General features: G+C 42.5%; 5 protein-coding genes and 1 long non-coding RNA gene across 13 annotated transcripts; 2 read left to right on the top strand and 4 right to left on the bottom strand.

Annotated features, from left to right (window-relative positions):
- Positions 1 to 17,518: 17,518 nt before the first annotated feature.
- On the bottom strand, positions 17,519 to 52,676 carry MISP (mitotic spindle positioning). 2 transcript variants are annotated; one of them, XM_026670984.2, is made up of 5 exons: positions 52,460 to 52,676; positions 26,827 to 28,921; positions 21,934 to 22,121; positions 20,114 to 20,152; positions 17,519 to 18,197 (listed from the first exon to the last, which is right to left on the bottom strand). In XM_026670984.2, exons 1-5 carry the CDS (start codon positions 52,628 to 52,630, stop codon positions 18,102 to 18,104), a joined length of 2,589 nt encoding a protein of 862 aa, XP_026526769.2. In that variant the 5' UTR covers positions 52,631 to 52,676; the 3' UTR covers positions 17,519 to 18,101. The 2 variants fall into 2 exon arrangements, with proteins under 2 accessions (XP_026526769.2, XP_026526770.2); XM_026670985.2 differs by lacking the exon at positions 52,460 to 52,676 and adding an exon at positions 41,784 to 41,950.
- A 12,218-nt stretch (positions 52,677 to 64,894) lies between these two features.
- PALM (paralemmin) lies at positions 64,895 to 193,419 on the bottom strand. 7 transcript variants are annotated; one of them, XM_087952581.1, is made up of 9 exons: positions 193,375 to 193,419; positions 112,279 to 112,327; positions 91,899 to 91,979; positions 90,213 to 90,343; positions 85,170 to 85,290; positions 84,701 to 84,722; positions 80,790 to 80,858; positions 74,380 to 74,511; positions 64,895 to 70,880 (listed from the first exon to the last, which is right to left on the bottom strand). In XM_087952581.1, the coding sequence occupies exons 4-9, from the start codon at positions 90,260 to 90,262 to the stop codon at positions 70,318 to 70,320; spliced, it is 957 nt and encodes a 318-aa protein (XP_087808707.1). In that variant the 5' UTR covers positions 90,263 to 90,343; positions 91,899 to 91,979; positions 112,279 to 112,327; positions 193,375 to 193,419; the 3' UTR covers positions 64,895 to 70,317. The 7 variants fall into 7 exon arrangements, with proteins under 7 accessions (XP_087808707.1, XP_087808703.1, XP_087808702.1 ...); XM_087952577.1 differs by lacking the exon at positions 193,375 to 193,419 and adding an exon at positions 149,317 to 152,197; XM_087952576.1 differs by lacking the exons at positions 112,279 to 112,327; positions 193,375 to 193,419 and adding an exon at positions 95,501 to 95,685 and having other exon boundaries at positions 80,790 to 80,855.
- Positions 80,960 to 84,323, bottom strand: LOC148133521 (uncharacterized). The gene is made up of 2 exons (XR_015746941.1): positions 83,552 to 84,323; positions 80,960 to 83,269 (listed from the first exon to the last, which is right to left on the bottom strand). It is a non-coding gene; the product is annotated as an uncharacterized LOC148133521 (long non-coding RNA).
- Positions 110,864 to 111,625, bottom strand: LOC148133520 (uncharacterized; the record flags this gene model as incomplete). Its single annotated transcript, XM_087950300.1, has 1 exon — positions 110,864 to 111,625. A coding segment is annotated over one exon (762 nt), but the record flags the coding sequence as incomplete, so codon positions are not given.
- LOC113414214 (uncharacterized) lies at positions 191,833 to 200,271 on the top strand. The gene is made up of 4 exons (XM_026670982.2): positions 191,833 to 192,366; positions 195,874 to 195,952; positions 199,025 to 199,085; positions 199,873 to 200,271. Exons 1-4 carry the CDS (start codon positions 191,965 to 191,967, stop codon positions 199,997 to 199,999), a joined length of 669 nt encoding a protein of 222 aa, XP_026526767.1. The 5' UTR covers positions 191,833 to 191,964; the 3' UTR covers positions 200,000 to 200,271.
- A 19,324-nt stretch (positions 200,272 to 219,595) lies between these two features.
- Positions 219,596 to 251,927, top strand: LOC148133519 (uncharacterized). The gene is made up of 8 exons (XM_087964239.1): positions 219,596 to 220,203; positions 224,405 to 224,459; positions 227,545 to 227,602; positions 229,834 to 229,916; positions 243,514 to 244,064; positions 246,257 to 246,332; positions 248,918 to 248,999; positions 250,702 to 251,927. The coding sequence occupies exons 1-8, from the start codon at positions 219,757 to 219,759 to the stop codon at positions 250,838 to 250,840; spliced, it is 1,491 nt and encodes a 496-aa protein (XP_087820365.1). The 5' UTR covers positions 219,596 to 219,756; the 3' UTR covers positions 250,841 to 251,927.
- The last annotated feature ends 2,501 nt before the right edge of the window (positions 251,928 to 254,428 follow it).

Genomic DNA, 254,428 nt, shown 5'->3' with positions numbered 1-254,428 from the left:
GGGGTGGAGACAATAACTTGGTCCTCAATACCAATAAGACCAAGGAGCTTATAGTGGACTATAGAAGGAACAGATCAGACATCCAGCCCTTGCTTATCAATGGAGACTGAGTGGAGTAAGTGGCCAGCTTTAAGTTTCTGGGTGTTACCATAAAAGAGGACCTGACCTGGGGTGCTCACATTGCAGCCCTGGTCAAAAGGGCCCAGCAGAGATTATATTACCTGAGACTTCTCAGAAAACAACAACTGTATGAAAAACTGCTGGTGACCTTCTACCACTGCACAATAGAGAGTATTTTAACTTACTGCATCTCTGCATGGTTTGCCAATTGCACAGTGGCAGATAGGAAAGCACTCCAGAGGGTTAACGTCATTGCCCAGAAGATCATTGGTTGCCCTCTCCCCTCTTTGGAAGAGCTTTATAGCTCCTGCTTCCTCAAGAAAGTTCAAAACATTCTCAAAGATCCATCTCATCCTGGAAACCTTTTTTTGAACTATTACCATCTGGCAGATGATACAGAATAATAAAAACAAGGACAAATAGGCTGAAAAACAGCTTCCATCCCAGGGCAGTAGCTCTTTTGAATTCTGCTGTATAGTGCAGTGTTGGTGCGATGTTGGGGGTTTTGGTTCAATGTTTGGAGGGTAAAGGATGTGTGTGTTTATTTTCATGGTCATGATGTACACTGAAGATGGTGTTTGATTTCGTGGTACGAGGTGCAATGACAATAAACTGAACTAAACTAAAATACAAGTTAACCTTTCCTATGGAATGTCTGAAGTAAGGTATTTTCCTCAGGAAAATGTAGATAAGTATTGTTTAAAATTAACTTTACATAGGGTAAAAATATGAGAGAATGAAGCCTATAGTTCAGTTTTCTGCACCTTCATTTCAGCTGAATTGTCCTATCTCCAGTTTGCCAGATGTCAATAAATTGTGGTGTAGGAGCAAAATAACACATACTATTGTATTACTTCACAAGATTGAGTTTCATTGAGGAGCGATTTCATTTCACTGTCAGTCTAACTCCCACCACTTGGGAGAAAATTATATAGCTTTTCCTCCTTAACTAGTAAATGTTTGATCAGGATCCTCTCTACACTGTACCTAAAGCAGTATTTCTCAGCTTCAGCGATTTTCAGACGTGTGGACTTCAGCTTCCATAAATTCCTAATCCATGCATAGGCTGGAGAATTTTGGGAGCTGAGGTCCACACATCTTAAAGTTGTTTAGGTTGAGAAACACTGACCCAAAGCACTAAATTTATACAAGAAATCTAGATTCTGCTGCTAATGTGAATTGTGCAAAAACTATTTTTCTGAAAATAGAATAACAATTCTAGGAAATCTGTGAATAGGGGATGAAATAAACAATTGTTCCTTTGGTCCTTCTGCTTCCCACTGATGAGTATTCAAACAGATTTGAATAAAATATGGAGGTTCTGTTTAACAACTACAGACTGAAAACTCTGCCTGTTCCATTAATTTATCTGGTCCTAAGATGTTAAAGGTGCTAAGCAATGCATACAATCACATATTGTGTCAGTAAGTTCCATAGGCAGCAGAGCAAACTGCTCATTAATTTTACTGTGTGACCTTACAATCTAGAATAAATATTTAATTTTATTTCAGTTTAATGAACTTACAAGCAGTTCCATTTGTAAAAGTTTCTGTAGCATATGTTCCACTGTTAGATTAAAATATAAAAATATAATATTGAAACATATTAGCAACAACTTATAACACACACTACTGGGAACATGATCAATTTAGCAGACAAATTCTACTGTCCAAGGGAAAAATATCACAACATTTTGCTCCCAATGCCTGCTGGAAAACCACATTGTAATTCCTTTCCTGAAAGTCAACAGAGTAGGAATTTTCTGGAGAAATGCTGTTCCATAAGGGTTGGCAACTGGGTTGGCTGTGATACTTGAAGATGGCCTTCCCTGAGTTGAAGGAATATGGTGGGAGATGTATGCATGGATGTATAGATTTGTTTCATTAAATTTATTATGGCTGGCTATTTTAGTAGACTCTGGGCAGCTTACAACAGTTAAAAAGATTTAAAAAAAAACATAAAATAGAACATGACAGCCTGGACTATAAACAACAATAACAATAAAAATATAACAGGATTCCCCATTAATATATAACATATTAACCCCAGGTCTAGGAGCAAAGCTAAACTTTTGACCATCTGTATCTCTGGGTATGTTGTCCCAGAGGGCAGCAGCAGAGAAGGTATGCTCGTTGAGTCCCATAAGATGGCATCCTTTAATTGAGCAGATCTGGAGTATAGCCATTGACAGGAAGAATCAAAGGGAGATCAAGGGTTCCTAAGCTAACCAGGCCCTATGCCAGGGGTGTCCAACCTTGGCAACTTTAAGAGTTGTGGACTTCAACTCCCAGAGTTCCTCAGCCAGCTTTGCTAAGTCCACAAGTCTTAAAGTTGCCAAGGTTGGACACCCCTGCCCTATGCCATAAAGTTTTATATAACAACCAGCACCTAGAAGCTAGATAGCAGCCTCACCATGACAAATGGGTGTAGCAAGAAGTGACTCTTACTGCTCGCACTGCTGGATTTTTACCCAGCTGTAGCTTCTAGATCAGGGGTGTCCAACCTTGGCAACTTTAAGACTTGTGGACTTCAACTCCCAGAATTCCTCAGCCAGCTTTGCTGGCTGAGGAATTCTGGGAGTTGAAGTCCACAATCTTAAAGTTGCCAAGGTTGGACACCCCTGTTCTAGATGGTCTTCAAGGGCAACCCCCATGTAGAATGTATTGCAATCAATAATCTAGGAAGATCTAATTAGATCTTCAGGTAATACTGTTATGGCAGTCACAGAAGTTGTGAGCTATGAAGGAGGACATTACAGGTGACAATTTAGTCCACTGAATTTTAACCAAGAGGTAATTGGTAACCAGGGTAGCTCTCAAAGTAGTGCAATATGAAAAAAGAGAGAGGAATAGAAAATGGTGTGGGAAGCCACCCCTCCCCCAAGAATTAAGAATTATATTGGGAAATATCAGAAAGGCAAGATAAAATATTTCCCCCAAAGGAGAAATGAAAAAAAAAAAAAATTAAGGCAGAAACCCCTGCCCCAAGGAGAAACTGAGGAGGCCAGCTTTTAGAAATGCAGATGGTAATCCATTCAGAAAGACTGGGTCAAGACAGAAGCTCAGATAAGCAACAAACAAAGGATTGATAAAATTAGCTTGAAGGAGCACTTTGGAAATTTGCATTTCCCCTTTTGCCTATAGAGCCAGCCATGACTCCATAAGGAATCTGACAATTGCCAATAGAATATTAAAGGACATTTTTTTTTTTTTTTGCACAGGAACACAAAGCCCAAAGAAGGTATAAAACCTACCCACTCTCAACTCCATTTTGTCAGCTGCCCAGAATCACATGTGGTTGGTGGTTCTGCTTCATCAATAAAGAGAACCTTTCTTTCCAATCAGCCTCCATTTTATCTACAGCCTTTCTCCCAGCTCTCCCAACTGAACCAGATGGATTTTTTTTTCTATATCCAACAATGGATATAAAAATATTTGAAGAAAAGTTACTAGTTTGCACTGTGGGGAAAGACATCTTTGTCCTAGTTCACAGATCATGAAAAGCTGTATTATTATTTGCTCGGCTTTTGTGTGTTATGTGAATTCAGCAGTTGCAAACTAAACTAAGGGAAATCAATCAGTAATTTCCAAACAATTCATATAATCATAGGTAAAATTAATGAGATCTAGGAATATGACTGGCTCTATGAATTCCTAACCCTTCTTAACTATCTTTTCTTATTATGCATATGGTTATTTAAAATGAAACTGTAACCAAATAGATAAATCTAAACAAAAGTCCCATGTGGATATAAAACATTTTATTCTCTGACCTTCCTAACCTTTCTTTTGTAAATGTGCAAATTTATCTCATTACCCATTCCATGCATTTTCAACACTTTCTTGCTTTCTGTATTCCTTTAGAATCTTCTGATTATTCATTTCCTTGTATTAACCATAAGAAAACCAGCTATTTCCTGCCTACCATGCTAAGGAATTTTGTTGAAACCACAAAGCCTGGATATCCGAAAGGCATGTCCATCTGTGTATATGTTTAAAGTCCAATTTGGTCAGCTTCCTTTGTAAAAAACTAAATTTTAGATGTAAAACTGCAGCGACTGCTTCCTTACAAAAAGAGATAGAGCAGTCTTTGCAAAGGAGGCATTTCACCTTCACCAATGGTTAATTCTCCAGTTACAAGCAGTTGACCCGTGATCTTAAGCATACTTCCACTAAAAGCTTCATTCGGTTCAGTGGGATTTACTTCTGAGTTAAGGTTATTGTGTGAGCACAGCCTAAATGTGATTAAAATTTCATGTTTAAATGTCTTTAGTCATTACTTCCACATTGCAACTCTCCTACCTTCCCACAAAATAAATATGAAGGGCAGCTTGTCCTTCCCCAATATGAATAGAAACTTCCCCCTCAACCTAAAAGCGCTGTTCCACATTTTTGCTTAAAATATTTCAAGTTTACGGTATTCTTGCTGCTTTACTATTGGGTCTGTTGGAGAAGAGAGAAATGACAAGCTAGGTAATGGTATTCAAGAGAGGATTGAGTATTGCAGCTTCTTAGGCGATGAGATCTACTGCTAAATAATTTAATTTCTAGATTATTTATTCATGCAGGAGAACTCAGATGTCCTCCTTTTCTTTCATCCCTTCTGTATGTCATGGAAAGTTCCTAACAAAATATTGTAAGTGGGTCCAGAAGCTGCTACTGTAAGAACAGAGTAAAAGCCACCCCTTTTTTCTCTGGCCATTTTCTAGAGGTGAATGTCATTTTATTTGCAAATGTAGAACGTATAAAAAAAATCAAAAGGTTAAAACTATCAAAACTGTTTGTCATTGAATTGGTTGTGAATGTGTTAGTAATTTCTAAATGGATTGCATCAATACATTAAATGAGATTAAGTGAAGGATAAGGAAATATCAGGATTGCATTTATCGCTATCAGTGAGAGAGCTAAGAAACTTGAAAAAACTATATCTTGTGTTCCATTTCTGATTAAACTCTTACAGTTTTCTGTGAAAATCTGTCATTTAATTAGCCAGCATTTCAACACTACTGTATACCATTACAGTTTTGCCAGGGAGAGGCAATTGGAAATCTAACAACTTTTAAGACTGAATGTTGGTTTTTAATTTTTTCCAATTTCAGTTGAGATGCATACAACAAGCATTTTTTTTTCAGTTTGGCATGTGACATCTTGTGAAGATTCGTCTCTACCACATTTGGTCATTAGTTTTTACATTTTGTACATCTTAACATATGTTAATGCTTTCATTGCTCTATATTTTTATTTTTAAATTGCATAGCATCTTGCCTGCGGTCTTAAATGGTTTCTAATGTTGTATTTCTTTTGCAGTTGCATACCTTGACAGCCAATCCAGAAATGTTTTGAATAAACAATAAAACACATTCCAACAGCATAAATAAAACTTGAAGAAGAATTGATTTCCAATTTCTTGTGCGAGAAGAGTGCAGAGTATCTGCCTTCCTCTTCTATACAGCTGTTTTAGAATGGATCAATTAAAAACATAGACATAGGAGCAGGCTAGATTCTTCATGACGGGAAAATCAGACGATGTTATTAATCATGTCATCCCTTATTTATGAAGTATTCAAAGTATCTTTCTTCAAAATATTGAGATGCTGCACATTATTCTTTTATATGATATATACAGAGAGAGGGATCGCCCGATATTGTTCCATTAGATCAAGCCCATGTTCACAGCATTCCTTTGTCCTAATAACAGCCATCTTGTGAGACTGAGACATTATTGAGTTTTGTGGATTTAATTCCTACAAGTTTCAATATGTTTCACCAGCTGCATCCTATGAAATGGTGGACTTCCCTTATGAACTGCCTTCGGATTTATGGATACATTCACCAGCTTACATGCCTGGGATGTCCTTCTTCCAATGGGAAAAGGGGCTGGTGACTTATATGTCATAATATTTTAACAAAGCATTTGCTAAATCAGGAATCTAGAGCTATGATTCTCCAGGATTTGTGGCCGAATAAACAAAGGGGGATGGAATTCATATCTTCAGGCAGCTGCCCAAATGCCAGCATTCATGCAGAGGCCTTCATTGTCCCCAGCAGTCCTTTTCACCCTGTTGCTCTGATTCAGTCAAAGTTGGGCAGACATTGGGAAGCTGTCTTTAAAAGCAAACCAACCAACCACAGAATGAATTTTGCATAGCACTGATGCCAGTGGGCAAGAGCAGTTTTGTTTTTTATTTCCCAGTTCTGCTTGACTGATACAGCACCATTGCGGCAAAGCAGTTTAGCAGTCTGCAATATTGTTGTTCTCAAGAAAACCCATAGGTCTAGAGGAGATGCTCCTGTGGGGATGGGATGTTTGTGTATTTTTGATGATTTCATAAGTAGTTCACCATTGCCCACTTTGTTTTATTTGTATTTATTTATTTATTTATTTATTTATTTATTTATATCCCGCCTTTATTGTTTTTACAAACATATGGCAGCAAACATATCCAACACATCTTCCTCCTCCTATTTTCCTCACAACGACAACCTTGTGAGGTGAGTTGGGCTGAGAGAGAATAACTGGCCCAAAGTCACCCAGTTGGCTTACATGGCTAAGACAGATTAGAACTCATGGCCTCACAGATTCTAGAGACTAGTGCCTTAACCACGAGGCAAACTGACTTTCAGTGTGTGAGTGTGTGTGTGTATATACCTGTGCACACGTGTACATGCATATATACATATATTTTTGTTCTGAGGAAGGGCTGTGTGATTAGTAAGGGTTGACATCAAATGGACAGCATATAATCACATTTATACATCCCAGGATTTATGTGTGTGTTTTATTTTACACACACATAGATACACACACGCATGCACGCGCACACACACACACACACAGAGTAGACTAGGGGAAGGTGATTTCTGGAAAACTGAAACCTGTAGGTAGACTTTGGTAAGAAGGGCTGAGCATGATAAATAGGGACAAAATGTTCTATTTTGCCACATTTTAAAGAAGATTACCCATTAACATTTCAGAGAGACTGAGAAGTTCAGAAACAGCATTTTTCCTCTGGTGATTATGCACAAATCGTTTTTATAGCCTCCCCTCCTAAAACCAATTTTGCCCCTTACTCTGGCCTCCACTTTCATAAATGGGTCATCCCCGGCAGCTGCATGCTTTTCATTCCATGCTATCAAGGATGAATATATATTGAGACAAATAGCCCCATTCCTTTGCAGATTCCCCCCCCCCCAATTTTCTCTGCACTGGACTCTTTTGAAGTCTGATACATACAAATTGTTTTTGCTTTCTTGCATTCTTCCACCCTTCCCCAGTTATGTTGGTGTAATGCAGTCTTACTAACTGTGACATTTTAGCATTTCCCAGAATTTCTGTAAAGTTATCCAATATTGGAAATTATAATTGCCATTCAGACATCTGGAGGGCCGCAGGTCATTTTCCCATCCCACCCCACTCCCAAAATTAGAGCCTTGAGGCCAGAGATAGCTGTATTGTGATTCTGATTGTTGTTGTGTCCTGCATTTTTTTTCCTGTCATGTTTTAACAATTGCTTTAAAAGATTTAAAGACAATGTTGTTTAAATTCTCCTGGTTAGGGTGAGACTTCTTTTGCATTTTTCAGTGATGAGTGTCCTGTTGTAATATGTAATAACCTCTCTGACAGTGTACAATCCTCATGACTTCCCATATTTCCATTAAGCCCCAAAAGAAGATTTCAGGAAAGGCCTATGGCTGTTGGAAAGCAGCTTGACTGGGCATTTTAGCCTCTGACTGGGTTTTGCTAGGAAAATGTCCAACAGAAATTCATCCAAGAAATTTAAAATAAATGTTCAAGCACTCTGAGAACAGTTGAAAAGTACAAACTTTGCTGAGAAATTACAAGGCAGATTTGGAGATGCTATTCTGTACTCCGGTTGACACGTTAAATAATAGTAGATAAAAAACTGTTTGCACAAAAGATCTCATTCAACCCCAAGGAAAATGCTTTATATAAAACAACTCTATTATATCCAGGGACACCAACAGATTAATTGCTGTTTCAGTCCAGATCCTCTCTTAGCTTTCTTCTTCTAAACCGGAAGAAATATTTCTGCTTGAAAGCTTCATGGGGCGTAGCTTTGCAACATAAACCGACAGACTCTGAAGTAAACAATGAAATTCGAATAGACACCAAAACTCCAGGCAGAACACAATTGTATTGTTTTCTGTTGTACAGATTTTCAACTTTAGGCTATAAACACAATGGGCACATTTCCGTTGATAGATGAGTTGCAAAATTTTCCAGTACTGTACTGGGGAATTAGTGAAGAGTTTAGTGGGAATATTTGAAAAAAAAGGAGGGAGGGAGAGGGGAAGGAAGAAAGGAAGGTTCCAAATGAGATTCACTGATGAAAAATAAGGATAGAGACATTTTAAAGATGGAAAACAATTATAAGTTGCCCAGAGTCACTAAAGAGTTAATAAATAAATAAAGCAGATGTCACTCCCAACATGACTGGGAAAAGGCTGTGATGAACTCACATTTGTATTTAAAAAATGTAGGCATGATATAAGAGCAACCAGCCAACCGGATATAAAATAGCAATCTGAGACAAGACCTTTGGAGAATTTGCAAGTTCAAAATTAAGTTCATACATAATTTCTTTCTCTTTCCACTGCTGGGCATGTGGAGAGTTTTGCCTCATATCCGGCTCTCAGCCCATTCCGCATCTCCCCCGATGAGTATTGTCAAGGGACTAACTTTCTTATTCACTGTTTTAGTCTAGTTTCACTCAAACACTCCCACACCTGGAGCAGCTCCAAATTTTCCACGACCAGTGCCTTGTCCTAGTTTCCTTTCCTTATTTTCCATTACCTGCTGTCCGTAGCCTTTTTTTAAATTCCACTCCTTCCTGAGCCAGCCTCTGATCCCTTACTCTGTTTAAATATTTTGCTCTGTTTCTCCTCTTTCCCTGTGTGAAGCACCGCCCTTTAAATTGCAGCCTTGGTATGTTCTGCTGCTCAATCCAGCCCAACTTCATCCATAAATGCTATTTTTGTGCTCTTGCACACACTGAAGTCTCTTGGATGTTTAATCTGAAATGCTCTGCAGGCCTATTAAAGAATCTTGCCTGCTGTGCCTGCCACTTTTCACTGTGTTCATCACAAAAGCAGTGTTGCGATGTCATACTGCAAGCTCTCCCTCCCCTTTGGGCAAGTATGTGACAGCATGATACATATAGAACAGGGCCAAGACTTGAATACCACGAAAAAGCTTTCTCTAGTTTCTCCCGCTCTTGGCTCCTGCAGATTGTGCTGTAGATTGCATCAAGGAAAAAACAGATAACCAGGAACTTGGGCAGAATACTTGGAATTAAAAAAAAAAAAAACACCAGCAAATTTATCTTAACAAAATATAATAAATCAGATGAGACATATACAAAGATACTGCTTCCTTCATGATTTAAACATTATTAAATTTGGTGTGAATTTTTGAATTAATATGTAATGAAAAGCTGCTGGACCAGAATGTAGCCATAATAATATAGTCAGAAAAGCAAATCAGATTGTTTTAATATTTGGCACATTCCTTGTTTCTGACCTCAACATTTCAATACATCAATAGCCTATGGAACCAATAGTGGATTTTCACCTTCCATTAAACAAAGTAGACTCTAAAAGCAGAAATCTGTTCCTAGGGTGCCATCTGTTCTAAGCTTCAAAAGTTTCTCCTTATTTAGAAGTTAACACTTTTTTCCAAATGAATAATGAGGGGAACATATTTTTCTTCTTCTGTCCTTCCTAGACATAGACAAAACTTTTATTTTGCCTGTCATCAGTACCATCCGGTTGAGATTATATTGGTATCCAGTTCTGCTCCTTGACAGCCCCATAAATATTAAAAGACTGCTATCATGTCACCCCTAGTCCTTCTCTTCCTTAGACTAGACATATCCAGTCCCTGCAACCATTCATTGTTTAGCCTCTAGACCAGGTGTTCTGTATTGTACATTAGCATTCTTGTAAACACCGTGTCCTGATTGGCCAGGGCGCACGGCAATCAGATTGGCTGAGCGAGCCGCACTGATTGGCCTGTTTGCGAATCCCGCGATTGGTGGAAACCGATCGGGGAGATTCAAAGCGGTGCCATTGGCCGCGGCCAGCGTGGGCAGCTCTATATAAGCCGCCGCCGATCCCCAAGAACCGAGTCGATCTCGGGACTAATAAAGAGCTGAAAAATAGTCACTGACTCCCGTGCCTTCTTCCGATCGGCCTATACAACACCAGGGGTGTCAAACTCAATTTCGTTGAGGTCTGCATCAGGGCTGTGGTTGACCTCGGGGGGCCAGGGGGGACATGGATGACTGGGTGGGCGTGGCCATCTTGACACCACTGCCCAAACTGCTGGCATGTTTCCTCTTCGCAGTGGGTAGACCGGGCTAAAGTGATGCGGGTAGACCAGGCTGAAGCAATACGGGCTCCTTACATTTTCCAGGACAGCCCCATGGGCTAGATCTGACCACATCATGGGCTGGATCCAGCCTGTGGGCCTTGTATTGGACAACCCTGCTTTAGACCCTTAATCATCTTTGTTGCTCTTCTCTGTTTCTCTTCGATCCATGTCCTTACTTTTTTTTAAAAAGAGAAATAAGCAGCAAAGATACAGTGGTGGGTAAGCATCAGGGGTGGGCTGCTGGGGGCTTGCAGGGGCTCAGGAGAACCCCTAGCTAAGACTCTATGGGGCTCGGAGAACCCCAATAACCTCAGAAAGACAAGCAGCAAGGGAAAGCTCTTAATAGGCTTAATTGAACTTCTGGGCATTCAGCCAAGAGCATTTCACAACTCGTAAAAATGTTGTAAGCTAGATAAACAATCCATTCAGCTCTTGCGAGGGAGAGCCATTGAGAAAAATCAGATAACATAGTCACTAGCCTCTGAAGGGATTAATTCCCTCAAAATAAGAATCACGTAACTCACTAGAAACTCCACTAAAACTCCAAGATCCCTTTCACAGTCACTGCTATTAAGCCTGGTTTCACCAAGTCTTTTATTTAAGTATTAAATGCACGAAATAATAAACAACTTTTTGGTATATATCTTTCTTTAGATAATTAGGTCAAAAAAGAAACGTTGAGTTGGCCACACCCACCCAGTCACATAACCACCCAGCCACACCCACCCAGCCAGTCATTAGTGCAGAGAGTCCCTTGCTAAAAAATTTGAAGCCCACCCCTGGTAAGCATCATAGAGTCCCCACATTTAAGATAACAATTTATCTTTATCTTTCAATGGAAAGCAAAGCTGCTGAAGGGGGAATATCTGAACCTGTTTTAGAGCAAATTAGACTGTTCTGATCAAAAGCAGCAACATTGCCTCTGCAGAGATGTATGCTGAGGGCTCGGGCAGCCTGCCTCTCATGTTTTTAATCTTGTGAGCTGCTCCACTAGACCAAACTAGCGGTTAAACTATTAATAAACTATTCTGTAAACCAAGGTTAAACAAAAATGGTTTAGTGCAATGAGAGTCTTTGGATTGGGACAGGTGAAAAATAAATAATGATAGATATAGATAGATAGATAGATGATAGAGAGATAGAGATAGATAGATAAAGATAGATAGATAGAGACAGATAGGGAGATACAGATAGAGATAGATGGATAGATGATAGAGAGATAGAGAGATGATAGAGATAGAGAGATAGAGATAGAGATGATAGATAGATAGATGATAGATAAAGAGATAGAGAGATGATAGAGATAAAGATAGAGATGATAGATAGAGAGATAGAGAGATAGAGATAGATAAATAGATGATACAGATAGATAGATAGATAGATAGATAGAGAGAGAGAGAGAGAGAGAGATAGATAGAGATAGATAGAGATAGATAGATAGATGATAGATAGATAGATGATAGAGATAGATGATACTAGCTAGCTAACTAGATATGTGAAGCCCACTAAAAGTGATCTTTCAGCCATGGTCCTTTAACAGTAACAATGCTGTCCCTTGGTGAGAGAAAACAAATGATTTGTTCAGGAGAGGAATCAGGAAGTATAAGTATCTATCTCATGTATTCAAAACTATATTTATTCTTATACCTGTATCTTGTAAGCGATCGACAAATCAAATAAATACTAAATACTAAAGTTGGATCTGCTCCTAATAGACTGGGAACATTTGAGACCCATCAGTGAAAGAAAAAATAAAATGAGTGTCATGTTCCTACTTTCCATTTTGGCTTTCCTCCATTGTTTGCTCAGGTTCAGGAAAGAACAAAAACAAAGTAGTCTGTGGGGTTTTTTTTGCCTTTTGTTTTTTTTCCCCCTCTCCACTCTCGCAAAATCATACACACCAACAAGCTGATCCAGCCAAACATATGATTTTCTGGTTTTAGAAAAGGATAGTATCCAAAGCTGTCGTGTTTGGGGCAAAGGTCACCTTGCGCCTGATTTTTCACACTCTGTAAGTTGGCACGAGAAAGTGCAGTCACACAGGAGAGGAAGTGACCCATGTGGATCATGGGGGCCCTTGAAGCTCAGCTTGCCAAAAAGAAGAGAGACATTATGCATTCCAAAAGTCTCTGCAATGGGAGGACCAGGAAGGGGGCTGCCTTTGCTGGTTGCTCCTTTAAACTTCATAAAACTTCAGAAAAGTTTAAAGGAAGCTGAAAAGACACTGGAATGTAGTGGGAACAACAAAGCCCTGGATTCAAATCCCTATGTAAGTGTTGTTGGGAGGAAATCCTCCCTTGTTGGGTTTCTTCCAGCCGGAAGGCAATGATCAATGCTTTGAAGAATAAATTAAATAATGAAGCATAGCTGCTGGAAAGAAGCTTTTAATGACAAGGAATCAAGATGAGTGACATTCAGCGAGGCTCCTCGGCTAGCTAGAAAGATTGACGTTCAAACATGATTTTATATAGCCTTTTCGAGTTTGAGTCTAAAACTGGTTTTTGGTGACATTTAATTCTGTGCTTGGTGATGTTTAATACTGTGTTTATTGATGGGATCATTTTCCTTATTCAGCTTTGTTTGGAAGGAAACATGTTAATCTCTGTTCCTGAAAAGAAGCAGGGTTGAGAAATCTGGCTAGTTCCTGTGTTTATTTGTTCTGGTAATGATCTAACAAGCAACAGCTACTGTTTGCTCTTTTGCTACATTCTAGTGCTAATTGCATTTTTTTTGTAGTCAGGCTTATCTCAAGTGTTTACACTTGAACTTGCCTGGGGTGTGAGCTCTGGCAATGAGCCAGACAGGGCTTTTCTTCCCTTGTGTAAACGGTTGTGATTTAATTATTTGTATTGTGTTTGGATTATTTGCTGTCTCATGTTTTCTTCCTCTGTCTGGGGAGGGAACCTCCCTTCACTGTAATCCACGCTAGCTGCTGTCAAACTGTTCTTCAGGTAACTCCCCCAGCTTCAGGGTTTATTTATTAATTAAATTTATATGCCACCCATCTCACCGCTAAGGTGACTCTGGGACAGCTTTTGGTTATGCCGATGACATCCAGGCTGTGGAATGTGCTCAGAAAAATTGAAATGTCAGAACACCTCATTGCTCTTACGAGAAAGCTATGTAAAAATCATGGAGCCAAACTGTTTGCAGAACAAGGTGAAAGAGATTGACTCAAACAGACTGGCTCAAGGTTGGCAAAAATGTATGACAAGGTTGTCATAAGAACTGAGGCGTCCTCAACAGAAAATTATCTTTCTCCCTTTCTGCACAAGCTTTGAACAGGTACTTTGCCAACATATCCAGTGGATTAGCACAGCACTAACAAAATGTGGTTAATGTTAATAGTTATTTGTTTGTGATTCTATTTTTAGTAGGAATTAATAACTTTTGCTGGCTCCCAAGTGCTACCCTAGGATTTTCCACCACAGTTTCATGTGATGAAGGTTTTATCAGGTTTTATCTTGGGTCAAAAAATTATCCATGCCATGCATAATTTGTGTGATTTCTAGAGCAGTATACAAGAAGTTAAACATGAGGCAGCAATGTGCAATTGAAATGCATTAGATCAGTGGGCTCCAACCTTTTGGGCACTAGGAATCAGTTCCGTGAGGTTTTTCCGTGGACCAGAGGGGGCGTGGTTTTGTGTGCTGCCTGCATCCCGCAGTTGGGGCTTTACTTGTTTGTGCAGACTGGTTGCAGGCATGTCGCAGTCTGGTGCCAATCCATGAATTGGGGTTTGGGAACCCCTGCATTAGAAGACCATAGAGTCCCAATCATGAGTAAACAATTGGTTTATACTCTGCCCTGGTCTGGGCCCATTTGAAATCCTGTGTTTTGGGGGTCAGTGACATATTTGAGTCACTTTGGAACAGAGTTTCCAAGCTGGTGAAGGATGCGGAATGCAAAGCCTACTAGGAACAATTAAAGGATCTGGGTATGTTTACTCTACAAAAAATAAAAGTAAAGGAAAATATCATACCAGCTTCCAAATATTTGAAACTTGTCACATAAAAGAGAGAGTGAGCTTACTTATTGCTCCAGAAAAGAGGCCCAGATCCAATGGCTTAAAATTACTAGGGAGTAAATCCAGGCTAGACTTCAGGAGCAACTTCTTAAATGTATGAGCTATCAGCTACTCCAGGAGGTGCTTTTAAAAAAAAAAAAAATCAGGCCATGGAACCTTTTAATTAAAAACATCCCGGAACCCCTCCTTAAGAGGCAATGATAGAAAATGGGTGCAATGGAATATGTGGATGACCTTAGGGAAAGAGGGGAAGAGATGCTACCTTGGAAACAATCAGATAAGAGAGGCAGAAGCCCCAGTGGCAAAAGTTTACAAGGCACCAAGCAGTTAAAAGTGATGGTGGGAGCTTTGTACTTTCAGACTTGCTGTCCGTCCTCCTAAGGAGACATAGACTAGATCAGGGCTGTCAAACTCCCAGCCCAAGGGCTGGATGCATCACGCACTGGCCACGCCCAGTTTAGCAAAGGGGGAAAAATCCAGACACGTCAAGTCACACTGCCATGATGATGTGAGTTTGACACCTCTGGACTAGATGAACTAATTCTTACTTTACTGTAAGGCTTACATTAACAGAACCTTGCAAGCCTGAAAGTATACATTTCTCACTGCCACTTTTAACTGCTTGATCCTTCCTAAGTTTCTTTCTCTGTGTCAGCCTTGGAAGCTGTTAGGAATATAAGTCACCTAACAGGTATTTGGGTTAGAAATATATAAACCAGGATAGACATTTTAATACTGTCTCTTTAAGAGCATGCTAAAAACTGCAATTGGGTGTGATTACTCAAATGGCCATAAGATGGAGCCAGAAACCTGGGTTGTTTTAGTCTTAGTCTTAGTCTCAGAAGAGAGTGTGTCTGAGTGAGTATCTCTGTTTCCTTCTGTTGGAAAGTATTGCCGTTCTTCCATTTCTTCTAATTGACTGATATTACTGGATTTGATGTAAGTCTGATACTGAACTGTTTTTGACACTGGACTTTGTTACTGGATTACCCCTGGATGAAAACTGACTGATTTTACCTGTGAATGACTTTGGATTGCTTATTTTGGACTTTGCTTAAACCTTTCTGGAAGTAAAAACCTACATTTATTGTACAGTGTATCTGTGTGCTGTATGTGTATTATTCAAACACTACTCTCAAATACGTCTCCCTGTATGCGCTCATTCTCCTAACGGGGAATTACCTCAACAAAAGCCATTTTTTAAATTGGAAGCTTCAAGGCTGTCACATTCAGTGCCTGGGAGTTTGGGAGGGGGGAATTTCATAGTGGGGTAGAAGAGTAGACACAACAACATTCTTTCTCAGAGAGTCAAGGACACGTTGCCTGCACCTGGAGGGGAGTGACTGGGAAGATGTCTCCAGTTGGGACGAAGATTTGATTGGGCCATGTGATGGACTGATGGATGCAGGGGATGGATCTTTGATTTTCTTTTGGGAAGGGAAAACCTGGAACTCTTAGATTTGGGTTTCCCCAGATGTGTTAATATGACAACTCTAATAAAATGGGACTTTGAGGAATTATTTGTCTTGGAGTTTAATGGTTTGGAGTTGGTTAGTTGGAACACTGACACTCTGCCTATTAAGCCACTGGGGGCTCCTGCCTCTCGTCTGATGGTTTTCAAGGCAACACCACCTTCCCCAAGGTCATGCGCACATTCCATTACACCAGGTTACATTCAAGTGAACTTTTCCCTTTTCCCCTGTATTCACTTATGAAATCTAATCAACAGTTCCTTGGAAATTGTTTGAAACATCCTTCCTTAAAGCATCAGATAGTATGTTTTGCCATGAATGTACTCCTCTCACACACTTTGTTTACCTTTCCTCCATGTTCTAACAACTTCTCTTGATCCTTCAGCCTCAAACATCTACTGAAGAAACAATAATACTAAGGATAGTGGAAAGCTGTAGCAGGCTGATATTTTATTTTGGTTGGGGGGAAAGGGCATGTGCTAGAAGAGAGGAGTTAAGGTTAAGAGTCCAGTCTCCAAGATACTTAATTTATTTGTTTGGTTTTTTTTAAAAGGGGGATCATTAATTCAGTGATTTATAATTTGTTTTCGACTAACGACCACCTAAGATTTCAGAGTGAAATCAACGCTACCTGGGTGTACTTATAACTCTGTAAGATGAACAAAGACGGCCATTTTGGTGGATAAATCCAAGGAAAGAAGAAAGGAAATGAAGTTGGTCTCACAAAAGTACACAGATAGTTTTTCTGTACTTTTATGCATTTGGGAGAATGTTAAGTTCTTCCTGGACGAACAACTTAATGCAAATCTGTTTAACCTAAGTATCCCAATTTCATTGACTTCCCTTTTACTACAATCCCATTTTCCCCACATTAATATTTTGTTCATGAGGCAGAAAAAGAGATGGAAGAAGCCACGTGAAAAGGATGACAAATGGGGGGGGGGGGAATGCCCTTGCTCTCTCATAAAGCCATAATGGAGACAAGATTATTGCATAAGTAAGCAAAGTCATCTTTGTTTATAATCTTTCTAGCTTTTCGGTCATTTTTCTTAAGCCAGAAAATCTGTTGACAGAATGGGAATAGCTGCAGAATGTCTTTAGATAGAAAAGGTTAGGCACTCTTGATTGGGAAGCACTATAATAATATACAAAATGCAGGAGATCCATGGCTGGATATTTCCTTGCAAAGAAACAAGGATTCCCTTGGAAATTTTCGGTTGCTGCTGCTGCTAATGCACACAGCTTTGTACGATCCTGTGTTCATGTTACCTGCTTAATCCATTTTTGGAGGGTTTCACCATACACTGAACCATAAATTAAGAGGGCATGACTGGTAAAGCAGAGCAAAGTTAATCTAGCATACACTTGCCTGCCTGTAAACTAGTCTTCCTTAACTTTGTACCTTCTGGATGCATTAGCAAGGTAACTTCCAGAATTCCCAGTCGATGTGGTCTTTCCAGTGGGGAGTTTTAGTGCTCTCAATAAATCAAGACACAATACACATAAAAACAGAAAACACAGAGATGCAATCTATTTGCCCAATGTCCACCTTTTGAGATATTCCCAAGAAGTTAAAATTGAAGAGATGAGGAAGTCCATGCACCGGAAGATGAGAAATTCATTTCAATGCCGTATTTCTGTCTGTTGGTTGGTTTGTTTCTGTTCTTCTTTATTTTTCCCCAGTCAGTGCTTCACTGAAAAGTACAGAGGTTAAAATATTGCTTGGCAGTCATATTCTCTGATTTTGCAAAGCTTTTCTCTGGATTTCAGGCAATCTGAGTCTTCAGAAAATGACAGGCAAGTGCCACATCTGGTAGCAGGCTTGAGATAGAAATGGATACCCCAGAAACTGTTGGCAAGATCAGATCCTACTGTGCCATGGGCAACTTCTTATAATTGAAGAGACAGTTCTGTGATTGAATGTAGGTCAGTCAGAAAGATTTGATCACTGAATTAAATTAAAAGAGAGGGGGAGGGAAGTTTTCAATGTGTAAAATGCAGAAGAAGGCTCTGCTGGCAGCATGCCCGTAGTTATTTTGACAGATCTGATTCCTTGCTTGAATTGCATAACACAAAGGGGGATGGTTTCATCAGTCACTGTCATCGTCTATGTTCCGGATCTGCCCCGTTTCCCAAAGTTGAGCCAGGGCGCTCCTCCGGCAGATCGGTTTGATGGATTTCACAACCTGTGATAAAGCAAAGCCTCCATCAGATAGGAAGAACAACACTTCTGTCTCAGCCTTTCCATAGATATACACAGAGAGAGAGAGAGACAGAGAGCTAACTCACAGTTTAGCCATACCCAGGTACAGTATTTAAGATCCACCATTAGGCCCATATGTGTAACAGCATGTTAAGACCTTGATTAACTCCCCAGAAAAGCCAAGCTGGACTGGATCTGCTCAGTAAGTGGCTGGGAGATCATCACATCATCTCAGGGATACAAACTGAGTCAAAAACCACTCCAGAACAAAACAAGAGGCAGCCGCTTCTATGCCTTCGCCAGTAAAATTATATGGTGTGCCCACTTAGTCACTGGGGTGGAGCTCAGCTTAGAATCAAAGATTGGATAGATTGTGTTGTGAATCAATAAAAGTTACTAGCATAAATGCAAATCAGGGTTTGGAAACCTGCACATTATTCCCCAAACTTAACAGATTGGATATGACTCTGGAGACTTTGTGTGATGGGCAAAGATTTTCAGAAAGTAAATTTATGGGAAGAGTTGTAAGAATTCAATTCTCTTCAGATGCCACCTCTTCCAGCCTTGGGAGACAGAACAGGGTACAGGAGGGGAGTCAAGTCAATTGCCAAGCTCTTTCCAAGCTGGATCAATCTAAATAGTTGAACTAATGAGTTTAAATTAAGTTTAATTTCTATCACTATCATTGTATGTACATTGAGACGCTACGCACAGGAAACAAATTCTTTGTGTGTCTAATCACACTTGTCCAATAAAGAATTCTATTTTAAAGATTCGGCTCTACCAGCTGGTTTACAGTGGTAGGATTCAATTTTTTTTACTACCGATTCTGGCTTGGTGGGCATGGTGTGATTTGGTGGCTTGGTAGGTGTGGCAGGGGAAGGATACTGCAAAATCCCCATCCCCATCCCACTAACCTGCTTTCCAGCTCCATTTTCCTGTAGAGGGCAATAAAAGAAGACCCAGCCAATCAGCTGGGACTTGGGGGGCAGAGAATAGATGGGGGCAGGGCCAGTCAGAGGTGGTATTTGCCAGTTCTCCGAACTACTCAAAATTTTCACTACTGGTTCTCCAGAACTGGTCAGAATCTGCTGAATACCACCTCTGAGTTTGTGGCTCTAATGGGGAGGGTTTCATATTAGAAGTGGTTGACCGATTAATAACAGATTCCACCTTCCCATCTAGTCGTCCTACTCCCTCCCCCTTCATCTTTTAGTTGGGGTTGAATATTTATGCAGGATCCAATCTGGGTCAGTCACCAAGACCAGAGGTTTTGTATTCCGAGCTTTCAGACTTCCCATCTTCAGGGAACTTCTCTCTAGCAGTGTGTGTGTGTTGTTCTGTGTGTGAAAATACATACAGAATACACACAGCTCAGAAGACAAAAGCCTCTGGTCCCAGAAACGGACCCAAATTGGATCCTGCTGCATTATCCTGGGACACATATATTCGCCTTCATTTGTTGACTATTTATTTGTTTTGATTATTTAGTTTGCATTTATGTATAGGTTTTGTAAAATTTCATCTTTTTAATACTGTGAACCACCCAGAGTTACCCTGTGGTAAGATGGCAGTCAATAAATTTGATAGATAAATAAAATAAATAAAACTACGGATAGTCAGTGAAGAATATCTGATTTTTACCCATGGTAAAACTGCTGCAATTTATTGGTTGCTTAAAGAGAAAATACTACCGTAATGCTAAGATAGCTAAGAATAACTTCAGTCTGTCTGCGGTATGGGCCTGGGGTTGAGATGAAGGCCTTGTCAAGGGAAACAGTAGGTAAAAAAGGTGACCAGAGAAGGTGGTTAGATGCCAGGGGAAAAGCCCCTCAAACTAATATCTTTTCCCTATTACCCTAAAGCAGTGCCAAGATATACTTCTTTCCAGAAAGTTACCTCAGTGTCAATCTCATCGTTGAGTTCAATACCAGCATACTGAAAAATAGGGAAAATAGGAGTTAGACAAGTAAGAAGGCAGGAATTAAAACCATAGTTTGCAAACTGGGGGAGGTTGACTGTCCGCCAATATTTTTTAGGCTAAAACGAACCTACTGCAGTTCCTGACTGGCAGGCTTTTTGCAACCAAGCATGGCATACAGATAGTCTCTGATGTAGAACTGTAACTGAGTCCGGCAATTACGGTCATAAATAATGACTGTCATAAAGAGGTTCATCACGTTTTATGACCACACCCTCTGTGGTTTTTAGGCAGGGCGTAAAGAGAATGTTCTACCCCCAGCTTGAAATTTTTTTTCCTGATCTTGCTTTACGTAGAGTATTACATCCATTCTTGCAGTTCCTTATATGAACTGAAAATGCAAAGAGCACCAGTCCATATTTACATTCAGAAACTTGTATTTCATTAGAATGTTTCTGAAGCAAATCACGTTGTGAATAATTACAATGTCAGGCTGACCTTGTAGAAACACAGATTCTGACCTCTCTTTAGTTATGGACAAAATAATACCCTAATCAAGGAACTACCAAGGAGAAAATTATGTACCCCCAACAGTGGGTGGGCAAACTACTGCATATAAAAGGGAGCAAATCCCACACTCGCTAGCACTGATGATGTTACCTAGATGGGTAATGAAACATCTGCAAGGAAATAACCATGCTCAGAGAGCACCAAGAGTTTAACACACACACAGATATACAGAGATAGCACTGTTCCAATATTTCAGGGGCTCCTACAAAGATGAGGGGGTCAAACTATTTTCCAAAGCACCAGAAGACAAGACAAGAAACAATGGTTGGAAACTAACCAAGGAGAGAAACAACCTAGAACTAAGGAGAAATTACCTGACAGTGAGAGCAAGTAACCAATGGCATAGCTTGACTTCAGAGGTTGTGGGTGCTCCATCAATGAAGTCTTTCAAAAACAACAATTTTCCTGAAATGATATATTATAGGGTCTTCTGCTTGAGCAGGGGGTTGGACTAGAACAGGGGTGTCAAACTCAGCTTCATTGAGGGCCACATCAAGGTTGTGTTTGACCTCAGGGCCAGGTTGGGCATGGCCAGCTTGACATCACCTGTGTCGGGGGCACCTGTGGTGGCCCGAGCGCTCTGCAAGCAAAAACAGGCTCCTGAGCTCCGTTTTAAGCCATGACAGCCTCCTGCAGCCCTCTGCCAGTGAAAACAGAGCTCCGTTTTCACTGCTGGAGGCACCGTGGGCCAGTCCTTCACTGTTTCCAGGGCCACCCCGTGGGCCAGATCTAAGCACACACACACCCAGGCCAGATCCGCCCCTGGGCCTTGAGTTTGACACCCCTGAAGCTCTCCGAGGTCCCTTCCAATTCTCTTATTCTATGTTCTAAGATATTCTCTTCTATTGGAATTCTGATCACAGATGAGCCTGGCTTATCCATCATTCTTGTGGCAACTATAAAACGAGTATAGAGGGCTACGCCCAAGTCATGCCGACATGTTGACTTCCAATATATCCTTTGAAGTTTTGGGAGTTTGGCTCCAGACTAATGATTTAATTGGCGTAACTGCAGGAATCCTGACATCCTGCTGATTCTAAGAGCAGTCAAAAACATCCTTCTGATCTTTAAGGTACTTCTGTTGATCCTTGGCCAGGAGTGTTTTGAAATAAGCTATCTCTGATCCTGGAGGATTCATGTGGTCATCCTGACCAACTGTTACGGCTAGAATCTCTTTTTCCTGTCTAGGGCCACCCTCCATTAATTCCAATCCTTTCCTGCTCATTACCTTCCCATCCTCCTTTGGTCTTATCCTGGATTGTATTGGACTCTGGCACCGTCTGAAATTTGATTCAGGGGAGTTTGTTGTCATACTGGGTCGGTACAGGATGGGCGAAGTAGGGAGCCTCACAGGTGAATTAGGAACAAAAACAGGCGAGGAGGAGATGGAGTACCTGCCAGTTTCTCCCGAAGCAGCTGAGGAGGAAAAATATAGAGTGTTAAGGTCCAAACAAGCTGTTTCTTCACCATGATCTTGCTAAACCCAGTCAAGTTAAAAGAAGAGAAGAGCTTGTGTTGGAGTGAAATTCGAACTCAGAGCTTTCTCATTATCATTTGTTGTCCTCTGATGGGCAATTGGACATGATGTTTTGCATGCAACTGGCAGTTCTGTGTGAATTAGTTTTAAAGTAACAGTAGATATGCAAAAAATATGAGGGCAGATCCCATTCGTGGCTGTTCTGAACTGAGTGGAGAAGAATTTTTGTTTTTTTGCAAAAGCTCTGTCCAAATCTGAACTCCATTCAGGCCACTCAGTTGATGTTTCGCTTTGCAAACAAACTCCATTGGCTACATTACATAACGGCTGACTGTAGATAGTCCTTGACTTACAACCATTTGTTTAATGATCGTTCGAAGTTACAAAAGGACTGAAAAAAGCAACTTACAACTGGTCCACGTACATAACCATTGCAGCATCCTCCAGTCATGCGATCAAAATTTGGGCACTTGAACTTAGCATGAACTTAGGTGGTTTGCTTTTCATAAATATATAAGTGTCACGTGATCGTCATTTGAGACTTTCCCAGCTGGCTTCCAAAAACCAAAGTCAATAGGGGAAGCCAGATTTGCTTAATGACCACATGATTCATTGAACAACGGCAGTGATTTGCTTCACAACTGTGGGAGGGAAAAGTTATAAAATGGGCGTAACTCACTGAAGCTGACCAGGCCTTGCTTAGCAATAGACATTATGGTCCCAATTGTGATTGTAAGTCGAAAAACCGAGGTCCCTTCCCACGCTGTTGTTCTGTTAACGACCTGCGGGTGATTGACACCATGTCCAGTTTGCTTCCAGCTTAACCCTTTTAAGCCTCCCAGAATAATAAATATGCAGTGATGGAAGTCCTTTGGATATGAAATAAATATAGTTCTGGGTCACAGACCTGCAAGTGACCATTGCTGGGATTTCATTTTTCCTACTCCTTGTCAGAGTATATTCATTAACTGGCAGAGACACGGTTAACAAAGTAAGCACGGCAACAGACCAGCCGATGGCAGCTGACAGCCTGGGTGTGGTTTGGCACTGTGTGCTTTGCTGAGAACTTACTTGATTGCTGAAACTGAGTTCTGTGCTGAGCCCTCTGAGCTGTTGCTTGTGTTTTTGCTTATGTTACGTTGAAAGAATCTACAAATTGTATTGTAAACTCAATTCACATTAATATGTTTATAAAGAAGTTAATGATCCTGCTGAATCAGCCTGTGTGTTTTCTGGATGTGAATTTATGCTGCAAACTCTTAACACTCCTACTTTAAGCTTAGAAGATTTACCTTTTCCATCCATGGTACATTTTTTTATATCAAATTGGGAGCACTGTGGCCTCTATTCTCCTCTAATTCTGTTCCTAATCCTTGGCTATATGATTTTTTGATAGATAGCCCCCAGTTTAAGCCTGTCCTTGAGTCAAATAAGTATATAAACCCGAACACCATTATTATGCAATACTGTACTTGCATAAGTAGTATTGTGTAATGAACCTGAATCATTGTGTATTTAACTCGAATTTTTATTATTTACTTATTTAAGAAAATTTGCATGATTGCCCACTCACTCTCAATGACTCTGGGCAGCTCAGATAACAATAAAAAAACCAATATCCCCTACCCCCATGGAGACAATAGTCAATCAAACAAGCCACTTTGATGGGCTCCATCCCACTTCGGATTCTTCAAGTCTGTTTGCAAAACCAGGTTTTCAGGGCCTTGTGAAAGAGTGTCAAAGTTGGGGGTACTTCTGCTACAATAGATTCCATCCTTCACTGAGGGTTGTCCTTAAACCGAAACATTCTTAACCCGAGGAATTGCTGTATTGAAATGAAGATGACATCACCAACGAATTTCTTTGGGTATTTATGGGCCACCTTTTCCAACAGCCTATTTTTACAGAAAGAGCTAGGAAACAGTCTTTCCTGGTAGCAAGGCTCGGTTATCTATCATTTCACCAATTACCGTATTTTTTTGGTCTATAAGACACACTTTCCCCCTGTGCCGCCAAAATTGGGTGGAAATGTCTGTGCATCTTATAGAGTGAATGTTGCGGAAGCCCCGCCCATATGCCATCCCCACCTGCTGGCCTCTGCCTCCCAGAAATTTGTCTTCCTGCAGCAAGCAGCAAACAGCATGGTCAGCTTCAGCACAGCCTGACTTAGCATGAGCAGCTGATCTGCGGTTGGATCAGCCTCCTGGAATACTCCCCATCTACTGTTTCAGGCTGCAGGGATCGCCATCGCCCATTGCCGCCGCCCATCGCTGCCACCTATTGCTGCCTCCCCACACCCCATTTTTGGCCTCTGTGCATCCCGTTTTCGGCCTGTTCCAGTCAGTGCCTGGAATGGGCCGAAAATGGGACGCACGGAGGCTAAAAATGGGGCACATGGAGACCAAAAATGGGGTGTGTGGAGGCAGTGATAGGTGGTGGCGGCGGCGATGGGCAGCGATGGCAGTGAGGGGTGATAGCGATCCCCGCATCCTGGTACAGCTGATAGTCAGTATTCCAGGAGGCCGATCCAACCGCCAATCAGCTGCTCAGGCTATATTAGGCTGTGCTGAAGCTGACCAGGCTGTTTGCTGTTTGCTGCAGGAAGACAAATGGCTGGGAGGCAGAAGCAGATTTTTTTTCTCTTGTTTTCCTCCTCTAAAGTTGATGTGCGTCTTATAGTCCGGAGCATCTTATAGTCTGAAAAATACGGTACATTGTGGCTGTTGTGGTTTTGATTATAGCAATAGCACTTAGACTTATATTCCACTTCACAGTGCTTTACAGCCCTCTCTAAGCAGTTTACAGAGTCAGCCTATTGCCCCCAACAATCTGGGTCCTCATTTTACCCACCTCGTAAGGATAGAAGACTGAGTCAACCTTGAATTATGATGTAGAAATGTTAAGTTGTCTTTGAAAATAGAGGCCAACCTTCTCTAACAAAGTGCCATCCATACCTCAGGCGTTTGGCTTCTAACTCCCAGAATTCCTAGCTAGCACTAATGGTCCGGGAACTCCTAATTGCTATTCTAATACCCTGTTTCCCCAAAAATATGACCTACCCCAAAAGTAAGTCCTAGCTTGATTTTCCACACATGCTCCCAATATAAGCCCTACCCCCAAAATAAACTCTAATTAAGACTCCCACCCACTCCAGAGTGCATGGGTAAAAATTAAACTAGGGTGGGGATGGGGTGGAGCTGCCCTACAACTTATCTTTGGATAGTTGTAGCCAGGCCCCGCTCACCCCAACACTTACCTTGCCGGCCCATTTCTTCTGCAGCCGGCAAGGTTGGCAAGACTTTCCTGAAGGCCTCTGCAGCTGATAACAGAACTCTGGATTAATCCAGAGCTTGGTTATCAGCTGCAAAGGCCTTTAGGAAAGCCTTGCCGGCCGCAGAAGAAAAAGGTCCTGAAGGCCTCTGACAGCAAAAAAGAGGCCAGGGGCGACACGCACAAGTGAGGTTAGTCAGTGGATGACATCCCCTGAAAATAAGACCTGGTGTCTTTTTTGGTGACAAAAAGAATATAGGACAGGGTCTTATTTTGGGGGGGAAATGGTAGTTGGACAACACAGATAGTCCTTGACTTACAGCCACGACTGAGATCAGAATTTCCATTGTGAAGCAGGGCAATTATTAAGTGAATCATATACTATTTTGCAACTTTTTTTTGTCATAGTTACATGAATCATTGCAATTGTTAAATGAATCATGCAGTCCTTCAGAAACTGGCCTCTCCCATTGACTCTGCTTGTGGGAAGCCAACTGGGAAGGTCACAATGGTGATCCCATAACCCTGGGACAATGCAAACGTTTCTAAATACATGCTGGTTGCCAAGAGTCTGACTTTTGATCACATGGCCGTGGAGATGCTGCCATGGTCACAAGCGGAGGACCGGTTGTAGTAAGTCATTTTTTTCACTCCTGTGGTAACTTTGAACAGTCGCTAAACAAATGGTTGCAAGTTGAGGACTGCACTATTTAAAATCACTGTAAACAAGCTCTAAATAAAGAGTGGTGAGATATATTAATCTCAGTAATTTAAAGCAGGGGTCTCTTTAAGCCTGGATGACTTCAACTCCCAGCTTTGCTGGCTGGGGAATACTGGGAGTTGAATTCTGACAGGCTTAAAGTTGCCAAGGTTGGAGATCCCCATTTTAAAGGGAGGAAAAAGGCCTGAAAATGCAGGACAGACTGAAGAATATTGCCCCAGTTTTTAAAAACTCCATTAAAAGAAGAGCAGCGTCATATTAAAAGCAGCTTACCTGTTCTACCCAGAACAAGATTTTAGGACAGAGCTAAAAAAAAACAAAAAACAGAACTGCCAAATATATCTCTCAAAGAAGAAAGCTCCTGCAATTTGGATCAACCATCTCAAAGGCTGACTTACACTCTTATTAACTCAGTTAATACTGGAACAAACCATCCTTGAACAATACAATCCCCTGCTTGTAAGGAGACATGTTCCAAACATGACAGCATGCAACTTGGCAACTTGAAGACTTGTGGGAGTTTGAAGTCCAAAAGTCTTAAAGTTGCCAAGTTTGGAGACCTCTGCACTATGGTGTCTCCTCCACTTAGGCTACACCGTGGGTCAGAACTCAGAACCCACCAGGCTTTCGTTGTTATTCTCCGCTTCTCTTACCTGAACTTTGAGATGACACCCGTGAACTTGGGAGCTCCTGTGCAGTCAAACTGATTTTTCTCCTCTGCTCTTGAAGTTCCACTTCTCTTTGCAAAGCATCCTGGATGTCCTGGTCAATCAGAATGGACGTCCGGGGCCGCCATGTCTTCAGAGTATAAAGCTCTTCCCGTGGAGCTGGTTTCTGAGGTTTATGCTCTTTTCTCTGAAGGCTTTGGGGTCCCTGATCTTCAGAAAAAGAGAACTGGAGCTTGCGAACCGGAATGGCCAAATGTTGCTTCTTTAACACGAATGTGTCTCTTGGAGCTTTCAAATCTCGGCTACAGGGAGGACATCGGCTAGGGAAATTCATCCTTGGGGAAGAAGCAGTGGAGCACGTTTTTAAGGGTGGCTCATTTCCTGGGTTTTTCTTGCCCAAAGTTGGCTCTGCAGAGGGCCGACGGATCTCCGAGCTCCAGTTCACATTCTGGCTTGCAATTCCCTCTCCGGATGGATCCACATTGCAACAGAGTGTTGCAGCGTCTCCATGGAGGGTCTCCAGCAGCTCCTCTTGTTTCTTTTGTTTGCACAGAGAAGGCAGGGGAGCCGCTTCCTCCTCTCGCTCAAAAATTTTCCGACGTTCTGCAAGCTCTTGGCGAAGTCCTCGGTCGTACATTCCCAGCAGCCTCCCTTCCTTTTGCAGGTCCTCCTCACGCTTGGCTTCCTGCTCAATCTCCCTCTGGACATAAAAGGAAATGAGAGGTTTATCTTTCCCTTTCCTGGAGGAAGCTGGAGAAGAGGCTGGGGAGGAGAGGAGCGGCTTGGATCGGATCTCCACCAGATCATCTTTGGTACTGATTCGCTGGACGCCCCTCTCCTTCCAAAGGTTCTCCTCCCTCTCCATGGCCAATCTGATTTCCCGCTCAATGGGGGTCTCGTTCCTAATTTCTGGCTCTTTTGCAGGATCTTGGCTTTGGGCCGGAGGATTTCCTGATTCTTTCTTGAATGTCCTCTCATTCCCATTCCCCGTGCTCATATCAACCTCCAAGTCAGAGGGCATCTTTTCTGCAGAAAGGAAAGTAGTCCCTAAATAAGAGCTGGCTTCTCTTTGGGGGAGAATGAGAAGGTCTGCTCCTGTTGAGTTCTCTCTCAATTGGCTGTACTCATCCAATTCTTTATCACTCCTTGGCATTTCAGGATTCTGAGGTTCTTTGCTCCCACAGGCATGGCTTGTTGCCTTCAGCTCCCTCAGAGAAGGAACGTGTCTCTTGGGGTCCAACAACATCTTTGGATTAGTCTTTTCCAGTGTGAGAAACTGCTGTCGGGCAGCAGCAAAATTTATCTGTTCTGTGTCTATGTTCTCAGGATCGACAGGGATGATTGTCCAATCTGGGGAAGGATTGTCAAAACAAAGAGCAAAGCTAGTGGGGTTGATCTTTCTGGCTTCTCCTGTAACCTTGACAAGAGAGGACGTGTCGATGGCTTCCAACTCATTCATAGAGCTCCATTTTTCTGCCATCGTGTTGCTTTTTCTCACAACTTGTCTCCTGATAATCTCCTGCCGTTCATCTTCCAGTTCTTTGGCTATTTCTGGTGAGACATTCTTGGAGGGAATTTTATACTGCAACTCCTCCTCATCTTCTTCATAGAATCTAGAAGGTTTCTTCTCTCCTTTATAAGCCCGGATGTCGTAGTGTGAACCAGATCTGAGCACTTCCAACTTGGATTCTCTGTCTGGGGGTGGCGTCCAACGATCTGTCTTTCCACTTATAGATTTGGTCATGCACGGGGATTGATCTTCTGTGGGATCTAACATCTTCCATCCATTTTCAACCTTCAACTCAGGTTGACCCAAGTCAATAATCTCACCTTCTTTGTCTTCAGGTCTCATTTCTTGTTGTAAGACCACTTCTTGACTACTGTGCTCATGTCGATCTTCATAACTGAGCTCTATGTTCTGGGGGGTATTGATATCCCTGGTGCTGGACTTCATTTTTGGAAGAGAGATTTCATAGATGTTGTCTTCAGTTTGTGGAAGATGTTCCTTAGTGATAGGGATCTCTTGGGTCATCCAGTTTTCTTGAGAAATATTTGCATCAACAACTGGGCTTTGTAGATTCTGAAGGACAAGAGAGGACATTTAGATAAATTACATTTCTTAACACACATTACACAAAACAGCGCTTAAGACATTGAACTGAAATTGGGAAGACTCAAGTTCAACTCTGCATTAAACATAAAATTCTCTAGGTGATTTTGGGCCTGCTTTTCCTCCCCTCTCCTCTCCTCAAATTACCTCATAGGATTGTGTGATAGAGATATGGTAACCATATGGCAGATATGGTTTCAGGATTAAATCTTAGAAAGTGGATCTCTTTCACTAGAAATTCATGAGTCCTTTTGTGCAGAGCAGAGAATTTATGGGTATCTACATATTAAAACTTCCTCCACCCCCTAGCCAGCGACCTGTCCCCCTCCCTCTTTCTCTGTGTATTAGACCACATGACTGCCACTGGCTTATAAAAAAATAAAATATCCACAGTATAATAGTATAATAATAATTACAATGTAATCAGCACGTATCTTTAATTTAGAACCAGAGCAACATATAAATACTTATTATGCTTTCCTAACTGGTTCCAAAGACCCTTTGGAAGAGTTCCTTCTTGACCTCCGGATGGAAAGTAGGTTTAGGCTTATGAAGGAATGCTCACATTAAGTTTTTAAAGTCTTCTTGTTCCTTTCCACCAAAGGGTTTGGACCAATTTATCAGAATGAAATTGTTCTTACGGTAATACCATGGAGTAGAGGAGAAAGGCAAATATTTATGGCTAAGTAGAAACACTAACTTCTAATGCCACCTTGGACATCCAGAGCTATGAACAAATGATCTTTTGTAATTGATTCTTTATCTTCTTAGTGACCAGAAAAAGTACAAACACCACAGATTTCTTCAAAGGGAAAGGAACAGTGGTGGGATTCAAAAAAATTTACTACCGGTTTTGTAGGCGTGGCTTGGTGGGTATGGTATGGCTTGATAGGTGTGGCTTGGTGGGCGTGGCAGGGGAAGGTTACTGCAAAATCCCATTCCCTCCCCACCCTATTAAACTGCTTTCCAGCTCCATTCTCCTGGGCAACCAAAGAAGACCCAACTGATCAGCTGGGACTTGGAGGCAGAGAATAAATATCACTCACATTGAGGCACGCATCTCCTCGCCTTGCCTCTCATGACTGTGGGGATGCTGCAACAGTCATAAGTGTGAAAAATGGTCATAAGTCACTTTTTTCAGTGCCACTGTAACTTTGAATGGTCACTCCACACAAGCAAAGTACCAGCAATGGAGGGGGGAAAAAACTCCAGAGAAGTTCCTGAGAAAGGAAATCTAGTCCTGCCAAGAATATAATAAGGGTTAATGGAGAGGCAGTTTCTGTAAGCAATACCAGAATGTTTCCTTCCTGCCTTCCTTACAGGATTAGGCCAGTAATTTCTTCTAACAACCAGTTCTCTGAACTGTTTAGAATGTTAACAACCGGTTCTAGCAAATAGGTGCGAACTGGTAGAATCCCACCCCTGGGTATACTGTCACACAGACCTGGACCTCCAGAAGTAAAACAAGCAGGCCGTGGTCTCACCTGGGTCTCCAGAGTCTCCAAAAAGGATTTTGTTTTACTTATATTTCATTTTTGTAATTATCTGACATTTCCTTATATAATACATAACACCACACATAATTGGATTGTATTTTCTAAATAAATGAATATGTGAAGAATTGTTTCTCTTTTGTTGAGGGGAAAGTGCCACACTTGCATATTCAAGTTAAGTATTTGCTGAATTTTTGACATGCTGCCATCACTACCCTACAGTGAGAAAGTATTTGTATGAATAAAGTTAATGGGTTAAGAGTTGGGCAAGAAACAGAATAGCATACGGTAGAATAATATACAGTATAATAGAAAAACAGGGTTGAAAGAGACCTTAAAGGTCTCTATAGCAGGAGACCAGAGGTGGTATTCAGCAGGTTCTGACCAGTTCTGGAGCAACGGTAACGGAAATTTTGAGTAGTTCACAGAACTGGCAAATCCCACCTCTGACTGGCCCCACCCCCATCTATTCTCTGCCTCCTGAGTCCCAGCTGATTGGCTGGGTCTTCTTTGGTTGCCCTGCACAGGAGAATGGAGCTGGAAAGCAGGTTATTCGGGTGATGAGGGAATGGGGATTTTGCAGTAACCATCCCCTGCCACGCCCACCAAGCCACGCCCACCAAGCCATGCCCACAAAATCAGTAGTAAAAATTTTTTAATCCCACCACTGCAGGAGACCCTATACCATTCTGGACAAATGGCTGTCCAATCTCTTCTTAAAAACCTCCAGAGACTGAGCGCCCAAAATTTCTGGAAGAAAACTGTTACACTGATTGATTGTTGTCACTGTCAGGAAATTTCTCCTTATTTTTAGGTTGGATCTCTCCATGATAAGTTTCCATCTGTTACTTCTTGTCCTGCTTTCAGGTGCTTTGGAGAACAGATCAACCCACTTTTCTCTGTGACAAGCCCCTCAAATTCTGGAAGACTATCATGTCACCCCCTAGTCCTTCTGTTAGACCAGACATATGTACTGTAGTTCCCACAACCGTTCATTTTACGGTTTAGCCTTCAGAGCCCTTGTCATGTTTGACCTATATGTTGAGACCTTTAGTAATGCCTATCCCATTATTATCCCAATGTCCCAGGGACCCCTCAATTCTGCAGTCTTGTTGTGAATTTGTGCAGGCGAGATTGGGCCAAATTTTGACAGGGCTTCTATTTTACCTGCATAAGCTTAATCAGGTTCTGGAAAACAAATGCAATTTGTCACCCCTTGCTCAAGCTGCCATTCTTTCTTTACATGTCTTGATTTGTTACTGGGGTGAAGAGGTGTCTACCATTGAAATTGAGACCTAAGATGATGTCTGTTTTGGACAAAATTCTGCAAAGCTTTAAACAAAGACACCAATATCCTAGGATGCATGGCCCAGCCAAGCTGGCTACCCTGTGATAAAAGATGAGTAACTATTACCCTCTACTGGATGAATCAAGAGTTTCAATTTACGTTGAATAGGTGAGAGAAAAAACAAAACCTGCAAAAACAAACATTTATTTTTACACAATCCACCATTAGCAGAATCTGAGCTTATTTTTAAAGATTGTGTAACCGGAATGGAGGTTTTTGGCATCGTGACACAGTATTAGTTTTACAAGCATGAGGGGCAAAGCAACAAAAAAGATGTGTGGTAAATTGTTTCACACAAGAAAATGGCATACAGTAGTCCTTGACTTATGATGGCAATTGACCCCAAAATTTATGTTGTTGTGAGTTTTGCCCCTTTTTACGACCTTTCTTGACACAGTTGTTAAGTGAATCATTGCAATTGTTAGGATAGCAACCCGATCGTTAAGTGAATCTGGCTTCCTCATTCATTTTGCTTATCAGAGGGCCACAAAAAGGGATCATATGACCCTGGGACACCACAACCGTCATAAATACAAACCAGTTGCCAAGCATCTGGATTTTGGTCACATGCCCATGGGGATGTTGCAACCTTTGTAAGTGTGAAAAAACGATCATATGTCACTTTTTTCAGTGTCATTGTAACTTCGAATCGCCACTAAATGAACTGTTGTAAGTCGAGGACTACTTGAACTTTAAACCCAAAGGTCATGCAACTTTCGATTATATTCCATTCCTCAATCTTGGATATTCAACAATTGGGTAAAGACAATCTAGCGATGGATGATTTCAGCAAGAAGAAATCTGCTAGTTTCATTTTTCATTCTTTAACAGCAACCACAACAAAAAAGGAATCTGTATTGAAGAGGGTGAAAAACTGGGCTTAAACTATTATTTCACTATTTATTAGTGAAATAAGTTTCACTAGCACATATGCACTTCTTTTTTCTGCCTTTGAATCAATTTTGATTCAATCTTGATTCGTGGTTGAGCACCAGGATAAGTCCCTGCGGTTTTCCTGACCACATTTTTCAAAAGTGGCTTCTCATTGCTTGCTTCTTCCTAGGACTGAGAAAGAGTGACTGGCCAGTTGACTTGATCAGTGGTGGGATTCAATTTTTTTTCCTACCGGTTCTGTGGGCATGGCTTGGTGGGTGTGGCAGGGGAGGGATACTGTAAAATCTCCAGTCAGAGGTGGTATTTGCTGGTTCTCTGAACTACTCAAAATTTCCACTGCCGGTTCTCCAGAACTGGTCAGAACCTGCTGAATCCCACCTCTGGACTTGATGACCAAAACAAGATTAGAACTCAGGTTCAAGGTCCAGCACCTTCACCCGTTGATCAAACTGGTTTCTTGGGTTGAGGGCGAGGGACTGGCCCAAGGTCACCCAGGTGGCTGTCTTTCTGCATCGGGACTAAGATTGACAGTTTCTCATCTTTTAGCTCTGTGCTTTTAAACACTTTAACCACCACACCAAATTTGCTTTTGTATTGAATCTACAGCTTTGCACTAGTTATTTACTACGCATGCAGGACAGGTGACATGTGCCTTCTAGTTGCACCTAGGAAAAGAAGCCAAGGGTTGTTTTTTTTATACCTGCAAAACAAGAGGCAGTCATAGGATGAAGCTGTTAAAAACACAAATCTGGTTGTAGACTTCCTGACTGAAGCACACGAGAATTTTGAAGCACAATGTTACCGTTCTATGATGCACTAGTCAAATCTCACCTTGAGGACAATTCTGGGTGCCCTTGTTTAATGCCCAGTTTGACAATCCGACTTTACAGAATAACAGAGTTGGAAGGGACCTTGGGGGTCTTTTAGTCTAACCCCCTGCTCAAGCAGGAGGCCCCACAGTATGTCAGACAAATGGCTGTCCAGTCTCTTTTGAAAAGCCCCCGATAGTGTAGCACCCACAACTTCTGAAGGCAAGCCAGCCCACCGGTTTATGGTTCTCTCACTATCAGGAAATTTTTCCTGAGTTCTAGGTTGCTTCTCTGCTTGTTTAATTTCCATCCATTGCTCTTTGTCTTGCCTTCTGGTGCTTTGGAAAACAAGCTGAGCTCTTCTTTGTGGCAGCCCCTCAAATATTGGAACGCGGCTATCATGTCAGCCCTAGTCCTTCTGTTAGACTAGATATACCCAATTCTTTGGGGTATGTCTTTTTCAAATGTGTTTATTAAATGCCTTTATGTCTCTATTAAACAGCTTTCCACCCCCAATTCAGATTATGTCATTTAGATCTGTGTCATGCTGTTTCTTTCCATTTAAATTTAAGTTGTACGTTTGTGGAAAAAATAATAATATGCAAAATACAAAAAAAAAAATCACCCTACTGTTTTCTTGGAGCCCTTCTTCCAAAGGAAACCAAACCCAGAAGATGTGTTCCCTCTGGAGAGCATTTCAGGACCCACAGTCCAGTGGAGCTAGTAATTCTGGTTTTAGAAATGGGATCAAATTTCTTTGCAAGGGAAGAAAAATTAGACCAGAAAAGAAGAAGCAGTCCCCAGCTCCAAGTTGGAGAGCTGTCAGATTTTGCCTTCTTTCCATTTCTCATTTTGGCAATCTTAAATTTCATTCTTTTCCTACATCAACCTGAGAATTTAAAAAAAAAAGTTTGCAGGTACATTCGCACATGTTTTATTTATTTATTTTATTTATTTTGGTTTGTCAATTGCTTACAAGATAATAGGTATAAGTAAAAACATAGTCATGGATACATGGATACATATACTCCCCTGCTCAAAGTTTTTGCAAGCGAACACTTTTCCTGGTATTCTTCACTAACATGTGTACTTTGCAAACTATAATTTATCTTGTTATCTTTAAAAAAGAACCCTATTGCAAAACTCAGATTGCTGCAAATTCTTGCACCAAATTCTTGCACTGAAAATAAAATGTGGTGAACTAAGAATTTTACTTCCATCCCCACGCCAGGTATAATTCAAGCTGATTTTGGAAACCTTAACACAACAACACAGAGACAAACTTTGATGTCTCAGAGTAGCACTGTGACATCAGCAAAGGGATACCAGAGGTACTAAGGGTCATTTTTGAGCTATTTCTTGGTATCTGCCGGGCTTCCTGATTTACGTAGCCTAAAGAGAAGTTTCTTTTAATTAAAAGAAAAAGAGCATCTTCAGCCTCCAGTATATATATCTATATATATTGTTTCCAAGATTGCCTCTGGAGACTTCATAAACTCCCCTGAGATGCTTGGGATTAAATGTGACACGTCAGTGCAGTCTGCAACTTCATTTGAAAGCGCATTCACTAGAAAATAATAATAATAATAATAATAATAATAATAATAATAATAATAATAATAATAATAATAATAATAATAATAATAATAATAGTAGTAGTAGTAGTAGTAGTAGTAGTAATGGCTATGGGGAATTGAAATCCATCCTCAAATTGGAGGAAGCTAACATCCTTTACTGGCCACTTTCAACCTAGGGGAGAACTAATTCAGTACACCTTCTGTTCTGAGCTGAGGGGATTGGAGCCCCTAACCCCTAACTTGGATAGGAGACCCTAACCCCTCTGCCAAATTTCTGGGTTCAAGCCGACCTCCTCAGGGCCTCGCTCAGATTTTTTGCCTCCCCGGACTTCTGGATGACCCCAAATGAACCCAACCCAATTATTACGTTACCTGCAGATGCCGAAGATGGTGCCTGTTGTGTGAACAATCCCATAATGACAACAGAGGGGCGACAAGTTTGCCTGTGATGTGGGGGAGGGGGAATCTGATGCCCAGAAGGTATATTTTGGCGGCTGCTTTCCCCCCACCCCTCCACCACTACGTAGCTCGGTTTGTTCAGGCTTCAAGCCAGATGCTTTCCTTCGCCCCCCCAGGGAACAGAGAGATGTTTCAGGCGGACGTGGGGTGGGGAGAACAAAGTGCAATAGACTGCCGTTATCTGAGTCACAGGTTCTCTCCCCAGGAGAACAAGCTGGCCTTGTTTAATTCTCACCTCGCAGTGGGAATCGCATCTATTGTGTGCTCCCAGGTGTTTGGTATCTAATGCTGCCTTGTTTCTTTTCCTCGAAACGCTCAGCTCTGAGGCTCCTGTGCTTAAAGGAATTGCTCAAGAATCTCCACCGTGCAGGGAAAAAGGGAGATGGTGGGCAAACCGTCGGTTGTGCTTTAACCCAGTTTTTTTTTTTTTTTTTAACAAGCTGCTGTCACTGGATTCACACAACTCTCTTCTCTTCATTCTCCCCACTAATTTTTGCTATTAGTTATTCTATTCCTTTGCTGTTGTTGGGGTGTTTAAATCCCTTAGAAATATGTTAACAAACAAACAAAAAGAGCTGTGAAACCGAACAGAACAAAACGCTCATTTGCCTTGATGAAGGGAGGTACCAAAAATTGATCCACTGCCTGTTTTCTTCTTCTTTTATGCCTAATTTTATTTTTGGGTGGACCTGTTGACACACATCTTTCCTTATGATGTTGGGGCCTTGCTACCTCCCACATCCTAATATATTAAAATGTACTTTGAATTAATCACCTGGAATTCTGCTTAGTTGAGTTGGTTATTTACTTAGTTGAGCAGCTATTTCTTGGCTTTTTCGAGAGCGGGAAGGAGACTTTGTTCTTTGTCCTCCCCCACAAGGTAAAGCTGAGGTAGAAACTCAGGAATTCCTGTCCACACCCTCAGCCCCTCCCTGCTGTCCCCAGGTATTTCCCCCCCCCTTTTGCCAAATTCTTCAAGTTGTATTCATTCCACCCACAGTTTGTTCAGTCTTCCCAGTCTGACCTTTGGCCATAGCCAAGATAGATGTTTATGACCTCTCTTCAGCTTATCATGCCTAGGAGTCAAAAGTCCACCCAAAGAGGGTTTTTGCTATTGCAGAAATGCCAGCCAGGCATTAGCTTATAGTTGGTATCAATGTGAAATATGCCTCCTCCTGCCTCTTCCCTTTGCTCAGGCTGCTATTTCAGAGTTTGGAGAATGCAGTTGCTCAGAAAATTCAAAATAAACTCAGGTTAGGACAGTCTGGGGCTGGATGGGAATGAACTGAGAGGTTGCTAGAAGCTCCCCTCCCCACACTGTCCTCTTTTTCCCCACAATAGACACTTCCCTCTTTCCTCCCTGCCCAGGTAGGAAAGGTAATAAAAAATTGAGAAGACATCTGTAAATCATTGGCTCTGTGGTTGACAAGTAAAGTGCCTCCTAAATCAGGTTGGAATGAAACCTGGCCCTTTCATGCTTCAAAGTAAACTTCCCTTGCATACTTCTCAGTGTCTCTGCTATAACCCGTGTCTGAACTAGAATCCAGAAAATTTAAAGAGCTCCAAAATGGTCAATGCTCTTGTCCAACACCCTGTTTTCAATACTTTCAACTTTCGAGCCCAATTGGGGCCAGAATTGCTAAGCAAGGCAATTGTTAAGTGAGTCCCGCCCAATGGTATGACCTTTCTTGCCACAGTTGTTAAGCAAATCACGTCCACTTGTTAAATCAGGGGTGTCAAACTCGATTTCATTGAGGGTCGCATCAGGGTTGTGTTTGATCTCAGGGGCCAGGGTGGGCGTGGCCAGGGTGGGCGTGGCCAGCTTGACATCACTTGTATTGGGGGACGCCTGTTGTGACCCAAGCGCTCTGCCAGGGAAAATGGGCTCCTGAGCACCGTTTTCGGCTGCAAAGGCCTCCTGCAGCCCTCTGCCAGCGAAACAGAGCTTGGGTGGGCCATGCTTGTCCCCCAAGGCCTGTTTTCAACCACGACAGCCTCCTGTCAGTGAAAACAGAGCTTGGGTGGGCCATGCTTGTCCTCCAAGGCCCGTTTTCAGCCATGACGGCCTCCTGCAGCCCTCTGCCAGCGAAAACAGAGCTTGGGTGGGCCATGCTTGTCCTCCAAGGCCCGTTTTCAGCCATGATGGCCTCCTGCAGCCCTCTGCCAGCAAAAACAGAGCTTGGGTGGGCCATGCTTGTCCTCCAAGGCCCATGCCTCCTTTCAGTCATGACGCGCCTCCTGCAGCCCTCTGCCAGCGAAAACAGAGCTTGGGTGGGCCATGCTTGTCCCCCAAGGCCCGTTTTCAGCCACAACAGCCTCCTGCAGCTTTCTGTCAGCAAAAACAGAACCTCGTTTTCACTGGCAGAGGGCTGCAGGAGGCCGTCCCGAGCTCTGTTTTTGCTGACAGAGGCACCGCAGGCCAGACCTTTGCTGTTTCCAGGGCGGCCTCACAGGCCCTAAGCACCCTGCAGGCCAATCCAGCTCCCAGGTGGTTAAGCAAATCTGCCTCCCGCATTGACTTGGCTTGTTGGAAATCACAGGACACTAGGATGCTCCAACCATCGTAAATACATGCCAACTGTCAAGTGCCCGAATTTTGATCGCATGGCTGTGGGGAGGCGGCGATGGTTGTAAGTGCGAGGACCAGGTGTAAGTCAATTTTTTTCAGTGCTGTTGTAACTTTGGTCATTAAATGAATGGTTGTAAGTTGAGGACCACTGAGAAGATCAAATGCTCTCCCCCCCCTCCCCTGGTTTTTGATTCCAGCAACGGGTCCTCAAAAGGTACACTGCCTCTGAGTTTAGAGGCTCCACCCTTGGAGGAAAACAGATTGGGAGAGGCATTTTATATCAGGAAAACAGAATGGAGGAGCCAGGCTGATCTCTTCCCAAGAATGTATCTCCACCATGCAAAAATAAAAGATTCTGCCTTTTCATCTTCAGGTTTCAGTGAATTAGCATCAGAAGAACAAAGACTATCCTGTTGGGTCATCCAAAGAAAGCTACTTATGTCTTCCTTAAAGCACATTAGCAATTCATTTGGAGTCCTGCCCTAAATATTTGGACATTATTGTTAACTTGTTATATGTCAGCACAGCTTGTATTGCTGACTCAAAGTGGAAGTCTAGCTTGGAAAACCAGATGCTGAGGAAAAGAAAAGGGAAGAGCCATTGCTTATCTGCCTTGTGTCTTGGCATCTTGGAACGTGGAAAGTAGACTTGAGGGGCTGCCACAAAGTAGAAGGGGTCAAGCTATTCTCCAAAGCACCTGAAGACAGCACAAGATGCAACTGATGGAAATTAATCAAGGAGAGAAGCAACCTACAGTACAACTAAGGCAGGAGTGGGATTCAAATATTTTAACAACTGGTTCTATGGGCGTGGCTTAGTTGGTGGGCATGGCTTGCTGGTCCTGTTATTGGCTGGGTGTGGCCCACTCAACATCACTCACATCGAGGCACTCATCTCCTCGCCTGGCCTCTCATGACTGTGGGAATGCTGCAACAGTCGTAAGTGTGAAAAATGGTCATAAGTCACTTTTTTCAGTGCCATTGTAACTTTGAATGGTCACTCCACACAAGCAAAGTACCAGCAAAGGAGGGGGAAAAAACTCCAGAGAAGTTCCAGAGACAGGAAGTGTAGTCCTGCCAAGAATGTAATAAGGGTTAATGGAGAGGCAGTTTCTGTAAGCAACACCAGAATGTTTCCTTCCTACCTTCCTTACAGGATTAGGCCAGTAATTTCTTCTAACAACTGGTTCTCTGAACTGCTTAGAATGTTAACAACCAGTTCTAGCGAATAGGTGCGAACTGGTAGAATCCCACCCCTGAACTAAGGAGAAATGTCCTGTCAGTGAGAACAATTAACCAATGGAACGACTTGCCTCCAGAAGTTGTGAATGCTCCAATACTGGAAGCTTTTAAGAAGAGATTGGACAGCCATTTGTCTGAAGTGTTATAGAGCGGAGGTCTCCAACCTTGGCAACTTTAAGACTTATGGACTTCAACTCCCAGAAGAACTGTGGAATTCTGGGAGTTGAAGTCCACAAGTCTTAAAGTTGCCAAGGTTGGAGACCTCTGGTGTAGACACAGGTGTCAAACTCGTCGTGTTACATTGCCGTCATGTGATGTTTCATGACGTTTTTCCCATTCGTGGAGCTGAGGTGAGCGTGGCCTGTGCGTGATGCATCCAGCCCACAGGCTGCCAGTTTGACACCCCTAGGGTTTCCTGCCAGAGCAAAGGGTTGGACTAGACAAACTCCAAGGTCCCTTCCAACTCTGTTATTCTGTTATTGATAGATCCACTTTGGCCATCAGCAGTAGCTCCCATCCAAAGTGGTCAACAATGGTGCTTCCATATTCAGAAGCAATTTATTCCAATATTCTATCTTTACATGATACCTATGAAATATAGTTCCACCAAAAGGTAAAAAGCATCATCTTAAATTATTTCAAAAATTATTGAAGATGGTTCTATTGAAGATGGTTCTATTAATGAAGATTTTTCTATTAATGGCTTAATCATGAAGATTGTTCCATTAATGGCTTAATAGGCATGGCCTCCAGATGCAGTTTATCTCTGAATTATAGAAGCTGGGGTGAAGAACTCGTTTCCATATTCTGAGTTTCTGCTGATTGAACCTGGAACCTTTCTCAGAGGCTGCTGGAAAAAGGATGCTGGGATAAATAATTTGGGGCACATCGATTGAATCTAGCAGAGACCTTTATACAGTGGTGGGATTCAATTTTTTTTACTATCGGTTCTGTGGGCGTGGCTTGGTGGGTGTGGTGTGGTTTGGTGGGCGTGGCAGGGGAAGAATACTGCAAAATCCCATTCCCTCCCCATCCCAGTAACCTGCTTTCCAGCTCCATTCTCCTGTGCAGGGCAACCAAAGAAGACCCAGAGGATCAACTGGGACCCAGGAGGTAGAGAATAGATGGGTGCAAGGCCAGTCAGAGGTGGTATGCCGAACTACTCAAAATTTCCGCTACCAGTTCTCCAGAACTGGTCAGAACCTGCTGAATACCATGTCTGCCTTTATACAAGTCTTGTTTAGTTTCCTTTGCCTCATTTGCAATTTTTCCCCCCTGACATTTTGTCTAGGAATTAAAACCCCAACTCGAAAAAAAGCTCTAAAGAAGAACGCTTGTTCTAGAGAGAAATAATGGATTAAAGTTACATCACAAGTGTTCGCAGAGTACAGTCAAAAAAGTCAACTGTCTTTTTTAATGTGTAACACATAAAAGCAGTTGCACATTTCAACATCCACAGAAGTGATGGACTTCCTGTCATTGGATGTGTTCCCTCAGAGACTAGATCAATGTTTTTTTTTCAACCTTGGCAATTTTAAGACGTGTGGACTTCAACTCCCAGAATTCCCCAGCCAGCATTCTGGCTGGGGAATTCTGGGAGTTGAAGTCCGCACGTTTTAAAATTGCCAAAGTTGAAAAACATTGGGCTAGACAGCCATCTCTCCTTAGTGCTTGGATTTGAATATTAGAACTAAGCAAAGGTTGGATTCTGTAGCCTAAATGGCTCTTTCTAACTCTTGTGATTCTGATTCTAGAGTCTGTCTGTCCGTCCATCCATCCATCCATCCATCCATCCATCCATCCATCCATCATCACATTTTTAAACCATCCATCTCCCTTATGGGGAGACACTTCAAATATCTTTCAGTTTTTCCTGTACCTTACCAAGTAGTAGTTTGCTTCCAGAAAGTCACAATAAAAAGAGATCCAAAGATTTTAGGAATACAAATCTACCTGTTACTAGGATTAAGCAGTTATTCAGTTCCCCTCATTTTCACCGTCGTCATTAATATGTTTAAAGATTGCATTAACATTTCTCAAAACTCAGATTCCTCTATGCAATTCTGCACGCTATTCACCTGTTAAAACCAAGTTCTAGATTATGCTTGCTCGCTGTTTTTTGTAAATACTGTATGTACATTCACTTCTATTATTTTCCGTCATTATTATTAATCAAATGCCTTGCAAACTTGGCAGAGCTGTGAATTTCAAACCACAGTTCAATTTCATCTGAGTTTAGAAAGGAAATTGGGTAAGTTTGCCCTCAAACACCTTCTAACCCAATTTCTCTCGCACGCTTGGCTGATACCACATTCTAAGGTCGTTCAGGGACCTGATTCTGGAATCAGGAGCCATGCTCAAAATTTGGCTATCTTTGCCCTCTTAGTTCCTCCATACAATCCCACATTTGAGCAAACCCTTCCCACGTCCCCGAGGACTCACCTGCACAGGATCCCAGAGACCCATGTCTGAATTTGCACAGGTAGAGTCCCAAATCCATGCTTAGCACAGGCAGAACCAAAAATGTTGGCCAGCCCCAGCCTTCTGAGTCCAGACCAACATTTCCCAATTTGAATGCCTGTCTGCTGTGGGAGGCCTGCTTAGGGGCATCTGATTGGAGAGGTATTTGCAAGTTTGAGCTGCGTTGGCAGTTTTGAACAAACGGGAGGGGCAGAGACACTACTCAGTCTGTGGGCTGTGTCACACTGATAAGCTTTCTCCACCAGGATCTCACCCACACATACACACACACACACTCTCTTTCACACACACAAATTCCTAGAACTTGAAACAGCAGAGATACAATTAATTTCAGGCCAAAGTGTGTCATGTTCCCCCAGTTTGCCACCTGTTACGGAAAGGAAAAACGTTCCTACTGATTTTTCAAGGAAGAAAAATCAACACTGGGAAAACAACAAAGAAGGAAATTAGCCAAGCCTCCCACTGCTCCACAGCCCTAAATTCCTATCCTGAACCTGCCGTAAGGTTGATATTAATTATCTGAGGTCATGTTCGGTTTGCATTTGTTCAGTAATTATCCCTGTCTAAAAAAACAGAACCACTTTTGTAAAGCCAGAGAACTGCATGAAAATTAAAGGTAAGGATGGTTCATTTTAATCCCCCGCCCCCGGATTCCAGAGATGACATGTTTTCTCAAAGCACTGTGCAAAGTCCTATCTGTTCCGGCAGACTTTTGTGGGGATTTAATTAACCCTTTTGCATTTTGAAAAGTCTTTACAGGTCTTGTAGTTTCCTCTCTGTTTCTGGATTTTTTTTGGCTGTTTTCTCCTGGTTTTGATCTGCTATGTCGATTGGGAAACGGTTCTGCAATTCTAACCCAATTTCAATTTCATTTCAAGAAGCCTGGAAAATAAGACTATAAATTTTTTTTTAAAATAAACCTATGTGTGCCTTTTTATGTGTGTCTGTGTTGATGAATTTCGGTCATACCCATTTGGCACTGAAACATCCTGCTAAACAATTAGTTTAGGAGGGTTAAACTAATTGTTATATCTTTGCTTGGGGGTTTTAAGAGATTAGTTAAAGGATGGAGCTCATTTCAGGTTGTCCTTGACTTACAACCACTCGTTTAGCAACTGTTCAAAGTTACAACAGCACTGAAAAAAGTGACTTACAACTGATCCTCACACTTATGATTGTCACAGCATTCCCCGCCAGTGGTGGGATTCAACCAGTTCGCACCAGTTCAGGAGAACTGGTTATTAACTTTCTGAGCAGTCTGGTGAACTGGTTGTTGGAAGAAATCATTAGGGCAGAGAATCAGTTGTTAAATTATTTGAATCCCACCATTGATCCCCATGGTCATATGATCAAACTTCAGGGGTTTGGCAACCAGCACATACAGTAGATAATGGTTGCAGCATATCTCAGGGTATCCTGATTTCAATCTGTTCCTATCACATCTGGCAAAGCCAGTTTCATTTAACAACCACGTATTCATTTAACATCTGCAACAAGTTGCTTAACAACTATGGCAAAAAAAAAGTCATAAAATTGGATGTGATTCACTTAATAATCATCTTGTTTAGCAATGGAAATTCTGGTCAATCAATCAGAATAGACCTGGAAGGGACCTTGGAGGTCTTCTAGTCCAACCCCCTTCTCATACCATTTCAGGCAAGTGGCTGTTCAGTGTCTTCTTAAAAACCTCCAGTGATGGAGCGCCCCCAACATCTGAAGTCAGGCTGTTCCACTGGTTAATTGTCCTCACTATTAGGAAGTTTCTCCTTAATCCCAGGTTGCTTCTCTCCTGGATTAGTTTCCATCCATTGTTTCTTCTCTTGCCTTCTGGTGCTTTGGAAAATAAATTGACCCCCTCCTCTTCTTTCTGGCAGCCCATCAACTACTGGAATACAGCTATCAGGTCACCCTTAGTCCTTCTTTTCTCTAGACTAGCCAGTTCCAATTCCTGCAACCATTCTTCATATGTTTTTTTCTCCAGGCCCTTAATCATCTTACTTAGTTGCTCTTCTTTTCACTTTGGTCCCAACTGTAGTTGTAAGTTGTGGACTACCCATATACAACCATTTGTTGAATGACTGTTCAAATTTGCAGAGGTGTTGAAAACAGTTATTTATGACCTGTACTTACAAATATCTCAGCATCCACACAGTCTCCTCATTGTAATTCAGAGGCTTGGCAACCGTTGTGCAGTTACAACAACGACTACATGAAAAAGCCAGAAGGGAAGATTGCAAATTGTGGTCATGTGATATCTTGCTTAATGACTACAATGATTCACTTAACAGCTGCAGGAAAAACAGCCATAAAATTGGGTGCAGTTGTGTGATCCTCACTTCCATACTGCTTAACGATGAGTTTTCCAGTCCCTATTGTGGTCATAAGTTGAGGACTATATGTATCTCAGTTCCTAGACCATGGTAGCAAGGCAGAAAGAGCAATCAAATTCTATGGTATAACAGGTTGACAATCCTGCTCCATAGCAGTAGCAATAGCACTTATATTTACATACTGCTCCATAATGCTTTACAGCCCTCTCTGAGTGGTTTACAGCCTATTGCCCCCAACAATCGGGGTCCTCATTTTACCAACCTCAGAAGGACGGAAGGCTGAGACCAACCTCGACCCAGTCAGACGGTGAGGAGAGTTAGCCTGCAGTACAGGTAGTCCTCAACTTACGACCACAAGTGAGCCCCAAATTTCCTTTTGCTACATGAAACATTTGTTAAATGAGTGTTCCCCCCCATTTTATGACCTTGCTTGCCACAGACGTTAAGCGAATCGCTGCAGTTGTTAAAGTTAGTGACACAGCTTTTAAGCGAACCTGGCTTCCTCATTGACTTTGCCTGTCAGAAGGACGCAAAAGGGGATCACATGACCCCGGGACACTGAAACCGTCATAAATATGAGTCAGTTGCCAAGCATCCGAATTTTGATCACATGACCATTGGGATGTTGCAACAGTCGTAAGTGTGAAAAACAGTCTTAAGTCACTTTTTTTCACTGCCATTGTAGCTTTGAACAGTCATTAAACAAACTGTTGTAAGTCAAGGATTACCTGTGTCTATGCATTCTATCACTAGGACTATATATATATATATTCGCCCTGGCAAGGCTGGAGGGGTGCCATATACCCATTTATCCTCTGAGGTATTTGTATATATTTAAGGACTGCTTGTACATTCAGGACCCTCTTTCTTAGAGCCTGCTGCAATTCACTGCATTTAGAATAACGGACTTGGAAGGGACCTTGGAGGTCCTCTAGTCCAACCCCCTGCTTAGGCAGGAAATCCTACACCATTTCAGACAAAATGGTTATCCAATCTCTTCTTAAAAACTTCCAGTGTTGGAGCATTCACAACCTCTGGAGGGAAGTTGTTCCACTGGTTAATTGTTCTAACTGTCAGAAAAATTCTCCTTTGTTCTGGGTTGCTTTTCTCCTCAGTTTCCATCCATTGCTTCCCTCAGGAGCTTTGGAGAATAGCTTGACTCCCTCTTCTTTGTGGCAGCCCCTGAGATAATGGAAGACTGCTATTATGTCACCCCTAGTCCTTCTTTTCATCAAACTAGATATACCCAGTTCCTGCTACCGTTCTTCATATGTTTTAGCCTCCAGTCCCCTAATCATCTTTGTTGCTCTTCTCTGCACTCTTTCTAGAGTCTCAACATCTTTTTTTACATTGTGGCTCGAAGTAGTCCAATCTTACCCCAAGATAGCCCAGATCAAGGAAAGAATAGGTGTGTGTCAGCTAAATTCCAAGAATATTTCTTTATGACAAAGGAAAACGTGGTAGGTGCCAGTAGATGACCCTGTAAATCTCATCTTAATGGTATGTCCAAAGCAAAGTCCACAGCTACTGCTGAAAACATCAGGCACCACCCTTGAGACAGTTGCATTTTTATGGCCCAATAGAAACTAGATTGCTTTCATTTTTATTTTTTTGCAGCCCAACAATTCTTGAAGAACTTTTTTAAAATTCCCACAGGACGAGGCCTCGCACCCTCCCCACCTTGCCACAAAAAATGCTGCTTTGCTACCAAAGTTTTGTGAGATGGTAACTCCCCAACTTCTTGTCCTCCAGATCTCTTGACCATGATTCCAGCCAAAAGGCGCATCAGATGTAACGCGGTATATTTAAAGAACCCCAGGTTTCATTAACCGTAGAAACTGAGTTGCTAAGATCGCCCTGCAAGATCCTGGGACCGGTTCTTTGATTTCTGATAAAACTGAATTAACCAACCTTAAAACGTGTCAAACAAAAACAATCGTTTGGCAGGAATTAATGCAAGCCTTCTGATGCTAAGTGGGTATAAGATTCAATTCCCAGAATTGGATTACAAATATCCAGATGATCATTTAGATGGCATCAAATAAATATAGAATATTCTAACTTTCTATAAAGGTAAATTGGTCACTTCATGTGCATATCTATGTCATTTACATGGTAGTTATATGGAAGTAATGTGCTGCTGCGTAAGAATGTATGTATGTACCATATATATGTATGTAATGTATGCTATGTAGTATGTAATTTATGTATTTGTATGTAAATATGTATTTAAATTTATTGGCCATCCAACTCTGGTGAACTCTGAATGTTTTTTCAACTGATCTACAGTCTTGGGATGTCTCAGTGGTTTCTGATGCAACTGCTAACCACATGTAATCTTGGTTAGTGTTCTGTTCAGGATCAGACAAGGTCAGTTAGAAGTTAGAAGTTGCTAGCTAACTCGGTTCAGGAAATTGAAGACCAATAAAGCACATCTCAACATGGTCGTGATTGATTACAGCATCCTACTAAGATCCAGATAAATATCTAAACAAAAGTGGCTTGAAAGCTCTTCTTATCCTTTTAGCCTGATGGCTCTTGATCAATGGTGGTTGAAGATATCCCTCCAGCAGTTTCTGCCAGTCTCTTTGTTTTTGCTTACATAGCTTGAATCCAGTGCGTAAAGCTTACCGTACTTATTAATTAATTCACTATTAGATTCAGATCCGGCTTTTCCTCCAGGGATTCAAGCATTCCAACCTCCAGTTTTATCCCCATGACTATTTTGCAAAGTAGGTTGAGTTCAAAAGTTAGATGGCTCCAAGTCTCTGTACTGACATAACAAATCAGCCCATGTTCTTAGTTCATATCATGTACACTGAACCATTCACTAGCCAGTTTTTCATAACTGTACAAGCACTGTAGGTAGTCCTTGAGTTAAGACTATAATTTGAGTATAGAATTATGGCTGTAAGTTATTTAGGTTGTTAAGTGAATCACCCTGTGAACAGATCCAATCTTATCTCATTTTTTGCAGTTGTCATTAAGCAAACACCACAGTTCAGTGTTCAATGTTCAGTGTCTGAATATTGCAGAGATTAAGTGAATCCGTTAAACCCAGGGGCAATTTTTTTTTGCTGGAAACAGGCAGCAAATGACCAGAAACTGCCAAAAAATGTCAAAAGTCATGGTCACATGACCATGGAATGCTACAGACAGCTGTAAAGGTGAGCCAGTTGCCAAGCATCCAAAATGTGATCATATGATTGCAGAGGTGGGTCATCTGTCATAACTTTGAAATTGGATTGTAAGTACCTTTTTGGGAGTCCATTGTAATATCAGCGGGTAAACAGCTGATCATAACTTGAGGATTAATGTGTTTAATATGAGAAAGCAGCTGCTAGACTCTTTAATAGATTTAATAGGTTTGGGGATAAGAGTTGCATGAACACCTGAGCATAAAACTTAACTCCCATAGTTGAAGATATAGTTCAGGTGAGGTCTCCTAGTTTCACTGCAACCCGTAAGACAGAGGTCCCCAAACTTGGCAACTTTAAGCACTGGTGGGATTCAATTTTTTGTACTACTGGTTCTTTGGGCGTGGTTTGGTGGGCATGTCGTGTCTTGGTGGGCGTGTCTTGGTGGGCGTGGCAGGGGAAGGTTACTGCAAAATCCCATTCCCTCCCCACCCCACTAACCTGTTTTCCAGCTCTGTTCTCCTGTGCAGGACAACAAAAGAAGACCCAGCCGATCAACTGGGACTCGGGAGGCAGAGAATAGATGGGGTCGGGGCCAGTCAGAGGTGGGATTTGCCGGTTCTCCAAACTACTCAAAATTTCCGCTACCGGTTGTCCAGAACTGGTCAGAACCTGCTGAATACCACCTCTGACTTTGAGGCTTGTGGAGTTGAAGTCCACAAGTCTTAAAGTTGCCAAGTTTGGGGACCTCTGCCATTAAGAGATACACCAACTACTTCTCATGATTGCATTGTTCACACATTCAGGCTCTCTCTTACAAACACTCTTAATATTGTAGCATCCACTTCCAGCAACTCAGGTAGAAACATTTATGAATAATCTTTGCCCACACTCCAATCTGATCAGACTTTGAGTGATGAATAACGGAGCATGAATAACAAGCCTAAGACAGTCAGCCAGAGTGGCACCAAAAGGCAATGCCATTACTTTTCAAAATTTGGCACCAAGCCCTGCTGCCTCACTTTGCCCCACCAGAAGCAATGCTTCCAGAAATAGCTCGTTTCAAAGAGAGGGGAAGGCTGTTGCTGACAAAACCTGTTATTTACCCTAAACTGCTTGCTTCTCTCAAGCAATGAACCCAACCTTGGCAGCTTGAAGATGTGTGGACTTCAACTCCCAGAATTGCTGGCTGGGGGTGGAAAAATGCTGTGGCTGGGGAATTCTGGGAGTGGAAGTCCAGACATCTTCAAGCTGCCAAGATTTAGAAACACTGTCTTGAGAGATGAGGATCCTCAACAAACCCTCACAAGATGTTCAGACCAGACAAGCCTTTTTAGTTCTGGGGAGGCATTTGCCTGATGTAACCCAGTGTTGTACCATGTAGAGGTTTACCAAGAAGTAATCACAGAAGGGATGTAGGATCAATCAATCAGAATAGAGCCGAAAGGGACCTTGGAGGTCTTCTAGTCCAATTCTCTGCTCAAGCAGGAGATCCTACATCATTTCTGACAGGTGGCCGTCCAGTCTTTTCTTAAAAACCTCCAGTGATGCAGCACCCACAACCTCTGAAGGCAAGAAGTTCCACTGGTTAATTGTTCTCACTGTTCGGAAGTTTCTCTTCAATTCCACGTGGCTTCTCTCCTTGATTAATTTCAAACCATTGTTTCTTGTCCTGCCTTTTGGTGCTTTGGAAAATAAGTTGATTCCCTCTTCCTTGTGACAGCCCCTCAAATACTGCTATGATGTCCCCCACCTAGTCCTTCTTTTATCTAGACTGGCCATACCAACCCAATACCTACATATGTTTTGGTCTTCATATGCTTTTGTTTCCAGACCCTTGATCATCTTAGTTGCTCTTCTTTGCACTTTTCCCAAAACGTCAACATCTTTTTTTGTAACGTGGTGACCAGAACTGGATGCAGTATTCCAGGGGTAGCCTTACTAAGGATTTGTAAAGCGGTACTAATACTTCACGTGATTTTGATTCTATGTCTCTATTTATACAAGCAAGGATTGTATCAGTCTGTAGAGATGCTCAGCCATCCTGGTGGGTTTCAAAGTAGGTTACCACGGTTCGGTGGGCGTGGCTTGGTGGGCGCGGCTTGGTGGGCACGTTTTGTGTGCACGCACATACTTTGCGTGTGCGTGCCAAATGCGCACTTTCCACATACGCAAAGACTTTCCTACTCACTTCCTGCAAACCTGCACCCTCCGTGTAGCTTCAGCAGCTGACACATGGCAACCTGCCGTGCCGTACAAAGTAGCTGCGCTTCAAAAGCAGGGAATAAAGGTCAGTATGGGATCCCGGGCAGGCTGGCCCAACAGCAGCTCATCAGAGAGAGCTGGTCCGGTTTCAGCTGATCTTTAACACTACCAGTACGCCAGAACCAGGCCCAACCTGGTAGAATAGCAGCACTGATCCTCAGTCATCCAGGTCATAGTTGTCCCAAAGGTGCTTTTTCAGGAAAAAAACTAGACTTTTTTCTTTTTTCTTTTGGAGCTGTTTCCCTTCTCCTCCAAGAAGCTTCTTCAGCTCTGACAGGATATCCCAAAGGTGCTTTTTTTTTTCTCCAAGAGGCAACTGGACTTTCCATTCCCCACTATCCTGTCAGAGCTTGGAGGAGAAGCAAAACATCTTCCAAAGAAAAAACAAGAAGTTGCCTCCTGAAAAAGCACCTTTGGGACAAGGGTTGTATCAGCTTTTTTTTTTTTGGCTGCTGCCACATATTGCTGAGGAGGTTTCTGTAACTAGAGTAAGTCCTTTGATGGTATAGATATCACTAAAATGGGGAATATATGATGATTATGAGATGGGCCAAAACATCTGGTTATACTTTGGAGGAACTTTTACAGTGAACAAGAAGCTACTCTGGGAGCTGAATTCAGACAGCTAGAATGGTTTACAATATACTACAGCGGGGGCCTCCAACCTTGGCAACTTTAACACTTGTGGACTTCAACTCCCAGAGTTCCTCAGCCAGCTTTTTTATATACATCAAGAAAATAAAAACCTTGACCACAATCATGTAATCGAAGCCCTGTCCTTTCTTTAGGTGTGTTATGACACACATAAAAAGAGCAAGGTTTTGATCACATGATTGTGGCCACCATCTTGGGTTTGTTTTTTTACCCCACCTAGCAGATACTTCTGGTTGGAAGCAATTGAACAGCAATTAAGTAGACTGTGGATTACATTAAGAACTGGCATCACTGAAAAACTGGTGCCTCCCTTGAGTCAAGGAGCAGCAAGTGGCTTTTTAGGCCAGCATTTCTCAACCTTAACCATTTTAAGACGTGTGGACGTCAACTCCCAGAATTCTCCGAAGCTGAAATCCATGCGTCTTAAAATGACTAAGATGGAGAAACACTGGACTAGACCCACACCTCAACAATGCAGCAAGATTACTCAGTTTCATTAGGAAACCCATCTATAGAGTTCAGCCAGTGTCCTGAAAGGAAAACAATGCCACCTTTATTCGGGTTGCAATGCGTGCTCAGTGATCAATTAGGTCACTGGTTCAAAGTGACTTTTTCTAGGTTTATTGTAAGAATAAAATGGGATGTGTGCTTGTATAATCGGGTCTCAGCTCCCCCCAACAAAGGCAGAATTCAACAATGGCAATCAAGATTGGATGAAAGGACCCTCAGGTTTAAAACCATGCCGTTGTGCTTCCTAGAGGCCTCTATTTGACTACAGGTAGTCCTTGATTTACAACCGGTTGCTTAGGAACTCTTCAAACAGGGGTGGGATTCTACCAGATGGTTGGATTAGAACCTGCATGCTTTGAAGCAGTCTATCCTGAGGAATCACTGCTAGTGAACAATCATATAAGAACGTTATTCCCCAATATAGGAATGAGAATTCCCTCTCTGAATACCTCCATACCTAACAGCCAGATCCAGGTGGGAATATCTGACAGATGGATGCTTTAAGCATCTAGGAAACTTCGACAATGTCTCATCAAACCTAGTCCTTCAACTGTTATTTAAAACTACTATTACTCTTTAACACTTTAGAGCAGGGGTGTCAAACCAGTGGTGGGATTCAAATTTTTTTACTACTGGTTCTGTGGGCGTGGCTTGGTGGGCGTGGCAGGGGAAGGATACTGTAAAATCCCCATTCCCTCCCCACCCCACTAGCCTGCTTTCCAGCTCCATTCTTCTGTGCAGGGCAACAAAAGAAGAGCCAGCCGATCAGCTGGGATTCGGGAGGCAGAGAATAGATGGGGGCGGGGCCAGTCAGAGGCGGTATTTGCCGGTTCTCCTAACTACTCAAAATGTCCGCTACCGGTCCTCCAGAAGTGGTCAGAACCTGCTGAATACCACCTCTGTGTCAAACTCCTCACGGTGGCGTCATGTGACATATTGGGACTTTTTTCCCCTTCGCTAAACTAGGTGGGGGCAGGGCCAGCACCTGATGCATCCGGCCCGCAGGCCGTGAGTTTGACACCCCTGCTTTAGAGAATTCTGAATGATGAACAACAATTTATCATTCCGCCTGGCTCCAACATGGAAAAAGAGAAACACCCAGAAAACAGGAAGAATCTACCTCACAGGACTCTTGGGAGGCTAAGATGGGATCAGTGCCAACCCTGCACTCTGGAAGGCAGCAGGGAGAGAGTAGTAGTCAGAATAGCATCCCCCAAAGTGGGCATGGCCAGGACAAAGAAGTGGACCATACCAACAATGATACAATCTAACTCAGATTTAAATTTGATCAAAATTAAACAGAGTTAATTAAACACACACACACACACACACACACACACACAGAGTTTAAAAAAAAAGATTTTCAAGTAATGCTCATATGAAGTAGCTTTCTTAGCGACACCCTCCAATCCCCTTCTATAAGCACCGCTGGTTTCCTTCAACACCATTCAAACTTCAAACTAATGAAAACAGAGAGTCAGTTTGGTCTGGTTGTGAAGACAGCAGGCTAGATAGCAGGAGATTGTGAGTTCAAATCCCGCTTTAGCCAGGAAAGCCAGTTGGGTGACTTTGGGCCAGTCGCTCTCTCTCTCAGACCAACCCTCCTCACAGAATTATTGTGTCGAATGTTTGCTGCCTTGAGTTATTTGAAAAGGTGATACAGGTGAGATATAAACAAACACACTTTGGAGGAATCTGCTAATATTTTGATCTTCTAACACTTTGATCTTCATCTTCTTACCTGCAACTTGGACCCCAGAGCTGCACAGAAGACCTTCCAAGGTGGCGTGTATTTAAAGAGAGACACCCTTGAACCAGCCTGTTTGAGTTGAGGGTTGCAGATGGCAGGGTGCTCCGGCCCAGCTTCAGGATACTGGTCATAAGAAAGGCTCCCGTTTCTTGAAGCCCACATGGTCTCCAGTGCTACACGCAACCAGCATCCACTGAGATTCCGAGTCAAACTGAGGAACTGGAGGAAAAGGAAAGTGAATCAGCACACACCTGTCCAGGTAAACTCCCCGTCTCATGGCCACTCCTTGACAGATACTTCTTCACATTGTCTCCTCCCCGTAAGAGAGAGAAGCTGGAAGGAGGAAACAAGATGGGAAAAGAAATCGCAGATGAATGTGGGTCAAAAGCAAATCAGGGCAAAGCAAACAGTGTCTCCTTTCAGAGTTGTTACATTGAAGAAGAAGGAAGATTTTTCTTAACAAAGGGAGAATTGGCAGGAGTTTCATGTCAGAAGGACAATTTTTTCCTCTGACAGCAAAAGTTACTCAAGGTAACTTACCAAACTTTTAAAAATCATTTAAAAAAAAAACCTGAGATAAAACAGGGAATAAAACCATATTAACATCCAAAGAACCGTAAATTCTAAGTTGCATAACAAAAACTTAGAAATTGAGTAAAAGAACTGACATCTTTGTGCATAAAAATTGTAAAGGTTTCCCTTGTCCAGTCGTGTCTGACTCTAGGGTGCAATGCTCATCCCTGTTTCTTGGCCAAGGGAGCCAACATTGTCCAAAGATGTTTTCGGTGGCCATGTGGCCAGCATGGCTATACACCAAAGGAACATGGAATGCTGTTACTTTCCCACCGAAGTGGTACCTATTTATCTGCTTGCATTTACTTGCTTTTGAATAGCTAGGTGGGCAGGAGTGAGGCAAGTAACGGGAGCTCACCCCATCGTGCAACACTTGGGTCTCGAACCCAGGCTGTCAGCTTTCCAACCGACAAGCTCAGTGTCTTTTTAACCACTGAGCCACCATACCCCCTCATTGAGCATAGTTAATAATAAAATATGATAAGTCATTAAAATATTTTTTAAAAACCTTGTAAAATCAAGATGTTATAATGGGGGCATCGGTGTTACTTAAATGTAGAGTGGTTCTGGGGTCTAAAGGACTGAAAAGGCAGATGCTACAGTAAGGCACAGTACCCCCAACTCAGTTGCCTTGAAGGATAATCTTGATTTGGGAAGGAAGACCTTCTGACAAGCAAAGTCAGTGGGGAAGCCAGATTCACTGAACAACCATGTTACAACTGCAGTGATTTCACTTGACAACTGTGGCAAGAAAGATTGTAAAACGGGTCAAAATTCACTTAACAACTGTCTTGCTTAGCGATGGAAATTTTGGGCTCCATTGTGGTCATAAGTTGAAGATTACAAGATAATAGAACAGAATAGAATAGAATAGAATCAGGAAGGGTATTCAGCAGGTTCTGACTGGTTCTGGAGAACCGATAGCAGAAATTTTGAGTAGTTTGGAGAACCGGCAAATCCCACCTCTGACTGGAGATTTTACAGTGTCCTTCCCCTGCCACATCCACCAAGCCACACCCACAGAACCGGTAGTAAAAAAAAAATTGAATCCCACCATAGAATAGAATAGAATAGAATAGAATTCTTTAGTGACCAAGTGTGATTGGACACACAAGGAATTTGTCTTGGTGCAAATGGTCTCAATGATAAGCTCTCTTAGTTATAAGCTCCGTGATATGCCCTCTTCAGTTAAGGTGAAAAGTTGCAGGCATTGTATCATCAAACCTAGAAACATAAAATAAAAAAGGAATAAGAACAGATTCCAAACATTTCAGCTCAAAAGGCATTCTAGATCAGGGGTCTCCAACTTTAAGCCTGGCAGACTTCAACTTCCAGAATTCCCCAGCCAGCAAATCTGGGGAATGGAAGTCCTCCAGACTTAAAGTTGCCAAGGTTGGAGGCCCCTGTTCTAGATCATCAGGACTGTCAACATCCAAAGAGAGATTTGGAGGAGAGAGTCTTACCACAACCCCCACCAACCAACACACACCCCCCCAAACCCCCCCAACCCACAACCCAACCAACAAACACCCAAACACCAACACCCAAAAACAAAAAAAAAAAACCACCCCCCCCCCCCCCAAACCCCCCCCCCCCCCCCCCCCCCCCCCCCCCCCCCCCCCCACACAACACCAACCCACAAAACCCCCCCCCCCCCCCCCCCCACCCCAAAAAAAAAACCACCCCCAAAAACCAAAACCCCCCCCCCCCACAAAACCCCCCCCCCCCCCCCCCCAACCAACACCCCAAAAAAAACCAAAACACAACCACACACACCCAAACCCCCCCCCCCCCCCCCCCCCCCCCCGCACCCCCCCCCCCCCCCCCCCCCCCTACCCCCCACTACATTAAACCCGAAGAACGGGAGTAATATTGTAAAAAGAATCAATGACCAGATAGATTATAAAAAGAAGAGCCTTCAGAAAAAAGAACACTTCACCTGAAGGCAATTCCCTGCATTTCCCTCTTTGGACTCTAGATGGAGTCCCAGGGTAAAAACACAGCCAGGGCTTTTTTCCCCTCAGAAACACAAATTTGGCCTTTTTCATATTTTGGTGGCCTACATTGGAAATTAGGAATGCATATATAACAGAAAATTGCATATTATTAAGTCTTTTGGATTTGAAGAAAACAAACAGTTGGGCACAGAGGTGGCTCTGCAATCCCAGTTTGGAAGCACAAATTCAAACATCTTATTATTATTATGGTTGGTCACACGGACACATGTTTACACTGGTTTTGGTACTTTTGTTCACCGATGAGTCCTTCCAAAAACCTGAGATAGGCAGATATTGTTGTTTGATGAAGTTAAAGGTATCATCACAGGATGTAAGCTGTTAAAGAAAAGCTGCCTTTTGCAAAAGCTGTCTTTTGGTGAGGATTTTGTCAATGCTGATTGTGTTTACGTGGTGCTTTGGGTGTTTTGGGATTACATTCAAATCACGTTTTACTATTATTGGCTTTGCAGCAGTCTTGATGCCTATTGACTGCTTGGACAAATCCCTGCAATTTTATTTTCTACATTTTTCAGAAAATGCTTGTACTTGCCTTCTTTTTTCCCAGGGCTAAGAGAGAGTGCCTGGCCTAAGACCATCTAGCTGTTTCCATGCCTAAAGCAGAACTAAGACACAACAAGAGCTCAGTGCCTCCCACTTTCTAACCTGTTCTTTTTAATGACTAGATCAGTGATAGCTAACCTATGACATGCGTGTCACTCGTGACACGCCGAGGCACTTTGACTGACACGCCTGTTGGTGTGGGGAAAACCTGCACATTTAGAGGCTGCCTGTGCTCTGCTCCAATCCCTGCTCCCTGCTTGTTGCGTGGAGGCGTGGTGTCACCGCTGCCGCAAGATCTTTGCAGCAGAGAACCAGTTTTAACCGCCATAAACTGAGGTTTGTCAGTTTCATTACCTCAGGAACGCTACAGGAGGAAAGGAGATCCATGAGGTTCACAGCCCTGTAAGGTGGCCTTCCAATCCCCACATCCTGCACCTGCAGCCCTGAGACCAGGGAGACGAGTTTCACAGCCCTGTGTGATCACCCCAGCCCAGTCAGTCATAAACCAAATTATTGATATTTCTTGAAGTGACACATGACCCGAGGAAGGCTACACTTTTTCCCGATTTTCGACGCACCAAGCTGAAAAGGTTAGCCATCACTGGACTAGACCAAAGTGAAACCTCCATTTTTCTTTCATATGTGTGCCTTGTATTTTGGAGTCTCCTCTTCAGGGATGTGCGTGGTGACCCTCTCAGTTCATACTGGACAGGCAGAAATAATGACAGTCCTGCAAATAATTCAGCTAACAGCAGTTGGATACTCTTTCAGGTGACCACAGAAGGAGTCACATAAAAAGGGGGCAGGATTTTGTTCATAAGGTTGTAGCCTTCGTCTTCACTTTTTTGACCCCTCTAAGGACATCCCAGCTTCAGAAGAAGGTCCCTGCCTTCCATAAGTTCCTAATTAAAGGGAATGGAACTTCAGTATTTGGAGGCAGTCTACCTCAGATGATGCAGCTTGGGGATCACCCCTGCTTTTCACAGGTTCATCATTATAGCTAAATGGAACTTCAGTATTCAGAGGCAGTCTACCTCAGATGCAAACAAATGAGGAAATCAGTTATGGTAAATAGAAAATGTAGAATAGAAAGCTGAAATAGCCAATGAAATTAGAGGCATGGGATAAGGGGAAAAAAAGTACAAGAAAAGCAACTAAACCTACATCGTGGTCACATTCACAATACCTCCCTTTCCTTTTGCTGAATTTTAGTTTGATTTTTATATTAATTCCAGAGAGCTGGAAATTAAATCTGGAAGTTCATCCCTGCTCTCTGTAAACATTTTTAAAAGCAGCACCTTCCACATTTTTTTCTCCAGAGCAAAAGAATATTTGGGGACAAAGGCCAGAAACAAGGGAGTGTCCTAGAAAACAAAGTGGAATGGAGAAACTGACATTATTGCTCAGGAAACCAAAGTTCACATTGTTAAAAGGACACTTTGTGAAGGGAAATATATGAAAAAGGACTGGAAAGTTCCAAGGAGCAAAGCATACAGGGGTGCGGCGAGCAAACTCTCAAGAACACTCTGGGCACTGAGGGTTGTTCTCGGTTGGTTCTTCCCAAATGTTTTCTTCAAATACCCCAAACCATTTGTCAGAAAGTCTGACAGAACTTTAAGGATTGGTCAAAAGTCCCTCCAGCACCGTCGTAATTTTGAACTGTTGCTGAATGAATGGTCGTAACTCGAGGACTATCTGTAATATAAAAACAATATCATTGAATAACCTTTAAGTCATTTCAACAAATGACCATTGGCAATTTCAACAATTTCAACCTTAATGCCATAGGAATGCTTTGGGAGATTTTCGAATAGATTTTCGTATGCGTGGCAATCCCAAAAGGCGACTGGACTTTCTTGTTTTTCTTTGAGGACGTTTTGCTTCACATCCAAGAAGCTTCTTCAGCTCTGACTGGATGGTGGGGAATGGAAGGATCCACCATCCAGTCAGAGCTGAAGAAGCTTCGTGGACAAGAAGCGAAACGTCTTCCGAGAAAAACAAGAAAATCCAGTTGCCTCTTCATAAAAGTGCCTTTGAGACAACCATGACCTGGATGACTGAGAAGCTCCATACACACGTGGCAATCTTTAATTCAATTTAAATTTCTCTATGGTTATTGGGTTCACATGTCATTACCCAAAGGAAAAAAAACCCACTTTGATCTAATTTTAGATAATTTACTCACATTTGGGAAACGCTACTGCAGTTACTGATGGTTGCAGGTTCTCCTGGCCTGGAGCAGCTCCCTCTGGTGTTCATTCTTTGTAGAGGGAAAATCTTTCCTAGCTCTTCTTTAGGTGTGATCCTTGGTGTTCTTTGACCTTGGTTGTTTTCTTGCAGACGTTTCATTGCCAAACTAGAAGTCATTTACGCTAGGACTGATGATGTTACCTAGATGGGCAACGAAAGATTTGCAAGAAAACAGCCAAGTTCAGAGAACACCGAGGACCCCACCATTCAACCCTGTGCCTCAAACATTCTCCTCTTCTATCTTCTCACTGTTCCTAGGACTCTCTCATAAAGTAACAGAGGGTATTAATAATGGTATGTGGGAATGACCTTCAGAGGCAGGAGGAAGACCCACAGTGTGGACAGTGGTCTGATAAATATAATTGGAGTCCAAAAGACAAGGGGTGGTGAAAGTATCTCTGAAGGGACCCCCCCCCCCTAGTTTTCAGGAAAGGAAAAGTGAGGGGCGGGACAGCTCTTCCAGACTTGCAAGAGTTTGTAATAATAACTTTACCAAAAAAAAAATAAATAGAGCTAGAATTCCTGGCTGTGCTTCATGTCTGGACTACCTCACAAGGCTAACATCAATCTTACGAAAGGGTCCCTCCTGCCCTCGCTTCAGTGGTGGGATTCAATCTTTTTTACTACCGGTTCTGTGGGTGTGGCTAAGTAGGCGTGGCAGGGGAAGGTTACTGCAAAATCCCCATTCCCTCCCCACCCCACTAATCTGCTTTCCAGCTTCGTTCTCCTGTGCAGGGCAACAAAAGAAGACCCAGCCGATCAGCTGGGACCCGGGAGGCAGAGAATAGATGGGGGCGGGGCCTGTCAGAGGTGGGATTTGCCGGTTCTCCAAACTACTCAAAATTTCCACTACTGGTTCTCCAGAACTGGTTAGAACCTGCTGAATACCGCCTCTGCCTCACCAGGGATGGGATTCTACAGGTTCGCACCTATTCGCTAGAACCGGCTGTTAACATTCTAAGCAGTTCGGAGAACCGGTTGTTAGAAGAAATTACTGGCCTAATCCTGTAAGGAAGGCAGGAAGGAAACATTCTGGTGTTGCTTACAGAAACTGCCTCTCCGTTAACCCTTATTACATTCTTGGCAGGACTAGACTTCCTGTCTCTGGAACTTCTCTGGAGTTTTTTTCCCCCTCCTTTGCTAGTACTTTGCTTGTGTGGCGTGACCATTCAAAGTTACAATGGCACTGAAAAAAGTGACTTATGACCGTTTTTCACACTTACAACTGTTGCAGCATCCCCACAATCATGAGAGGCCAGGCAAGGAGATGCATGCCTTGATGTGAGTGATGTTGAGTTGGCCACGCCCAGCCAGTAACATGACCACCAAACCATGCCCACCAACTAAGCCATGCCCAGTTGTTAAAAAATTTGAATCCCACCCCTGTGCTTCACTTTTACTCTTATAAAAACTGGGAAGAGTGAGAGTCCCTTTGTCATGGATGCTTTCCATACTCTTCCACGTTCTGACTCAAATTTTGTCTATCAAGGCCGCCTCTTCCTCCTGTCTCCCAAGATTACACCAGGGACTCCTAGATCTGAAACCCCAGACCCCTCTTGATCCTTGATCCTTCCCCCATAGGACTTTGCGGGATTTGGCCTGTGGGTTTTGGAAGATCAATTGGGTGATCCCCATTTTTTTCAAAGATCTGCAGGAAAACAGGATGAAGGCCCAGATCTGGTCGGCAACAGCAAAGCTGCTAGAGGCAATGTATCTCCAGAAGGGTAAACAAAATTAGGGGAGGATAGGCTGCTGACAGGGCAGAATGCTGGCTCTGGAATGTTGCTGACCAGAAGTCTTTGATGGAGGAATGCTCTCCTGCCATTAATAAAACAGAGATTCAGCGAGAAAAGGCCTATTCTTCATTGGATCCAAATGGCTCTCTTTAGCCTGCCTTCTAGTCCAGTTTTGGTGCTTTCTCAACAAGCAAGTCCTGAAAGCAACCCCTTTTTTTGTTCTATCATCTGAGGTAGACTGCCCCTGAATATTGAAGTGCTATTTAGCTATGCAAGTAGTCCTTGACTTACAACCTTCACGTAGTGACCATTCAAAGTTATAATGGTATTGGAAAAAATGACATGACCATTTTTCACATTTACGACCGCTACACCATCTGACTCATATTTATATCAATTGCAGTGTCATGTGACATGACATGATAGGGGAGACATGATAGCAGCCTTCCAATATTTGAGGGGCTGCCACAGAGAGGAAGGGGCCCAGCTATATCACAACAAATACACTACCTGGCTCTGTTGTTACATCCTCTAACCCCACTCCTTTAACCTCAAACTATCCACTATTGACCTCACCCCATTCCTAAGAGGTCTGTAAGGAGCGTGCATAAGTGCACCATCGTGCCTACCGTCCCTGTCCTATTGTCCCCATTTATTCGTACCTATTTCCTATAATCTTACTCGTGTTTATACTTATACCTCTTATCTTGTAAGCGATTGACAAATCAAATAAATAAAAATTAAATATATTTTTTTCTCTAAAGCACCCGAAGGCCAGACAAAGAACAATGAATGGAAACTGAACATGGAGAGATTCAACCTGGAAATAAGGAGAAATTTTCTGACAGTGAGAACAATCAACCAATGGAACAGAAGTTGCGGGAGCTTCATCACTTGAGACTTTCAAGAAGAGATTGGACTGCCATTTGTCAGAAATGGTGTAGGGTCCCCTGCTTGGGCGAGGGGTTAGACTAGATGACCTATAAGGTCCTTTCCAACTCTGATTATCTGTTATCTGTGATCAACTTCTGTGATCTTCTGACAAGCAAAGTCAATGGAGAAGCCAGACTCACTTAACAACTTGCTACCAATTTAACAACTGCAGTGATTCGCTTAACAACTGTGGCAGGAAAGGTCGTAAAATGGCCAAAATTCATTTAACAATGTTTTTTTTTAGCAACAGAAATTTTGGGCTCAAGTATAGTCCTAAGTTAAGGACTTCCTGTACTGTTGGATCTGTGAAAGGGAGGCATCTTCTTCTTTATGGACCCTCAAGCTGCTCTGAGATTATTTCCCCCACCCCCCCAGCTAAGGACCAGGCTATATGCTATTATTATTTATTTCTAACATGTTCTCCTCACAACACCCACCCTATGATGTCGGTTGGAAAAACAGGGTGGGCGGGATCTTGACCGAGTGATGCAGTATTTTTCAACCTTGGCAGCTTGAAGACATGTGGACTTCAACCTCACCATGGCTGGGGAATTCTGGGAGATGAAGTCCACTAAGTAGTCAAAGTTGAAGAACAGTCACCCAATGAGATTCCATGGTGGATGGGATCTTGAACCTGAATCTTCTGGGTCTCAGCCAGAGGTGGTATTCCGCAGGTTCTGACCAGTTCTGGAGAACCGGTAGTGGAAATTTTGAGTAGTTTGGAATACCACCTTTGACTGGCCCTGCCCCCATCTATTCTCTGCCTCCCATTGAGTCCCAGCTGATCGGCTGGGTCTTCTTTTGTTGCCCTGCACAGGAGAACTACAGGTTAGAGGCGTGGGGAGGGAATGGAGATTTTGCAGAATCCTTCCCCTGCCACGCCCACCAAGCCTTGCCCATCAAGCCACACCCACAGAACCAGTAGTAAAACTTTTTGAATCCCACCTTCCCCTGCCACACCCACCAACTCTCATTCCTCTACACTAAAGTGGTTAAATGAAGAAACTCTCACCACACCTTGCTCTTTGGGAATCTAGGCATTACCTTGTTGTTGTTTTTTCAATAAGCTCATCATATTATGGCATGATGTAGTTTATTTGCTTGGACAAATAAATTATTGTGTAAAATGAATACAATAATTGTCCTTTTTAAGCCTAAATTTACGGTGGAACTGTATTATGAGTTTGTATCCAATGTCTATGGGGGCTACAGTACCCTTAATCAGTTCAGACAAAGCCCCTGCAAATGCATTTCCATACTAAACTAATCATCTATCTCTCAGCCCAACCTGCTTCACAGGATTGCTGTTGTGGAATAATAAGAGGAGGAAGGTGTGTTGGATATGATAGATGATAGGTAGGTAGGTTGGTAGATACATAGATATGGATGGACGGATAGACAGACAGACAGAAAGACAGATGAATTTTACCAATAGAATTGGGATTTTGTCTGGGTTTCCCCAACCATGGATCCCCTAATCCATTCTTCACCAACCTAATGATGTTGGTACCTGATATGTTGGACTACAAGTTCAGTACAACTGAAGATGGGTGGTTCAAAAATGTGAAATAGAAATATAAATCTCCATGTTGCACTGAGGTAAAGTTCTCTGTCTTCACAGACAGTCATATAATAATCATAAATTGTAGCTGATTTAGAGAAAGGTCCTGCTAGACTCTGCAACTTTTTTAAAATAAAAAGAAAGAAAGATGTAGACAGACACAAGAACCAATAGAGAAAATACTTGTCTTGACAGCATTGTATTTGCAGGAGTGGTCATTCAGATGCCTTACCTCGGTGTTTCTCAACTTTGTCAACTTTAAGATGTGTGGACCACACTGAGCAGCCAGCATGCTCAGGGGTGGGATTTTATGGTTCGGACCGGTTCTATAGAACCAGTTATTATGACTGTGCGCAGTTCGGAGAACTGGCAAATCGTGCCCCTGGCTGGCCCCTCCCCTCCCTGCCCAGTCAGTCCTTTTCGCATATGTCCGACATTGCTGACTGCATTCTCCTCCTCCCATCACTCAAGATATCTCCCCCCCTCCTGACAATCAGCTGTTCCTATGATCAGCTGTGCCAGGATTCTCTTCACTGTCTTATTGTTTCGCCCAGGAGGCTTCCCTGAGGCCCAGGAGTCAAAAAGGGCCACGTATGTGTGTGTGTGTGTGTGTGTGTGTGTCTGCCCTGCACCCCCTCCGCGCTCCATTTTTTGTCTTCCTGGGCCCCAGAGAAGCCTTCTGGGAGTAAAATGCCCCCCAGGAGGCTTCCCTGAGGCCCAGGAAGCCCAAAAACCGGGGGGGGTTTGCAAAAAAAAAAAGAAGCCACACCCACCCAGTCACATAGCCATGCCCACTTAGCCATGCCCAGAGAACTGGTTGTTTAAAAAAATGAATCCCACCCATCTTACAGGGTCACAGAATGCAGCGAAATGGCTGCTTCAATTGCTCTACAAAACCAAAATCAGACTGCCTCTATGGGGATAGGACAGGAGGCAGTTCCTCTATCAAAACTGCTGGCTAAATGCCACCAATTCCCTCAGTTTTTTTCTCTTTTAAATGCTGCATCCTGAGGAAGTGAATTCCATCCGTTAACACCATGTCTGGATGAAATGGCGCTTCCTGTTCTCCACTCTGCCTCTTCTGCCAAATTGACCTTTCAACAACTCCCAAGTTCAAAACCTGCCTTCCACTAACAAGAGGAGGAAGAAAAAAAATACTTTTTGGTCAACTCCCCTCTTCATAATTTGAAAAATATTTTAAGACTACAGGTAGTCCTTAATATACAGTATATCCTGTCACCTAGCAACCATTTGATGTTCTGATGGACCCCCCAAAAGGAGACTTATGGCCCAGATTAGAACTTCTGCTATCTGAAGTTGCTAGGGAGAAATTGTTAAGACGCTCAGTAACCGGCCTGCATCTATTACTTTTTTTTAACTTCCAGTTTTCAGCAAAAAATGCCAGTGACCAATGGATTCACTTAACGACCATCATGTTAGCTTAATACAAGTAGTCCTTGAATTACAACCACAATTGAACCCAAAATTTCTGTTGCTGAACAAGACAGTTGTTAAGTAGAATTTGTTGTCCCGTTTTATGACCTTTCTTGCCACAGGTGTTGTGTGAATCACCACAATTGTTAAGTTAGTAACAGAGGAATTAAGTGAATCTGGCTTCCGCACTGACTTTATTTGTCAGAAGGTCACAAAAGACGATAACATGATCCCTGGACACTGCAACTGTCATAAATATGAGTCAGTTGTCAAGCATCCAAAATTTTGATCATGTGACCACAGGGATGCTATATCCCTTTTAAGCAGTGGTGGGATTAAAAAATGTTTTACTACCGGTTCTGTGGGCATGGCTTGGGGGCCTGGCAGGGGAAGGATACTGCAAAATCCCCATTCCCTCCCCACCCCACTAACCTGCTTTCCAGCTCCATTCTCCTGTGCAGGGCAACAAAAGAAGACCCAGCCGATCAGCTGGGACTCTGGAGGCAGAGAATAGATGGGGGCGGGGCCAGTCAGAGGTGGTATTTGCCAGTTCTCCGAACTACTCAAAATTTCCACTACTGGTTCTCCAGAACTGGTCAGAACTGGCTGAATACCACCTCTGGTTTTAAGTGTGAAAAATGGTCATAAGTCATTTTTTTCAATGCTTTGAACGGTGACTAAGCAAACTTTTGTAATTTGAGGACCTGTACTCACTGCAAAAAAGGCATAAAATCAATCACAGTCACGATGATGATGACTTTGCAACTATCACGACTTATGACCAAAATGGCCATTAGTGGGATGGGTCTCAGTAGTGGCAGTCTATGATGCCCCACAGCACAGGGTGTAAAATCTGTCATCCTTGGTGGTGGAATCAAGGACAGTGGAACAGTGTGGGAATGATTGGAGGAAGGTTGCCTATTTTTGTATAAGGTAGGTTTACAGTGACCAAGCCAGAAATCTTCTAAGGATGACACAAGTCTCTTGAAACTCTAGGCTGTTGGTTTGAGCTCCAAGCTTGGCAATTTGGTTGCAAACGTTTTGTACCATTTGAGAAGACATTGTCAGTGTTTTGAATTGTCAATTGGGACAACCCCAGCTACTAGTATTCAAACACATTCCTTGAAACTCTTTCCCAAGCAAGAATGTTTGCATTGTCATTGCCATGTTAAAACATATTTATTTGCCCTTATTTCCATATTTGGAATACCTGTTTCGCCGAGTACCAATGCTCAATTTTTAGAATTGGCCTGCTCTACTGCTCATCTCTGTACAACGTAGCATTTTTCATTCTCATCATAGGCCACTTTCTGCAGATTTTTCTAAGCATCATTATCACTATTATTATTTTTTTAAAAAGGAAAGAAAACACCTCTGAACATTTTTGTTCCAGATGATTCACACTTTTTATTTGCTCCGTTCCAGTATATTACAAACAAACAACAGAGAAGTGTGCATGTGTGTGGCGGGGTGTATTTAAGGTAGATCTTCAAACAGTTGGCCATGATGTTTGAAAAGCTTGGGAGAAAGGGGGAAGTGCACTTCTGCGAGCCAAAGAATACGAAAGGAATTAACAGTGGAGAACTGGGCGCACAAAGGTTATCATCACCATGTCATACACATTAGATGAGACAGAGACTGGGTTGTGGGGGAGAAAAAGTGGGGAAGGGGGTTTAACTGCACCAGCACCAGAATCTCTGAAGCAGCACCTGATAGCCTCTTCATTCCATGATTCTCCTTCAGTCCCCTTGACAGATGTTCTCAGCTTCAGAGAAATCCAGGTAGGAGTGTTTGCTGCTGTTTGTCTTGGGTCAAACAACCCAGATGAAGATCACTGTTGAGTAGAGGAGGAAAGAAGACATTGCTGATGGAGATTGGTTGCTGGAGATGCTGATGTTGAGGGCCTTCCCAATGGCCCAGCTTGAGATGTTGAGAGCTTTTGAAGACTGCCCCTTGTCCATTACAGAGAAGACTCCCAAGTGATGTCTCCACAAAGTGCCAAAATGTTTGTGCCAATAGTGTGCAGGCGGGGTCTCTTGGCTTGTGAGCTGACCGTTGACAACATGATGGGTTGGTTGGAAAGCTGTGTGTTTTCAGAAGCCCGTTGAGCAGATGAGCAGGTGACACACCTGGAGAACAGAAGGTCTAAGGACTAGTTTCCAAGTCACAACTACAACAATGGGCTGTTGAGCCCAGAGCCAAAAAAAATAATGGCAGCTTGAGCAGAAAGTCTGGAGACAAGACACAGTCTTTCCTTGGCTTGGAAGTCATGGGGTTCACCTCTTCCAGCGTTTCATGTCAAATAGGGAAATTTGGCAAGGAGGCATTAATGGATTTCTCTTTCCCTGGAAGAATGGATTCGTATCACAGACCCACCAAATTTGAAGGGATTCCCAGAACCTCTTGAACGGGGATTTCCTCCACTCCACCGCACAATTCTTGATCTCTCATTTTTAAACACCCTCTTTTGCCACCCATACATTGTATTTATTATGCAGGATAATTCGGTTTTATTGTAACAAGAGTAATACACGATAACTTTTTAAGCACAACCAGCCTTGCCCAACCACGGACATTGGTTGAATCCAGCTTCAAGGAAATTCCAAGGAATTTCTTTACAATTCAATTAGTATGATCATGTCCCTTCATTATAACTACCAATGGAATATTTTTTGAGCTTTTAAATATTATTTTCTTGATCTCCATCCCCAATCTCTCACCCATTTGGAAATGCAAAGGTAGTTTTTATCCAGAGGGAGAGAGGGAAAAATAGGAATAAAATAAGGCATAGTCCAGATGTGGATTATTGTCTGGCACTGATCAAATGCAAACGACCAAGCTCTAATGCAGTGTTTCTCAAGCTTGGCAACTTTTAAGATGCGTGGACTTCAACTCCCAAAATTCCCCAGCCAGAAATACTGTTCTAAATGACATAGCAGAAGCAGCTCAGTCCCCATCTCTATTTTTTAATTGCCTACATACTTCACTTACTATATAAGTGAAAATCCATACAAATGTTGTAGAAAGCTCACCTGTATTAGTGCTGTGATTTCTGCATCGGTCCCAGTTCTGTGATTTGCCCTCAAAAGTAACTCATATCACATTCTTAGATGCTGATCATCTCAATGCTGGAATGGAGAATTCCTTCTCCATCTCTAAGGTTTAGCTGCAGGGGAGGTGGTACATAATGGCCAAACCATGGAATCTTGCTCCTTCCTCTTTAAGATTGCCTTCAACATTTCATCAAGGTTTGCAAAATTAGGACATTTTTAAAGAAAGTGAATTTGAAGAACACCCATCACTCAACAAGAAAGCCTATGCTTTGAATGTCAAAACTTCCAGATTCAATTGGCTGGTTAATTTTAGGGCTACTGTGGATATGCCTGATCACAATGGACAAATCATTTGAATTAGGAGGAGCTCATTGTACAGGCAAAAGGTTCAAGTTTGATCCTTGCCCAACGTCTCTGGTGAAAGGGCATCTCTGCATGGCTTCTTCCAATACGTCTGCTGTTTTGCTAGTTACAGGAAAATAAGCAAGCAGAACATGGGAGAAGAAAGGTAACAGGATGACTTCCTTCAGAAAAATATGATTGTCAAGCCAAGCAGAAATGTGCAAAAGCAGCTCGCCCAGTGACTGCTCCCTGCCTTAAAACTTTGCACAGATGCATTTTATGAACACAGATGGAAGACGTTTGAATATCATTATGGAAAACTCTTCTTCCACGTTTGTTTGGTCAATGCAAGGATGTGTCCTCAAAATGGCTTAACTTGGAACCCTAACATTGCATCTATAATATCAGATTTCATTTGACCAGCCTGTCTGTCACAAATCTCAATACTGCTGGGGTGATTGGAATGGGGAACATACTCCAAAATTCTAAAATTCTAGGACACTGATCTGTAGGATTCTAGTGTTTTGGGATAAAAAAAAAAAAACCTTGCAAGGTCTTATTGGAAATGCCCTTATGAGCAGAGGGGGTCTTCTCCACCATGTAAGTTTCTTCACTGCTTTTCCATCAGGTCCAAGGAAGACTTGTCAAGGCCTGCTCCTGGGACTTGTATGGGTTTGTGGAGATGTTGTGGATCCTGACACATTTGGAAGCTATAATATTTTGAGAAACTGATGCAATGGTTTGTTCAGAGCTTGGGAAAGATTCAGGAGGTGCTTTGAAAATGATTATATATACTTTTCAATTATCTGGAAGGGGCTCATCAGTTTACCACACACACACACCCCAAAAAAAACCCAAATGAGAAAGTCTCTATCCAAACAACCCGAAAGATGAATTTGGCTCTAAAGTGAAACTTGTTGAGATTGCTAGAACCTTATCTTTCACCTTTTCAGCAAATCATACTTAAAAAGGCTCAGTGGAAATCTTGCTTTCAGCTGAACTGGGGTGGAGCTGATGTTTCTTGACTCCATCCTTGAACCCTATTTTATCTTTTCAAAGATCATCCATCTTAGAGCTTTGAGTCACATTATTGAAAAAAAAACTGTGCTGATAATCTAAGAAGGAGCAGAACAACAGGAAGTGCAGTTATGAAACTGCTCAGTGATGCCCTATGGACAGTTGACCAGCATAAACCTGGGGTCTAAGCTGGGGAATAGCTTAGAAAGCAAGGCCAATCCATGTATCTTAGTTAAGGAAAAGAGAAATTAAGATGCCCTATTAACTAGGCATGATCATGGCCAGAAGGATGATTACCCTGGAGATTTTATATAGATGCATATATATGGAGATTTGCGTACATGTTGCCTTTGATTTTGTATATATGGGATAAACCTTCCACAATCTGGAACCTCCACTTATCATGATACTACATCTCCCAGAATTTTGGTTGGCAGATCTATGCCAGGTGGGAGCCCTGGAAGCTATGGTCTCCATACAAATTGGAGAGTGCAAGTTCAGAAAAGGTAGCCCCAGTAAAACCCCAATGCTACTTATGTTATTTGTCTCAGTAGCTGAGGTGGAACCAATTACTTTGGCAATTCAAGTTGTAACATCTCAGGAATGGAAGCCGAGATCTGTGGCAAGACTCTAGGGAATGAGATAGTCAGCACCTTTTGAATTTGATACACCTCTTCTCCAAAAATTCCAGCCACCACAAATTAGAAGAAATGTTTGTGAAGCAGCCTTGAACTGAAGAACCCAAATAGAGATGAGGAGGAGGGAAGGGAAGACTTGTTAAATATCTAATAGTGTCAACGGCACTTTTCCCCTTAAAAACTTGAAGGGGAAGCAGAGAGGAGGAAGTATTCTCAGAACAATGCCAACCCCCCAAATTGATATCAGAGACCTTACTCTTTGATGCAGCTTATCAGGAACCATGGTGCCAGTTGGCTAGCACCAATTCTATCTCTTCTACTGTTTCACTATTATTCAGTGTGTGCCAATGGCTGAGAATTTATCCTTTTTGCCTCCAAATGATATCCCATCCTGTATCTTTGCTTACTGTTGGTTTTAAATACATATTGCCTCTTCCATCAGGGAAACCTGTGACCCTCCCATTCCTCCATCAGTCTAGTCTGGGGCTTTCATTAGGCTGTTCTTCTACCTCTTACTCTTAACTATTTGCAGGTACATTGTCCGATGCTGAGCACTGACCGAATCCATCGTATCTTTTCCCAATCTAGTTGCCCTTCAAATGTTTTAGATGACAGTTTCCCTCATCTGTAGCCAAAAATGGTCCAATGGGTAAGTCCTAGGTTGGGGAAGACTGGTCTAGCAGCCACAAAATATACATTTAGCGTCAATAATTCTTATCAACTGGGATTGCTCACTGAATCATAAAGTTTACTTGGACATGAACCATAGCCCTAGAGTCTTATAGTCCAGAGTAGTTGTCATCATGGCATTTTTTGGGGGGAAAAACCCATACAAAATCAACCCAGTTTTTCTTTTTCAGAGCTTTAAAGCTCAACAATTACATCCTTGTCGAAGCTCCTGCAATCAACAGGATGGGAAGGCCAATAAATTCTTGGGAAGATGTCATGGAATTATTTTGGAGGAGAAACCAGTTTCCAACATCTGGATGCTTTGGTTCAGGACCAAGTTCTGTGGTGCATACAAAAAAAAATGAGTTGACCTATTTTTAAAACTTGTGAAAAACTTGGTTTGCTTGATTGTTTTCTGATCTTCACATTCCCACTGTAGACAATTTTTGTCACCAGTATCCTTAAGGAAATTAGGATGTGAAGGACTTTGGAAGATATCAAAGCTAACTGGATTTCAAAAGATTCAGAAATTTCAAGAGGAAGCCAAGAATGGTGAGTCTCCTTTTTTGATCAATTAATTTTCTTTTTCAAACATTTCAGAAAATGGAAACAGGCCTGAACTGTGGGGAGGCATTCACTCTTTTTCGTTTCTAATCAAAAGGTCTCCAGGTTTATTCAACCATTACAATTTAAAATGCCCAAATAAGAAAGAAAAGGGACTGGACTGATTGACCTAACATTAAATTTTGGGTCTGTTCCTTTATGAAATAATGAATAAAACAGTTAATGGAGGCAGGAAAAAAAATCAGACTGGCAACTTAGTGTCATTGTTGGCTATTTTACATGATTTCACCAGCACTGCACTTATATTCCTCCAGTCACTTTTGAAAATAAAGGGGGAAAACATCCTTGGGGGATGCAAAGAGCACATCTTGTTAAGTAAAAATAGCAACACTTTGAACTCAGACCTTGGTAGAATTGAGAAGGTAACTGGAGAGGCGGAGTCAAGGTGTCCAGGTGAGAATGATGGGAAAAGGCAGTCCTGATTGGCTGTACAGTTGAGGGAGGGGCTTGGCAGGGGCCTCTTACATAACCGAGCAGCATTTACAGCGCTGTTTCTTCATGTCAAGATCCTGGTCTGCTCCTTTGGGGTCCGTGTCATTGGCTGATGGCTGTGCTCCAACTTGGTTTCCCTCCTTCTGAGGCAAGGGTTCCATTGCGCTGCCATTAGGTGGGGCGTGTTCTGGGGTCTGGCCTCCTGCTGGTTTATTCTCAGCATCTTCTATCACCACCAGCTCGGCCTTGATTTGCTCTCCTTCGAGCCCCAGCACCTTTTTGGTCTCATTTTCGTCTTCCACATTCTGGTACCCCATGAAGATCATGGTGACGGGTTGTTCTTTGCTAGGCTCTGGGCCATCGCCCCCAAGCTTTGGGCTCTCCACTGGTTTAGCCTGCACCCCTGTGATTTCCTTCCGAGGGGTGACCTTCTGGCTTGGGAGGTTGCTTTGGGCCTCTTTGGCAACCTTCTCAGAGACCTCACTCAGGGTCACTTCATCGGCCTTATGGATGAGCTCATCCACTTCGGATGAGCTGAGCTGGTGGACGCCATTCTCAACAGCCCCATCTTCGGTACGGACTGCATGGACCACTGCAAGAGAAGATAGAGAAGATACACAATGAGGACAACGAGAAGCACGACCAGACTTTCACTGTTGCTTTCAAAAATGACTTACGGGCAGATATCATTGTTTCTTGTGGTGGAACGCAGACCACTGTCGCAGGAGGGAGGGAGAGAGCAGAGACAACATAGCTTGGGGAGCCTTTGATATATGCAAGAAGAGGGTGAAGGTGAATCTCCACCAAGCAATTCACAGAATACAGGTTGTATGCAGGCAATTGATTAATCCGGCAAGATTAATGTCAAGCCCAGAGAACCAAGAACGACACAAGGAGTTAGTTCAGAGTACTTTCCTTATCCTTGTTCACCTGTAGACAGAAATCAATTATCTAGACTAAATCAATTAACCACATAACTATTACCCTGTGAACTGCTAGGGGCAGGCTGCCTTCGCCTTCTTCCTGCATACCAAAAATTCTAAGCTACGTTGTCTCTTTGCTCTCTGGGAACGAGCCCTTCTTTCCCCGCAACTCTGGACTTACATTCTACTACATTTCTACTCCCAAAGTTGCCTTTTAAAAAGGCAACTAGACTCTTTTTTTTTTTACTTGAAGGAAGGAAAATAAGCCAGTTGCCTTTTGAAAAATACCTTTGGGTCAACCATGACTTGAATGACTGAGAATCTCCATAGATACATTTCTACTCCTTAAGAGGTGCTGAAGTGGCATTAGAGATTCAAAAATGCCAAGAATTTGTCCTTTAAAGCAGAATGGATATTTATTTCGGAGGGTTTGATAAATCTTGTGGACTTCTAACAGATCAACAGTGAAGCACTTCAAATACCAACCACACCTACCTGTTCTTTACTCAAGTGTTTTGTTCTCTTTCTGTGTATACTAATATCAGGCCAGTTCCCAAACAATTCGGTGAAAGAACCTTCACTTTTCTTTTGGAGATGAGAATGCGAGAATGGGGTGATATGGGAGGCCAAAAAGGATATATGAAAGTTCTGTCTTCCATTATATTGGTATCTACCTTTCTGGCAGTCTGCAGGCTTTTGTTATTCAATCCAAAGTGAGGAACATCTTAGAGTTGGAGATTCCCACCCCCCCCCCCCCCACAGCCCCATGGATAAGTTCAGAAGAAGAAAAAAGCAAGCATCCACACATTTGGTGGAAAACTTAGAAAAGCCACTTATACCCAGCTGTTATAAATATACTTTTTTTTTTTTGGTGCACAAAAATGGATATTGAATTTGGACAGAAAAAGCAAAAGCAAAAAGTGTAGGAAGTGAGTGGGTCAAAACAATTCTAGGGGTTTTTCAACCATGACTGCCCTTCTTACTCATTCCTTGACCTGCACTTTCATAATAAACAAACAACAATCCCTTGCATTATTCTATTCTCCCACACTGGAATGAGAGATAAGAAAAGTAAGGAACATTTTGAGGAGGGTTTATAGTGTTTTTGGCAGAAAAATGAAAATGTGACTTAAGTTTTTTAAACTGATAAAAGGAAAAAAGGAGGGAAGTGCCCTTTATTGTAACTTACTCCTACGTATGATCACCCAATGCTCTAGAATTGATTCTTTTCTTCCCAGATTGTTTGAACTGTCCACCCTAGCCTATTGCCCCAGAATTACCTAAGGGATTTCCCATCTGAATAGTATCGTATTGTAACCTGTTGTGACCTTGCTTAGTGCTTGAAAATCAACCGATGTTGACAAGGTGCTGCCACCTGCAGAGGCTTAAAAACTTTGGGCTAAAATCATCATCATCTTCATCAACATCACAATCTTCTCAATACAACTGCAAAAATTGTCCATTGGGATTTATATAGAAAATTCAACTTTACTGTTTGCAAAAAAAAAAGGGGGGGGGATTTTTGTGCTCGAAAAAAATTTGCAAAGTGAGACCCAAAGTTTGTGAGGTTTCAATATGCAAACTATTAGGAACCTGATCTCACGGGCATCGCTATCACAGAAAGGAACGCTGCTGAATTTTTGAAAAACTATGGGAGAAAATATCTGAATACAACAATTTATATACTAAGGCTGAAAAATAACAGCGCATTAAACGTTGATTGTGACTTATGACTGTTTTTTCACACTTACAATCTTTGAATCATCCCCATGGTCACGTGATCATAATTCAGATGCTTGGCAACTGACTCATATTTATGACAGTTGGAGTGTCCCGGGGTCATCCCTTTTGCAACCCTACTGACAAGCAAAGTCGAAAGGGAAGCCGGATTCACTTAACAACCAGGTTACTAATTTATCAACTGCAAGTGATTCACTTAACAACGGAGGCAAGAAAGGTTCTAAAATGGGGCAGGACTCACTAAACAAATGCCTGACTTAGCAACAGACATTTTGGGCTCCATTGTAGCTGTAAGTCAAGGACTAACTGTACAGCACCTCATAGCGCTTTACAGCACTCTCTTGGATGGTTTTCAATGTAGATTTGTAGTTTATAAAATATTTGCATATTGCCCCCAATAATCTGGGTCCTCACTGTATCGACCTCAGAAGGATGGAAAGCTGAGTCAGCCTTGAGCTATCAGGATCAAATTTCAGGCTGTGGGTAGAGTAGGTAGTCCTTGACTTATGACCACAATTGAGCTCCAAAATTTATGTGGTTAAGTGAGACATTAATTCAATGAGTTTTGCCCCATTTTACGACCTTTCCTGCCACTGTTGTTAAGTGAATCTCTTCAGTTGATCAGTTAGTAACCCGGTTGTTAAGTGAATCCGGCTTCCCCCTTGACTTTACTTGTCAGAAGGTTGCTGCAGATTGCATGACCTTGGGACACCGCAGCCGTCATAAATGTGAGCCAGTTGCCAAGTGTCTGAATTTTGATCACCTGATCGTGGGGATGCTTCAAAGATCATTAAGTGTGGAAAAAGTGGTCTTAAATCACTTTTTTCACTGTCGTCGTAACTTTGAACCTTCACTAAATGAACTATTATAACTAGAGGACTACCAGGATTGCCCTTGAATTGCTACACCATCAGAACCCCAACACAGTTCCAAACACAACCTCCAACAGCTGCGCTGTGGGAAGGAAGCCAGCAGTGGTGGGACTCATATTTTTTTTTTTTACTACCGGTTCTGTGGGTGTGGCTTGGTTTGGTGGGTGTGGTTTGGTGGCAGGGGAAGGATACTGTAAAATCCCCATTCCCTCCTCACCCCACTAACCTGCTTTCCAGCTCCGTTCTCCTGTGCAGGGCAACTGAAGAAGACCCAGCCAATCAGCTGGGACTCAAGGGGAGGCAAAGAATAGATGGGGGCGGGGCCTGTCAGAGGTGGTATTTGCAAATTCTCCAAACTACTCAAAATTTCCGCTACCGGTTCTCCAGAACTGGTCAGAACCTGCTGAATACCACCTCTGGAAGCCAGGTCTTCTTGAGTCAATACGATGTGCTGCTCAGCACTCCCAGGGAGTCTTGAGTACCAGGGAGCATGAGAGATGTTTGCAGGAGTGCCAGACCCATCCTTGGTCTGTGGACACTCCCTTCCAGTGCATACCTTTCAGCTCGTCCTCGTACACTTTGACTCCCTGAACTGAGTTCTCTTTGGGTAGTCTAGTGGTGCTGGACAGGACTTTGGTCTCCCCTGTGAGTTTGTCCTTCTCCACAGTGATCTCTACAGAGTACATAGCTGGGACATAAACAGGACACAGTGAGCGACAAGAAAAGAACGTTTCTGCCCCTCCGCCCACCGACCTCTCCCTCCCTGAGCTCGGAAACGAAGCATTCGGTACGAGCAGGGAAGGTGGGAGGCACAGGGCAGCTGGGGGACCTGTGGGTAGGCCTGGAGCATTAGAGGCAGAGAGAAGAAGCGATGCACAAGGCAAGCGAAGGCCTTTGAGCTCCAAGGAGCAGCAAACCAAAGAGCCTCTGAGATGTTGCTTTCCAAATTCTTCGCAGAGCCCATCTGTGGCTCTCCTTGATGGTATCTCAGTCAGCATTTCTAAAATGTTGATCTGGGAGTGATGTAAACCAGTGTTTTTCAACCTTGGCAACTTTAAAATGTGTGGACTTCCACTCCCAGAATTCTCTAGCCATGTTCTCAGTAGCTTACAATTGATCCTTTAGCTAAAGATGAGATGTGGGTTTAGCTGAAAGGTTATTTCTCAGAGTTTTTGCTTTTGGAAAAGGCGGACAAGATAGGAAGCGAAAAAAGAAGCAGTTAAGCTTAAATGAAGCCAAGGGAAGATGAATTTAAGAATCAGTCAACATAGAATGGCCCTGCATAAGTGCTAAGGTGTATATGCAGGAGAACAGAGCAAAGAAGAAAAGCAATAGCAATAATACTTAGACTTATATACCACTTTACAGTGCTTTACAGCCCTCTCTAAGCGGTTTACAAAGTCAGCATATTGCCCACAAAAATCTGGGCCCTCATTTTACCCACCTTGGAAGGATGGGAGGCTGAGTCAACCTTGAGCCTGGTGAGGTTTGAACTGCCAAATTGCAGGCAGCTGGCAGTCAGCAGAAGTAGCCTGCAGTACTGCACACTAACCACTGCGCCACCGTAGCTCAAAGAAAGATGATTTGTTTGTGATGGAGTAATAAGTATGAGTAATAAGCAATCTTTTTTTTTAAAAAAAAAAAGACTTCCTTTCAGCTAAAGTCAAATTTGGTGACTTCCTGGACATTTCCTCTGCAATCACCTTATAAGGGAGATGGACAGCATAAACATTTAATTAATTAATAAAATTAACATAAAGAAATTTTATCATTTCTTTCTTCCAGGATGTTTTTTTTTCCGGATTTCTCGGTTCAAACAACAGCCCTGGATTTTCCTAAGGATCTTCTATTCAAGAACCTGGTTTAGCTTTTTGAGATTGGCCAAATTTTGGCATTTTAAGGCTAAGATTAGGCACAGCAAATTTCCTAAGCAAGGAACAACAATAAGTAAAAGCAAAACCAAAAGGAAAGGATGCTGAACTGGGCATCAAAGCAGACAGGAATTCGGATTAAAGCCAGGTTAACTTCTTTGTCAGTGGGAGAGAAAGACATGATTGAAAGTTGGAATGGAAAGTTGGGAGGCATGGCAAAGCAGATGTGCAGAGTAGGAGGCTGAACCAGCCAGGATAGATAAGACTGCCTTGTCACTCATCCTTCAGCAAACCTGCAGCCACCATTTGAATATAATACCAGCCCAAAGTTCATTTGCTTATTCTGACAAAGATAATATACTTTGTCACTGTTCGCAGGCAGAAAAAGAAATAAATGACCGTGTTTGCAGGCTGTCCATGATCTCAGGTCAGGAAGGAACATGAAATAGCTGTGAAAATATTTGGCAACAGGTCTGCATACTTTCAGCAAAGGAGTTCTGAAGCAGGACAGTGAAATGTCAAAAACACAGCATGATGTTGTGTGTGCTCAGCTGAGATGCAACTCCTACCTTGGCTTGTTAATTACTTAGAAACAAAAATGCAAAGCATCAAGTAGCGAATGGGATTTAGATTAAACAATGAATTGAATTTTAGGAAGCATTTCCCTCCAAAGTGCTAAATTATTCTGTCTGGTGCCCTTAGATGTGTTGGATTGCAAAGTCTATATTTTCCAGCCAAAGTACCACAGTGGCTAGCTAGGATGGGAGATGCAGTTCTACATGTGTGCAGCCTGCCTGATTAAGGAAAAGTGTCACCGAATTTGGGCTCATGCCAGTTGACAATTGTCCTTGAAAGCACATAAAATTTGGACATAGGTGGGCCAGAACGTTTTTAAAAACAAGCTGCTTTCTCGGCATATTTTTACAGTTTTAATTCAGGATGGCTCAGAGTTTTCCAGTTCCATCAGTCTTGCTTGTTGAAAAGCATGTTTAAATGCACTATAATTTCCAAACATAAATGTAAATGCAATATGTACTTTATCTCAAACCACACATTTCTAAATGCGGTTTCTCCTAAAACTGTGATATAGTATGAACTTTTGCAGAGTAAGGGACTAACTACACTAAATGGTCATAAAATAATTTTCTGGGGGAAAGAGCTAGGACTGTGTAGCCTAGTGATTAGGTGGACTGGCAGCAGGGAGACCCAGATGCTATCTCTCCTCAATTCAGAAGCTTATGAGGGACTTTGAACCAGTCATCACAGCCCACCTCTACAGGGACGTTGTGCAGGGGTTCCCCAAACTTGGCAACTTTAAGACTTGTGGACTTCAACTCCCAGAATTCTCCAGCCGGCTTAGCCGGCTGGAGAATTGTGAGAGTTGAAGTCCACAAGTCTTGAAGTTGCCAAGTTTGGAGACCTCTGTGTTAGGGAAAAATGGGATGAGAGAACACTATACACTTTGACTTGAATTCCTTAGGAAAAACAAGATATAGATGTAACAGAGTAATAAATAAATGCATGTTAGATTTGTCTGGAATTGTGGGAAAGGTGGACTTCTGAGGCTGCAGCTATCTCCCTGCCTGTTCTTATTGATTAAAATGTCCTATTAGAGCTGGACACCCAACAGAGCAGAAAGGAGACAAATTCATCACCACGATCGAAGCTGCCTTTGAGCCCCAAGCACAAAACAGATCAAACTGTAAAGCTCACTCAAGAGGTTTTCCAGTTTAGGATAGCTGTGATGCAGCTAATGGGTAACACACCATTAGTTAAAACAACATTTATCAAGGGCAGATCCAAGGCAACTCTGTGGTGACTGGGTTGGTTTTTTCCCCTCACCCTCCTGGCCATTCTTCCTTTGACCTTGTAGAAATGGAGGACGTGTCATTTCAGGCTGTATCAAGGCAAAAATCCAGGCCAGCGAAGTGCAAAAAGGCACACCAAATCTGGCCTTTTAAATGCATTTGGAATAGCTTTTCAGGAGGTGAAGTTGTAAACAGATGATAAAGCATGACCTTAGTCCTACGCTTTAGGCATAGGACTTACGCATCTTATTAAATTCATAGTGTCTATCTCATTATCAAACACCTGTGGAGTAGGGCAGGGGTCCCCAACCACCGGTCCCCGGACCGGTACCGGTCCGTGGATCATTTTTTACCGGGCCGCAAAGCTTGGGCGCCGCCATCTTGTTTCGACAGCGCTTCCGGGTTTTTGGTTGCTTCCGGGTTTTTGGTTGGAAAGTGCTTCCGGGTTTTCAGTTGGAAAGCGGCGTTTGGGTGCTCGCGCCTTAGTTTTGTCAAAGGGGGGGGCTTCAAACGAAGAGCCGTCCCGATGGCGGTGGAGTCTCACGTTACTCAGGTACCGGTCCGTGGAAGAATAAATAATCGTGAAACCGGTTCCTTGTTCGAAAAAGGTTGGGGGCCACTGGAGTAGGGTACAGCAGGATAGGATAGTACACAGCCCAGAATCACTACTGTGAGATGGACAGCTGTATCAATAAAATGAAAATGCAATCTTGACTTTGAGATTTGCTGATTAGATTATTACTTTGGTGTTATAGAAATAGCTAGTATTTACTGAGTGCTGCATGTTAAAGTAAAACATTTTTCATTCTGCTGAAAAAAAAGGTGGAAATCAATGCCTTTGTCCTACACTTCTCCTTTCCCCCTTTTCTCTTTGCCATTTCCCTATTATCTTTATTTTCATGTATATTTTAGATTATGAGAATCCTAATTTAAAAATAATTTAAAAAGAGGTGGGGGTAGCTGCTTCAGCCCCATCTCAGCCTCAGATGGAAGAAGGCTTAAATAAACTGGGATCGTCTCTCTCTACAAATCTGGCCCAAAAATCATTCAGTTGGACCTAGGGGACAGAAATTGATTGTCGGAAGATTTGGAAACCAACAACTTTAAAGAACTTTATGGAAACTCTTTAGCCGTTCTGGCATTAAAATCCCTTTAAACAAGCATCAAACTTTGATCCTTTTGCCCTGATGCACTTCAACAACCATTTGGTCAGTCTTGCAGTCAGGTGTCTCCTAGCAACGGTATCAGCCAATCACCTATTGGTAATTTTAGGCTGATGCAGGTACCTTTCCCTCCCTTGGGGATCACAGCATGGCTCTCCAAGACTGGTTCTGTTTTCAGAGTCTGAGTCTTTTAACCGGGCCTCTCCCCCAGTACCCACCAGATCTTTGAATTGATTCCTGACTCAGAGGCCTGGATCAACCTGAACTGACTAGAGGTGGTTGGGGGTCCATGTATGAAGTAGAAAGAAAACCCACACTCTCTTTGCTGCCTTAAAATTCAGCTCACCCTATGCCTGACAATTTGGGCTGTTCTAGGCTGCTTTTGAACACAGGTTTAGTGCAGTTCTAGAAGAGCACTTCTGAAAATCTGTGTGCAGAAGGAGCCTAATGGTCAGCTTTAGTTTGGTGCAAGTGTTTTACACAATTCCTTTTAGCAGGGACCTGTTGTTCTAAACTTCTGTCAAAACTTTTAACCTCCCACCCCAATATATATTAAGGAGAATGATGGGTATTTGCCTCCCCACTAGCTGGTGATCTTTGGGAGGCTGGCAGAGAAAAAAAAAGGGAAATCCACCAATCCCTGTTCTTAATGTGAGTTGTAGACTGTAAATAAGGAGAGACCATTTGCCAGAATCAAGAGTGCAAGGATAGGAATTGTTACCATGGCAGCAACTTTTACGCCATTAGTTTTCTGGTAGCTCAATATGATGGTATATGGGAAAGATCTTGGGAGACTGGGCAAGGGAACACTGCCAAGGGAACAGTTAGACAAGAGAAAGTGTAGCTCACAACTGGACAGTGGGTAGGGGAAGAGGCTCAAAAGAAATCCTTGTTGTGCTGAAGATTTGGTAAGGGAGAAGACTGTATTTTTAGACTTGCAAGATTCTGTCCATGTTAACTTTACAATAAAACAGAATTAGCTCATCTGGTTGTGATTCCTATCTGGTTTGTCCTGCAGGATCAAGACTCAAGGACTCTTTGCACTTTGTGAGGTCAATACTCAAGGATTCTTTGGACTTCATGGCCACATCCCCATGAAGGTGCTGCTAGCAAGCTATTATATTTAATGACTGCAGATAGATTCACTTACCATTCCAAAAACATCTTTAATGAAAAAAGGCAAATCAGGCCCTGATAAGGAAAATCTGCCTGACAATAAAACTTATAGCACACAACAGTGGAAGTCCATCTATGGATCTCTCCATCTCTGGAATTATTGGGATTTCCAATTTTGGAAGGGGCTGGAGAGTCACCAGACATGGATGATTTAACTGATATTCCTGCATATTGTGAAAGGTTGGATGAAGGTGTTCCTTCAAGAGGAATGAGGAACAGGTTCCATGTGCCTCGTGAACTTCTGTGATTTTGTGATAGAACTTGTCCCCATCTGCAGCATGAGGACATGGGAAAGAGGTGAGACATCCCTGGAGGGCCAAAAAGAAGTACTGGTACATCCATTTGGACAATGCTGCTTGAATGTCTGAATGTTCATCTACATGAAAAATCCATCTCTTCTGGGATAAATTTTTCATACCAAAGTAGGATATTATATTGATTATTTACATTTAAGGAACTCCTTCTTTAAATGATTAGGTTTACAAATATTATTAAATATATTATATTTATAATTTGTAAGATATATATTATGGGATGTATTGGTTCTGCCCTGGTCAGTTCCATTTTGACTGTTGCATTCAGATATGGTACCAGATTACAGAAAGGACAACTATCTCTGTCTGTCTATCTATCTATCATCTATCTATCTATCTATCTATCTATCTATCTATCTATCTATCTATCTATCTATCATTACAGACAGAGATAGATAGACAGAGGCAAGCATCAAGCAACGTAATGTAGCAAGGATGAGACATCTCCTCTGGCTTTGCAAAGGAACAAACTACCAATGCCTTGAGACAGAGTTTCCTCTATTACGTTCTTTCTTGGCGAAAGCAGGCAAAGCAGCATGCAGTTAGGGCCAGCCCAGAGTGGCCGGGGTGTGCATGGGAAGTGAGACCCGAAGAAGTTCCCACGTCTGAGCCAAGACATCAGGACTGAACCTACCTGCTTTCATCAAGCCGCTGCCCTTGCCTTCCACCACTTTTATGGGACTGTTGGAGACTTTGTTGTCTGCTTCAGGAAGGGGGGAAAAAAGGAAAAACTTGAAAGGTCAAACACAATCGCCTTCCCCAGATCTCTTTCTGACTCGGCATCCTCTCCTATCCACCTTCCCCCCACCTCCAATAAAAGTTTATTTCTGTCATTTATGTCCCACCTCCTCCATGGAGAGAACATTAACGGGCATAATTGCTCCTTCTCCCTCATGTTATCCTCCCAAAGATCCTGAAGTTTAGATTTTTCTGAGAAATCGGGTGGGAAGGAGGAGGTTGTAATGCCCATTTCATCATTTTGGCATCCTTAACAAATCAAGAATGGGCAACTATGAAGATGGCCCAGAATCACTTTTCAGGGAGATGGTGACCTATAAATTTAATTAATAAATAAACAATAAATCAAATAAATGATGTGTGCGAGGGTCCATTCTTTGCACTAAGCCAGAGGACTCCAAACTTGGCAATTTTAAGACTTGTAGACTTCAACTCCCAGAATTAGCTGGTTGGGGAATTCTGGGAGTTAAAATCCACCAGTCTTAAAAGTTCCCAAGTTTGGAAACCCCTGCACTAAGCCATGGCTCATTCAATTATTGTTTATCAACTAAGCCACAATTAGTTGGGTTTGCGCATTATGCAAACCATAAACCAATGTTTTATAAAGACTGAGATCACACAGCAGGCTAAAGCCCTGGCTTTTTGCTCAGGCATTTGGTGAAGGTGATTGAAATCCCCTTTGGGTAAATTTCTTTCATTTCTGTTCCTGCCTTGTTTTGTTCTTTTTGCCACCTTTTATTCTTTTCTGTTACTCTATTTTTTTTCCATTGTTTTTCCTTTTTTTTTTTACTGTCAACTGCCCAGTTATTGTAGTCAGGAGTTATATAACTTTAATCAATCAACACATAAACAAAACAAACATATAACTTTAATTACTTAATAAATAAACAAAACATTAAATAACCCTGAAACTCTTAAAGTTTTGCCCCAATCAAAAGTGTCATTCTGTGGTTTATTGCTTTTGCCAGTGTCCCCATTCCAGAATCACAATCAAATGCAACTAAGATGGGTGGGTAGTTACAGGTAGTCCTCGACTTACAACAGTTCATTTAGTGGCGGTTCAAAGTTCCGACGACCTTGAAAAATGTAACTTATGACTCATATTCATGACAGCTGCAGTGTCTCCTTTTGCCACCTTCTTGACAAGCAACATCAATGGGAAAGCCAGATTCACGTAACTATCCTGTCACTAATTTAACCATTGCCATGATTCACTTAACAACTGTGGCAAGGTAGGTCGTAAAATGGGGCAAAATTCACTTAACAAATGTCTCACTTAATAACAGAAATGTGGGGCTCAATTGTGGTCGTAAGTCAAGGACTACCTGTGTTTCTCTGCTCTTTGCATTGGCAAAAGCTTCAATGTTTCTTATCATTCGAAGCTTTGGCTTCTAGAAAAATTCTAAATCAATGCTCCTCCACCTCAGTGACTTTAAGACTTCAGTTCCCAGAATTCTCCCAGCCCACCTGTGATCAAAATGGTGGTAAAATCAAGTTCGGTCACGTGGTGCCTTGAGTTATGACCTCAATGACTTACAACCAAAATTCCAAGCTCCACTGTGATCGTAAGTGGAGGCCTATCTGTACACCAACCCAATTGCCTGGAATCATGTTACATGCCAAACTACAAACTACTCAACCATACCATAACCTAACATATTACGGTATATAAACAACAATTCACCAGCAGGTCATTTAATTCGAGAAGGGCAATCATAGTCAAATACCCTCCATAAAAGGGGGGAAGGGATTGGGGGCAGCATTTTAAAATTAGAAACCATTTGTTTAGACTGCTGCAACATGCCCTATCTGGAGCTGCTTTTGGAAAGGACCTGGAACCTGCAGTGCTGCAAAATGCAGGAATTATTGTTTGGTTTGGCCTGTATGAATTGCATATGAAATGTTTGGGGAATGATGATGATGAGAATGATGGTGATGATTATTTGAATTATGTTTTGTGGTTTTAATCTCCTATGCACTGGCCAGAGTCACTGTCATGTCATAGGTGGCCATATAAAATTGTTCGGATTAATAAGTTATTGCCTTGTCGGTGCAGCATGGATTCAGTGTGGAACCAGAAGGCTTTCAGGCCCAGTTCAAAGTCCAGCTCATTACTTTTAAAGCCATTTATTTATTTAGCCAGGTTCTAAACAAATCTGGATGGCTCTGGGCAATGCCAAACAAACAAATTAAAAACACAATATTAAATCACTCAATGCAGAACATGTCCAAAAGCTTATCCAACAAGGGGTCCCACCGCATCCTACCTCCAAGGCCTGAGAGAACAGCCTTTTCTTCAAAACCCTCCAGAATGCCACTGAAGTGGGAGCCACATAGATCTCAGAAGAGATCTTGTTCAGGAGAGAAGATGCCGTGCTATATAGATCAGGGGTCCCCAACCACCGGTCCGCGGACCGTACGGTCCGCGGAACAAGTCCTACCAGGCCGCTGGTTGCTGGGCGCCGCATTCTTTTTTGATGAAAAAGTGCTTCGGTGAGCTTTTCCAGGTAGAAAGCCATTTCTACCCAGAAAAGCTCACCGAGCGCTGGCGCCATCTTTTTCATCAAAAAGATGGCGGCGCCCAGCTGATGCCTGTACCGGGCGCGACGCCCAGCTGATGCCGGTACCGGGCGCGGCATAAAAAAGGTTGGGGATCACTGATATAGATTATAGAATGCACAGTCGGGGTGGGCTTCAAAAATTTTAGCAACGGGTTCAGAGGTGGTATTCAGCAGGTTCTGACCAGTTCTGGAGCGGAATTTTTTTAGTAGTTTGGAAAACTGGCAAATACCACCTCTGTCTGGAGATTTTACAGTATCCTTCCCCTGCCAGGCCTGCCAGGCCCGCCAGGCCACGCTCACAGAACCAGTAGTAAAAAAATTTGAATCCCACCACTGATGATGATGGTAATGATGAAGATGATGATGATGGGTTAATTTTAAAAGGAGTGAACTTCTGATTGGTTCCTGCACAATTATTTTGTGCAGGACTATTATCTCGGACTATTAATAATAACTCTTATCTTGTACGCAATTGACAAAAATAAATAAATAAAAAATAAAATAAAACAATTTCTTGTGTAGGCAAGAAAAGGCAGCTCTTATATAGGAGCAGCTTCTATGTGGGGCAGTGGGCTCAAAAAAGTGAAATATCATAATCACACAATTGAAGCACTGTCCCCAGGGGTGGGATTCTACTGGTTCGCACCTATTCGCTAGAACCGGTTGTTAACATTCTAAGCAGTTCAGAAAACCGGTTGTTAGAAGAAATTACTGGCCTAATCCTGTAAGGAAGGCAGGAAGGAAACATTCTGGTGTTGCTTACGGAAACTGCCTCTCCGTTAACCCTTATTACATTCTTGGCAGGACAAGACTTCCTGTCTCAGGAACTTCTCTGGGGTTTTGTTCCCCTCCTGTGCTGGTACTTTGCTTGTGTGGAGTGACCATTCAAAGTTACAATGGCACTGAAAAAAGTGACTTAAGACCATTTTTCACACTTACGACTGTTGCAGCATCTCCACAGTCATGAGAGGCCAGGTGAGGAGATGTGTGCCTCGATGTGAGTGATGTTGAGTTGGCCACACCCAGCCAGTCACATGACCACCAAGCCATGCCCACCAACTAAGCCACGGCCACAGAACCAGTTGTTAAAAAAATTGAATCCCACCCCTGACTGTCCCTATGTTATGTATATCATGCCTGCCCCCTGCAGATAATCCTGAACTGCTAATTACTATTTCTCAAATCCAACTTCAAGACTTTTTTTTCTTTAAAAAAGGCAGCAGGTGCGATCTGTGTTGGCACCTACCTTTGGCTGAGCCTAGAGAAGTCTGTGGGAAGAAGAGACATAGGTAGGTTACCAAAATAGAACAAGAAAAAGAGATATTTCTTTGCACATTTATCTTGGCTCTGCGTCAAAGCTGCATGCGTGGCATTCTGGATACAGGCAAAAGCTTTTAAAGGCTTCCCTATTACACAGCCTCAGCTGCCTTCAGTTTTAATAAAACCTTTCAGAAACATGAGAACCGAGTCAGTTCTCACTGGATGGCATTGCATGATGGGTTAAGCAAATCCGGTATCCATGATCCAAACCAGAAGGAGAAGTTGGAGTCTAGCTTTAGTTAACATCGGAGTCTGGTTTGCATCTAGCAATCAGATTTGCCCGCTAAGCTCTCTTCAGTGAACTACTATATGGACATGGTAGGGAGGGTCTTTGGTTCCATCCTCACAACAACCCTGTGTGGAGACCGCATTGAGAGAAAGAAGCAGGTTCTAACCTTCGGCGTGTGGGGTAGCTTCTCTTCCTTGACCACCACTCTGGTTGTTTCCTCAGCCATGTTCTCTTTGGTGGAAGATGCCGAGATGCCATTTTCCAGTTGTTCCAATTCTTTCTCCAACCTAGACCAGGAAGGGACATGAATTATTGAACATTGTTTACAGCCTGCAGAACTGGAATACTAATTCCAGAAGAAGATATCCTGTTTTGCCACATAGATGTGTGCATCGTGTGATATAATTTTCTTTCTTCGGGATTAAAAAACTGACTTGCCTGACCCTCCTAAATAAACAATCATTTCTCAAATTTAATTCAACATACTATATTGTAACCCAGGGGTGTCAATCTCGCCATGTCACGTTACTGTCATGTGACATTTCATGATGTTTTTCCATTTGCGGGGCTGGGATGGGCGTGGCCTATGTGTGGCGCATCCAGTCCACGGGCCACCAGTTTGACACCCCTGTTGTAAGCTAAGTTGCAGTTCTTTTTCAGCTACACCATTTAGCTCTAATAATCCAACTTCTCCCCTGAGTGCTACATTTGCCACCTAAATTGTATTCTTCCTGTTTCCAGTATGTTCTACTAAGTCTGCAGAAATAAGGAATTAAATCAGAGGTCTCAGGCAAATAATAATTTGATAGCCTGGCCCTTGCCTAAATTCTTCCATTCCTGCTCCAACTTCACTGATTTTTTGAGTTTTTTAATTCATGAGTAGTGACCACCAGCACAGATGCTTATTCTTTGTGGGACCCATCATATAGAGTTTCCTCAACAGCAAAAATAATCAGGCCAAATCAATGGATTTAAGAAAACAAGGTTTGTCTGCCCATATCAGCTGGATTACATCTTCCTTAGCCAGTATAACTATTGGGTGAAACTCAAGGGAGTTGTCATTTTGGGAAGAAGGCTGATCTAGACTGTTGCTATGCTACATGTGATTACATTCTACTTTAAGATTGGAGGGCTTTTCACTTTAGTATGTTTTAGTTTGTTTATTTTGCCTGTTTTCTAGGATTGACTTCCTACTTGGTTTTATATGTAATGCTAATACATCCCTAAGGACCACACTGGCAAAACTGAAGCACAATAAAATAAATAAGATGAGAAATGCAAAATTCATTAATGTCACTTTTCATCTCAGTCTCCTGCCAAAGAGAGCAATTGGGATGCCAGAAATCCTGTTTTTCATCTTTTGCAACAACTTAGTGATGTAGTTTGGGTTGTTAAATCTTCTCAGCAAGTTTTGCAGATAAGCAGATGTTTAATCTCAGATATTATCAGTCTTTTAAGTCCAACATGCTAATCTACGTACATGATTAGAACAAGTGATATGCCTGTTTGAATGAAAACTTCCAAAACTTCCAATGGGCATTGAATAGATATCAGCATTTGCAGTAAGAGAAGCTCTCTAAAGTAGACTTGGGCAAAATCTACACTGATGGAAGTTGTTGTTAAAATGCAATCTCTTAGCCAGTGGGCACATGCTAAATTGTGTAGCACAATATCAAGTATTTATAAAGTGAGTATGAGTGCCAGTTAGTAACTCTGGACAGACCACCTATCATTGCTAATTGCACTGCAATTGTAGGCTTTCATGTATCTGATTGTTTAGCTCATTTTTTCCCCTGAAAATATGCAAAGGTTAAGTCACTTTTTGTTTCTGTCCATTTCACACAGGCTATTTTTAAAAAGAACTCTATGTGTGCCAGCTAACTTTTGGGGGCATCAAGAGATTAAATGTACCCTGTCTTTCCTGTCACACACTTGATGCTTCAGCCAATCTCTACTCAATTTCACAACTCAGCATTATCAATCCCAAAGGTGCTTTTTCAAGAGGCAACCTGTTGAAAAAGCACTTTTGGGACAACCATGACCTGGATGACTGAGAATCTCCATGGACATTCAGTTTTATAAGAAAACCCAGTTTGGTGGGTTTCCATCTCAGCTGGTGAGCTTGGCCATCTAAAAATATTCCCAAAAATCTAAGCAGTGTTGATTCTGGACTTCCTGGGATCTTGGCCAGACTGAGAAATTATCATTCATCTCAGAATATGGCAGTGGAAAATAGCTACTTCAAAGAAAACTCAACATATTCAGGAAGTCACCAAAAGTTGAGCTCAACTTGAGGAAACATTTTTAGCCAATTTCACATTGCATTTTTTAAAAAGTTTTTCCTGCTTACATAAGTAGCATGCATCATGTCTTAACGAGCATAATTGATTGCAACACAATTTTGAAAAACATTGTACTTGGCAGCACAGAGGCAATAGTTGCTTAAAAGACCATTAAATAAAACCAGCCATGGATTTTACAAGAAAAATAATGCTGGGATAACAGGTTGAAGGGGTGATACAGATAATCTAGGATTTATGACCACAGTTGAGCCCAAAAGTTCTGTTGCTAAGCAAGACAGTTGTTAAGTTAATTTTGCCCCATTTTACGACCTTGTTTGCCACAATTGTTAAGTGAATCACAGCAGTTGTTAGGCTAGTAACACAGTTGCTAAATAAAGTCCATACATCTTAAAGGTTGCCAAGTTTGAGAAACTGCTCTAATGGATCTGAGCGTGGAGAATGTACGAAGGAGAGTGGAGAAGAAGGGGCAGTGGGCTAGGCACTGTTACTGCAAATTAACACCCACCTAATGGCAGGAAGCAAGAATTGGCTCGACTTATGCAACCCCTCCCTGTTTCTCCTGCGTGTTATTTGGATGCCAAGAATCCTCACCATTCTCCCCTTTCTTTGGCCTTCCAAATTCGGAGGTTAGGATGCAGCCAAAAGAAGACAACAAGGGCGGGAGGCAGAGAAGGTTATTGTAATTGAAAGAAGAATTTGACAGCACAACTATTTTACAGAAGGGAAATTGGTTGCGTCTTACTGAATAAACTGAGAATGGGAAGGAGCAGAGTAGTAAACCACGGGGAAGCTGCCATGGTCATAAGTATGAAAAACGGTCCTAAGACACTTTTTTCAGTGCTGTTGTAACTTCAGTCACTAAACAGATGGTTGTAAATCGAGAACAACCTGTAGGATATACTACTAGGACAGTGGTAACAAACCCTTTTGGGCTCCTGTGCAAAAAATTGTGTGCGCGCTTGTATGCCTGCGTGTGTAATCCCCACCCAAGCACCCACCCCCGCTGCCCCCTTACCTGCACTGTGCCTCACAGCTGATTTTCGGCCTGTTTAAGGCCTTTTTCGGCCTCCCAAAGGCTTGAGGAAGGCTTCTGCAGACTTCGCAGGCCGAAAACTAGCCCTGTTTCATCACTGCCAGTATTTTCGGAAAAAACAGGAAGTGACAAAACGGGGCTAGTTTTCGGCCTGCAAAGCCTGCAGAAACCTTCCTCAAGCTTTTGGGAGGCCGAAAAAGGCCTGAAACCAGCCAAAAATCAGCTGTGAAGTACACTCATGCCCAGTGAGGTAAGTTTGCCCGCAGCTCGCGTGCCAGCACAAATGGGTCTGCGTGCCACCTTTGGCACATGTACCATAGGTTCGCCATCACGGTACTAGGATATATATTTGGTGGGATATACTGTGTAATACAGGTTGTCCTCAACTTACGACCATAATTGTGCCCAAAATTCCTATCGCTAAGTGAGACATTTGTTAAGTGAGTTTTGCCCCATTTTACAACTCCTCTCGCCGTATTTGTTAAGTGAATCGCTGCAGTTGTTAAATTAGTAACATGGATGTTAAGTGAATCTGGTTTTCCCATTGACTTTGCTTGTCAGTAGGTCGCAAAAGGGGGACCACCTGACTCTGGGACACTGCAACCATCATAAAGTCAGTTGTCAGGCATCCGAATGTAAATCACGTGACATGGGGATAGTGCAACAGTCATAAGTGTGAAAAAATTGTCATAATAGGTCACTTTTTTCTGTGCCATTGTAACTTTGGACAGTCACTAAGCGAACTGCTGTAAGTCAAGGACTACCGGTAATTATGTATAATAATATCTATACAGGAATATATTAAAGTATTCTGATTAGTTTTGTCTGGTGGCCTCTCAACTTTTTCTAAGTGACTATGGAGATTCTCAGTCGTCCAGGCACGATTGTCCCAAAGGTGCTTTTTCAATTGACTTTCTTTGTTTTTCCTTGAAGTCCTTTTGCTTCTCATCTTGGTGATTCGCTTCCCTCCAAACCGTCCCCAGCCCCATTCCAGTCTCCTCCACCCCACCCTGTCCTGGCTATGCACTACCGTCCTAGTGAAACAGTAGGAAACAGCTGAGCAATTAGGGATGGAGGCCATGGAAGGAGTGGGCCCAGGAGAGGGAGCAGGATATGAGAAGAGAAGACTGGTGGGCTAGACAGGAAAATATCATGGGCCACTAACAGCCTTCCAGGCGGAGACTCCCTTTCCGATCTTGCCAAAGTTACTGTTCCAGCCAGATTTAGACTTATGGCTCATCTCATTGGATCAACGCAGAGGTGGAATTCAGCAGGTTCTGACCAGTTCTGGAGAACCAGTAGTGGAAATTTTGAGTAGAACCGGCAAATACCACCAGAGCTGGAAAGCAGGTTAGTGGGGTGGGGAGGGAAAGGGGATTTTGCAGTATCTGCCACACCCACAAAGCCACACCCACCGAGCCCTGCTCACAGAACCAGTGGTAAAAATTTTTGAATCCTACCACTAGATCAACATGCTGTCCAGTTAAATGCACAGCATAGAAGCGCTGTGGAGTTGGAAGGGGAACACAAAGATCATCCAGTCTAATCCTCTAGAGCAAGGCTATCAAACTCGCAGCCCATGAGCCAGATGCGTCATGAGCTGGCCACACCCATGCCCTATTTAGCAAAGGGGGAAAAAGTCACGATAAGTCACGTGACAACGCCATGATGGCGCGAGTTTGACACTAGATCACTTCCATCACTTGGAAAGGTTTTTAGAAACTTTCCCTGTTAAGGTTCCACCTTAATATGTACCAATTTCTCTCAACCTGCCATCCTCAAGGTGTGTAGTAACTGCTGGCTATCTTCAGCTAAACTTACATCTTTTGGGAAGCGTAGCCCAAATTCATGGTTTGGAGAAGGCTGCCATTACCTCTGGATGTTCTCTTCCAGTTCCTTGGCCTTCAAGTTGTCCTCCTCCATCAGCTTCTTTGTGGCTTCACCCTCTTCAGCTGTGGATGATGGAGCTCCCTCCAGCAGCCATCTCTCTCGCAGAGCCTTTGACTTGAAGACAACAGAAAGAAAAAAGGAGAAGGGATTCCTTATTATGGAGTCCTTGGTGCTCACTGACCTTGAGGCTGTGAAGAGCACCAAGGACTCTGCAACCCAAAGCTACATTAAACAGGTAGTCCTTGACCTACAACAGCTCATTTAGTAACCATTCAAAGTTACAATGGCATTGAAAAAAGTGACTTACGACTGTTTTTCACACTTACAACCGTTGCGATATCCCCATGGTTACGTGATCAACATTCAGAAGCTTGGCAACTGAGTCGTCTTGGGGGGAGAGGTGTCATGTGACCTTTTGGGGATCATTTTGTGACCTTCTGACAAGCAAAGTCAATGGGGAAGCCAGATTCACTTAACAACCATGTTACTAACTTAACAATTGTAGTGATTCACTTAATAAGTCTGGCACGAAAAGCCGTAAAATGGGGGCAAAATTCACTTAACAAGTGTCTCACTTAGCAACAGAAATTTTGGGCTCAATTGTGGTCGTAAGCTGAGGAATGCCTGTATTCTCTTCTATTAGATTCCTTATATGGCCCCCCTCCCCCAGTGTTGTTCTGTTGCATAACCTGATAGCTGTGGTGGCTCACAGGCTTAATCAGGACAGAGAAAGACCTAGCAATGCCTTTGCACAATAGGCTAAACTCAGCTAATATTAATCTTTTGTGGGAGGTTGTGCAGCTCAGCGTAATGCAAACTCTGTCCTTTGCCTGGGGTGTAGGATAAAATGGCCTGTATGAACCCTAGAACCCTAGGTTCAGTTATTTATTTATCAAAAAATGTATTAATGAAATTTATACAGCTGTCCATCTCCCCCCTCCCCCTCAGGACACTCTGGGCAATGCACAACAGTAAATGAAGCAACCGATAAAAACAGATAAAATTCTAACAAGCCACAATAATAAATATTTATGATGAATTAATCATGTGACCAGAAGAAACGTGAAGGCAATAGCAATTAATAGCCTTTTCTGATTTATATTTTAGAAATTTACAGTAACTTTTACATTTTGCCTTTTAAGCATGCAGGAATAATCTTTTTGCTAGATTTCATTATACGACCCAGTTGAGGAAAGAACATCCTGGAAAATATCTACGCTGTTACTAAAAGTCAGTAACAACCTGATGGTACCGAATCACTTGAATTTCCTCCACTTTTCCTCAGCTGGTTGCCGAGGACACCCATTATTCCATTTGGGTAATGGATTCATATGCATTTATGATTGTGTGGCTCACAGCACACTTTTCCTTCATCCAAAATTCTCTACCAGGCTAAAAAGTGGGAAACTGTGAGTTCTAGTCCCGCTGTAGCCATGGAAACCAGCTGGGTGATTTTGGGCCAATCACCAGAAGACTGAGAGTTCTAGTCCCAACTTAGTCACGAAAGCCAGCTGGGGGACATCAGTCCAGTCATGCATTCTCAGCCCAAATCACCTCAAAGGGCTGGTATTGTGGGGCAAATAGAAGGAGGATACAAATAAAAAATAAATAAAAAATGAATTTCTTTTTTCGAAAGAGCAAATTAGGAGCTTGGAAACCCCTCAAATACCTTTAAGTGCTGTAACTGGCGCCTGTCATCTTCTAATTGTCGCCGTTTGTTTTCAATCTCCGTTTGGCGTTTTCTCTTTTCCTGCAGTCCCAGAGAGAAGAGGGCAAGAAGGGGAAAGGGGGAGCGAGAATTAAACTTTTGGGTCCCCAAGAGAAAAACCAATGTTAGGTGTTAAAGAAGCTGCACAGATCCTTAAGCTCGTTTCCCCTACAATTTTCCTTTGATTGACAGTTTTGGGAATGGTGGTCAAAAGAAGGGGAAAATGTCCTTTGGGCGAGATTTAAGAATATTTGGTCCTTATTTTAAGTGATGATTTAATTAAGCAATGACCTTACACCAATTTTCTTAGATGCCTTGATATAGAAGAGATCCACTAAAATTAAATTGTCCTGACCAATAATGCCTATTTCTGGCAGCTTCTTTAAACAACTAGCCAAGTTGTTTAGCCAAACAACTAAATGTCAAATCAAGCAATGATACCACCTGTTATATCTAGAAAACAAGTAAATCCATCTTGTGCTTCAGTGCATTTCAGTGCTGTTCATTGAAGCGTCTTCTGTCCTCTGGTAGAAGGCAGTAGTTTTAAAAAAAGAAACTGTTTTCCTCCAGAACACCCTAGAAAAAGTCTTTAATTTAAAAAGGACAGGAAAGAAAGGTTTCCAGAACTTAGAATCATAGAAGGGACCTCAGAGGTCTTCTAGTCCAACCCCTTCCAAGGCAGGAGAACTTATTCCATCCTGGACAAATGGCGTTCCAATCTTAAAGTTGTCCAATGATGGAGCACCCAAGTTTCTTAGAGGTAAGATTGTTTATAAGCGGCCCAGAGTCACCTCTAAGTGAAGAGTACCATGCAAGTATAACAAACAAACAAAGTTTGTTGGTTAATTGGTTAATTGTTCTTATTATCAGGAAATGTCAACTTAATTCCAGATTGGATCTCTCTTTGATAAGCTTCCATCCTTTACTTCTTGTCCTGCCCTCAGGAGCTTTGGCAAATAAGTTGATCTCCTCTTCCCTGTGACAGGCCCTCAAGTTCTGGAAGATGGCGGTCATGTCACCCCTAAAGTTTCTCTTTTTTAGGCTAACCAATTTTAGTCCCCTCAACTGTTCACCATTATGGTTTAGCTTACAGTCCCTTTATCATCTTTGTTGCTCTTCTCTGCACTCTTTCTAGGGCCTATTTTGTATCTTGGTGACCAAAATTGGACGCAGTATTCCGAGGGTGGCCTTAAGCTTCCAGATAATTCTATGCCAAGTTGATGGGATAACAAGCCTGTTGGGATTACTCACCAGAAGCAGTTAAAACACACTTAGTGTCATTAAGAAGACATTTCTCAGGTTGTTTATAGAATCTGACTTTATTGGATTGCATAGGCCTGGATCTTTTCTTCGGATTAAAACTTTGGTCAAAATCCAGAAGTACAGAAGTGATATTTTGAGGTCCCAAACTCAGATTACCACCATTGTACTTAGCCTGGTGTAACTAATTATGTTTCTCCTAAACTGCACAGATTGCTTAATGATTGCATGTAATTTTTCAGATGTCTGGTCCCTAAAAAAATGATGGCATGATATTGCTCCATTTTACTGACTCTCCAGCAATTAAGAAAATTTCCAGAGCTGCTAGACTATACGGCAGGGTCGTCTATGGAGGAGAGAATCTACTCTACAGGAGGTTATTATCTGACCCTTATTAAAAGGTCAAAAGGAGCTTAACAGTCTTCCTAGAAACATTTAGCACCATAAAGATGCACAGGGAATGGCACTGGTTGGCCTCTTTGTATGTTGAACTGGAGACTTAATGCTGAAACCATCCACTCAAAGGGAGAACCGGCTGAAGAACAACAAGGAGGCAAAGGAAATGATGCTCATGGCACAAAACACCCTGAATAAGTATTTTTAGAGGGCACATCCTCATGATGCAGGCTTCATCTCATCCCCAGCCCACTCAAAGGTAGACTGCACCCAACTTGAGCTGTCCTGGTTTAAAAGCTAATGTCTTCCCTGTTCTTCTCTCAGCACAAGTCTTGCCGCATGAACATTGATGATGACTCAATCACAATGATAGCGACGGTACAACCAGGGGTTGGGATCTGGAGCCCCTACTGGCCACCTTCCGTCCAGTTGCAAAGTGCCACCCTGACCGTACGTGAACTCCTTATATGAATGGGTCCGGTGGAAGAACACTGGGATGTTTTTAAACATGTGTTTAGTGGCCTTTTGGAAGAGCAGTGGGCTTTGAGTTAAAAAACAAAACAAAACAAAAACCAGACTCGCACTCTCTGCGTAGAAAAAGGGATTTCAATCGGGAAAGAGAACTGGGTCCTGCCTCCTGTGTTTTGCTGGTTGTGTCCCAAATGAGGGCACTGCAGGTTTTCTGCTGCTTCTGCAACTTTTGTCTGGCTGCGCTTTGTGCTGTTTTTTTATCATTGGAGGGGGCAGTGGTGCCAATTTACCTACTCAATCATCATTATTTTGTGTGCTCTATAGGAGACTTCTGGGTGCTGCTGGCCACACTCCCTCCCTCCCAGCCTTATTATTCTATTGCAACATTTACTGATTTGCAGAATTTGGAAGCTGGCATGAAACTGATCACAGAGTTCTGCCAATTTCCAGATCAGAGGTACAGTTGGAGGCATAAAGGGAAGGGAACACCCCGATGCTCCTTACCAAACCTCCACCACCCCAGAAGCCCTCTCCTACTCCACCTTCCCTGACCTGGATGATTGTTGGACACGGGCTTATAGAGGTCTTTCAGAAGACCAGCAGACCCCATGTTCAGAAATAGCCTGCGAGAGTGACCATGCATGAAGCACCTCCATGCCAGCAACCTGTCACCTGGGCAGCTTGAAAGTTCAGGTAGTCCTTGACTTACGACCACTCAGTTACAGCAGATCTTACCAAAATTGGGTATTTATGACCCAATTCTGAAGTCCCAATGGCCACCCTCCCCACACAGTCACATGACCACACTTTGGACATTCAGCAACCGGTCTACATTGGCCATTTGCAACATCCCATCGTCACCTGACTGCAATTTACAACGTTTTTGCTGGAAATGACATTTATGTCTAGTTTCTGGTTAAAAAACAAAACAGCCCATAGCAAATAATGGGTTTGCTTAACAAATCTGACGTTCACTTAATGACAGCTGCATTCGTTTAACGACCACTGCAAAAAACGTGATAAAATCGGGTCAGTTACATGATGCCCTGCTTTATGACCGTCGCTGACTTAGGACTCTAAGTAAGTCTTTCTCCCAGGCCCCCCACTCAGCCATGCAGACTTGCCCCACCCATTGCCTGCTCAAGAAAGCAATTGGTAGCATTTTTCCCCCCACCAGCCGGATGAGACAGAAAACAAAACAGGGGAGTCATTGACAACTGTCCTTAAACTGTCCCCTGGTAAAGCTGTAAGGACAGAACCAACCTGATCGCTGGGATATATCAGAACTCAGTTTTAGGGCAATGCAAATTAGGCTGGCATAATTTTCTGTCCGATCAAGAACTAGAGGAAAACACACTCAAGCAGCTGGGAAGAAGTGCTCTCAGGAGCAAAATGGATCACTCGGGGTGGTGGATGAATCAGCCAACATGGCCTACCTTTTTCAAAAAGTCCTCTGAAGATGCTTCAATGCTGCCTTCATCACAAATTATAGCCTCGGACCAGACCATTAAGGCTACGGAGTCCGCCCCTTGACTCAATGCAGAAATCCACATTTGCGCAACCCTGACATGTACTGGTTCAGCCTGTGCTTCAACACGACTAGAGAAGAGAAGCCGTAATCACGTTGCTCCTAGCATTAGAAATAGTCAGCTGGAATCCACCCTCCTCTAATTTAAATCGATTATTCCATGTCCTGCAGTCTAAAGTGACAAAACAGCTCATGACCACACTGTGACCACTGAGAACAATCCTCCTCAAGCGTTTCCATCCGGATCAGTCAATCAATCGTTTCCCCCCCAAAAGTGTTGCTAAACCAAAGAGGATAACAATGAAGTTGCATGAAAATTGCAGTCATTAAAAAAAAAGAATGCATAATAAAGCAAAGGCCAACTTTCAAGCAACAGGCCACCCCTGATGACTTCCATGACACATCCACAACATTCCCTCCTTTGAGGATTTTTTTTTAAAAATCTCTGGGCTACTGCCCTGGGATTTTCTGGTATCTCCTATGAATCCCATCCAAGCATTTAATTAGGAGCCAGCAGAGTGATGCATCTGCTAAAAAGGAGAATACTATCTAAGAGGAACAAAGAATCAAGATTATGAGCTGTATTGGTTCTGTCCTGGTCAGAACCATTTTGAATACTGTATTTAGTTATGGGCACTAGATTTCAGAAAGGATAGGTGTTAGTAAGTTAGTTAGTTAGTTAGTTAGTTAGATAGATAGATAGATAGATAGATAGATAGATAGATAGATAGATAGATACATGTGTGTGTGTGTGTGTGTGTGTGTGTGAGAGAGAGAGAGAGAGAGAGAGAGAGAGAGAGATCACTGCCCTTTCTGTAATCTAGTGTCCATATCTAAATGCAGCACTTAAAATGGATCTCCAATACATCCCATAATATATACTGTATATTTTATAAGTTATAACATATTTAATAATATATAGTAAATTAGAAGTTTTAACATATTAAGAATAATAAGAACAAATATGAATTGAAATTGGAATAGAAATCGAATAAATAAATAAAATAGAACAGAGAAAATGAGAGTAAATAAAACGGAAAAAACAAAAGGGAGAAATAACGTTGATATATTTATGTTAGGAATATAAGTCACCTAACAGCTATTTGGGTTGGACAATACATAAACCAGGATAGACATTTTAATACTGTTTCTTTAAGAGAATCATAAAAGTGTAATTGGGTGTGGTTTCTCAAACGGCCATAAGATGGAGCCAGAAACCTGGGTTGTTTAGTCTTAGTCTCAGAAGAGAGTGTGAGTCAGTCTCTGTTTCCTTCTGTTAGAGAGTTTTGCCGTTCCTCCATTTTTCCTAATTGACTGATATTCATGGATTTGATGTAAGTCTGATACTGAACTGTTTTTGACACTGGACTTCGTTATTGGATTATCCCTGGATTGAAAACTGACTGATTTAACCTGTGAATGACTTTGGACTGCTTGTTTTTGAACTTTGCTTAAACCTTTCTGGAAGCAAAAACCTACATTTACTGTACAGTGTATCTGTGTGCTATGTGTGTATTATTCAAACACTTCTCTCAAATATGTCTCCCTGTATGCACTCATTCTCCTAACGGGGAATTACCTCAACAATTTATTTTTACGTATTTCTTTTTCTCTTTTTTAACTTTTTTCTACTTTTTTTTTCTTATTGCACTTCTAACGGGTTCACACATATTTCTATGCTTTTCCAAATGGAATTTTAATTTAATTAGGGTGGATGGAAACTCGGGGCCCTTTTCCTCCCAGGGAAGACAGGCTGCTATTCTTTACAGGACACACATTTGTTCTTATTTTCGAAAGGGAAATCGAACATGAAGTAAATCAGGAAATGCGCTGAGCCGGAACAGGGCTTGAATCTCTCTCCCCAAGGCAAACAATAAGGGATTGTTATGAAGGGCTTGATTTTCTCGCTGAAGGACCATACACATTATAAGCAGTGCAAGAAAATAACCTTTTGCAATTTATATAGCGAGTGCTTGATGCACATTGGCATCTTCTGTTGCCCAGCTAAATAAATCTCATGGGAGGATCAGGACATTAAATCTTTTATTATTAGGAAATGGTTGCCACTTTTCAATTTTCATCTGACTGCTATTATTTCTGAATTGCTGTTTGAATAGAAGATAATGTATTTAGCTCAGGGTTGACTTGCGGAGTCCTTGATGTTCTCTGAGTTTGGTTGTTTGCATGCAGACGTTTCATTACCTGACTAGGTAACAACATTAATGCAAGTGACTGGGAGACTCCACAATGCTTTAGTGAAGGGTCAGTTCAGCCATTCATTAAATGCCAAGCAACAAAAGTATGGATACAGATGTGTGAATGAGCCCTTGACCAATGTATCAATGGCTTCCACCGAAAACTACACCATTGGATTATAGGAAGCCCACCTCCCGTTATTCAGGATACTGCTTATAAGTGCTATTGCTTAGAGTTCAGAGCATTGTTAGAGACCCCACACACCCACTTCACGGGCTGTTTCTTTTGCTCCCTTCTGGGAGGAGGTTTCGAAGTATTTCTAGCGGGACTACCACATTCTGTAGGGCTTTGTTCTTTATGCCATTCATCTTGTGAATTTGCTGGATTCTTCTATATTTATTTATATTTATACATTTGAAGTAGACTATGATGTTTCTGGGTGTCATATATGTATGTGGGTATATGCATAATGGTTATTCTTTGAGAGCTGATTGCAATGAAATTTCATTTTAATGTATGCTGATTAGTGTATATTTAAAGTGGCAATAAAGTTTCTAATTCTATTCTATTCTATTCTATTCTATTCTATTCTATTCTATTCTATTCTATTCTATGTAGATGCTGAGTGATTCTGTCAGTGCCAGCTAAACTACAATATTTCTCCCAGAAATTTTTATTTATTAAATGTATTAAAATGGTTCATGGTCCAAACATACAGTTATATTTACATAAACGACTTCTGATAACAGTGTAGGTGCATTCACATAATGTATTAACTTTGACTGGTGTTAGTTGCAACACATCAAAGAATTACCAGGGAGAAAACCATACCTCCACCAACACTGGCTGGGAAGCTACTGTATACTGGTACTCCTCAATTAATGACCACAATTAAGCCAAAAATTTCTGTTGTTAAGCCAGGCAGTTGTTAAATGAGTTGTGCCTCATTTTGCGATCTTTTTTTCCCCCTACAGTTGTTAAATGGATCACTGCAGCTATTAAGTGAATCATGTGGTCATTAAGCAAACATGGTTTCCTCAATTGATTTGTTGGAAGCCAGCTGGTAAGGTTACAAATGGTGATCATATGACAATGCAGGACAATGCAGCTGTCATAAATAGCTGTCAGTTGCCAAGCACCCAAATTTTGATCACATGGTTACGGGGATGCTGCAATGGTCAATTATGAAAATGATCCTAAGTCAATTTTGCAGTGCTGTTGTAATGGTCAACCGGTCACTAAACAAATAGTTGACAGTTGAGGACTACCTGTATAAGGAAGGAACAAACCAGAGATGGTATTCAGCAGGTTCTGACCAGTTCTGGAGAACCGGTAGTGGAAATTTTGCGTAGTTCTGAGAACCGGCAAATTCCACCTCTGACTGGAGACTTTACGAGGGTTTTCCCCCCTCGACCCCCCTTTAAGCTTGTGGCTTCCTCCCAGGTTCCTCAGCCGCAAAGCTGGCTGAGGACTCGGAGTTAGTCCCATTAAAGTATCCTTACGTATCCTTCCTGCCACGCCCATCAAGCCACGCCCACAGAACCGGTAGTAAAAAAAAAAATGAATCCTACCACTGGAACAAACCCAACACTCACTAGCACCAATGATGTTACTTAGTTGGATAATGAAAGGTCTAAAACAAACAACCAAGCTCTGAGATGACCAAGGACTCCATTGTTGTTGTCTGTTTATCATTGAAGCATACTTATTGGCCCTGAGGTACTCCGCTAAATCATGTTGCAACAACCGCAAAATGCCTCTGATGGCTGTTCCATTCAAAACATATGGGATGCAAGGAGGGTTTTTGGCAATATTCTTGGCAGTGCCGCTGGGCAGCTAGAAATATAATCCCAAGAGGGTAAATTTATATCCAGCAAATGTAGGTTGTAAGGCCCAGAGAATAGGGCTGGCTTTCAATGCCACTTTACATGGCTTGGGAATGGCTAGGGAGGCCAGAAGGTGGACTTAGCTGGTTAAAAAATCAAAAACACAAACCCAGAGGTAAGTTGATGGAAAAGAGTAGAATATAGTAGTTATAAGAGTCTTATTTTCCCTGTCAGGCAATATAGAAGTCAGAGGGAATGGCCTTGGAAAACCGGGTACTAAGCCAAAAGTCAGATAAGTGAGGCCTGAGCCTGGACCAAGAAAGTAATGTGAGTAAACATCTGAGATCTCTTGTAGAAAGGAAGCCAAAAGGAGGGAGAGGGAAGGTGTGTTGAGACTTGCAAGATTAATTGTCAGCCCTTCAAGATACACTAGACCGGGAAATCAAGGCCCTATTGATCAAGGTTAACTTTTATTGAAAAGCTACAGTAATAGAATCTTAAAAATCTGAATGCACTTCCCTCTTCCCTCAGTATATGTGAATTAAGGAGGAGCTTGTCTGAGATGCTTCCTCACATTGTTTTCTTGGCCAGGGTTCAAGCTCCCTCCCCACCCCCAATCTCTCTCTCTCTCTCTCTCTCTCACACACACACACACACAGAGAGACTCACTGGCAAAGATCACTTCTGTCTACCATGCACTTCTCCAGATTTCAAAGGAGGTCCTTGCGCTTCATTTGCTTCCTCCTGAGATTGGAAGGGAGCCGATGCTCTTTTGTCCAAGCTGTTTCACCCTGTCCTTAGCCCTGTTTTGCTCCTTCCCAGGATTGCGTTAAAACAATCTCCTCCTTTGTGCTGGGGGGCCCCTGCATCAAGTGAGGAACAGTGGCTGGGCGCTGGCAACCAGCAGGGAGGAGGCTTCAAAGCGCAGGCCCTCTGCCAAGACATACGGCGGGGGCTGGAGCAACGGGGACCCCATTTTAAAGCCAGATCAACCTGTTGGCTACAGCGACAAGACAGGTAAGGACGGGTCAAAAACCAACTTTGCAGGAGCATGAAATAAAAATTTGCCTAGCAATTCTCAAGCGCGTACATACGACAGGCACTCCTTGACTTTACAGCCATTCATTTAGCAACGGTTTGAAATTACAACGGCGCTGCAAAAAGTGATTTGCAATCGTTCCTCGCCCTTACAACTGTTACAGCAGCCCCGGGGTTACACAATCAAAATCCCTTACTTAGCTGTGGATATTCTGATTCCACTTGTGGTGGTAACTCCCCAAGAACACAGCACCCCTCTGGGACTTGCTAATGGTTTGCCCAACAATGAGATTCGCTTAACAACTGCAATGATTCACTTAACCACCATGGCAAAAAAAAAAAGGTCATAAAATTGGGTGAGACTCATTTAACAACCATCTTGCTTAGCTGCGGATATTCTGCTTCCAATTGTGGTTATAAGTCAAAGATCACCTGCAACACCCCAAAAACACAGCACCTGTCATGCCCTTGTTAGAGTCGGACTCTGAGGGAAAGGAGGAACAGCCAACAGGGAGTGGAAGTGTGGCTCCGGAGGTTGTGGAGGAGGCTGGGGAAGGGCAGAGGCCGGCTGGGCAGTCAGAGGAAGAACCAGGCCCATTCCCTCTTCATCCTAGGACACACAGGGAGGAATGGAGAAGGAAACAACTTGGCTTATGAGAGAGGAAGCGGCCATGATCTCCCTCATTGGTTGCAGCTGGGGAGAATAGTATATAAGAGAAACGGTTAATACACAGCATTGCCAGAAACAAAGTGTATGTTATTTTGGGCTGAAGTTATCTTGGTTGGCATCCTTCCAACAGACTGTGCCTTGTTATCTCCTTGAAGTTGGTAATTACTTATCATGGTCCGTTGTGGAAATTCCTGCATTGTAGTTTGTTTTGGTTTTTTATTTCACCTTCATCTGCTCATTGAGTTCAGACTGTATTGCTTTCTTCTGAAGACTATTTTTGAATAAGTTTAATCTCCAACTGAGAATTATTGAACAGTGGGGCCAAGTTGGAGGCATTAAAGGACATTTATTTACGTTTCGGATTTTATTACATTTGTGTTACACTCCGGGTCATCACAGCACCCCTCTGTGACTTCCAAATGGTACATGTGGTTCTCGATTTAAAACAGTTCATTTAGTGACCGTTCAAGGTTACAATGACACTGAAAAAAGTGACTTATGACCATTTTCACACTTGTCCGTTGAACATCCTCATGGTCCCATGATCCAAATTCAGATGCTTGGCAACTGACTCATATCTATGATGGTTGCAGTGTCCCAGGGTCCCGTGATCCCCTTTTGCGACCTTCTAGCAAGCGAAGGGAAGGCTGCAAATGGTGATCAGGTGTTGCTGCAAACTTTGTACATACATGCTAGTTGCCAAGCACCCAAATTTAATCCCATGGCCGTAGGGATGTTACAATGGTTGTAAGTGCAAGGACCGATCATAAGTCCCTTTTTTTCACCGTTGAAACTTTGATGGTCGGTGAACAAATGGTTGTGAATTGAGGACTAGATGTATCTATGTTTTTTATTTATTTATTTATTTGATTTGTCAATCACTTACAAGATAATAGGCATACGTATAAACATGAGTAAGAAATTAGGAAATAGGTACGAATAAATGGGGACAATAGGACAGGGACGGTTGGCACGATTGTACACTTATGCATGCCCCTTACAGACCTCTTAGGAATGGGGTGAGGTCAATAGTGATTAGTTTGAGGTTAAAGGAGTGGGGGTTAAAGGATGTAACAATAGAGTCAGGTAGTGCATTCCAGGCATTGACCACTCTGTTGCTGAAGTCGTACTTTCTGCAATCAAGTTTGGAGCGTTTTACATTGAGTTTGTATCTGTTGTGCGCTCTTGTATTGTTGTGGTTGAAGCCGAAGTAGTCATTGACTGGTAGGACATTGTAGTAGACAATTTTGTGTACTAAGCTTAGGTCAGACCGTAGGCAGCGGTAGTTCTAGGTTGCCCAAGCCCAAAATTTCAAGCCTGGTGGTGTATGGTATTCTGTTGCAAGCAGAGGAGTGTAGTACTCTTCTCGTGAAATACTTCTGGACTTGCTCAATTGTATTAATATCCGAGAGACAGTTCAGTGTAGTACATTGGTGTCAAACTCGCCGTGTCATGTTGCCATCGCGTGACATTTCAGGACATTTTCCCCCTTCACGGAGCTGGGGTGGGCGTGGCCTGTGTGTGATGCATCCGGTCCATGGGCTGCCAGTTTGACATCCCTGGTGTAGAACTTACAGGTGCTAGACTAGAAGCCAGGAGACCATGAGTTCCAGTCCTGCCCTAGGGAACAAAACCAGCGGGGTGACTTAGAGCCAGTCGCCCTCTCTCAAGTCCTAGGAAGAAGAATCGAAAGGTAAACTATTTCTGAAAATGTTGCCAAGAAAACTTAATGGACTTGTCCAGGCAGTCACTAGGAGACAATGTTATCAGCTGTAATGCTTTTATAAAGCACAATACAGATTTAAGATAAAAAGTATGTCTGTTTATGTAATGGTTGCTGCTGGGCTGGAAGATGGGAGTTTCTGCATGTAGAACAGGGGATGAGTAACTGCCAGAAGAAAGATACGATCAGCAGCAACACAATATCCGTAGAATACAGCTTTTCATAGGCTCATAACATTGGAAAAGTCCAACTCACTGCAGAAGAGGGCAGAAATCTTCATATTGTCCAACTGAAAACCTCCAGTGGTAGGGTCCTCATGGCTCCAAGAGGTAGGTTGATCCACTGCCTAATAGCCAGGAGATTTCACCTTAGTTTGAATTTGGATCTTCTTCTGTAGAGCTTCCACCCACTGGTTCTTGCCCTACTTTCAGGAGCTATGGAGATTAAATCCTCACCTTCTTTTCTGGTCAGCCCTTCGAGTCCTGAAAGACTGCTGCCATGTCTCCCCTTAACCTTCTTTTCATAATTGTCAATTCCAGTTCCTACCCAATAGTCAATTCCAATTCCAATCTAACAGTCACTGTCAGTTCCAACTCAACCCAATATCAATTCCTTTCCAGTAGTCAATTCCAACTCCTATCCAATAGTCAACTTAATTCCAGTTCTTACCCAATAGTCAACTTAATTCCAATTCTTACCCAACAGTCAATTCCAAATCCTACTCAATCATCAATTCCAATTCCTTCCCATAGTCAATTCCAGTTCCCACCCAATAGTCAATTCCAGTTCCTACCCAATCAATTCCAATTTCTACCTATTGATCAATTCCAATTTCTACCTGATAGTCAATTCCAGTTCCCATCCAATAGCAAATTTCAGTTCCTACCCAATCATCAATTCCAATTTCTACCTAATGATCAATTCCAATTCTTATCCAATCATCAATTCCAATTCCTACCCAATCGTCAATTCCAATTCCAACCAATTCCTGTAGCCATCCTTAATGGGGTTGAAAACACTTGTGCATTGAAGGCATTCTGAAGCCCATAATTACAACTACTCTCCCTGCAGAGAGAAGACTGAGACAGAAGTTCACTTTTAAGTCATTCATAATTTATCCTTAGAGGAAGACTGTCATATTTCTCTTCTCCTCCCCTCCCTGCCCAAATCATCTGTCCTTTGAGCCAAAATAACACCCTCTTTGTTTTGGAAATCTGTGTAAGCCAGGCGCTTTCAGGGGAAAGGGACACAGCATCCAGTGAGCAAGGAGGAAGACTCTTCGGTCACAGAAGCACAATGCCAAAAGGAAGAGGGTGATCTAAAACAGAACAGTGATTTATCCAGATCTCAGAACACTGATGCCACTGAGGCACATGGCCTCAACCCTGCTCCTTCCCTAAGCTATTCCTATTATCATTGTCAGACTGCAGCTTTGGGGGCAAAAATATTGTTAAATAAACCCCCTTCAGAGCAGTGTTTCTCAGCCTTGACATCTTTGAGATGTGGAGACTTCAGCTCCCAGAATTTTCCAGCCAGCAGGCTAGGGAATTCTGGGAGTTGAAGTTCCCCCACATCTCAAAGTTGCCAAAGTTGAGAAACAGTGCTCCAGAGTGTCTTTTCCAGTGGGACCAGTCTATCAGGGCAACCTGGTCTACCCAATTGTGGGACAGAGCTTGCTCAGGGATGGGCTGCTACTGGTTCTCCCCAGTTTGGGCGAACCAGTAGCTAATTTTTCATTACCGGTTCAGCAAATTGGCAAATCCCACCCCTGGCTGGCCCCTCCTGCCCCCAAAGTTTCCATGTGGCCCGTTTTGGATGCTGGTAAGTGCAGGGCCCGCACAGAGGCTCGGGGAGGGCAAAAAATGGGCCTCCCAGAGGCTCTGGAAGGCTGGAAACGGGCCCGTTTCTTGGCCTCCAAAGGGCCTCTGGAACTCAGGGAGGTCGTTTTCCCCCTCCCGGAGGCTCAAGGAAAGCCTCCAGAACCCAGGGAGGGCAAAAATGCCCCCCCCCACAATGGTGCAGGAGGCCAACTAGTCCAGGGGTCTCCAACCTTGGCCACTTTAAGACTTGTGGACTTCAACTCCCAGAATTCCTCAGTGGCCAAGGTTGGAGACCCCTGGACTAGGCCATGCCCACCATGGCCACACCCACCCAGCAACCAGGCAGAGAACCGGTTGCTGAAATTTTTGAAGCCCACCCCTGAGCGTACTGCTTTCACTTTCGCCTTTCAGCCCCAATCCGGGAATCTTCGCAGGCAGTAGCTTTCGTGACAAACTATTTTTGTGTTGAATTTATGTTTACCGACAAAGTTGACTGGCTAGCTGATGAGAGCTAAATAGCTTGAAATTGATCTATACTAGTCTCCCTTTATGTCTTTGTCGGTAAACATAAATTCAGCACTGCTCCAGAGGTTCACCCTGTATCTTTGGGCCAGTGGTGGGATTCAATGTTTTTTTACTACCAGTTCTGTGGGCATGGCTTGAGGGGCATGGCAGGGGAATGTTACTGCAAAATCCACATTCCCTCCCCACCCCACTAACCTGCTTTCCAGCTCCATTCTCCTGCGCAAGGCAACAAAAGAAGACCCAGCCGATCAGCTGGGACTCGGGAGGCAGAGAATAGATGGGGACGGGGCCCGTCAGAGGTGGGATTTCCGCTACCAGTTTTCCAGAACCTGTCAGAACTTGCTGAATACCACCTCTGCTTTGGGCCCATTCATGTCCCTGCCCATGGAGGGAAATCAAAGCAAACTATAGCTCTCTCTCTTCCTCTTGGCTGTTGTCATTAAGCACTCATTCTGAGAAAGTGGCAATCCAAAATTTGGAGGAATAACCACAACAGAGGCTTTGGAAGTTGGTGGTAAGCCCCCTGCTGGGGTGTGGGTTTGGGCCCTCCCCCTCTTCCTGTTATTAATTGTATTGTTATATTTGATCCACATGATTTAATCAAACTTGGTTGCTTAAATGGTGGAATGGTTGCAAAACAAATCAACCTCTCTGGGGAAGTACATTCAGAGTCTTTGCATTCATGAAAAAGAATGATTCCTATGATTTCCACACTAGGATACAGGCAGTCCTTGACTTACAACCATTTGTTTAGCAACCAAGGATACAACGGCACTTTAAAAAGTGAGTTACAACTACTCCTCACACTTATGTCCCCATGTCATGTGATTGTTATTTGGGCACTTGGCAACTGGCATGTATTTATTTACAACGGTTGCAGTATCACATGATTGCCATTCATGAGTTTCCCAGTCAGCTTTTGATAAGCAAAGTCAATGGGCAACCATGTGATTTGCTTAATGAACATATGATTTGCTTAATGACCATGGCAAAAAAAAAGCTAATACCTTTGGATACAGTCACCTTACACCTTGCCATGGTCATTAAGCAAATCATATGGTCGTTAAGCAAATCACATGGTTGCCCATTGACTTTGCTTATCAAAAGCACTGCTTAAGATAATGTTCTGGTTCTTATTATAGACATAAGTTGAAAACTATCTGTACATATTCCATTTATTTGGCACTTGAGTCATTCCAGCTCAGTTCTAGAGATGGGAAGTGTTGCCACAAGTATCTCTCTGCTTACTTTGTATGTCTGCAGATCCATCCATGTATCTATGATTAGTTTCTTCTGTCCTTCCTTCCTTCCTTCCTTCCTTCCATCCATGTATCTATGATTAGTTTCTTCTGTCCTTCCTTCCTTCCTTCCATCCTTCCATCCATGTATCTATGATTCGTTTCTTCTGTCCTTCCTTTCCTTCCTTCCTTCCTTCCTTCCTTCCATCCATGTATCTATGATTCATTTCTTCCTTCCTTCCTTCCTTCCTTCCTTCCTTCCTTCCTTCCTTCCATCCATCCATGTATCTATGATTCATTTCTTCTGTCCTTCCTTCCTTCCTTCCTTCCTTCCTTCCTTCCTTCCTTCCTTCCTTCCTTCCTTCCTTCCTTTCATGTATCTATGATTCATTTCTTCTGTCCTTCCTTCCTTCCTTCCTTCCTTCCTTCCTTCCTTCCTTCCTTCCTTCCTTCCTTCCATCCATGTATCTATGATTCGTTTCTTCTGTCCTTCCTTTCCTTCCTTCCTTCCTTCCTTCCTTCCTTCCTTCCTTCCTTCCTTCCTTCCTTCCTTCCATCCATCCATCCATCCATCCATCCATCCATCCATCCATCCACACACTCCATTGCTGTATACTTCAGCTTTCTAGGCATTTCAGAGAAGATCATTACCCTGAAAGCATTATTGTATAAACACAAACAAAATAAGGATGGAGCTGACCTCCTCCCCCCCCCCCCTACTTCTCCACTTGAACAAGAACTCTCTACACAATAACACCCTTTTCTGGTCCCTGACATAGACCCTTTTCTTCTCTGCCTTTAGAAGTCAGCAAAGTTACAACATCAGCCGGATGCTGTGGCTCACTCACAAGGGCCCCCTGGTAACAGCCTCTATTGATCTCCAAAGCACTAAGACGACTGAGGTTGGAGGTGGCTGGGGAGCCCATGCCAGCCTTTGCTTCATCTCCTTGGCACAACCATTTTTGGAATTGTCCTATTCAAAGTGAACTGCATCAGTAGCTCTTCAGGTTATAAAATGTACATTTGGTACCATTTAGGAAAGTCAAGTTAAATACTCACCCAACTCAAAAAAAATAGGGAGAACTTTGATTCCAAAAATTCTTCTTTTCAAAATTTATCTGGAGTTGGGACATCAAAGTCATCTGACTGTTTTTCCTGATGAAATCAACACATTTTTCCTGTATTTGTTGCCAAACCTACAGATGTACTTCCATTTCTTAACTAAAGTTGTGTTTTTCCCATTAATGATGTACATTCTGAATGTGCTCCAATAAAACATAGCATACAGTCCTGAGGCAGATATATTACACTGTTCTTTGTCCAGTTACGCTGTTCTACTAACATGCACCAGCAAAATGCTATATAGGAACAATCCAAATGTAATCACACAAATGACCATGCTGAAGTCTGTTGTTTTGTTGCGTTACATAAATGCTTACGTAACAGTAATATGGATGCAAGAATGGTGAGATGAAATGAACTGGAGGAATGCAAAAGTTGGAGATCTATACTGTCCACTTGCCAGAATTATTCATTATTTGTGGGTCCTTAATGCTGTCTGAACTTGGCTGTTTTCTTGCAGGCATCTCTTCCAGATGTTATACAGTGGTTTGTATATAGACAGAGAGCCACTCTCATCTAACACTGATGATATTACCTAATGAAGTATCTATAAGAAAACAACCAAACTCAGAGAGCAACAAGGATCCCACACTTCAACCCTGAGCTACATATATTCTCTTCTATTTGTTATTTACTTAACAATATTTCACATAACTCTTCAGGAACTACCATAGCATAGTAGATATATGAGATCACTGGTATAATAGCTTGCAAAGTTATATGACCTTATGCACTCTGAGAAAGTGGATAGGATTCTTAGCAGCACAAGTTTGGCCACTTGTGGACTGATCCTTATCCCTCTCGGTTTCTTCGGGCAACTAAAAATGGTTGGATTCAGGAGGTGTCCCAAAGGTACTTTTTCAAGAGGCAACTGGGCTGTCTTTGTTTTTCCTTGGAGATGTTTCGCTTCTCATCAAAGAAGCTTCTTCAGTTCTTGGATGAGAAGTTGAACGTCTTCAAGGAAAAACCAAAGACACAGTTGCCTCTTGAAAAAGCACCTTTGGGACAACTATGACCTGGATGAGACTGAGAATCTCCAGTTTCAGGAGGAACTTAACACCCCTCTGAGAGAGGAGACTGTCCTAACACAGGTGTCCCCTCCTCTGGGGTGAAACAAGTTGAAATTGAATCCCACCCAGCAAGAGAGAAGCTGTTTGCTCTGAATGCATCTGCTGCTTTTGGGGTCTCCCACACTGGCTCTCAATGGGGTTGCATCTCTGAAAGAAGGAGACCTGCATCTTGGCCTTATCCTAACTTGGCTAGTCCTAACCTTGTCTTTGAGCATCCATTCTCTGTCACCACAGGAGTTTATTCAAGTCTTCTATGGTGTCTTGATCCTACCAGGTAAGTGAAGTCTGTTTCTGTGGCTTGTCCAGAGAGATTTCCTTTTAGGGCATCTGCCTGGTCTTCAGGGATTTATACCATATACCAATTAGAACAATTAATCAGTAGAATAACTTGCCTCCAGAAGTAGTAAATGCTCCAACACTGGAAGTTTTTAAGAAGAGATTGGACCACCATTTGTCTGAAATGGTATACGATTGCCTGCCTAAGCAGGCGGTTGGACTAGAAGACCTCCAAGGTCCCTTCCAACTCTGTTATTCTATTCTGTTCTACCATCCACAGTAGCATCTTAGTTGGTGCCATCTAGCCTTTCATTTCTGGGTTCCAATCTTTAAGGAGAAATCCAGATAATCTGCCCAGCTTTCCCTCTCTTAATATGTATGCTTGATTCTATTCACTGGGCCCTGAGGCCAGCTTTGCCAGGTGCATTCCTCTGTTTTTATTTATTTCTTATTTATTTATATCCTGGTTTTATTATTTTTACCAATAACTCAAGGCAGTTTTGTGAGAGTGGTATTCTTTATTTCTGCCTTCTTGTTCTAGCAGCTTTTCGCCTAAGTTCAACCTCCTTTTACAAGCTTTTCCATTTTATTCTGTTTGTGATGCCAAGTTGTAAATGAAGTACATTTTATTTGCAAGAAAAGTCATTGCAGTCATTTTATTTTTGTTCTGAGACAAATTAAACAGAGGGGACTTTTCCTACCTTGTAAGTCTCATATTATCTTCCTTTGCTTCAAGAAAACATTTTTCTCCCTCTTTTTTCATGATAGTCTCCTTTCTTGCCTTCTTTCTCTTTTTCAGTGGCTCAAGATAAACAATCCCATTTGGTTATGAAAGATCCTGCAATCACTAAAAACCTTCTTTTGTCCAGGGCCCTCTCTGCAGAACTTTCCCCACAGGGAAACTCTACTCCCTCACTCAAAGTCACTTTTTTTTCAAAAGACTATGTTTTTTTCCTTTGAAGAAGAAGAGATTGAATCTTCGCTTTGTTGGTTACAACCCTGTTTGTTTTTCCAAACAGCAGCATCTATTGATCCCAGGAAAGGCAGGCAACGGATCTGCAGCTTTGGAATTAAGCCTGAAGGACTGTAATAATCATTCCCTTCATAATTTGATCTCTCTCTCCCCGTCCCTCCTCCCTCTCTCCCTCTCTCCCTATCCTCACTCTCTGTCTCTCCCCCCCCCCTCTCTGTCTCCCCCATCTCTGTCTCACACACAACACCAGGACTCTAAGCTGCTTTCCAATAATAACCAGCAGGCGTGGAAGCCATTTTGATCAAATACCATTTTCATGTAACTATTGGAGGAGTCCTATAATGGGGGGTGGGTGGGTTTGGCCATCTTGCTAGATTTTCCCAGATAGCAGTTTTGGAGTTCAAAACTCTTCAGACCTAAGCCACTATTCTGGAAAAGGGTACTGGGAAACATACACTATAGGACCTGAGGTGAGTCTTTTAGAAGCCTAATATCAAATGCAAAGAATCAAGATCATTTATAACAAAGGTGGGGAACTATGGCCCTTTTATGACTTGTGGACTTCAACTCCCAGAGTCCATGCTGGCTCAGGAATTCTGGGAGTTGAAGTCCACAAGTCATAAAAGGGCCATAGTTCCCCCACCCCTGACTTATAAGGTTGAAACATAGAAGATTTATTCAAGCCTATACACAAGACTCGTCAAGTACCGGCCAGCACTAAATGGGCACTGGATAAAGCTGAACAGAATTCAAAGAGGGGCTGGACTTGGATCTCTTGTGGCAACACAAAGATGCTAAACTGATGATGCATTTAACTTTACCTCCCAGCTCTGCCTGCTCTTCTCCTGCACTGACCTCACGATTAATGCCCAACATCCAACACCAAAGTATCTTGCAACAAAACCCAACAAGGTATGGAAAATGATATTCCAGAGACAGGGAGCCACCATGGAGAAGGCCCTTCTTCTGGGTCCCACCAGGTGTATCTCCCTCAGAGATGGGACCTGCAACATTCCCTGCCTCCTCACTCTAATGGGTCGGGTAGATGTGACCGGTAAGAGACGGTCCCTCAGATAAGCTGGATCCAAGCCATGAAGGCCTTTAAAGGTGACAACCAGCACCTTGAATTGCACCCGGAAGCAAACCGGCAACCAATGCGCCTCCTGCAGGAGAGGTGACACATGTGCACACCGGGGTCTGCATAAAACCATGCAGGCCGCTGCATTTTGCACCAACTGGAGCTTCTGGATGCTCTTCAAAGGCAGCCCCATGTAGAGCACGTTGCAATAATCAAGACGGGAAATGACCAGGGCATGCGTGACCGTGAGTAGGGACCGCTGGTCCAAGAAAGGGCGCAACTGGTGCACAACCCGCAGCTGCTCAAAGGCCCTCCTGGCCACAACCGCCACCTGTCGTGAGTCCAGGAAAACTCCTAGATTACGCACAGGGTCTGTTTGGGGTAGTGCCATCCCATCCAAGACTAAAGGTGGTAATTCTCCCTGAGTCAACGAACCCCAAACCCAGAGCCACTCGCTCTTGCAAGGGTTTAGTTTTAGTTTAGTTTAGTTTAGTTTTTTATTTTTATTGGTAGTTCACTCCCTTCTATCCAGGACAGGGCACCTAAGTGATGCCTGAGCAGAGTCTGCAGTATTGTCGGGGACACTACACTTCCTCTTCACAACCTTGTTACCTTTTGTGGGGGTATCTAAAGCAGAACATCCAGATTCAGTCACGTTTGTTCCATATAGCATCAACCTTGTGAACTCCCAAGTTTCCTTTTTTCACTATGTATTCAAAATGGACAGTGATGAATGGGTGTGTGTGTACATACATACAGAATATGTGTGTGTGTTTATATGTATATAGCATGTATATATATATGTGTGTTATGTATGTGTATGGGTAGATATATGTTTTCTTTTGAGAGCAGGCAACAGAATTTCATTTTTAATCTGCATCAGTGCACTCATTGTAAAAAATGATAATAAAGGTTGTATTATCTTATCTAAGTTTATCCTGTCATTCAACCAAAATTGAGTCATCAGGATGCTAATACTTACCTAATAGAGCTGCTTAGAGCTCTGGTGTAATACTTTACTTGTTTCAAAAACATGAAAGTTCTGAAAGCACTTAGCACTGAGTATTAAGCAAATGTGGAGGATATAAGTACAAGCCAGTGCAAACATGATTCAATGAAAGAGCAACTTACTGCAATAGCCTGGAGCCTCTCCTGCTGAATCGTGCTTGTTTCGATGATCCTGAAAGAAAAACAGAAACAGATGAAGAATTCACCTACAGAGTGACTCCCAATTCTTCCCACCCCCACATGTCTTCCGAAGTTCTATCTGGCTACACTTCAAGGTGGGCTTTCTTCCAACTTTCTGTGATGAATGCTTAACTCCTGCTCTTTGCATGAAGACAGAGTCAAAAACTGGGCATGCGCAGTGGAAAGGGCTAAAGGACTAAACTTTGATTGACTCCGCCTTTAAGCAAGGAAGCAGGAGATAGCCCACGCTTTGGATTCTCCGACCCGTACAACTGAGAACTATGTGATCGGGCTTAGTTTTGGGGGAGGAAAATAAGGGGAAAAAATTTCTGCCTCTGCCTACCAGCATCCATCGGTATTCATCTGGCTAGCGTCCTGTCAGTGTGTGAGAAAGTTGAGGACTGTTTGGAAACTGAAACAGTATTTGCTGTGCGAGCAAGAAGGAGACAGCAAGGAGCTCAGCTCAACTGTTCTGCACTAAAGCTGCTTGGTACTGTGAAACTAAAACTGAAACTGAAACTCCTCTCCTCTGCTTGTGGTTTTATTTATTTATTTGTTTGTTTGTTTGATTTATATTGCTGCCTATTCACCCATGGCATTTTTATTATTATTTTTTTTGCATTTGGAACAGATTTCTTTTCAGGTGGGGAGGGGGAGTAGAACTCCTAAGCATCAGAGCATGTTAATAATGATATACAAATACTAATGCTCTGATGGTCATTTCAAAAAATCCTTTCTTAGTGAGCACCAAGAAGCCAAGAGGAACATACGTGCCAATTTTCAAGTTTGTAGGCTTTACGGTTCTGGAGATTTTGTGATGATGCGTGAGTGATATTTCACTTTGATATATACAGATTGTAATAGCAGGTGAAAAAGATCTGAGCGATGGGGAAAGAAATAGGAAACAGGGAACAGCCAGATAAGAGGGCATAGCCCACAGCAACATAATGGGTGGAAAAAGAGGTTCAGAAGGGACCCTCCCTAGCTTCTCAGGCTGAAAGGAGACAATAGGAAATTTGCACTTTCAGACTTGCAATATTAATGTCAGTCTTCCCAGGTAGACCAGACAGGAAGCATGACCAGACGAACTAATTCTATTTTATTGTAGGTCTTCATTAACAAAAATCTTACAAGCCTGAAAGCACAGATCTCCTGCTGTCTTCTTTGCAGCCTGAGAAGCCAGGAGGGTTCCCACAGAACCTCTTTCTCTGCCCATTCTTTTAATAATAATGAAACAATTAAATAGGAAGTTAGCATGCTGAAAAGGTATCATTAGTCTCTCAAGCGTAATCCGTCTTCCTGAGAAAGCAAGCTTCTGGATGCAGGATATAACCTGGAACATCTTCTTCAAAAATAAAGAGGCTCTTCATTTGAGGTGTGTCCACCAAATAAATAGGTAGTTGTGATTGGCTAATGATCAATGTCATAAAATTAAAGGATAAGGAGGGATCTTGCAGGTCCTCTAATCCAGGGTCTCACCTTAGCAACTTTAAGACTAGCGACTTCAACTCCCAGAATTCCTCAGCCAGCAAAGCTGGCTGAGGAACTCTGGGAGTTGAAGTCCACTAGTCTTAAAGTTGCCAAGGTGAGACCCCTGCTCTAATCCAAATCCCTGCTGATTCTGTAATGCTCATAGGTCTCATGTTTTCAAAGATGCCCCAATTGTGAATTGTCGGGACTGTCCGCTGCACAAATTTCTAGTTCTTGCCTATGGCCCAGGACAGAGGCCTCTGAACTTGGCAACTTTAAGACTTGTGGACTTCAACTCCCAGAATTCCTCAGCCAGCTATGGGAGTTGAAGTCCACAAGTCTTAAAGTTGCCAAGTTTGAGAACCCCTGGCCTTAGCTTACAAGGATTTCCAATATAAATATAGGGTAGCACAAAGTAAGCATGTACCCCAATGCAGCTTCATAAGTCCAATTACGGTAAGATGAATGTCTTTGTAAATCTACCCATGCCATGCAGATTACACATTAACAGAGTTGGAGGGGACCTTGTAGGTCATCTAGTCCAACACCCCGACCTCAGTTCCTGTAACCCAGGGGTGTCAAACTCGCGGCCCGTGGGCTAGATGTCCTGGCCCTGCCCCCACCCAGTTTAGTGAAAGGGGGAAAAGTCCTGATACATCACGTGACGACGCTGTGACAATGCAGGTTTGACACCAGTGGTGGGATACAATTTTTTTCTGGGGAACGTGGCTTGGCGGGCATGGCTTGGCGGGCATGGCAGGGGAAGGAGGATACTGCAAAATCCCCATTCCCTCCCCACCCCACTAACCAGCTTTCCAGCTCTGTTCTCCTATGCAGGGCAACAAAAGAAGACCCAGCCGATCAGCTGGAACTCGGGAGGCAGAGAATAGATGGGGGAGGGGCCAGTCAGAGATGGTATTTGCCGGTTCTCCAAACTACTCAAAATTTCTGCTACCGGTTCTCCAGAACCTGTCAGAACCTGCTGAATACCACCTCTGTTTGACACCCCTGTTTAGGTCTCCAGTCCCCTAATCATCCTGGTTGCTCTTCTCTTCACTTTTTCTAGAGTTTATATGCAGATAATACTTATATATACAGATAATACTTATATGACAATTATAAGGCCTTGTTTTGGTCCAAGGATCCTCCTTCACCTTTCTTTCACCGTTGACCTAACACTTTTATCCTTATGATTGATGCACCCACACAAATATCTGCTAACTAGCTTCTTGGGGCTAATAGTCACATTCTGAGCCTTAAACCAAGCACAGAGATGGCAGAGTAATTACAAGCATCTGCAGAACTTCTAAGAGACTAGAGATAAAGAGACAGCTAGAGCCAAGATCTCTATGAAAATCAATGGTTTTGAAAAAGGCTTCAGGTGGTACTAACTAATCTTTATTTTTAATTGATCCCCAATTATCCCAACTAATTGGATTTATTTTGTTTTTCATCTACTCAACAGTCACAATAGTCTGGGTGGACAGCTTCTTCACAATGTTTTAAGATTTTTAAGACAAAGGAAAGAAAAATGTAAAACAGCGAATGGCAATTAACAATTAAATAGCACAGGAAAGACATAACATTTATAAAATGCACTATGACAATCCCAACATAAAGGTGCACAATTTGATCAAACTGTTGCCTTTCCCATTTCCTTTTTATCTATGAGATTACAAAAATGTGAACTAAATTATAGGAAGTCAAAAAAGTAAAAAAGATCAAAGATAGAGGCAGAACTGTAAAAATCAATGCCGTTTTCCTTTTCAACCTATGTGTAATCGACATAAACATGGTTCTATCCTGCAGTAATGGCCACGTAGTTTTTGATTAAAAATGGACTTTTAGAACAGAACTGTAGTTGCCTGCATTTATCTGTTAAAAGGGAAGAGGGAGGAAGGAAGAAAGGATGGGGAGAAGGGTGGGGGGAGGAAGGGAGAGAGAAATCACAAACATGATTGATTATGTGGGGATTTAACCCCAGGTTTTTACAAATCAAGAATTTCAAAGCTTGGACAGACAGTTTTGTCAATTTTACCTACTAATCCCAATTCACACTGGCCTAATTCAAGCTCTTTTCATCCTATTTATAATGAAGTTTATGACATTTTGGAAGTTGCAGAGGGAAAATCATCCACCTGACAGTAATGAACACGTGGAAACAGACACCACCTCTAAACAGGAACTTGGATGCCTCCAGATAAAACTTTCATTAGCATTCAGCATTCTGTACAACTTTATCAGTATTTATTTTTAAAGATCCAGAATCTGTCATCTTCTATTTGTATACCTTCCTGCCACTTCCCCACCTTCTCCAGTTACTATATCTGTCAATGATCATTCTAGAAAAAAATTGAACAAAGACAGACAACTTTAATAGACAGGGTGGGGATAAATAATTTAGTTCTCATCTTAGCGGGTGGACACAACTGAATTTCTGCTCAACTTAGGACCACAATTGAGCCCAAAAATTCTGTTGCTAAGCACAATAGTTGTTAAGTGAATTTTACCCCATTTTACGACCTTTCTTGCCACAGTTGTTAAGTGAGTCATTGCAGTTGTTAAATTAGTAGCACAGTTGTTCAGTGAATCTGGCTTCCCCATTGACTTGGCTTGTCAGAAGGTCATAAAAGGTGATCAGATGACCCCAGGACACTGCAACAGTCATGAGTCAGTTGCGAAGAAGGCGGAGCCTCCTCGCTGATGGACCGTAGATTGCGACTCTCTGTAGCTATGGTCTGTGCTCTTTCGTTGGAGAGCCCCGATCATTACGATTAGGGGCTGAAGCTGCCTTGGAGGGGCGGCGGAGTAAGGGGAAGCCGCAAGCCAGGTTGAAGGGAGCCGCATCTCCCCCCCTGGGCTTGGTCTTTTTCCCCCCGAAGACGACTGCAGCGGTGGTTTAAAATGGCCACCCCAAAGAGGAGGACTCAGCTGGATTAAGATTTGTGCAGGAGGGAAGAAAGAGGTGGATAACATCTGAACTGGGACAACTGAGCAATACAACTAAAGTACCCCGGGATTAAGGTAACATGGAATTTTTAAGAAAAGAAAAGTGAGCAGCGAAATTACAAAGGGACAGGAAAAAAAAGAAAGAAAATATTTTTGACAGCTAAGTGGGGCTTCGAACCGGGAAAGGAAGAAGCCGGAACTAAAGATTTAACTAAATTAGACTAAAATATTTTGGCAATAAACAGGCATAAAATAAAGCTGGACTTAAGATTGTCAAAAAATAATAATAATAAAGTTTACAAATTGGAGACTGGACTGTGCTGGAATATTGAGGTTTGAAAAACCGTAAATAAAAAAATAGGGGAAAAAGGTGAAGACTTTGTATAATGGAGAGTGCCACCTTTTGACAAAAACTTGAGCTCAAACAAAAGGGAAAGCATCCTGTTTCTGAATGAACTTGTGTGGATATAACATTAAAGAAATATTGAAACAAAGTAAGAATCTTAGAAAGTGAAAGCAGAACCAGAATAAAGAAAAAAGCAAGAAAAGACTGACTGTGGGATTGATTGATGTTTTTGGTATAGACCCTGGGCTGGAATAACTGAGAACTTTAGAAAATTGAAAGAAGAAAGAAGGAAAGTAAAAGTTTTTTTTTTTTTTGTGGACTTTAACGATCATAAAATATAAGAGTGTGTAATGATGATATCTCTTCAGGAATTAAAAATGGAACTTAAAAATATGAGAGAATTACTACAGGAAAGAGGCGAATCACTTTGCTCTGTGTTAGAAAAAATGGAAATGGCGATTAGCTTCTGAATTTTGATCACGTGACCAAGGGGATGCTAGAGTGGGCTGTAAGTGTGAAAAAGTCACTTTTTTCAGTGCCTTTGTAACTTTGAAAGGGCACTAAATGAACTGTTGTAAGCCAAGGACTACTTGTAAAGGGGAAGAATTGTTTGCAAGAATGTTGTACATTGGGAAGCCTTTCAAGCAAGAAGGGTGGAATCAAAAATTCTCAGTGTCAACAAAGCAAAGTTGAAAGGTTCTCATAAAGGACGTATCTAGCCCTGATCTATTGATCAGTTATGCATCACTTTGCTGCCATCCTCTTAAAGTATTTGAAAGGTATTGCTTTAGTATACAATAAACTGTCTGCCTACAGTTAAGCAGCCTCTACAGATATGCACCCAAGTACTGCAGAGATATGTGTGGGGGTGTGGGGGTGTTTCTTTGAGGGGGCACAGATGGTGTATCAAATCTCACTGGATGCAGCAGACAGACACTTAATGGCCATTTCCTTCCTCGCCTTCTGACCCCGTCTTCCCTCCTTTCTGCATGTTTTTTAAAAACAGGCACTTCCTTCTTGGTGCTCTTGGGGGTTTGGGCCTTTGTATTGTTCTGGAGGGTGGGGAAGCCTCCCCTCGTGCCAAAACGATAGCCGAAAAAACCCTGTCCTGCTCCTCCACTTTAAAACAAGCACAGATGTGTGGGGAAATGAGCAAGGATGAAGAATTTTGCATGCTGGGGTGAATGGGGTCATCTATTCCTAGTTCCTTCCATTGTTTGTCTAAGTTAGGGCTACTTGAGCTGGGCTGCCAAAATCCAAATGAACAATAGACGGGAGTTATGAGTCTCTTTGTTTCTCTTTGCTGCCATCTAATGCTTCTCTGGGTTCAGTTTCCATCCATTATTCCTCGTCTGGCCTTCAGGTGCTTTAGAAAATAGCTTGACCCCTTCCTCCCCGTGGCAGCCCCTCAAATGTTGGAAGACCACTATCCTGTCTCCCCTGGTCCTTCTCTTTACTGGACTAGCCAAGCCCAGTTCCTGCAATATGTTTTAGTCTCTAGTCTGTTTGCTAATCATCCTGGTTGCTCTTCTCTGCACTTTTTCTAGAGTCTCAACATCTTTTTTATAGTGTGGTGACCAAAACTGGATGTAGTACTCTAGGTGTAAGACTTCTCAATAGAATGTCTGTGCTCATTAGTTTTTGTCAATGCCAGAACTACCCTTAAAAAAAATTGAGATATAGATCTCTAAACATATTTCAGCAAGATGACACACCCCATTATTTATCAGATTCTTCTGAAAGGGATCTCTCCAGCCTCTTCTTTATCATCCATCACAATTCTGAAATTTCATAAGGCCTTAGCCAGGCTGAATGCATTGTCCTTAGCAGTCCTTTTTAGATGTTTAATGAGTATCCCTACATCTCTCCTTTTGTGTCCATATGTGGTGATAACTCAATAGAAATTCTAACCCATTTGCTTCTATGTTATTTCCTACATAAGGACTCTAGACTTTCATTTATCCAATCTTGAAGAAACTCCAGGCAAAGAATTCTTTTGGACAAGAACTCAAAATATCTTGCCCAATTTTGTGCTATGGTTTGTACAACATATCACACCATTAATTAAGTTTGGATAGTCATTTTTTATTTTTTATATTCTTTTTATTTTATTATATTATATATTCTTATTTATTTTTAGATCTTATTAGTGTACTTCTCTCTCTCTCTCTCTCTCTCTCTCTCTCTCTCTCTCTCTCACACACACACACACACACACACAAGTTAGTTTCCTGGTAGTCTTCAAGGGTAGCCCCAAGTAAATTGAATTGTAGTAATCCAGACACAAGGAAAAAAAGGCATCTTCAGAAAAACCTGAAGCTTTAGTGATTGGAAATTCTAGGAGTTTAATATACCCTAAGGCAGGGGTGAGCAACTAGGTCAACTTTGCAACTTGTGGATTTCAACTCCTAGAATGACTCACTTAGGAATTCGGGAAGTTGAGGTCCACAGTTCTAAAGTTGCCATAGTTGCCCACTCCTAACCTAAGGGCACCATTTTGGAGAAGGCAGATTTAAAATATTTAAAATATTTCTAGGCTATAGTAAAACAAAGTAAGTTCTTAAGGAGGGGGAAAGGCCATACTTCAAGCTCATGGGATCCATTTTCTTTTTTAACTACACAGGTAGTCCTCGACTTATGACCACAATTGAGCCCAAATTTTCTGTTGTTAAATGGAACATTTGTTAAGTGATAACTTAACAACTGTTAATTTGCTAACAATTGTTAATTTGCCCCATTTTGTGACCTTTCTTGCCCATTGTTAAGTGAATCATTGCAGTTGATAAGTTAACACCCCGGTTGTTAAGTGAATCTGGCTTCCACATTGACTTTGCTTGTCAGACGGTCACAAAAGGTGTTCACTGTCAACTAAAAAGATACTCCTTTGGCCTTTTTAGCTGCCAGAATAAGGGAGTGGGGGGAAATAAGACATTCCTTAAATGCCTAGATAATCACCCCAGCAGCCCAAAGTTGTCGAAGCGTAAGGTTATTGGAGAGCATGATGGATGACTCTTGGAGATGGATGTGTCCCATTGGAGAAGTCACATCCGGGGGTGGGGGGAAGACCAAGGTCAAGGGGGAAATGTATGATGTAATTTAGTATCGGCTGCACCCAACCACGCGCCAACATGGAAACTTCTAATAAACCAATTTACTTTTCTCTGAGATGCGGCTAGAGACTTTTGATTTGAATGAGGGTGGATTTGTTGGAGCCCTGACATTCACATCACCTTAGGACACTGCAACAGTCATAAGTATAAACCAATTGCCAAGCATTTGAGTTGTGATCATAGGGATGCTGCCCAGGTGGTAACTGTGAAAAACGGTCGTAAGTCACTTTTTCAATGCCGTTGTAACTTCGAACGGTCACTAAATGAACTGTTGTAAGTCAAGGATAACCTTTATAGCTCTGGGATCCATCTGATGCATACATATAGGGACATCCGCAAGATCACGATAAAAGTCACAATAGTGACTGTGACTGCCACTTCGACCGTTCTGATTTCTCTTCCCACGGATGCCCCATATGCTTCTCTCTTCCTCTCTGCTTTTTTTCCTCCAGCAATGCATATGCACATACAAAGCAAAGAAACACAGGCGTGTGTGGTGTGTGTGTGCGCCCCCCACGCACACAAACACAGACACAGACGCACTGGAAGGATTCTAAGGCCAGGCATTTTATATTCAACAGTAGAGCCAAATGGATCTTAAGAGCCTTTCCACAGAAGACTGCTTTGCCAATTCTTCACTCTAGCCCTGTAATTTATAGCAGCTTGAGGGAGGGGGGGGGGAGCATTCGGTTATTGTCCTCTGTTGGGGAAAATAGTATCAGGAAGACAAGGCAAGGGATGGATGCCCAGGGTGGTTCATGAAGTATGCGGAAGGCCACCCTGACAGAATTAAATGCTTCTATGGATTTTCTTCTCACTGCTGAGGTCATCTAAGTAGAAACCTCAAGTTAATGCCTGTATGCAAAACAGGCTCCTGGGACTGAATTCAATGCTTTTTGCTTATGGTGGGGTGAAGAAACTATGGCCCTTTTATGAGTTGTGGACTTCAACTCCCAGAATTCCTGAGCCAGCTGGCTCAGGAATTCTGGGAGTTGAAGTCCACAACTCATGAAAGGCCTATAGGTCCCCCCACTTCTGCTTTAGAGTGAATGTATCTCATGGCTGCCAATGTTTTAAAAAGAGAAATAAGGAAATTGCAATTTCCACACCCCTTGCACAGCCCCCAATCCATATCTTCTGCTCCTGTCCCCAAAGACAGTGTTCGGCCTCTTAGTGGGATGGCCTTTGTCTAAGATGCAACCAAGCGAAATAGCCGCATCATTATTATTTTATCGTTTCTTTGTAATGTTTATGTCCAGAAGGCAGCAATAGGAAAGGAATCAAAGAGCCACATCCCAATTTTGATGGGACCAAGTTGGTAGTGATGGTGGTGACGAAGGAGGAAGAAATACAGGCAGTCCTTGATTTACAACGATTTGTTTGAAGTTACAACAGTGCTGAAAAAAAGGACTTGTGACCTGTTTTGACGTTTACATCTCAATGCCTTATTTTACTGCACCAAAGGAGTCAGAAGTCAATATTTTTTTTTCTGTTTTCTCCTTGCTTTCCCCCACTATCCCCTTCCTTTTTCCTTTTCCTAACTTCCCTACAACTTCCCTAATGTATTTACATTTGTATTTTCTTTGTATGCTATATTATAATATAAACTAATAAAAAAATCACTTAAAAATACTGTTGCAGCATCTCCATGGTCAAGTGATTAAAATCCAGGCACTTGGCAACTGGCTCATATTCATGACAGTGGTGGGATTCACATTTTTTTTTTTACTACCAGTTCTTTGGGCATGTCTTGGTGGGCGTGGCAAGGGAAGGTTACTGCAAAATCCCCATTCCCTCCTCACCTCACTAACCTGCTTTCCAGCTCCATTCTCCTGTGCAGGGCAACAAAAGAAGACCCAGCCGATCAGCTGGAACTCGGGAGGCAGAGAATAGATGGGGGCGGGGCCAGTCACAGGTGATATTTGCCGGTTCTCTGAACTACTCAAAATTTCCGCTACCGGTTCTCCAGAACTGGTCAGAACCTGCTGAATATCACCTCTGATTTATGACACATGCAGTGTCCTTTGTTCATGTGATCAGCTTTTGGGACCTTCTGACAAGCAAAGTGAATGAGGAAACCAGATTTACTTAACAACCCTGTTACTAACTTAACAGGTAATTCGCTTAACAACTGAAGCAAGATAGGTTGTAAAATGGAGCAAAACTCACTTAACACTTGTCTTGCTTAGCAACAGAAAACTTGGGCTCGGTTGTGGTCGTAAGTCAAGGACTGCCAGCACATTCCCCTTTTCTTGCATGCTTCAGGCATGGGTTGCACACACAATGCTTGACATGCTCTGAATCATAGTATCGCTTGTGTTGTGGTTCACTGGCAGCTGGTGCAGACGGCAATGGAATCGGACAGTGTGAAAGAACGGGGACCAGTCAGGGAGTCTGGAGAGGACTCGGATGAGGGTCCTGCATCCGATGTAGAGATGGGGCCAGGACTATCTATCTGGGAGTGGGGTGCTGCCTCCGGAGCCTTCGGAGTCTGGCAGCAGCGAGGTACAGGACCCAGGGGAGCCTGTTCCCATGCACAGAGCTGCTAGAAGGTGAGAGCAGCTGAAACAAAAGGGGCGACTCGGGAGTAAGGCAAGGGGGGGTGATTGCTCCTCCCATAAGGTATAAAAGTCAGGCCAAGATGCTGAAACCTTTGCAGGAAGCAAAGTAGTTTGATTGGTTCAGTCATCCTTGAAGCTTTTTGTAGTTTGGTTGGGTTTTTTTGTACTTCGGTTGGTTTCTTTTCTAGTTCATTTGATACTTCTGTTTTTGGCAGCACTTCACAGAACTGAAAGGTGTGTGCTTATCTCGGGGGAATGCTTGAGATTAATTCTGGCTGAAAATGAAAACAATTCTCAAGCGTTGCAATAAAATAAGTCTTGTTTTTACAATACGTTTGTGCGTGATTATGGTTTATGAAGCCTGAGTCAGAACAGCTTGGAATGACTTAGGGGGATGGGGATGATATTATGGTGGTTCTTTTCCCCAAAGAGGAAAAAGACAGTTCCATTTGGTGTTATTATGTGGAGCGATAAAGCTCTGAGGTTCTCTTTTGCTGGATTCCTCTATCCACTCCCTCTCCCTGTTCACCATTTTACATGAAATCTCTGGGCGTGGTCCTCTGTCACCATGGGATGAAGTTATCATCAACACATTAATGACAGTTGCTTATTATCTTCTTCCTGTGGTATCTGGATGGAACTCAACTCTAGCAAGACTGAGTGGCTGTGGATTATAGGACTAAACCTATCCAGGTAGTCTTTAACTTACAACAGTTCACTTAGTGACCATTTGAAGTTACAACCGGCACAGAAAAAAGTGACTTATGGCCATTTTTCACATTTACGACCATTGCAGCATTCCCCATGGTCATGTGATTAGATGCTTGACAACTGATTCACATTTATGATGGTTGCAGGGTTCCTGGGTCATGTGATCCCCTTTTGCAACCTTCTGACAAGCCAAGTCCATGGAGAAATCAGATTCACTTAAACAACCGAGTTACTAAGTTAACAACTACAGTGATTCAAATAACAGATAACAGATAATCAGAGTTGGAAAGGACTTTGTAGGTCATCTAGTCCAATCCCCCGCCCAAGCGGGAGACCCTACAGCATTTCTGACAAATGGCAGTCCAATCTCTTCTTGAAAGTCTCAAGTGATGGCACTCCCACAACTTTTGAAGGCAAAGCTGTTCCACTGGTTGATTGTTTTCGCTGTCAGAAAGTTTCCCCTTATTTCCAGGTTGAATCTCTCCTTGTTCAGTTTCCATCCATTATTCCTTGTCTGGCCTTCGGATGCTTTAGAACAGGGTCCCCAACCACGGTCCGCGGACGGTACGTCCGTGGAACAAGTCCTACCGGGCCTCTGGCTTGCTGGCGCCGCCATCTTTTTCATGAAAAAGTGCTTCCGGTGAGCTTTTCCGGGTGAAAGCTCACCGGAAGCACATTTCATCAAAAAAGAGGCGGCGCGCTCGGTGAGCTTTTCGGGTAGAAAGCTCACCGGAAGCACGTTTTCATCAAAAAGATGGCGGCGCCAGCCGATGCAGACGGCGGCGCCCAGCTGATGCGGTACTGGGCCGTGGCGTAAAAGGTTGGGGATCACTGCTTTAGAAAATAGATTGACCCCTTCCTCTCTGTGGCAGCCCTTCCAATATTGGAGCACTGCTATCATGCCTCATAATTCACATAACAAATCTGGCAAGGAACGTCTAAAATAGGGCAAAACTCACTTAACGAATTTCTGACTTATCCACATAAATTCACAATTGGGTTCAATTGTGGTCATGAGTTGAGGACTGCCTAGACTGGAGACTTTTCATCTTTGAATAGAGGAATAGACTCTGGCAGGCAAAACTGGCACGTAGGTTGAGGGGTCCCCTTGGATTCTTGCTGCTGCTTTAGGAGCAGGTGCCCTTTGCACACTCGTTGTGTTGGTTCCTGGATCAGAAGTCTCCCCCTCTCTCTAGTTAAGCTCACTCATGCCTTCATCACTTCCCATTTGAATTGTGGCAAAGCGTTCTACTTGGGGCTGCCCTTAAAGATCATGTGGAAGTTGTAATTGGTCCAGAATGAGTGCCATGCCCCTGATGGAGACTGACTCTGAGGGAGAGGAGGAACAGCCCACAGGGAGTGGAAGTGTGGCTCCAGAGGTTGTGGAGGAGGCTGGGGAAGGGCAGAGGCTGGCTGAGCAGTCAGAGGAGGACCCAGGCCCATCCCCTATACATCCTAGAGCACGCAGGGAGGAGGGGATAAGGGAGAGAGATGGTCTCCTCGGGAGGAGAGGGCCTTGATCCTCTTCATGGGCTGCAGGTGTGACAACTGAATAAGAGTTTGGACCTGCGTACTGGCAAACGCTGGAAACAAATCATGTAAATATCTCTAGTTTATAGTTCCTCTCTGAGTTTGGCATCCTTCCCAGTGTGTGTTATCTGTGGACATCCTCCAGCCCTTATCTTGCCTGGTTTGTGTTGCTTTTTTCCTTCTTCCTGTAACTTTGTGTGGGAATGTTTTTGTCTTCCGTCAAAGATATTGGGAGCTTGGAAGCAAAGTGAAGGAATAAAAGAGGCTTCACCTGTTTTCTGTGACTGTGTTTGTTTTGTATCCCACCCTGGGTCATCACAATGGGGTAGCGTTGGAGTGATGGGCATGTCTCAGTATGCCAAGGCTGCAGCCCTAATCTATGAGTTGCGTAGGTATTCCTCATTTAGCAACCGCCTCGTTTAGTGGCCATTTGCAGTTACGATGGCAATAAAATATAACTTTGCCACAATCCTCACGCCTATGACCTTCGCAGGTCTGTAAAGCAAAGAAAGGCTGAAATAAGATGTAAGCATAGTCGCAGTTTTACTTAGTGACAGAATAACGGAGTTGGAAGGGACCTTGGTGGTCCTCTAGCCCAACCCCCTGTTCAAGCAGCAACCCTATACCATTTCATACAAATGTTTGTCTTAAAAACTAAGGAGATGCTTGAGTGTTGGAACACCACAGCTTTGCTTAATGACTGAATTTCACCTTGAACTGTGGCCACTAAACCAGGACTACCCGTACTGACTTCCAGTGGGTTTCTGGATACATTTTGAGGTATTGGTTATCACCCATAAAGCCCTTAATGGAATAGGACTGGGTTACTCATGGGAGCCCAGTCCCCTATTAATTCTTTGCTTCCCACTAAATGGGAGAATTGGTATGTTCCTGGCATCTTCTATCAAGCAATGCCATTTGATAGACTCCACAAGCATGACTATTCCATCACAGTTCCTGTCCTATGAAACAGTCACCTGGCCACACACACCTATACAAATTCAGATGGCCCCACCCCTCGATCTTTCAAAAAGTGCTAAAGACCTGGCTATTCTTGAGGGCATTGGGCCAGAGTTTTAACTGGGAGATGTTTTATGGACATATTTCATAGCTGATTTTTTTATCTTGGTTTTTAAATTTGTCTCAAGTTGCCCAGAGTCCTTTTAAACTGGGTAACCATATACATTGAAGAAAAAAAAAAAACAAATCAGCTATTATTAAAAAACAAACAAACCCTGCAGGCTTTTTCAGACTCATTCTGTTCAGTGCTGTTTATTCCTAGGTAAGCTATCAGCCTCCTTACATTTACTACAAATGTACTCTTCATTGCATTCACAATACAGTTATCACACAACAACAGTTGTTTTCCCCCCCAACACTCCCTATTTTCCCTAATGGGCACAGAATCATTTACAGAATCCCCTTTTTTCCTTACAAAATACCTTGGAAAAATTGTGAATTGCACACTGCTTTATTAATAATGTCTATTCAGATATAAGTCCAATATAATTCAGTGAGTTGTAAGAGGACAGTAGGATTGCAACCTTTTAAAATGCAACTAAACAACAAGCAGAATCAAACAGATGTAGACTGAATTTGCCATTTTTTTTTTGCAGCTTCCTCTCCCTTCCCTGTTATTCCCACAACTTTGACTGTTTGTTTCTACTATATAAATATAAAATCATCATCAGGAAAAGGAAAATTGTAATTAGTACCTTATCCAGTATCTGCCAGACTTATACCAAAAATAACAACACTCAACCACACATTTCTCTGCTCAGTTTCTAGCTATTTGTCAAGCAAACAAACTCCTGAGATCTTTCTACGTAAAGTGATATGGCAGGACAAGCCCTAAACTGCAGATAAGAGGCAATTTCCTAAGGCCATAACTGGTTGCAAAAGGACTATGCCTCCAGCAACAAGAATGAAATAAATCCTTCATTAATCAAATACCTATCAATGCATGCCCAGAAGCTTATTAATTTATCTTATTTTATTTATTTATTTGATTTGTCAATCGCTTACAAGATAATGGGTATAAGTATAAACATGAGTAAGAATACAGGAAATAGATACAAATAAATGGGGACAATAGGACAGGGACAGTAGGCACGATTGTGCACTATAAGAAAAAAAAAGCGAACAAAAAATCATTGGAATTTGGGGAGGAACATGATACAGGTAGTCCTTGAATTACAATCATTTGTTTAGTGACCATTCAAAGTTGCAACAGCACTGAAAAAAGGACTTATGACTTTCACACTGCAGCATTCCCAAACCCCCAATTTGGTCACATGGTTCAAATTCAGCTGCTTGGCAGCAGGCATGTATTTCTGATGGTTGCAGTGTCCCAGGGTTATTTGATCATCTTTTGTGACCTTCTGACAAGCAAAGTCAATGAGAAAGTCAGGTTCGCTTAACAACTGGGTTATTAACTTAACAACTGTAATGATTCACTTGACAACCGTGACAAGAAAGGCCTAAAATGGGACAAAGCTCACTTAACAACTGTTTTGCTTAACAACAGAAATTTTTGACTCAGCTGCGGTTCTAAATCAAGGGCGAACTTTAAAGCAATTCAAGAAAGCTGATAGATCTCAGCTTTGGAGTCTTCTCTGAAACTCAACAAGGTCGGGTCTCACAATAACGATTTAAGATAAGGAACAATGAATTTAATGTACACAAAAAAAAACAGATTTTGGCTGAACATCAGGAAATAACAGTAAGAACTGTTCAACAATAGAACTGCCTGCTCTGGCTGGTGGATGCACATGGGTAGTGTGGAAACAGAGATTGGATGGTCATTTTTTAAGGGTTTTTACAGATTACAAATTAACAAGGTTGGAAAGGACCTTGTAGGTCATCTAGTCCAACCCCCTGCCCAAGCAGGAGACCCTACATCACAGGTTGCAGTAATAGCATTGGATTCCTGCCCTAGACAGGGAGATGGACTAGATCAGGGGTCTCCAACCTTGGCAACTTTAAGACTTGTGGACTTCAACTCCCAGAGTCCCTCAGCCAGCAAAGCTGGCTGAGGAACTCTGGGAGTTGAAGTCCACAATCACACATGCAAATCTGGCTGAGGAACTCTGGGAGTTGAAGTCCACAAGTCTTAAAGTTGCCAAGATTGAAGACCCCTGGACTAGATCACTGCTCCCCTGACCTGAGTACATTATCCAAAATTGGATGAAAGTGTTTTTTCTTTGGGTAACAACACCTGAACCTAGAACTCATCACAATAAGAACATTTAAGTTGACTTGAAGTTGACTTAAGTTGACTATGTGAACTAACATATATTTGAAAATCTCCCCAAATATTCCTACTAAGTCAAAAATGGATGAAATTATCCATGGCAATTTGTTGAAATGACATAAATTAAATGCCTCACCGAGGAATTCTGGGAGTTGAAGTCCACAAGTCTTAAAATTGCCAAGTTTGGATACCTCCCCAAACTAGATGATTTCCAAGACCCTTTCCAAGCTTTCTATTATGTGATTCCAGATGTGCAGGGAGGGAAAACATAGCACCTGTCTACAATTATTTTAAACAATCACACACACACACCCCAAGGACATGAAAGTAGCATCATTCAATCCCTGGAGAAAATAATATAGCTATTTTAAAGGGATGCATCCTGTTGTACATGTAGGCACACAATGCTCCAAAACATTTTCTCTGATTAATTTCTGAAGCTCAGCTCCAGTTAGTACCGGGGTGAGATTTCTGCAGGAAATTCCAGGACTCTAGGCCAGACATGAAGGTGGAAAACCTTCCAGAATAGGACAACGCCAAAGTACTTCTGCGTTGAGATCTGGAAAACATCATGGATGTGTCCAGTCCATGTAGCAACCAGGAAGCTCTTGGCTTTATTTCCAGAGTTTTTGCTGCAGGACTGTGCTTTGGAACAAGTAGTGGTCATAGGAAAAAATTAGCCGTTTCAGTTTTAAATTTGGGGCTAGCCTACTGCTGTGCCAGAATGGTTTTTTCTTCATCCTGATTGGTTGGGAGTCTTGGTCTGTGTTTATTGGTCTTGGAGTTTGCTGTGTTCTGCTTGATTGGTGTTTCTAATATCTTCTGTCTGCTTTGTGGCTTCTTTTTGTCTTGATTGGCTGGCAACATTGTGTTCATGTATTGGAGGCTTTTAGTGCAGCTTGGCTCCGAGTAAACGGACGGCTATCATTTATTAGGAAGCTAGGTTTCATCTGGGTGCCTGGTTGGGGTGTGTTTGAGCTGGAGGTATCAGGGGGGATCTGTTTGTGCCCAGGTGTTTGCCTGGCTTGTGGTGTAGAGATTTTTTTGTTTGTGTGCCTACCAAGCCTGACACACAAGATTAAAAAGAACCCAATACACAAGCCTGAGGATGGCAGATGAGATTCTGCTGAAACGTCGCTATAATAAAAGCACAAATATTAAGACGTGGGAAAATACCTGAAGAAACCTAAATAACATACATACATACATACATACATACATACATACATACATACATACATACGGAAAGAGAGTGAGATAATTAGAACCTTGCTATTGAGAAACGGCTCAGAGAAAGCTGGATCCTACTTTTGGGCCTCTAGTTATGATAAATGGGCTTGGCTCAGTTCTCTAGCTGGATTCTTCTGAAGATGTTTTGTTCTGCCCAAGTTTCTGTGGAGTTTGGCAATAACATTTAGAAATGAGTAGAACTACTCCTGGCTGGTCTTTTGAAAATCATCATCATCATCATCTCTTCCTCATCCTCATCAACACCATCATCTATCAACACCATCATCTATTAAATTTATATGCTGCCTGACTCCCAGCAACTCCAGCCAGTTTTATTGCCAAGTGGCTTCATTTTATTCGTCTCCCTGGAAGGCAGCAGCAACAGCAACACTTGGGAGTCATGTGAAATGAACAATCACACACACGCACCCATCTCGCATCCTGTTAAGTCACTCTTGGCACCTTATGTTACTGTTCCAGAGTTACTGCGTGACACCAAACAAAATCCGTCAGCAGTTTAGAATGCACACACCAAGCATCTCCGTGAAGGTTTTTTGTTCCAACGCTGTGATTGTTTTTCCACTGAACTTTGCCTGGTTGAGATCATGGAAGGCCCATCATTGCCAGGCTTCTGGCATTCTCAGGGAGGTTCACATTCACTGACCACCACCGTTTTTTAGCAGATGGGGGTTTTTTTTCTTGTAAAATATAAACTATCCTGGCGAGGTAGAAAACCTTCTCCCCATCTCCACTTCCTCCACCCACTTTACGCTCCACACGTCAACATCTTTCACAGAAGGGGGTTGTAAAAATTTATTTCGAGCCAGCCCAAGCAGGGGAAAGAAAACAAAGCAAGAAATGGCTTTTGCTGTCTGAAGAAAGACAGTGGTGAGCCAGAAAAGAAGGTTGAAGAATCATTTCTGCTTAGGGGAGATAGCGAGAGAGAGCCTAATTCAAGTGTCGGCTGCATAAACTTTGTCTTGCTTAATTTCGGACTTCTTGAGACCAGAGTTTTGCTATCCTGTGCCCAAGGTCCAGGTTTTCAAGACAAAACCAAATTTCCAGTCTCCAGTTCTCTGTCTTTTGTGAGATGTGTATATCCAATACAGAAAGAACAGCTGAACTTAAACAGCCTTTTGAAATACTTTCCATCGAGTTGGAACAAAGAAATTGGGTGGACAATTTCACTAAAAGTCCCTGGGGAGAGGAAAAGATTTGCCCAACAGTTTTTTAAGGACAGACATCACTTTACTGAAAATTCCCCATAGGAAGAGACCCCCTTCTATGTCAATGAGTACTGCATCCAGTTTTGGTCACCACACTATACTGTAGAAAAAGTACAGAGAAGAGCAACCAGGATGATTAAGGGATTGGAGGCTAAAACATATGAAGAACGGTTACAAGAACTGGGCCTGGCTAGTCTAGTGAAGAGAAGGACCAGGGGAGACATGATAGCAGTCTTCCAGTATCTGAGGGGCTGCCACAGAGAAGAAGGGCTCAAGCTATTTTCCAAGGCACCCGAAGGCCAGACAAGTAATAATGGATGGAAACTGAACAAGGAGAGATTTAACCTAGAAATAAGGAGAAACTTTCTGACAGTGAGAACAATTAACCAATGGAACAGCTTTGCCCTTGGAAGTTGTGGGAGCGCCATCACTTGAAACTTTCAAGAAGAGATTGGACTCCCATCTGTCAGAAATGGTGTAGGGTCTCCTGCTTGGGCAGGGGATTGGACTAGATGACCTACAAGGTCCCTTCCAACTCTGATTATCTGTTATCTGTTTTTTTCTTGGAATTAGAAACTTGGGAAGTCAGGAGTCTGCAGACTGCTGGAGAGAGAAGTTACAGGTAGTCCTTGACTTACACCCATTCGTTTAGTGACCATTCAAAATTACAATGGCACTGAAAAAAATGACACTTACGACCATTGCAGCATCCCCATGTGGTCATATGATTAAAATTTGGGTCTTGGCAACTGGCATGTATTTATAATATTTGCACGTGGCCCAGGGTCATGGGATCATTATTTGTGATCTTCCCAGCTGTCTTTTGACAAGCAACGTGAAACGATATAGCCAGATTTGCTTTAACAACTGCATGATTCACTTAACAACTATAGTGGTTCACCACAACTGCAGCTAAAAAGGTCAACATTTGGAGATTTTGGGCTCAATTGTGGTCTTAAGTCAATAAAGGGCAGAACATTCACATATAATCCTTGGCTATCTCATAACTAAAAAATATGGCTATGCACTTCTTTGGATTCAAAGGTGAAGCATGTCAGAAGGGTGCAGGGACATGCACTAAGTCACCTTCTCTGCCTTCTTAAATCAGGCTTAAAAGTTTGGAAAAAGTCTTTGTCCAGCACTTATGAAAAGCCAAAGAAGTCACGTTAATGATGCGGTTGGGATGATGGTGTAAGGAGAACCCACACTACAACCATAGTGGGCAATGCTTTTATAAGGCCAATGTAAAAGCTACAGAGAACACGTGCACACTTTGGAGATTTCCAAAACTGTTTTTCAAGCAAACCAGCAGATGGTGGGAAAGAAAGAAGGAAGGCAAGGTTGATCCACTCTTGAAGTCAGGTCACAAGAATTGCAAGGCTAAGACTTTCATATCAGAAGAGAGAAATTTGCCTCCATTCTGAGGGTGTCCTTAGAGTTGCATGGATGAAGCCACCACAATAAAAAAAATGTCCATTTGTAAAAAAATCTAAATTGCAGCTGCACTAGAAGCTCTTTCTCTAGGCTTTCCTAAAACTTCATTTTCCCCAACATTTCTCAATAAACTGAAAAACAGGCAGAGAATAGAATAGAATAGAATAGAATAGAATAGAATAGAATAGAATAGAATAGAATAGAATAGAATAGAATAGAATAGAATAGAATAGAATAGAATAGAATAACAGAGTCGGAAGGGGCCTTGAAGGTCTTCTTGTCCAAATGGTTGTCCAATCTCTTCTTAAAAACTTCCAGTGTTAGAGAATTTACAACTTCTGGAGGAAAGTTGTTCCACTGATTAATTGTTCTAACTGTCAGGAAATGTCTCCTTAGTTCTAAGTTGCTTCTCTCCTTGATTAGTTTCCACCCATTGCTTCTTGTCCTGCCCTCGGGTGCTTTGGAGAATAGCTTGACTCCCTCTTCTCTGGGGCAGCCACTGAGATATCAAAACACTGCTATCAGGTCACCCCTAGGGCCCTAGTCCTTCTTTTCATAAGACTAGATAGACATACCCAATTCCAGTAATCGTTCTTCATATGTTTAAGCCTCCAGTCCCCTAATCATCTTTGTTGCTCTTCTCTGCACTCTTTCTGGAGTCTGAACATCTTTTTTACATCATGGCAACCAAAACTGGATGCAGTATCCCAAGTGTGATTCTAGCCCAGTGCTTCTCAACCTCTACCATTGCTCCCAGTTCCCATGATGGTTCCCCTTGGCACAGCTCTTGCAGGATAAGACAGGTGTCGTTCGGAGTCCCACCAGTTGCCCAGTAGATAAACCCAGCTTAGCCACAGGCCTTACAAATCTAAACGACAGCAAGAGAATCTGACCAGGAGGGCAAGCATTAACCAGACCACCATTCCCAGCCTTCTTCCTTCTTTCTCCTTTGTTTTGTAACCCTGGGGTATATTTATTTCTGAAACTCATCTTAGCCTCTCCTTTGCCGTTGCACTCTCCCAGAGCATCCTGTTGCCTGGCTAATATTGGTTGCCATGGCAACATCATCCCAAGCACCCACCTCCCAGCTCTCCAGCATAAGAAATGATAACTAAGTGGTTTCTTTCCACTTAGGAGATGGAAGTGACCGGTTTCTATCAGGGGTGCATGGAGCTAACCCATAAACATATCCCATCATCCACATCTGACTTACTATGAGATATTACCACGCAACCCGCTACAATTTTTTTTTGTTTTGCATAAGTGAGTGTTGTGCTTTCCATTTCAGATGGAAATAATTATCCGTATTATAAGAAAGGAGAAGAAGTCACTGTACCAGCATGAACAGTCAGATATTTAAAAGTTATACATTAGAAACCCTTTATTGGGTCATCAGATAGTGAATTCTGAGTTTTGCAAAAGGTTTCAAAACAAAAAGGGAAAACCTGGGGAGATGGAAAATATGATTGAATTTAAAAGCGTTCATGTTGGTTTATTCAGTAAACCATGTGATTCCACAAATCATAACTTAGTGTAGCATGGCAAATCAGTCATAAATGTTCACGAAACAAAACAAGAGTTTATATAGCAGGAACATGTAGAAAGTCATAACGACATTCAGATAATCGTTCCATTTGGCATTGCAAAGAGGGTTCAGCAGCCAATCTGAAAAATCTACTATGGCATAAGGAAGAGGAAACTGTTTATGCAGGAAGCAGTATAAAAGTAAAATAAAATCTACAAATGAAATATTTTTGAAATTAAATTCTAACAGTTGGCTGCTCCAGGGAATGGTTTCAGAAAACTGGACGATTGAAAGTTAGAATTGCTGGATTGCTATAAAAATAACGGAGAGAAAGAACATTGGAGAATTCTCCCTCTGTCCTTTAAGGAAATTGCTTCTTCTCTGGAACTCTTTACTCTGAACATATCAAGAAAGCACTTGAGCAAACTAACCCAGAGGTCTCCAAACTTGGCAACTTTAAGACTTGTGGACTTCAACTCCCAGAATTCTCCAGCCAGCATAGCTGTCTGGGGAGTTCTGGGAGCTGAAGTCCACAAGTCTTAAAGTTGCCAAGTTTGGAGGCCCCTGCTCTACCTGATGGCCCTCAGAGGCAGAATTCAGAGCAGAAACTTAACAGAGGCAGTTCCTTTTTGGATCCTGGCTGTGAGAGAGGTTAAGGCCAGCAAACGGAGCTCTTCAGGCCTTTCTCTGAGGAGTTCTAGGCCAGCATCAAAATGGCGGCTCCTGGAGAAATAGGGGTCTCCAGATTGTTTAAGAAGAGGTGAATCAACTCAGGTTGGAGACAGAATAAAGCTGAAGCTCTCAGGCTCAGAAGTAATGGGATAAATAGATGGATGGATGGATGGATGGATGGATGGATGGATGGATGGATGGATGGATGGAAGGAGGAGAAAGGGAAGGGAGGAAAAGGGGAAGGGGAGGAGGAAGGAGAAGCAAAGCAAAGCAAAGCAAAGCCTGAATCAGTTGTTTTTCTCCTTTGCTCTCTCCTTCTTTCTCAAGTAGAGAGTGTTACTCAGCTGACAAGAGCAATATTTTCCCCAGTGCTGATGTGGGACATTCCTTTTTTCCTTGCATGTTGTAAAGGAAAGGCCAAATGACCCTTTGCCTGCACATCCATGATACAGAACAATAATGTTTGTCTGGCCTGCTGTGGCCGCAAACAGTTTTGTTTTTCAGTGCTCTTGCTGACTTCCAAAGTAGGCAGCTGGCCCTTTTCTGCCTTTTTTCTCCCCACCCCCTCTGGGAACAACAGCCCATCCCACCCTGTTATAGCAGAACCCTGGCTGGAGAAATGTTGCATCTTAGCCCACTTAGTCTTGGCAAAGAACCGTAGCTAAAGTTATGGGACAAGTTCAGGCACCTACCCTTTGTGACTGGAAAACATTCAGTCTTTGGTGAAAAGGAACTTAATGCTCTTCCTTGCCACAGATGAAAACAGCACATCTCTGCTTTTCTGCATCCACCCACATCCCTCGGCCACTTCCAACCGAATATCTAAACTGCAGTGTTTGGGAGCAATGGACCAAATAATTATTTGCAAGCTCATTGTGCTAAATTAGACACAATGTTGCAATCTATAAGCTCTTCCAGAATCACAGCATTTTTAAAAAAAATATATGAACCCCTGTAATGATAAAGGAGCAGCCCCACCAATTCTACTTAAATTGCTAATGAGAACTCTCAAACATCAGGAAAAAAAGGAAAGAAAGACCCCATCCCAAATTGTCTATCTTCTCGCTAGATGTTTTATTTCCGTTTTTTACATACTTGCTGGAGATAGATCTATCAACAGCTCTCAGCTACTAATGAAAATAGGGTGGAACCTCCGGCTGTAATAGCATCGTACCTCCCCAAAAACAGGGTCAGGAGGAGAATGTTACCTTCATACCCACTTCTGGACTTATCATCACCGGATCTGCCTTCAGGACTTTTAAAATAGGAATGAGCTCTCTTTCTGGAGAAGAAACCACTACATTCCCCTGTCTGTCTGTTAAGATATCTAAGTGAAGGGTCTGTGTTCGATGTCAATCTATTCCTGATTATGTCTGGGAGACAGCAACAGAGAAAGACTGATTAAAGGGATCTTTAATCCAGTTTAGCAGGCTCCGTTTTTATACTTTTAAAACTCGACAAGAGTTTTATCTGGCTCCTCAGTGAGAAGTACCTGTAAGAAGGATCTGGTCATTTTGGTACTATACTACACTTCCATGTCGGAAGCTCTGAAGTGCTTCCTGGGTGAAAGGATCAACCGGTGGTATCACTGATGCCAGGGGGACACCTAGTAAGGGGCTCCTTTTGTGTCCCTGTTAAGTTGCCCACTAAAGTGGTCCCCATCTATCTACTCACAGTTGCATACTTTCAAACTATTGGGAAGCTGGAACAAGTGACAGGAGCTCACCCCGCCACATGTTAAACTCGCAGCCCACGGGCCAGATGTGTCGTGCTTAGGCCATTCCCACCCCAACTCCGTGAAAGGAAAAAAAACATTGTGATATGTCACGTGACAGCAATGTGACGCCGCAAGTTTGACATCTGTGGCTTAGGCCAACATTTCTCAACCGTAGCAACGTTAAGATGTGTGGACCAACTCCCAGAATTCCCTGGCCAGAGTGCTGGGAGTTGGAAGTCCACCCATCTTGAATTGCTAAGGCTGAGAAATACTGACTTGGGCATGGACTTCCTCCTGTTGAAGAATCCCTGCCCAGAGCTGGTTATGCAAGGATTGTTAGAGGACGCCTCATTCATTCATAAATATCGTCATTGCTTTTATCAGTGGGGCAGGTGGGAAAGACTCCTAAGCAGAGATTGCTCAGCCACAAAAGGATGTGATGTTACTAAAAGTCTGAGAGAGAGATTGGAAGAGGGGCAGGAACCCTGCCTTCCTTTCTGTAAATATTTTCATGAAATATTCATGCCTTCCATTTTTCCCTGGGCCTTGTCATTGCTCTTCTCAACCTGCCCTTCCTTTTAATGCACATCCTTAGCACTGTATAAATGCCAGTTGCTTGCTTGCTCTCCTCCTCCTCCTCCTCCTCCTCCTCTTTGTTCTTTATTTTTCTTTCCACTGGACCTTCCAGCATCCTGAAGGAGAAAAATAAAAATCACCCCGTGGCTAGAAAACGGCTGTGTTAAATACAGGCTTTGTTTCAGAGCTGAAGCCATGAAAGCAAGGGGTGATTGATGGGGAGGTGATAACAAGGCTTTCATGAGCAGAGAGGAACTTGAAAATACAGGTAGTCCTCACTTAGCAAACACATTTGGAAGCAGAAACCTGGGCACTAAGTGAAGCAGTTGCTAAGTGAAACCAGAACTGTGCTTACAATCTTACTTCAGCTTTCCTTTGCTTTACAGATCAACAAAGGATTGGTTTTATATACAGTATATAACTATATATAACTATATATATAGTTATAGTTATATATATTTGTCACCACTGTAACTGCAAACATTCACTGAACCGGGCAGTCACTAAAGGAGGATTACCTGTAATGACAGAGGCTGAATGTCTTCCCATTTTTCTTCAATAATATGCCTACTGCTCCTAACATTTTAGAGCTTGTACCCAAAGGGTTAGTTCATAGCATAAAGCAAGGAAAATGTATATGTCCACCTATGTGTAGACACTTCAATCCTCTTATATTATTTTTCATTGTCTGCAACCAGTGAGAAGATTCCCAAAATTCCGCAGTTAGCATTATGGTGGACTGGGAATTTTGCAGTTCAACCATATGTGGAAGGCTTCGGACAAAGTTATAAACAGAAGATAACAGCCAAGTGTTGGAATTCAGCTCTGGAATTCTCTGTCACAAGAGGAAATTATGGCCAGAGGTCTGCTTGGTTTACAGAATCTACAATAAAAGAGAAAACAGGTCCGTGGAGGATACAGGCTGTTTCAGTCACAGTGTTTTCCTACCTCAACAACTTTTAAAGATATGTGGACTTCAACTCCCAGAATTCTGGGATGGTGACTAGGGAATTCTGGGAATTTTTATGCTGGCTGGGGAATTCTGGGAGTTGAAGCCCACACACCTTAACTTTGCTGAGGTTGAGAAACACTGTCCTAGAGAGTACGTGCTACTCTCGCTCTGTTTTTTCATATAATGTATTTCTGTAAATTTTTGTTTCAGTCAAAAGTTCCACCAACTAATACAGTAGCTTCCTTTATGCAAAACTGCTGGAGGCCCCTAGCTGGTTGCCACTGGAATCATGACGTTAAATATATATTTACTTGGTCCCCAAAAAAGGTTCCATTTTGTTAAAGTTATCAAGTCACTGTCCAAAATGGCTCGTGTAGGACAGGATTCTGTCTTTAAATAACTGTTGCTGAGCACATGAGCCATTTATATCCATTTTTTTTTTCTTGGGGAGTAGAAAAAAAGCCGTAAGCCACCCAGGATCACTGAGAGTGAGTTAGGTAGCCCGATAAAATTTCATAAATAAATACCCTGCCAATTCACAATCTGTATTGATGACTCACCAACCAACTGATCGCCATGGGATTGGGGCCATGAGAGGATGTGTGAGATAACCCAAAGGGAATCTGTGTTGCTCTCCATCTGCCTTCAACACAAATACCTCTCTAAAACATTCACCAGGTATATTCACTTGTTTTTGATTCTGAGCAGAGGCAAATTACCTCTTTACAAGGGTACCTATACTCTCAGCCAATAGAGGTAGTCTTCCACTTACAACAGTTCATTTAGTGACCGTTCAAAGTTACAACGGCACTAAAATAGTGACTTATGATCATTTTTCACACTTATGACCATTGTAGCATCCCCATGGTCACATAATTTACATTCAGGTGTTTGACAATTGATTCATATTTATGACAGTTGCAGTGCTCAAGTCATTTTGCGACCTTCTGACAAGCAAAATCAATAAAGAACCCAGATTCATTTAACAACCATGTTACTAATTTAACTGCAGTGATTCACTTAACAAATTTGGCAAGAAAATTTGTAAAATGGGACAAATTCACTTAACAAATTTTTCACTTAACAACTGAAATTTTGGGTTCAATTGTGGTTGTAAGTCGAGAACTAAGTGTATAGGTAGTTCTCAATTTATAACTGTAGATGTGACCAACACAATTTTACAACATTTCTTGCAAGCAGTCCTTAAGCAAGTATGGCAGTTGTAAAGCAGCCTTCACAGTTGTTAAATGAACAGCATGTTCATTAAACAAAACAATCTTTCGTTAAGCGCATGGCTTTGATGAAAACCACAGGTAAATGCCAATTTTAGCAAAACCATCATAAAACTCAGTCATGTGACCACGTAAACAGCCATAAATGCAGCCAGTTTCTGAGCACTTGAAGTTGAATCACATGACTGGGAGTGGGGGAACCATTGGAACTTTGAATCCTGGCCATAAGTATCCCCTAGATCAGGGGTATCAAGCTCAATTTCATTGAGGGCCGCATCAGGGCTGTGGTTGATCTTGGGGGGAGCTGAGGACCATGGCCGACTGGGTGGGCACGGTCAGCTTGACGGCACTCACTGGGCTTTGCTGACTGGGTGGGCATGGCCAACTGGGCGGGTGTGGCTGACTGGGAGAGCATAGCCAACTGGGTGGATATAGCCAACTGGGTGGATATGGTCAACTGGGTGGGTGTGGTCAACTAGTAGGCATGGCCAGCTTGACGCCATTCCCCAAACTGCTGGCATGTTTCCTCTTCGCACTGGGTAGACCTGGTTGAAGCCATGCTGGCCTGATGCTTCCTCTTCACATTGGGTAGACTGGGCCGGCCCTTTACATTTTCCAAGATGGCCCCACAGGCCGTATCCGACCATATCCCGGGCCAGATCCAGCCCTCAGGCCTTGTCTTTGACACCCCTGCCCTAGATAGTTCCACTGCAACTTCGAATGGTCAATTAGTGACAGCTTGTAAGTCAAGAACTACCTGTATAATGGCTCAGTATGGTACAAGTTTTACCTTTTAACAGAGCAAGGGTGTCCAACCTTGGCAACTTTAAGACTTGTGGACTTCAACTCCCAGAATTCCCCACCTGCCTGCCAAGGTTGGACACCCCTGTAATAGAGCATCTGATTTTCCTGTTCTGGCCAATCTGAAGCTTCCAGAAGCAAGCAAGTGAGCAAGCATGCAAAAATCTGCATGTGATTAAACACCCAGGCGAAAGAATGTCCAAATTTCCACTCAGCATGAAGCTTGTTGGTTTATCTCAGGTTAGTCGATAACCAATCCAGCAGAATGCTTGATGAGATAAAATGGGTGGGACCCATGTGCTATTTTCAGCTGCCTAGAAAAAAAAGGTCACAAATCTAATAGCTTATCTCTGTTGTTTATCTCCAGGAAGCAGATATTGCCAGGTGTAGACTGCCTTTGGACACAAGAGTTGAGTCTAGGTCTCACCACCAGCTAATTATGAATAATGCTACCTGGATTTGTTTCTGGATCACTCCATATGCCTGTTTCATTTGGAAGTATATATGCAGAGAACATGTAAGTGCCAGCAAAAAGCCCAGTTAAGCATAATAGATAGAACTTTGCTTACTCCCAAGTAAATAATCATGAAATTGTGCTGTGAACACCTCTTGCCATGACTTATTCATTCAGCCTAAACGATAGGTTCAAGATCCAGATGGATTTTGACAGACTTGAACACTGGGCCCTAACTCACAAAATGAAATTTAGTGTAGAGAAGTGCAGTCTTAGGCAAGAAAAACCAAAAATACACACATAGATAGGGAGAAACCAGGCTTAATAGCAGTAACTGTGAAAGGGATCTTGAAGTGTTAGTGGACAGCCAACTGAATATGAGCCAACAGTGTGCAGCAACAGCCAAAAAAGCCAATGCAATCCTAAGTAGCATTAACAGAAGGATTCAATCAAGGTCACGCGAGGTACTAATACCACTCTATAAAGCCTTAGTAAGACCACACCTAGAGTACTGCATCCAGTTTTGGTCACCACACTATAGTTGAGACTTTAGAAAGAGTGTAGAGAAGAACAATTAAGATGATTAAGGGACTGGAAGCTAAAATATATGAAGAAACGTTATAGGAACTGGACATGGCTATTCTAGTGAAGGACCACGGGAGACATAATAGCAGTGTTCCAATATTTGAAGGGCTATCACAGAGAGGAGGGGGTCTGTCTATTTTTCAAAGCACCCAAAGGCCAGACAAGGAATAATGGGTGGAAACTGATCAAGAAGAAATTCACCCTAGAAATAAGGAAAATTTTCTGACAGTGATAGCAATCAACCAATGGAACAGAAGTTGCCCTCGGAAGTTGTGGGAGCTTCATCACTGGAAGCTTTTCAGAAGAAACTGGGCTGGCATCTGTCAGAAATGGTGTAGGGTCTCCTGCTTGGGAGGAGGGTTGGACTAGATGATCTACAAGGTCCCGTCCATCTCTGTTATTCTGTTATAGCCTAACTCAGTGTTTTTCAACCTTAGCAACTTTAAGACGAGCGGCTGGGGAACTCTGGGAGCTGAAGTCCACACACCTTAAAGTTGCCAAGATTGAAATACCCTCCTTACACTCTGTGGTCCAGGAGTAAGTTCTTGATCACCTAAACCAGAAGTGTCAAACTCAGTTTCATTGAGGGCCACATCAGGGTTGTGTTTGATCTCGGGGGGGCTGAGGTGGGCATGGTCAGGGTGGGCACGGTCAGCTTGATGTCATTCATGCTGGGTGCCCCTGTGGCGGTCCAAGCACTCTGCCAGTTAAAATGGGCTCCCAAGCTCCATTTTCGGCTGTGACGGCTTCCTGCAACCCTCTGCCAGTGAAAACAGAGCTCGGGAGGGCCGCCTGCAGCCCTCATGAACTCCATTTTGGCAGAGGCACCACAGGCCAGCCCTTCACTGTTTCCAGAGCGGTCCTGCAGGCCAAATCTAAGCATCCTATGGTCTGGATCCGGCCTACAGGCCTTAAGTTTGACACCCATGACCTAAACTGACTTGCTAGAGCAAATTTACTGCTTCAGCAACTTCAGGGGAGTCACACAGTTGAAATGGGACAGTCACAGCCTGCTGGCTGGCTGGCTGGCTAGCTAATCAGTAGTTCTCTTTTTTCAACCTTCTGGATTCTAGAAATCATGTGGTTAAAGGGGAATAGGAAGGTCGCTTACCCCCACCTTTAAGAGACATAAGACTGCTAGAAAAAAAAATCTACAAAAGTTTTTTTTCATTGAAGACTAGAGTCTGTTTATGGATTATATTACAAAAGCGGAGAAAATAGTTCCATGACAAAGAGTTATAGGGGAGATAATAGAACATTCATATATTGGCTACAACGGTATGAAGGAATAAGAAATGGTTGGTAGACTTATAAGAAAAATACAGTACTTCAACTCCCAGAATTCCCCAGCCAGCCAAAATTATTATTTTAAAAAAAAAAATCACTGCAGACTCATGAGATGGCCAAATCAAAACAAGATGTTGATGTTCTCCCAAGAAATGTCATAAAATTATATTTATTTAGCTTGATTGGTATGCTCCTTCATTGGTATGCTCCTATGATTGTATTTCAAGTTGAGAATGCCAAAATCTTGCAACTTGGGGTGCATTAATCCCTTTTTTAAAAAAGTGTATTTATATAATGGCATCAAGCCAAACAGCCTAAAAGAAACAAAAAAAGGTGATAAGTACTATCTTTAATTGTTTGTTTTGTCATTAGAGCCAGGCGGCTAATATTATGCCCCTCGGAGAGAATGGCAGCATTAATGCTTCCATTTCCATGTTTTTCTCCAGCTTGCTTTTTTCCCCCCCAATGCTTTTGACGGCTTCCTGCTCCCCAGACATTCAAAAGAGCTGATAATGCTGCTCTGATTGATGAGCTGCAGGTAAGGCAGATTTCCCCATTATGATGTCTTCCAGATGTGTTAGGCAACAGCTCAATTAATGGATTACTGGTTCTGAAGTCCAACACATTTGGGAGGCACCCAACTGAAGAGTTGTGCTGTGATCTGAGGTACAGAAGCACTTCTGGGGTTGAAATCTGATTCCCTGTTTACCTTACAGCTGCTCTCCTGCTCTCAAAACAGATTGGAGTATCCCATGGGATTGGGAGGAGAAGCAGAGATTCCGGACCTTGCCCCCCATTCTTTCCCTGCATCCAACAAGCCAACTCCCCTATGTAAAAACATTATTGCATACAAATAACAAGTCCATGATTATAATATGGGACATATGACTGTTTTAAAAAGCGATAGGTACTTTTTATTTATTTATTTATTTCATTTGTCAGTCGCTTACAAGAAAATAGGTATAAGTATAAACATGAGTAAGAATACAGGAAATAGGTACAAATAAATGGGGGCAATAGGATAGGGACAGTAGGCACAATTGTGCACTTATGCACGCCCCTTATAGGCCTCTTAGGAATGGGGTGAGGTCAATAGTGGATAGTCTGAGGTTAAAGGAGAAGGGGTTAGAGGATGTAACAACAGAGTCAGGTAGTGCATTCCAGGCATTGACCACTCTGTTGCTGAAGTCGTACTTTCTGCAATCAAGTTTGGAGCGGTTTACCTTGAGTTTTTATCTGTTGTGTGCTCTTGTATTGTTCCTTAGGTGCGGTTAATTCCTTGATGAAGACAAGGCAAGGCAAGATGTGAGAAGTCCTCCTTGGCTGTCATCCTGCTTTATCTCTAATTCTCCAAACCAGACAATGGGAAAATGTAGAGGCTGTGTTTGGGATCAGACTACCATCAATTTTAAACTGTGTCTTTCTGGTTCCAACGAGAATGGATAAACCTGTCTGTTTTAGTTACTCTCTGTTTTTGATTTTGATTAATTTGTCCAATTTTTTTTGTGGGTTTCATTTTATTGACTCTGTCAAATTTGATTTGATATTTTTAAAAAGAAGTTGGCACTAAAATTGGTTAAATATTTTGGTGCACTATTTCCAGTACTACACAACACAGCATTGTTTCCGTTTGCCTAATATACAGAAATTGGGTCTTTTTGAGGGTGTGCATGGTTTGGGGGAGAAATCTACAAATGCATTTTTTCTAAATGCATTTAAATGTTTAAAATAAGCATTTTTGAACAAGCTGTTCCCTAAATATACATTCTTTATTATTATTTGTGGATAATACTTCAAAATTCAGGGAATTGAACATTTCAGGTGATAACTAAGTTTTGAGACATGATAGCAGAATTCCAATATTTGAGGGGCTGCCACAGAGAAGAAGGGGTAAGCTATTTTCCAAGGCACTCAAAGGCCAGATAAGGAATAATGGATGGAAATTGAACAAGGAGAGATTCAACCTGGAAATAAAGAGAAAATTTCTGACAGTGAGAACAATCAACCAATGGAATAGCTTGCCTTCGACAATAGTGGGAGCTTCATCATTTGAGACTTTTAAGAAGAGATTGGACTGCCATTTGTCAGAAATGGTGTAGGGTCTCCTGCTTGGGTGGGTGGGTGGTTTGGACTAGATGGCCTACAAGATCCCTTCCAACTCTGTTAATCTAATCTGATCTAAATCTTCGTGAACTAAATTAAACTCTTCCCTATCCCCAATCCATCCAATGACCAACCAGAAATTAGAGTGGAGATGCTACCGGTATATGAAAACTCATTGTACAACCTATAACAAATGCTATTCTGAAGTAGATTGCTCAGGACTTCTAATTCAAAGTTCCATTCAGATAACCTGATTAATAATACTTGTTATGACAGAAGACAGATCTCAGAAGACCAAAGATTGTGGGTGCGTCGACTTCACTGAATCTGACTATCTTTTTCCCCACAGTGGCCAATTAGATGCTTCTAATTAGTTCCAACCATACCTTTTCCCCACTGCTTGTGGTATTCAGAGCTAAATTGCTCCTGAATACGGAGGCTCTGTTTAGCACTCATGGGCATTGAACACTAATAAATCTCCCTATGAAGGTAAACATTTTGCTAACAACTGAACCAGATGAAAGATCTGCATAAGTCAGCTTTCTGTTTTTGGCCAAGATCTCTTAGAACAGGTAGTCCTTGACTTACAACCCTTTGTTTAGTGACTGTCCAAAATTACAACGGCGCTAAAAAAAAGTGGCCTGCAACTCACACTTATGACTGTTGAAGCATCCCCATGGTTACATAATCAAAATTCAAGCACTTGGCAACTGGTATGCATTTCTGATAGTTGCAATTTCCCAGGGATATGTGATCGCCATTTGCAACTTTCCCAACTGGTTTCCAATAAGCAAAGTCGACAAGGGAAACCAGATTCACTTAACAACCGTGTGATTTGCTTAATGACCACAGCAAAAAAGGTCATAACATTGGACGTGCCTCTCTTAATAACTGCCTTGCTTAAAGACAGAAGTTCCAGTCACAATTGTGGTCATAAGTCAGGGACTACCTGTATGTATCTCAATTGAATACTTCTTGTTCTAGAATTCCTACGCCAGCTATGCCGAGAATTGAAGTCCACATATCTTAAAGTTGCCAAAGTTGAGAAACATTCTTAGAGCTACTCTTTAATAACTGCTTTGCAGATTAGAGACATTGTAGGCTGTGTTAAGTCTGTGGTAATAAAAAAATCCGTCCTATAGAATCTTCTCTGACAAACAATTTTTATTAGAAGTCATAAGCTTCGGTGGCAGCCCACAAATGTTTATGCCTTTTAATAAACTGTATTAGTTTCACAAGATGCCACCCGACCCGTACTTATATAACCATTCAGAGCATTCTGCTCCTTCATTTTAAAATTAATTGGATCACATCATGGCCACTTCTCGTGTTACCTAATGGTATCAAAATTATTCTGAAATCTGCTCTGCAAAAGTTTGGGAAACCGAGATGTGGGAAGGGTTGTTGCCAGAAGGAATAATCTTCTGCAAAGCTTTTCTAGCTAGAAGAAGTGCTCTAGCATTTCTGTGCATCATAGAAAAGAGTCATTAATTATCATTCTCTAATCTGTTTTTGGAATTTTAACTGTCAATAACAGTTGTAATAGCTGTACTAACAGCAGGGACAGTGCTATTATTGTTTGTATTGTTATGACAACATTATCATTATTATTTAATCTTTCAATCTTGGGCGCCAACTCCAGAGATGTTTTCTAGTTGTTGTTTTTTTAAAGTTCTGCTTAAATTATTTTAGATTATCAGTTTTGGCTACTGCTCAAAAAGGACTGTGATATGGCAAAATTTGCTTAGTTTCAGACTAAATTTTGAGATAATGAAAGATTAGGAAGGTCACATGCTTATTTGCAAAACAGATTGTGTCGTGGAAGGAACTCAGTGAACCCAACAATATCCTGTACACAACTTTTCATCTTGTAGGATTGAATTCTAGAATATGTTCAAACTAAGTTGTGGTGGATGCTAGTATGCCTCTGACCAGAAGCTTAATGGTCGCAGTTCTATCCACCCAAAGATAATTGAAGAAATTAGCTCTTAAGCATACTAGTATAGCCTTACACACAGAAGCACAAACTCTTTCACAATCTGTAGAAGGAGCTTAACTGGAATTTAACCTGTGGCATTGATTCTTCACACCTGCATACATACTAGTGCTAATGACTAGATGCCTACAAAGAATATAAATGCATACAAATATAAACCCACCATTCAGAGTTGAAGAAGCTTCTCAGATAAGAAGTGAAATATTTTCAAGGGGAAAAACCCCCAAGAAAGTCCAGTTGCCTTTCCAAAAACCATCTCTGGGACAGCATGTGATTTACTTTCTTAGGGCTGTGGGAAAATTAAAAATTGGGACTCACTTTGAACTGGGGGGGGGGAGGCGTCTGTAGTCCCATTACTCTTAAATTGGGCGTTGTCTCAGAGCTCTGTAGCATTTACATGAAAGCCAGTTGGAAGTAATGCAGTGTTTCTGAATCTCAGTAAATTTAAGACCTAGCTGGCTGGGAATTCTGGGAGTTGAAGTCCACACGTCTTAAACTCGCTGAGATCGATATACTGGTGTTATTGCTAAGGTGGCTAGATTAGAAGCAGATGGCTTTATGTCTAAGGTAGGACTAGTCCAGCTTCTTGAACCATCAAACTGGCTCTTCCATAAACACTACAGTGGTCTGGAGCAACACCCATTGAAAAAGCAGTGGGATCCCAGACACCACCTTGAACGCTGAGGCTCGATCATGCCAAAGGAAGAAATAAAAGGATGGGTGCTCAGATGCTGCCTCAAGTTTTTTGGGAAACAAGTGGGCAGTGCGTGCTCTTAAAAAAAAGATAACCATGCAAGGAAAAGTTAAGAATTGCACTTCTTAGATCTGCAGCTGACAAGCAGGGACAAGTGTGTGAAAAACAAGAGCCAACAATTAAGGTTGCAGGGCCCTTCTTGAAAGAATCTCAATTCAGACCGCCTAGTTAGAAGCAAAGGAACCAAATTCAGAATTTGCTTCGCCTGTCAAAGACAGCCTAAGGAGAAAATCCTTAATTTGTTGGACCTCCAAAATAAGGGTAGCAAAGCTAAGATCAAAAGAGTCACTCTGTGAGTGAGATGGGCAATCTCCAAATTTGATATATATATTAAAAAATGGGGGGGTCTGTTTTTTTTCTACGGTCTTACGTTTCTTCCTGGAAAAATGCACATTCTTTATTTATTCATTTATTTATTTAACTTATATGCCACTCGTATCATAAAAGGCAACTCTTTCTGGCTAGGGGGTCTATATTTTAATATGTATACAACCACGAATTATTACTATTAAGCCCTCCCTGGCTACCCCCTTGTTGTAGGAAGAGGGTTGGGATACTCTATGAGGTTGAGAGCTATACAGGCTAAAGTATCTTATGATTAGTGAAGATGGTTAGTTTTATGTAGCTACTGGAAAAATAAAAACCAATTAGCTGGATGCTTACAGTAGTTGCCAAAAGACAAATGAAATATTTAAATGAAAGCAGAGGGAAGTCCCATCTTGCCTCATCTGCTCTCCCAGAAGTCAAATAAACTCCACAGAAGATTGAAAACATTCAGCCTAAAACCAGGCTCCAGGGAAGTATTTAAACCTTTCAAAGCCAGGTTACCACAGAAAGTCTTTCTGTTAGTGAAGAAAAAGGAGAGCTTTCCTTAAAATGGCTATTGCACTGTTTTGTCCTTATCTTTTTGGGGGAATACATTAAAGTCAATCCTTTTTTATCCCCATAAAACACACGTTTCCATTATGAATCTCAAGATGCCTTCTGGTTATACCACAGAACATTCTGTGGCATACACCCAAACATTCAAACAGCAGAAGGGAAGGGTCCAAAACAGAAACTTGAAATTTCAATTCACTGCAGCAATTTTTCTAGCAATCTAGAAGAAATCCCTGGCTAAAGTCTAATTCTGTTAATTGGCACACGTGGATACCAAGACAGTTCGGCTGGGAAGCCTCCCAAGAGATTGTGCCCGGCGCCAGCAATTCCTACTGGAGGCTACTGGGGACAAAAAGCACATTTTCAGTTCCTCGTCAGAAAGCGGGCAACGATATGTCAAAATCCTTCCCTTTTTCCTCCTTTTCAGCAAAGATTTCAGGCAAGATTGCAAGACCGACAAAAGGAATGTACCCATCTTCACACACACACACACACAGAGCCAACTTTGTGGACCTGTGTGCCCATTGAAAAAAAAGAACCAATTGGAAGCAGGCTGGCGAAACCTAGGGGCAGTTTTTATTAATAAGGAAATAAAAACAAAGGTACGGTTAGGCATGCATCCAATGCCCTTTACTTAGTACAGCTGTTACAGGAAGGCCTTGAATCTGAACCCTTCCCTTAAATCCATTCCTTTGTTTTCTGTCAATCCGGGGCTTTGGAGGCATCTTCCTTGTCAAAGGGTGCTTTCGCTCAAGTGCATCCGAAGAAATTAAAATGTCAAATAATAATAAAAAAAGAAGGCTTGTTATTTTTTGCTTCAGGCAAGCCCATGAAAGCCAGGCCGTTTGGAAGGCCCCTCTCTCTCAGGGAAGGAGGGTGAATTGATGGGCCTACCTTACCCCACCCTGAAAGGCAGCCTCCACCTGGGTCGGGTTGGAGGACAGCAAAAGAAAGGAAGGAAAACAACCAACCCAACCCAATTTGGAGTAGAAGGAACAGGAGGGACAGTGGGAAGCCACCAACGAAGTGCATCTTCTCAGAATCGCCTGAGTCATTGCTTGGATGGGGTGGGGAGGGAGGGTGGCTGGGTGGCGGCAGTCACGCACTACCACGCAAACACACATACACAGCAGATGAAAGCTTGCAAACAACAGGTAAAAAAAAAGAGGAGGGAGAGGCTGCGAGAAAGAGATGGAGCGTCACCCCCTGAGAAAAAGGACCAGCCTTTCTTTCAGCTTCCCTTCCCATTCGGGGTGTGCAGCCGGCTAGCCTTTTTTTTTTTTTTTTAACAAGAGTTGGCGGGCAAAACCAGCAAGGCTGGAAACCTGAAGTCCGAGGAGCCCAATGCAGCAGCATCGCCCATTGGGAGGGGGGGGGGGAGACAAGAGGCGAGATCTGCCACGGCCAAAGCCTTTTGCAACGTCTCCTCCCCGCCCCATCAGCCACAGCCAAGGGGTCCCCAGCATATTGTAAAGGGAGCCGCTCCAGCACCGGAGGCGGAACGAAGACGGGGAAAGACTCCCGACACCAAAAGGGCACCCTCCAGGCGCGGACCGGGAGCGAAGGAAAGAGAGGGAAAAAAGAGAAAGAAAGAAAGAAAGAAAGAAAGAAAGAGAAGAAACGCTTACTCCATTTTTCAGGACTCCGCGGTGCTCCCCTCGGCTACTCCCGGCAGTCTGGCGGTCTTGCAAGGTGCAAGAAAAGGGAGGGGGGAAAGAGCCGGTTTAGCGGGATTAATCTTCCTCTCCTCCTCCTCCTCCTCGTCAAGAGCTCTGATTTCCAGAGGCCGTCAGAGAAGGTGGCGGTGACGGCTGCACCTGACGACTCCACATCCCATCCGGCGTTGGTTACCGTCCCGAGCGGATGGGCTGTGCGAGCCGAGGATGCGAAGCCTTGGGTATTATGGGCGAGTGTGGGATGGATGTGTGTGTGAGTGAACGTGTGTGCGCGGGTGCAGTTGAGCCGCCCCCCACCCTCCCAAGCCGGCCTTCCTCCAGCATTGCAATAGCGCCCCTTGCTGGTCGCCTCCCGCCACGGCGGGTGTTTTCTCCCCAAAGCAGAGAGGCATCCGGCGAGCTGAAAGCCGACGAGGCTTCGGAGGGAGCCGAGCGGCGGCCGGGGGTGGGTGGCGGAGCGGCGGGGTGCGACGGCTGGTGGGAGCCGCCCGGTTGCTCCAGCGCCTCTCCCCTCGCCCCGCTCGCTGCGGCGGTCTGCGCTGCTTTCTACGCTCCGGGTGGGAAATAAGATGCGGCTTGGTTTGTTCATCGCGCTCGATATTTTTTTTTTTAAAAGCGGCTTTGGTTTGGGCTCAGCGCAACGGGCACTTTCTGGTCTTGAGAAAGGGCGCGAAATGTAGGGCTTCGCTTTATCAGGGCTCCCTGGCTGGTTCGGCAAGCCACGGTTAGAATGAACTGTGTGGCTGAGCGTGAGCCCTGAATGCAACCATTATGAGCCTCGGTCGGGGCACAAACAGCCCGAGAAATCCGCGAACGAGGATGGGTTTCGGGGGAAAACAGCCCGAGAAATTCGCCTTCGGGGCGAAAGGAACCCTTCTGAATGGAAGAAAAAGAAAGAACAATTCGACAAGACTCGTTCCTAGCCAGAGGAAATCCCTAAGCAAATTTACTGGCTTGCTTGGTTGCATTTATGTGATAGGTTGCATCATTGTGGGGCAAAGGCACTCTGGGCATATGCAGAGTGTTTTCCCCTCTGGAACAAAAGACAAAATAGCGAGATCGTGGCAACAGATACAGACTAGTATTTCCGGAGAAACACAATGAACATAGTTTCTCACCCTCAGCTGTTTTAAAAAGTGGGATAATTCCCAGACTCTGCAGCCATTCTGGGAGATGAAATCCGCACATCTAAAAGTCGCTGAGGTTGGGAAACACTAGTTCAGACCAAAATGAACTGAAAACTGAGGAGGCAGAGGGAGAAACAACTGAGCAGGTTGGCTAAGTGATCCGCTCAAATCCTTGCAGAATATGCTCTCCAGTGAGCAAATGAAGTTGCCTTATAATCACAGATTCTCACAAAATACTGAATCCAACTCTGGTTGATGAACGCCAACTGTGTTCCCATAATCTTCTGGGCCCAGGCAGATAAATTACCTTACTGTATTCGGAGATGGCCTGGTTTGCTTCTGTCACCTAAGACAATATACGGAAGTAGAGGGGCCCTCAGAGATCATCTGTTCAGCCAATACCCAAATTCAACACTATGACTATTCTGATTGGGGACTATCCGGTGCCTCTTCAGGGTGAGGCACACACAACCCTTTGTCCCAGTGGTGCTTTTTCCACAAGGCAACTGGACTTGGTGTTTTTTTTTTCTTTGAAAATGTTTTGTTTCTCATCCAAAATGTTTCTTCAGTTCTTTCTGGGTGAGATATGAAATGTTTTCAAAAGAAAAAGAAAAAAAGTTCAGATGCCTTTTGGAATAAAGAGTCTTTGGGACAACCATGAACCTAGATAATTGACTCTCCATAGATATACAACCCTTGTCAAAGACTTATCCAGTTGCCTGTGTTCACCCCTCTGGTTTAACTCGAAGGAGGTGAAAAAATACATCACACCAACCACACGAGCTGCATTTGTACAACATGCTAAGCTAAAACCAAAGCGATGAGCAGCGCCCTCCCATCCAAGAAGAATATTAACTGAGCTTAGTATGTTGTGTGAATGCATCAGGTAGATTTATAGCTGGCTTAGAGTGCTGTGTAGATGTGATCCATTTCTCACAATTCCTTTTCGGTAATAAACTCACCTGCCTCTTTTAACCTTTTCTTGTGAAATTAGACTGTGCAATTACAGGTAGTCCTTGACTTATGACTGGTCACTTAGTGACTGTTAATATTACAACTCAAATCCGAAAAAGCTGCTTACAGTCTATTTTGAATTACCTCAGAGGTGGTTTTTCAAAAGACATCTGGATTGGTTTTTTTTTTCCCTGAGGAAGAAGAAGAAGGTGTTTCATTTCTTATCCAAGACACCTCTTCTTCTTCCTCCTCCTCAGGGGAAAAAAACAGTCTAGTTGCCCTTTGAAAAACCATCTTTGAGACAACTATGACCTGAAAGACTGAGAATCTCCACAGACATTTTTGGAGTTCTGACATGCTCCCCACAGAGTCATTATTTTGAGTGCTCAGCCACCTGCACAAATCTATAACCGTTTGCGGCACCCCTCAGTCACATGATTGATTTATGATGCTTTTTCCAAAAATTGACTTTTACTCCCAGTTTCCTGCAAAAAAAAATACCCCATAGCAAACAATACCCTCGCTTAACAACCATTGCAGTCACTCTATGACCATGGCATTTGCTTAATGACCACAAAAAAAAATCATAAAATCGGGCATGGTCACATGGTGACCCACTTAATGACCATTACAACTCAGCCAAAATTGCAGACTCAGGGTTGTAAATCAAGGACTATCTGTTACTGAAGTCTCCTTCAAGATGATTTTTTTTCTGCTGGCTATAGTGACATGGCAATAATGAATAAAGTTGTTTGTCAAGGCTTCCTCGTCTGGTCCTCTTTAATTTTTTTCTAATCTGCCAAAATCAGCCAGGTGCTGCCACCAGTTGGCGTTATTTAGAAATCCATTCAATATATTTCAGGTATGATATGGCTAACTTGTTTGTGTCAGAACCATCAGAATTAAAATAAGGCATACTATACAGCATAGCTGTTCTGTATTTGCATTCTTGTAAACCTGCGTTCGGATTGGCTGAGACGCACAGCAACCTGATTGGTCGAGTGTGCGGCACTGATTGGCCGTTACGAAGCAACCGCGATTGGCCGAGCCGATCGCGGGAGATTCGAACGGCTGCCATTGGCCGCAGCACCCTGTGCGAGACCAATATAAGCCGCTGCCGATCCGAGCCTAGCAAGCAGATCTACCTAACTAATAAAGAGCTTTTAAAAGTCACTCGCCTCGCGTCTCTTCTTGGGACCGATCTACCAACACAACACTGGCGACGAGGATGGGATGCTGAACAAAGACCCACCCTGCACATGGCACCGTGGCCTGGCGACCGGCACCATGGCCAGCAGCACCGCGCCACCCGCACCTTTCAACCAGGCTGCAGAGGACTGGGAATCTTACATCGATAGATTCCTCATGTTCCTAGAAAGCAGCAACCTAAAGGACGCAAATGGACAGAAAAAAAGAGCCGTGTTCCTGACTCACTGCGGGCCCGCAGTGTTTAAGATGGCGAAAGCCCTCGCCAAGCCCCTCGATGTGAAAGCGATGGACTGGGCCGACCTCGAGCCACTGTTGCGAAGCCACTATGCGCCTGCTGTGCCCACCCTCATCCGCTGGCACGACTTCTACCGGAGGGATCAGAAGGAGGGTGAGAGTATCAGCGACTTCGTGGCTGATCTACGAGACCTCGGGGGCATGTGCGGGTTCACCGACATGGATGAAGCCCTGCGAGACTGTGTCGTCCTAGGACTCAAAGACCCTATCCTGCAAAGCCGACTAATGGCGAGGGGCGACATATCCCTCACTGATGCCCTCGCCGAGGCAACTGCAGCGGAGGCGACCAGGAAATCGGCGGCCCGGATGCGGCAAGCAAGCACAATGGACCGGCCCGCAACAACCGAAGCAGCCCCAGCCCCCGAGAAGCACGCCGAAGCCAGTCACCGAGCAACCCCCACCACACATCATGGCAACCTCGACTCCCTCACCGACACCGAGGACGACGAGGAGGACATCCACCGGCTCCAGGCGGAACGGGACCGGCGCGAGCGACGAGGTCGTAAGTCGGGTTTCCAGTGCGCCGGGTGCGGGGGTGACCATCCATGGGCGGAATGCCGGTTCCTCGACGCAATCTGCTGGCACTGCGACAAGCGGGGTCACATCGCCAGAGTGTGCTGGTTCAAGCGGAACCAGAGTCCCCGGCGTCAAGACAGCAGCCCCCGGAGACGAGACGGCACCCCCCCCAGAAACAAAGACCGGCACATCAAGAGCCGATGGAGCCGGGAAGGAAGAAACAGGCGGCTCAATGAGGCTCGACAACGAGAAGAGACCCACCAAACGGTTGTTATCGGCCACTCTTCAAACTGGGACGCCCGAAAGGTACACGTGGAGGTGGGCATCGAAGACCGACCATGCAAAATGGAGGTGGATTCCGGATCCTACCTCTCCATGGTCGCTTGGCGGGAAATCAAGCGCCTGGTGCCCACCATCCACAGACACGAACTGGAAAGCCAGAAGCTCATCCTCAAGGACAACCAAGGGAACCGCATCCCCGTAGTCGGAATTGGACACTTTAAAATTACATTCAAGGGGCGCACCAAAATACATTCAAGGGGCGCACCTCACCATCGTGGACAAGGACCGCCCTAGCCTTTTGGGACTACAATGGTTTGCACCATTAGGAATAGAGGTGACGGGCACCAACCACATCGCCGAGGCGGACTGGGAGGAGCAGCTCGCAAGAAATTTCCAAGAGGTCTTCGACGGCAGCCTAGGCAAGTAACGAGGGGCCCCGATATCCTTCAACCTAGACCCTAACATTGCCCCAATCCGCCTTAAACCCCGGTGAGTACCCTTCGCGCTCAAACCTAAGATCGACGAGCAGTTAAACAAGCTCATCGAACAAGGGAAACTCGAACCAACAGACCATGCCAGGTGGGAGACCCCCATAGTCACCCCGGTAAAGCCAGAAGGTTCGGTGAGAATTTGTGGTGACTACAAGGCCACCCTCAACCGCGCCCTGCAACAGAGCGCCTATCCCGTCCCAGTAGTACAGCACCTTCTGCACTCACTGGGGGAAGGCAAGGTTTTCGTGAAACTCGACCTGGCTCAAGCCTACCAACAACTGCCGGTCGACGCGGAAACCGCAGAGGCACAAACCATAGTCACCCACCGGGGAGCCTTCCGCTGCAAGAGGCTCCAATTCGGAGTCAGCGTAGCCCCAGGAGTCTTCCAGAGCCTGATGGAGAGGCTGCTCCAAGGCATCAAGGGGGTAGTGCCCTATTGTGACGACGTGCTGGTGTCAGCGGCCAACCAAAAACAATTGGAGAGCCGTTTGAGGGAGGTGCTTCAAAAATTCAAAGACTCGGGGTTAAAAGTCAAGAAAGAGAAATGCCAGCTGTGCACCGAGAGAGTCGAATTCCTAGGGTACCTCCTAGACCAGCACAAAATCCACCCAACGGGAAAAAAAATCAGGGCCATCAAGGAAGCCCCCAGACCGAGAAATAAAACCGAACTACAGGCGTTTCTGGGACTGATTAATTTCTATAATGTTTTCCTGCCCCAAAAGGCGACCGCGGCGGAACCGTTGCATAGGCTGTTGGACAAGACAGCCACCTGGAACTGGGGAAGGCGAGAGGAAAACGCATTCAACCGGACTAAAGACCTACTCACATCGGGCGCTGTTCTCATCCAATACAGCGAGACCCTACCACTAGCAGTCACTTGTGACGCATCCCCCTTTGGCGTCGGGGCCATCCTCAGCCACACGCTCCCTGACGGAAAAGAGGCGCCCATCGCCTTCTTCTCAAGAACCCTCTCAAAACCGGAAAGGAATTACAGCCAGCTGGATAAGGAGGCCCTGGCAATCGTCGCCGCCGTAAAGAAGTTCCACGAGTACCTTTACGGCAGAACCTTCACCGTCATCACTGATCACAAGCCGCTGCTCGGGATTCTGGCAGGGGACAGGGCCACCCCGAACATTCTATCCCCGAGAATGACAAGGTGGTCCGAATTCCTTGCCACCTACAATTACAGGCTCACCCATCGGCCCGGTAAGACAATTTCACACGCAGACGTTTTGAGCCGCACTCCATTGCCCGACATGGACGCTGACCCAGCACCCACCACGTCCACCCTGAGCATAGAGACATTACCCAATCTCCCCCTAACCGCGTCAGACATTGCCCGGGAAACCAATAAAGACAAACGTCTGGCGCGGGTTTTAAACTGGGTGGAGAAAGGGTGGCCGGAAAAAGACGACGATGAACAAGTCAAGACCTTCCGAAGCCGGCAAACAGAACTCTTTACACAAAAAGGTTGCTTACTTTGGGGGGACAGGGTGGTTATCCCAGAAAAACTACGGAAAAGGGTCTTGGACATGTTACACGAAGGGCACCCAGGCATCGTTAGAACAAAAGCCCTGGCCAGAAGTTACGCTTGGTGGCCAGGGATGGACAAGGAAATCGAAGCCTGGGTGGCATCTTGCAGGCAATGCCAAGAATCCAGGCCAAGCCCTCCCGCTGCCCCAATCCTGGAATGGGAAACCCCCAGAGGGCCATGGTCCAGGATTCACATAGACTTCGCCGGGCCCACAAAGGGACACACGTTCCTGATAACAGTAGACGCTTACTCCAATTGGTTGGAGGTAAGCAACATGAAAACGACTACCACAGAGGCCGTTATCAGAGAACTCAACAAACTATTCTCAACCCACGGCCTCCCAGATGTAATTGTATCTGACAACGGGCCCCAATTTACTGCGCTACTGTTCGAAAAATTCCTAGCGGAACAGGGAATACAGCATGCGCTGACAGCACCAGCACATCCGGCAGCGAATGGGAGGGCGGAACGAATAGTACAATTTACCAAAAAAACAATCCAAAAAATCGAAACCGGGGAAATACAAGAAAAGATTAATAAAATGCTATTTATACAACATATAACTCCAAACACGACAACCAACAAAAGCCCGGCAGAACTATTAATGGGGAGGAAATTAAGGTCCCCACTAGACAGGCTGCACCCCACATACAACCCCGAGAAACCACCCGACTCATCTAGCAAGCACCGAACATTCGCACCGGGCGACACAGTATACGCCAAGAACTTCACAGGGGACCCACTCTGGGTACCAGCAACCATAACCCAGGTAACAGGTCCCCGCTCGTACCGGCTGCAAACAACCGACGGACGAGCATGGAAAAGACACATCGATCAGCTAAGATCGAGAACCAACACGGGAAATACAACCGACACGGAAACCAGAGGGGGAAGGGGAAACCCAAACAGCACCCAGGAAAGAGAAGAAAACCCCGCAACGCAAAACAAACAAACCCAACAAGAAAGAAACCAGCAATACTCACCAGAGACAGACGACCAGCCCGAAGCCTCACCTGGAAGGAACAGCCAAGCCAGTTCCACCAGCCCGGAAAGACCAGGCGGGAACAACGAAGCCAGCAGCTCAACCAGCCCGGGTAGACCGGGAGGGAGCTGCGGCGAAAGGCCCGACTCACCCTTCCAGGCGGTTCCATCGATGAGGCGGAGAGCAACAGAGAACCTGACCGAACCGGCCGGAGACCAAGGAACAACTAACCTGCGCAGGTCCAGTAGACAAGTACGGAGCCCCGCCTACTTACGGGACTACGTTACGTAGGACTGAACCAAGAGGGGAGGGGTGTTCTGTATTTGCATTCTTGTAAACCTGTGTTCGGATTGGCTGAGACTCACAGCAACCTGATTGGTCGAGTGTGCGGCACTGGCCATTATGAAGCAACCGCGATTGGCCGAGCCGATTGCGGGAGATTCGAACGGCTGCCATTGGCCGCAGCACCCTGTGCGAGACCAATATAAGCCGCTGCCGATCCGAGCCTAGCAAGCAGATCTACCTAACTAATAAAGAGCTTTTAAAAGTCACTCGCCTCGCGTCTCTTTTTGGGACCGATCTACCAACACAACAATAGCCTTTAAAATATAAAAGACAAGATTAAAATATGTACAAGAATTTGCCCAGAAACTAGCAACATTTATTGTGCTCTGTTGTGCTGCCATGTTATCCGCAAGTATACACTGATCAAGACATAAAGGGCAGGTATACATATGTGTTGTTGTCTGAATGTCACCACAATCGCAAAGAGCAGAAGCCACCAGATAGTCCCATTTGTTCAGAGTGTCTCTGGACCTTGTACCTGTGTGCAGTCTATTCAATGATTTCATCAGATCCAGGTGCCAAATCCTTTGTTGGTTCCACCCAGTGTTGGTTCATTGTATAGTCAGTCCTCAACTTACAACAGTTCATTTAGCGACCGTTTGAAGTAAAAATGGCACCGAAAGAAGTGACTTATGGTCATTTTTCACACGGCCACTACGGCATCCCCATGGTCATGTGATCAAAATTCAGATGCTTGGCAACTGGTTCATACTTATGGCTGCTGCTGTGTCCCCTGGGGGTCACGTGATCCCTTTTATGACCTTCTGACAAAGTCAGTGGGGAAGCCAGATTCACTTAACAACCACATTACTAACTTAAAACTGCAGTGATTCAACTAACAACTGCAGTAAGAAAGGTTATAAACGGGGCAAAACTCAAAAACTGTCTCAGCATCAGAAATTTTGGGCTCAACTTTGGTCGTAAGTCGAGGATTATCCATAGATCCACTCTGCTGACAAATTCTTCAAAATCTTCTGTCAACCTAAAGGAACTTTTCCTGGATTTTAATCTGTGATGAGCTGGTTGTAGGCCATAGAGAGGGTATCGTTTAGATATTGAGCCTCTCTCTGTATGCTGCTGCTTTTCCACAAACAGCAGGTGGGGCAATGCTGGCTAGATGGTAGATCTTATCTAGAGGGGTCTGTTTAAGGCAGAGGTGTCCAACCTTGGCAACTTTAAGACTTGTGGACTTCAACTCCCAGAATTCCTCAGCCAGCAATGCTGGCTGAGGAATTCTGGGAGTTGAAGTCCACAAGTCTTAAAGTTGCCAAGGTTGGACACCCCTGGTAAGGCATCCGGTAAATAACTGTTTAGACCTCAAACCAGCCTCTTTCCTCCAGCCCCTTTTGCAGTGATCACAGCCCACCTCCCAAATTTTACTGCTGAAATCCTGTTTTCTTTAAATAGTAATAAGAAGCAAAAAAAAAGTGATTTAGGCCTCTGCTAGGTGTAGCTGTTTGATTTAACCCCCACAAGCCCTTCAAAATATAATATTATGAAAGAAAAATAATCATAAAGAAAAAAAGAAAGATTGATCCAGCCAGCCCCTTCTGAAAAGGCCAGTGTTCCTTTCATTTTGCCAGCAACCATGAACTTCACATTTCTTTTTTAAAAATTAGGGGAGGGGGCAGGGCATGACTGGAAAAGCAAATCCACTCCTAAGAAAATAAATCCATCTTTAGATGGCAATATAATAGGTCACATTTTCCTGAAAATATTGGTGATTCAAGGACTGTTTCTGCATACCACAGGATTGATATGGTATTGAGCAGAATTTTCATTGACAACAATGTACTGGAGCCTCATCAGTTACTAACCAAACACCTCCAGCAAGCCCACAAATCAAATCAAAAGTAATATTTTAAACATTTATTTTTTAATAAATAATTCAAAGCTGTGAACATACTTCATGCTCCTTCCTCCTGCTATTTGCCCCACAACAACAACCCTGTAAGGTGGGTTGGACAGAAAGAGAGTGATTGACCTAAAGCCAGCCAGCCAGCTTTCATGCCTAAGGTGGGGCTAGAATTCACAGTCTCCTAGTGATTGGCCCAAAGTCACCAAACTGGATTTCATGACTAAGGTGGGACTGGAACTCACAGTCTCCTAGTTTCTAACCTGGTGCATTAACCATTAGACCAAACTGTCTCACCATAATAGTTTTCATAGTGTTTATTTATTCAAAAGGAGAAAACTTGTAAGGATGAAAGACTCATTGGCTCTTAGAAATATAGTATTTGCCTTGTGGCCAAAGTGGACCGACTAGTTCATGTCCAGCTGTGGTGTTTTTAGCAAATCTTTGTGGAATTATTTTACAGTATTTCTGTTTTAAAAAAACTTAATTACACATACTGGCTCAGTCTACCTAGCTGTCTTTAATAACCCACAGCCAATTTGAATTCAAGAACTTCACATATTTTATTTTGATTTACAGATCATTCACCTTTAATATTTTTGTATTATTCTGAATTTTATATTAAAATGCTCTGAGAAGATGAAAGTTGTTCATATAATTAAATTAACCTATTACATCATTAGTTAATTAATAGGTACAAATAAAGGTCAAGGGGATTTTTGTTTCATTTCCTGGAGCATTTTTTTAAATTCAGAGTTTTAAAAAATGTTTCTGTAGCTTCTCAAATTGAACTCTGTTGAATTCAGGACTGGGTGGAGATTTAACCCCAAATTTCTACAATCAAGGCAAGCAGAATGCAAATTGGGGTGAGTATTTTTTTTAATTGAAGAGAATATTAGAGGATTGGTATAACGGGTGATTAGTTCTAGCAAAATAGATGTGCTAAATATAGTGGAGACATTCATAATCCCCATTAATCCTAATTTATCATAAAAAACGTACAGAATTGGTAGTTTGTCTGATTTTCTTGAACAGTCTTGGGCTCTGCAGTGATGGTCAGCAGAAAATCATAGGACTGGAAGAGACCTTGTTCTGACCCAAACCTTGTTCCAAGAAAACAAACATGAAACAGAGGTAACAGCAAAACCTTTTAATGATTCTTTACTAATTCCGTTCCTTCACGGTTAAAAGACTGTATCAAATTAATTGTCTCTGATAAGAACGAGTGTTGCCAAGGTTGTGCAAGGCTGCCAAAAGTATTAGATAAAGTTACTAAGAAATATTTCAAACACAAAGAGTCTCCAAGCACCAACCAAGATATTCCGAATGTCCACAAGGCTTGAGTGCAAAAATTTCTTTGCTTCCTGCAAAGAACTCCGGTTTCTCAGCTGGCTTTTATCCCTTAAGGGAGAGGCCATTACCTTGCAACCTTAATCCCGAGTCACCCGTGCTGCTGCAGCTGCTTTTTCCTTCAAGCAGCCCTGCACGCATGCGCACTGGGCACAGGCTCCTCGGAGACCTCTTCATCACTGCTGCCAGCCTCCACAATCTCCGAAGTCAGCACTCCACTCCCTGATGGTCCTGGCCACATCCCTTCATCACACGCAGGCCCCTACTCTGAGTCCTCCCTCTCCGAGACCTCAGCTGTCTGCACCTGCTGCCAGCGAACTACAACAGATCTGGTCTTCTAGTCCAACCCCTTGTTCAAGACATAAGACCTTATAACATCCCAATTAAATGGTTGTCTAGTCTATTTTTGAAAACTTCCAGTGGTGGAACACCCACAACTCCAGGAGGCAAGCTATTCCACTGATGAATTGTCAGAACATTTCTTCTTACTTAGATTGGATCTTTCTTTAACAAACATCCACCCATTACTTCTTGTCCTGCCCTCTGGTGCTTTGAAGAATAAGTCAATTCCCTCTTCTTTCTGACAGCCCCTCAAGTACTGGAAGACAACTATTCATCGTATGATTTAGCCTCCAGATCCTTTATCATCTCTGTTGTTCTTCTCGGCACACTTTCTGGGATCTCAGCATCATGCAGAAGAAAACAGAAGCAGATCTGTAAGCAGTCTGAGTTTTTCACCCCTTCCTGTTCAACACATAAGCTAAGCACTTAGAAAGGACCTTCCTCAATTCTCAGTCTGCCATCCTGTGCTACTTGGGGCTTAAGTACTGGGAGAGAGATAGGCATGTAGGGACTATGCACGGGCACACAAACAACACTGCAGCTGCTTCTCCCAAATGTCCTTTGTGAAGAACAGCTGGGAAAAGCAGAAGGATCCGTTTATCTTGGAACTTCCATAACCTGAAGCACTCCATCTTCAAATACCAGTTATTCTTTGTACGATATGGGAGGGATATAGTAATTGTTCTATGCTCCAAGTTCCTAATTGGCCTCGGTTGGAAATAGGATCTGATGTTTATCTGATTTTGAACTAAGATTTTGAAAAAGGATTTTAAACAAAGGTGCATCAAAGGCAGCAGGTAAGGAAAAATGAATAGGTGTAAAGGTAATTTACCTTGAGAATCACCTCAAACAATGGGACAAAGTTGCTAACACGGAGGTTTGGGAAAGTCCATTGTGGTGCTTGTTCAAAGGAGACATACAGGTTTTGGGGCAGAGAGAGAAATGGGGATGGCGGTAGTCCATGCTGCTCGTGATTTTTTTCATCTGGCTTAGAAGGGAACAGGGTGAGGAATGTGTCCTAGCTGAAATCATTTGTCCATCTAACTCAATATTATATATCTACTCCAGCTTTTTTAGATCAACAGTTTCCTGATAAAGGAAGTTTCAGTTCTTCAGCTTAGTGATGTTTTTTCCTCTTGAACCTAGAACCTCTAGCAGAATAACAGAATTGGAAGGGACCTGGGAGGTCTTCTAATCCAACCCCTGAAGCAGGAGATTTGGTATCATTATGGACAAATGGCTGTCCAATCTCTTTTTAAAAAGCTATGGTTGTTCTGTCCCCACTACACGTTAGTCTGTGTGTAGCTTGACAGATCTGTGCGTAGATCTGAATGCTTTATTGAAAGAACAGGATATGGTGAAACTAGGGAAAATAGGGATACATACAATGAGAACCAAAGATAAGACAGACAGTATTGAGTTACTGCTGAACATAACAATTAATAAATACAAGCAATTTAAATCTCATCAGCAATGCTCTGTATGGGATGGGTTTGTCCTTGGATGACCATGTGCCACAGATTAAGACGGATTCTTCTTTGTGCTTCTGCCTTCTCTAAATGCTAAAGTAAATGGAATCTGGCTTCCCAGCATACACTCGTTTTGAGAGTGCAGGCTGATGGGTAATGAAGTGAGGTCAGCTTCAAACAATATACTTGGTATTTGTTTCTTTGGCCACTAGATGGTATTTATTTCTCTGGCTAGAGAGCAACAATGGTATATAAAAGTTATATGCTGGGGCATGACACCGGTGATGGAGCACCCACAATTTTTGAAGGCAAACCATTCCAGTGGTTTATTGTTCTCTTATCAATGTTCTGCCATTGGCAAGCATGCCAAAGAAGTGGGATGAAAATCTACTGTACCATCCTCACCAAACAAAGGCTACAACAACAAAGGTTATCAGGATGGGCCTCAGTTTAAGCACCTCTCTTGCTCTTCCTCTTGAAACAGTTGCAGAAAAGAGGGGCCACACCAGTTCTTTGTCTCAGGGAAAGATTTATTGCACAAGGTTCAGCAGCATTAGCAAGCTTGAGGTCTGAACCCCGAAGGGTAGTTACACACAAGTTTTCATACCTTGCAAACTAGGATATTGATTGTTGTGTACATTAACCCCTGGTGATAATAGAACAGGATACATTAGCCATGCCTGACTACCATATAAGGATATAAGTTTGCCAATTTCCTGGTCACTTTGTTTTTGCCTATTAAGGTAGATAGGGTAATTTATCTCCTTGTCGCATGGTCAATGGAGTCTGGCCGTTATTGTACAGTCCAATCTTATCTGGATGCCAACTTTCTACTTTAATCTCCTGGTATGACCAAATGTGATAGAAGAGATTAGAAAGATTCTCTTTGGGGAGCACTTCAAAGCAAGCTTAAATGGGATACTGCCATGAACTTTAGAATTTTTTTGTTACAGCTGTAACAGTGAATCACACAGTCGTTAAGCAATTTGGCTTCTCCCATTGGATTTACTTGTCAGAAGCTGGCTAGAACGATCACAAATGGGATCACATGATCCCAAGGCACTGCAACTTCCTAAATCAGGATGAATTCCTGAAGAATTCTGGGAGTTGAAGTTCACAGATCGTAAAAGGGCCATAGTTCCCCATCCCTGGTCTAAAAACATACCAAGAGCCCAAATTTTGATCACATGAATGTGGCAACTCTTAAAAGTTGCTGAGGTTGAGAAATATTTATTTGAAATAATTTAATCCCCAGGACAGAATTGGGGAGGTGCCTATCCTGCTACAAAACTGGCTATCTAGAACAAACAGCACTGTGATGATAAGTCAGAGTTTCTCAACACTAACAGAGGAATTTTGGCAGTTGAAATCCACACATCTTAAAAGTTGCAGAGGTTGAGAATCACTGAGAGGTTTTGTTAAACAAATCTGAGTCTTCTCTTATCTTGTTCCTTGTTTCCAGCAGTAACTTAGCCAAGGCCAGTAAGATATCCGGTTTTATTTATTTTTCCCCCTTCCTACTGTACTGTAGAATTAAAATTGCAATGCCACAGCTATTTTTGCTTGTTTCAGGAAATGAATTTGCAGCTTTGCTTGATCCAATGTTCACAGTGTGTCAAAGTCAGTAGGGCAAGAAATATTCCTGGTCGAACCTGAAGTGAGCCACAAAATATTCCTGTTCAGTAAACTGCTTTGCCACTTTCAAGGCTATATGAATTTACTGATTGCATATGTTGACTTTGAAGGCTATATAAAATCTGTTGAATGCTGGGAGTTGAAGCCCTCACATCTTACTGACTTTAAAGAGTATATGCAATCTGTTGACTGCATACATTCTTTAAAGAAGTCACAATGCATCTCTTTCTTCAACCCCTCAAATAAACCCTTTCTTCGCTTGCCACTTGAATTTTGAGAGTGACAATCTGTTTTCTTCCACATCATTGTATTATTCTCTTCTGGGGAGGATTCAAGGCAGCTAATAAAATATAAACAAACCAAAACAAACAATAGAACTGGAAGGTTAATAATGTAAAACACAATTCATAGTGAAATGATGTCCTGCTCAAGAGTGAAGAAGGTTGAAGTTGACTGGTCATTTTCAACAAAAGAAACTTCTTTGTGCCTGTTATTTTAGGTGGCATCGTTGGATTGGTTGCTATTGTAAGAAGTGTTAAAATTAAAGTCTCCATTTTTTATGACTCAAAACTCATGTTGAAAGAAATGCCTTTGAAGTAAGGAAGTGCCAGGCACCAATTAAAATGTTGACCGATCTTGGAATGTCTTTGAAATGTCAAGGAAGATACCGGTTATGTTGATGTATGTTATCATGTCAAGGAAGTGCCTGTTGTATAAGGTAATAAACTGTAACCTGAGTTCTGAAAGGTAGATTGTAAAATCAAACCATTTGCATAATGGTGGGGGGTAATTTAGAGTATAAAAGTAGAGTAGATGCTATGTTTTGTGTTCCTCCCAGCTGCCAAGGGTGGAACCCATCTGCAGATGTGTATTCAATAAAGCCTTTTTCCTTGGATGAACATTGAATCCTGGTGGTCTTTTCAGCCACCGCCTCACACTATTCCTCACTCAAAAGTGAGAGACAATACCCTGTTCCTTCCCTTTTGAGAGAGAGAGAGAGAGAGAGATCAAAAGGGAACAGGGGACTCTCACTGTTGAAAATATATATATAAAAAGTGAAACACCACTCATGCATCATCACAAAATCTCCAGAACCGTAAAGCCTACAATCTTGAAATTTGGCACGTATGTGCCTCTTGGCTTCTAGGCTCACTAAGAAAGGATTTTTTGAAATGACTATCAGAGCATTAGTATTTCGTATATTATTATTAACACACTCTGACGTTAAGGAGTTCAACTCCCCCTCCCCACCTGAAAAGAAATCTGTTCCAAATGCAAAACACAAGCAGAGGAGAGGATTTTCAGTTGCAGTTTTAGTTTCACAACAGCAACCAGCTCTAGTACAGAACAGTTGAGCTAAGCCACGCTCAAGCTCCTTGCTGTCTCCTTGCTCACACAGCAAATATTGTTTCAGTTTCCAAACAGCCCTCAACTCTCTCACACACTGACTAGCCAGGCTAGCCAGATGAATACCGATGGATGCTGGTAGGCAGAGGCACATTTCCCACCCCCCTTATTTTCCTCCCCCAAAACTAAACCCAATCACATAGTTTTGTAGCGAAGTATGGGTATGGAGCTAGTTTTCATTATAATTAAAATACTGTCATTTTAAAATAAAAATACAGAAAAAGCAAAAGTTAGAAAACTAGGAAAAAAGTAAAAAGAGTGGGAAAAATGGTGACATCTGACTTTTTTCATTGCAACAAAAAAGAAAATACAACCTCAATCTTTTTTTTTAAGCAAATTTTATTAATTTTCAAAGACAATAAAAACAAACAAAACATAAAGCATAAGAACATAAAACGTCTTTTCTAAAAAACTGCTTATTAAGTTTTAACAAAACAAATAAAACATCTTGTTTAAGTACAGCATAGTTCCAAATTATCACATTTCCATACAAACACAATTTAATATGCATCTTATGTATTCAACTTTGTATCTTATTACTCTTTTCCCAACCTCTCACTATTTTTAGAATGTACTAAGCAGAATCAGAATGGAAATTATGTATTATTTTAAGTGTTAAATTTGGGGGAAAGATAGAAAGGCGTCATACTTCAACCACTGATTACAGGAAAATTTTTGTATTAAAGAGAAAAGATAGATAATTGAAAAAGAACGGACAAAAGATACAAGTATAATGATTTAAATTGAGATGAAGTAAATAAAATAGAATTAAGAGAGTGAAAAGAGGGGAGAAGACATATAGAAAATATAGAATGTTAAATAAGATATGAAATAGTATATAAGGTGAGCATGAATTTGATTTATGTCTGTACAAAAAGATGTAACCCGGGGTTAAGCCGCTTTCTAAAAAGAAGTTTTATGTTTTCATGTTACGTGTTTTGTTTGTTTATGTTTGTTTATTGAGAATTAAGAATGTTGGATGAGAACATATGAAATTGTAAATAAGACAGATGAAAGTATAAGTTTAATGAATAAAATTGAATAGAAGTACAACCTCAACCTTTTTGAGAGCATTTACACCAAGACAAATTCCTTGTGTGTCCAATCACACTTGGCCAATAAAGTATTCTATCTATCTATTTACATTTCACAACATTTCAAGGCATTTCTATAATAACAAAATCAGTCTAATGCACAAAACCTAAAATCAAATGTTCTTTTTTTGTTTTCAGTTTTGAGGAAAAAAAGTCCAGAAATGGTTTCCAAGTAGAAATAAAATGAGATAACTTCTTCTCTTTAATTAAAAAACAGTCTCCACTAACTCTAAATCCTTCTTCCTTCCTAACTTCGCATTGTCTGTGGAATCATACAATTGGAGGAAGCCAATTAAATTCAAACCCTATTCAGTACAAGAATTCTAATTAAAGCATCTGTCCAGCTTCTGCTCAAACAGATCAGTAAAAGATCAGTACTTATATGAATAATTGCTTCAACTATCTCAGTCTCTTCCTGTACTGTTACCAGGTTTTTCTTAGCAGACAGAACTCCCAGACTGAGCAACCAAAAGAACTTTGCAAGCTGAAATCAAACTTGAAAGACTGGGGAGATTGATGTGTTTCCTTTCAGGCTCAATTCAAAGTGCTGGATCTTATCTAAGGCTCAAAGGTGCAAAGTCATGGTCTTCCAATTGGTGAAATGGTGTAGAGTCTCCCGCTTGGGGGGGGGGGGGTTGGACTAGATGACCTATAAAGTCCCTTCCAACTCTGATTATCTGTTATCTGTTATTCAGACAGCACAACAGTGTGAATTGTTGCTGAATGATCTTGTGGTAAGCTGCTCCTGAACATAGGGGTTCTATTTTGTTTTTATGGGAGAAGCATCAATTTGAAAGTCCCTTTATCGATGCAGAAAATGAATGATCATACAGCATTCTTGATAGATAATTATTTAGCTTTCGAATGTCTAATCCAAGAAGGACATGATAGGAATGCCAATTCTCTGCTATTTTATTGCATTAATACATTATACTGCTCTCAAAATTCCCACAGTTTTATTCTATCCATGTTAAGATAGTTAGAGCACAAAGTTATGGTTGGAGAGTGTTGACTGGTGCATGAGGCAGTCTGCGCACTGATTGGTAGCTCTAAGTATAAAGGGGGAGTTCCTCTTTTCCTCCGCCTTTTTTTCTTTTGTGAACTCTGTATACAGTTTGATTTATTTACCTCATGATTTCTTGTATTCCTGATTGTCTCATATACATATAGATACATCCCAGAGGTGGTATTCAGCAGGTTCTGACCAGTTCTGGGGAACCGGTAGCGGAAAGTTTGAGTAGTTCAGAGAACCGGCAAATACCACCTCTGACTGGAGATTTTACAGTATCCTTCCCCTGCCACGCCCACCAAGCCACACCCACAGAACCGGTAGTAAAAAAATTTGAATCCCACTACTGATACACACACACACACACACACACACACACACACACACACGTGTGTATCTATATGAGACAGTCAGGAACACAGGAATATGAGGTAAATCAATATATCAATATACATACATACATACATACATACATACATACATACATACATACATAATATATATATATATACACTGACACAAGTTTGTGTCAGTGTCTCTGACTTCATTTGGACAAATGGATGAAAATCAAATATATATACAGAAAATGGCTCTCTCACATGCACTGAGAGACAGCATAGAATCACACTGAACCTTTGAGTTAAATGCATGCATCTTGACATAAAGGCAAGGATATAACCTGGAGCAAATCCTGAACTCAATTCAGTCTCTATTTGTGCTAGTTCCCACAATGAGTTCTCATTTTATCCCAGCTCATATATTTCCTTTTTAAAGTATTCAGTTCTTTTATCCAAGAACTAGAAGAACTAAGTGTCCTTGCTTTATTAGCATAAAGGATAATAAAAGTATTTTCTTCCTGTCCAAAAGTCTCACCGTTGTCCCAGAAAGCTCGGGTCCTTTTATCTGGCGTGCAAGCTCAATGAACTATTATTTGCAAATAAAAGGATTGCCCAAAAGCAAATTCCAAATGGGTACACCCTATTTGGAATGAGGGCACCTTTTTATTTTTTTTATTTTTGTTTATTAGACTTGTATGCTGTCCATCTCTTGTAGAGGTGATTCTAGGTCAGAGTTCCTCAACCTTTCTGGCAGCTGACAGACATGAGAGCAAGTGCAGCTCCATTTTCACAAGGAGCGTGCACCCACGCCTGCCACCCATGCAAATGGAGCATGTGCGCAAGCTGTTGCTTGTGCACGTGGGGATGCATATACTCGCCCACTGTTTCTGAGGCCCAGTTGCAAACAGCTCATGGCTCAGAGATGCGGTACTCCTGCTCTAGGCGGCTTACCAATATTCAAAGCCAGTAAAACATTACACCATAAATAACAATTAACAACAGTTTACAATTAAAAGGTGGGGAGGAGGAAGGGAGCAAGATGGACACCGGGAGAGATGGAATAAATCGATAGCCACCTCCAGAGTGATGAACTACAGTTGTGGGCTTGGCCAGCTGGCGGACTCAGGTCTTCAGGCCTTTAAGGAAGATCAGCAGGGTGGGTGGGAATCTTTTTTTATTTTTTATTTTATTTATTTATTTGTCAAGCAATTATAAGATAACAGGTATTAGTATAAACATAGTTATGAATATATGAAATGGATACATATAAGAAAAATAAAAAGAAACAATAGGACAGGGACAGTAGGCACATTGGTGCGCTTATGCACGCCCCCTAATCTCACCTCACCTAATCTCACCTCAGGGGGGGCGCAATGTTCCAAAGGACAGAAGCTATGGCAGAATTCTTTGGCGGATGGGGTCCACAGCATGCCCCTCCTGCCAGCGGCAGGTGGGGCGAGGCAATCCCATTGGGTTGAGACATGTGGGAAATAGTAAAGTATTGTTTTTGCACCAAGCATGTCTGACAGTCTTTAGGAACATGTACATGACCAAGAGCAGTGAAAAGAGCAAAGGTTAAGTAACAGGAAACATCTGCAGCTCTAAGACCGGTTGGTTTAACCACATTAGCTTGTAGAAAAGCTTCACTTTATGACTCTGTCTACTCTCAGAGTGGTGAGTGCGTTTCTCACAGATGGCTCCCCAGATAGTCTGGAGTTTTATATAAGGTTGAGAAACCTACATTGCCATGAGCCAATCATGGAGACACACCACATTATTAATCAATCATTAAGAACAGAATCATTAAGGTATGTCTAGAATCATAAGAACAGAAGGTATGAATCTGTTCATAAGATTCCACAGAACAATGATTCAACAGAATCATAAGGATCATTAAGGAATGTCTAGTTTAATGAAAAGAAGGACTAGGGGTGATATGATAGCAGTGCTCCAATAGCTAACGGGCTGCCAAAAAGAAGAGAGCATCAACCTATTTTCCGAAGCACCTGAAGGTAGGATAAGAAGCAATGGATTGAAAACTAATCAAGGAGAGAAATTATGGGTGCTCCAGCACTAGACATTTTTGAGAAGAGATTGGACAACAATTTGTCTGAAACGGTACAGGGTTGGATTAGTAACAGAGTTCATCTAAAGGTTACAAGGTAGAGGGTAGAGGGTAGGTAGAGGGTAGGTCAAGGCCTCTGTCCTTTCAATCTTATCAGTAAAAACCTTCCTAACCAACTTGGTGCCAGGGCCTCATCAATCACCCTAGGAACCAGGTATTCCTGAGTAGGAAGACAGATGTTTTATCTCCAAGTGTTGTTATCTCTGCCTAACAAAACAGATTTAAGTCCATGCAAGTTGATGCTGACTTATTTCTTCTTTATTTCTATGTGCCAAATAATGTGCTAAATAATAATACCTTAATACCTGAACTAACAAGCAGTTTATTAATACATAAATGCAATTGGACTAAGGATAAATAAATGGATAGATAAATTGGTCCATCTTAGCAACAAAAGATACATACCCCCTTCACTAACTGCAATAAAAAGAAACTTGCTCCAAAACAAATATTTTCCACTTTGATTAAAAATCTTTCCATCCTTATCAAATCAAGACAAAAGCTTCCTTATCTGTCTTTGAATGGATCAATGTAACTCTTATTAACACATTCTTTCTGGTGCTGTTTGCTAAAAAAAAAAAGTGTTAAACTAACAATGAAAAGTATTCCCTGTAATCCTTTTGAAATTAATTACTTCACTAGCAAAACTTTTCCTTAACTTGCTGCACACAACCATTTCCTAGAAAAGGGTGGGCCTTTTTAGGCAAAATACAGTAAAAACCTATCAATGTGAAACTCGTGGAATTAACAACCAATTGTGTTATTCCTACTGTGAATGCAATTTGCTAAGAATTTAATCTTTTTTTATTATAGCATGTTCTACTTTCCCACAATTTGGAGCCTGAAAATCCTTCATACAGTATATATACCAGTAGTCCTCAACTTACAACCACAATTAAGCCCAGAATTTATGTTGCTAAGTGAGAAATTGGTTAAGTGAGTTTTGCCCCATTTTATAACTTTTCTTGCCAAGTTGTTAAGTAATCTGTTGTTAAATAAGTAACATGGTTGTTAAGTGAATCTGGCTTCCTCATTGCCTTTGCTTGTCAGAAGGTTGCAAAAGACGATCACATAACCCCAGGACACTGCAACCGTCATAAATATGAACCAGTTGTCAAGCATTCACATGCAAATCACCTGACCATGGGGATGATGCAATGGTCTTAAGTGTGAAAAATGTTTATAAGTTACTTTTTTCAGTGCCATTGTAACTTCAAAGGGTCACTAAATGAATTGTTGTAAGTCGGGGACTATCTGTACATTGTTAGCTTTCCTTCTCAGTTTTGTATTCTGTCCTTCTTCCCCAGCAATGCAATCAAGCTAATTCAACAGAGAGGCTAGAAAGAGGGCAAAAAATCTATATATTACATAGAGAATATAACACAGTATATTTCAGTATTACTATAGTGGTGGTAATAGTGGTTATCCAAGTTTCCTTCCTGTGAGAATGCACTCTGAAATAAGTTCTGAATGCATTCTTGGGTTAAACTCACAAAGCAGATATACAACGCTACATTTTTATTTATTTTATTATTTCACAACCAAAACTTGCTTTTTTTCAAGAATCTTTACCACCTTTTTCAAGAATCTTTACCACCTTTACAAATAGTTTCATTTTATTTTTTGCTCCATCCAAAATATTTCATGCCCTCTTGAGATGATATCATTTTGTTAGGTCCTGGTTTCCCAAGAAAACTGTCCAACTTTTTTTTAAACTTACTTTTGCAGCCTGCTGTGGAAATTGTGACTGACCTAAATTAATTGTTCATGATCTACAAGGCTGCAAAAGCTTATCTTTAAGTCTAAAGAGGAACCAGAAGCAATTGTTGGTTTAGCTCTAATCTGCTTTGTCCACAGGAGCCTTCAACCAGTTCACTCTCCCACGCCTTCTTTTCTCCACTTCTTCAGTCATCTGCAATTTCCTGCCACTTTTTTTTAACCAGCTTTAACTCTTTCTGGCCTGCTGGAAGCCAGGCAGCCTTTCCCCAGTGTAGGATCTAAGAGCTTAATGACTGTGGAGATTCTCAGTCATCCAGGTTATTTATTTATTTATTTGATTTGCCAATTGTTTACAAGATAATAAGTAAGTGTATACATAGTTGTGAATACATGAAATGGGTACATATAAGAAAAATAAAAGAAGAATAAGAAAACAATAGGACAGGGGACGGTAGGCACGTTGGTGCGCTTTATGCACGCCCCACAGACCTCTTAGGAAAGGGGTGAGGTCAATAGTAGACAGTCTAAGGTTAAAGTTTTTGGGTTTGGGAAGAAACTAGAGTCCTTGAGGAAGAAGAGCTTAAATGTTTTCTTCTTCTTCTTCTTCCTCAAGGAAAATCAATCCAGTTGCCTTTTGAAAAAGCACCTTTAAGAAATCTAAAAGCTTACTTCTTTAGCCCCATGTTTAGCATTAGAAATCAACAAGATTAGCTCCTGCTCATAATGATGGCCGACTTCTTAATATATCACTTGGATTACTAACTCAGCTTTGCTTAACTGACAGATTTTTATTTATTTTTTTAAAGTTTTATTTAATTTCTATACAGTTCTGCCCATCCCACTTGCGTGTTAAAACAGTAAAAAGATATAAAAGTTATAATTAAAAACAAGTTTAAAAAACCAGATGAAAACAAAATGGAAAGGAACAATTGCAACATTCAATACCGTGCTGTGCATTTACTCTTTTTATATTAAAGTTGATGATGTAGCAGTTAAACATGGCATTAGCCTGGTTTAGTTACAGGCAGTCCTCATTTAGTGACCAAAGTTGGGGCCAACATTTCAGTCACTAAGTGCAACCATGACTGTATCTACAATCTTCCTTCAGCTTTGCTTTGCTGACCTGCAATGGTAATACATTCAAGATGTTGCATTCTGATCAGCTCTTTATCACCCATCTTGCATTGGATTATTATTACAATATATTAGCAATAGCACTTAGACTTATATACCGCTCCATAGCCCTCTCTAAGCGGTTTACAGAATCGGCATATTGCCCCCAGCAACCTTGAGCCGGTTAGCATCGAACTGCTGGCAGTTGGCAGAATTAGCCTGCAATACTGCATTCTAACCACTGAGCCACCACAACTCTATATATAAAACACAGTTTGGAGAGGACCCTAGCTATCTTTCACTTTTCATGCCCTGACTCTTGGTACATTTGTTTGCTGGTTTGTTTTATTAAATTTCTAGGCTGTTCATCTCACCAAGGCAACTCTTTCTATCTATCAGTCTTACTTTGATCTTCTCCTGGTCTTCGGCACCTCATTATTTCAATCTACCCAAGCATGCTGTTATTCCTCGCCCTCTACACCTGTGCATTCAGATAGATGATATGGCCTTTATTAGACCAAGCATTCATCATACACTTCATTAAACTCATTTTCCATCATGATCACAAAAAAGGCCATTTGCAGGGCAAGGCAGGAAACAGATTATATTCATTCAAAACTGGATTCTGTCTGGTTAAGCTAGCTTTTGGTTCCTGTATGTCTAACGTACCTTGTGCTAAAAAAAACAAAAAAAAACCCCACAGTAGTTAAATTAAGAAAAAATATTTTATCTTGCCAACATTCCAAATGGACAATCCAAAGGCTGGGCAATTATGGCCCCTTTACAAACTATGGACTTCAATTCCCAGAATTGCTGAGCCTTGGTGTAAATTGTAAATATATGCCGATTGCTGTCATAAATACAAGCACCCAAATTTGAATTATGTGACCATGGGGATGCTGCAACAGTCATAATTTCACCAACCAGTTGCAACCCTTCTTTTCAGTGGCATTATAAGTTCAAACAGTCACCAAACAAATGGTTGTAAGTCAATTGTGAGTTTGAACAGTGGCCAAAAAAAAAAATGGTTTGTTAAGTCAAGGACTACCTGTAATAAATTTCTCTCAGGAAAATTGGTGTTTGATGGGAGATTTGCGGGGATGGGCTTCAAAAATGTTAGCAAATGTTCTCTGCCTGGTTGCTGGGTGGGCGTGGCCATGGTGGGTGTGGCCTAGTCAGCCTCTGCACCATGGGTGGGGGGACATTTTTGCCCTCCCCGGGCTCCAAAAGCTTTCTTCGAGCCTCTGGGAGGGCGAAAAAGGCCTCCCTGGGCTCTGGAGACTCTCTGGAAGCCGGAAACGGGCCCATTTCCAGCCTCCCCGAACTTCCGGGAGGGCCGTTTTTCACCTTCTCTGAACCTCCAGGCACGCCCTGCACTTACCTGCATCCAAAACAGGCTGCATGGGGACTCCTGGGAGGGGCGGGGCAGGGTGGGCGGGGTCAGACAGGAGTGGGATTTGGGGGTCCTCCGAACTGCACAGAATCTTAACTAGGGGCTCTCCTGAACCCCTGCAAACCCCCAGTAGCCCTACCCTGGAGATTGGAATGCACTGATATTCTCACAAGTGGATAAAATTTGGGAGAAAAATATTTAAATCACTCAAAGCAAATCACCAATGGTTTGATGGACAGTTTAGGGCTGGTTCAGGGGTGGTATTCAGCAGGTTCTGACTAGTTCTGGAGAACCGGTAGCGGAAATTTTGAGTAGTTTGGAGAACCAGCCAATACCACCTCTGACTGGCCCCACCAACATCTATTCTCTGCCTTCCGAGTCCCAGCTGATTGGCTGAGTCTTCTTTAGTTGCCCTGCACAGGAGAATGGAGCTGGAAAGCAGGTTAGTGGTGTGGGGAGGGAATGGGGATTTTGCAGTAACCTTCCCCTGCCATGCCCACCAAGCCACGCCCACAGAACCAGTAGTAAAAAATTTTGCAACCCACCACTGGGCTGGTTGATATATGGAAACCGAAAAATGTCAGTTCAAGAGAATGCACCTATTTTTCTGAAAGACTGTTGTCATTGGGATGAATGGGGTGAATCCCCCCAACCCAGTAATACCATACACTCGTGAAAAGAACACATTTAGATGACAGCAAATACCTTCCCCCTACCATATCTGATGCAGCTTTAGATGGTGAGGCACAAGAAAATAATACATTTAAGCACTTTTTTTCTTGGATGACTGAAACATGTTTGCAAAGTCTACAGCTGGGTTCAACCTTTCGGACCAGTGTGGAGAAAGGGAGGGGATGGTTCTGCAGGAGTGGCCGGCAAGCAGGGGTAGGATTCTACCAGTTCGCACCTATTCGCTAGAACCGGTTGTTAACATTCTAAGCAGTTCGGAGAACCGGTTGTTAGAAGAAATTCCTGGCCTAATCCTGTAAGGAAGGCAGGAAGGAAACATTCTGGTGTTGCTTACAGAAACTGCCTTTCCGTGAACCCTTATTACATTCTTGGCAGGACTAGACTTCCTGTCTCTGGAACTTCTCTGGAGTTTTTTTTCCCCTCCTTTGCTAGTACTTTGCTTGTGTGGAGTGACCATTCAAAGTTACAATGGCACTGAAAAAAGTGACTTATGACCATTTTTTACACTTACGACTGTTGCAGCATCCCCACAGTCATGAGAGGCCAGGCGAGGAGATGCGTGTCTCAATGTGAGTGATATTGAGTTGGCCACGCCCAGCCAGTCACATGACCACCAAGCCATCCAGTCACATGACCACAAAGCCATGCCCACCACCTAAGCCAAGCCCACAGAACCAGTTGTTAAAATTTTTGAATCCCACCCCTGCCGACAAACACACCCACAGCTCTATTTGTGTGAGCGGTGGGCACACGCACGCTCTCCCACCACTTCTATGACCTGGTTCCAAACAGAACCAACCAAGAACTAAGGCGAAATTTAACAATTAATCAGTGGAATGGCTTGCTACCAGAAGTTGTGGGTGCTCCACCCCTGGAGGCTTTTAAGTAGACATTGGGCAACCATTTGAAATGGCATAGAGTTTCCTACTTCAGGTTGGACTAGAAGACCTCCAAGGTCCCTTCCAACTTTGTTATTCTGTTAAAGCTCAGGGCCCAGTAGTGGGCTGTAGCCCAGGGGACCCTTGGTTTACAGTATAAGCATGTGACTCATAAGAAATAGGCAATGCATGTTATTAGCATAAGAATGCATCAAGATGCAGATAGAAGAGTCCGATGTATTTAGGATCAGACAAGGCTTCAGCCTGGTCGGGAAAAGGTCACAGCAGGAAAAAATTTAAAAAAAGCAAGAAAACACGAGAAAAAAAATCCATTAGAAAGGTCAAGACATCAATCAGGAGCTGGAGGATAAAACTCTCTCTGTCAGACTGTCCTTTTAAATCCTCAAAAACCTCTCATGGTATTTAAAGGCCTTTGGTGCTGATTGATTCCAATTCATCCTCTCCTTGGTTGTTTAGCTATTCTGGATTGAATTCAGTCCCGTTTAGGACTGGATGCTTCGGGATGTGTCCCAATTTTGGGGACCCCATGACTGGAGCAGAAGAGTGACAGTTCTTGGTCATCCATGGTCTCATGCCTTCTTAACATTAGACAGACCTCCGTCTTTCTTATCACTTCATACTTAGAACATAGAATAACAGAGTTGGAAAGGTCTTTGTAGTCCCTTTGTAGGTCTTCTAGTCAACATCCCTGCACAAGCAGGAGACCCTATACCAGTGGCGGGATACAAAATTGTTTACTAGTGGTTCTGTGGGCATGGCTTGGTGGGCGTGGTGTGGCATGGTGGGTGTGGCAGGGGAAGGATACTGCAAAGTCTCCATTTCCTCCCCACCCCACTAACCTGCTTTCCAGCTCCGTTCTCCTGTGCAGGGCAACCAAAGAAGACCCAGCCAATCAGCTGGGACTCGGGAGGCCGAGAATAGATGGGGACGGGGCCAGTCAGAGGTGGCATTTGCCGGTTCTCCTAACTGCTCAAAATTTCCGCTACTGGTTCTCCAGAACTGGTCAGAACCTGCTGAATACTACCTCTGCCCTATACCATTTTGGACAAATGGCTGTCTCGTCTCTTCTTGAACACTTTCTGTAATGGAACACCCAAAATTTCCAGAAGCCATTCCACTGATTCATTGTTCTTTCTGTCAGGAAATTTATCCTTAGTTCTAGGTTGGATCTCTCTTTAATGATCTATGTACATTCTCTAGGTCGAACCCAGCATGGACAAAAACACATACTCCAATCCTTCCTAAGCATACATTTATTCAGATGTGAGTAAAGGTAGGTCCTCCCATAAGGCTGGGAAAGAACCCTGTACAATATTCCAGCAAGCAATTATACTTTATTTGGTTACATAAGTAAGGAATGTTGATGCAATCTGGGGCTGCATTAGCCTTTTCAGCAGCTGCTCATATTTTCTGAGAAGGATACAGAGTCATAAACAGAACCCATTCACTCCACAGTTGGTTTCTGTTTCATAAAACCACAATAACAGCAATGATACTGGCAGAAGTAGTAATAGTAGCGATAATGATAATACTACTAGTCGCACTATTATTAGTATCAAGAATCAATATTCATCAGAGATAACATAAAGCTAATCATTTTACTCCCAAGCTGGTGCAGGAAAAGAGTTGGGAAAGATTTTCAAATGCTATGATGTGTCTTAGACAAAGAACAGAATTGTGCAAGTCACGGTATTCCCTATAACACTCTATGGAAGTGAAAATTGGACTTTGAAAAATGCAGGGCGATGTTAAGGGAGCTCTCATGTATGACTGATGGTCACACAACCACAGCCTGTTGAGGCACACATGTCTTGTATGTCCTTCTTGTTTTCTACCTGGGCTCTCCGGACAGGTGTGGCTACAGCAGATAAGATACAGATAGTTCTCAACTTACGAGCACAAGTGGGGCCAGAATTTTTATTGCTAAGCAAAGTGGTTATTAAGTAAGTCATGGCCCATTTTTGCGACAGTTGTTAAGCAAATCACTGTATTTGTTCAATGAATCACGCAGTCATTAAGTGAATCCAGCTTTACCCATTAACTTTGCTTTTCAGAAGCCACTGGGAAGATTGCAAATGGAAACATGCCCCCAGGAAGCTGCAGCCGTCATAAATACAGGAAAAGCCCCCGAATTCCAATTATACGATCATGGGGCTGCTGCGACAGTTGTAACTGCGAGTACCAGTCATAATTCTTTTCTGTTTCAATACCGTTCTAACTTTGAATAGTTGAGGACTACCTGTACACAGTCCTCCTAATTGACAGCCAGAAAATAGTTAAGGACACACACAAATCACTTCCAACCAAATGAAGTATTTTGGAATACACAGAGACCCAGTGAATTTAAAGTATCAGCAAAACTTTATTAGTTACAATGTACATATGTACCTTGTAATTACAAGGTATGACATAAATGAACCCTAGTGGCACAATGGTTAGAAGGCAGCATTGCAGGTAAGTTCTGCCCACAGCCTGGAGTTCGATCCTGAGCAGTTCAAAGGTTGACTCAGCCTTCCATCCTTCCAAGGTCAGTAAAATGAGGACCCTGATTATTGGGGGCAATATGAAAATAATGCTTACATTGTAACCCGCCCAGGGAGTACTGTAAACCAAAGCCCTATGGGGCAATATACAAGTGTAAATGTTATTGCTATTTGTTCTCTCTCTCTTCATCTCTATTTCTGTCTCTCTGTCTCTCTCTCTCACACACACACTTACCCTTGACCTTCTCAAACTATATGCATGTATATGTATGTATGTATGATGCATGTCTCAGATATAGTTTAGATTGGGTGTCAGCAACCCACAGCTCTGGACCCGCATTCGGCTCTTTGGGCTCTCTGCTGTGGCTCCCTATTGGGTGATCCCACCACTGACTGGCCCCGCCCCTCATCCTCCCCTCCCAGTCACTCCTTGCCTGGCCTGAGAAGGTAAAACACAAAAAAAACAGAAATGAGAGGGAGGGAGGGAGGGAGAGGGACCCATTTCCCACAGAACATACAGGGAGCCAGAAAACCTGAGTAGGTGTGGGAGGGGGTATCATGTGACTGGGTGGGAGTGACGTTGAGTTGGCCATGCCCAACCAGGTTTTGTGGCTCCCGGTGTTTTCTTTTCTGTGGGAAACGGGTCCAAATGGCTCTTCAAGTGTTTAAGGTTGCAGACCCCTGGTTTAGATATAAGCAGTGCTATAAGTATAATCTCCATGCTAGCAAAGCCAAACATACCAAATTCAGCCTTTCCTTAATTTGGTTATCTATGGATGTACAATATAAGTAAGACAGCACCTTTCACCTGGTCTCCCTACTTTTGCAGAAGGATTGACAATATGCCAACATATCTTATGCTGGCATACTTTTCTGCAAAAGGGTCAGGGGATGGAAATTTAATGTGGCCAAAGGCTAGACAGGTTATCAAGGCCAACTGTCTTCTGTGTTTGCATAATATTAATTCCCTCTTTCATTAACATGGGAGGGAAAAAAGGGAAGTTTCATTTTCTTGCAAATGTGACATCACCTACCAGAAAGTCCCTTTCTGAGAAAAATTTTTAAGCAGGCCTATCTTTTGTACCTCAGGGAACTCTTTTTATTTGAATGGCCATGCCCAACCAGGTTTCTTCTTAAACCAGCCACAACAAAAACAAAAAGGAAAATTATCCTTTATAAAAGCCAAACATTATAGATGTTAAAATGCACTGTTGCTTTCAATTTATGCATCTTTTTTTTTTAAAAAAGAGCATTCTGCAAATTGGTAGACTACAGTCAAGAAAGAAAGAGGGAAAATATAACCTTCAACATTGCTGGGTTCCTGAAAAAAATCCCTATAAGGGGAAGTCCCTGTCCAGGAGCTGTGGTTGACTTAAACATTGAGGTCTAAGGTACCTGGTGAGTCCCTTAAAACCACCTGAAATGGAAAAAAATAGTCTACTTTTGTCAGGGTCAGGGGTTAATCCTAATGTCCAGTCCAGTGTCTAAGGTGGGTGGGCTTTATGCTGGCTGAGGAATTATAAGAATTCAAGTTCACCTGTTTTAAGTCCACTTATCTTAAAGAAGTCCAGGCTGAGGAACATGGGTCTAAACCCTTAATTAATCAGATAACAGATAATCAGAGTTGGAAGGGACCTTGTAGGTCATCTAGTCCAACCCCCTGCCCAAGCGGGAGACCCTACACCATTTCTGACAAATGGTAGTCCAATCTCTTCTTGAAAGTTTCAAGTGATGATGCTTCCACAACTTTTGAGGGCAAGCTGTTCCATTGGTTGATTGTTCTCACTGTCAGAAAGTTTCTCCTTATTTCCAGGTTAAATCTCTCCTTGTTCAGTTTCCATCCATTGTTCCTTGACTAGCTTTTGGGTGCTTTAAAAAATAGCTTGACCTTTCTGTGGCAGCCCCTCAGATATTCGAAGACTACTATCATGTCTCCCCTGGTCCTTCTCTTTACTAGACTAGCCATGCCCAGTTCCTGTAACCGTTCTTCGTATGTTTTAGTCTCCTGTCCCCTAATCATCCTGGTTGCTCTTCTCTGTACTTTTTCTAGAGTCTCAACATCTTTTTTATAGTGTGGTGACCAAAACTGGATGCAGTACTCTAGATGTGGTCTTACTAAGGCTTTATAGAGTAGTATTAGTACCTCATTTGATCTTGATTGTATCCCTCTTTAATGCAATTTAAGATTGCATTAGCTTTTTTGGCTGCTGCTGCACACTGCTGGCTCATATTTATCTGGTTGTCCACTAAGACTCCAATCAATGGCCTAATAAATTCTGAGGTTTATTAGGTTGCAGTTGAAAATACAGTTTGTCACCCACCAAAATGTCTAGGACAGTGTTTTTCAAACTGAGCAACTTTAAGATGTATGGACTTCAACTCCCAGAATTCTCCAGCCAGCCAGCTGAACTCCACATGTCTTAAAGTTGCTCAGGTTGAGAAACACTGATGTAGGAAAATGATGATGATCTTTATTCCTTAGATATAATAGAAACACACGCATGCATGCATGGAAGGCACACTCCTTGTTGTCTATGTGGCTTATAGTATTTTGTTTGGTAGCTACATGTTTATGTGCTGCATGGTTTTTTAAAGGTTACAGGTCTATCAAAATGTCTGATTAGCCTCCTCCTGCCTATCACAGAAAATGCAAAAACGTTTATTGCGCTGGTGCAATCAAACCACTGGTTGTTTGGTGTGGGTGGGTGTGTTTTATGTGTGTGATCTGCTCTGGCACAAGTTCTGCATTCAGGCTTTGAAAATCTTTAATCAAGTATCCCTTTTGTGGCTAAATGGTGAACAAAAATAATACTGGGGACTGTAACACCGGAAGTGTTCATTCTTTGATGAAACAGCAATCAGGAAATCTTAAAATAATTTCAGAGCACTAAAGCAGGTGACAAGTACATTGCTGATCAAAGTGTCTCCTCTACCAGAGTGTACATTATCTTCTACCAGAGTGTACATTATCTTCTCGTACATTATCTTCTCGAATTAAGGAATGGATTCAAAATAATTGACTGTTGTTGATTTTTTTTTAAAAAAAGTCTTTATATTCTAAAAGTGAGAAGATAGAAAACAGTTGTTTATGTGCTTTATATTTAATCATACCTGAGCTATGCAGGAAATACTAATGGGGGACCCTGACATCAAATGGGAAACAAATTCTGCAGGAAGATTATTGACATTCCTAGCTGATAACTTTGTCATATAAAAGGTGGAGGAAGGGACTGTGCAGGGCCAGCTGTACGGGACTTCCTACCAACAGGCACAAAATAGTTGAAGGAGTAGGAGTTACAGGAATTTGGGGGGAGAGGGACCATGAGGTACTCGAATTCACCATAATGCAATTACAGGTATCTAAACCAAGTCAGTTGAATGTTTTAGATTTCAAGAGAGCTGACTTCAGCAAACTCAGAAACAGGCAAAGAAAGAAAGAAACAGAGAAAGTAAGTTTGGGAATCCCTGAAAAATGAGATAATGAAAGCCTAATCACAAACAATACCATAAAGGAAGAAAAGCTAAATGAGACAAGACCAGCATGGCTGTACAAAGAGCTCTCTGACAAATTGAGGGACAAAAAGATCAAATTAAAAAATGGATACTTAACTAAAGCAGAATACCAACAAACAGCCTGAATCTGCAAGGAGGGAATCATGAAAACTAAGGCCCAGAATGAGATAAAACTAGCAACCGATGTCAAAAATAATTTAAGACATTTCTTGCAATATGAACAAGAAAAAAAGTCAAGGTCCACTAATGGGAGCAGATGACCAGAAGATGACAGGTGACAGGCAGCTGGGAGAAAGCAGAACTGCTCAATTCCTTCTTTACATCTGTTTTTATGTAAAAAGGAAAAAGCAGCCCAACCTATCCAAAGTAGAATAGAGGAAGATAGTAGAAGTATATTTGATCTACTTACTGCTTAATATAATTAAGTATACTTAATTAATCAGATAACAGATAACAGATAATCAGAGTTGGAAGGGATCTTGTAGGTCATCTAGTCCAGTGATCCCCAACCTTTTTACGCCGCGCCAGTACCGGCATTAGCTGGCGCCACCATCTTTTTGATGAAAAAGTGCTTCCGGTGACCTCACCAGAAGCACTTTTTCATCAAAAAAAGATGGCGGCGCAGCGCTCGGTGAGCTTTTCCGGGTAGAAATGGCTTTCACCCGGAAAGCTCAGCGAAGCGCCGCCATCTTTTGATGAAAACGTGCTTCCGGTGAACTTTCTACCCGGAAAAGCTCACCGGAAGCACTTTTTCATCAAAAAAAGATGGCGGCGCCCAGCAAGCCAGCGGCCCGGTAGGACTTGTTCCACGGACTGGGACCGGTCCGCGGACCGGTGGTTGGGGACCCCTGATCTAGTCCAACCCCTTGCCCAAGCGGGAGACCCTACACCATTTCTGACAAATGGTAGTTCAATCACTTCTTGAAAGTTTCAAGTGCTGATGTGTGGATATTCTGTATTTTTCCATAAGAAAAATCCTGCTAAGCACGTATACCTCTCAGAGCAAAGTTCACTAAACTGACAGGAAGAAGCTAAATTGATAAGATTAACACAGAGGTCTGTGTCAGATAAAGTAAAGACATATTTCACAAAAGCCTGTGAAAGGATGTATATTCAAAAGTCTGTCAGATAAGATGTGTATTCTGTAAAGACAACTTCCGAGGGCAAGCTGTTCCATTGGTTGATTGTTCTCACCGTCAGAAAGTTTCTCCTTATTTCTAGGTTGAATCTCTCCTTGTTCAGTTTCCATCCATTATTCCTTGTCTGGCCTTCAGGTGCTTTAGAAAATAGCTTGACCCCTTTCTCTCTGTAGCAGCCCCTCAAATATTGGAACACTGCTATCATGTCTTCCCTGGTCCTTCTCTTCACTAGACTAGCCATGCCCAATGGGTGGCACAATGGGAACCCACAGAACCTGGGGAGGCAGTAAATTCAAGAGGCACAAACTAAAAGTCCTTCCCTTGGTATGTTATAGTAAGGATCAATAAACCAAATGAACTACTTTTATTTTTGGAGACTTGTCAGCATCTATTAGCCACGGTAGCTAAAACAAATCCTGGAAAAGATAATCAAGTGAGGATTTGTAGGCACCTAGAAATAAAGAAGCTTGAGTTTGTTAAAAACAGATCATGCCAGACAAACATTATTGCCTTTTTTTTGTCAAAGTAATTAAATTAAGAGGATAGGGAAACACTATGGACATAGTATGCTTAGATCTCAATAAGGCATTTGACAAAGTAGACTACAACCTACTTCTTGATTAGAACAATGTGGGATCCACCACCAGAGGGATTCGCAATTGACTGGCCAACTGCTCTCAGCGGGTGGTCCTCAATGGAGCTACATCTACATGGAAGGAAGCAAGCAGTGGGGTACCTCAATTATTGGTCTTGAGCCCAGTACTCTTCAACATCTTCATAAATAATCTGGATGAGAGGATAGAAGGGGAACTCATCAAATTTGCAGATGACACTAAGCTGGGAGAATAGCTAACACTTTGGAAGATAGATTCAAGATTTAGAAGGATTTTGATAGACTTGAGCACTGGGCCTTATCCAACTAGATGCAGTTCAGTGGTGAGAAGTGACATCCTGCACTTTAGGCAGGAAAAACCAAATGCATAGGCATAGAATAGATGGCACCTGGCTCAACAGTAGTAACTGTGATGGATCTAGTTGTCCTAGTGGACCACCACTTAAGTATGTGCTGCAGCTGCCAAAAGAACCCAATTCTGTCCTGGACTGTATCAACAGAAGGATAGTGTCAAGACAATGAGGAGAAGTGATAGTATCTCTTTTACACCATACTTGGTGTAAAACCACACTTGGAATACTGAGTCTAGTACTGGTCACTATGATAGAAGAAAGATGTTGAGACCCTGGAAAGTGTACAGAGAAGAGCAACAAAGATGATAAAATTGTATGAAACCCCAAAAACTTTAACCTTAGACTGTCTACTATTGACCTCACCCCTTTCCTAAGAGGTCTGTAGGGAGCATGCATAAGCGCACCAATGTGCCTACCATCCCTGTCCTGTTGTTGTTGTTGTTGTTGTTGTTGTTATTATTATTATTATTTTGTTTTATTTGTTTTATTTTTCTTATATGTATCCATTTCATGTATTCATAACCAGCGATGGGATTCTACCAGTTCGCACCTATTTGCTAGAACCAGTTGTTAGAAGAAATTACTGGCCTAATCCTGTAAGGAAGGCAGGAAGGAAACATTCTGGTGTTGCTTAAAGAAACTGCCTCTCCGTTAACCCTTATTACATTCTTGGCAGGACTAGACTTCCTGTCTCTGGAACATCTCTGGATTTTTTAACCCTCCTTTGCTGGTACTTTGCTTATGTGGAGTGACCACTCAAAGTTACAATGGCTCTGAAAAAAGTGACTTATGACCATTTTTCACACTTACGACTGTTACAGCATCCCCACAGTCATGAGAGGCCAGGCAAGGAGATACATGCCTCGATGTGAGTGATATTGAGTTGGCCACACCCAGCCAATAACATGACCACCAAGGCATGTCCACCCAGTCACATGACCACCAAGCCATGCCTACCACCTAAGCCACGCCCACAGAACCGGTTGTTAAAAATTTGAATCCCACCCCTGTTCATAACTATGTTTATACTTATACCTGTTATCTTATACTCGCTTGACAAAATAAATAAATAAATAAAAATAAATAAAATTGTATGACAGATGGCTGAGGGAGTTAGGTAGGTCTAGCCCAGTGATGGCTAACTTTTTTCAAGCTGTGTGCCAAAAGTGTGCGCCTGCGCTCGCTCGCATACCTGCACCCATGATGCAATGCACGTGCAACTCCCCTGCCCCTGTGCATGCACACGCAACTCCCTGCATGTGCACCGTGTGCCTCTGTGCATGCGCATGTGACCCCCCTGCACTGCATGCCTCTGCACATGTACACGCAACCCCCTCATGCTGCATACCTCTGCGCATGTGCATGTGTCAATCAGCTGGCTGGTGGGAAGCGCGCATTCATGCGCAGTGGCGCTTTTCCAGGCAACCTCTCGCATGCCGGCAGAAGTGGCTCTGTGTGCCACTTCTGGCACGCGTGCCATAGGTTCACCATCACGGGTCTAGTCTATCAAAGAGAAGGATTAGCTGGACATGATAACTGTCTTCCATAGTTGAAGGCCTGTCACAGAGAAGAGGGGATTCATTTTATTTATTTTAATTTTATTTTATTTGGTTTGTCAATTGCTTACAAGATAATAGGTATAAGTAAAAACATAGTTATGGATACATATAAGAAAAAAAAAGAAACAATAGGACAGGGATGGTTGGCATATTGGTGAGCTTATGCACGCCCCCTACAGACCTCTTAGGAAAGGGGTGAGGTCAATAGTAGAAAGTCTAAGGTTAAAGTTTTTGGGGTTTGGGGAAGAAATCACAGAGTCAGGTAGAGTATTCTAGCCATTGACCACTCTGTTGCTGAAGTTGTATTTCCTGCAATAAAGTTTGGTGCGATTAACCTTGAGTTTGTATCTATTGTTTGCTCTTGTGTTGTTATGGTTGAAGCTGAAATATTCATTGACTGGTAGGACATTGCATTGTATGATTTTATATACCATACTTAGATCGGACTGAAGGCGGCGTAGTTCTAGGTTTTCTAGGTCTAGAATTTCAAGTCTGGTGGCATAAGGTATTCTGCAACGAGTAAAGTAGTGGAGAACTCCTCTTGTGAAATATTTCTGGACTTTCTCAACTGTGTTAATATCAGATATGTAATGTGGGTTCCAGACTGATGAGCTGTATTCAAGTATTGGTCTAGCAAATGTTTTGTATGCTCTAGTTAGTAGTGTAATTCACTTATTCTATAATGCACTAGAAGGAAGAGCAAGAAGTAATGGGTGGAAGCTTGTTAAGGAGAGATTCAACTTAGAAGTAAGAAGAAATTTTCTTTTTTCTTTTTAAAGATTTTATTGGTTTTTAAGACAAACATAGACAAACAAAACATAAAAACATCAAGCCATCTTCCATATATATACATACAGTGTGTCAATTGGTTTACAAATTGTTTTGTGCTTCCATTTCGTAGTCTTCAATTACAATTACATTGTATACATTCTCATATTTTCAATCAAATATTAAATACATTAATATCATAGTTAATCATTTGTCTATACTTTTATTCATTCATGTTTTACGAAATAATCCATATTTTACTGAATTTGTTTTATGACAGTTCATATTATCATCTCAAATCTATCCTATAATCATTTTGTAGATATAATAAGAAAAGAATACATCTTTATATATTTATTATTTTCTAAGAATCTACATATTTCATTACCATGTTTTATTGTCTAACCATTGATAGAATAGATCCCAAATTTTATAAAATTGTTCAACATCTTGTTCTCTGATTTCAAATATCAATCTACTCATTTCAGCACATTCCAATATTTTCTTAATGATTTCCTCCTGTAATTTTCTCATTTTTCCAGTTTTTGGCAAATACAATCCTAGCTGCTGTTAATACATTTACAATCAGGTATTTCAATTCTTTACTATATATTTCAGGTAAAATTCCCTATAAAAATATCTCTGGTTTCAAGTCTATATGTTTTTTTGTCATTTTTACCAACCACGTGTGGATTTTAGTCCAATATTTTTTGGCATCTGCACAAGTCCACCACATATGGTAATATGAGCCAGGTATCTGATGACATTTCCAACATTTTTCAGATTTGTTCTTGAACATTCTTGCTATTCTTGTCAGGAGAAAATGCCACCTGTAAAACATCTTATACAAATTTTCTTTATATGCTATTGACATTGTCATTTTATAATTTTGAGACCACAATTTTTGCCATTTCTCTAAATCAATCCCATATCCGAAATTCTTCCCCCAAGCAATCATAGTTTCTTTAACTTGTTCTTCTTCTAGTTTAATTTCTAATAAATATCCATACAATTTTTTAATCACCTTTTCATCAGTCCCTGTCAAAATCTTATCTAAGTCAGTTAGTTTATCATACAAACCTTCTGTTTTAGAATCTTTGTCATACCTTGAACGTATTTGCGCATATGAAAACCAATTCAACTTTATACCTTGTTCCTCTAATTTTTGCATAGATTTAAGTTCACCCTTTTCATTCAATATTTCACCATATCTAACTAGTAAGAAGAAATTTTCTGACAGTGTGAGACCAATTAATCAATGGAATAGCTTGCCTCCTGGGGTTGTGGTTGCTCTATCACTGTGGAATGAAACAAATTGCCACAGTCAACTTGCTGTGGCCAAATCACCGCTGCCAACTCGCTGTGGGACAGTTCAACAATTTTAATTATTTACAATCATTTAAAAATTATTTTTAATCTTTGTCATTTCATTTTGTCCGTCTTTAATGATTCTATTCAACAATTTCTTCAATATTAGTGTAACTTTTGCTCTGTGGCAAGTTGTCCTGCAGCAAATTGGCTGTGACGAATTGTCCTGTGGTGAGTTGGCTGCAGCAAGTTGGCTGTGTCGAGTTGGCCACAGTGAGTTGTCCTAGACCCCTATTACTGTAGGTTGTTTTTTTTTTTAAAAAAAAAGACTGGCCAAAATTTGACTGGGATGGTAGAAGTGTCCTGCATTGAGCAGGGGGGGTTGGGCTAGAAGCCCTCTCCCTTTCAGCCCTATGAATCCATAGAATTCCATGGAATTAATTTTATATTAACATATAAAATTTCCTTTTCTTTCCTTTTCTTTTAAGTTTAGTTTATTTTAAACTGAATTAAAACTTTAATTTTTAAAATTTGACTGATTCATTTTGTTACTATTGCTTGTTATAGTTCACTACTAATTTTTTTAAAAAGTAAATTAAAAAAGACCAGAGGTAGTCAGAAAAAAAAAACAAGATGTAGGCTCAAGCTATAATCTCCTTTTTTGGTAAAATGATTCTTTAACTGCTGGTGTTGGACTTCTTTTATCAAGTTGATGAGATGGCCCATTTTAATCCATTTTAATTCATATTTTTATGAATTAATAAATGACTACTTGATAATTTATGTATCCATGTATGTATTGATAAACAATTTCAATTCACGTGTTGCTTATTATTTAGCACACAGCTATAGCTATGGCATTGGTAGTCCCTTAACTCAGTGATGGGATTCAAATTTGTTTACTACTGGTTCTGTGGGCGTGGCTTGGTGGGCGTGGCGTGGCGTGGTAGGCGTAGCAGGGGAAGGATACTGTAAAATCCCCATTCTCTCCCTACCCCACTAATTTGCTTTCCAGCTCTGTTCTCCTGTGCAGGGCAACAAAAGAAGACCCAGCCGATCAGCTGGGACTCCGATCAGCTGGGAGGCAGAGAATAGATGGGGGTGGGGCCAACCAGAGGTGGTATTTACCAGTTTTCCAAACTATTCAAAATTTCTGCTACCGGTTCTCCAGAACCTGTCAGAACTGGCTGAATACCACCTCTGCCTTAACTGCTGATTAACCTATTAGGCAGATGCAATAGCAAGAGAGGGAAATTAGACCACCTGATGGGCTGGCTACTAAAACAGAGCAAATTTGTGGCATATACTTGAAAAGAGTATTGTGGAAAAAGAGTATTCTAATTGTGGAATCTGTGTGGCAAAAACAAAGAATGCTTATTCACAGAGAATTATGCACATGTAGCACTTGTAGCAATTCTAGGGGGCTAAAGGACTGATAACAGTAACAAAAGAGTTAAGACACCCTGCATAGTTCAGTTAAAAGTTAGGATTAGAGGTGGCCTGGAGCAAACAATGTGTATTAGATCAGGGATCCCCAACCTTTTCGACGCCGCGGCCCGGTTCCGGCGCGTCAGCTGGCGCCGCGCCCGGTTCCAAGCGTCAGCTGGCGCCGCCATTTTTTTTACGAAAAATCACTTCCGGTGATGTCACCGGAAGCGATTTTCGTCAAAAAATGGTGGCGCCAGCGCTCGGTGAGCTTTTGGGTAGAAATGGCTTTCTACCCGGAAAGCTCGCTGGAACGCTAGCGCCACCATCTTTTTGACGAAAAATTGCTTTTTTACCAAAAAGATGGCGGCGCCCAGCAACCAGCGGCCCGGTAAGGCTTGTTCCGCTGCCTGGTACCGGTCCGCGGACGGCGGTTGGAGGACCCCTGTATTAGATAACTCCTGGAGCATTCATAAGCCAAGGCTTAGGAATAGGGATGACAAGAGACCAATAGAACAAATTGTTAGATCATTACTAAAATATTTATTAGATGATATTTCTTATTATCCCGCCTTGTCCCGCCTTCTGTTTAGTGAAAATATATAAAGCTTTCTTAATCATTTGTTCTTGGTCCTTGGCATTTTAGCCACGGCTCCTTTTCCTTGGAGCACTCCAATTAAAAGGAAATTGGAACCTGCACCTCATGTCTGGCATCCTTCATCGGCCTCAGCAACAGGCTCAGACCTAAACTGGGGATAACAATCTGTCATTTTATTTAGGAATGCTTGCTTGTTAAGATGATAGGTAACACCCTGGTACTGAGATGCCAAGGAATGTTCGTTATTGATAACGTAAAAGATTTATTATACCTCCTAACCTTTAGCTGAACTATGTTACTATGGCTACTGAGAATGCATGCATGACATCATTTTTTTTTCATGAATGGTTTATAGTGAAATGTACACGTTCAAAATTGTATAAATGTGGTTCGTTCCAAAAGAGGTGGAATCTACTCTGGGCAATTTTTTATTTGCAAATAAAAGTCTTAAACCTTTCCACCATTTTAGAAAGGTCTATTCTATTGGGCCCAGAGGCCAGGTAAAGGATCTGATCTTTCTGAGATTACAAAATCTCCCATGAGCTTTGGCCTCTCTCTTTTGGCTCCGACAGTTGGCTTGGAGACCCTATGGAAGCGCTCCATGTTGGGAATGGCTGGTGGAGTGATAGAAAAGCCAACAGGTCCTAGGCTGTATCACCAAAGGGCTAGAATCAAAATCACATGAAGTACCACTTTATAATGCCTTGGTAAGGCCATACTTGAAATATTGCATCCAGTTTTGGACACCACGATATAAAAAAGATGTTGAGACTCTAGAAAGAGTGCAGAGAAGAGCAACAAAAATAATTAGGGGACTGAAGGCTAAAACATATAAAGAACGGTTGCTACAACTGGGTATGTTTAGTTTGTTGAAAAGAAGGACTAGGGGTGACATAATAGCAATGTTTCAGTATCTTGGGGATTGCCACAAAGAAGAGGGAGTCAAGCTATTCTCCAAAGCACCTGAGGGCAGGACAAGAAGCAATGGGTGGAAACTAATCAAGGAGAGAAGCAACTTAGAACTAAGGAGACATTTCCTGACAGTTAGAACAATAAATCAGTGGAACAACTTGCGTCCAGAAGTTGTGAATGCTCCAACACTGGAAGTTTTTAAGAATTTGTCTGAAATGTTATAGGGTCTCCTGATTGAGGAGAGGGTTAGACTAGAAGACCTCCAAGACTCCATTATTCTGTTATTCCACTGCCATACTATTTGTACTTTTGGTGTACAGTTTTTGAGTCCTGTTATTTTAATTTTTCTATATTTATGAGCCTCCCAGAGTTGCTTTGGAAAGGGAGATCAATGTAACAAATAAGTATATAAACAAACCATGACCAGGATTACATTATGGATATAGTGCTGGTTGGATTCTTATACCCCATGAGCTTATGTTAATGGCTCCATTTTAAATCAGAAGGAAATACCACTGGACTCTCCTCCAGGTTGTTTGACATATTTACAAGTATAAACGAGTGAATGAGAGCTAGAAACAGATTTAGCAAATTTGAAGAGGACATTATCATGATTCAAGAGGACCATGATGGTCATGACCCCATCCCTTCATCACACGCAGGCCCCTCATCTGAGTCCTCGCTCTCCGAGACCTCAGCTGTCCTCACCTGCTGCCGGCGAACCACAAGAGTTATTATCTTTCCAGCATCTCCATGATCATGTGATCAAAATTCAGATGCTTGGCAACTGGTTCTTATTTATGACCATTGCTGTGTCCCAAGGTCATGTGATCTCCTTTTGCTACCTTCTAACAAGTAAAATCAATGGGGAAGCCAATATTTAATTAACAACCCTCTTACTAGTTGATTATCAACTGCAGTGATTCACTTAACAACTGTGGCAAGAAAGGTTGCAAAATGGGGCAACATTCAGTTAACAAATGTCTCTTCTAGCCACAGAAATTTTGGGCTCAATTATGTTATAAGTTGAGGACTACCCATAGAGGCTCAGGATCAAAAGAAATCATTGTTTCTCTCCAGTCTACATTGGTCTGACTGTATCTTGAATACTGTGTCTCCTGGTACTTTCTGATAGTGATTTTGACTTTTAGGAAAATCATTTGCTTCAAGACCTTTGGAGTAAGTTTGGCCCAGACCATTCTGGCTAAAAAGCCACTTCAACTTGCCCTTCCCTCTTTCCATCCTAAGTTATAGGCCTGCTCAATACCTCTGGGTTGGCCCCCTGGAAATCGGATTTAGCTCTGAGGTGCCCCTGAAACTTTTTGGACTATGCTGTCTGTCAGTCCACCTGACAAGGTTGGGAGATGTGGGCATTGCGCGGTGCCAAAATCTCAGCAGAAGAAGAGATTGGACTACCATCTCCCGCTTGGGCGGGGGTGGGGGGTTGGACTAGATGACCTACAAGGTCCCTTCCAACTCTGATTATCTGTTATCTGTTACCAGCAGCACCAGGTGGCCCATCTCCAAAGAGGAACGAACAATCGTCCTCTCGCCAACGCACCCCCTCCCCCACTTTCCCTGACGCGACATCCAATCGCTTTCCCCGCCACGGAATGTGGTTTTCGCTCACTTTCGTTTCTCCCTCGACTTTGCTTTGGTGCGTCTCCTCTGGCTCCAGAGCCGGGAAGAGAGAGAGAGAGAGAGAGAGAAGGGCGGGCGAAGCGTTTCTGCTGGGGTTTTCCGCCGATTTCTCCCGGATGGGTAAACAGATCCCCGACGTCTGCGGGCCCCTGTCCCCAAAGGCGAAACTGCAGGCTGACCCAAAGGACGCGACTTGTTACACAGGCATGAGACTTAGGATTGGCTGCGCGGTCCTCTTCGCCCTCCCTTGCGTCTTATCCATCGTTTTCCTGAGTTTATACCTGGCGAACCTGTATTCGGATCCGGCTCACCAGTTGAAGGAATGCAAAGTGGAGTTGCACGACCAAACTTCCCAGATGCGGGCCAGCCTCGGCTCCCTGGAGAAGCGCGTGGAAGAGACGGGGAGCGACCTGGAGAAGGCGAGGGTCGAAAGAGATGGACTGCGAGCCGAACTGACGGCCGCTAACCGGAGCCTGGAGAAGACCAGGAAGGACTGGGGCTCCTGTCAGGAACAGCTGGTAAAGCAATCTAATCGCCTTATTATCTTATTACGATTCTTCTTCTTCTTCACCGCACAGTCAGCCAGTTGTTTCAGACTGGGTTAGGCATTTTTGTCTACCTATCGAGTCCTTACCAAGGACCTGGGATAGGCAAATCAGGATGTTTGGTGGTGTTACAGATATCTCAAACGCAGGATGGAAGCTGTTCCAAGTAAAGCTGTCTTCTGCAATTGATTGATGGCAAATTTGTCAATGCCTATGGTGTTCAAGTGGTGCTCTAGTTGTTTTGGGACTGCACCCGGAGCGCCTATAACTATTGATACTACCCTTGCTTGCCTTTGCCATAGTCGTTCTATTTCTATTTGTAGGTCTTTGTATTTTGTTATCTTTTCCAGTTCTTTCTCTTCTATACTGCTGTCTATTATTATTATTATTATTATTATTATTATTATTATTATTATTATTATTATTATTATTATTATTATTATTATTGGAAAATTCTAACACGATCCTATTAACAAACTTGGGATGTTGTACTTACTCTCTCCCCCTAATCCGCAGTTTAGTTTATTAAGTTTACCTTGGTTGGTTTGATTAATTTAAGAGCCTTTCCCAGGCATGACTTGACTTGATTAATTTAGGAGTCCCTCCCAGGGAGTCCAGACATTGCTGGGTGAGTCACAATACAACAAACAATAAAATAAAAGACGAATAATTGAAAAAAATATGAGATATATCATTTCATTATTTTTGTTGTCTTTTTAAAATTCCTGCCAACAGACTAATTGCCTGAAATGATTCCAAACTATGGGTGGGTTATTCTACAACAACAGAAAAAACAAGAACAAGATGGCAGTCCAACCAACAATACACAAAAGTCCTATCTCCCTGTATTTGACACACACATAAACACCCCACACACATATATACACACATACTCAATTAGGGCAGGCTAATAATGTGCATCTGCTGCCCCCCCCCCCAAAAAAAAAAATATCCAAGAAAATTAAGTGTATGCAGGCTCACCAAATTTCAGTTGTTCTCTCTGGTTGTTTTTAATAGCAATGGCTAGATTTCGCCTGCTGGCTGGGGCTTGTAGTTGAAAACATTGGGAGGGTTCCAGATTATCTAATTCTTGCTTAACTTCTAGGCTCCTGTCTTATGAGTTGATAAGCAGGCATAATCAGGCCAAGGATCCATGCAAGGAAAACTGCAAAAGTCAAAACAGGAAAATTTGATGCATGTCTAGAACTGATTTATATCCTCCCGTCCCTCCTTGATTTCCTATAGTATTTGCATTTTTCCCCATGATGTTTTAATTCTGTAGGGTAGTGTGAATCTTTCGGCATGATGGTATAATTAATTGAATAAACTTATTGTTATTTTTTATTATTACAGTACTTGATTTTTAAAAAATGGCTGGCTTACCTTTTGGATTCGAATCATTTCGGGCAATTAGTCTGTTGGCAGGAATTAAAAAGTCAACAAAAATAATGAAATGATATATCTCAGATTTTACTTAATAAAATTTCTGGCAAATAAGTTTCCAATATTTACCCCCAGTCTCTCTCTTTTTCCAGTATATTTTAAGCACTTTTAATGGCTGCATTAATTTGCAAAAAAACATAAAACAAATTGTAAGAACCAAATAAAAAGTGGAAATGGTTTCATTCGGCAAAAACAATAACATTTATTTATCTAACTGCTGAACCTAATCAATGATTAACAATAAACAATGCTTATCTCCAGCTATCAGTTGCAAATTGTTGACTGTAGACTTAAGCTGTAGGCTAACTTAATAAAATCCAAGAAGCAACAGAAAGAAAACTCTTGAGCATAAAACAGATCCCTCCAATCTGAGGTTCTTTCAGTCTATTAGATGATAGCTTATTTTTCTGACATGAAGTGATTGGGGAACCCTGCCAGATTGGGCATTCTGACCACAGAGGAGGTTCTCTGCTAGACAACTTTAAAGGGTAAAATGGATTGACAAAAATCCATTCAAGGTAACAACAAAATCAACTTTATTTGTCCTAAGTGATTGTTTTTATAATGGTTTTATTCCCCCCCACCTTTCTCTTTCACTCTTGGTTTCCTGGTACACCATCAAGATTCAGATAGGCTAGAAATATTAGAAAATAAATGAGATAGATAGATGATAGATAGATAGATAGATAGATAGATAGATAGATAGATAGATAGATAGATAGATAGATAGATAGATAGATAGATAGATAGATAGATAGATAGATAGATAGACAGATGATAGGCAGATAGGCAAGCAGACAGACAGACATACAGATTTCAAGCATAATTCCAAGAATGCAGCAGAGCAATTTTAAGTTTCTCAAAATGTTCTTGGTACAAACTTCAGTAGGTTTAAAACAATGATGAAATTAATTATAGTGAGTCATGACAGGGAGAATAGGCATATGTGGAAGGGAAGGTCAAGTAAACAATCTCTGGGCCCCTTGGTATGTGAAAAAATTCCCTTTTGTCTCCCCCCCCTCCCCCACCACACACACACACACACACACACACACACACACAGAGTTTTCCTGAACAAATATTTCAAAAAAGTCAATCTTCAGTTGTCCTTTATAGACACCAGAAACACATGTAACTTCCTGAGAAGCCTCTCAGGCCATTTTCTCATTCAGAATTCCAAGAACCAAAATACTTAGACCAGGGGTGTCAAACTCAAGGCCCGTGGGCCGGATGTGGGGTGCTTAGATCTGGCCTGTGGGGCCACCCTGGAAACAGGAAAGGACCGGCCCACGTTGCCTCTGCAAGTGAAAAAGGAGTTTGGGAGGACCAGATGTGGCCCTCCTGAGCTCAGTTTTCACTGGCAGAGTGCTTGGGCCTCCACAGGTACCCCCAACACATGACATCGAGCTGGCCACACACACCCTGGCCACGCCCCGCAACCCCTCAAGGTTAAATACAACCCTGATGCGGCCCTCAATAAAATCGAGTTTGACATCCTGACTTAAACTATCTCAAAGGTGTTTTTCCAAAGGCAACTGGGCTTTCTTTGTTTTTTTCCTTGAAGATGTCTTCAAGGAAAAACAAAAGCAAAGAAAGTGAGTTGCCTTTGGAAAAAGCACCATCGAGACAACCACGACCTGGATGAATGAGAATTTCCACAGACATCCAAAATACAGTACTTAAAAGTATTACCATTGTGCTATAAATGCTACTGAGCAGAAGGAGACACTATGCAACTGGTTTCCATTGGTTGCATGGCTCTTGGTCAGTAAGATTTATAGCATCTATAAATCATAGAAGCCCCTCTTTGAGAGGGAAGATCTTGAAGCTTCTAGTATGAATTCAAAAGTGTCAATACTCTTTCTCTCTTGTTTCTTCAACTCCCAAATTTGTTCCTGTGGCTTGCGCAATTCTGACCTTCTGCTCTGACACATCAGAGCACTATTAGACTTTAGGATACTAGTCATGTCTTAAAGAGAAGGTGCCACACAACAATGTTGGAATTGACAGATACCTTTCCTTTTGGTCTCCATCTAGAAAAGCGTGGAAAAAAATGCCACATCCCAAGTGAAGGAAGCTGTTCAGCAAGAAAGGGAGAAAAACAAAGTTGCTGAAGGTGAGGTGGACCAATGGGGACCAGGGTGGGTGATAATAGATTGAATTTTGGAAGAGAACTCATAGATAGTGTAGATTAAGACAATGGGGAAAAGCTTTGTCCCTGCTTAGAACACGATTTGCTCCCAAGTGACATTTTCATCAGTACCTTGAGTCATACAAGGTATTAGATTAGAGCCATGGTGGTGCAGTGGCTAGAATGTAGTATTACAGGCTAACTCTGCCCACTGTCAGGAATTCAATTCTCACTGGCTCAAGGTTGACACAGCCTTCCATCCTTTGTGAGGACCCAGATTTTCGGGGACAATATGCTAACTCTGTAAACTGCTTAGAGAGGGCTGTAAAGCACTGTGAAGCGGTATATTTGTTTAAGTGCTATTGCTATTGCTACTCTGGCATTCATGTTACTTCCTGAATCAGCACCGTTGTTGGGATCTTTATGAAGACAAAATTCATCAATTTTTTTAGTCCATGAAGATATATAGCTGCAAGGTACCTTCCCTTCACCTCATTAAAACCTGGTTTTAATTTTAACATTCTGCAGGATTGTATACAGTAATGTGGGAAGTATTAGAAGTAAAGAATTGGATAATGAGGGCTGCCATTATGCAGTTTCTGAGCCCCGTTGCAAAAGGGAAGGTGTTTAGATTTTAAAAAGACTTAAGAACCATATTGATGAAGCTGATTTAGTGACAGACTCCCAATAAAAATAATGATAGTGGGTCACCCTCTAGGCTCCCCAACTGGAGAGTTCTTTGCCTTTTTAAATTTTGGAAACTTTAATTCGTGCCAAAGAAAAAGAAGAGGTAACTATATAACCCCTGGGCATGTAGGGAAACTTTTCATGAGAAATTATCTTACAAAATCAATGAAAACATATCCAGATCTTTTTTTTTAAGTGTTTATTGGAGAAAGGAAAATACAGGGGAAATGAGGGGGTTGCAACTAGTCAGACAGGGCGATATCCTAAATTATGGAAACTAGAGGCTCTATTTGGCGAATGCTAATAGAGAATAAAGCTGTGGAACAACCCTGTTTGGCAAGAATACCCACCAAGATGCACAACAAACCCATAACGGGGTATAGAACAGTGGTGGCTAACTTTTTGGGCTCCTGTGCCCCCCACGCCCCTTGCTCATGTGCACGCAATTCCGCCCTCTCACCGCCCCCTTACCTGCACTGCACCTCCCAGCTGATTTTTGGCCTGTTTGAGGCCTTTTTCAGTCTGCCAGAGGCTTGAGGGAAGCCTTTGCAGGCCAAAAAATGGGCCCGTTTCGTCATTTCCGGTATTTCTAAAAATACAGGAAGTGACAAAATGAGCCTATTCTTCATCCTGAAAAGCCTGCAGAGGCTTCCCTCAAGCCTCTGGCAGGCTGAAAAAGGCCCGAAAATTATCTGGGAGACACGTGCATGTACAGTGAGGTAAGTTTGTCTGGGACTCGTGTTACCCACACAAATGGCTTTGCGTGCCACCACACCATCACAGGTATAGAACAATCCTCTTTGAAGAAATGGTGGGAATGCATGCAGAAGCAAAGCAGATTTTAATCAATTAGTGAGAGTCATAAGAGCCTCATCAGACTGGATTTTCATAGATGAAATTATAATAAAACTATGACAAATGGAAAAAAAAAGAATTTTTGAGAGGTCCCTTTGAACTGCAAGGCTGTGTAGCTTGCTTAGCTTATGCCTACAAAAACACTTAGAAAACAGGAACAATTAACAAGGAAGGGTCAATGGACATCTATGCCCAGAGTTCAAAACATATCTCTCTCTCCTATGATCTCTCAGTGTGAAGCAGTTGAAAATATACACATAAAGCACTTTTATATTTAGCAAAAGTCCCCAATTCCCCTAAGCTTTGCTTAACATAATATTGTCTAAAACCATGGATTGCTGAATTAAGAAACTAACCACGTTACTGTAAACAAAGGTGGGCATGGAAAATAACAGATGGTGTAAGATAACTGAGTAATCAAAAATTGTACTTCTCATTTCCACTTTATTTCCTTTATAGACATTATTCTCCTTTTTTGGTAAAAGGGAACGCCCTGGTCTAACCTGAGGTCATACTATGTATAAAAGTGAAGCCTCAGGAAGAAGTGGGGGGTGTTTCAGAATTTGCCATGCTAATGCTCCGAACCTTGTGCACAAATAAAACCTGTACTCTCCAACCTTTTGTGGTCTTGTGTCCTGATTTGGAAGCAAGCTTTTCTGCAACAAGTGAAACATAAGAGCTTACTCAGGGAGGTATTGTAGTTAACTAGTTTCAACAGAAGTGAATATTTGTAATTCAGGGTTGATCTGTGGGGTCCTTGGTGCTCTCTGAGCTTGGCTGTTGTTGTTTTTTTTTTGAAGATGCTTAATTACCCAGCTAGGTAGCATCATTAGCATTGATGATGTTACATAGTTGGGTAATGAAACGTCTGCAAGAAAATAGCCAAGCTTAGAAGTCACCAAGGTCGCCACAGTAACTAGTTTAGCTTAGATGATGGTGTCCACTGTAAGAGGAATTTTGTGTATGTGTGCAATTGCAACCTTCTCTTGTTTTCCCTTTATTTCCCTTTCTCCAATAAACTCCTTTTTTTGATCCCCAGTCTTATAGCATCTGTTTAAGGAGAAAGACTTTTCTTGGACAATCAAAGTCAGAGCCCTACTTTGGTTGCCCTTTTGATATATTTGAAAAATCAGAAATGATCGATCTAAGGAATGAACCCGTCTTTTTTATGGAATTGTAGTCTGATTTTTACCTGCTCTACCTTGATATTAATAACTTGGAGAGGCTCCGGTATCATTTGACTTTGGGGGCACCAAAACTGAATTGTATCTCTTCAGATCTCTAATCCCTGGGTCAATTTATCAGATGCTTAAGGGGCATTATGGTAACTTAGATGTGCTGTGTGAAAGTTTGGAGGAAAAGCGTTTAAGCCCAACCTTTCAATAATGTCAAGAAAACTCTAAGTCATGCTTGAATATAAAGGAAAGAAATTGCAGAGAGTGGGGAAAGATACTGCAATATTATCTTAGTTTAAGAAGCAGAAGATAATTTGTGACTCTTGTTTCCTTTCTTTAGAGGAGATTCAACAGCTTAAGCAGCAACTCTCCAAATTACAAGAGATGAAGGAGCAACAACAGTAAGAACACAAAATTATAATTCTATATATTCACCTTTAAGTTTTGAATAATTTCCCTGCTGGGAATTCTCAAGTAGACCCTCTTGGAGGGTCCACAAATTCAAAATTATTTGCCAGACACTGAAAATATTTGCAAAATTGTAAAATGGTGTCACTTTCTCATTATTATTTTGCATTATTAAAAATACATTTTTCTCATGAAAAAATATTTTATTTATGTATTAGCTAATGGACTTTACATTGTTCTTTATACATGATTCAGTAAGTAAATAGTGTAGAAATACAGGCATTTAAACTTAATTCAGAAAATATGGATAACGGTAACCCATACAAATCAAAGCTCTTTTGGAGTCATCCATAATTTTTAAGGGCAAGAAGGGGTGCTGAGTGCAAATGTTTAAAAAATATTCTTCTAATCAGTGATGGGATTCATTTTTTTTTTCAATCAGTTCTGTGGGTGTGGCTTGGTGGGTGTGGCAGGGAAAGAATACTGTAAAATTTCCATTCCCACCCCAGTCCAGGGGAAGGATACTGTAAAATCCCCATTCCCTCCCCACCCCACTAACCTGCTTTCCAGCTCTGTTCTCCTCTGCAGGACAACAAAAGAAGACCCAGCCGATCAGCTGGGACTCGGGAGACAGAGAATAGATGGGGGCGGGGCCAGTCAGAGGTGGTATTTGCCGGTTCTCCGAACTACTCAAAATTTATGCTACGGGTTCTCCAGAATTGATCAGAACCTGCTGAATACCACCTCTGCTTCTAATGTGACCATGTCCTCTTTCCACAGAATGGAGATTCAGCATCTGAACGATCAGCTTATGAAACATAAACCTGTTGACCGCTCCAAGGGAGGCCTACTCCTCGGGCCTTCTTTGGTCCTTCTCCCACTTCTCCTTGCTAGTCTCCTCCTCTAGTCCATTTGGACACTGCCAAGTTTGGGTGGAGGCAAGTGTCAACTCGCACCTTACTTCATCTGCATAACCTCACTCCTTCTGCATGTGGTTTTGGAGACTTCTGAGCTGCACCCTGTTGGGACAGGAACCTGATTCAGATGCCGGTCTTGGACATTTATCTACTGTGACGATAACTGAAATTTTGGCCACAGCAGTGGATTTGTTAGAGCCTGTATTACATTGCACTGTTACACAGAACTTGGCAAATAAAGTTCAATTTTGATTAACCTGTACCTGGTGAATGTCAAATTGGGACGACTGTCTTTGCTTTCTGATGGTTTGGTGGCTTCTCATGTTAATGTTCAGAAGGCCAAGATGCTTTGATCATGCGGAAGGTCTCAGTTTCAACCTCTGCTAAAGCTAGTCACGGCGGGAAGGAAAGCAACACACATATAAATACATATAACACACATGCCTGAAAATGTGGAAGGTTGATACAAAGCTGGAGCCAATAGTATCCTTTTCCCCAAGATGGAGATTTAATTCCTTTTTAAGAGGTTACTAGCTTCACTCCCTGTGGTCTCCTTCAGTTACCTTCCTTAGAATTCCGAAGTAAAATATATTAAATAATTAGCTATCCAGGAGCTTAATTGGAAATGATATTCTTTCCCCCCCCCTCTCTTAAGGTGGGAAAACAGATTAAGATCTTTTAAGATGTTTGAATGGTGAAAGAAATATACCAAGTACAGGTTGTTCTAGACTTACAACTATCCGTTTAGTGACCGTTCAAAGTTACAACAGCACTGAAAAAAGTGACTTGTGACTTTTTCACACCTAGCACTGTTACAGGATCCCCATGGTCATGTGATCAAAATTCAGGTGCTTGGCTCATAATTTATGACGCTTACTGTGTCCTGAGGTCATATGATCCTGTCAACTCAAAAATATTCCTCTGGTCTTTTAGAGTTGTCAGCAGAAAGGGAGTAGGGGGAGTAATGCATACCTTAGATAATTGCTAGGCTGCCGAAGCTTCTGGCACGCAAGATTATTACTGGAGGGCATGATTGATTGCTCTTGGCTATGGATGTGTCCCATTGGAGAATATACATCCAGGGGGTGGAGGAAGACCAGGGTCAAGGGTGAGATGAATGATGTGTCTCAGTGTCAGCTTCACCCAGGAAACGCCAACATGTTCACTCCTAATAAATGGTTTTTTAAAACTCTGAGAGATGCGGCTAGAGCAGGGGTGGGCAAACTTTTTGGCTCGGGGGCCGCATTGACTTTTAAAATTTGACAGACGGGCCGGGTCAGCACAAACTTTTTGGGAATCGCCCCCCTTCCCCCTCTTCTCCTCCTTCCTCCCCTCGGAGGCCCCTGAGTCAGGAGTTGCTACCACCGGCGCGGCTCGCGCGGCTCCAGTCCCGCATTGCCTCGGGAAGGGAAAGGCAAAAAGGAAGAGCCGCGGCGGTGCTTTGCAACGGAGCAGCAGCACCGGAGGCTCAGGCTCAGCGCTCCTGGTTTTGCCTTTTCCTTCCCAAGGCAACGCGGGACTGGAGCTGCGCCGGCGGTAGCAACTCCTGACAGCCCCAGCCGGACACCTGAGCGGAGCCCAGGTGAAACTGCCTGTTGCTGCTGCCGGAGCACCGCCGGGTCGCCTCCTCCAAGCAGCCCGCCCGCCCGCCAGGCTTCCCTCTGCCGTGCGGCTCGGGGCCAGGCGCGCGCCCAGCGTGTTAAAAGGAAGCCGAAAGTTGCTGGGAAGTTGCTCGGGTGCTGGGAGCAGGCTTTTAAAGTGCCGCCCAAGCAAAGTTTAAGCCTGGAAGCCCGGAAATCCGAGCAACTTCCCAGCAACTTTCGGCTTCGTTTAACTCGCGGGTGCTCGCGCCTTGCCCCGAGCCGCACAGCAGCCCGCTCCAAGCAGCCCGCCCGCCCGCCAGGTGGAACCCTTCCCGCTCCTCGGCGGGAAGACGCTCCAGCCTGCAAACTTTGCCTTTGCAAAGCCCTGAAGCCCCGGAAAACCGAGCAACTTCCCAGCAACTTTCGGCTTCGTTTTAACTCGCGGGCGCTGCGCCTCGCCCGAGCCGCATGGCGGAGGGAAGCCCGGAGCTCCGCCGGGTTGCCTCCTCCAAGCAGCCCGCCTGCCCGCCCGCCCGCCGGGCTTCCCCTCCGCCCGCGCGGCTCGGGGCCAGGCGCGGCGCCGCGAGTTAAAACGAAGCCGAAAGTTGCTGGGAAGTTGCTCGGTGCTGGGAGCAGGCTTTTAAAGTGCCGCCCGAGCAGGACCGCCGAGCCGGGAACGGGGCACCAAGGCAGGGCAAGGCTCCACCAGCAGTGGCCTAGCTTTAGGTGGCTCCAAGCAGCCTGCCCCACCCGCCGGGTGGAACCCTTCCCGCTCCTTGGCGGGAAGACGCCCAGCCTGCAAGCTTTGCCTTTGCAAAGTTTAAGCCTGGAAGCCCCGGAAAAAAAAGGGGATCGGCGGGGACTCACCTTCGGAGAGGTCGCACTCAAAGGTGATTTCGAACTCCCAGCCGAGGCCTTTGCAAATTTCTTTTCTTTCCTACCCCTAGATCGCTCCGAACTGTTTTGCAGCTTTGGGCACAGGGCAATACGCCACGCCCAGCTATTTTTTTTCAGGGGCGGGCCGGATTGGACAGACCAATGGCAGCGATTTTTTTTCAGGGGCAGGCCGCATTGGACAGACCAACGGGCCGGATGTGGCCCGCGGGCCGTAGTTTGCCCACCCCTGGGCTAGAGACTCATGATTCGAAAGGGGGTGGATTGTCAGAGCCCTGACAATCCCCTTTTGTGATCTGACAAGCAAAGTCAATGAAGAAGCCAGGTTCAATTAACAACCATGTTACGAATTTAATAACTACAGTGATTCACAACTGTGGCAAGAAAGGTCATAAAATGGGGCAAAACTCACTTAGCAACTGTTTCACTTAGCAACAGAAATTTTGGCAGAACTATATAAAGCAATAATGGAACTAGTAGGACCACTGATGCTGGAAGTGTTTAATGAGGTACTTCTGGCAGCCAAGATGCCGGACTCGTGGAGGGGGGCGCTGATTTCGCTAATCCCGAAGGAGGATGCAGATCATAGATACATTAACAACTATAGACCAATTTCACTTTTAAATGCCGATTATAAATTATTTACTTCTATTATAGCTAATAGAGTAAAACAAGCTTTAAATCCACATATCCACGAAGATCAAAATGGATTTCTTCCGTCCCGACAAATAAAGAACAATTTAAGAACCGTTATCGATGTCCTAGAATATTATGAAGCCCACCCGGAGAAACAATCAGCATTCATGTTTTTAGATGCTGAGAAAGCATTTGACAACTTAAATTGGCACTTTTTAATTCAAAAAATTTACAATATGAGTCTTGGCACCAAATTTGAAAACATTATAACAACAATTTACAATACACAACAAGCTAATATACTAATCAATGGCGAACAAACAGGTCCAATAAATATAGAAAAAGGTGTCAGACAGGGCTGCCCTCTCTCACCTCTTCTTTTCATTTTTGCCCTAGAATCACTCTTAACACGGGTTAGACAAAATTCTGAAATTAGAGGAGTGAGGGTCAAATCAGAAGAATATAAACTACAAGCATTTGCTGATGATATGGTTTTCTTTTTGGAGGAACCCATGGAAAAAGGATATAATCTAATAGAAGAATTAGAACGATTTGGCGCAGTGGCAGGATTAAAAATTAATAGAAAAAAGACGAAATTAATGACCAAAAACTTAACAGAAAACCAGAAGGAAGAATTAGAAGCAATGATGGGGATACAGGTAACAAAAAGGGTCAAATATCTAGGAATATGGTTAACACCACAAGGTAAATCACTCAAAGAGAACAATTATGATAAACTACTTCAACAAACAAAGAAAGATTTAGAATCCTGGAATAAGCTGCAGCTCTCCTTATTGGGCAGGATTGCCTCGATTAAAATGAACATATTACCAAAATTTCTTTATTTATTCCAGACAATTCCAATTAAGTTGCCAAAAATTTTTTTCGAAGAATTAAATAAGATTACACTTACATTTATTTGGCAGGGGAAAAACCCAGGATCAATGTAAAGGCCTTACAAGATGCGAAAAGTAGAGGGGTCTAGCTCTTCCAAATTGGGAATTATATTATTCGGCAGCTATCTTATTATGGATAAAAGACTGGGTGAACTTACTTAACAGAAGAATTTTAGCATTAGAAGGGCATGACCTCCAGAGAGGGTGGCATGCCTTCTTATGGGAAGTGGGGAAACCCAAGCAGTCTTACTTTCATAGACACCTCATTAGGGACTCATTATTAATTAATTGGAAAAAAATATGCAAAAAACACTATCTAAAAATTCCGATCTGGCTATCAACAATGGAGGCAATGGTACACCCCAATAATTTGGACATAACAAAAATGATTAAATATAAAGATTTATTAGATCCGCAAGGAAAATTAAAAACTCGACAAGAATTACAGGAACAGGGATTTAAAATTGATCAGTGATTATATATACAAATCCATAGCAGATACAAACAAGATATAAAAGACTTTGGAATTTATAACAAACTGCAGTATTTAGATAAAATTTTACTAGGATCAGACAAAAAGAACATATCCAAATTCTATAAATACTTACTGGAAGTAGAATTAGAACAAGAGATAGTCAAAGGGAACATGATAGCCTGGAGCAGGAATGTCGGAAGATGTATTACATTATCAGAATGGGAAAATATTTGGAACAGAAATATTAAGATTACAAAATCGGCAGCATATAAAGAAAATACATATAAAATGTTTTATAGATGGCACTTGCCCCCTTCGAGGTTGGCGAAAATGAACCCAAACACGAGTCCAAAATGCTGGAAATGTAAAAGCATAGAAGGAACCTACTTTCATATGTGGTGGTCTTGCAAAGAAACCCAGAAATATTGGCAAAAAATCAGAAAATGGTTGGAGGAGATAACCAAAGAACAAATCGAATACAAACCAGAGTTCTTCCTACTAGGGATCTCCGATAAACATTTACCCAAAAAGATGAAATATGTAACAATTCATATCCTAACTGCGGCCAGATTAGCGTTCGCCCAGTGTTGGAAATCACCCTATACACCTACAGAACAAATGGTCATCCAGAAAATATGTGATTGTGCAGAAATGGATAAATTAACTATAGCACTGAAAACAAAGAGCCTTCAACATTTTACGATAATTGGAACTCTTGGTATAACTGGTTACTCCAGAGATAAACTGCTTAATGGACAATGGGTAATTTAAGCATAGATATCGATAAGATGTGTGTACTCAAATTAAGGTAGGAGAATTGGATCTTGCAGAATGTCAAAAAGGATATTGTCTGTTTTTAAATGTATCCTTTTTTTTTTCTTTCTCTTTCTTTGTTTCTTTCTTTCTTTTATATCTCTTCTTCTCTTCTCTTTCCGGTTCGTAAGACCGAGTGTTTTTTGTTTTTGTTTTTTCCCTTTGTGTATGTAATGTCGATATGTTTTTAATTGTAAATTTAATAAAATTTATTTATAAAAAAAGAAAAGAAATTTTGGCCTCAGTTGTGGTCATAAGGCGAGAGCTATCTGTAAGAGATGTTTTGTTGTCTGGTTGGCTGAGGAATTCTGGGAGTTGAAGTCCATGCATCTTAAGAGTTGCCAAGGTTAGGAAAACCTGATTTAAATGATACAAAATCAATTATGTATGGATGTAAGTGGAATCAAGGATGAGTTTGCAAGGAGAGAAAAGAGAGTAGTTTTGATACAAAATAGTTATAAATTGGAGCCCCTTTTCCCCTCATATTTCATGCTATTAATCACTTACTATTTCTACGCCTTTTCTGTGCTCTGCAGGGGATATGGTGATGGTTACCTAGGTTTTTTTATTTCATTGTCAAACATGTACACTTTAAAAGAGATTAACAAAGATTTAGGAAAGCTGCAGAAATGCCTTTAAATCCAACTATCAGTTTGTTCTAAACATCACAAAAAGTGAAACCAACTTTATGTATGTATGTATGTATGTATGTATGTATGTATGGTATTCAGCTTTGTTGGTTATTTTCCCACGTCATTATAGTTGTGCTTTTAAAGTTGTGTAGTGACGTTTGGCAGAATCTCATCTGCCATCATCAGGCTTCTGTATTGTGTTCGTCTGATGATGGCAGATGAGATTCTGCCGAAATGTCTCTACAACTTTAAAAGCACAACTATAATGACGTGGGAAAATACCCAAACAAAGCTGAATACCATACATATAAATACCTGCGAAAACTTAAGACTATATATATACTGTAATATATACACATACACACACACACATATATATATAGACTATATATAGACTATATATAGACTATATATAAACTTAAGACTATATATATACTGTGTGTATGTATGTGTATATATATATATATATATATATATATATATATATATATATATATATATATATATATATATATATATATATATATATATATATATATATATATATGTTATGTCCCACCTTCTAAAATAAACAGTTAAGGCTGAAAGCAGCAGTCCTTGTAAAGAAAGGCAGCAAACAGGAAAATGTTATGTCCCACCTTTTAAAGTAAACAGATAAGGCTGAAAGCAACAGTCCTTGTAAAGAAAGGCAGCAAACAGGAATTTTCACAGATAGCTCCAATAAGTAAAAGTTCCAACGAACTAAATCCAAGACTCAACAAGATTCTTCAGATCAAAATCCTTCACAAAATAATTCCAATAAGTAGAAGTTCCAACGAATTAAATCCAAATCCCAACAAGATATTTCAGATCAAAATCCTCCAAACTGTGCTCTTCAGTTCTCCTTGCAAATAGACACTTTGTTCCGGACAAAGTGCAAAGTCATATCTCTCCCTTTATAGAGTAACTAATTAGTCTAATTGCTGGTCTGCTCTCCTACTGTATCCTCGTTGGTTCCTCCTTGTCAGGAGACGCCTTGTCCTGACATCTACCCAGCAATCATCCAAATTATCATCTTCTTCACCTGAAGATATCATTGGTTCCTCATTATCACCCGTTCCCGGCTGACCACCTAATTGAAGGGTGGAGGAGTTTGAAGGTTCAAGCCGATCTTGCAAATCAAATGCATTCATCTCCTCCTCATCGTTAGAACTTGCTGATTCATATAAGTCCTCCTCGCTGGAGCTGTCATTCAAAAAACCTGTAGCAGATGCCGGAATCACAACACTATCCTCACCGCAGGGCCCTTCCCCCGGGTCTGGCGATCCGGATGCGGTTTCAAGGGAAGCGTGCATGAAAGTCTCGAAGCAGATCCAAGCATGAAGTGTAGACGCATCCGTCCAGGAACAAACCTCCGAGTCATCTACCCTCCTCCTGACCAAATACTGGAAGCGACCTTTGAGCCAACGGGAATCAAGGACGCCGACCACCGTATCGTCAACAGCAGACTCCTCAGAAGGCAATGATAACGGACCCGGTTCAGCAGAATCACGTAATCGACAAACAGAAGAATCAGGAATCAAAAGAGATCGATGAAAGACGGGTGAATACGCATGGATCGTGGCAAAGTGAGGCGGTATGCCACGGATTAATAACTGCCTCAATCGGGAACGGACCAATAAACCGATGATCAAGTTTTCTAATAGGGCGATCGACCTTCAGATGTTTTGTAGATAGCCACACTTTATCACCCACAACTAACGGAGGTGTATCTCGACGGGACCGATCTGCAAACCGCTTATAATCTTCTTTTGCCTTGTTCAATTGTTGTATCAGTAGACGGCGAACTGCGTGTAGTTCTTCCAAAAACTCGGGTCTCAGGAACCGGGAATCCATCATAGTTAATGGGAAGAAACGCGGATGATAACCCATATTTGCAAAAATGGCGTGACACGGGTGGAGGTATGCTGCGAGTTGTTAAACGCGAATTCTGCTAACGGAGGTATTTCACCCAATCGTTTTGTCGCAAATTAACAAAACATCTCAAATATTGAGTAAGAATCCCAATCACCTTCTCCGTCCCGCCATCAGTTTCGGATGGTGCGCTGACGCTAAACATACTTTCACTTGCAAAGCCGCCATTAACTGTTTCCAAAATTCTGCCGTAAACTGACCCCACGATCAGAAACCACTCTATCAGGCAGTCCATGTAGACGGAAGATATGTTGCAAAAATAACTGAGCCATAGTGCGGGACGATGGTAATTTCCGACAGGGAATGAAATGGGCCATTTTAGTCAACATATCCACTACCACAAGCACTGTTGTGAACCCCGATGAAGACGGTAAATGTGTCAGAAAGTCCATAGAGATCGCTCCCCATGGTCTACTTGGAGTCGGCAAGGGTTGCAAAAGTCCAGGAGGTGCACCGGATGCTGCTTTCGCTTGCCTACATTGAACGCAAGAAGCGACGTAAGAAGACACATCATGACGAACTCGAGGCCACCAAAAAGTCCGAGTGACCAAATGCAAGGTCTTGTGTAATCCAAAATGACCAGCGGCTGGGTTATCATGACATTGTGTCATGATGAGAGCCCTCAACGGTCTGGTAGGCACATATAATAAACCCGATATCGAAGCAGATCGTCTTCAAAAGACCATGGAGAAGTTGGGCCAATGTCCTCCCGTCTCTGCTGTGTCCACGCATCCAAACGTTGCGCCTCGTAGTTGGGCCCGTAAATCTACCGGTTCCTGCAGTACGGCTAGAGATTCCGGTGGTAACACTGTCCGTAAAGGAAGAGGATCTTCGGCACAAGTATACTCCGGTTTCGAGATAATGCATCCACCCTCTGGTTCTGACCACTTGGAACGTAAGTAACCGAGAAATTAAATCTGGCAAAAATAACGACCAACTAATCTGCCTTTGATTCAATTTCCTAGCCGTGGTCAAATGTTCCAGGTTCCTATGATCTGTCCGAACCTCCACCTTGTGTCGAGCTCCCTCCAAATGATGTCTCCAAGTCTCAAAAGCAACCTTAATAGCTAACAACTCTTTTTCCCAAATGGTATAGTTGCGTTCGAAGCTGTAAGCTTCCTAGAATAATAAGCGCAAGGAAACAAAAAGAGCGCCATCCTCCGAAGCTTGTAACAGCACTGCTCCGATAGCGACATTAGAAGCATCTGTCTCGACCACAAATGGGCGATCCGGATCAGGATGCTTCAATATGGGTTCAGTTATAAATGCTTTTTCAAAGTGTCAAAAGCCTGTTGTTGTGGAGGCCCCACACAAATGGAACCTTCTTACAAAGAAGCTGGGTTATGGGATCCATTATCTTCGCAAAACCTGGAATGAAAGTCCGATAATAGTTGGCAAATCCTAAAAGTCGTTGCACATCTTTAACCCGACGAGGAGCTTCCCAACTACACAACGCCTCAACCTTTTTGGGGTCCATAGCAATGCCCACAGGAGAAATAATGTGTCCCAAGAATTCGATAGATGACTGAAAAAAGAAACATTTTTCTAATTTAGCATAAAGTTTATGTTCGAAGACTCTGAAGCACTTGACGCACCTGCTGAAGATGTTGCTCTTTAGATTTTGAATAAATCAAAATGTCGTCCAAATATATGACAACAAACTTATCCAACATGTCTCGAAAGATATCGTTCATTAAATGTTGAAATACAGCAGGAGCATTGGTCAAACCAAATGGCATAACGGTGTACTCGAAATGACCATAACGAGTGCCAAAAGCCGTCTTCCACTCGTCTCCCTTACGCATCCGAACCAAATTGTAAGCTCCACGTAAGTCAAGTTTCGTGAAAATTGTAGCTCCCGTAACCGCTCCAACAATTCGGAGATGAGCGGTAAAGGATAGCTATTTCTCACAGTGATAGCATTTAAGCGTCTATAGTCACAACAAAGACGAAGTTCTCCCGACTTCTTCTTGACAAAGAGAACGGGTGCTGAAAGAGGGGATGACGAAGGTCGAATAAATCCCCGAGCTAGATTTTTATTCAAAAATTCTCGAAGTGCAACTAGTTCAGGCTCAGACAAAGAATACAACCTCCCCTTTGGTAATGGAGCGTCCGGTATCAAATCCACGGGACAGTCGTAAACACGATGTGGTGGTAATTGATCTGCCTCCTGTTCACTGAAAACATCGGGAAATCCGACAGCTCTGAAGGAATCGAGGCAGCAGAAGCGACAATATGTTGGCCTGCGCAGACATGTCTCAGGTGGTCCACACATTGCAGGCTTGGAAAAGAAACAGCGTTCTGCGCCCAAGCCACCAATGGATCGTGTAGACGCAGCCAGGATACTCCGAGCACCAAAGGAAGATGGAGGTTCAAGTGATATAAAACTTATCGCCTCCTCGTGATCCCCAATACGCATACGCAGTGGTTGGGTGGCAAAGCGAATAGGTCCCGACTTGAGTTCGCGCCATCTACGGTTTCCACCTGCATGGGGGATTCACAGGCACTAAAGGAACTTTGAAATGTTTTACAAAATCATAATCCATAAAGCTAGTCGTAGCCCCTGAATCCACCAGTGCCACGGCAGGGATTCCCTCCTTCCGAGATTGCAAGAATATGCGAGTGTCCAAAAGTAAATGTCGAGGAGGGCCAGAATTAACTTCAGCAATTTGAGATGAAAGTGAATACTGTGCCCGACCTAGGGTTTCCCTGAGGTCGGGCCTACCCCGCTTCCCGACGGACCAGCAATGGGTTTTGATACAGGTCCACGAGTCCCCTTCCGAGTGCAGGAATTTGCAAAATGTCCCGAACCCCCGCAATAAAGGCACAAACCTTCCTGAAATCTCTCGATGCGTTCCTGAACTGTTAAACGAGGGCGGAGTGCGCCTATCTCCATCGGCTCCTCTGCTGGAATTCTGGATTGGAAAACCCTCATAGACGGGGTGCGTGAACGAGGAAACACAGGTGGCTCTGCAACGGTCCGTTTACACCCACGATGTTGTAGGCGAGCTTCAATACGTAAGCATTGAGTAATCAATGTGTCCAAAGTTGAAGCACGCTCTGCATGAATTAGTTCATCCTTGATAATGTCGGACAAACCCTCTTGGAATGCTGCCATGTGAGCTGGTTCATTCCAGGTGGAGTCCATACACAACAAGCGAAATTCTGCAACGTATTCTTGCAATGAGTGTTTACCTTGAATAATATCCCTCAATTTCCTGTCCACAATTTGAGATTTAATTGGATTCTCAAACATAACGTTCATCTGTTGAATAAACCCCTGGAAATCGTCCAGTAATGGACTATCTTGTACTAATAAGGAGTAGCCCATTTGGCAGCCTGCCCGGTTAACAAACTAATAATAAAGCCAATTTTAACTCGATCGGTTGGAAAATCCTCCGGCCTCACAGAAAAATACAATTGGCACTGACCCAAAAAATGTTGAAAACATGTCCGTTTGCCCAGAAAATTTATCTGGCATAGCTATCGGAATTTTTCTCACAGGGGGTGCAGGGGGAACTCCAGCTGCAGCTGAAACAGTTTGAGAATTGGCAACGAACGATAATAATTGTGTTACCTGATTTTGAAGGGATACGTTGCTCTGAAGTAATTGATTTATTTGCATCTGTTGCTGCTCCACCAATTGTTGCATTTGAGTTGAATCCATCGTTGCAAAGATGGTCTGTTGGGTCCGGAACAAAAATGTTATGTCCCACCTTCTAAAATAAACAGTTAAGGCTGAAAGCAGCAGTCCTTGTAAAGAAAGGCAGCAAACAGGAAAATGTTATGTCCCACCTTTTAAAGTAAACAGATAAGGCTGAAAGCAACAGTCCTTGTAAAGAAAGGCAGCAAACAGGAATTTTCACAGATAGCTCCAATAAGTAAAAGTTCCAACGAACTAAATCCAAGACTCAACAAGATTCTTCAGATCAAAATCCTTCACAAAATAATTCCAATAAGTAGAAGTTCCAACGAATTAAATCCAAATCCCAACAAGATATTTCAGATCAAAATCCTCCAAACTGTGCTCTTCAGTTCTCCTTGCAAATAGACACTTTGTTCCGGACAAAGTGCAAAGTCATATCTCTCCCTTTATAGAGTAACTAATTAGTCTAATTGCTGGTCTGCTCTCCTACTGTATCCTCGTTGGTTCCTCCTTGTCAGGAGACGTCTTGTCCTGACATCTACCCAGCAATCATCCAAATTATCATCTTCTTCACCTGAAGATATCATTGGTTCCTCATTATCACCCGTTCCCCGGCTGACCACCTAATTGAAGGGTGGAGGAGTTTGAAGGTTCAAGCCGATCTTGCAAATCAAATGCATTCATCTCCTCCTCATCGTTAGAACTTGCTGATTCATATAAGTCCTCCTCGCTGGAGCTGTCATTCAAAAAAACCTGTAGCAGATGCCGGAATCACAACATACATACATACATACATACATACATACATACATACATACATACATACATACATACATATATATATATATATATATATATATATATATATATATATATATTTGTTTTCTGAGGTTCTCATGGGTATTTGTATGTGGATCTTTGGTTATTCGGGTTTTCTCCCGCGTAAGATTGGAAGTATCTAGGCAACGTTTCGATGAAGTCTCATTCATCATCTTCAGGCTTCTGTCTTCAGCTCTGTGCTTCTCAGAGTGATGTGAGCTTGCAGCTGCTTCTTCCTTTTAACTGCTAGTGGGGTGTGACTTGATTGGGTGGGGGCTTGGCTGTGTTCTGATTGGGTGGGGGTGTGTTCTCATTGGTTGGGGGTTTGGCTGTGTTTTGATTGGTTGGGGGTTGGCCATGTTCTGATTGGCTGGAGGTGTGTTCTGTTCAGGTGGGGGCTTGGTTGTGCTCAGGTTGGTCTTAGTTACTGGGGATTTGAGCTGGTGAGCTGTGATCTTGCTGTTTGGTTTCGAGTTCGTGGTCGTGCTGCATCTTCATGGTGGGGGTCAGTTCGCTTCATGTATGGCTCAGGGGGTTTGAAGTGGGTAGTGATGCAGCTGCAGTGCGGCTTCTGGTCTGTGGTCGTGTCTCATCTTCTGTGTGGGTGTGAGTCTGCTTTTCACGTGGAAGTGTGGTGGTGGCATCTCGTGTGGCCCTCGTGGGTGTGGGTCTGGTGTCATTCATCATGTTAGGCACTCGTCTGTTCATGAGGGCGGGTTTCCAAATGGCTGGTAAGCGGGAGGTGTCATCTCATTCATGCTGTGTGGGCGTTTTTCTATCTCTATGGCTTCTCTGATGATTCTGTTGTTGAAGTGTTCGGTTTTGGCGATAGTTCTGGTATTTTTAAAGTCAATCTCATGTCCTGTGGCTTTGAGGTGTTGGACCAGGGAAGAGGTCGGTTCTTCTTTTTGATTGAGTTCTTATGTTCTTCAACGCGTGCACTTATTCTTCTGTTAGTTTGTCCAATGTATGTGGTGGGGCAGGCAGTGCAAGGGATTTCGTATACTCCTTGGCTTTCTAACTCGATTTTGTCTTTAGGGTTTCTTAGGATGGTGGATATTTTTCTGTTTGTGCAGAATGCTGTTTTAATGTTGTGTTTTTGGAGGATCTTGCTGATTTTGTCTGTAGTGCCTTTTATATATGGGAGGAGGGCTTTGCCGTTCTCTTGTTCTCTGTCTTGGATTTTGGTTGGGGTTTCTTTTTGGATTAGGTGGGTAATCTTCTTTCTTTGGAATCCATTGGCTGTTAGTACGTTGGTGAGAGTGTTTAGTTCGGTTTTTAGGTGTTGTTCATCAGCTAAGCATTTTATTCTGGAGATGAGTGTCTCAGCTACAGAATTGATCTGTGCTGGGTGGTGGTGTGAGAGTGCATGTAGATAGCGGTTTGTATGTGTTTTCTTCTGGTAGATGGTGTGTCCTAGGGAGCCATTGGGTTTTTTGTATACCAAGACATCTAGGAAGGGAAGTTGATTGTTAGCTTCTGTTTCCATGGTGAATTGTATTTTGGGGTGTAAGCTGTTGAGGTGTGTGAGGAAGTTGTTCAGTTTTTCTTTCCCGTGTGGCCAGATTATGAAGGTGTCATCTACGTATCTGAGCCAGAGTTTGGGTTTGTGATCATATTTTTCTAGAGCTTGTGTTTCAAAGTGTTCCATGTAGAGGTTTGCGATGACAGGTGAGAGGGGTGATCCCATGGGTGCTCCTTCTATTTGTTTGTATTTTTGTCCGTTGAAGGTGAAGTATGTATTGGATAGACAGTGGTTGGTCAGATCTAGGATGTGCTGGGGGGGTTGTATTTGTTTTGGATGGCTGTCAAGGCTTCTTTTATTGGCACTTGGGTGAGATGCCACACGAGATGCCACCACCACACTTCCACGTAAAAAGCAGACTCACACCCACACAGAAGATGAGACACGACCACAGACCAGAAGCCGCACTGCAGCTGCTTGGATGGCTGTCAAGGCTTCTTTTATTGGCACTTGGGTGAGATGCCACACGAGATGCCACCACCACACTTCCACGTAAAAAGCAGACTCACACCCACACAGAAGATGAGACACGACCACAGACCAGAAGCCGCACTGCAGCTGCATCACTACCCACTTCAAACCCCCCTGAGCCATACATGAAGCGAACTGACCCCACCATGAAGATGCAGCACGACCACGAACTCGAAACCAAACAGCAAGATCACAGCTCACCAGCTCAAATCCCCCAGTAACTAAGACCAACCTGAGCACAACCAAGCCTCCACCTGAACAGAACACACCTCCAGCCAATCAGAACATGGCCAACCCCCCAACCAATCAGAACACAGCCAAACCCCCAACCAATGAGAACACACCCCCACCCAATCAGAACACAGCCAAGCCCCCACCCAATCAAAGTCACACCCCCACTAGCAGTTAAAAGGAAGAAGCAGCTGCAAGCTCACATCACTCTGAGAAGCACAGAGCTGAAGACAGAAGCCTGAAGATGATGAATGAGACTTCATCGAAACATTGCCTAGATACTTCCAATCTTACGCGGGAGAAAACCCGAATAACCAAAGATCCACATACAAATACCGAGAACCTCAGAAAACAAATATTGCACCTCTACGGGAGGAAACCCACCATCTGACCAGGACTTATGAAAAACTTGAAGTCCAAAGAGCTTCCATTTTATGTGACCTCGCATTCCTATGCAACTGCCGAGATCAAAATTTAATTCCCACAAGCTTCCAATTGAAATTCCACACCAACACAGCAGCCACCAAACGCATCCTAAAAAGAACAGAATTGGCCCTAATTAGAAATGAACTTCACACAAAAAGATTTCTCCTAGACCAAATCAACAAAGATCTCCTCACACTTCACCTCAGACTCAGCAACAAGATTCACCCCTTACTTTGGGACAAACCAAACAACTCGCTGTCTGGAGAGCCGAAACACAGACCACCCTCAAGACAGACACACACACCAACAAACTCAGAAAACTACAACAACGCCAGAAACCAACTCCTCCCCTCACAGCCACACATGAAACAAACAGTGCACAACATCTCAGACAAGATCCTCACCGAAGCCGAAACCAAGGTCCTTTCAAAAGGATTCAACTTTGCTGTCGCTCCCAAACACATCCCCACAGAAACCATCATATGCGGAGTTGAAACCAGCCTGACCAAAACCAACCCTGATGATGCTAATAGAATCAGACTCGAAATCACCAACATCCTCTGCACTAGCAAACCACCCAAAAGCAACTTATCCAAAGAAGAACAAACTGCACTACGTAACCTGAAAGAAGACACCAGCATAATAATCCTACCAGCAGACAAGGGCAACACGACAGTGGTTATGAACACATCTGACTACCAAACCAAGTTAACCAACCTACTCCTAGACCCCACATACAAACCCCTAAAGACAGATCCCACCACCTACCTAGAAAAAACCACCAGATCCAAAATAAAAGCCTCCCCATCAGTGAAGAAATCCAGCAAAGAATCATACCCAGAGAGAAATCATCCAGATGCCCCAAGCTTTATGGTCTCCCCAAGATACACAAAGAAGGAACTCCACTTAGACCAATAGTCAGCTCCATAGGCTCACCTCTACAAAACCTAGCCAAATTTCTCGCCAAACAACTACAGACCTATGCAGAATCCATCAACTCACATGTAAGAAACTCATTCCAGTTCATCGAGATCATAAAGAAACAAAACTTACAACCCAGCGACCTACTAGTGAGCTTCGATGTCATATCCCTCTTCACCCAAGTGCCAATAAAAGAAGCCTTGACAGCCATCCAAAACAAATACAACCCCCCCCCAGCACATCCTAGATCTGACCAACCACTGTCTATCCAATACATACTTCACCTTCAACGGACAAAAATACAAACAAATAGAAGGAGCACCCATGGGATCACCCCTCTCACCTGTCATCGCAAACCTCTACATGGAACACTTTGAAACACAAGCTCTAGAAAATATGATCACAAACCCAAACTGGCTCAGATACGTAGATGACACCTTCATAATCTGGCCACACGGGAAAGAAAAACTGAACAACTTCCTCACACACCTCAACAGCCTACACCCCAAAATACAATTCACCATGGAAACAGAAGCTAACAATCAACTTCCCTTCCTAGATGTCTTGGTATACAAAAACCCAATGGCTCCCTAGGACACACCATCTACCAGAAGAAAACACATACAAACCGCTATCTACATGCACTCTCACACCACCACCCAGCACAGATCAATTCCGTAGCTGAGACACTCATCTCCAGAACAAAATGCTTAGCTGATGAACAACACCTAAAACCGAACTAAACACTCTCACCAACGTACTAACAGCCAATGGATTCCAAAGAAAGAAGATTACCCACCTAATCCAAAAAGAAACCCCAACCAAAATCCAAGACAGAGAACAAGAGAACGGCAAAGCCCTCCTCCCATATATAAAAGGCACTACAGACAAAATCAGCAAGATCCTCCAAAAACACAACATTAAAACAGCATTCTGCACAAACAGAAAAATATCCACCATCCTAAGAAACCCTAAAGACAAAATCGAAGTTAGAAAGCCAAGGAGTATACGAAATCCCTTGCACTGCCTGCCCCACCACATACATTGGACAAACTAACAGAAGAATAAGTGCACGCGTTGAAGAACATAAGAACTCAATCAAAAAGAAGAACCGACCTCTTCCCTGGTCCAACACCTCAAAGCCACAGGACATGTGATTGACTTTAAAAATACCAGAACTATCGCCAAAACCGAACACTTCAACAACAGAATCATCAGAGAAGCCATAGAGATAGAAAAACGCCCACACAGCATGAATAAAAGAGATGACACCTCCCGCTTACCAGCCATTTGGAAACCCGCCTTATGAACAGACGAGTGCCTAACATGATGAATGACACCAGACCCACACCCACGAGGGCCACACGAGATGCCACCACCACACTTCCACGTAAAAAGCAGACTCACACCCACACAGAAGATGAGACACGCCACAGACCAGAAGCCGCACTGCAGCTGCATCATTACCCACTTCAAACCCCCTGAGCCATACATGAAGCGAACTGACCCCCCACCATGAAGATGCAGCACAACCACAAACTCGAAACCAAACAGCAAGATCACAGCTCACCAGCTCAAATCCCCCAGTAACTAAGACCAACCTGAGCACAACCAAGCCCCCACCTGAACAGAACACACCTCCAGCCAATCAGAACATGGCCAACCCCCAACCAATCAGAACACAGCCAAACCCCAACCAATGAGAACACACCCCACCCAATCAGAACACAGCCAAGCCCCCACCCAATCAAGTCACACCCCCACTAGCAGTTAAAAGGAAGAAGCAGCTGCAAGCTCACATCACTCTGAGAAGCACAGAGCTGAAGACAGAAGCCTGAAGATGGCAAGTGGGACCTCGCCGAAACGTTGCCTAGATACTTTGAATCTTACGCGGAGAAAACCGAATAACCAAAGATCCACATATATATATATATATATATATATATATATATATATATATATATATATATATATATATATATATATATATATATATATATATATATATGGATCTTTGGTTATTCGGTTTTCTCCGCGTAAGATTCAAAGTATCTCAGGCAACGTTCGGCGAGGTCCCACTTGCCATCTTCAGGCTGGTGCTTTCGCTTAGTGCCAGTGCAAGCAGTGTGTGACCGAGCTACCATCTCTATATATACAAGTGGTGGGGGATGGTGTGCTGGGCTGGTTGGCTGTGCTGCAGCCTCTTGATTGGTTGATGGAGTTGATGTTGGTATAATGGGCTGTGGTATAATTGAGCCTTTTGTTGTAGAGATATCCTGGATCTTGTGCTGTCATCTCCTGGGTGGTTAGCCGCTTGTGTTTTAACGGCTTGGGTAATGGGTTGTGTGATGGGCTTGTGAGTTCTTTTGTTGTGGTATCCTGGGTCTTGCGTTGTAATCTCCTGGGTCGTTTGTGTTTTGATCTCTTTTCGATTAGCCTCCTGTGTAGTGCACTGGCACTAAGCCGAAAGCACCAGCCTGAAGATGGCGAGTGGGACCTCGCCGAAACGTTGCCTAGATACTTTGAATCTTACGCGGAGAAAACCCGAATAACCAAAGATCCACATACAAATACCCGAGAACCTCAGAAAAATATATATATATATATATATATATATATATATATATATATATATATATATATATATATATATATATATATATATACATACATACACACACACATATATACATTTATACATTTTTACATATATATAATACACACACACACACACACACTCTATGTAAAGATTGTATTTATTTGCAGTCATCTGGTCGTTATCACTCTCTTTGAGAGCTCTTGAGGCCACTTGAAGGTTTATCTGTGCCCTCAGGGTCACCTGAATCCAAGTGCAATTGATTGTGGCATTGCAGACTAAAAATAGATGGGGGTTTTACCCTCCCCGTCTGCTGAGAGAGGGCTGCTCAATTCTAACAAAGATGGATTCTTTTACCCCTCTTTCAAACCAGCGGTCCTCTCTATCCATAATGTGGCTCTCTTCAAAATGTTGGGGTGTTCATACCATCCAAGAGACCTAAGCATCAGCCCTTCAGGGACACCGAAGAGAAGGCTTAGAGGTGACATGATAGCTGTCTTCCAGTACTTGGAAGGGCTGTCACAGGGAAGGGGGTGTTGGTTCATTCTCCAAAGCAAGGGTTTTCAACCTTGGCAACTTTAAGCCTGGAGGACTTCAACACCCAGAATTTCCCAGCTAGCAAAGCTGGCCGGGGAATTCTGGGAATTGAAGTCCTCCAGGCTTAAAGTTGCCAAGGTTGGAGACCCCTGCTCCAAAGCACCAAAGAGCAAGACAATGGGTGGAAGCTCATTGGAGGGAGATTAGCACTGATGCTGTAGCTGCTGCTGTAACTTTATGTATAGTTCAATTCATGGGGAAACACTTTTCAGGACTCAGGAAGGAGCAAAGCAAAAAGAAACAGAAATCAGAACAAAAACAGAAATTGTTCTGATGGTTTTGTTGACTTGTAAGTAGCCGGGAAAATCCATTGCCGTATAACCACAGCAATCTCTCCTCCGGAGTAGTTTCTCCTCCTTTTCCATTTGGGGGCATCATTTTAAAAAACTGCTTTCTGCTGGCTCTTTATTTTATTTTATTTTATTTATTTTTGGAGATTCCAAGCTGAGAGATCACTTTCGTTTCTCCTGACTGCTGGATCTGCTTCTTCAAAATCACGAGGACGCACAGAAAGGGGAGGAGGGAAGAGGATGCGCTAAATTGGGCAACTTCAAAAACAATGCATAAGGGAGAACAGAATCTTTCTCTTAAAGGGGCAGCCAGAATTTCTGTGTCTCTCGGCTTTCAACCAACATGGGTGGATTGCTAACATGTCGTCAGTGTTCCAAACACATGGAGAGTCTAAAGGATCACACTTTCTGGGACTTCATTAGGACACGGGTGAGAAGCTACTGTTGGTTCATCCTTGTCACTGTCATCGTGCTTACTTTATTGATCATTCACTACACACGGGCCCCACCAGAGCTAGGCAGGAATTGCCCTAAAGACCAAGACAAGGGGCTTCACAACATCTCCCAACTGGAGGCAGAAAATGTGGCTCTGGGGAAGCAACTGACCAAGATGGAAAAGGGGATAGAGAAGCTCAAGAAGTCTATGAACGATCAAGAAAAGACTTTGCAACTTTTGGGAAAGAACCAGAAGTGGATAAAGGAATCCACGGGTTTCAACCAATCCCTGGCACTAACCAGACAGTTTCTGGAGAAGGAAAAAGAGAAAACCCAAAGCTTGCAGAGTCAACTGGTAAGTGTTCAGGAGGACCTCCGAAAGATTCAGCAGCAGAGAGATTCCTGGCAGAAACAGCTAGTAAATGTGGGAGTGGGGGGGAGAGATTCATTGTAAAGTAAGATTAGAATAAACAAACATAGGAAAAATAAGGAGGGGGAAAAGATATTCATTGTAAAGTAAGATTAGAATGAATAAGCATGGAGTATTTTTGGGACCAAGCACAGGGGTGTCAAACCCGATTTCATTGAGGGATGCATCAGGTTTGCAATTGACCTTGGAGGAGGGGGAGACATGGCCATGGCCAGCATGACGTCTCTTGTGTTGGGGGGCACCTGTGGTGGCCTGAGCACTCTGCTAGCAAAAATGGGCTCCCGAGCTCCACTTTCAGCTGCAACGGCCTCCTGCAACCCTCTGCCAGGGAAAACAGAGCTCAGGGGGCTACACACAGCTCTCGCAAGCTCCATTTTCGCTGGCAGACACACCACGGACTGGTCCGCTATTTCCAGGGTGACCTCACAAGCCAGATCTAAGCACTCCATGGATCAGATCTGGCTCCTGGGCCTTGAGTTTGACGCCCCTGAGTCCCAGCAGAATGGCTCAGTTTGCTCCAACCAGCTGGATTTAGCTGACTTTCTTCAGCTAACTAAACAGGCAGGTGTGTTGTTCCTGCTAAGATTACGCCATGGCTTTCATGTTCTCTTCCAGAATCACCTGGCAGGTTCTTGCTGGAGCTCATATTGATATGCCCTGGGCTGCCCTCCTCCATCGCTCTGTCCTGGCACTTTCTTGATGGTCTTGGGTGGTACTTCAAAATCCGCTTGTACAGTTAGTCTTCGACTCACACCCATTCGTTTAGTGACTGTTTAAGTTACGACGGCCCTGAAAAAGCGAGTGATGAGTGTTTTTCACACGACTATTGTAGCAACCCCACAGTCACATGATCAAACTTTGGACCAACTTGGCAACTGGCCTGGACTTGCGATGGTTGCCGTATCCCAGCGTCACCCGATCCCCTTTTGCGGCTTTCTGACAAGCAAGTCAGAAAGAAAGCCAAATTCACTTAACAGCCATGTTACTAACTGCAATATCTGCAGTGATCCAATTAACAATTGTGGCAAGAAAGGTCATAAAATGGGGCAAAACTCACTTAATAACTGTCTTGCTTAGTTAAAGAAATGTTGGACTCAATTGTGGTCATAAGTCAAGGACTAACTGTATACGAGTTCTGGACATTGTCATCCCAACACATCTACAAAGGGACAGCTTGGAGAATGCAGGTTCGACTAGAGATCCCCAAATTATTGCAGCCTGTGAAAAGGTAGTGGGATTCAATTATTGTTACTACTGGTTCTGTGGGCGTGTTTTGGTGGGTGTGATGTGGCTTGGTGAGTGTGGCAGGGGAAGGATACTGCAAAATCCCCATTCCCTCCCCACCCCACTAACCTGCTTTCCAGCTCCGTTCTCCTGTGCAGGGCAACAAAAGAAGAGCCAGCCGATCAGCTGGGTCTCAATGGGAGGCAGAGAATAGATGAGGGCGGAGCCAGTCAGAGGTGGTATTTGCTGGTTCTCCGAACTACTCAAAATTTCCGCTTTCGGTTCTCCAGAACTGGTCAGAACCTGCTGAATGCCACCTCTGCTGTGAACCCATCTGGAAGTGCAAGAAAGGGATTTGAACGCAGAAGACGAATGGCTGTCTGAAAAAGAAGGCATGCATAAATGGCATTGCCCCCCTCCTTTTCTCTCTTTAGAATCAGCCTACAAAACTCTCTCCGTGTATCTTTGCACATTTTTACATACGTACACACATCAATATTGTTGTCTGCCAATACAGCCTGCCAGAATTGTACGACTGGATTTGATACTTTTGACCAGTGGATTCTCCCAAAAGATATAGGGAAGTTAGAGATATTGTTGTAATACAGGTAGTTCTTGACTTACGACCTTACTGACTGAGCCCAACGTTTCTATTCTTAAGTGAGACATTTGTTAAGTGAGTTCCCCCCCCCATTTTATGACCTTCATTGCCACAGTTGCTAAGTGAATCACTGCAGTTGATAACTTAGCAACATGGTTGTTAAGTGAATCTGGCTCTTCCCCATTGATTTTGCTTGTCAGGTCGCAAAAGGGGATCAAATGATCTTGAGACCCAACAACAGTCATAAGTATGAACCCAGTTGCCAAGCTTCTGAATTTTGATCCCATGATCGTGGGGCTGCTACAAAAGCCATAAGTGTGAAAAGTAGTCTTAAGTCGCTTTTTTCAGTGCCGTCGTAACTTTGAACGGTCACTAAATGAACTGTGGTAAGTTGAGGACTACCTGTACTTGCACTGTTCCAAGTAATGCAAATTTTTGAAAGTGATGACTTGAGATTCTGTCCATTCCTATTGTGCCCAGGTACTTTTCCAGATCTTTTGGCATAGCAACAGAAGTTGCAGTTGTTTTTATTTCTTGAAGGGTAAATAATAATAAATATTTTGGCTATTGGTCTGAATCAAGTGTGATTCAGTCTCAGTAACTTTAAGAAGCGTGGGCCTCAACTCAAGGAATTCTGGGAGTTGAAGTCCATATGTCTTAGAGTTACTGAGGTTGAGAAACACTGTGTTGGAGATTACAGATTAACAGAGTTGGAAGGGACCTACGTCATCTAGTCCTACCCCCTGCCCACCATTTCTGACAAATGCCAGTCCAATCTCTTCTTGAAAGCCTCCAGTGATGAAGCTCCCACAACTTCTGAGGGCAAGCTGTTCCATTGGTTGATTGCTCTCCCTGTCAGAAAATTTCTCCTTATTTCCAGGTTGAATCTCTCCTGGATCAGTTTCCATCCGTTATTCCTTGTCTGGCCTTCGGGTGCTTTGGAAAATAGCTTCACCCCTTCCTCCTCTCTGTGGCATCCCCTCCGATATTGGAAGACTGCTGTCATGTCTCCCCTGGTCCTTCTCTTCACTAGACTAGCCATGCCCTGTTCCTGTAACCGTTCTTCGTATGTTTGTTTTAGTCTCCAGAAGATAAAGTCCTCTTCATTAAATATTATGGGTACAATCTACTGTACTTCGCTGGTTCAGTGTGGGCTGGTAGGTAGATTGATTTAAAATCATCCAATGAAAACTCAACCTATTCAGGGCAGTTTGTTCATTGGTGAACCCATCCAACCATCTGAGTGGGGATTTTCCCCATCTAAGTTTAGTTGTTAAGAGCAACATCATTAAAAGGGACAGTTACAATCACAACCAGGCACACAACACACCAGATCATCGTGGTGGTGTTGTTTGGTTCAGATTAGAGCAATTATTTCTAAAGTTACCTCTGACACATAAAGGTTAGTGGAGAGGTGGATGGTGCTACCCATAATTTCCAGATATTTTGATGCAACTCAGCTTGACTTTGACCCACCTGAATTTGACAGCGAACTGCTTTGCCAAATTTTGTGAGTAAATTGAAATTGGTCTCTGAATATCTGTTGAAGTTGAAGTTTATGAATGAATGAAAAACATGTTACTCTGATATATACAGAAGAATTTTCAGACTGCGTAAGATTTTTGGATGAACCTACATGAACTTCAGAAATCTTGGAACTGATCTGTTTGTTGTATCTCTTTTGTTATTTTACTTTTTTTAAATATAAATCATTCATTTGGAGCATTAGAAAGAAAAAAAAGCATTTGACAACTGTAGGAAACAATAAATGCATAAAAGAATGATAGAAATAAGCATTGGAATGAACCAGAGGTGGTATTCAGCAAGTTCTGACAAGTTCTAGAGAACTGGTAGCAGAAATTTTGAGTAGTTCAGAAGATCACTTCTAAATGGCCCCGTCTCCATCTATTCTCTGCCACCCAAGTCCCAGCTGATTGGCTGGGTCTTCTTTTGTTATCCTGCAGAGGAGAATGGAGCTGGAAAGCAGGTTAGTGGGATGGGGTGGGAATGGAGATTTTACAGTATCTTTCCCCTGCCACACCCACCAAACCACGCCCATAGAACCATTAGTAAAAAAATGTTTGAATCCCACCACTGGAATGAACTTAAAAATCTATCCAGGCAGCTCAATAGGTATATGCAATTCTGAGGTCCTGGGTGTCATGGCCTCTATTTCCTAATTCTAGACATCTAACTGATTATCATCTGATACATCTTATTTCTTCATGTTCTTTGGTAATGATACTCATTTTTGAATCACGTGATCATTCCATTTTGAGTTGGTTTTCTTTCCCCCATTAGAAAACATTGGAAGAACAACTCAAGTCTACAAATCATAAAACTGAAGAAAACAAAGGTAAGTAATGACCATGTGGCTGACCTAATACAGGAAATTCTCTACTTCCAGGTTAAACAACTTTCTACTCACCCTCGAGTTGGCAAAAAACTGAAAAGAATTACTATAAGTCAGGAGTGTTAAACTCAAGGCCTTAGATCTGGCCCATGGGGCTACCCTGGAAACAGCAAAGGACCGGCCCTCGGTGCCTTGGTCAGCGAAAACGGAGCTTGGGAGGGATGCGTGCGGCCCTCCCGGGCTCTGTTTTTGGCTGCAATGTCCTCCTGCAAGCCCTCTGTCAGTGAAAATGGAGCATGAGAGGGCTGCGCACAGCCCTCCCGGGCTCTGTTTTTGCTGGCAGAGGGCTGCAGGAGGCCCGCTCCGTTGGCTGTGGAAGAAACTGGGGAAGGGCAAAGTCCAGCTGGGCAGAGCAGAGAAGAGGTAGAGCAAGGCAGAGGGAATTCAGAGGAAGACCCAGGCCTGCCACCTCTTCATCCTAGGGCACGCAGGTAAGAATGGAGAAGGGAACAACGTGAGTTGCATGGCTTACAGTGGAAGAAAGGGCCCCGATTCCCTTCATTAGCTGCAGCTGGGAACATAGTATTTAAAAAGGGAAGTTACACACAGCAAGTTGTTGGAAGCAAATCATGAATTATCTGGTATCATGGAGGCTTATCTGTGTTCCTGGCGTCTTCCCAACTGTGTGGGTTTGGCTGTGCTTTCAAGGCTGCAATTCCTTCTCCTGCCCTGTCAAATTAATTACTGCGGTGTGGTTTATTTGAAATTTTAGGTACAGTTTGTATGTACTTTGTTTTCGGATTGATTTTTCTCCACTTAAAAGCTGTTCCTGAGAGAGCTTTTCTCAAGCCAAAGATAACCTGGACACTGGGGGAAAAGTTGGAGATAATTAAAGGGACTCTTCTGGCAACTCTGTTGCCTTTGTGCCACGTCCCAGGTCATCACACAGAGTCTGGGAGAGCCACACACAGGCTGCAGGATGTCAAGCTGGCCATGCCCACCCCAGCCATGCCCACCCTGCCCCCTGAGGTCAAACACAAGCCTGATGTGACCATCAGTGAAATCAAGTGTGACACCTCTGCTATAAGTAATAGTTAATGCAATATTTCTCAACCTTCACAACTTTAAAATGTGTGGACTTCCCCAGACAATGGGAGACCATCCACAGTTCACAACTGCAATGTGAGATGGCCATGGATTGCTGGTCAGTTTTGGCAAGTGGCTGAATTTGCTAATCCTGCTTTACTGCCCACAGCAAAGCAAGCAAATATAGGTTTGTTTTAACTGTTTTAACTGGTCATAAGTGTGTGTGCATGTGCGTGTTTGTGTGTGCATCGCTGTCAAAACACCAAAAACAGGTCAAGTAGCTCTGGGGAGGTCAGTCGTAAATTAGAACACTTGCTAAGCAACTGGCCATTAAGCGAGGACCACTTATATTTGGTTTGCCAGTCACATGGCCACCTGGCCACACCCATCCCACTCACATGACCACCTAGCCATGTCCATCCCAGTCACATGACCACCTAGCCACACCCAGTCAGCAAGCCACACCCACCCAGTCACATGACCATGAAGCCACACCCACAAATTAAGCCATGCCCACAGAACCAATTGTTAAGAAATTTGAATCCCACCCTGCACAAAAGCAACAAAGTCACAAAAATAGGTAAAATCCCTTTAATACCTCCAACTTGGCCCCCAATGTCCAATTATCATTGGCTGGAGAAAAATTCCACCAAGTACAGTTTGCCCTTTTAAACAGTCTTCCCAGCTGCAGCCAATGAAGGGGATCAGGCCCCTTTCCTCCCCCATAAACCACGCAACTCACATTGGCCCCTTATCCTCCCACACCCTGTCAGCTGTTCCACCTCTCCCTCGGAATCAGATTCCAACAGGGGCATGACTAGCTGATTTACCTCCAAAGTTTTGGGGAATTTGCTCATTTGCCCTGTTAAAAGTTTTTTGAAAGTTCCCCCATTTTTGTGGGGAATTAATAATTTAAAATTTGGTGACAGACTCCCAAGGGTGCCCCAATAAAAATGATGATAGTGGGTCACCCTCTAGCTCCCCAACTGGAGAGTTCTTTGCCTTTTTAAATTTTGGAAAGTTTAATTCATGTCAATCCTGAAACAGACGGAGTAACTATGTAACCTCTGTGCATGTAGAAATTTCCATGAGAAATTATCTTACAAGACCAATGAAAACATATCCAGATTTTTTTTTTAAAAGAGTTTATTGGAGAAAGGAAAATACAGGGAAAATGTGGTGGGGGGGTTGCAACTAGTTAGACAGGGCAATGTCCTAAATTATGGAAACTAGAGGCTCTATTTGGCGAATGCTAATAAAGAATAAAGCTGTGGAACAACCCTGTTGGGCAAGGATACCCACCAAGATGCACAACGAACCCGTAACAGGGTATAGAACAATCCTCTTTGAAGAGATGGTGGGAATGCATGCAGAAGCAAAGCAGATTTTAATCAATTAGTGAGGGTCATAAGAGCCTTGTCAGACTAGATTTTCATAGAAAAATGAAAAAAAAAAAGAATTTTTGAGAGGTCCCTTTGAACTGCAAGGCCTTTATTTCCCTTTCTCCAATAAACTCCTTTTTTGATCCCCAGTCTTATAGCATCTGTTTAAGGAGAAAGACTTTTCTTGGACAATCAAAGTCAGAGCCCTACTTCAGTTGCCCTTTTGATATATTTGACAAATCAGAAATGATCTAAGGAATGAACCCATCTTTTTTATGGAATTGTAGTCTGATTTTTACCTGCTCTACCTTGATATTAATAACTTGGAGAGGCTCCGGTATCATTTGACTTTGGGGGCACCAAAACTGAATTGTATCTCTTCAGATCTCTAATCCCTGGGTCAATTTATCAGATGCTTAAGGGGCATTATGGTAACAGATGTGCTGTGTGAAAGTTTGGAGGGAAAGCGTTTAAGCCCAACCTTTCAATAATGTCAAGAAAACTCTAAGTCATGCTTGAATATAAAGGAAAGAAATTGCAGAGAGTGGGGAAAGGTACTGCAATATTACCTTAGTTTAAGAAGCAGAAGATAATTTGTGACTCTTGGTTCCTTTCTTTAGAGGAGATTCAACAGCTTAAGCAGCAACTCTCCAAATTACAAGAGATGAAGGAGCAACAGTAAGAACACAAAATTATAATTCTATATATTCACCTTTAAGTTTTGAAGAAATTCCCTGCTGTGGATTTGTTAGAGCTTGTATTACATTGCACTGTTACACAGAACTTGGCAAATAAAGTTCCATTTTGATTAACCTGTACCTGGTGAATGTCAAATTGGGACAACTGTCTTTGCTTTCTGATGGTTTGGTGGCTTCTCATGTTAATGTTCAGAAGGCCAAGATGCTTTGATCATGCGGAAGGTCTCAGTTTCAACCTCTGCTAAAGCTAGTCACGGCGGGAAGGAAAGCAACAGACACATAAATACATATAATACGCATGCCTGAAAATGTGGAAGGTTGATACAAAGCTGGAGCCAATAGTATCCTTTTCCCCAAGATGGAGATTTAATTCCTTTTCAAGAGGTTACTAGCTTCACTCCCTGTGGTCTCCTTCAGTTACCTTCCTTAGAATTCTGAAGTAAAATATATTAAAAAATTAGCTATCCAGGAGTTTAATCAGAAATTATATTCTTTCCCCCTCTCTCTTAAGGTGGGAAAACAGATTAAGATCTTTTAAGATGTTTGAATGGTGAAAGAAATATACCAAGTACAAAGTACCAAGAAATAAATATACCAAGTACCAAGTTCTAGACTTACAACTATCCGTTTAGTGACCGTTCAAAGTTACAACAGCACTGAAAAAAGTGACTTGTGACTTTTTCACACCTAGCACTGTTACAGGATCCCCATGGTCATGTGATCAAAATTCAGGTGCTTGGCTCATAATTTATGACGCTTGCTGTGTCCTGAGGTCATATGATCCTGTCAACTCAAAAATATTCCTCTGGTCTTTTAGAGTTGTCAGCAGAAAGGGAGTAGGGGGAGTAATGCATACCTTAGATCAGTGGTCCCCAACCTTTTTGTACCAGGGACCGGTTTCAAGCAGAAACATTTTTTCAAGGACCAGGGGGGAGAATCCGAGTTTGGTAGTTTGCTTGCAGACGTTTCATTACCTGACTAGGTAACATCTGATGTTGTTACCTAGTCGGGTAATAAACGTCTGCCAGCAAACCACCAAGTTCAGGAGCGCCTCGGCCCTGCCTCCCTCAGCCCCATCCCTCAGGTGTCTCCCTCCCTCCCTCCCTCAGGTGTCTGCCTCGTTCCTCTCTCAGTCACTCTATCGCTCCTACAGCAGCCCAGGAAGAAACTGCTTCAAAGAAGCCGGGGTGAGGGGTGGGGTGGCTTTTCCTGTCGCCACAGCTTCCCGAAGCGCCCGTTTCACCCCACCCCGCCCGCCCGCCCGCCGCAGTTCAATCCACAGTGCTCCGCTCTACCTGCCTTCTTCGCTTCGGAGCAGCTTCGCTGATAAAAAGAGGCAAATAGTTATTATTCTCAGCCGAAGCTGCTCCCAAACAACCAGACAGGCAGGCAGGCAGAACGGAGCACTGGATTGAACCGCGAGCGAGCGAGCGGGCGGGCGGGTGGTGAAACGGGCGCTGGGAAGCTGCGGCGACAGGAAAGCCACCCCCACCCCACCCCGGCTTCTTTGAAGCAGTTTCTTCCTGGGCTGGTGGAGGAGCGAGAAAGCGACTGAGAGAGCTGAGCCAGAGAGCAGGACAGGCTTCGGTTGCTTCCTCCCTCCCCTTCTTTCATTTGTGTCCTTGATCCCGATCCCAGCAGCATTCACCGAAGGCGAAGAAAGCCGCCATTTTTTTTAAATTTTTTTCTTTGCGGCCCGGTAAAGAGTGCTCCACGGCCCGGCACGGTCCGGCCCGGTGGTTGGGGACCCCTGCCTTAGATAATTGCTAGGCTGCCGAAGCTTCCAGCATGCAAGATTATTACTGGAGAGCATGATTGATTGCTCTTGGCTATGGATGTTTCCCATTGGAGAATATACATCCAGGGGTGAAAGAAGATGAGGGTCAAGAGTGAGATCGAGGGAAATCATTTGTCAAAGAGTCCTGTATCACAGGCAACTATGTGCTCCAATCAGTAGACTTTAATGAACCCTTTGAGGAGTGCTTATGGCAAGTTCTTCAAACTTGTCAGCTTTAAGACTTGTGGACTTCAACTCCCAGAATTCCTCCTCCAGTCATCTTAGTTCAGGAATTCTGGGAGTTGAAGTCCACAAGTCTTAAAGCTGTCAAGTTTGAAGACCCTTGGTTTATGGGATTGGAACAAAAGAGTCAAGAGAGTCAGTTCAATGACATATTCATTGCCTTGTCTCTGAACCCTTCCTTTTTCTCCTAGAGAGATGCACGACCACAAAACCATGGAGTTACATGATCAAATTAGATGCCAGCAGAAAAAGTGTTCCATTGAAAATATCTTAGGTGATGGAACTATCGTGGCCTGGGCATTTAGGATTTTTGGGATTTTTCTCCTTTTCACCTGCTGTGTCAAATGTTGCAGGCAAGTGTGCATTGCCATTCAAGAAGCCCTCAGATAAACTGTGGACACGGCTGCAGCTTAAAAACAAAGTGCTGCTTGCAGGAAAGGAAACACTACTCCTTATTTACCCATTTGAAATATAAATGTCTTTGTCAAGCACTGGGTTTGTTTCCCAACAGAGATATGTGTTTATTTGTTTATTCATTTTTAATGTCCTAAATTGTTTAAAGCTGTACTTTAAATGTCTTATGGTTGGTAACAAAATCAGTCGGATTTGGCATTTTTATCCACCTATCAAGCCCTTCCCAAGACTTGGGAGAGGCAGATGTGGAGGTCTGACGGTGTTACGTCCTGATTGTCGCAGGATGTAAGCTGTTCTGAGAAAAGCTGCCTTTTGCAATTGACTGATGGTGATTTTCTCAATGCCGATGGTGTTCAAGGGATGCTCCAACCAAAAACAGAGAACACCAAGGAGCCCTCATTTCAACCCTGAGCTACAAATAATCTCCTTTAATGGTGCTCCAGTTGTTTTGGGATTGCCACCCAGATTCCTATTACAGGTAGTCCTCCACTTACAACAGTCCGTTTAGTAACCATTCAAAGTTCCGTCATTGAAAAATAATGACTTAAAACCACTTTTCACACTTACAACCATTGCAGCATCCCTGATCAACTGACTCGCATTTATGACATTTGCAGTGTCACGGGGTCATGCGATCACCTTATGCAACCTTCTGACAAGCAAAGTCAGTGGGGAAGCCAGATTCATTGAATATTGTGGCACTAACTTCACAACTGCAGTGATTCCCTTAACAACTGTGACAAGAAAGGCCGTAAAATGGGGCAACGTTCACTTAACAAATGTCTCACTTAACAAAAGAAATGTTGGGCTCCATTGCAGTTGTGAGTCAAAGATTACCTGTATTAATAGTACTATCTTTGCTTTCTTTTGCCACAGCTTCTCTATTTCTATTTGCTGGTCTTTGTATTTTGTCATCTTCTCTGTTCTTTCTCTTCTCTTCTGCTGTCTCCAGATCCACTATCCAAACTTTGTTTTTCTTATCAACAATTGTTAAGTCTGGCATGTTATGTGGCCGGTGCTTGTCTGTTTGAATTCTTCAGTCCCAGAGAAACTTTAGCTTCTTCATTTTCTGTTACTGTGATTATAAACACAACAATGTGAAATCACAGTTGCCAGTTCTTTAGCTGGCACATTGTGTTCTTCTCAGGAACCAAGGAAGTCATAATATATTGGCATAATATACATGTGGATCTAAACAGTGTGGCCTTTTGTAATTGACAGGGGAAATTTTTGTCAATGCATAGATGTTGCTATTATCATTATTTTCTATAATATACTAATATTTCAAGTAAACCACAACATGTGAAATAAAAACACAAAACATACTTATCTATATAACTGTGTTCTCATCTTGAAGGCAAATGTTTGTTGTCTGGGAACTATCCACAATAAGTCTATTTAACCCTTCCCAAATATTTGGCAATTTTGAATCATTTGTGTCTCTGTGGACTACAAAGTAGGATATACTAAAATTGGATTGGGTATCCAGCCATTGTCTAGTATGAGCTAAACTTCATGAACATGGTTTAATTTATTTGGACACAGTCATTCTCTTAGGGTTAAGGATGATATACCAACCCTTCCTTTGGTGAAAGTGATTTCTTCCCATTTCTCTTGTTGTATCTCTAAATTACAGTTATTATAATTAATGGCATACAGTGGGGTGTATTTTGGCAAGAAATTTTCCTAATCCAGTGGAGCGTTTGCATAATTCTTCCATGCTTCTATGCCCCTCCATGGAAGCTTCAGTCAAACTAACAATTTACAATTTCTTCATATGGCATTAGGTTTAAAACTTATAAAATGCAACAAAACTCTACATTGTCCCTCTCATTCCCATCACATGACACCAACTACTTCAGGAGCAACTATCATATCCACTCTGTAGGCCTTCCAGAAGACTTCCAAAATACAAACAAAGATAACAATAGCACTTAAACGTGTATATACTGCTCCATAGTGCTTTACAGCGCTCTCTTTAGTGCTTTACAAATATTAGCATATTGCCCCCAACAATCTGGGTCCTCATTTTACCAAGGAGATGGGGTCCAGAGTAAGGGCCCCATCACCAAGAGAGTTCAGTCCCAAATCCTAGGTGTGGTCATTTCCTTAAAGGAGGGGCTTCTGGTACATTTGCCTTCCTGAATCACACTGGACTGGCAGATTCCATAAAAGGAAACTAGGCCACCAAAGAACACAATGGCTGGATACCATGAAAGTTGACACCAGCCAAAGCATAGAAAAACTCAAAAAGTAGTGCAAGAATGGAAGATGTGGCGGGCCCTGGCCCATAGAGTCACCAAGAATCGGATATGACTGAATGGATAACATCATCATCAGGCAGATTCCTCAAGGAACAGACAGTCTTGAAGCTATCTAGATCATAAGCCATAGTGGGATTTAAAGGTAAAACTCAACATCTTGAATTGAATCTAGGAGCCTAACGGTATGGAAAGTAGGATAGTTCCCAAAGCACAGATGACAAAGTGGGTCAAGACCATTTCTACATATGCTTCTGTACTCCAGGTCAGTTTCAGCTTCTAAACAATCTTCAAGAGCAGCCCCATGCAGAACAAGTTGCAGTAAACCAAGCGTTAGACGAGAAGGTTCTGCGTGTCCATCAAAAATGCCTTCTGTTTCAGAAACATCTCCAACCAGTGCACACAATGGAGTTTATAAAGGTCATCTTGATCATAGCTGTCACTTGTTCTTCAAGATGGAGCTGGGAGTCAATAGGACTCATTGCAGACTAGTCCACATCCAGAACCATAATGAACCATTATTCCAGAATCTATTGGCTTCCAAATCCCCAGGTCATACATAACAGCAATCTGTGTGATCGTAATCACATACCCAGCCTTGAGACCCAACTGAGCAGGTTGCAGATAACCAACTTTAATCCAGAGATCTCTGCAACTGCTGTTCCATGTTATCTTATCTTGGAAACTCAGACACAGGCCAACAGTTGCCCAAACTCACCAGATTACGTGATAGCTTCTCAAGAAGGGGAACATCATCTCTTCTTTTGAGGCAGCTCTTCCAAATATCATTAATGCCTATACCCAACCTTCCTTTATTTTTCCAGGTAGCTCTCACCATTTAGATAGGACAGAGGTCTAATCCATTAGTGATAGAACTGACACTAATAGAGGATTATATACTGTTCTTCAGAATATATAGACTGTGGGGCCCAAAGAACCAAGAATGACACATGGAGTTATTTTTAAGTAATTTCTTTATTGTTGTTCACCTACAGACAGAATCTTGCCAAATTAAGGCAAATATCGGCATTACTGTTGTTATACTCTGTGAATTGCTGACGAGGAGCCGTCCTTGCCTTCTTCCTTCCTACCAGACATTCCAAGCTCTGCTGTTGCTTTGCCCACTAGGAAAAATCCCCATCCTGCAACTCTACACTGCATTCTACTACATTGATTCAAGTACCACAAATTGGAATTTCTGCCTCATCAACAGGATTTGTGCAGTTGGCTTCCAGGTGAATATATGTAATCTTATCTCCCAGCCGCCTCACAAACTCATCACAGTAGCCAATGAACTGCTTCCTGGTCCAACTTTCTATAATACTGTAAAGTCTAATTAACCTAAACTATGAATTCTGGAAAGCAATCAGGTCAGCTTGAACCTCATGTTCAATTTAGGTTTGCTTTTTATTGTTAATCAGCACTGCCCTGGCAGGCTGTTTGGTTGCCTAATCTTCCAGAACACTTCCGTACCCTAAGGAACACTCCCAGACTGGTCTGTAGGGAAAACTCATACAGGCATAATCTGTCACAAGCCACCATCAGCTCTGTACAGGTGATCCTTGTTGAACAACCACTCATTCAGCGACCTTCCGAACTTACAATGGTGCTGAATGAATGGTAGGTGTGACCTGTACATTGATTACCGTGCAGACTGTATCAAAAGAAAGTCACACAAACCACAACTCGGCATTCAAACCTTCTTCAACCAATCCACCATCACTCAAGACTAGGCACACATGCCCCCAACTACCTCAATTCAAACTACAACTGGCCTTAAATGCAAGCTACTCAATGCAAGAAGCCTTGTAAATAAAATACCTGAATTTCTCCTCTTACTAAATACGGCTAAGTTCAACATCGTATTTGTCTGTGAAACATGGCTCAATGCATCTCTCCCTGACTCCATTACCTCAGTAAGAGACTATCATGTTGACCGATCCGATCATGAAATCTGTAGAGGAGGTGGTGTTGCTAACTTCTATAAAAAGTCCTTACATCTAAAAACATCCAAGTTACCCAAGAGCTTGCTCTTCCTGAGACCATTATCTGTGAACTGACCTTAAATATTACATTTCGGTTCTTACTATGTTACAGAGCCCCTGATTATGACATCGAACATGTAAACAAGCTAAATACACTACTAACATGGGCAGCATCCTGCCCTCACGCTTTTATCTTTCTTGGTGACTTCAATCTACCTCATATTAACTGGACCCTAAACAAATGTACAACTGAACCCATACATGCAATCTTCTACAATGCTGTAACAAATCTGGGACTGGAACAACTAGTAACCAACAATACTAGGCTTAACAACTGCCTCAATCTCATCTTCTGCAATGGTTTGATTTCAATTTATGAAATACAAATTAAAGAACCCTTTTCCAACAGTGATCACAACATGATTGACTTTTGTCTCAACATATGTCCACACAAAAATCATCACAACGACAAAATCCCGAATTATAACTTCAAAAAAGGCAGCTATGATCTTATAATCAACGATCTCTTTTCCCTTGACTGGCAATTTCTATTTACTGGATGCAATACTGTTGAAGACCATTACAACATATTCTTACTAGAAATCAAAAGAGCCATCAAACTATATGTACCAATAACAACTCCCAAAACCAGGAAAAACAGATTACCCATAACAATAAGGAAGCTTCAATCCAAAAAGAGATCACTCTGGCGAAAAAACAAATCTGGTCACGTTGCCAACTTCAGAAGCCGATACAAAAATCTATGCCACCAGATAAAAACGGAATGCACTAATTATCACATGAAACAAGAGGAAAACCTTCTACGCACAAATTCCACCCGTGCTTTCTACTATTTTGTAAACAACAAACTAAAAGACTCAAGGTCCATCCCACCCCTGAAAGGACCTAATGGCAAAGACTGCAATGACAACACCATCATTTAACACAGTGGTCCCCAACCTTTTTGTGCCAGGGACCAGTTTCACTGAGAAACACTTTTTCAAGGACCGGGGGTCGAGTTTGGTGAGTTTGCTTGCAGACGTTTCATTATCTGACTAGGTAACATCTGATGTTGTTACCTAGTCGGGTAATAAAACGTCTGCCAGCAAACCACCAAGTTCAGGGAACGCCAATGCCTCCTCATTGCAACCCCGAGCGACAGATAGTCCCTGCAGGACGGCTGAGAAGCCTCGCCTCTCGGCCCTGCCTTCATCAGCCCCATCCCTCAGGTGTCTCCCTCCCTCCTCAGCCTCATCCCTCAGGTGTCTGCCTCGTTCCTCTCTCAGTCGCTCTCTCACTCCTCCACCAGCCCAGGAAGAAACTGCTTCAAAGAAGCCGGCAGGGTGGCTTTTCCTGTTGGCGCAGCTTCCCAAAGCGCCCGTTCACCCCCACCCCGCCGCCCACGGTTCAATCCTCCATTCTGCCTGCCTGCCTTCGTTTCTGGTGGTTTCGGAGCGCAGCTTCTCCGAAGCGCCCGTTCACCCCCCGCCCCGCCCGCCCGCCGCCCGCGGTTCAATCCAGTGCTCCGTTCTGCCTGCCTGCCTTCGTTTCTGGTGGTTTCGGATCCTCCGAAGCGCCCGTTCACCCCTGTCCCACCCTGCCCGCCGCCCAGCGGTTCAATCCAGTGCTCCGTTCTGCCTGCCTGCCTGCCTGCCTTGGTTTCTGGTAGTTTCAGAGCAGCTTCGGCTGAGAAAAAGAGGCGAATAGTTATTATTCTCAGCCGAAGCTGCTCCGAAACTACCAGAAACGAAGGCAGGCAGGCAGGCAGAACGGAGCACTGGATTGAACCTGGATTGATTGGCTGCGGGGTGGGGGTGAAACGGGCGCTTCGGAGGAGCTGCGCCGACAGGAAAAGCCACCCCCGGCTTCTTTGAAGCAGTTTCTTCCTGGGCTGGTGGAGGAGCGAGAGAGCGACTGAGAGAGGAATGAGGCGGGAGGAAGCCGAAGCCACTGAGCCAGAGAGCAGGACAGGCTTCGGTTGCTTCCTCCCTCCCCTTCTCTCATTTGTGTCCTTGATCCCTGATCCCAGCAGCATTCACCGAAGGCGAAGAAAGCCGCCATTTTTTTTATTTTTTTCCTTTGCGGCCGGTACAGAGTGCTCCACGGACCGGGACCGGTCCGCGGCCCGGTGGTTGGGGACCCCTGATTTAACACATTCTTAGGCTCAGTATTTGTAAACAGCAATGGATCAAGCCCAGTACTTCCTAGTCGAACCACAGACAACTACAATGATCAAATACATATCGATTTTACAGAAGACATTGTTGAAAAAGCACTACGCAATCTAAAACCATCCCTATCTATTGGACCGGATGGAATATGTGCCTACTTCTTTAAAAAGCTATCCACTGCCATAGCCAACCCTCCAAGCATAATTTTTGAAAAATCTTTCAGGACCAGCTCCTTGCCAAAACTATGGTCACAAGCCACGGTCATCCCCATCTTCAAAAAGGGAGACCCCAGCCTAGTTGAAAATTACAGACCAATCTCCTTATGCTGTGTCACGTGTAAAGTCATGGAATCAATTATTAACCAATCCATTATCCTCCACTGAGAGACAAACAACCTACTCTCTAATAAACAATTTGGTTTCAGAAAAAAAATCCTGTAAACTGCAACTCTTACACTGCAAAAACATATGAAATGAAAAGAATACATTTAAAAGCAGACAATATCCTTTTTGACATTCTGCAAGATCCAATTCTCCTAATTTAATTTGGATACGCACATCTTATCGATATCTATGCTTAAATTATCCATTGTCTTTTAAGCAGTTTATCTCTGGATTAACCAATTATACCAAGAGTTCCAATTATCGTAAAATGTTGAAGGCTCTTTATTTTTTATTTTTAAGTGCTATAGTTAATTTGTCCATTTCTGCACAATCACATATTTTCTGGATAACCATTTGTTCTGTAGGTGTATAAGGTGATTTCCAACACTGAGCGAACGCTAATCTGGCCGCAGTTAAAATATGAATTGTTACATATTTCATCTTTTTGGATAAATGTTTGTCAGAGATCCCTAGTAGGAAGAACTCTGGTTTGTATTCGATTTGTTCTTTGGTTATCTCCTCCAACCATTTTCTGATTTTTTGCCAATATTTCTGGGTTTCCTTGCAGGACAACCACATGTGAAAAAAGGTTCCTTCTATGCTTTTACATTTCCAGCATTTTGGACTCGTGTTAGGGTTTATTTTCGCCAACCTCGAAGGGGGCAAGTGCGATCTATAAAACATTTTGTATGTATTTTCTTTATACGCTGCCGATTTTGTAATCTTGATATTTCTGTTCCAAATATTTTCCCATTCTGATAATGTAATACTTCTTCTGACATTCCTGCTCCAGGCTATCATGTTCCCTTTGACTATCTCTTGTTCTAATTCTGCTTCCAGTAAATATTTATAGAATTTAGATATGTTCTTTTTGTTTGATCCTAATAAAATTTTATCTAAATACTGCAGTTCGTTATAAATTCCGAAGTCTTTAATGTCTTGTTTGTATCTGCTATGAATTTGAATATATAACCACTGATCAATTTTAAATCCCTGTTCCTGTAATTCTTGTCAAGTTTTTAATTTTCCTTGCGGATCTAATAAATCTTTGTATTTAATCATTTTTGTTATGTCCAAATTATTGGGATGTACCATTGCCTCCACCTCACCCCCTTCCTAAGAGGCCTGTAGGGGGCGTGCTTAAGCGCACCAATTGTGCCTACCGTCACTGTCCTATTGTTTTTTATTTTTCTTATAAGTATCTATCTCATGTATTCAAAACTATATTTATTCTTATACCTGTATCTTGTAAGCGATTGACAAATCAAATATGCAGAAACTTATAACCATCACAGCATCTCTCAGCCTTGTGATTTCTATTTGCAACCTTCTCTGCCAGCTTCTGCCAAGCAAAAGGAATAAGGAAGGTAACAGGAAGTCACAAATCATAGTCACATGAGCGTCTCACTTAACAATGGCGATCAGGACTGCTATAATTGCCATCGCTAAGCACCATGGTCACATGGTTTTTCAACTTCTGACCACATAGCTTAACAAGTTTCCAGCCTCAATTAGTATTGTTAAGCAAGGGCTACTTGTACTCTAGAGATCAACTAGATCCTCAGTAGAACTGCTGGCCAGAAACTTGACAAATTACTTAACTGCCCTCTGAAAACTAAGAGATCCATTGGAGGTCTGGGTTTTCTGAAGAGATCAGTAACACAAGCATGGGAAGTAAAGACAAGGACCTTGATAGAAAAATACAGAAACTGTTATCTAGGTCAGGGGTGTCCAAACTTGGAAACTTTAAGACTTGTGGACTTCAACTCCCAGAATTCCCCAGCCAGCATGAGTTGAAGTCAGGGGTGGGATTCAAAAATCCCAGCAATTGGTTTGCTGCCCAGTTGCTGGCTGGGCGTGACCATGGTGGACATGGCCTACCAGAACTTCCAGGAGGGCTATTTTTCACCTTCCCAAGGGTCCAGAGGTTTCCCTCAGGCCTCTGGGAGAGCAAAAATTGCCTCCCACAGGCTCTGGAGGCCCCCCGGAAGCTGGAAACAGGCCCATTTCTGGACTTCTGATAGGGCTGTTTTTTTGCCTTCCCAAGGGTCCGGAGGCTTCCCTCGGGCCTTTGGGATAGCGCAAAGGACCTCCTCCCCCGGGCTCTGGAGGCCCTCCAGAAGCCAGAAACAGGCCTGTTTCACAACTTCCATTACTTCTGGTTAGGGCCGTTTTTCCCCTTCCCAGAGCCTCCGCGCAGACCCTGCACTTACCTGCATTGAAAATGGGCCAAGTGGAGACTCCTGGAGGGGTGGGCGGGACCAGCCAGTCAGCCCAAATACCGGTTTGGCAAATCAGATACAAATTTAACATCCGGTTTGCTCGAACCAGTCCAAACCGATAGAACCCCACCCCGGGTTGAAGTCCACAAGTCTGAAAGTTTCCAAGTTTGGAGACCCCTGGCCTAGGTCAAAGGGGTTGAACAACATCACATTCTGAAATGGCTCAGGCAAATGCTTCCCTAATTCACAGAATTATAAAGACGAGGAGGAAGTACAGCAGAATCCGATTTGCACATTTAGAAAACAGACAGGGTAGCTTCAATTGAGTATTCACAGCCGTCATCTTAAATTTTTTTTTGTTCTCCCACTGGGTGATTGGGTGATCCCTCTTGCTTATCGGTGGCACTATCCCTCTGACTGTGGTGCTACTCCCTGTTCTGACCTAGGCTTCACAAAATCATGAAGCCGACTCCTTGTCCTGACAAAACTCCTTTTTATTCGGCTAATGTGAATTCCTATCATTCACATCCAGCAAAGTTCCGGCAAACAATCTTTCAAGGGTAAATTACAACCACAGATTTTATCAGGCTTGAAGAGTTGCCAGGCTGGTAGCTTCCAAGCTCAACACTGTATAAGAAAATACTTGTCAAGGAGTCTCTGAGAGTCACAAACAAATCTTTACACTAATTAAATGAACTAATGGTCTCCTGCAAACACCACTCCCCTTTCCCTCCTCTTTATTCCCTATGGGAGGGGGCATTCACTGTCCACCTGTGCCTTTACTCCCAAGTCGACCCATGTTCCTTAACTGTTCCCTTCTCCTGGCAGCTCTGTGCATGTGCACATCAGGAACAGGCTCCAGCTGTTCTTCTGCCCCACTGATGTCCGACTCCGAAGGCAGCTGATAACTGTTGGATGGCCCTGCCCCCATCTCTGCCTCCAATGCAGATCACTCATCAGAGCCTTCCCCAGAATCCAGGACTGGCCCATGTTCCTCCCCAACCTCCTCATTGTCTGATTCTGCCACCAGTTCCAATGGCCGCTGGTGGGCCACAACACTCCCCAACCATCCTTCAGTAAGCAGAAAACAATGCAATGCAAAAAATAGTGAGATGGATGGGATATAAATTCTATTTACTTATTTGATTTTTTTTATCCCACCCCTATTATTGTGCATAAATCACTCAAGGTGGAGAATATTCCTAATACAGGTAGTCCCCGACTTACTTAGTCGAGGACTACTTCATTTAGTAACCGTTCAAAATTATGGCCCTGAAAAAAATGACTCATGATCATTTTTCACACTTATGACCATTGCAGCATCCTCAAGGTCACATGATTTACATTCGGATGCTTGACAACTGATTCACATTTACAACAGTTGCAGTGTCCCCCAGGGTCATGTGATTTCTGGCAAGCAAAGTCAATGGGGAAACTGGATACCCTTAACCACCGTGTTACTAGTTTAAAAACTGCAGTGACCCACTTAACAAATGTTTCACTTAGCAACATAAATTTTGGGCTCCATTGTGGTCATAACAGGGGTGGGATTCTACCTGGTCAGACCAGTTCTATAGAACAGGGGTCCCCAACCACCGGTCCGCGGACCGGTACCGGGCCGTGGAACAGGTCCTACCGGGCTGCTGGCTTGCTGGGCGCCGCCATCTTTTTTTGATGAAAAAGTGCTTCCGGTGAGCTTTTCCGGTAGAAAGCTCACCGGAAGCACGTTTTCATCAAAAAAGATGGCGGCTAGTGCTTCCGGTGAGCTTTTCCGGTAGAAAGCTCACTGGAAGCACGTTTTCATCAAAAAGATGGCGGCGCCAGCGCTTCGGTGAGCTTTTCCGGGTAGAAAGCCATTTCTACCCGGAAAAGCTCACGAGCGGCGCCGCCATCTTGATGAAAGTGCTTCGGTGAGGTCACCGGAAGCACTTTTTCATCAAAAAGATGGCGGCGCCCAGCTGATGCCGGTACCGGGCCGCGGCGCCCAGCTGATGCCGGTACCGGGCGCGGCGTAAAAAGGTTGGGGATCACTGCTATAGAACCAGTTGTTACGATTGTGCGCAGTTTGGAGAACCATCAAATCACGCCACTGGCTGGCCCTGCCCCGCCAACTCACTCCTTACCCGGTATGCGCACCATCAAACTTGCCTGTATTTGGTAAGTTGCTATTTTTCCTTTTTTCCCCCCAACCATCAGCTGTTCTGAGATTTAGATTAGCTAGAAAGCAGGAAATTGTTGGATTTCTTGCTTTCTAGTTAATCTAAAAGCAGAGATGAACCTTCCTTAGGACCAAAGCTTCTATTTCTCAGTGCAGACTCAGATAGCAGATTGCAGAAAGATAGACCTCTGAGTGAATCTGTGATTCTGTGAGCAACTCAATCTGCCTACTTACTTTGCCTGATTTTGGGTCATTTTTAAAATAAAAAATTCAATAGTTACATAAATATTTATAATATTTACATACAAGCCATGCCCACCCAGGCACATGACCACCAAGCCATGCCCAATCAGCAAGCCACGCCCACCCAGTCACATGACCACCAAGCCACACCCACAAATTAGGCCACACCCACAGAACCGGTTGCTAAGAAATTTGAATCCCACTCCTGGGTCATAACTTGAGGGCTACCTGTACTCCTTCCTCCTTCTATTTTCCTCACAACAACCACTCTCTCTGTGAGCTGGGTTGGACTACTCCTAAAAATAAAATCCTATGGTATCTCTGGACAACTGAATAACTGGATAGAAGCATTCCTGTCAAACAGACAACAAATGGTCAAAATCGGGAGCGTCCTATCAAATCCAGTACCTGTCAATAGTGGTGTTCCCCAAGGCAGTGTTCTAGGACCAACTCTCTTCATACTCTACATAACGACCTCTGTGATCATATTAAGAGCAATTGCGTTCTCTTCGCTGATGATGTAAAGCTGTTCAATACCACAGACAATACTGCTACCCTTCAAAAAGATCTTGACTATGTATCCGAATGGTAACTTCAAATCTCAACAAATAAATGCTCTGTCTTACATATTGGCAAAAAAATCAGAAAATAAAATACAAGCTGAATAGTCAAGATCTTGTTGATGACCCAAGCTCTGTAAAGGACCTTGGAATACTCACCTCTAATGATCTAAGTGCTAGAGCACACTGCAACTACATAGCCAAAAAGGCATTAAGAGTTGTTAACCTAATCCTACGTAGCTTTTTCTCTGGTAATATCACACTACTAACCAGAGCATACAAAACATTTGCTAGACCAATACTCGAATACAGTTCATCAGTCTGGAATCCACACTACGTATCTGATATTAGCACAATTGAGAAAGTCCAGAAATATTTCACAAGAAGAGTTCTCCACTCCTCTACTCGCTGTAGAATACCTTATGCCACCAGACTTGAAATTCTAGAACTAGAAAACCTTGAATTACGCTGCGTCTTCGGTCTGACTTAAGCATGGTATACAAAATCATACATTGCAATGTCCTACCTGTCAATGAATACTTCAGCTTCAACCATAACAACACAAGAGCACACAATAGATACAAACTCAAAGTAAACCGCACCAAACTTGATTGCAGGAAATACGACTTCAGCAATAGAGTGGTCAATGTCTGGAATACTCTACCCGACTCTGTAGTTTCTTCCCCAAACCCCAAAAACTTTAACCTTAGACTGTCTACTATTGACCTCACCCCTTTCCTAAGAGGTCTGTAGGGGGCGTGCATAAAGCGCACCAACGTGCCTACCGTCCCTGTCCTATTGTTTCTCCTATTCTTTTATTTTTCTTGTATGTAACCATTTCATGTATTCACAACTATGTATACATTTATACTTATTATCTTGTAAACAATTGGCAAATCAAATAAATAAAATAAATAAATAAATAAAATAAAATAAATAAAAGAATGGAGACCCAGAAAAAAAAAAAAAAAAAAGTGACTGACCCAAAGTCATCCAGCCGGCTTTCAGGCCTAAGGCAGGACTAGAACTCACACTCTCCTGAACTTTAACCACTAGTCCAAACTGACATAAACAAACAAACAAACAATTAAATCAAAGCACCAGGTTCTCCGTGTGTGCTGCCAATCCTTGTCTGCCTCTCTCTTCCTCCTCTTCCCAGTCCCTGCAGTCCCTGACATTGTCCCCCACCCCACCCCGTGACAAAGCCCAACAGATCTTGCCCACTGGAGGATGCCTTTAGATGGCATCAGGGAGAACATTTCCTTGAACAACGGAGCAGCTAAATATGTTTTGGGCTCGTCCCTCCCCTGGACTGAAGACAGAGCTAGACTTGGGGGAGGGGAGGGCTCATTTATTGCAAGTGGGGACTCAACAAAAGTACAAGCAGGGAGGTTTCGATATAAAATACCGGATGCTCTGTGCTTCTGACCTTTCTGCCAAATCCCGAAACTCTTGGAAAGGAAGCCCCGATGAGGTAAGCACTTGAGAGAGGAGGGCCTTTCCAAAGCACACAATTGCAACAAACCTCCAGGGCCGTGGAGTGGCAAGGGCAGTGGCTTTGCTGGCTTCCAAGAATCTTCAGTTGCCATGGGCAGAAGAGATATCCCACTCCTATCTGGGAGAGGAAAGACTGGGAAAGCGTGCACCCTTTGCTTGGGAATCGCCACGCTCCTTTTCCTGTTTTGCTTTGTTGTCTTCCTGATTTTGTACACACAGGAGCGCCACGAAAAGATCATGGTCCACGAGGCTCTGGAAAGCAAAGCTCAGGAAAGGGATGCCATGTGGATACAACTGCTGTCTAGCAATCAGACCCTGATTGAAACAAAACGTCTTCTGGAGATGAAGAAGAAGGAAAACAAAGACCTCAAGTCTACCTTGGCCACCACTAACCAGACTTTAGGAGAGAAGATGCGGCTTTTGGAGGAGACACAACAGGAAAGGTCCTGGTTACAGGAGCAACTGGGAATTGTGAAGCACAACCTCACAACAATGGAAGGGCACTGGAACTCCTGCCAGGCTGAGCTGGTAAAATATTTTTAATAATATTTAAAGGCAAAGTACGTACCTTAACTGTTTTCCTAAAAGAATTCTAATCCTTCAGCCAGGATTGCCATCCAGATTCATGGGAATGGCAACTTCCATAATCACCCTGCAGGATAGCCATGGTGTAGTCTGGCTGGGAATTCTGGAAATTGTAGTCTCGGTGTATCAGGAAGGCATGACATTGGGGATGGTAGTTCTCATTGTGTATTTTAGGGCCTTTGCTCACTCTACCTGTCCTTGAATCAGAAAAAAAAAATCTACCAGCATGAAATTGTGGTTGATTCTTCTATTCCCAGCTTTTGTAATCTTCTGGTTTTCCTTCAAGATAACGGTGGACAAAACATAATAGTTCTTACACACATCTCAAGGCTATCCTCGCGGTGGGATAGGGTGTCAGAGAAAGAGAGAAAACATTGCTTTGCAATTTTGCATTGCCAAACATTGCAACCAGTATTGCTAAAGATAACTTAAGCCCACTTCACTCATGAGCCAAGGCAACATGAAGGCAATAATAGGGGAAAGCAGCAGAAAAAGATGTTTCTGGCCCGTATTACTTATGTGATTAGATGTAAATAAGAGAAGGCCTTCAGAACAGTAGTTCATCTCTCAGAAAAACAGATGAATGCAAATCTACAGAAAAGCCTGGAATGTCCTACTTTACTTATTCTACAGATACAGTATATCTCGCCCTTCTGAAGTTTTTCATCCTAATTCGTTTATCCTTTGCCATTTGGCTGGGGATGATGGAAATGTTTGTTCAAAACATCTGAACAGGGTCAATTTAGTTCCTGCCTTCCTTCCTTCCTTCCTTCCTTTCTTCCTTCCTTCTTTCCTTCCTTCCTTACTTATCTGAAACTTCAGGAACTTACACACAGAAATCCATCAGGAGACAATAGCTGTAAAGCAAAAGTAACAGTCTTGACAAGGTCACAACAAGGCCAGGAGACACAGAATTGCCTTTAATGCTGGATTCCAAGCATAGTTTTTCTCCAGCTCCAAGCCTGCAGCCCATAACACGTTAGGTTCGCTGCCAATTTTGGGCAGGGCAAGGAATGGTTTCTGGGAGCCCCCCCCCCCCCAAACTATAAAATGCTTCGCACTTTTATTTATTTATTTATTTATTTATTTGATTTGCCAATTGTTTACAAGATAATAAGTATAAGTGTATACATAGTTGTGAATACATGAAATGGGTACATATAAGAAAAATAAAAGAATAAGAGAAACAATAGGACAGGGACGGTAGGCACGTTGGTGCGCTTATGCACGCCCCCTACAGACCTCTTAGGAAAGGGGTGAGGTCAATAGTAGACAGTCTAAGGTTAAAGTTTTTGGGGTTTGGGGAAGAAACTACAGAGTCGGGTAGAGTATTCCAGACATTGACCACTCTATTGCTGAAGTCGTATTTCCTGCAATCAAGTTTGGTGCGGTTAACCTTTAACCTTCACCACGGGGATTTCAGGAAAGGGGCCAAAAATATTAATTTATTCCTGGTGACGCCAGTGCATCATTGATTACTCTCCCAATCAATCATCAAAGGTTGAGGGAGGGGGAGAAATTGGTGGAAATGTTTGGTGCTCTAGTAATTGAATTGACAGCTGAAAAAGGCATTTATTGTCCTGGTAGATAAAGACCTTAAGACCCTACCCCAAATTGTTTAGTCTACTTGGGTTAAATTTTAGGATGAATGGTTTAAGTGCTCTATTGTGGATTTCTAAATATATTGTGCTTGCTGACACATGACATAACCCCACTATATATCACAGGACAAGGCAAACACAGACATAAAAATGGAACTTAGATATGGGAAAGAGGAAAATGGTGGCTTGGATGCTGTTTTTAACAATGAATGTATATATGGCAAACGTCAAAGTTTTTATTCATAACAAAAGTTGGTAAAAGCAGCATAAATCACCCTTATAATATATTGGCACAGGAATGTGACCCATTGTTTCTGTGCAGACTGAAAGTTGTACTATCACTCTCCAGCCAATTTTTTCCCAACTGTGAAATGAGCATTTGTTTATTTGCTTATCAAATTTATATCGCTCAGAGCCACCCAGAGTTGCTTCTGAATGAGATAGGCATCACATAAATCTAATAAATGATAAATAACCATAGACCTTCCCAATTTCCAGCATTGTAAGTTGGTTAATCTTTATTTTCATTTCTAGTACATTGTTCAAGAAAACACTACATCTTTCATGGCAACAATCGCTCAACAAGCTGCAGAAGGACGGAAACTCAAAGGTGAGGCAAGAAAAAGAATGTGTAAGATGTTCCTTCCAGAACTAGATCAATGGAATGTGAAAACAATCCTGCAAACATGAACAAACCTTCATCCATCAAAATGAAGAATTTGGCTCTGGGTTTGCTGGCTCTCATTTCCCAAGTCCTTCAAGACATGAGAAAGTTCATTTTTGGTTCTATCTTCCTGGGCTGGAAATGAAAGTCTTGTGTTCTGATTTCACCTTTTATCAGTCATGTTTGCTCATAAATGCATGAGTTTTCATGAAGGTGATCATTAGACATAATTGAATAAAAATGGAACATGTTCACTTTCTTTTTTAAACTTGGGTGCACTGGAATTTAGTCAAGCTCTGGGTGTACTTATTTTATTTATTAGAGTTTTGTTATCCAATCTTTATTACTCATTCCCTCCTATTTTCTCCACAACAACAACCCTGTAGGTGAGTTGGCCTAAGAGAGAAGGACTAGCTCAAAGTCTCCTAGCTGGCTTTCATGCCTAAGACAGGACTAGAACTCACTATCTCCTGGTTTCCAGACCAGTATCATGCATTAAAGTTTTGTCTTTTCAACAATCCATGTACCCTCCCAATTACCTCTAAACACAGTTTCTAGAACTCAGCAACAAAGTTTTCCATCTTCAGTTGTGAGAAACAAATGTATTCCAGTTTTGGTTTCTTATAGTTTAAGGAAAATCAGAAAAACCTGAGGTCCCATTCCCAAAACATAGGAATCTCAGATGCTGCGAGGCTCTTCCCATTTCACCTCCTCTCCCATTCTGTAGTGATTCTCGCTTCTCAAATATGTTAGAACAGTGATCCCCAACCTTTTTGACGCCGCGGCCCGGTACCGGCATCAGCTGGGCGCCACGGCCCGGTACCGGCATCAACTGGGCGCCGCCATCTTTTTGATGTCACCGTGACAAGCACTTTTTCGTCAAAAAGATGGGTGTAGCGCTTCGGTGAGCTTTTTCGGGTAGAAATGGCTTTCTACCCGGAAAAGCTCACGAAGCGCTGGCGCCGCCATCTTTTTTCATGAAAAAGTGCTTCCGGTGAGCTTTCTACCCGGAAAAGCTCACCGGAAGCACTTTTTACCAAAAAGATGGCGGCGCCCAGCAACCAGCGGCCCGGTAAGACTTGTTCCGCGGACCGGTCCCGGTCCGCGGACCGGCGGTTGGGGACCCCTGTGTTAGAAGATTGTAATAGACTTATTTTAAAATAATTTTACCGACTTAACAGGACAGAAAAAAAGCCCTCTAAAGTTAGGGACCTTTCCATCTTGTTGGATTGGATACAGGTCCCAGACCAAAGCAATAGCCTCAATTTCTGGCACATGGCTGCTAACCAGGGGTGGGATTCTACCAGTTTACACCTATTCGCTAGAACCAGTTGTTAACATTCTAAGCAGTTCAGAGAACCGGTTGTTAGAAGAAATTACCGGCCTAATCCTGTAAGGAAGGCAGGAAGGAAACATTCTGGTGTTGCTTGCAGAAACTTCCTCTCCATTAACCCTTATTACATTCTTGGCAGGACTAGACTTCCTGTCTCAGGAACGTCTCTGGATTTCCCCCCCCCCTCCTTTGCTGGTACTTTGCTTGTGTGGAGTGACCATTCAAAGTTACAATGGCACTGAAAAAAGTGTCTTATGACCATTTTTCACACTTACGACTATGGCAGCATCCCCACAGTCACGAGAGGCCAGGAGAGGAGATGCGTGCTTCGATGTGAGTGATATTGAGTCGGCCACACCCAGCCAATAACATGACCACCAAGGCATGTCCACCCAGTCACATGACCACCAAGCCACGCCCACCACCTAAGCCACACCCACAGAACCAGTTGTTAACAAATTTGAATCCCACCCCTGCTGCTAACTTTTCAGGCAAGAATTTGGAAGTAAGTTGCCATTGCCTTGTTCTAGGGTTCTGCACATTCCCAGTGCACAGTATAATAGAGTTGGAAGGGACCTTGGAGGTCTTCTAATCTAACCCTCTGCTCAAGCAAGAGCCCCTATATCATTTCAGAAAAATCATTGTCCTCTTTAAAACCTCCAGTGTTGGAGCACCCACAACTTCTAGGGGCGAGTTGTTTTACCGGTTAATTGTTCTCATTGTCAGGAAATTCCTCCTTAGTTCTAGGTTGGATCTCTTCTTGATTAGTTTCCAAACATTGTTTCCTGCCTTTTCTTCAAGTGCTTTGGAGAATAGCTTGACTCCCTCTTCTTTGTGGCAGCCCCTTAGATACTGGAGCACTGTTATCATATCACCCTTAGTCCTTGTTTTCATTAGATTAAACATACCTAACAATGTAGTTTACATTGTTGTTGGTTCCCTTGCCAAGAAGTAAACCCCTTAGTCTTTTGGAATAGGCGAAGTTAATTAAGTACTTACAAGGTTGACTGCAAGATGTGATCAAAAAGTCAATATGGCGGCCACCACAGTGTGGTCAAACTTTCATTTTTTTAAAGTACTAGTCCAGTAAAAGAACTGATTTAGAAACCTGCACTTCAGGGAAGGGGAGGAGATAAGGAAGGGATACAAAGCAATTATCCATATGGAAATCTGATGGACACTTTCTTGCCTGCCTTAGATCTGACTGAACACCTTCTGGAGCAGATCAGCAGCAAAAAAGCGCAGTTGGCAGATGCAAAGCGTGAATTCCAAGAGGAACGGTAAGACCAGCTAGATAAAACGGGGTGTGTTTACCTTCATCTCCATAAAAATACAAAGATTTGCTTGCTGGGTTGGGTCAAAATGCCATCCACCTTACGATCAGATTTCCAGCAATGCTCGTCCAGATGTTTCTACAAAGTGTACAAGTGGATGACAGAACCACAGTCTTCTCCTACTGCTGGTCCCCACAATTGTCTGAAGGTAGATTGCTCCTGTTGTTAGGTTAGCTACCATCATCTTGACCTTAGACCACGGTGTCAAACTCGATCGTGTCACGTGACGTATCGTGAGGTATCATGTTTTTTGCCTTTGTGGAGCTGGGGTGGGTGTGGCCTGTGTGTGACACATCTGGCCCGTGGGCCGCCAGTTTGACACCCCTGCCTTAGGCCATAGGAATATTGTGAAAAAATTGACCACATGAAGGCAAGAACCCTTTGCAATTTGTATTCCCAGATGTTATTTTGAGTTTCACTGCCTTCAATGTGGCAATTCCATTTAGCCATTATATATACAGTAGAACCTCTGGTCACAAACACTTCTGACCACAACCAAATCGGGTTCTGACCAAAAAATTCACTTTTTTTTTTTTTGCAGCTGATTTTTTTTTCTGCACCATTTTTTTGGTAAGCGCCAAATTTCCAAAATTAGGTTCGGGTCATGGTTATGATCAAAGTTATGGGACGAATCATGGTTGTGACCAGAGGTTCTACTGTATATGTCTGTAGTATTAAGGGAGGGAGGGAGGAAGTCACTACTTCACCCTAATGCTATACAGTCTTCCTCAGGGCCTAACTGGTGTGTAGGACTACAACTCTCATAATTCCCAGCCTGTATGGCCAAAGTAATATGCTAGAAGGAGCCTTCATTCAGGGTGCCTCCTTCAGATGTCTCACATTGGGGTAAGAAATTCAACTCTACTGTATTTATAAAATTTAGCAATATGTATTAATTTCAAAGGAATAGAAAGTACAGGATCTGTCATTTTTTCAAGAGCTTGGATACTCAGAGAGATTTTGCCATACTGGCCATTCTGGCCGGGCGTTATGGAAGCTGTTGACTTTTCCTTCAAGTCTCCATTTCACAAAAGTTTTACCACTCCCTGTAGTTTTGTGTTTCATTTTCCACTGACTTCATTGTTTCTTCTTTCAGCCATCCTCCTATTGTGTGAATACGCAAATCAGCTCTAACAGGAAGGAGGTTGGCAGTTCTTAGAAATTTATTTTGGCAACTACCAGAACCTCTCAAATTCACATCTGAGAAAACTGTCCAACACATTGTACATTTTCAAATAGACCCTAAATGGTGGGTAATTTAGTGTAGTGTTTCTCAACCTTAGCAACTTTAAGAGGAGTGGACTTCAATCCCCAGAATTCCCAAGTTAGGAAAGCTGGCTGGGAAATTCTGGGAGTTGAAATACCCCATCTTAAAATTGCCAAGATTGAGAAACACTGGTTTAGTGGATTTTGGAACTGACCCAGGGGCTGGACTAGATGATCTCTAAGCTCACTTCTAGCTCATGCATTGGATGACTCTGCTTCTAGCCTCCTCTTCAATTCCTGAAGTGATAGGAACTTCCTTCATTTCTCTTCTCTGGTAGTTACTGCAAAAATAAATGCGGAATCTTGCTGACAGTCGCTTGGCGACTGTGTCTTTACCGTGTTCACTTTCACATCTAATTTGACTAATTATTTATTTCCTCAGAAACAATTTTGACAGATATCGGCAAGAGGTTGCAAAGCAGGCACAAGGAAATGATATTCCATGCGACAAAGGCATCCTTGGTGATTTCAACCTGGTTTTTCTGCCCTTCATCCTTGTTGAGCTTCTTCTCTTCCTATAGCTTGGTGGACAAGAGATGGACATTTCAGCCTCTTTTATCTGCACTTCTGTGGTGGACAATTGGTTTGGGGGTTTCTCCTCTGCTCTTCAAAGCTTTTCCAACTGTTGGAGGTGGGACTGTGGGTTCAAATGGCTCATCATCATTTTAACACTAAAATACTTTGTATTCACTTAAGGGCCAGCATTTACCTGTCTCTTTCGCATTCCTGGAAAACAAAAACTTTTCATGGTTTCTCATTTCTCCTAGTGGGTTTCCTATATTTTGGTTTTGATATATACTGGCGTCTCTTATTGGGTGCAAAAAGTTGGAAAAGTTGTCCATAAAGTACAAAAATGCAGAAAACTATTAAGCATCAAAGAAATCAGGAGTTTCAGGCAGTTCAAATAAGTATAAAGATTCACTACAAGCTGAAGCTCTCTACAAGGACCTGCCCAACTAACAGTCAAAGAAAATGGGCGGGAGATAAGAGAGGCATTCAAGCTGGGCAGGACTTAGATCTCTTGCAGGTGCACAAGGACTTGTGACTTATGATTCATTTGACGCCTCCCTCAGGCTAGCTGGATCATCTCCTACAGAAACATTGTTCATGGACCATTGGCAAACTGTTGCTGAATTTGTGTCTACAATGTGATGGGAAAGGAGAGAGTGAGAATGTGTGTGTTGGAGCTCGGGACATTTGCACATTGACTTCCAAGCAGGCAATAGGGGCATGGGGGCACTGTTCCATCTCCAAATGTCTTGTATCTGGTGCACTGATGATGTAACCTAGTTGGTAATGAAACACCTGCAAGAAAACCACCAAGCTCAGAGAGCACCAAGGACCTCTAAATTCAATCCTATTTGTAAAGCTTTGAAGGCACATTTTGCCACTTGAAGATCCAGCAGAATCTGCTCATAAAGAAAATATAAAGAAAACTTGTACAAGATGTTTTACAGATGGCGCTTAGCACCAGCAAAACTAGCTAAAATGTTTAAAAGTAAATCAAGCAAATGTTGGAAGTGCCATCAAACACCGGGAACATATTACCATCTGTGGTGGACTTGTATAGAAGCTAAAAGATATTGGACAAAAATACACACATAGTTGACTTCCGGTTTGCAAAGCTTCGGCGGTGGCAGAAATTCGTGATCGTGCGCGGTTTCTACTGCGCTCGCCGCTGGAGTGCCCCCAATCCAGCCAGATTTGGGAGCTAATAGTTACCCCGTAGAGGTAACTGAAATAGGGGAGATCCAGCAGGGGTCCGGGGGAATCGCAACCCCCCTCCTCAGCTGGCTTAACTCCCTTTTCTGAAAGCGGTGGAGTGGCGGTCAGCAATGGCCGCCACAAAGAACCTTTCATCCAGATAAGAATGTGCAGGAGGAAGCAGAGAAAGTGAAAGTTTTTGGCTGACCGGGATAATAAGTAACATTTAAAAACCCTGGAATTTTAATTTCATTAAAGATACATCATTCCCAAAGAAGATCGGAAAAAGCGGCGGATGAAAGTAAAAAGGGAAAGTTTTTTTTCTCACTCTCCTTCCTTACAGTGATAGCAGATGGAAATCGGAAAAACCCATTTTGGCACCAGCAGGTAATTAAACTTGAAAGTTAAAGCCAAGGGGACATTAAAGATTTCTGAACATTGGGAAAAAAATTTTTTTTTGCTATAAGTGGGAAGGGAGAGGAAAAGAATTAATATTAAGATTTTGCTGGAGGAGGCTGCTTGGAACTTATAAGACTAGAGTTAAATTGTAACAAGACTTCTAAAAGATATATTTTGGAACTTTGCAATTGAACTGTACCCCAGGAAGAGAAAGTATAAAAAGAAGAAAGTGCTAAATGGAACAGTTTGTGTATTAGATTGCTTGGTGACTTTGGGACCTTTGGAAATTATTATTTGAAAGACTAAAAACATTTGCATTGTTTAAAAAACTTTTTCACAATGGCATTACTTGTTGATGAGCTGAAAATGGAATTTAAAAAGCTAAAAGAAGAGGAATAAGAAGGGAAGGGCTCTTCTGGATCTGTTTTTCACTTTTTAGAAATGGCGATTTCTACCTATCAGAAATTACAAGAACAAGAAGGCTGGGATGAAGAAGAAGAAGCCATCTTTAATGAACAAACAACTTTAGCTGGGGAAGAAAAGGGAAAGAGGGGAAAGAGAATGGAGAATTTAAGACTTAAAAAAACAACCAAAAAAGGGAAGAATAAGGAGAAAAATCGATACAATGTCAGAAAGCAACAGAAAAGAGGAATACAGAAGGGTGTGGAGATTAAGAGGGTGGAGATCAAGAGACGGGGGGTGGGGGGTAAAAAGGCTAGATTGGAGAAGAAAGGAAGGGAAAAAGGGAAGATAAGTTACAAAGGTTTGAAACAAGATGTAAAGAAACAGGATTTATTCAGAGACAATGGGTAAAAATATAATTAAAAAAGAGATTCTGCAAAAGTACATAAGACTGTATTGTATTTGTATTTGAAATAATGTTAGAAAACTGGAACATTATATGATTATAAAATGGGATAAAATATTAAAAGGAATGTGTAAAATGCTTAAGACTTAATGATAGAGTTAAATTTGCTATGGCTTATTGTTTTAATTATATTATAAACTTATTATTTTCCTATTTTAAAATATAGTACGTAGCTTTAGAATGTACTAAGCAGAATCAGAATGAAAATTATATATTATTTTAAGTGTTAAATTTAGGGGAAAGCTATAAAGGCGTCATACTTCAATTAGTGATTACAGGAGAAATTTTGTGTTAATGAGAAAAGATAATAGATAATTGAAATAGAACAGACAAAAGATACAAGCATAATGATTTAAATTGAGATGAAATAAATAAAATAGAATTAAGAGAGTGAAAAGAGGGGAGAAGCTATACAGAAAATGTAGAATGGTAAATAAGATATGAAATGGTATATAAAGTGAGCATGAATTTGATTTATGTCTGTACAAAAAGATGTAACCTGGGACTAAGCTGCTTTCCAAACAGAAGTTTTATGTTTTCATGTTTTGTGTTTTGTTCGTGTATGTTTGTTTATTGAAAATTAATAAAAATTTTATTAAAAAAATACACACATAGTTGGAAAAAATGATTAAACAACATATAGATTTGAAACCTGAAATATTTTTATTAGAAATGGTACCTGAAGGTTACAGTAAAGAAAAAACATATTTAATCATACATGTATTAACAGCAGCTAGAATTGTATTTGCTCAGAATTGGAAAAGCGACAAGATACCGATAGAGGGAAAAGTAATTGAGAAAATATTTGAACGTGCAGAAATGAATAGATTAACATTGGTAATTAAAGAAAAAGAAGAATCTGAATATTACATGGTATGGGACTTATTTTATCAATGGTCAGAAAATAAACAAAAATGGATTAGATGAATACATGAAGCAATAAGAGAACATTGTTAAAAATAGATATATTGGATATGACATGTGAAAATGTGATTATTGTTATATTGATAAGGAAAGTATTAATCATAAACTGTATTATATGTATCTGGTTGACACACGGTTGAAATGGAATGGATTTATTGTATATAAAAAATAAAAAAAATTAATAAAAAAAAGAATCTGCTCAATGGCTGCATTA

Source organism: Notechis scutatus, chromosome 1 (genome assembly GCF_049901735.1).
Source record: "Notechis scutatus isolate UNSWTSFEM ecotype Mainland chromosome 1, rNotScu1.2, whole genome shotgun sequence".
NCBI classification, from domain to species: domain Eukaryota; kingdom Metazoa; phylum Chordata; class Lepidosauria; order Squamata; family Elapidae; genus Notechis; species Notechis scutatus.
The sequence above is the reverse complement of the archived record's forward strand: the minus strand, read 5'-3'. Positions and strand labels throughout refer to the sequence as shown.

Excerpts from the sequence above, each read along its gene's own strand:
- MISP (XM_026670984.2), bottom strand. The coding sequence starts at position 52,630 with ATGTGGGCTTCAAGAAACGGGAGCCTTTCTTATGACCAGTATCCTGAA. Across the intron at positions 22,122-26,826 it reads GGTGTCATCTCAAAGTTCAG|CTGCTTCGGGAGAAACTGGC; the intron begins GTAAGAGAAGCG and ends TTTCCTCCTCAG. Across the intron at positions 18,198-20,113 it reads ACGATGAGATTGACACTGAG|GTTGTGAAATCCATCAAACC; the intron begins GTAACTTTCTGG and ends GCTTTATCACAG.
- PALM (XM_087952575.1), bottom strand. The coding sequence starts at position 95,617 with ATGTGGATTTCTGCATTGAGTCAAGGGGCGGACTCCGTAGCCTTAATG. Across the intron at positions 90,344-91,898 it reads GCCAGTTACAGCACTTAAAG|TCAAAGGCTCTGCGAGAGAG; the intron begins GTATTTGAGGGG and ends GTTGTCTTCAAG. Across the intron at positions 80,859-84,700 it reads TTCTCTAGGCTCAGCCAAAG|CAGACAACAAAGTCTCCAAC; the intron begins GTAGGTGCCAAC and ends CCCTTCCTGAAG.
- LOC113414214 (XM_026670982.2), top strand. The coding sequence starts at position 191,965 with ATGGGTAAACAGATCCCCGACGTCTGCGGGCCCCTGTCCCCAAAGGCG. Across the intron at positions 192,367-195,873 it reads GCTCCTGTCAGGAACAGCTG|AAAAGCGTGGAAAAAAATGC; the intron begins GTAAAGCAATCT and ends GTCTCCATCTAG. Across the intron at positions 195,953-199,024 it reads GAAAAACAAAGTTGCTGAAG|AGGAGATTCAACAGCTTAAG; the intron begins GTGAGGTGGACC and ends TCCTTTCTTTAG.
- LOC148133519 (XM_087964239.1), top strand. The coding sequence starts at position 219,757 with ATGGGTGGATTGCTAACATGTCGTCAGTGTTCCAAACACATGGAGAGT. Across the intron at positions 227,603-229,833 it reads CAAGAGATGAAGGAGCAACA|AGAGATGCACGACCACAAAA; the intron begins GTAAGAACACAA and ends TTTTTCTCCTAG. Across the intron at positions 244,065-246,256 it reads ACTCCTGCCAGGCTGAGCTG|TACATTGTTCAAGAAAACAC; the intron begins GTAAAATATTTT and ends TTTCATTTCTAG.